This window comes from Mesocricetus auratus, unplaced genomic scaffold (genome assembly GCF_017639785.1).
Source record: "Mesocricetus auratus isolate SY011 unplaced genomic scaffold, BCM_Maur_2.0 Super-Scaffold_100015, whole genome shotgun sequence".
NCBI lineage: Eukaryota > Metazoa > Chordata > Mammalia > Rodentia > Cricetidae > Mesocricetus > Mesocricetus auratus.
Window position 1 is genome coordinate 52,367,054 of NW_024429198.1, and position 288,358 is coordinate 52,655,411.

A 288,358-nucleotide genomic window follows, 5' to 3' on the forward strand; every position below is an offset into this window, starting at 1 on the left:
TCATTCATATATAAACCTTCCTTCCAATTGGATCACAAACTCAACTTTCCTTCAATATTTTATCAAGAGCACAACTAACCTGTGAACTTGAGAGAGATTCTTGTGTGTGAAATACAAAAATCCCTTTTGCTCATTCAGTCTCAGAGACTACATTATTCATATTTTCTGTGGCATGATATTAGCCAAGTTCTCATCTGGGTACCCTAGAGATTTACTTCTTAAAGTTTTCAGGCAAAATCAGGGAAGGGGAGTGGCTGACATGCATGCCTCTGTGTTTCTGTTCTTCATATATTAGCTCAGCTATGGAATCAATCAAAACCCAAGTTGTACAGACAACTGTCTCAGTCTAAGAGTACATGCACAACAAGCTCCCCCCAAAATGCACTCAAGTCTTTATACAACGATGGTGACATGCAACCACACACATTGCTGGCATGATACTCATGGGCCCCTGAGAGTCCACAGTGAGCATTGCTTTCAAATTGCATCCATATCGAAAATCTGAAGTCAGTTTTAGTGTGAATATTTATGTAACAGAAAGAATAATCTCACAAAGCAGGATTTCTAGTTTTCTTGGGTGCTGATTTTGTTTCAAACTCTCATCAGCAGATATATTGTGCTTTTAGCAAGTCAGCAAGTGACTAGACTGATTGCCTAAGTTACTCTTTCTTATCTATGTCCCAAAGAATGTGTGATCTGTTATGAAAGCATATACAATTTCCAATTAGTGTACTCTTGAGACTGACTCTCATAGAGGGTCTCCAAAAATTTGTAAAACCTCTCCAGTGAAACATAGACCTATGGCACAGAGTAATGATACGATACAATATTGAGCTCAAAGAGACTAATGCCACATGTTTCTTATTTTCAAGTAATAATAGTTGATCCACAGACCATGTAATGCATAATATTTACAGGATAAATGGCTCAGCAAAAAACAATCAGAATGCTTTTCCATGTCAGCTAACCCCTCTCTAGAACCTTTTGTTTTTCAATTTTAAAAAATTGAGGAAAATAAAACTCTTTGTTTATCTCAGAATTGTATCCAAGACATTAAAAAATGAAACTGCAATGCAAACTTTAAATAATACACATATATTTAGAATGCTTGGGATTTTTCAGAAATAGGAGTGACAGCCATGTATTTCCTCTTACCTGTCAGTTACATTTAAGAATATTGCTTGCATCACTGTAAAGAAAGAATGCAGGGTTTTCTCTCTCTGCTGGAAGACTCCATGTGAATCCATTATGTCATTTTCATAGAAGTGTCATCTACTATTTGTATACAGTTTAAAGACAAGTGAAATCGTTTCTGAGTTTAATAAGAATGAATAAAGTAAACTTAACAATCTACTACTCAAGGATGTAAGACACAGAGGAATATGATTAATGACAGCAGTTTACATTTTCCTGAACAATTTCAAAAACGGTGGCAAATTATAAGATTACCTATGATTTACAGTATTTATTGTTTATTTTCTTCCACTTGCCTCATTTAATGAACTAGTTAGTAAGCCACTTGCTAACTTCCTAGGGCACTTGATTAAATTAACTCTAACATGTCTTGTTAAAGACAATTTAGCCAAGAAAAAGTTCAATATTCTATTCACTAGCATCCATTTATTCAAACAGACTGCAGTAGATTTACCTGCAGATTAGACCAGAATACATGGCAGAAACACAAATCAAAGCAATAAATTAACTAGGGGATGAGGCAAATAAATTTACTTTTCAATCCTGAGCTGCCTTCCATTTAGCACAGATTCCAGTTGTGAACATGACTTTTACTGTCAAACGCTTCCTGGTTCAATTTGCCAAAGCACAGCTTTACTGGGGCCAAAGACTGTTCAGATCTATTCTACATGTAAATGTAATTCAAATAATGAAAGTTTATGTTTTTGTTTAAAATTGCTACAAGAAAGCCTCCATGTGAAATACAGGCCTTTGGGAAGAAAGGTTCCAGAAGTGTGAGTTACAGAAACATGTCTAATTATGGACAGTTACAACTCAGTCATTCTCAGTTCTTCATTTGTTTGGAACAAATACTCTGGAACTGAGGAAACAATTCAGTGGGTAAGAGAATGTGCCATGTGTCCTAGGTTTCTTCTGTTGCTGTGATGTAACACTGACTAAAATCAACCCATGGGGAAAGGTTTATTACATATTACAGGCTAGAGAATCTAAGTTCTTAAATATAATCTTGAAGCTCATCATCAAGAGAAGCCAAGGCAGGAACTCAAACAGGAAACCTAATAAACCATTTTAAGTGACATATTCTTTAGATCTTTGAAAGGTTTTGAAGAACACCTATCCATTTGAAATATATTTCTGTCTCTAGAAAACCTAACTAAAACAATTATGTTTATAGATGGCTATCTATAATAAATACAAGAACTACATAAAAACAGTACCAAAACAAGATTAGCAATAAACATATAACAAAATTGAACTTAACTTTGTATCAATAAACCAAAATCCATACCAATGCAAAGTAGTCATCACTATATCATATTACCTTGTTTTTAGAGGTTGACTGTGATCATTAACCATTGATAACCAAACCCTGTTTAAATGAAAGCAAACATTTATAAACGATATTTAGGAATGTGGGTGTAGTTCTCTCCAAACTGCTTCCTGTTGTTGGGGGACACTGTCAATCTCAAGGAGATCCTGAGAAAACCCGGAAACCAGGTAAATCCTGGCTGTAGTAATACTCTGAAACTGCATCGTCTCAGCTGTTTTGGATGTTGGATCACCTGGGACACTGCTTTAGGGGGTCTTGCTTGATCAAACCATATCAGTCAGGAAGAAATCCACAGCTTTTCTGTGGAAACAAAAGCAGAACATCTTTTCCAAAGTAACATGTACTTAGGCTTAAATTTTGAAGTCAAGGCATTTTTAAAATATATAGGTTGGATTAATCCAGCAACATTAATAATCAAATGTCTTTTAGCAACTGTTGCTCCTTGCTTAGTAGCCAAACAATTCAAAGGCAACACAATAACATACAGTATCCAGACTCTGTAATTTTCACCTTTACTTTGCATATTTTTATTCTCTATTTCTTTCACTTTTATTTTTTTTATGGAGAGGGTTTTTGTGTAACTTTGGTTGTCTATTAACTAATTTTCAAGAACAGGCTGGCATTGAAAGCACAGAGAATTGCCTGCCTCTGCCTCCTGAGTGCTGAGATTAAAGCTGTGTGTCACCATATCCAGCTCCTCTATTTCTTTTTTAAGGACTTTATCTCTTTTCTTTTCTGTCCCAAGACTATGTATATTTTAAAACACACTGCATCTCACATGAGTCATAATCTGCTAAACAGCATGGCTAAGATTAAAGTGGCAGCTGGCCCAGTCCTATTCCTTGAATTTCTGAAAGTCTAGCTTCATGGTGGTGGGAGTCAAGCTTATTGCCATAAACCCGCAGAGGTTCTAGGTCCAAGTCACCACCAACAAGCATGCCACTATCTGTTCATAAGCTCCCTTTAATTGCTTGGTATCAGGGCCTCTTAAAGGAGCCTTTCGGTTTTTGCTGCTAACACTGAGTCAGGAAGCCTATCTTAAAGTTTGCCTCTAACAAACAAGCCCACCCAAGAAAATGCTGCTACCAAAAAGCCATGTTTGCCTCTGATATTTTGTGTTTAGAATCCTTTTTTAAGATTTTGTCATGTTTCATGTGGAAATTTTTGCCCTATGTTGGATGCCATTAGATGATGGAGTTTCTGTCCTGCCTGGTCCAACAGCCGTTAGGTCCCAAATAAACATACAGAGTCTTATATTACATATAAACTGCTTGGCTGATGGCTCAGGCTTCTTATTGACTAGCTCTCTCTTGATTATTAACCCATTTCTGTTAAACTATGTATTGCCACAAATTTGTGGCTTACCTGTAAAGCTATGTATGCTACTCCTTCAGTGACATCTCCCTGGCAGGTCCTCTCTGCCTTCCTCTTCCCAGCTTTCTCCTAGTCTGGTAGTCCTGCCTATACTTCCTGCCTGGCCAGCCAGCATTTATTCATCATATAATAGGAGAAACATATATTCATAGTATACAGAAGGACATCCCCCATCTGCATCAATCAACAAGACAATGCCCCACAGACTCACCTACAAGCCATTTTGGTGGAGGCAAAATCCAATTGATGTTTGTTTCTTCCCAGATGTCTAATTTGCTTCAAATTAACAAAAACTAAGCAATATGACATAAGGATGTAAATTGGAATTTCCAGAACTACAAAAAATAAATTAATTAAAAGCCAAGTGTGGGCACATACCTATAACTGTAGAATTTTGGGAAGCAAAAATTGAACAATCATTGGGATTTTCCAGCTGCTATCCCAGTTCTGAGTTCAATGAGAGAGCCTGTATCAAAAGAATAAGATGGAGAGTGACAGAGAATGACAACCAACAGCCCTCCACTTCTGTGTGGCACAATCCCACACTTTTGCACACAAATTGTTCACATCTGTACAACATTCTCATGAATACATGAAAACACACATAAAAGATTCAGGTGAGCAGTGTACTGTATATTTTTCTCTACTTGTCATTTTTCTTTAGATATTTAGGGTATTTTACATAAAAAATTACTAGTGTATTAGAGCTCTCTAGAGTAACAGAACTTATATAATGGATATATATGAATGACTTACAATCATAGTCCAACTAATCTAACAGTAGCTATCTTCTGATCTTCTGGTCCAAGAATACAGTAATTGCTTATTCCACTAGACTGATGTCTCAGCTGGTCTTCCGTGTTCACTAGAATCCCAAGGTAGTAGACTCCAATGCCAGAGGAAGAATATACTTGCCAGCAAGATGAGAGCAAGCCATCAATGGAACCTCTTCACAGGGGTTGCTGAGGATCAATCAAATTTTCTCTCATCAATTTTCTCTAATGATAACATTTAGGTCAATGATTTCCTTTAGAGGGATTTTTTTAGTCTCACATAAGTTGTGAGACATAGACATTTACCTTTTCTGTCGTGGAGAGTCATTTTTCTCACCGTCATCTATTAAAATGCCAACCATTACCTCAGAGATTTGTTTGGTCACTTAATCATATACTTAACTTTCACGTGCACTTTGGTTTGATTATAAAGTTCCTATTCCCCACTGGTCCGTCTGTGTGTGCAGGACTGTGCTACTTCTCCTCTTCATCTCCATGGCCATTCTTTGATTTCTTAATAGCCTACTTTAAGCATTCTTTGAAATTTTGTGCAAGTATACCTTGTAATTTATTATATGTACTCTAACTTCTTCCATCCACCTCCCCCAGGACCCTTCACATATACCTCTCTTCTAATTTCGGTTTTTTAGTTTTTCTTTGTTCTTCAGAATTTCATACCTGTATACAAGGAAATAGGATCATGTTTCTCCCCCATTTTCTCCAACAAGTGCTCCCCATATCCTTCTCAGCATGACCCTCTTCCAACTTCAAGCCTTTTAGTTTTTAAAGAACTAAGTCCTATTTTTGCTGCACATGTGTACATGGATATAGAGCAATCTGCTTGACATGGTGGCCTGCCAGTGGTTGCCACCCCCTCCCAGATTTGACTCTTGCTCTCCTAGCAACTATAAACTGCCCATAACTCTTCAGCTAGCAGTGGCTTTGGGAGCCCATGTGCAGTGCATGCTGGGATTTTTAACTGGTTTGATGTTTGATTTGTACTACAGCCATGCTTACAGAAGACTGCATTTCACACCACTCACCCCATCCTCTGAGTCTCAGCATTCTTTATTCTATTTCTTCTGCAGTGTTCTCTGAGGACAGGCAGGCTGATACAGATGCTTCAGCCTCACTGAGCATTCATGGTAACTCATTCTCAGCACTTGGAGTAGTTATGAGTCTCTGTCTTAACTGATACTGCAGAAACTCTATGGCATGAACATCAGTAATATGAGGCAGTTTGACAATATGACTAGCAAACCCACAATAGTAGGTTCCCAGCTAGGATCTGTGACTTTCATAACCACATCTTTTACCATTCTTTTAATAGCAGGCATGAATTAGTTCTTGTGGAGACCTCAAATTCAATCAAGAGAGAAGTTCCTTACCTCACAAGAGTCTTGCCACTATTGCGCAGGTGAGCATTTCTTACCGGCCCGGTACAGGGCTAGCTAAGTCCATTGATGTTCTTTCTCCTCCAACAGATTTCACAGCATCTTCCAGCACTACAAAAGCTAGGTGTTAGGGAGAGAGTTCATGGTTAGTTCTAGACTGATTTCTCAGTTTTCTGCAAGTGAAGGATGTGGTGTCTTGGTGGGTTTTTTGTTTCTTTGTTTGCGACAAGGCCTTATGTATTCTAGGCCGGTCCTAAGTAACTAGGATAACCTTCAACTGCTGCTTCCAATTCCTAAATGCTAGGGTTACCAGTGTGCACCACATACCTGGTTTAATGTGGTGCTAGAGGTAGAACTCAGGGCTTCCTGTACGCTAGGCAAACACTCTACCAGCTGATAAATATTTTAGCCCTTTCTAAATGATTCTTGCATTAGTATTTTCCGCATTGAATTTAATATCAAGTTTTCTACCTTCATGAGATGAATTTAATAGAACTTTACTGAACTGTATAAAATGTATACATTTCTTTCAGAAAAATGATACTATTATGATGTTGGCTTCTCTTTCTGAAGAACTACATTTGTTTCCTTTGTACAAACTTTTTATAGGTTCTGCTTACTGTCCACTAAATTTGTTTTTATGTGTTTTCATTTTCTTTGGCAATAGAAAATAGAAATGTCTCTACCACTTTATTTCTAACTGGTTATTGTTGCTGTGAAGAATTATTGATTTTTATTTATTATTCATGTTTTTACTGTCCTACTTGCTTTGGGGCAATATCATCATTTCTCTTAAGTTCCCTGGGTACTCTCTTGACCCTTATCTAATGAAGAGTTTTACTTGTTTTCTAATTCACATGCTGTTATTACATTGTTTTATTTAATTGACTTGAGCAAAAAACATCCTCTGTAGTGTTAAATATTAAAAGGGAATATAGAAATACTAGCTTTATTCCTAATTTATTTTTGCCCAATGCATTTATACAAAAATCATTATACATAATGTAATATATGTACATTTTACACACACACACACACACACACACACAGGACAGAATGAAGACTTTTTTTGAATTCCTGAAATAAGTAAATAATACTACCATTATATTGTGGTTACATACTATATTTCACCAATGTTTATTTATTGCATTTACAATTGCTTTTATGTGTATGTGAGAGAGAAAAGACAGGGACAGAGAGAAAGAGAGAGAGAGACAGACAGACAGAGACAGAGACAGAAAGAGAAAGATTTAACTGCCATTGTTGAATTCATGTCAAAAGATGTTAGGGAATTTTCCTTCATTTCCTCCAACCCAAAGCCCACTCTGAAGTCCTTGGTTATCCCTGATGGAGGGATCTGCCATATTTCCTTTGGGTAACTAGCTGCCTTGGGTAAACTGTGGAGAATTTACTTAACAGTTTCAAGTCTTTCTCCTACAGAAACTGAGGTATTGAAGCATTCAATCTCTAATAATACCAATGTTGGTTAAAAATTTCTTTTGAATTCACTAATTGTAACACAGTTTTCATCAATTTTCATAGAGGTTTTCGAAGAATACTTTTCTAGCATATTAAAAATAAAAAATTTCTTATCTTTAAAAGTTGTTATAGTTGTATCACCCTTTGTGTGTCTATTTTCTCCATTGTCTTTATTAATTTGGCTAAAGTGTGAATAGTTATTGTTTTCTAAAGAACTTATAATTTCATTACAATATCACTTTAATGAAATTTTTTGCTTTTATCTTTATTGTTCCCTTCTAAAGCGTCATATTCTGCTTTGCTTCTTTATTGACTTTGAAGTTAATTTTAATTGAAAATTTTAAACATTTGATTAACCTTTCATTTTTCTAGAGATGATCTTAAGGCTGTATTTTCAATATTTTCCATACAGTATGCTAGACAGTGTTTCCATCCTTATTATGCTTAAGAATACTTTTATAATATTAGTTGCTCTTTCCTCTTTCACCTATGCATTGTTTAACAGAAAGTTTCTGAATGTTCTGATATAAAAATCCTATTTTTTTCAATCTCACTGCTAATTTATGGGTTGTGTTATATATTGATCATACAGATTATAATAGTTCTATGAAAATTAATGACATGTATTTGTGGGTCTCATACAAGGTTCATTGTGTGCAAAGTATTTGTTACTTTGTGAATTTTTATTTTCTCTTACCATGGTGTAATTAATGCTGCATATTCATACATTAATATAACTATACTATGTAAGATATGAAGATGGGGCATTCTTAAACACACACCAAACAATCCATAGCTACATACGGCATGATTGACAGGTGTGGGCTATTTGCTTGTTTTCTTAAATCAACACACAGAGATACCTGCTCACACACATCTTTTGCTTCTCTGTTCAAAAGAGCTAGAAAATGGAGTCAACCTGGACATCTGCCTTCATTTCTTTTTCTGTTGCAGTGAAAATAAAATATTCAGGCAAAAACTGCTAAAGGAATCAATAGTTTATTGTGGCTCATCTTTCAAGGGTGCAGCCCACCATAGTGGAGAAGCGAAGGCTGCAGGGTCTTCAGGGAGCTGGCCACATCACATCCATGACAGGAAGCAGAGAATAGAGAATGTTTACTCCTGCTCAGATTCCTTTCTCTTTATTCTCCAGGATGCCATCCAGGAAATGGTACCACCAAATGATGGAGAGTGTCCTTCTGCATGCTGTTTCTATTATTGGTTGATGAATACAGCTGTCTCAGCAGATGGACAGGAAGGATGCAGCCAGGCAGGAAGTATAGGCAGGGCTACCAGACTAGGAGAATGATGGGAAGAGGAAAGCAGAGGTGAGTCGCAAGGAGACATCATGTAGCTGCCAAGGAAGCAAGAGGTCTGGGTATCACTGGTGAGCCATGACCATGTGGAGATACACAGTTTGATATAAATGATTAAGAGAGAGATGGCCAGTAAGAATCCTGAGACACAGGCCAAAGAGTTTATAATTAATATAAGCAAACCTCTTATTTAGGACTGGAGGGTGTAGGGACCCGGCTGGACAGAAACTTCTGTCCACGTGTGGTGTGGTGCCTAAATGTTTGGCATGGATTTCCACATAAAACCTGACAGTGGCTTAAAAACATTCTGAACACACAGAAATGTAGTCACACTGGGCTTCCTAGTCTCACGGTGCAGAGACACTGTAGCAATCAGGCTTCAGCACAGGATGGTGGATTCATGCCTCAGTACACAGAGGCAATCTCCAAGCTGCATAGCATGCTACATAGAAGATTTAGCTTTTACTTATTCAGACAAAAAAGATTTATGGACAGTGTGCCACAAGCTGCTTGATGGTGGCATAGACTAGAGTCTCAAAGGTGGTAAGCACAGCTCCCAAAGCTGACAGTAAACATACCCCCGCCAAGTTGGAAAGCCTAACTGGTTGGACCCAGCAGCCAAAACCTCCACTTTAATCCTAGCCATGCTGTTTGTCAGATTAAAGACTCATGGTAAGAAAAGGATAGAGATATACAGTAAAGACTGATCTGGTGATAGTGAGCCTCTAAATGGTATACAGAATATTTAAAACTATATATAGTCTTTTACATGTCAATCCAAGTTCCCTCTCCCTTCCTTCTTCCATGGGGATCTTCAAAGTCTAACATATCATTTGGAGCAGGGCATAGGCCCTCCCCTGTGTGTCTAGGCTAAGAGAGTATCCCTCTATCTGAAATCGGCTCACAAAGTACACTAGGGATAAGTACTGATCCACTACCAGAGGCCCCATTGATTGCCCAGGCCTCCAAACCCTAAACCTCCTAACTGACACCCAAGATCAGGGTTTCTGGGTTAGTCCTATGCTGGTTTCCCAGCTATCAGTCTGGGGACCATGATTCCCCCTTGTTCAGGTCAGCTGTTTCTGCTCCCCAGGGAGGGTGAGGCCTAGCTGTTTCTGCTCCCCAGGGAGGGTGAGGCCTTCATGGGGGAATCTTCGAAATCTATCATATCATTTGGAGCAGGGCCTAGACTGTCCAGGACTTCTGACTTTCAGAGTTTCCATGGAGAAGTCAGGTGTAATTCTGATAGGTTTGCCTTTATATGTTACTTGAACTTTTTCTTTAGCTGCTCTTAATATTCTTTCTTTATTCTGTATGTTTGGGGTTTTGAATATTATGTGGCGAGGGGAATTTTTTGTGGTTCACTCTATTTGGTGTTGTATAGGCTTCTTGTACTTTCACTGGCTTGTCTTTCTTTAGGATGGGAAAGTTTTCTTCTATGATTTCATTGTATACATTTTCTGCACCTTTGAGGTGGGTTTCTTCACCTTCTTCTGGTATTCTTAAGTTTGGCCTTTTCATGATGTCACACATTTCTTGGATATTTTGTGTTAGGGATTTGTTGGACTTAAGATTTTCTTTGGTCGATGAATCTATTTCTCTTAATGTATCTTCAATGCCTGAGATTCTCTTCTATCTCTTGTATTCTGTTGGTTATGCTTGCATCTGTAGCTCCTAATCATTTACCCATATTTTCTATTTCTAGAATTCCCTCAGTTAGTGCCCTGACCAGCAGGGCACAATGAATGGAACAATAGACAAGAGAAGATGACAGCAAGACAGACCTGCTGATCAAGCTGCCGTTTAATGAGAATTCTGTACAAGCTTAAATAGGGGAAATGAGGTATGGGGGTGCCTCGTAATCAGCTGAGGAGTGTTCTTGGTCACGTACCCAGGAGTGTGTTTTTGGTCACGTAGTAAGGGGTGTTGGCAGACCACCACTGAGGCTGAGCAGCAGGAATGAATAGGTGTTAGTGCTAAGTAGTCTAATTGCAAGGAGGAGGGTTGAGTAACCTAATTGTATATTGCTATCAGCTATTCCTGTGAGCCCAGGTTCTATTCATAGGGAAGCTGGAGAGGTGAAGGACTATTCTTAAAACAAGACTGACAATATTTACAAGAGGTTCTAAATAACAATGATCACTCCCAACAAGTTAGTGTTTTCTTTATTATCTCTATTTCAATTTTCATGACTTGAACTGTTTGAATTGTTTCCTTCATCTGCTCGATTGTGTTTTCTTGGCTTTCCTTAATAAATATGTTGATTTCTTGTAAAAAAAACTTTATGTAGGCTTGGGAGAGAAAAGAAAAAGAATAGATAAAGTCCTTAAAAAACAAATAGAGTAGCTGGGTGTAGACAAATATGCCTTTAATCCCAGCACTCTGGAGGGAGAGGTGTGCAGACCTCTGTTATTTCAAGGCCAACCTGATACAGAGAGTGAGTTCCAGGATAGCTAAAAATACACAGAGAAACCCTGTCTCAAAATACCAACAAATAAAAATAAATGAAATAGAGGAATAATTTTAAAAAGTCATGTAAAGATGAAAAATACATAGAGAGTCTGGATACTGTATGTTATGGTGTTACCTTTAAATTGTTTGATTGCTGAAGTAAGAGCAACAACTGCTATAAGACATTTGACTATAAATGTTGCTGGATTAATACAACCTATATGTTTTGAAAATGCCTTGACTTCAAAATTTAAGTCTAAGGACATGTTACTTCGGAAAAGATGTTCTGCTTTTGTTTCCATAGAAGATGAAAAGCTGTCAATTTCTTCCTGACTAATATGTTTTGATCAAGCAAGACCCCTGAAGCAGTGTACCAAATGATCCAACATCCAAAACAGCTAAGAAGATGCAGCGCCAGAGTACTACAGCCAGGATTTGTATGGTTTCTGGGTTTTGTCAGGATCCCTTTGGGATTTGCTGTGCCCCCCAACAGCAGGAAGCAGTTAGGAGAGAACTACACCCACATTCCCAAATATCATTTGTAAATGTTTGTTTTCATTTAAACAGGGTTGGTTATGAATAATTAATGATCATAGTCAATCTCTTTCTAAAAATAAGGGAATATGATATGGAAATGAATACTTTGCATTGGTATGGATTTTGGTTTATTGATACAAATTTAAGTTCAATTTTGTTATATATATATATTGCTACTCTTGTTTGGACATTGTATTTATATAGTTCATTCAAAAATGTAATGTATAATTAAATACACATTATAGATAGTCATCTATAATAGTCAAAACTCATAATTATTTTATTTAGGTTTTCTAGATATAGAAATATATTTCAAATGAATAATTATTCTTCAAAACCTTCCAAAGACCTACAGAATATGGCATTTAAAATGGTTTATAAGGGTTTTTCATGACACTGAGATTCATCTGCTCTTGGCAACACCAGTTATTTCAGAGAGGATAATGGGCATCTAAGAAGCTCATTATTGAGTTTGCCTTCAATGTGTCAAGACAAGGAACTGCTCTTGCCTAGATGGCTTGACAGGACACTGCCCAAACTGGACAGGCAGCTTACAAAGGAAATTGACTGCTGAACTTGCCAAGGGACAGGATGGTCCTTCAGTGTTCCTTCTTTATAGAAGAAAGCAACCGAAGGATTTGCCAACACAAGACAGAACAAATTTTCAAATCTCCTACTATAATAAAACGTCTGCCAGACACTGTGGTCTATGAGATGAAGATGAATGCCCCCAAATTACCGAGAAATCTTGGATGACTGTTCAGTCAGTGAGACGTCCCTGTTAACTCTAGAGTCTATATATTATCCTTCGTAGTCTTTGATGGAGTTGAAGACAGATAGCTACAGTTTTCCTTTGTTATGATAAAGGATAAGTTACATATTAAACTTTAGAGTCAAAAACAGGATAGATGAAAGAATGTTTTCTGTAAATTTTACCAAATGTTAATGGACTAAAAACTGTTACCTATAGTTCCTGCTTGAGAACTGATTTGCTATGTATAATTTTATTATGTTAAAGTTAAAACATTACAATTAAAGCTAATAGCCACAAAGCCCATCAATAGATGATTGACCCTCAAATGAACAGATAAAGAAAATGTGGCTTGTGTACATAATAGATTAATATACAAACACAAGGAAAAATAAAATTTTCCCACTGAACAGTTTTTAAGCCACAAACCTTATTTGTTCACTTTTTCATGAACATGGGTGGGAGGTTAAGTTTTTTCACATCCAGTCCTGAGTAGGGAAAATGTTAATTAAGTCATGTAATTTTTCAGAAATGTGAACAAGACATGCTGACTCTGTCCACATTGGTTAGTGGTTCTGCATGGTAGTAATGTAATATTTTTTTCCTAAAACCTGTGAAACAGAACTCATGTTAAGTATATTTTCTCTACTGGAAATGTGACAAAACATGCTCTTACATTGTGAGTGAAAGGCTTAAAATCCTCTAGCACTATTATTTGTGTTCATTTCCCTTCCATCTTCTGCCTTCTGAAGGTGAGTGCTATGTTATCTGAAGTATAAATCTTCCACAATTACATTATGAAATATGGCCTATAGAGGTAAAATGTGACTCTTTTGTTTGCCATAGTCTAATGCTTTATATCTTGAATTCTGCTTTGATGCCACACAGGCAGGGAAGGGAAGAGAAACCTTCCTTCCACCACTGAAGAGTGAGGGTTCAGCATTGGTGTTAGGAACTGACCTGGAGTCCTCAGGAAGGGGACACTCTTAACCTCTAAACTGACTCTCCAGACCTGAACATAATGTCTTTAAGAAGCAACATGGGTCTCTGTCTTTACACAAGCTGATCGGGGTCATGTGGGTCTATACTTCCACCAGGGTTGTATCAGGAAAGATTGATGAGTGGCTGGGGATGAAGCACTTGACTAGCCTGGGCAAATCTTTGGTTTGGATCCTTAGGACTATAGAAGCAGACTTGGTGATTCACTGTAATACCAGCTCTTGGAAAGGGAAGGCAGAGGGATAAGAGGGTGAAAGTCATCCTCGACTGCATAGTAAATTTGAGGACATCCTCAGCAACGAACAGCCTATCTGAAAGTGGAAGAAAGTGAAGGAAAACAAATAAAAAATCAATTGGGAGACAGAGAACTTCTTTCTTACTGGGTGTGGTTGTAGTTCCCACTTCTCTGCATTGTCAGTGAAGACTACAAAGGAGCCTGAGCCTTGTGTTTGGTAATGTATGATACCAAAAGTTTCTAACTGTTTTCCCTGGAGAGGATGTCCCTGTAGATTCCCTAACTAAGTAAATTCAGCAGAAGCTCAGAAATCCAGATTTTTAAAACTAGGCATTTGAAAACTGATGTATTCATCCTTTCATTCATCAAGTAGTGAGACCTTGAAAACAACAACAGTGACATCCTTTGATTGTGTCAAATTGTACATGTCAAGAACTTAAAAGCCCTCTCTGGAAGTTAATAATAAAAGGGAAGGATCATTATCCATACTTTACATTTGAGAAAAATAAGTCTTGCAATGATTACACTAAGTTCCTTAGTTCACACAGGTACCAAATAGTGGAGTTTAGCCCCCAATATGTCAGATTCTGAAAACATTTTCATTCAGTAGCTGTGTTAACTACTTTTAGGAAATCAGATTCTAGTGAATAAAGGTAAACAAATGTGATGCTTACACTGAAGCATGAAGCTAGGGCCTGCAAGATGGCTCAGTGTGCAAAAGTGTTTGATGCCAAACCAGGACCTGAGTTCAATCCTTGAAACGCACACATGGGAAGAAAATGAACTCCTGAAATTTGTCCTCTGACCTCCATATGTGAGCCATAGCACATGTGCATATATACACACACTCTTTCTTCTTCTACCACAATCATAATCAAAACCATATACATCCTGGCAAAAGGAAAGGAGTCCACAGCAAAGATTCTAGATCTCACAGCGATCTGAGAACGGTTCAACCTGTGAGGATCTAGTGTGGCCCTTTGTGAGTCAAAGGGTGATGAGGAGTTGTTTTCAGCAGGCTCTGTCTCATTCCTGTTATCCTGATTCCCAACCTACTAACATGATAGTGAGTGCAGTAGTTGGTCATGGCAGGAATGATAATTCCTCCACTAGTCTTTTCTATCCTTCCTTCCTTTTAAAACACTAGTGTGTGTGTGTGTGTGTGTGTGTGTGTGTGTGTGTGTGTGTGTGTGTGTGTAGTATGTGTGTGCCTATACATGTGATTGTACATATGTGGGGGTCAGAAGATACCTTCTGCAACATATTTTCTCCTTCAAACCTTGAATGCTTATGTAGGTTCCAAGGATAAATTCAAGTCAAGTTAGAATAGAAAGTGCTCTTACCGGGACAGCCATCTTACTGGCTCCCTGTTCTTTCTTAACTCATTTCCCATAGGCTTTTATCAACTTTTTCTTCTAACCCTGGGCTTATCTCTCGAAAAGGTGCTTTCCTGAGGGCTGATGAAGGCTGAGGTTTCCCAACAACATGTGCAGGGTGTTTTGTGGCCCTGTTTAGTACTCAGTATGTCCCAAATCTTACCATGCTCTACTAAGACAGGGTAAGAAACTCTTGATGTATGTCAGGTCTTGCATTGAGGAACCCAAAAAAAATACTGAATTATCACCATTTTGAGTTTTCATTTTAAAGAGGAAAGCAACAAATGCCTGCTTTCCTATTATTTGGTACACAGAGTGTTGCTGGTCCATATGTCTTGGAAACAAGAGGAATTTTTCTGTAAGAAAAAGGCAGGGTCTCAATCTCATGAACTGTCTCCTGCAACAAACATCATGTTTATTCCCATTATTTCAGATGGACTAATGAAATTTGATTTCCCAGTAATGAAGGCTTTGCAACACTGTAAAGGAATCTGGAATAATAATAAAAATCTTACTTGACTCTATAGAACTTGGAAGATAATAAAAGTAGTTTTTCAAATCATTGAGCTTAAAGGATGGATTACATAATGTTTTTTAAACAATAATGTATTTGTTCCAATTTTCCAGACCATTCATATAGTAGATCATGGTTATCAACTATAGGCTGTCTACAGATATTTATACATATTCTTTGTAGAAAGACTGAGAAATGACATTTCAAAGGTATCCAAGATGAATAGAAAACATTAACAACGCATGTTTTACTCGTCCCCAAATTTGTCAAGAAACCACACAAATGTACATACTGTATTATATAGAATTACATACACATGTGATAAGTTGTAAACAAATTAGAATTATTTAAACAAAATCCCAAGTGACTACTTTCCTAGGGAGGTAAAAGTAGATGAAATGGACATGTAATGTAGTAGGGACATCTGTAGCTTTGGTAGTGGTGTCTTTTACTTTATCACAGCCTCGTTTTGCTTTGTTTTGTTTTCTATTAGAATATACTCATTGTACATATTACTGAGTTCCATAAAGACATTTTCATATAAACACATAATGTCCTCTGGCCATGTTCTCACCCATGACCTCATTTTCCCTCCCCAACCTCCTTTATCTGTTTCACTTATCCTTTCATGGCATATATGCTCACATGATTTTATGTATCAATATGAAATCTAAGATCTACAAATGAGAGAAAACATTTTAAAATGAATATATATTTGAAAATATATCTATACTTATGCAATCACTGTTGCCAAAGTAAGAAGAGTTTGAATTCTAAAGAGAAATTTTTGTATTTGGCTGAATTACAAAACTCAAGATATATTTTCTAACTTGATGTCTTGTAAATGAATATATTAATTTCTTTCCAACTGATTTGCTAAAATTATCAAAACAAAACTTCCAATTTGATTGCAAAAGCAACTGCCTGGCACTGGGGATAGTGCAGACGCAGTGAATTTCAACAGTTCTTTGTATAATTCTAGAGTGTGTAAGACAATATGTATCACAGCTTAGTACACAGATTCAACAAGAGTGCAGTTAGTTACATATATCTTGGTGAAGCACCTTTTCCAGTCTTAATATCCATTCTGTCTAATTAGGAGCAAAATCAACATTAATTCTTCTTTACTTAGTCCATTAACTAGCTAAATTATGAGTACATTAGCTGTATCAAAAATGAAATGTTTTAATTATGATGTTCTCAGTAAACACTAATATGAATTATTTGACACATTTCAATGTCAAGAAAATTATTTGGTATAGTTAGTAAATTAAAAAGTAAATAATGGATTCATATCTAGAATTTGTAAATTGTGGATTTTTATACTTGCTATTATACAAACTTGCCACTGTATGGATTCTTGTATGTAGCATCATGACAGCACATTTTAAATCTTTAGGGTTAAGAAGATAAGTTGTACACTAATTGCTTGTGACCATGAAAGGTTCTTAAGACCCTTCTGAGGCTCATCATACCCTGGAATTCTTTGACAAAGTGAACAGAAAAGAATAAACTAACTCCTTCCCCAAAATTGACAAATTCATAACTAGTCTGTTGTATGACTTTTTTAAGAGACATAAGCAGCCTCAATTTAGGACACATAGGAAGGACACCAACTAAAATGGGTTTCATCCAAGTTCAGCTTGGCAAACTATTGGGTTTATAGGGATTTCTTGCTAGAGCATGAGTGACTCAGAGACAACTACACCACTGGAAGTATCCTAGACAACAGACAATGAACTACAACACTGAAGAGTCCCCCTCACAGCAAGAATGTTTCATGGATTGGAGTCATCTGAGGGATTGTGAGCAGACACACCAAAAAAGGCTTCCCTATCTATTGATTGGTTACCTCTTGGTAATCTTGGGACCTTGAGATCTGTATCCAAGATGGAATATTAACAGAACAGTCTCACAAGCTTCTACTATATTGATCTCAACTGCTGTACTTCGGTGCAGTCATAATCGTGTCCAAGATGGTGGAATCTGACTGACAGCAATTATTTACACATCAACACAGATGCACACACACAGAACAAGTGCAGAAGTAATGGTACTTCCAGGAACCTGGAGACTATGCAGCCATTCTTTCAGCTTTAGTTTTTGTCTAACTATATTTCAAGTTAATACTTGAGAAAAAATCTTTTGATGCATACATTAAAATTCATTTTCAGTAGTGACATGCTTCCTAAGTACTATATTTTTAAAAAGCAAATTTGGGGGCTCCTGATAAGGTGTAGACATTTATTTGAAAGCTTTTAAGAATACTTACCTCGATTTCATAATTAAATTTGCTCTCTCTCACACACAGACACACACACACACACTCTCACAAACTCATTCATATGAATGCACACTCCACATGCTCTCATATATATGGTTCTTAACTAGCTGTAGATCAAGTAGAATTCATACAGAGTGAGATGTTTTATTGTGACACAGTTCTAATATAATAGCAATTCTAGCAAAATTTATTCTGGTAAGAATGTATTTGCGGGTACTATTCATATGCTTCCTTTTTTAATATTTTCCTTACCAATTTGAAAAAACAAAAGATCTGATGTTGTTTGCGGGGGAGAAGATGCAAATAATTTTTTACCAAGAGAAACATTTAGAATATAAAAATATACACATATTTCTAGAATACCCTTTCAAATCTTAGATTTCATTAAAGTTAGATTTTATAGAGCTCTTCTGTCTACATAAGTACAAAGAGAAAACAGAAGCTGTGCACAGAAAATAGCCTTCTACACTCACATAAAATGGTTTTAATACCATAGTAACCAACAGAGTGAAGCTGGAACAGTTTATGACGATTTTGGAACCTCAAGACATTTACTCTGTGTTATAAAATATTAATGAAACAGTTGACATGCTCACAAAAATATAAAAGAACACATATAATAAAAAAGGCATTTGGTAGTATTGATCTGGACTCCAAAGAGGGTTCTATGAATTCAGAGGTGTAAACTTCCCTACTATTGTTTGTGTTTGTTGTATATTTAGTAGGCACATGTAAAACTTTCAGAGATCTGTATCAATGTAACCTCTTCCATTACTCTAAATGTCTCATATTCTGGGACAAACCAGACATGGAACTGGCATTGTCTTTTTATACTTTTAAATAGAAATTAATTACTTATACAAGAAAAAAGGTTGTAGTGTTTTGACTAAAAGTGTTGTCTTTACGTTATTTACTGCCACAGGAATTTCTGGTTGTGGTACTTTTATCATGAAGTAGGTGTTGAGGGTATTGAGAACTTTAGATCATGGTGATCAGAAACATTTTCATCCAGGAAGTGGTACAGAGTAGAAGACAGTCAGTGGGGTACAGGAAGCCACCTCCTACTCTACACCCTGGGGCTGAAGAGTGCTGCCACAGACAGCAGTATGTGTGTACATGTTTTGTGTGGGGTGTATATGATGGGAGAGCACATGCCTACCTCTGTGTGAAAGAGTGTATATAGAGATCAGAGAACAATCATTGAGTATTGCTCCTCACCAATTTTTGAGACACGGCTTCTTATAGGGACTCATCAAGTAGTTTAGACTGAGTGGCTATCCGTCCCAGGAATCCACTCATCTCTGCTTCCCTAGTGATGAGGTTATAAGAGCACTCCACCATACCTGTTTTGGGTTTTGTTGTTGTAGTTTTTGTTTCTTTGTTTTCATTCCTTTTACATGCTATATAGCACTTTATAGACTGACCTATTTCTCCATCTCCAATCATTTTTTTAAAAATAACTTCTATTTCTTCAGTGTAACTTTTCTTCTCCCCTCGGGAGTTAGCATGAAGAACAACAGTCTTAAAAGCAACCCAAAAACTCATGCTTTCTGTTATAAATAGACAAGATACTTCCAGTGAATTTAATAGCATTCTGTGTACTGACTCAACTCAGACAAACCTATCTTTTGACTGCTTATTTTACATTTTATATAGCCAGGGGGAAAAAACCCACAATTTTTACAGTTCTTTGTGGTGTTGGGTTTCATCTGATTACATTTTTAGAGCATTTTTCTCTTTATAAACAAGGAAGTATTTCTGAAAATCAGCAGGATGGAGTAGTCTGAAGTTCTCCCACCCTTGAAAGATACATTGTCTAAGACATTGTTTGTGTGAATCCAAATAGTTTATATAAGATTTCACTTCATTCCTGACCTCATTAGCTCCATCTGTTTAAAGTTATTTTTATGTTTTGAGATTAGAATGTAATTACATCATTTACCCTTTCTATTTCTCCCCATATCCTGCCTTATACCCCTTCATTTTAAACAACTGATTTAATTGCATATACATATTAAACTATGCCTGGTGATTACTGATAAAGTTTGAAAGGTGTCTCAATGGGGTAAATAGCATTTTCAACAGCTACTTCTTACAGGATATGTGTATGTATGGAGGGGGAGAGAGGAAAGGGTATAGAATCACATTCCACCTTCCACAGAAATCAATTCAGGGATGGAGCATAGATCAGGTTGTAAAATACGAAACTATAAAACATCAGTTTGAGACCTGTTTGTGATCTTGACTTTAAAGATGTTTTATCTACAACACAAAAGACACAATCCATGTAAGAAAAAATATAGGGAGTTAGCTGACTTAAAGGTAAAAGTCTGTGCTCTGACAAAATAAGAGATAAGCACAGCCTAGGAAACAATATATGAAAAATATATGTGCAGTACAGAAATAACATACAAGATTTAAAACCGACTAAAGATACACAGTTAGCAAAAATATGTATTAAAATCATTTATTATTAAGTGAATTGGGTTTAGTCACTTACCACACAGCACTTAGTAGGGCTAAAAACCAGATAAGATGACCACTACCAGATTGTAGCAAAGATGCAAAGCAAATGAACAAATTTTATTCATAGCTAAAAAACATATAAATTAGTACAGCTTCTTGAAGACAGTTTGGCAGTTTCTTACAAGTAAAATGTTTTCCCATATGGTCCAGCAATCTTATTCTCAAGTATTTTTCTAAATGGATTAAAAAAATGTCTTCAGACAAAGATAAAATATTTATAACAGTGTTGTTTATTCATTGTTGCCAAAAAATGAAGCAGTCAAGGTCTCCATGAGTAGACAAAAGAATAAATTGATGTGAATTTCAACAAAGGAATATAATTCAGCAATAAAAAGAAAAAATATTCTACCAAAGAAGATCTATACGAAACTTAAGTGCCTACTATTAAGTGAGAAAAGATGGTCTAACTAAGTAAAATACTTTAGGATCTGAATTATATGATGTTCTGTTTAAATAAAAAATTTAGACAGTAAAAACATAGTATCAAAGTATTTTCTGGGAAGTGGTTTGAGTATATGAGGAAGAATTGATTTTTTTTAAGACAAGAAGACTGCTCAGTATATTACTATACGGAGAAATATATGACTTTATATGATGGCAAAGTAGAATAAAGACTGAGAAAACAATTCTTTGCTATAAATGTATAAGTCAACATCATTGGATGAGGCAGGAGGAAACATGAATTAACACTGTAGATGAGTGAATTATGTAATACTAAAGGAACAAGACCTGTACCTGAGGACTGTAAGCTTGCTGGTGCACTCCTTTTCCTTGAGGTATGCTTTTACACTATGATTGGACTGAGTGAATGCTAGAACTGAGCAACTAAATAAATAGGGAAAAGTTTGTGAGAACCTAGGTTTTCTGTGGGGTGTTTTTTCTGGGGGGGGGGGTTGGGACAGGACTGACACATTTGACATGGAAGCATCTTATTAATGGAAATATTAGCATGTATGAATTCATGTCTTGTTTAATTTAGACACAAACAGTAACATTTGGAAATAATTATGAGTATGTGAATGTGTGTCATTTTATATTCAAATGTGTGTATTTCCTTACACTGAGAACTAAAAGTAATATATCATTAGCAACAAGTCTACCTACCATTTAGTGCTTGCTTTCTTTAATACTTTTGCCAGCAAAAGGACCAACCTCACTCCTGGAAAGAGCAGTGACTTTGAGGCTGTAACACGACCTATATAGGAAGTGTGTGGGACAGCTTATCAGAAAGCAAACAAAAAAGCAAAGAAAAAGACTGACACCACCACCACCACCACCAACACACACACACACACACACACACACACACACACACACACACCACACTACACACCACACACACACACACCACACACACATGCATGCACCAAAAAAAAAAAAGACAGAGGACATGGTGGCTCAATAGCTGTGGCTCCACAGACTCCTGTGTTTGAATGTTTGGCCTATAGGTTTTGGCACTATTAGGAGGTGTGGTCTTGTTGGAGAAAGTGTCACTGTGGGGGGCAGGCTTTGATGTCTTATTTATGCTCAAGTTATGAGTAGTGTGGTAGACAGTTCACTTCCTTTTGCCTGCGGATTGAGATGTAGAATTCTGAGCTTCTTCCCCAGTACCATGTCTGCCTGATAAAGGATGAAACTTCTGAAACTGTAAGCCAGTCTCAATTAAATGTTTTCCTTTATAAAAGTCGCTGTAGTCATGGTGTCTCTTCACAGAAATAGAAATCCCAGCTAAAACAGAGGGTATGTCAAAAATAAAACAAACCATCAAACAATCACAAAAACTCATCCAAAAGAGTCTTTAGGCTGAAGTTATAGGTATCACCAAAACTGTAATACATTGAGCACCAAAATAAAAGCGTGCTAGTGTCTAATTCACAGTAGAAAATAAATATCCATGAGTGCAGTCATGTTAAGAATGGGTACATACACTCCATTTCCAGACTTCTCACACCCTTCAGAATCTGGTGTCTCCTGACTACTCCATCCTCATTTTTATGCATCCTGAAAGAGCTGGCCTGGGTCCCATAATCAACGCTCTCACCTAGTTCTTCTCTGACCACTAGAGCCTGCGCAGCAGCTGAAGCCGAGGTTTCCACAGAGTTCAATACCCCAAAACTCAGCCCAGTCTGACCACAACCCCCATGTTCTAGGCTTTCACTTGGACATACTCTATCTACAGTCACACGAAGGTCCTTTCTGCACTGTTTCTACCTGCTTGGTGCTCAGATACTTCAATCCACCTCCAGGCTCTATCGTGGTGAATATTCCTGACCTCCCCACTCATACCTTTTCTGAAATCCACAGGATTTAACCTGGGTCTCACATTCACTTCAAGCCTCGTCTGCTCTTCCCTTCCTTCACTTCAAAGGGCCTCTAGCCTTGGGCCAGGATCCTCGCTACCCATCCTCCAAACTGCAGACATCTATACCACTCCCAGTCTTTCCACCCAGACAAATCCACCTCCACCTGCTAGGCTTAGAACAGGAAACACATCATGGCTACCAGAACATTCTGTCACCTCTGTATGCCTGACTTCATTCCACCCAAGTCATTCTAACCTCTTGTCCAAAACCAGCTCTACATTTTCTCTTCTTCCCCAACCTGGAGAAGACTTAGAACTCACAAAGGAAGTCCAAATACCCTGATCTCATTTCAATAATACCAACAGTATAAATAAATCAAGGCAGTATAGTATCTTCTCTGCAAATTTTATCAGTCCTGTAGAAATGTTTGCCAATGCCAATAAGAGTTATCTGGATGAAATCTAAGATATGGAATTTAAAAGAACAATCATAAACTTCATCAGAGAATTCAAGGTGCTTAAAGAACACACATAAAACAACTCAATAAATTCAAGGAGGAGGATCATAAGGAGAACAAATGCCTGAGAGATGCCCTCCCATCCTCCAAAAAAAGAAAACATATACAGAAAATGTGGCAGTTTGAAAGAAAATGGCCATGAAAGTGAGTGGCACTATTAGAAGGTGTGGCTTTGTTGGAGTGTGTTTGGCCTTTTTGGAGGAAATGTGTCACTGTACAGATGAGTTTTAAGGTCCTATGTGTATTCAAGGCATGACCAGTGGTTCAGACCACTTCCTGTTGACTGCCTTTCAAGAGTAGGACTCTCAGCTCCAGCACCATGTCTGTCTAGACATTGCCATGTCACACCATTATGAAAATGAACTAAATTTCTGAAACTGTAAGCCACCACAGTTAAATGTTTTTCCTGTATAAGAATTCCCATGGTTATGGTATCTCTTCACAGCAACAAAAGCCATAATTAAGACATAGGGCTAATGGAAATGACAGAGACAGTCCATGACTTGAGAAAAGCATTCAATCATTAGGTAGAAACACTGAAGAGGACTCAAGCTGAAATAAGATGGAATTGAAAAGCCCAAAAGCATTATTAGAAAACTCAAAGGAAAACCTAAGAAGTAGAATGAAGTAAGCAAAATACAGAACACAAGAAAGGAACAAACAAGAAATGTGTGGCACTATTTAAAAAAACAACCTTTAGAATTATGGGTATAGATGAGGAAGAAGAAGCTGAAGTCTATAGCATAGACCAGATGTTCAACAAAGTCATAAACAAAGCTTTCCTGAACTAAGGAAAGACACACCATTGCAAGTACCAAATGAAAGATGCACAGAATACATGAAATAGAAAAGACCAGAAAAGAAATTCCTCATTGCATATCATTAAACAGTAGGTACATATAAAGTGCAAGTAATGCTACAAGAAAAAAAGCATCAGAATAACAGATTTCTAAGTGGAGATTTTTGAAAGCCTGAGAGTTTGACACAATACATCTTAAGACCTAAAAGGCTAAAACAGTGAACCTAAAAAATTATATACCTAGTGAAACTATCTGAAGTAATTGAAGTAGACAGAAAAGGTTTTGACAATATAAATAGCCTAAAAAGAATTATATCCTACAAGCAAAAACTAAAGAAAATCTAGAAAGCACTATGCCATGCTGATGAGAGAACTGAACATAAAAGAGATACTGTGAAAATGAATACAAAGCCATATTAGTTTTTTAAAAAACAGAATAGCCTTGGTAACATAAACACCCAAAATCAACAACACCATGACCACAATTCACACAGACATTTCAATAGTAACCTTAAATACCAGTGGTCCCAATTGTCCAATCTAATGACATAGACTGATTATAGATCAAGAAACAAAATTCAACTATCTGTTGCCATTAAGAAACACATCTTAGCTTTAAAGCTAGGCTCTGCCTTAAAGTAAAAGGATTACTAAAATACTTCAGGCAGAATGGGATCAAGAAACAAGCAGTTTTCCCTGTTTTTGTTATCTGACAAAGTAGACTTCAAACTAAATCCGAAGACATAAAGAGGGATACTTGATTCTAATCAAAGGAACAGCAGCCAAAAAGATATCGCTATCCTAAATATATATGCATCAAACTCAGGGATTCCCATTTTTTTAGATAGGGTTTCTCTGTGGCTGTCCTGGAACTAGCTCTTTTAGACCAGGCTGGTCTCGAACTCACACAGATCTTTGCACCTCTGCCTCCCGAGTGCTGGGATTAAAGGTGCTTGCCACCACCACCCGGCAGGGATTCACAATTTTACCAAAAATCTGATACTGCATTTAAAGACTCAGATTAACAAATTCATTAATAGTATGTGATTTCAAACCGCACTTTCCAAAACAGAACAAAAAATAAAAAGAGATATCATAAATTATTGACATCATGCATCAAGTGGACTGTAAATGCAAAATTCTGTGCAGCCCTGTCCTGCAGCCTTTTATTCCCCCAAAACACACAGAAGCTTACATTAATCATAAACTGTTTGGCATATAACTTAGGCTTCTTATTGGTTAGCTCTCTCTGAATTATTTAACCATTCCTATTCATCTGAGTACCTCCACATGGTCTTGACTTAAGAGTGATGCCCAGAGTTTCTTTCTTTCTTGGCAGCTACATGATATCTCCCTGGTGACTGCTTCTCTGTGTTCATCTTCCAAGCATTCTTCTAGCTTGGTAGCCCTGCCTATCTTCATGGCTGACTACATCCTGCTTGACCATTGGCTGAAACAGCTTTATCAACCAATAAAAGAAATAAAAATTTACAGTATACAGAAGGACATCCCCTATCAGTGGACTTAGCAATAATCTACAAATAATCTATCGAAACACTAAGAAATGCACATTATATTCAGAGGCATATGAAAACTTTTCTAGAATAGACCACATCCTAGGAAACAAAACTATATACCATGACCAAGGTGGCTTAATACCTGAAAATTGGGGATTAAGATGATTCAACATACACAAGTCAATAAATGTAATAAACCACATAAACAGACAAGAACCACATGATTGTCTCAATGGACACGTAAAAGAACATTTGACAAAATCTAACATGGCTTCATGATAAAAGTTCCAGAGAATGCAGGGCTAGAGGGAAAATACCTCAGTATAATGAAAGCTATTTATAAGAAACCCACAGTAAACATCATCCTAAATGGCTAAGAGCATGAAACAGCACCGAGAATTCAGGCATGAGATAGGCCTGTACACTATAGGTCCATACTTTTTCATCATTTCATTCAAAGTACAAGCTGGAGCAATAAGGCAAGGGAAGGAAATTAAAGTGGTATAATGGGTACAGAAGAAGTCAAACTGTCCCTATTTGCAGATAGCATACTATAAAGAACACAAAAATTCTAACATAAAACTTCTAGAAACAATAACCACTTCATCAATGTGACAGAAAACAGAATCAACTTTCACAAATCAATAGCTTTTCCATAAAGCAGTAACAAACATACAGAGAAGGAGATCATGGACACATTTCAGTTTACAATAGTCTCTAGGAAAATAAAATATTCAGAAGTAGGCCTAACCTGGAAAGTGAAGGAACCTTATGGTTGAAACTTTAATCTCTGTAGAAAGAGACAGAGGAAGATTAGAAAGTGAAAAGGCATCCCTGGTCATGGATGGGTAGAATTAGCATTGTGAAAATGACCATACTACCAAATGCTTTTAACAGATTCAATGAAGACCCAATGAAAATCACCATCTCATTCTTCACTGAAATATATATATATATATGTATATATATATTTAAAATATATTATATACATTAAATATATATATATATTTAAAAACTAGCTTATAATTCATATGGAACACTGCTCATATAGATAAAACAACCATGAGCCAAAAAGAGCAATGCTGAAGAGAATATCATTCCAAATCTTAAGATATGTCACAGAGCCATCATAATAGAACAGTGTGACTAACACAAAAACAGACATGTAGACCAATAGAACAAAACTGAAGACCCAAATATGAGCACATGTAACATCAGATATGTATATTTGACAACCAAGGCAAAAAAAAAACATATGATGTAGGAAAAAACAGCATCTTCAACCAATTGTTCTGGAAAAACTGGATATCCGTGTTCAGAAGAATGAAATTAGGACCATGAAGCTCCAAAGGATGCTGTAATGATAAACGGCACACTTGCTGAAAGTAAAACTAAGTATTTATTGTAGAAATTACTCACAAGATACCAAACAAGTAACCCAGATGAGCCCAGTAGTTTCTGCTGCCGAACCGGAAGCTGAAATCCAGGAAAAGAGACCAAGGCTTCCTTTATGCTGTCTTTTATGCCTTCCCCCGTAATGCCCCCAGCCATGCCCAAAGTGGGCCTGGCTAGTGACGTAGTTCACCGCCTACGTACGTATATGTCTTTACGTCCGTCCATAAACGTCTTTAGTCATGCTTAAAGTGGGTGTGGTTAGCGGTGTGGTAAACCGCTCTTTTATTACCTCATCTGTATGCGCCTCTAGTAAGTCACATGGCTAATGGCGGCATACAGGCTTCTTCCTACAATTCCCCTTTTAGTCTATAAAGGACAACTAACTTGTGTCAATGAACAAATTGTATCAAACATCTATTCTATCTAAACCTAAACTTATCTGAAAGAAACACCCAAATCTGAACACCTTCATCCAATCCCAACTCTAAAATAATTGAAAACTAACACTAACAGGTGTAAACTATCCTATAGTATCAATAATAGGGAGAGGGGGCATGGAATTCTCAAAACTACTTCCTGCTGAGATGGGATGATGATAATTTCATGGGGACCTGTGAGAAGAAAAATGTTAGTGTAACAATATCTCAGTAGATCAGACAGTCTCTGTATGGCAGGAGATGCTTGATTGAATTTCCAGACTGGGGTTCTAGTGTTGATTGAAGCTCTCATCTGAAGCTCTGGCCAGATTGTAGAAGATGTGCTGTTTCAGTTTCTTGGTCCGGAGTTGTGTAGAGTGATGTAGTTTCAAGCCAGTTTCAGGATAGTGCTTGTCAGGTGGAGTCAATGATGTGGGGCAGTTCAGATGCCTCCAGTCGAATCAGGTGAAGTCAAGGAAGTGGATCCTCATTCTCTTTCTGAAGCAGTTGAAGATTGCTGTCAGGAAATCCCTTGTTCTCTGGAAAATTCAAACATTAATGTTAACAAAGATTTATTTTAACTTTTATATGTATGCATACTGGAAGAGGTGACAATAGGAAAGATGGTAAACCTGAAGGAAATTAGACTTTTCAGAAAAAGAAATCCACAGATAACAGTCCCTAATTTTATTTTTTTCTGTCTTATATCAATGGTTCTTTGATATAATACAGAAATTCTGAATTTTATTTAAATAATATGCTTGAATTTAGAGTAGGAGAGCCAATCCAACTCCAAAGCCAGCTTCAGTTAAATGAATGGGGACTGAGGTATGTAAAGAAATAAAGATAAAAGGGTACTATGAAAAAACAATATAGAGAGATTTAGACTTTGATACCACACAGTGAGTTACTGTTTGTTTGATGGTCCTCAGAGTAGCTATTCATTCTTCTTCAGGAATCCATATGTCTGGTATTCTTTGCTGAGCTTACCTGTGAAGACAAAAAACAAAACACTTCTCTTTCCTTTTAGGAGGTCACTTTACCCATGGTGGAATATGAATTTGTAGATGAGCTGTTATCTTCTTCCTCCTGAGATGCCTTCTGTTCTGATCGAATCTTAATTAATTTTGATGGGACCCACAGCTTTTCTTCTCCTGTGGAAACAAAAGCATAACCCCTTCCCCAACGTAACACACATCCTGGTTTCCAGACTGAGGTCATAACATCCTTAAAATACACCGGTTGTTCCATTTCAGAAGACTTCTCTGTAGTCCAGTGCCTTTCTACTGCAGTTTGTTCTTTTTCATCAGCATTAAGAAAATTCAACTTTAGTAAAGCATTATGTAACCTGTGTTTAGGTGTCTTTGTTTTCCCTTGCTGCTTATGAAGCATCTCTTTTAAGGTTCGGTTAGATCTTTCAATTACTGCTTGTCCTGTGGGATTGTAAGGTATACCAGTTACATGTTTTATATTGTAATATTTGAAAAATTGTTCCAATTTACTGTAGACATATGCTGGAGCATTGTCAGTTTTTATTGTTTTAGGTATACCATAACAGCCATCACCGCTAAGAGGTGCATAATAACAGAATCAGCTTTTTCAGAGCTGAGGGCAGTAGCCCATTGGAAGCCTGAGAACGTGTCTATGGTATGGTGTACATATTTCAAACTGCCAAATTCTGGGAAGTGAAACACACCCATTTGCAAAAGTTCATTTCTGTGAATACCTTTAGGATTACAACCTGCTGGTAATGGAGTTTGATTGTAGAATGAGCAACTGGGGCAATTTCTTACTATTTCTTTGGCTTGTTGCCAGGTGATAGAAAAATCCTTCTTTAAGCGTTTGCTGTTAACATGGTGTTTCTTATGAAATTCTGAAGCTTCCAACACATTACCTACTAATAAACGATGAATTTCATCATTGCCTTGTGCCAGAGGATCTGGCAGACCTGTATGGGATCTGATATGTGTTATATATATAGGATGAGTCCTGTTTCTGATGATTTCCTGCAATTGTAAAAACAATGAGGTTAATTCTGTATTATCAGGAACAAATTCTGCAGTCTCAATGTGCAAGACAACACTTTCTGCATACTGAGAATCTGTGACTATATTGACAGGCTCTGTAAAGTCTTTAAGTACCATGAGAATGGTATATAACTGCCTTTTGTATGGAGTTGTGAGGGCTTTGAACTACTTTACTTATATTTCCTGATTTATACCCTGCCTTCCCTGACTTGTTTGCATCCGTGTAGAAGGTAAGAACTCCAGAAATAGGTGTTTGCCTCACCTATGCAGAAGAATCCAAATTGTTTTCTTTATGAATTTAATTCTCTCTCTTTTGGGATAGTTATTACTAATAGTTCCCAAAAACTTACTGCAAGCTATTTGCCAATACTCATTATTTTTCCATAAGGAGGAAATTTCCTCACTCGTTAAAGGTACAATAATTTCAGCTGGGTCTTTCCCAGTCTGTTGACAAAGCCTTAACTTACCTTTTAACATTAAATCAGAGATCTTTTCTATATATGTTTTCAATTTTTTATTCTGTTTATGTGGCAGAAATACCCATTCTAGAATGATGTCTTCCCTCTGCATTAATATTCCTGAGGTGTATTCTCTAGATGGTAAAATAACCAGAATACAGTCCAGCTTTGGATCCACATGGTCCACATGTGCTTCTAATATTCTCTTTTCTACCCATTCTAATTCTTTTTCAGCCTCAGCTGATAGTACTCGTGTGCTGTTTAGGTCTTTATCTCCTTTTAAAGCCATTTTCAGGTGTTTTAAATCATGCCCTTCTACACTGATAATTGTCTGTAATTGAGAGATTTCTCCTAATAGTTTTTGAAGATCATTAAGAGTCCGGTAACGATCTCTTCTGATCTGTACTTTCTGAGGTCTAATTTTCTGAGCATCTATTTTATAACCTAAATAGTTAATAGAATCTCCTCTTTGTATTTTTTCTGGGGCAATTTGTAATCCCCAGCGAGGCAAAGTTTCCTTTACTGCTTCAAACATCTTTTCCAAAGTATCCTTATTTGAATCAGATAGTAATATGTCATCCATATAATGATATATCAACGAATGTGGAAATTTTTTATGAATTATTTCTAGAGGTTTATTCACAAAATATTGACACAAAGTTGGGCTGTTTAACATACCTTGAGGTAGTACCTTCCACTGGAATCTCTGTACCGGACGGGAATTATTATAGGTAGGTACCGTGAAGGCGAATTTTTCTCTGTCATTTTCTTGTAACGGTATGGTGAAGAAGCAATCTTTTAAGTCTATAACTATGATTGGCCAATGCTTAAGAATTAGAGAAGGTAATAGCATCCCAGGTTGTAGAGACCCCATATGCTGAATTACCTTGTTGATGGCTCTAAGATCAATAACAATTCTCCACTTACCAGACTTCTTCTTGACAACAAAAACAGGTGAATTCCATGCACTAGTTGATTCCTCAATATGTCCAGCATCTAGCTGTTTCTGAACTAACTTCTCCAAAGCCTCTAACTTCTCAAATGTTATAGGCCATTGACCCACACAAACGGGTTCATCTGTCAGCCATTTTAAGGGTAGAGCTTTTGGTTGCTCTGTAGGTTTGGCACTAGCATCCTGCTTCTGTACAGCCTGTACATTTGGCATCTGTTTTCTGTACTGCCTTACTATATTCTTTCTACCACTAAGAGCTTGACTATAATTCCTAGCTGATACAGGAGGAACGTTAATCTGCGTATTCCATTGCTGGAGTAGATCATGACCCCAAAGGTTTATAGCAATATGTGCAACATATGGCTTCAACCTTCCTCTCTGTCCTTCTGGCCCAATAAAGTCAATCCATCTAATGCTCTGTTTAACTTCAGATAGGTTTCCAATCCCTAAGAATTGAACATTAACCTCTTTTAAAGCCCAATTGGGGGGCCAGGACTTCTGATTAATGATAGTGATGTCATTTCCGGTGTCTAAAATGCCATTAATCACCATATTATTTACCCTAACTGGTAACTTGGGTCTATGATATTGTATAGAAGTTTGCCAAAATATATGTTTTGTATCTCCTCCTGATATAATTGATTCATCCTCTGGAGCTAATGTATTATCCAGTGCCGTATTATTTACAATGGGCAGTGAATCATCTAATTGTCCTGGGAGAGGCTGTCCTCCACTGTCACTGGGAATGACCGGATAATCTTTCTTTCTGGGGGCTTGCTTGAGCCCCCGATCCCTGTTTCCCAGCTTTAAAGATCTACCTTGTCTATCTCTTGTGGACCAGCATTCATCAGTCCAATGTTCGCCCTTTCCACACCTCCTGCATAGACCAGGAGGCTGAGGCCTTCTGTTTGATACATTCCTGGTAAAAGTATTATTTCTAGGAATGCGTTGTCTACAGTTCCTACTAAGATGTCCTATTCTACCACAGTTAAAGCATGCTGCATCATTATGTCTGTTAAAGTTCTTGGAGATTGCCTTCTCTACCCAGGCCTCTAATACGTCACAGGTAGGGTATTTGGCATCCTGGTGCCTCCTCAAGCCTGTAGAAATAGCTTCACCTACCCAAGCTCCCGTATCCTGACTTTTACATTCCAGGTTCGCTGTATGTAGGACCCATTCCTCCAATGGTGCTGATCTTATTTTTAATGGCCAAATTACCTCCCTGCATTGAGGATTCATGTTCTCATATGCCAAAGATTCTATAAGAAGTCGCCTAGATTCTGGATTTGCTACCTGTACTTCTACTGCTCTGGATAATCTCTCTAAAAATTCAGTGAACCTTTCCCTTGGGCCCTATAATACCTTGGTATTGGGTTGCATTATCTCTCCTGTTTCACAAACTTTATCCTAGGCTTTTAAAGCTGCTGTACGGCATAAAGACAACATGTGCTCATCATATGCAGACTGAACCTGTGTGTCAGCGTAAGGACCCTCCCCAAGAATCTTGTCTTGGGGTACTTCATGAATTCCTGAATCTCTAAGGCTTTCGCTTCTTGCCTCCATAAAGCTCTCCATTGAATTTGACAAGAATTTTCGAGCACTGTGGAGGCTAATTGGGCCCAGTGTTTTGGGGTTACTTTATGTACAGTGGTCCATGAGGTTAGGAGCTCTCTGACAAAGGGAGAATGAAGACTATACGAAACAATTGCCTCCTTGATTCCCTTAAGATCCTTCATCTGTTAAGGTTCCCAATGATAAGCAATGGGGCCATTTGATTGTTTTTTTGTTGCTGGTTTTTCTGTTACAGATACTGGGAAAACCATAAGTGAATGCATAGCAACTATGGGGAGATCTACCCCGCATTTGAGAGGTGTTGGGAAACTCCTGTCCTGACCTGTTGCCTGTATGTCTGATTCTGAAGTATCAAATTGAATGTCTTCTAAATCCTGCAGTCTATTCATCATTGTTTCTCTGAGCTCTTGAAGTTCTTGGGACAAATAATTTTCTAAGGACGTCATGGAATCTTTCATTTTTTTTGCATTCATCATTTACACGTGATTCCAAATACTTAATATTCTCATCCTTAGAAAGTACCTCAATGACATGTAAACTGCCTTCCACAGATGACATTCTATCAGTTAGTTTGTCATTGCTCTGAGACATGGAACAATTCTTTTCTGTTAGCATTTCAATCTTATGTTCCAGTCTTTGTAGTTTGGTAGTGAAATCATCAAACATGGAACAGTTTTGTTGGTTAAATATTTCAACATTATGTTCCACTTTTTCTATTCTATCTGTTGAACACATTTTTCCTGAAAGTAATTCAATTTTGTGTTCCGTCTCTTTAAACCTGTTTGTCAGACCTACATTATCATTTTGAATATCCTGAATATTTTCTACCAACCCTTTCAGGTAGGTCCTCAACCCTTTCTAAAATCCCATCAATACAAAAAACAAGAAAATTCTTAACATCCTGCATCATAATGTTACCTGACATTGTATAAAGCAGTTAAGTTTGTTACCAGAGGAGTTTTATTCAGGCTGAAATCAGCAAGCCGCCAGCGAAAGAGCACGTGGCCGAAGTCAGCAGGCCGCCAGTAAAAGAGCACATGGCCGTGAGAGAAATCTCGGAATACCACCTAACCTTATCGGCAAGTAGAAGGTTCCTGATGGCAGGAATCATGTCTTGCTGAGTGAGCGAAGTGCTGGGGAACTTATTGAAATGAAAGTCCACGTGTGCCTGGTTGGGCCGAGGAGCAGCTGCTTTTCTGGGTGTCTGGATCCAGGACCCCACTCCTGGTACCAAACAAAGATCCAAATGACACTGTAACGATAAACGGCACACTTGCTGAAAGAAAAACTAAGTATTTATTGTAGAAATTACTCACAAGATACCAAACAAGTAACCCAGATGAGCCCAGTAGTTTTCCGCTGCTGAACCGGAAGCCAAAATCCGGGAAAAGAGACCAAGACTTCCTTTGTGCTGTCTTTTATGCCTTCCCCCGTAACGCCCCCTAGCCATGCCCAAAAGTGGGCCTGGCTAGTGACGTAGTTCACCGCCTATGTACGTATATGTCTTTACGTCCGTCCGTATATGTCTTTAGTCATGCTTAAAGTGGGTGTGGTTAGCAGTGTGGTAAACCACTCTTTTATTACCTCATCTGTATGCACCTCTAGTAAGTCACATGGTTAATGGCGGCATACAGGCTTCCTCCTACAGGACCATATATATTACCTTGCGTAAAATCTAATTCCAAATGATTCTAATACCTACATGTGAAACCTGAAACACTGGAACAGCTAGAATAAAACACAGTCAGAACCTTACACAATATAGATACAGGAAAGGACTCTCTGAATAGTTCTTCATTTGTCCAAATAGTAAGGCAAACAATTAAAAGTGAGAGTTCATGAAACTAAAATACTTCTGCATAGCTGAAAAATAGTTACCTGTCAGGGACTTCTGCCATAATCCAGCCATAGCATTATCACACCCTTCGAATAGAGAAGACGTGACTCCAGGCCACACTGCAGAAATACTGCCTCTTAAGATAGGAAGCATGGGGAGCTCTTGGGCTCCAGACTGATGGCTGTGTGGAAAGCATGGGACTGACCCTGACCCCCTGAATGTGGGTGTCAATGAGGAGGCCTAGGTAATCTATGGGGCCTTGGGTACAAATAGACTTGGAGTACCCTTGCCACAATATGGGAGGCTCTCTCAGCCGGGACTCTTGGGAAAGAGCCTAGGCCCTGCCCTGGATGAAAAGACAGTTACTGGAGATCCACCGTGGAGGGCCACACCCACTTGGTGATCCGAATGGAGATTGGGTGGGGGACCGGGGGACCTAGTGGGGAGGGTGGGAGAGGAGGGGAGGGAGAGGGAGCAGGGATTGACATGTGAAACAAGATTGTCTCTAACCTAAATAAAAAAATAATTTTAAAAATGGAAAAATATACAAAAAAAAAGATAGGAAGCAAGTTCTAAGAAAACAGACTTGCGGCTTATCTGCCTAGTAAATTACCAAGTCACAAGGGCATAGGTTTGAGCAATAGAGGGTAGATTATGACAGATAGAGTCTGCAGTTAGGTTACCAGAGGACACAGGATGACCTACCCCTCCCAATGACCTTTGCTCTGCCAGGCTCATCACAGCTATAGTTAACACCCCCATTCCTTCCCCTCCTTACTTCCCCTGTATAAATCCCTTTGGGATGAATAAAGGTTGTCGACTTGATCAGAATCCTGTGTTGTCATCTGTTTCTGTACCCTCTGTCCTTCATTTTCTCCTAATCTATGTTGACTGTCCCTGGCAGGCACGGTCAGTTACCACATGAAGAGGAAGACTAGCTGTATATCTATTGTTTAATATTCAGAACATAGAAATACTTCAAAACAACAAAATAAATAACAATAAATAAATAGTTCATTATTCCTAGTAATCAGAAAACTATAAATCAAAACAAAGTTGAGATTTCATCTTACTCCAGTCAGAACTGCAGAGATCAATGGAACAACCTACAAAAATGCTGGAGGGAATATAGGGGAGGGCAAAAAGAGCATTCATTCACCACTGATGGAATTGCAAACTTCTCCACCCACTATAGAAATCAGTGTGGAGAATTCCCAACAATCTCAAAATAAATTTACCAGTTATACGACTCCTTGGCAAATGCCTCAAAGAGGCAACATCCTACTCCACAGATACTTGCTCATGTTCATGACTGATCTACTCACAATACTAGAAATGGAAACACAACCGATAAAAATTAAAATGTGATATATGAATACTATTTATTTGTGAAGAAAAATAAAAAAATTAACTTTGTAAGGACATAGACAAAACCATAGAAGGTCATATTGTGTGAGGTAACCCATACCTCATAAAACAAATGTTGATGTTTTTTTCCTCACTGCAGGAGAGTAGCTCCAAATATTCAAGTATGAGTACTTCAGTTACTGTAGTAACTACAGAAACCAGGAAAGCAAAATGGGGCCATTCCTAGAATAGGGGACTGGAAGGGCAATATACATGGGAATAGCAAAGTACAAGTGACCTGATCAGAAAATGGGAAAGGGGGTCTCCTTAGGGAAAGAAACCGCAGGATAAATACAGGACAATGTAGGGAAAGGGTAAAGGACAATTGTAGGGTACAAATGATCTGATGGGAAAATGGGAAAAGAGGTACATTTAAAGGAGGAAATGTAAACAGAGAAGGAAGGAAGAGGGTAAAATAATAACACAGACTTATTTTTTGCTTTTTTAGCTTTTTATTAATTTACTTTTTACATTCCCACCCCAGGTCCACTTCCCTCCTCTCTTCCCACTCCCCCACTCCTCCCACCTGCTCCATAAAGAGGATAAGGCCTCCCTTAGGAAGTCTACTAAGTCTGTCTCATCACCTAGTTGAGGCAGGGCCAAGGCACCTCTCCATCCACACACCTTTGTGTCTAAGATGACCAAGCTATCTCTCCATATAAAATGGGCTCCACTAAGTCAGTTTGTGCAATACTGTTAGATCTTGGACCCACTGCCAGTGGCCCCATATTTTGTCCCAGTCTTAAGAAGCCACAAAGAATAATAGTATTAACTATTTACCCTTCTGAAAACTATAATGCACATAATTCATGTTTAAATATCCATATACATATAGTTTTTTTTTTTGGTTTTTCGAGACAGGGTTTCTCTGTGGCTTTGGAGGCTGTCCTGGAACTCACTTGGTAGTCCAGGCTGGTCTCGAACTCACAGAGATCTGCCTGCCTCTGCCTCCCGAGTGCTGGGATTAAAGGCGTGCGCCACCAATGCCCGGCCATATATATAGTTTTAATAAACTTTTTTCATTTGATATAATGGTTCTGCCTCCAAGAGTCTAACAAAATCCTCAATATAAGCCATGAGAAACCCTACTTTTAGTTGTTGACCATGGCTGTCCAAGAGAATTCCCAAACATACATCTTGTTGCTGCTGTTCTTGGTTTACCTGAGAGGTTCTTAGTTTGCCCCAGTGATGAAAAGGAAACCCTTAATGCTAAAGACCCAGGCACTTCAGAAACAGCTCCCAAGACTCTTGAGCTGGAGCTGACTAGATTGCTCCCTCTCTTAGGAGTAGCTTTCATGCTACAACAAGGTGTCATGCAAACTTCCAAAGGAAGGGGGAAACCCAATAGTCCTACCCAGAAATCATACCTATGAACCACAGCAACAACTAGAATGACATGGAAACCATACTTGTTCCAATAATGTCACATGCACCTTCGTAACCAACATCTCTCTAGTTGGACTTAAGACATCTTCAACAAGAGGGAAACTGCCTTGTACTTGAAACCTAACTACTCAATGCTAGTGTAGTTGTGGTCACTGGAGAAGAATCTACAACTACTGATTTATTAAACCAACATAATCCCTAAAAAAATCTACAAGCTGTGCCCTTATTATATCCACAAGTAAGTTTGATCTTCACTCTTCATCAAGGAAGCTTCTCTGGAACATTTTGAGATCGTCATAGAAAACCACGACCATTTTTATATGATTTATTTATTTATTTATTTATTTATTTATTTATTTATTTATTGGTTTTTACTAGACAGGGTTTCCCTGTGTAGCTTTGGAGTCTGTCCTGGAACTAACTCTTGTAGACCAGTCTGGTCTCTAACTCAGAAACATCTACCTGCCTCTGCCTCCCAAGTGCTGGGACTAAAGGCATGCACAATCACTGCACAGCCTATAATCCACATCTCCAGAGAAGCCAGGAAACAAAGAGGACCCTAAGAGAAACATATATAGTCCCACAGAGAAGGGGAAAGGGACAAGATCTCCTGAGCTAACTGGGAGCATGTAGGGAGGGGAGAGGGTGTTAGGAGAAAGAGAAGGGAAGAAGAGGAAGGAAGAGGAGGGCATGAGAGAAAAGGAAATTTGAGTCAGGGGAAGAATAGAGGAGAGCAACAAAAGAGATACTTTAATAGAGGGGACCATTATAGATTTAAAGAAAAATCTGGCACTAGGGAAATTTCCTGAGATCCACAAGAATGACCCCAACTAACAATCTAAGCAATAATCAAGAGGTTACCTTAGATGCCTTTCCCCATAATGAGATTGATGACTACCTTATATGCCATCCTAGAGCCTTCCTCCATTAGCTGATAGACACAGAAGCAGAGAGCAACAACTAAGCACTGAGCTGAATTCCTGGAATCCAGTTGTAGACAGGGAGGAGTGATGAGCAAAGGGGTGAAGACCATGCTGGGGAAACCCACAGAAACATCTGACCTGAAAAAGGGGGAGCTCATGGACTCCAGACTGACAGCTTGGAAACCAGCATAGGACAGAACCAGGCCCCTTGAACATGGGTGTCAATTGGGAAGCCTGGAAAATTCATGGGGCCCCTGGTAATGGAACAACATTTATACCTAGTGTGTGAATGGACATTGGGATCCCATTCCCCCATGGACGAACATTCTCTCAGCCTAGACACATGGGAGAGGGCCTAGGCCCTGCCCCAAATGAAGTAACAGACGTTGATGTTCTCCCATAGAAGGCCTCACCCTTTCTATGGACCAGAAGATGGATTAGATGGGGGTTGGTGGGGTACATGGGAGAATGGAAGGGAGAGGGAACTGGGATTTATATATAAAATAAAATTGTTTCTATTAAATAAAAAAGGAAAAAAAAAGAAAACCACAACAAACTAAAACCTAGTATTGTGGAGTCCAGTCCAAAAGGATACATCTACAAAACACTCTTGCACCTAAGTGTCGGGGACCATTTTAGAAGAGAGGGTGTATAACACGAATTAATAAAAGACCCAAAGTCATACATTGGGGCTTGAGCTTCAAGCTGAATATCAGAAAAGTAAAGCACGCAGCCACTAACTTTCATCACTAGCTCAGGATGAAAAGGCTGACCCAAGATTGAGCTCTTCACCAAGCCTCAAACTGCTGCCTCTCCTCAGTGTGGCTGGAATGAGTGTATAAAAAATGGGAATGTTACATGCATTTTTAAAGCTGATGAACACAAATATTTTGTGTTCATTTGGGTCCTTCTTCAGTATTCCTATACACAACTTCCTTACTAAAAATTCATATTGAAACAAAAGGCAAAGAACTTTTTAAAATTATTTATTTATTCTTCATTTGTTTGCATTAGTGTTTTGCTTGCATGTATGTCTGTGTGAGGGTGTCTGATCTTGGAGTTACAGACAGTTGTGTGCAGCCTTGTGGTGCAGAGAATTGAACAGGCGTCCTCTGGAAGAGCAGTCACTGTTCTTAACCACTGAGATATCTCTCCCATCAAGAGAGGGGAAAGAGAAATTCAAACATCGCTATGGTGAGATGATGAAGATTAGTAGCCCCAGTGATACAGCCATTGTTAAGGTGTGATACTGTTGGCATTTTACCTCCATATTTCCTTTCCCTAGACCCTAAATTTAGTAAAGATTTTAGAAACACATGCAATTTGGGTACACACACACACACACACACACACACACACACACACACACACACCCTAAAGAAAACAAAACAAAATACCCAACAACAATAACAGGGATCAGGAGACCCCTATGTGAACAACAGACAGTTCTTGGGGGGAGGGGCATGGTTTCATCTATGGGACTGCCTGACAGTCATGCAATGAACTCTAGTACTGCAGCCTGTGTGAGTTACTACCCACACTGGTGTAGGCTTTTCAGTGATAAAGCTGACTGACAAAGCTGCCAGAATCACCTATGATCCTATAAGTCATTTGAACAATCTCACTGGTGCACCAAGCTGGCCTTGAGGAGAGTTTGGTCTGCTGTGGGTGTCCTATGCAGGATAGGCATGTTTGTGTCTGTTTCCCACCCACTCACCCACACCAAATCATGCACCACCACTAGCATGAGAACAAGAACTCATATGACCCATGAGCAGTAAGACACATACTGAGAGTAGAATATTTTGGGGGTCCCAATATGCCTACCTTCCCTGTGTGGAAGGGGTGCAATGTGACTCCTTGTTGTAGTGCAGGGGTCATGCTCCTTCTTATGGGGGTTAAAACATGACTGAGAGCGATCTGTCTGCAAATAGAGAACTCCTGTGGGGAAATTCCAGGGTGGTCACCTTCCTCTGTGTGCTGTGGAGTGGCATGCTTTCGGGAAAGCACTCATGGAAGCTTCCCAGGAAGTACCCAGATGCCTTCCAAGAAGACGATGGACTACAGAACATATTACAATCACTGAAGCAAAGACATATGGAGCTCGATTGTGAGCATGACATGCAGGCTTTAACGGTGGGTATGAAACGTGCTACCATGGCTCACTTGCCTGCCTTGAGCAATCTTGCCTTTGTAATGGGAATGCAAAGGAAAAGGCCTTGTGATATAGTGTTCTGCATTAGCTTCTGATCTGACTGGAGAAGTGGCAAAAACAGAAGGTGAGATGAGATAGTTAGCTTGCTGTTTCTTGGAGTTGGAGGGATGGATGCAAGAGAAAGAGAATAAAAACTAGATCTGTGATGACAATTTTTCTTGGAGTTTAAAAATTTAGAGTCTGTATCAGTCCCCTGCTGGCCTCTGCTTTTTATGTGCTTAAAGGCAGGTTGCTTTTGGGGAATTGGCACCAATAGTACTGTTTGTTACACTGCCAACATACCAGCCAAAATGTGCCTACTAGTGCAACAGTGGCATGGCTGTTAAAAGTGCAGCAACAACTTTCTAATTGGTCTTAAGCTTTCACTAAAGGGAAATGTAGCCCACGGAGAAAACCTGATACTGGCGTGTCACCCAGGATGTAGGGAGCTGTTACTATTGCAGTTTTGTAAAATGAATGTGCCTGTCAAATTGCCTTCTAAATGTTTATCTTCACAAACATTGGTTACTGCAACTATAGAGGGAAATTTTGCAGTAGATATTGGTTGCTGCTGAGACTCTGTTGATAAAAAGACACTTGCTGTGGTCCAATTACCAAATGCTTAGTCATACATGGAAAAAAGCAAACAGATGAATATATAACAATAAAAAATAATATAAACAAGTAGACCGTGGTAAATAAGATAAATTACATACACAGCCAAGGGTAAAATGAATGCATTTTTGGACACAGGAAAGAGATGAAGATGACTGAAATATTTCATTATAAGCAAAGTAAATAAGAAGGCAGGGAGGTATTTGATAGGCTCTGCTTACCAACAGGGGTGGCCCCCCTTTAAGGTAGGAGTTTGACAACTGATTATAACCTTTATTTAGTGAACCTTGAATAGATCTAACCACTTCAAAAAGTAAAACAAAATCAAATATCTTACTTGGTATCAAAATTTAAAATTCAATACATTGGTTAAGAAAGCATGCCATTAACATCAGGACAAACACACATTCAATAAACTGAGCATATGTTTTAGGAAAAGAATTGAAGTGTTTTCAATTTTTGATAAATGTACCAAGAGATTTATATAAGGTGTATCACTTTAACAAAGGATTTCGCAGTAACTTAATCTTCACATGTACAGCATATCAAGGTGAGACTCTTAACCTCATACCATATACAAAATCCACACAATAGCTCAAAACCAAGCACTCGCATACTCTAAACCTTCTAGAAAGAAACATAGGTAAAACATATGGCCTTAAATTAGGCTGTTTTCTTAGATAGGATACTGAAAGCAAGTTACAAAGGAGCAAGGCAGTCAGGTTTGACCAACACAAAAATGATTTTTCCCTTTAAAAGCTACAGTCAGGAAAGTTAGAGATAAATTACAAAGAGAAAATATCTTCTAATCAGATATTTGATCAAGAGCCTATGTTCAAAATACATGAAGAATTCTTAAAACTCAGTAATAAGACAACAAATTACAGTAAAAATAGTTAGGTAAATGTTTTAAACATAAATTTCACTGAAGCATAAGGTACCAGTTTGGAAACATATATTTAAATAAGATGCATCAATTTGGAAACTTAAACATACACAACATAAAACAGAAATACCACTTGTGGGTATTTAACAAGGAAAATGAAAACATATGTCCACATAAATATTTGTGCACAAATGTTCTCAGTATTATACAATCATCTAAAAGTAGAAACATTATAAATGCTTAACACTGGTGTTGTATAGTCAAAATGCATAAACATAGATATAATATTACTTATAGATAAAAGTAAACTACTGATACATATAACAAAATGGATAAATGAAAAATATATTAATGTTATTTTAAAAGAGAAACATGGCATGTACTCTCTCATATATGGATTTTTGACATAGATCTGGGGAGTGCCAGCCTACAATCCCATGGCCAGAGAGTGTGGGAAACAGAAACTTCATTCAGTGGCTGATGGAAGAAGAGGCAGACTCCCATGGTTAAGTACTGAGCTGAACTCAAGAAAGCCAGTAACAGAGAGAGAGGACTGATGACCAAAGGGATTAAGACTGGGCTGGTTTAACCCCCAGAAACAGCTGACCAGACAAAGGTTAACTTTTGAATCCCAGGCATCAGCCTGGGAATCCAGCATGGGACTGATCAAGACCCCCTGAATCTGGGTGTCAGTGAGGAGGCCTAGGGAATCTATTGAGCCTTGGGCAGCAGATCAGTACCCATCCCAAGTATACACACGGACTTTAGACTCCCATAGAACAATGTGAGGTGCACTCTCACCCTGAACTCTTGGGGAAGGGTCTAGGCCCTGCCCTATATGAAATGACAGACTATGGACACCCCCATGGAGGGCCTCACCCTCCCTGGGGAGATGAGGGGATAATGGGGGGGTAGGGCAGAGGGCACAGGAGGAGGGGAGGGAAAGGGAGAGGGACCTGGAACTGACTTGTGAAGCCACCTTGTTTCTAATCTAAATTTAAACTGATAAATAAATAAATAAATAAATAAATAAATAAATAAATAAATAAAAGAGAGAATGAATACAGATATGGCAGACTGATGTGGGAAGTCCTTCTCTGTATATGTCCACAAAGCACTGTTGGCTAATAAGGAAGAAAGATAGGTGGGACTAGGAGTCTAGGAGGATTCTGGGAAATGTAGTGAAGTGAGTCGTCACCATGTGATCTCCCAGGAGCAACAGGCTCTCAGGAGTACACCCTCAAAAAGATAAGTCCTTATAAAATATATATTAGTAATTATGGGTTAATAATCAAGTCATAGGTAGCTGTGAAGAAACCAAGCAAATGGCCACCAGCTTCATAATTAATATAGTGTCTTGTGTGTTATTTGGGGGCTGAAAGCAGCAACAGGAACCAGGCAGCAGGCATGAAGACTAAACGTTACATAATGGTGTCAGCAGGTGGGATATGAATTTCCACGTAAAATGACAAAAGTGTAAAAGGGAATTTAGAAACAAAAGAACAGAAAGAAGCATGATTTCTTGGAGGCAGCATTTTTCATAGGTGGGCTCTGTTTGGCTAGAGACTTACAAGGCCAGTGCTGGCAGTAAACGTATGCCCTCTATCTTACAAAAACAGCAGCTTAAACAGCCGCAGTTTTGATTAACAATGTTGTTTAGCAGATAACAGACATGTGGCCAGAAAAAATAAAGATTTACAGTAAAGTCAGATTCAGATGAAGAAAAACTTCTAAAGGGTTACAGCGTGTTTAAAAATGTACGTAGGCTTGAGAGAGAAAAAGAAAGTAAAGTGGTTTAAAACAAAGAGTGGCTGGGAAGTGGTGACACATGCCTTTAATCCCAGCACTCCAGGGGCAGTGACATGTAGCTTTCCACAGAGAAACCCTGTCTCAGAAAAAAATAAATAAATAGAAGTAAAAGCAGTAGAGTAACAAAAAATCCATGGAAAGATGGAAAATACACAGAGTCTGGATACTGAATGCTATTGTGTTTTTCAGTTGTTCAATTGCTAACAAAGAAACAACTGTTGAAATATACTTAACTATAAATGCGGCTTACTTAATCCAACTTATAAATTTTAAAAATGTTTTGACTTCTAAATTTAAACATAAGGACAGGTTACTTGGGAAAAAAGATTTTATTTATGTTTCCACTGAAAATGGAAAGCTGTGGATTCCTTCCCAGCTTCTGTGGTTTGATGAACCAAGACCCCCGGAAGCAGTGGCCCAACATCTAAAACAGCTAAGATGATGTAGCCTTACAGACTACAAAAACAAGGACTTGGCCAGGTTTCTGAGTTTTGTCATGATCCCCATCGTATGGACAGTGCCCCCTATCAGCGGGAAGCAGTTTGGAATAAACAATGTCCAAACTCCCAAATATTGTTTATAAATCTTCGTTTTCATTTAAATGGGGTTGCTCATAATTGGTTAATGATCACAACCAATCTCTTTTTAAAGGTAACAGGGGATTACGGTATGGAAATGAATACATTGTACTGGTAAGGATTTTCATTTATTGATACAAATTTAAGGTTAATTTTGTGATATGTACATTTCTCCTTTTGTTTAGGTATCGTGTTTATATAACTCATTTAAAAATGTAATGTATAATTAAATACAGATTATAGATAGTTACCTATAATAGTCAGAACTTACAGTTAGGTAAATTATGTTTTCTAGACATACAGAGATGTATTTGAGATAGATAGATAGTCTTCAAACCTTTCAAAGACCTTCAGAAAATGGCATTTAAAATGGTTTAAGGTTTTTCTTGAAAATGAGAAATGTCTGCTCCTAGCACATCAAAGATGGGCATCGAAGAAACTCGCTATGGAGTTTGCTTTCAGCATGGCAAGATTAGCCTTTTGCAAGAAACTGCTTTGCCTAGACTGCTTGACTATTGCTGTATAATCTGAACATATAGGACTCACAGGAAAGTGACTGCTGAACTCGAACAATCCTTCAGGTTTCCTGCTTCATGGAAGAGTCTGCCAGACTTTCTGTAGGACACAGAAAAATGACTGAGAGACTGCCAATGCAGATGGACAGTTTGAAATTTCCTGATTGCTAAGAAGTCTTCCAGACACACTGTGGCCTATGGACTAAAGATGGATTCCCCAACATTACAGAGGAACTTCAGGTGATTGATTGTCCAGGTAGCGAGATGTCTCTGTTAATTCCATTGTTTATATATTATTTTTCTGTGGTCTTTGATGGAGTTGAAGACAGATAGTTGTAATCATAGTTTGACTTAGTTATGATAAAAGATAAGCTACAATAAGACTTTAGACTCACACAGATGGGATAGATGATAAAATACTTTCTTTAAATCTCACTAAATGTTAATGGACAAAATATTGTAACTATAGTTCTTTCTTGATAACTTTTCTGTTATATATAATTTGACTAAGTTAAAGTTAAAACATTTCTTTTTATTTATACAGAAAAGAGGAGATGATGCGGGAAGTCCTTCTGTGTATATGTCAATAAAGCACTTTTGGCCAATAGGAAAGCAAGATAGGTGGGACTAGGTGTCTGGGAAGATTCTGGGAAATGTAGTGAAGGGAGTTGTCACCATGTGATCTCCCAGGAGCAACAGGTGCTCAGGAGCGCACCCTCAAAAAGATAAGTCCTTATAAAATATATATTAGTAATTATGGGTTAATAATCAAGTCAGAGATAGCTGATAAGAAACTAAACAAACAGTCAAAAGCTTCATAATTAATATAGTGTCTTGTGTGTTATTTGGGGTCTGAAAGCAGCAACAGGAACCAGGTGGGGGCAGGAAGATTAAATGTTACATCAGACTACACATATGTGGCCCTATCCCCTAGTGGTGGGAGCTAGTTTTGACTTCAAATACACAAACTACCAATAAAATGTACAAAACCATAGTGAAATCAGAGAAAAGAGAGAGAAATTTGATAGCCTCTTATATGAAATTTAATTTGTTACCAAAAACCAGCATACAGACAATTATACCCTTACTTCTATGAAGTTTAACAATAAATTCAACTCAATATTTAAGAGGAAAATAGTAACTTTCTAATAAAATAACATTTCAACAAAGAAAATACTAATGAATAATGTTCCAACTTACATTCTGAATTCGGTATTTACATGTTTTTGATATTGAAACATCGATCTTTCTTCTAATCACAAGAACTAAACCATCAACAAAACAACAAACACATGAACCCAGCAATTTGTAAAATTATCTTTATATTTAACACACCAACTGTATTTAGAGCAAATAAAATAGTAGCTGGCACACCACATTTACAGAAGATTGGAAAATACCTTATCTTACATAGTACTGAAGAAATGCTTTTAATAAATGTAACATTTTCACACTTGGAAAAACAATAAGAGCTATAGTCCTGAAAACAGCTTGGTATTGGCACAAAAATAGACAGGTAGACCAATGGAATCGAATTGAAAACCCGGGTATTAACCCACACACGTACGAACATCTGATCTTTGACAAAGAAGCTAAAAATATACGATGGAATAAAGAAAGCATCTTCAACAAATGGTGCTGGCATAATTGGAGACTGGCATGTAGAAGAATGCAGATCGATCCATGTCTATCGCCATGCACAAAACTTAAGTCCAAATGGATCAAAGACCTCAACATAAATCCAGCCACACTGAACCTCTTAGAAGAGAAAGTGGGTGGTACCCTTGAACGAATTGGTACAGGAGACAGCTTCCTGAACATAACACCAGTAGCACAGGCAGTAAGATCAACAATTAATAAATGGGACCTACTGAAACTGAGAAGCTTCTGTAAGGCAAAGGACACAGTCAGCAAGACAAAAAGGCAGCCCACAGAATGGGAAAAAATATTCACTAATCCCACATCTGACAGAGGGTTGATCTCCAAAATTTACAAAGAACTCAAGAAGCAAGTCTCCAAAACACCAAAGGACCCTATTAAAAAGTGGGCTGCAGAACTAAATAGAGAGTTTTCAATAGAGGAGTCTAAAATGGCTGAGAGGCACTTGAGAAAGTGCTCAACATCCTTAGCCATCCGGGAAATGCAAATCAAAACAACTCTCAGATACCATCTCACCCCTGTCAGAATGGCTAAAATCAAAAACACCAATGACAATTTATGCTGGAGAGGATGTGGTGAAAGGGGGACACTCCTCCATTGCTGGTGGGAGTGCCAACTGGTTCAGCCACTTTGGAAATCAGTATGGAGATTCCTCAGAAAAATGGGAATAAACCTACCACAAGACCCAGCAACTCCACTCTTAGGCATATATCCAAAAGATGCCCATTCATACAACAAAGATGTCTGTTCCACTATGTTCATAGCAGCTTTATTTGTAATTGCCAGAACGTGGAAGCAACCTAGATGTCCCTCACCTGAAGAGTGGATAGAGAAAATGTGGTACATCTACACAATGGAGTACTATTCAGCAGAAAAAAATAATGGAATCATAAGATTCGCAGGCAAATGGATGACACTAGAAGAAACCATCCTGAGTGAGGTAACCCAGTCACAAAAAGAGAAACATGGCATGTACTCTCTCATATATGGATTTTAGACATAGATCTGGGGAGTGCCAGCCTACAATCCTATGGCCAGAGAGTCTGGGAAACAGAAACTTTATTTAGTGGCTGATCGAAGAAGAGGCAGACTCCCTTGGTTAAGTACTGAGCTGAACTCAAGAAAGCCAGTAACAGAGAGGGAGGAGTGATGATCAAAGGGATTAAGACTGGGCTGGTTTAACCCCCAGAAACAGCTGACCAGACAAAGGTTAACTCTTGAATCCCAGGCATTAGCCTGGGAAGCCAGCATGGGACTGATCAAGACCCCCTGAATCTGGGTGTCAGTGAAGAGGCCTAGGGAATCTATTGAGCCTTGGGCAGCAGATCAGTACCCATCCCAAGTATACACACGGACTTTCGACTCCAATAGAACAATGTGAGGTGCACTCTCACCCAGAACTCTTGGGAAAGGGTCTAGGCCCTGCCCTATATGAAATGACACACTATGGACACCCCCATGGAGGGCCTCACCCTCCCTGGAGAAATGAGAGGATAACGGGGGGGGGGAGGGGAGGGCACGGGAGGAAGGGAGGGAATGGGAGAGGGACCTGGAACTGACTTGTGAAGCAACCTTGATTCTTATCTAAATTTAAACTGGAAAATAAAATTTAAAAAAAAAAAAAAGGAAAGAAAAAAAGAAAAATTTCTTCAGTCAGATAAAAGGCATCTTCACCCACCACATAGCTAATGACATCTAAATGTATCATGTCTTTTCCTTTCCCACCAGCTAGTTCCCAAATAATGAAATGGAGACTTCTTATCAATTATAATAGCTCGACCTATAGCTCAAGCTTGTTTCTAACTAGTTGATAACTTAAATTAACCCATATTTGTATTGACTCCCAAATAATGACACGGAGACTTCTTATTAATTTAGAAAGTTCAACTTCTATCTCAGGCTTGTTTCTAACTACTTTTTATAACTTAAATTAATCCATATTTGTATTAATCTGTGCTCTACCGCTTGACCTCTACCTCTATCTCTGTGTGTTCAACGCATTCTGCATCTGGGTGGCATCTCCTGGGTGCCTAGATCCCTTCTCTTCTTCTCCTCTTTCCCCATACATCCTGGCTCGCTCTCTCTCTCTCTCTCTCTCTCTCTCTCTCTCTCTCTCTCTCTCTCTCTCTCTCTATCTATCTCTATCTCTCTCTCTCGCCTAGCTATTGGCTATTCAGTTTTTTATTAAACCAATCATGACACACAGCGTAAAAAAATATTTTGCAACACTTAAATGAAACATTATTTCTGCAGTTCAAAGATAGAAATTTGGGTGTGTTTTTCCATCATACACATCTACAATTATTTTAAAAAATGCTACCTAGTGTAATAAAGCAATAAAAATAAATAAAATGCATTAAGTCAGAAAAGAAATACAACACATTTCAAGTAATGTTAGTGCAAATAAGGAATAATATAACATCAATAAATTAATTTGTCAAAGTTATAATACAAAAGATCACTATTTTAAAATCTATTAATCATAGACAATATTAGTAAATATACCATAGCTCAATTTGGAGTAGCATTTCAGGTAATTGTAATGATCAAGATTTGAGAATAAATACAAAAGACTTGTCCATGAGTTCTATATTAGTAATCCTAAAACATAACTGAAAAAAATTAGTGAAAGTTTACAGGTATGTGAATTATAGTGTTTTCAGTTGATCTCCTCAAATGATTTTAACTTCATTAATATACCAATTTCAATGTAGCTAATAGAAATATTTTTCTAAATTGATCTCTAAATTCAAGTCCATCCACAACAAAAATAGCTGAATCTTTAACTTGTATAGAAATCCAATCACCCACAAAATGCATACAAAAGCAAGAAAGCCTCAGAATTTACATTTTTTCCTCCTCTTGGCAAAACTTCAGCAGTCACGATAGTTTCTTACTGTTGCAGATGAAGCAAAGCCAACAGGTAAGTAGAAAAATTAAAAAAGGTCAGAAATAGATCCACACACGTCCTTTCTCTGGTGTGATAACACTGCTTAAGAAATTCAATGAATGAGCTGGGCGGTGGTGGTGCACGCCTTTAATCCCAGCACTCGGGAGGCAGAGGTAGGTGGATCTCTGTGAGTTCGAGGCCGGGCTGGACCGATAGCCCCCGAAACAACACAGAGAAACCCAGTCTCATAAAAACCAAAAAAAAAAAAAATTCAATGAATGAATCAAACAGTAAATTACATAAAATGTTAGATCTCATCTTATTCACAAAGAATTAATTATGTTTACACCATAGACAAAGTATGATGCCTAGAGCAAAAGGTAAGAGTACCTATTCTTGACCTTGGGGTATGCAAGACTTTCTTTGCAAACTGTGCTAGCCTCAATCACAAACTGTGCTAGCTTCAATCATAACAAAAATTAAAAACATGCACTTATATAACTTCATTAAGTGCACCAGCTGCCATTACAATGTGAATAGACAGTGACTGATTGGAATATATTAAGAATCTAGCAGCAAGACAAAGCCAGGCTGAAAGTGCAGAGTTCAGGCAGTGACTGCAAGTGACAGGAAGGGTACTTGGATATAGGAATGTTTTGTACATTCTTTTGAATGATAGCTATGATGTATATACAATTGTCAGTGTTATCACTTGAACCTGAGACTTTCACATGTAGTAATCATTATGTATTACAAAAGAACAGAAATTAAAACACTAACCAATTTTTCCAACATTAATTATTCCTTTACTGCACAGACAAGTATAGAAATCCAGCTACCAAGATCAAGTGGGGAGAGTTAGTCTTATTATGAAATAGAAACTAAATGAGGTTAAGTTAGATAGAAAGGTTCTGGCCTCGATTTCTGGGGTCTTCTGCTGTATTGATTACCTTACCTTTTGATTTAAAAATGGGGATGGTCTCTAGAGAAAAGAACTTTTCGCTAAAAATTTGCATTAATCAAAATTCTTACAAGAATATTCTTACCGAGTGTTGTTGAAAGGCACTACTCATTATTTTGACATTTGAATGTCATACCTAGCTTTGATCCCTTTCCTTGGAGACATCTCACCTAAGTGTGACTGAATGGTGGAAAGCCAGGGGGAGTAGGTGAGCAATGATCTTTCTTCTGGGTTTCTCTATTCTCATACCAAACATATTTACACTTGGTTTTCACCACCATTGAAAGCCCTTTTAGGGATGATGGAAATCCTGAGAGACTATGATCACTGAAGGGTCTATGCCTCCCTTTTTTCCTGAAATAGAGTCCTGTGTTCTTTCCTCATTGCCAAGTGGCTCTCACTGGGGGGAGGGGGCAGTTCCTGCACCCTCTCCCTGCTTTTCCCTCATCACATGCACCAGTGCACGACTGGATGTCATTTCCCTGCCACAATGGGCTCCTAAGAGATCTCCCAGTTATTCCTGCTATTTAGCTAATCAATCAATCTTGCCACCCCATGGTCATTGGAAGTGTGTTGGCTAAGATGAGCAGTGCTGTGTCCCCTGCAATAAACTCAATGGGAAAGCAATAAGTATTCTCCTGTGACAAAAGGACTGGTATCTCCCCATCCTTTCAGTCCTTCCTTGTAAATGTAGCAAAATAGGTTTATATTTTTCCTTTGAGCTTTTAGTGCTATGGACACAATAAAGAGGATGTTACTGTACAACTTAAAACAGCAGATATTGGAAAACTTACTGGAATGAATTACTTGTTACTGATTCCTCTGAAGTTCTCTTTTGGGAAGGCTCAACCACAAAAGCTGTGCTTTTGTTAAATGCAGAAAGAGGGAAGCAGGCTACCAGTAACAGGGCCAACATGCCACCGAATTGTGTGCTCTTTCTGAGATAGACCTGTGGGTCAGAATTCTAGTACCTTCCTGAGCTAAGCACACCCTTTTCACACAGAGATGAATTTAGAAGCATGTAATTTTCCTTCTTAGCCAGTAAAAGTGGTATTGAACTAGAGTTTACCTAGAGAAATTTAATTTGTAGCTTTGAAAATAAGCACAAAAAAAGCTGTTAGGCTGTGGTGTTGAAATTCGAATCACATGGCATATACATAAAAAGATACTATCAGGCAAAGCTTTATTTACATTTTCTAAGTGGGTTTTTTTCATTTTGTATAAACTAATGAGTGCTGCTGTTAGGGAATATGTGTAACCCTTTTGTGTAATGGATTAAGTGTGAGTCTGTTAAACAGGAGGCCATAAATCACACTGTGTTCTCTATGCCTAATTAAGGCTTTAAAGGGGGAAGGTAAATTCTTGAATGAAGGACCCTACTCAGAAGTCCAGTTTGTTATTGCCCTAAGGAAGTAGAGAGATAAAAACAGGAAAGAGACAGCAATTTAACAAAGTGCAAAAGAAGAAAGCTATGAACATATCTTAGCTTGTTTCCCCAATTCCCTTCGATTTAAAGAATACTTTGGCCATTAAGGGTCTAGATCTATCACAAAAATGTCCTCATAATCAGTGGAGTGAGAGCTAGCAGTAAAAGCTGCCTAGAGAATTAATAATAAGTCTCAAAGGCCCCTAATTAGTTTAAGACCAAAAATGACATGTATTAGCAATGAAAATAAAATAAAAGAGTTTTTGCAGAAAATAAAAACCTGTGTTGTTCTTTTCTTCATAGCTCATGTGTGGCAAAATACAACCAGAGTATGTTGAAATCCCAACACTGTCTCAGATTCTAAATAAATAATAATTTCAGTTAATTCATTCCTTTCATACTAAAAGCATTATCTCAAGCCCAGACAAAATGAATCTCTGATTCCAAAGTGGATTCCAAAGTGGATCGGGTGCTTAGATTTATAGTTTAAGTTTAAATTGGATTAAAATGGATACATCAAGAAAGAAATTTGTAGGAATACTGCATAGGACACCTAGTATCAGAATAATATAAGGAAATCATTAGTCTCCAAGAACCTACAGTCTGTAATATCTGACTATAGGTAATTGATAAAAAATTGAATATGATTCCATATTATTCCTTTTATGTTAGGCATGATACATTAAGTGAAACCTGGAAGAGAATGAGAATTTCCTTAACAGGAAAAAAAATCTGAAGCACTTCTGGATTCGATGAAGCTTTTATTGCCTTCAGAATAAAAAGTGCTTTAGCAAATTTCCAATACTTTAATTCAGTAAATATTTGTACACTAAGGCAAGTAATTCGCTTCAAGTTGGAGCTTCAGCGGGCTGAGCAGCAGACACAGGAAATGGGTGATCAATCTTACAGGTTTTTCCAGATGCATTTGATCTTGATGATACACAAGAAGTACTTAGGGGAAATGGATTCATTAAATGTTCTTAATGTAGAATTCTGAGATACACACCTTGTGCATAATAAAAATATTTGGGAGACAAAATACACACTGTTTGATTATAGAGAGGATCCAAAGCCTCCACCATCTTCCTTGTTACTCTGGCTTAATTCTCTCATCTTTTTCTATTCCCAGCCCACTCCATTTTCTGTTCTCTGTTCACTTCTGTCCTCTGTGTGGGAGAAATAAAAGTGTTTCCATTCATTCTAGATTTTTCTCCTTCAATTTCCAACTAAGGCATCTGTAATGGCTTATTCATGGGCTTTGAATAGCACAGAGCTCTACCACTCTTTCCATCTGGGAGATCTTCGCATAGGATCAAGGTGAAGTCTTGGGGTTTCCAAAGGGGCCAGAGACATATATAACTTCTGTCCCCAAATTCTTTGTCTTTGTTTGATGTTGACCTCCCATGTGAACTTTGATCACTTTTCAGTATACTATCACCTCTACAAATAGAGTTACTATTTAAGTTTGGTATTCACTGAACATTCATTCACTATTATGCATATTGCAATTTTATTTTTATTTATATGTTCATGTGTGTATGTGTGAATGTTGGTATGTGTCTGTGTGTTGCATTAGATTATTCACAGAAGCCAAATCGGACATGGGGTTACAGGTAGTAGTATTGTGCTTGACTTGGGTGCTGGGACCTGAACTCAAAGGGATACCTCCCCAGGGTAGCAAGTTAACTAACAGGTCACCTGTCCAGTTCCCCTGTAGCAATGTTTTTAAAATGACATATGAAATATCTGTGGGAATAGGAAAGGGGGACATGTCCAGAGGAATATGACCCTAGAACCAATAGCAACACAGGAAATGAAGAGAGTTGGGCATTCGAGGGTATTGCTATGTACTAACCTGCGCTGGAGCAAGGGCAATTGCTGTACTATTGGTATGTGAAATTAGACAGGGAGACTCTATAAACAGGCCCTTCTAGGTCTTGGGTCTGAATCATTATTCCTCATAAGAAGGCCTTGGAGAATATACAGGAGCTTATATGAGTTTAGCATATTAACACACTTGGTAGACATCCTCTATCTGCTTAAACATTCCCCTAGTTTTTAACTGTCACAACTGACTTTTACACTTGCTTGGGAAAGGCTTTTGTTGTGGTAGTTTGTTAATTGTCATTCCTACAAAAGTAAATATTCTTGCATGTTTCGAATCCCACTTCTAGTGACCTCTTTTTATTAAAATTTCCCCAGTAGAGAATTATTTTCCTATTTTGAATTAATCCTACCTGCACATTTTTTGGGAAGTCTCATATTATATTTTAAAAGATATTCAAGTAGGGTCTGCAGAGATGGCTCAATGGTTAAGAACAATTGCTGTTTCTGCAGAGTACCTGTGTTGATTTTCAGCACCCACCCACATCTGCAGCATGGTTCACAACTTCCTGTAATCCCTGAGCAAATTGGTAGCAGGGGGAGGAAGGGAGATGGGAAGGGAGAAGGGGAGAAGGGGAGAAGGGGACGGGGAGAAGAACAGGAAGGATCAGGAGGACTGAGACAGGGAAGGAATAGAGGAGGGCAAGAAATGAGATGCCTGATAGAGGGAGTCAGTATAGGTTTGGAGAGAGGTCTGACACTGGGGAAATATTCGGGAAGTGGTGGAGAGGCTGCTTTTGATGCCCCTCCCCTATAATGAAATTGATGACTACCTTGGTTGCCATCCTAGAGCCTTCATCTAGTAGCTGATCCAAACAGAAGCAGGCATCCACAGTCAAACACTGAGCCATACTCCTGGAGTCCAGTATGGAGAGGAAGGAGGGAGGAACAAAGGAGCCAAGACCATGCTGAAGAAACCCACAGAAACAGTTGACCTGACCCAGTAAGAGAAGAGACCCTAGTTGTAGAGCTGGGGAACTAGCATTGGACCAAATCAAGCCCTCTGAATGTAGATGCCAGCTAGGAGGTCTGGGAAGTCTATGGTACCTCTAACAGTGGAGTCAGTGTTTATCCCTAGAGCACAAATGGACTTTGGAAACCCATTCCCTACTGAGGGACACTACTGCAGCCCATATACACTAGTCCCTCCCCCAAATGATGTGTGGAACTTTGATGGTCCCCTGTGGAGGATCTCACTATCCTTGGGGAGTGGGTAGGTATAGAGGATGGGAGTGCAAGGGAATGGGGGTCTTTATATGTAAAATAAGATTGTTTCTAAAATAAAATTTAAAGAAAGAAAAGCTTTGGTGTATCAATTACTGTACTTACAAAGATAATTCTTGGGAATAAAGGCAGATGTGAGCAAGACCCAAATTTAATATATTTGAGATGTAAGATAAAACCATGACACACCTGGTTAGAATTATGCAAATCACAAGTGTAAAGTTTTTCCCAGGGAATAATATCACTGTGCTTTCTATATCTGACTTTTAAACAAAAGAAGTGAGAAGTCTTTGGATATTTCCTTAAGCTGATTTGTAGCTTTTTTGTTATTCTAATAAATTAATAAAACAAATATTTTTAGAGAATTAACACACGTGTATCTTATGATCATGTAAGGTCTCTGTCTAATTTGTAATCAACCACCTTTATTACCTCAATCCTTTGACAGGGCTCTCAGGAGGTCAGTGAGTGCTGTCTGGTCTCATTCCCAGGCAAATGTGTTCTTTCTGGACATATTTCTTAATGACACTTATTAAGTATTACTTGTAAGCACAGTAGTGCAGAATAGCACAAAGGAAAACTAGGACTGAAATCTTGGGTTCCTTATGCCCAGTTCACAGAGTTTGCATTCTTTTTGGTGTTCTTTGATTCCTCGTGTTGCACGGTAGAGTGTGTGTTAAGTGCCTTTGCCAAGGATCAGAAGAGATGACCACCATTAAGAAACCCACACAGTTCTATTTATGTATCATTACATTCAGGATATAACTTTAGATAAATAATCCCGTAGGCATGACCTTTTGTCTTTACATACTGAAGACAAATACACACATGATTAACGGGAGACAGTGGTCAAAGCTTCTCATTCTCTGATTAACAATAACTTTATCAACCTAAACAGCTCATCGGTGGCATTAGAAGTTGGAAAGGATACCTACCATAAACTTCGAAGTCTTAGCACTTTTTGTTTTTGTAGTTTGCTAATAGGAATATTTCCCCCAACTCTCCATGGAAATCGTATGTAATTCTGAAATACTCAAAAGCTAGTTGTCCCACTGTTGACACAAGCACCAAGTTAGAAGCTAGGAACGATGGCTACAGGGTATTTAGAACCTAATTACTGCTATGCTAGACACAGGAAGCATCAATCCTCCAAGCTTCTTTTGGTCTCCCATTGTTTCAGACCTTGTAGGTGGCTCAGCACAGTATCAAGTTGCTTGTTCAATATTAGTTCTGTGCCTGAGACTAATTCCGTTCCACAAAGCTCTGAAAATCCACCGCTCCTAGAAGAGGCAGGGTTAGAGGAGCGCAGAGCCTGGGATGGGGGCAGAAGAGAGGGAGAGGAGAGACAGAGAAAGAGAGGGAGGGAGGGAGAGAGAGACAGGGAGGGAGTGAGAGAGAGGGAGGGAGAGAGAGGGAGGGAGGGAGGGGGAGGAGAGTGGGGGTGCGCGCACGCGCGCGTGCTTAGGACAGGGTGCCCAGTTGCTGATCGCAGACCCCCCCAACTTCCCAAAGCCATCGTGGTTGCCGGTTCTGGCCTTGATGGGATAGAGTAGATCGGAGTGGGCCGCCCTGCCCCTAGTTTACAGGACTAGCTGCTCCCGGGCCTGCCGGGAAGGGAAAGGGTCCGGCCGGGGCTTCAGGGCGTGGCCGGAGGAGGGGGCGCGCGGCGACTGTGCGCGGGGTGCGCGCGCGGGGCCGGTGTGAGCGCGAGTGTGAGCGCGGCGCCATTCCCCGTGACGTCAGAATGTATTGTTGTTCGCGGGGCCGAGCGGAGCATCCCCCGAGCTGTCACCGCGGCCGCCGCGCAGCGCGAGCCCCGCACGAGCCAGCCCGGCCCGCGCCGCCCCCGCCCCCGGCCCCGCCCCCCGCCCGGTCCCGCCACCCCCGCCCGGCCCCGCGCGCCGCCGCCTCCGCCGCCGCCGCGCGCCCCCACCCCCACCCGCCGCGCTCCGTCCCTCCCGCCGCCGCCCCGCGCCTCCCCCCGCCGCGCGAGTGCGGGTCACCGGGTCACTGGGTCATTGTCTCGGCGCCCGCACCCCGAACACCCGCGGAATCCCCCCCACGTCATCCTCAGCACCATCAATGAGATGCAAACATGAAAGACAAGAGGAAGAAGAAGGACCGCACCTGGGCCGAGGCTGCCCGCCTGGTACGTCCCGCCCCGCCCCGCGCCCCGCGCCGCCTCGGCCCTCGCCCGGAGCCGCCGCCCGCTTCCCCGCTCCCCGGCTAAGGCTCTTTGTTATTCCGCGGGAGTGGGCTTGCCGGGGTCCCCGTGTGCGTGCGCGCGCCGAGGGGCGCAGGATTATCTCGGGGACCCCGCGCCCCGCGCACCCGGGACCGCCCGGGACACTTCTTCCCGGGACTTGGCGCTGGGAGTCCCGCGGCGCCTCCCGCGAACCGGTGAATCTCCGAGCGCGGGGCACTTCCCTCTCTGCCGCTCCGGAGACCTTTGTGTGGCAATTACCACTCCCTCCCCGGCCCTCCACCCCCTGGAATTTCATCAATAACTCCGTGCACAGTCCGGGTGTCTGTGTGTGTGTCCCGCGTTTGTGAGTTCAGATCTTCCACACGTGCATGCACCGTGTATGTCCGACTCGCACTTGGAAGGCGTGTGCATGTGGGCTAGGGCTCTGTGTCTGTGTGTGCCTTGTCGGGTGCATTCCGTGAGGACCCTGTGCGAGCATGTTTTGTGTGGACCCCGTTTCGCGCTGTTTGTAGGTACTGTGCTCTGCCACGGTGTCTGTGTCTTACGTTCTCTGCACGTGTGCAATTCCTGAGTGTATGTGTGTGTGTGTGAGAGAGTGTGTGAGTGAGTGTGTGTGTGTGTGTGTGTGTGTGTGTGTGTGTGTGTTTGGTGAAGTTGGGTCAGTGACATTTGTCCTGGGAGATTAGGAGTGTACAGCTACGTGTGTTTTACCGCTGGCTTGCTGGGCAGCCTTACTGGCCTGGTATTCTTTTTCTTTAACCTTTCGGAGCTTAGGTTTTAATCATCGTTAAGAATGTCTCTATAAAAATGCTGGTTGGCAGAGGGGCGTCGGCGTCCTGGTTTTGGTGCATGTGTGTATATATGTATCTGTGTGTGTGTTTATGTGTGTCGGGGGGGTCTTTTTCCTTATTTCCCCCATCGCTTAAAGGACAGCTGTAAACGTTTTTATGTGTGTGTGTTTTAAAAGGATATTTTTGTACAGCGAGTCTCACGGGAATGCAAGGCATTGCATTCGAAGCTCAGCCTTTTAGAGCTTTGGCTGCATAAATCAAATATTTATTCACCAACTTGATATCTGTTATACATTGACCAGAAGAAAGCAGTTTGCATGCCTTGGGTTTAGGGTTGGGATGTGGAGACCCAAAGCTGCTTATTGGGTTAATGATGTTAAAGATTGTTTTAGCATAACTGTAGTCATTTTTTAAAGGTTCTGAGTAACTCTTGTGCTCAAGGAGAACATTTGTCAAAAGTAATTATCTGAGTTCCCTTGAAGGGCCTTGCTGGTATGTCTCTGGATTCTAGCAAAGGGTTTTAGATAATTGGCCCTATTGCCCTGCCAAGAAGTGACAAAAGTCCTTTTTAATTGCAATCTGGTTATTGGGAGCGGGAGTGGCTAGGCTTTTTTACTTCTTCATCTCTTAATTTGGCCTCGGTGTATGTTATCATTTCTGCCCTTATCTGTGATTGCATTAATCACTAAATCACTCTCTCCGTGGATGAATGGGCAGGTGATAGCTGCTCTTTAATGAACTGCCTGGGCTAGGAAACTTAGTTGTGGGGAAATATGTAGGAGTAAGCAGTAAGTGTTAAGTAGATGCCAGTTTGACTTATCAGTGAGATTTTTGCCTAGCTTACAAGTACATTACTTATTGTTTGCTTGGCCATTAATTCAGAATTGTGTGTGGGTGTGTAAGGCTTCTGAAAACGCCATTATTCGGGTTCCTTGGAGTAGCAATCAAGGGCTATTATAGAGTTTCAGTGTATACATTTTAAACAACCGCACAATGAGTTGATTTATAAATATTTAAAAATAACGATTCATGAATTAGCCATGCCTGCAGAGCATTATTTAATAGATATCATTATTCTGATGGAATTCAGACCAGGCATTTGTATTCCAGCAGTCTGTGCAAGAATTCTCAGAAGAACTGGGCTTCATTTGACTGAACGGTAACAGAGATATCGATATGTCTTGCAGTAGATTTCATACTCTCAGGGTTTTTGGTTGTTGAAAGTTGTTTTTTTATTTCTTTTTGTTCTCTCTTGCAAAGTTTATTAATGGGCAAAGACACATTAGAAGTCATCAACACAAAAGATTTAATGATAGACCAGATGTCTCTATTTTAACCAGACATATTGAACTAGTAGTTATGGTAATTTTTCAATTTGGTTCAAGTTATTTTTCCCCTGGTAGTTGTACAAATGTTTCTGTGTCCAAAATGTGACAGTTGAAATAAAATACTGAATAAAATAGCAAGTAATTGTACTGGAAATATCATTTTCAGAAACTTGTGATTTGTAAAAGTGAATTATGATAATTCTTAACTCATTTAAGTGAATAAAAGAGAAATGGATCTATTTGGGCAATAGCCACATTTTTCCCCTCTCTGTGATTGCACGAGTGCATGTGGACTTCAGCTCTCCTCCATGCTTGCATGATGAAGTACCTTTACTTTTATACTTAATAGTATTACTTTACATTCAAGGAAAAATCCTTTTAATCATTTGAGAGGTAGACACTGTCATTCCATATTTCAGTGTGCTCCTGCTGATTTGACTCTTGTTTGGGACTTTGTGCTCCTTCTCCACCAATTGTTAAACCAGGCATCTGATTTGGAAAGTAAAGATTAAGAATGGGATGAAGACCATGCCACTGGGTGTGTGGTTGGTTCTTTGCGGTGAGTGAAACTAAAGATGGAATACCTCAATTAACTAAGGATAATCTTCCAGCTAGTGCTGTGTGTGTGTGTGTGTGTGTGTGTGTGTGTATTCTTTAGAAGAGACAAGGCCAGAGAAAATGCAAAATAAGGTATTTTAAGCATGTCCCAAAGCTTGTGTTTCAAATGCAGTTTTGCTTCCATTTGAAGAGAAACAAAAACATGTGCAAGAAGAATTCTTTCTGCAGTGAGGAAGAATTTCTAGTTGAGAACAGAATTTTTGTGAGAAAAGTGTACAGTGCTCCAGCTCTGTAACTCTTGAGTGGCAGCTCCAGGGATTCTGTTTTAGATAGAGATGCAGTGACCAGCTGTAGGATTTCCTCTGGGTGTGTCATGCTTGTGTGTGGTGGTCTTGCTTAGCTTTGGAGGGGAGGAATGAGGTTGTAGCTTGCCTTCTATTTTCAGGAATGCAGTAGTTATAAACAGGCTGCCATCTTGAGACAGTAATGCCACCCCCACCCCTTTCCCCACTCTTGTTTCTCTTTCTTTGCCTTCCCTGCATCAGTTGCAGAATTTCAGCCTTTATCCTCCTCCCCTCCCCTCCCCTCCCCTCCCCCATGGCCTTCTGCAGTTGTAGTTGTTACTTTGCGCATTGCCTTTTAACATGGAGTCTGCTCCCAAGCCGGATGCGTTTTCATCTGTTTCATCTGCTCTTTCTGAGGTTGTGGAGTCTCAGAGGATCCCACAATCAAATGGAAGTATTTTCTGTCTTAATATTTGCAGACCACAATAAGAATAAAAATCAAAACCATAACTCATGTCTAGCTGGGGCTTTGACTTTAATCCTTTTGGCTTTTATTTCAACTCTTCACTCTGTTACTATAAATACAGTTTCTGCCATTGTGAAAAGATCTTCTTGCTATTTTGTAAGAAATGGGGATTTGATGGGACTTTGCTTCACTGCTCTGAGGGGTTTCTTTGTTACTGGCTTAACACAGAACATACTGTTATTTATATATTTATTCTAGCTTAATTCTTTCTTTATTGACATGCAAAAATGTTGGTGCTTTGAGGGCTGCTTTTTGATAGTTTCTGCAGTTTTCTTCCGAGGGGGATGCTGCTTTTAAGATAATGGTTCAATTTATTCATTTGTTCCAAGCTTCCTTCTATGAGTTTGATTCCTTACCATCTTTAGCTTTGCGGTGGCATGTGAAAATAAGTCTGAACTTTAGAGTAGCTCTGTGTTTGGCAGCATGACTGAGTAATTTGCTTATAGTTTAGAAGCCTTCATTCAGATACTGATCAGTTTAGTTTGTTTCCTCTATTTATTATTTATTTTTGGTAGTTCAAGGTGACCTTTGGTGATATAATTTTTTAAATGTTAAACTTGCCTCCTTGGAAGAAAACAAGCACATGTTCTTTTATTTCATAGTAGGATTACTGAAGGTTTTAAGTAAATTGAAATGTGATAAATCATATAGTATTAAAATCCGCATAGAAAGTGGTAGCAATCAAGGAAATCTTTGAGGAAAGGTTACATGGTGAAGATTCCGTTGGCCAACACATGACAGTCTACATAAACTATTAATGCTCTCTTAAAACAGAGCTGTTAAGACAGAAAACTATATAATTGTTAAGTTATTGGTTATTTGGTCTTTGTCTCAGTATTATGGAAATAAAATATAATTTCTTTGAGATATGATATAGAGTTGAAACTTCTCTGTGCATTTTTCTCATTGTGCACTTGGGTGCTTAAATTTGGGGTGTCATTAGGCCTCCTTTACAGAAAAGGTAGCTTTGGCTTATGATTTGGGGGTCATGCTATGATGTACGATGTACACTGTATATGAATATGATTACGCATGTGCTCAGTGACTGTGGGTCCCAGCTCATCTATTTCTGCAAATGGAGTTTTTTTTCAGTGGCAACCTCTCTTGGTTTGCTTCAGCTGTCCTCTGAGACTCCACTTAGCGCCATCCATGCTCACCTGTCATCATCTCCTCAAATATGGAACTTAAACTTCACGTTAGAATTTGAAAGCTAGAAAAGAGGGTTTGTTTTTTGCCCTCCATGCTTATTTAGAAATAAACCAGCTTCACATTTATAAGAGCCAAGTGGACTTATGATTATGAGTTATGGAAACTTAGGCCCAGTGTTTAGGTAGTTACTTTTCTTCCCTTTTTGGCAAGAAAGCGGGTTGTAAGAACTGATTATGTTTTAGGCTTGTCGCTGTTTTGACAAATATTTCGGGGACAGATGATTCACTGGGAGTCGGAAATGGTCTTTATTCTTGGTATATCTTTAGATTTGGAATGCTTGGACCTGACCTGAGAGGCATTGTTCCCCGGAAACACCTAGTTATACACAGCATGCAATAATCCAGTAGTTGTAAAACTTTTCCAAAATGCGTTAAAAATACAAAATATACCTGGGAAGGTGTATGTTGTGGGTTACCGTTTAGATGGCTCAAATGTGGGAAGAGAGGGTTTGAGGCGTGTAAATATCAGAGGGCCAATAGAAGATGACTAACAGGATGTGTGTGGCACATGGCACGGTGAGGCAGGTGCTGGTCTACAGGTCCGCAGACGAGAGAAGCAGCTTGGTGCCTGAGGAGCTTGCATGCGTTGAAACTGGGTTTGGCTGTGAAGTAGCACGTGTAAGCAGGTGGAGGGAGAAGGGCATCCCAAGAAGAGAAGCGAAAGCGTGTGCAGTGGGCAGAGGAGTCTAGAAATCTCCGTCTAGTCGGATAATTGCTGGGAGCTGGACCTGCAATCCAACAGAAAAGGGTGGGCAAATAGTAGAGAGACTTGGAATTCTTTGAAGGTCAGGTAGTGCCTTGTAGTGTGGGACAGCGAGTCCAGGTGAGGCGGAAGGTTGTCTTCCTCTCAGTCCCACAGGGAAATACAAGACAAAGTAACTGTTCCTCACAACGTATGGGTGCCCCACAGGTGACTCTGGATTTGCCCACTAATTGGCCTTAAAGTGTCTGAAAAACAAAAAATGGTACAGCTTTATTCATTTATGTTTCCTTTATCAAATGAAGCAAAGTGAACTGGGTGAGCAATGCCCACGTGTCCTGTGCACAGTTACACAGAGCACTGCAGTGCACCTGCCTGCTAAGACTTGCTCTTGAGATGAGGAAGGTAGCTGGAGTTATGTCAGCCAGTGTCCAAGGACATGTCCAGTGTCACTCATGGATCCTTAAGGGACATGGATAAGCAGCATCATTTTAGAAAATTTTAATTCTATCCTGCTCTGCTCTGGTTTTGTTCCTTGATCCCATGACCATTTTAACTGATCAGGAAGTAATGTATTTGCAGGCGTGGTGAGGGTTCAGTCCTGCTAGGAGGGCACCTTCTTTGCATTTAAGGGTCCCTCCTTTTCTCTATCCCCTGTCCTTCTCCTACTTTCCCTCTCATTTTGCTTGCCTTCCTTCTGAGTATTCTCTCACTACATCAGCATCCTGCTCAGAGTTGTTGATGTTGAGGAATGGACACTTTCCACTTTCCCCCTAAGCTGAGAGTCCAGCTCTTGACTCCTCCCTGGCCTTGTGTCTGCAGAACCGCTTTGAGCTGCTTGCCTGCACCAAGTGCCTGGATTGCTCTCCTTTTGTCCCTGCACAGTCGGTGGCAGCTGAAGTCTAGCGGGGATTGAAACTTTCTCTGAAGAGTCCTTAGGGAACAAATAGAAACATTATATGATTAGACACATTGTTTTCATTATTAAACAAATCTACACAGAAGGGTGGCAATTAACAGCTTTATCTCCTGAACCTAGACACCTTCCTCCCCCCTTCCATCAGCATTTCCACTTGAAGTGGTAACAATTAACTGTTGCTGGGTTTAATGTCTGCAGCTGACAATGCCAAATTGGGAGAAGGCTCTTCTCTAGGTTGATTGACGTATAGCCCTCTGACACATTCTTATGTATGTTTAAGGCAGATTCATGCCCTGGGACCTGAGCCAAAGGGCTTGTCAGAACATTGACTTTAATAGCTGAAATATATAACTTAGATGACATCCGAGATCTTAGCTTCAGCAGAACTTGGGGAACTTGAAGAATTCTCCAAGGCACTGCAATTTAGACTTTGTGGACAAGATTAAAAATTATAAAAATTTGTCTAAGCATATGCACATATGCATTTAATTTATGATGCAATTATTTATCATAGATTTATTTTGCCAAATAAACAGGTATGAGTTGGGAAAAATAGAAGACAGAAAAAAGGAGAAAAATAGTTAAAGCTATTTTTTAAAAGTTATTCTGTAGCTGATACTTTGGGGTGAGTTTTATTCTTCCTAAGCAACTGTTATGCAAGTTTATTTTTGAGTAAATCACAAAGCTAAGAATGAGTTCCAGTTTTCTGTGACTTAGAAGGAGAAATGGCATAGACTGTTCACCTTAGTCACAAAAGAGGGGGTGTGTCTAAGATTTCATAAATTAAAATACAGAGCCTCTGTTAATCACCGTAGTCACAAAAGAGGGGGTGTGTCTAAGATTTCATAAATTAAAATACAGAGCCTCTGTTAATCACCGTAGTCACAAAAGAGGGGGTGTGTCTAAGATTTCGTAAATTAAAATACAGAGCCTCTGTTAATCTTTTCAGGGTGCTAGAGCTTGGGCCTTTGGCCTTATTTGTCTGTTTTGTCATGGGGTCTTGATGTAGTAAATACATTGCTCATTTTTTTATGATTCTAATGTTTAAATAAATGCTATGCATGTGGTCTTTGCGCATATATGGAAAACATAGACGTAAATTATTCTCTGGGTGTCAGGATTCTATGAGCTACCAAACTCCCTTCACACTTGTTCTGAAGAGAAACTTAGCCTAGAAAACTCTAAGCCAAACTCTACCGTGTAAGGAAAACAATGCATGTTGTAATACCTTCAAGCTTTTGTAAGCAGAGATTGTCACAAGGTGTCTCTTCTATACTGTCCATGTCTCCTCTTTCTCTTTTAACTACTTCCAGATCGTCAATTAATTTGCTTAATGAAACATTGTTGCTGATGTCCTGGTTATTTCCCCAGCACTCTTCTTGGTTTCCTCCCCTTCGTCTGGGCATTGCTCCTGTAATGATGACATCTTTTGGGTTTGACTGCCCCCCCTGCCCTGTTTTACTCTTATTGCTCAGCATCTCTGAAGTTTCTCACACACCTCATTGGCAGTTCACTTGGTGGAAATGTCAGCCCTCATCTTTGCACTGAGTTTTGGATTTATATGAATGATTCCTACTATTTGTCCCTGGGTACCGCGGACATTCCAAATGAAACTTGTCAAATACATTGAAACGTCATCTGTTGGGTACTTCCTGCAAATGTGTCATGCACACAAGGAGAATGTGACAACATGACTGTCTTAAAGGGACTTATGTATGTGTATCTAAGCCTTGGATCCCCTTTCATTCATTACAATTTATTGAGTTCTGACATTCCAGATAGTTTTTGGTCTTTAATCTCTTCCAAATCTCCCTGAAGCTGCCTAGGAGTCTTTCAGGAACAGATCTGCTGTTATTGAGTCCTCTGCCTAAACACTTTTGTGATTGCTTTTAAGCTAAAGCCCAGCCCTCCATACAGAGCCCCTTTTTATATAGCAGGGCTGTTGTAAAAGTGATGCATTCTTGTTTTCCTAGACAATATGCAGAAATTAGCATGCTCTGCCTGCTAGATTCCATGTAGACCCTCTGATAGTTTAGCATTTTTTTGCATTGTTTGGTTAATACTATTTTTAACAATATAAATTAGTTTTATTTTACAATAGTTAAGTTTATTTTTCAACTTTTGTGATCAACATCATTTCTTGTGCCTCATTCTAAGGCCTTTAACATACTCTTTTAATTTACTCTTTTTATAAAAATATTAATCTGTAGCCTTCTGGGTCTAAACACACAGTCTTTGTCTATAATAAACTCTCACTGAAATATTTATTAAATATAATTTTGCTGTTTTAAGATTTATTTATTGTCTGTGTATATGTAAGTGTAAGTTTCTCCTTAAGCATGTGTGTACATGTGTATAGGGGCTGGAGATCAATATAGGATATCTCTCTATTGCTCTCTACATTATTTTAAATTATGTCTTTTACTCTGGAGATCATGATTTTGTCATTTCTCACTTCCCTTTCTTCCCACCAAACCTTCCAATATTGTCTCATGCTTTGCTTAATATATATGGCCTATTTTTCATATTTTTTATTAATTTTCTCTCTCTCTCTGTCTCTCTCTTCCTCTGTAAGTATAACTCTCTCTCTCTCTCTCTCTCTCTCTCTCTCTCTCTCTCTCTCTCTCTCTCTCTCTCTCTTTTTGTTGAAAAACAATCTATCACTGAGCCTGTTCCTTTCCAGTTTCATTAGACAAGCTGAGAAGTGAGTCCCAGGGATCCTTCTGTAGTACAAGTTCTTTTTTAAGGTTTAGCTAGCATAGTATCTATATTTTTTATTTAAATTAGAAACAAGCTTGCTTCACATGTGAATACCAGCTCCCTCTCCCTCCCCTCCTCCCTCATCCCCCATCAATCCCTCCAATCCCCCACCCCATTCTCCCTCCCCAGGGCAGGGTCTAGGCCCTCCCCCATGTGTCCAGGCTGGGTGAGCATCTTTCCATGTGGAATGGACTCCCCAAGTCCATTTGCACACCAGGGATAAATACTGATCTACTACCTGAGGCCCCATAGATTGTCCTCACTGATACCCATGTTCAGGGGTTCTGGATCAGTCCCATACTGGCCTCTCAGCCATTAGTCTGGGGTCCATGAGCTCCCCCTTGTTCAGGTCAGCTGTCTCTGTAGGTTTCACCAACCCAATCTTCATCCCTTTTCTCATCACTCCTGCCTCTTTGCAGCTGGGTTCCAGGAATTCATTTCAGTGTTTAGCTGTGGGAGTCTGCCTCTGCTTCCATCAGGCACTGGATGAAGGCTCTACGATGACATATAAGGTAGTCATCAATCTCATTATTGGGGAAGGGCATTTAAAGTAGCCTCTCCACTATTGCTTAGATTGCCAGTTGGTGTCATCCTTGTAGATCTCTGGAAATTTCACTAATGCCAGATCTCTCCTAAAACCTATTATGGTATCTCTCATCCTGCTCTCCTCTGTTCTTCCCCAGACTCAACCTTACTGCTTCCCCATGTCCTCTGAGTTCTAATTGGTCTTAATAATAAAAACCCAGAGTCAGATATTAGGGGGTGAAAGCTGAAAGATCAGAAAGCAGAGCAGCCAGCCACTAGAGTTCTTACCTCTACGAAATCCTCAGACTGAAAAGAGAGCAAGCTCCTGTCTTTTCCTTTCTTATATTCCTCTCTCTGCCCAGGCATGTTACTTCCTGTTTGTACAGACCTCCAGACCTCTATGGTTAACTAGTGGCTAGCTCCCCCCTCTGATCTTCAGGCAAGCTTTATTTGTTAGAGTACAAACAAGATATCACCACATCCTGCCACCCTCACCTTCCCAGAACTGGGAGTAAGGTGTGTGCTGCTTTTATAAGAGTACTGGTGCTTTAGCTCATGTCTTCATGCTTGTGAGACAGACACCTAACTGAGTCATTTACCCAGCTCCTTCATATTGAGACACAGACCTGCATGACAATACAGCAATTAGAAAAGAATGAGTAAAGGGATGCCTTCTTTTTGGGTCACTCATACCCTTTTAAAAATCCTTTCATCAAAAATTGAGTTGAATATAACCATGATTTGGTTCAAAGGTGGCTAAATAGTTTCTTTGAAGCACTATTTTCCAAACATATGAATTGCAATTCAAAAAGACAGACATTTCTCCATAAAGCTCACACTGTCTCTCTCTTAAGTAGAAAAACTTAGCAGAAGAGATCCCATGTTGTACTCATCTGTGAATGATAGTTTAGCTGACTGTAAATGTCAATGAAGCACTAGAGAGTGTATGAGGAGCTCAGTGTAGTCTCAGAGGTCAGTCTAGAATTCCAAGTCTTGGCAGAGAGCAGGAGAGTCTGGAGATGCAATCCGAGGTTCAGCGGATTGCCCTTTCAGTCTGAACACTGATAGAGGTGAGAACTCTCTAGAGATTTGGCTGCTTTGTTTCTCTGACCTTCATCTTGAACCCCAATATCTATCTCTGTGTTTATATATTCAATACACACACACACTTACATTCCATTTAGTGTTGCACATGTCTATGTATACTTAGAGCTCACCACTTAGGATTAGAAAACCTGTCAGTGGGAACATCACAAGAGAAGACTGATTCTTCCTCTCCTAGCAGTCATTATTTCTAGCTCTTTATTTTGAGGTAGTGCATTGTAAAATTTCCCCCATTCATGTTGCTATGTCAAGTAGTGTTTCCTTGTTCCAGTCTTCTTTAGGATACCATATTGTGGAGATTTTCTGGATATGGGCTTCCCTATCCTCTATAGAAGACAAACTTTCACAGCATATATCTCAGTCCTCTGGTTCATATAATCTCTCTGCCCTCTCTTCCATAAGTGTAGGGATTGTGTTGTAAATGAATTATCTGTGGTTCTCTGTGTTTTGACCAATTGTAGATATTTATAATACTTTCCATCTCTTACAAAAAGAAACTTCTTGAATGCAGGGTAGGGAGCAGCTATACTTATGGAAATAAGAATATTTAAAATATTCTTATTTGGAATGCAGTTAAAATGCTGGTTTAGGAAAGTAACAGTAGTAGGTTCAACTCTAAGATTCATGACTGTACCAGTCACAGTCAGGTAAAAGGCTTATAGTACCAGGTATGAATTCCTTCCTGTTGAGAGGGCCTCAACTCCAATTAGACAGCTTTGGTTACCTCCAAGATACATGTGCTATTATTGCACCATCGGGAATGTCTTGTTAGATTGGTCATTTTGGTTCAAAATAATATTTCTTGCTTTCCTCTCTTGGCAGCTTGCATAGCTTTAGATAGGATAAGATTCTTCCTCAAGGAGGAGGTTTCCAAGTGAGTTCCATATTGATTCCCCTTAGTTCTATGTATGAAGTATAAGGTGTCTTCCATGATAAAAGTTCACCATGGAATTTACAAACATCCTTAGTGTCATTTATCCCTCCTTTATCCCTTCCATTTGCATTATTCTGCCTACCCAGTTAAAGGCTCCCATAGCCCCCATTTCCTTCTTTATATATTTTTAACTCTATATATTATTTTTAAAGGTTTATATACATATTATGGATGTGTGTGCGCATGCACACACATGCCTGGGTATATTTGTGTGCACTACAAGCATGCAGGTGCCCATAGAGTCTGGAAGATGATGTCTGAGAAGCTCGAACTGTAGTTACAGGTTGTTGTAATCCATCAGAGCTCCTATCTCATCTTAACCTCTTATTTAAAAGGAAAATCAGTTTGTGATATCTCCCTTGAGTCCATCTTAATGCCTGATATAAATAGATGGTATTATTTTGAGGGAGTGATGGAGAAAGTTGGGGCACAATTGAAGAAACAAGCATGAACCATGCATAACACTAGGGATAGATAGCATCAGGAAGTTGTTGTAATCAAAGACTTACAGGGTCAAGAAAAGTGGGGTGGTGACTGACATAAAGGGAAGCGATATTGCTAGAACAAGGCTATATGATGAAAGCCGGGACCTTGGGTAACAGAGCATAGCCTTCAACCTGCAAGGAGAAGCCATGTAGTGAGGCATCCTGACATCATTCTACAGAGCTATCCAGAAGTTAGTGGGCAAGGGAACTCTACTGAGAAGGTCCCCAAATAAAGCCTGCCGGGACTTAAAACTACATGGAGAAGGGTAACCTTCCAGTGAATTTGGAACTGTTAATGGAGGCTGCTCACATTTCAAGGCTTTTGGGTCTGTCTCCATATATATTCCTTGCTTCATTGCTGCACTCTCTGGTCACTGGCATTCCAACTTCCCAGGGTTGACGATCTATCAGATCTCAGAATTTGTCATGTTATCCACACTTTGCCTTGCTTTTGGACTTTCTGTTCCCTCTTTTGAAAACCTCTCTCTACACAGTTTTCTACTCTTTTTTATTTGGCAGAAACTTGGACAGGCTTCTTGGAGAAATTCTTTTATATTCTCAGTGCATTTTGTAGCGTTTACAATATAGTGTCATGTTTTTCTTTCTATTTTTTCATTTATAATCTTTCCCAAGTGATGTGCTACTGGCTGAATTGGGTTTGATCATATTTGAACTAAGTGACTAATCCAAATAAGGAATTTGTAAGGAGCTGATCAACTGAGTGCCTCTGTTTCCAATAGAGCAGAGGCTCCGTACACAGTTTGTCTTCCTAATGTGTTTCTATATGCCATGACTTAGTTATTAGTGTACAAACAGATCAGATCTTCCAAGAATAAGCTTGACATTGTATGGATTTTAAATGCCTGTGTCTACATTCAGGTAGTTCACTAGTGTTACTTCTTGTTTCAGAATTAGTGTAACTTGATAGTTTGATAGTTTTCATTCCAACATTAACATGCTAGGTGCAATGTGAATGAAATTGCTGCAGACCATGACCTTTAGGTAATTGGCTTTAAAACACAAAAGAAAATAAAGAGAATACTTTTTAGGTCTCAAATGAGATTATGTGTGTTATTTTAGTAAGGTATGGTTAAGATTTCCAAAGATGAATATAATTGTGTAGTATATTAGTTATGGAACAAACTAGGATTATTTTCAAAGTAAAAATAATTTTTGTACATGTAAGTAAATTACCAGCAACCATAGTGTTGTATCCTTCTTTGAGTCTACCATTAACATTGGAAGGAATTTTCTCACTTTCTCAGTTACTACACACTATTACTGTTACTAAAGTACAGAGCTGCTGTTTGGCCTTGAACCATCCTCTAGTGGACCATGTATTGGATGGAGGCTTATCCCCAATCTGTGGTACTACTGGCGGGTGATAGAGCTTTTAAGAGAGACTTCATGGGAGTCCTCAAACAGGACTGTGGGATTCTGGTCCCCTTTTCCTTTCCCTTTTTTGCTTTTGCTTTAATATTATCCTCTGCCATGCCCACTGTGACTTGCTACATTGTCACAGGCACAAAAGCTACTGGGATGAACCAGTGATGGATTGAATGAAACCTCTAAAATTATGAACCAAAATAACATTTTTCTTTTTAATGAGTTGATAACATTAGGCATTTGGTATAGTGATGAAAACGGAACTAACTCATGAACAATATACTTACTACCAATCAATATTGATATCTCACTAAAAGCAATTATTGTTGGGTGTTTAGAAGTGTGACACTAAAGTATGCAACTTTTATTATAATTTTGAATCCTGTATACAAACCCAGGACACACTGGAGAATCACTCATACTCCAAATGGAAAATAAAGACAACCAACACCAAACCAAACCAAAACCAAACCAAAACAAACAAACAAAAAAGCAAAAACCAAAAATCCCAAAGAATTAAGTCACTTAATTTTTTCTAAGTTGCAAATGAGATAAGTTTAACTGAGACTGGTTTAATTAAATGAGAAATATGAGAATATTTTAAGTGGTTAGAGGTTAGAGAATATATCCATGTATTTTCTCATCTCCTCAGTGTCTTAGAGATGACAAGATTGATCGGGGCCCTACACACCTACATCCTGTAAGCTGAGCTGTACTGAGTCAAACACATCTTCACTCTTTCCCCTGTTCCTTGCCTCTGGGACCATCCCTTAAAATGTCAATCTCAGGGAAGACTTCTTGTTGTCTTTGATTGGCTGAGAGGCCCATGGCCAAGACTAAGGTAGTATGATTGATTGGCTGAGGGAAGTACATTTTTTACATCAATGAAATGTAAAAGACAGGCATACTTGGGAAACACATTATGAGCGACATTGACTTTGTTACATGAATGGTGGATAAACTAATTCAGTTGTAAGTGGGATAGGAGTGAATTAGATGTAAAGTTAGTTTAATATTACATAGAGTTCCTGATGTTATTTTTGTGATCTTGATCTTAAACTAAACCATGTTATAATTGAGACAGGTTTTGCAAAGACACTAAACATCCCTTTGGTGAGTTTCTACTTGAACCAGCTTTACTGCCTCAGAGGTCATAATTTACAAAGGATGATTTCTGTTCTGTTCTTCTCATAGAATCTCTTTAGAGTTACCTGCAAGTAGTCTCTGTATAGGTTTGTAGCATAATTTAAAACAGCACTGATCTGGTATTTTTAGGCCTTAACACACTGAAGTTTATATTGCTGAGGTTTGCAGGTACTTTCTGAATACAGTAAATGTTTGTATTCATTGTCTGAAATGTTGTCCTTAATTCCTAAATTGGCTATGACCAGTAGAGGATATTAAAGTAACCACAGAGAATAGGCCTTTCTTCCCCCTGGAGTGAATCTTCACTCCTCCCTGTGAGTAGTGAGATGAGATCTGATGAATCAGTTAAGGGCTCCTTACTTATGTAGGAGTCTGTGGATCCTACAGTGTATAACTGGCATGTTCTGTTATTCATACAACACTTCTCTTCTCCCATAGCCTAGTGAGTCAGATACTGTGATTCAGAACATTTCTGGATTTTCTTCACCCTCTTCAAATTTCTCTCAGTTTTGTGGATTTTTTCCGCAATTATTTTTTTAGCTAAAGGGAGGTGGAGGTGCTAAGGGTTGGTATTGATTCACTGAGCTCTAGGCAGAATTGCTTACTGTGTCTAAATAGAAAAAACTGCCTTGATTCTCGATCTACCTTGATATTTAGAAGAGAAAATGAAGAATAAAGAACATTAAAACAAGCACGAATTGGATGAAAACATTATCTCCTTACCCCAGTATCCACAAATGTCTAGATACTGGCCTTGTCACTCATTGCTTGTAGTATCTTCACCAGCCAAGTTCAAAGAACTAAGTAGGACTAGATGCCTGCAGACCTAGGAATAAAGACAACTTCCATTGGTACATTCAGATACTGTACTTGTTTCCAATCTTTATTGAATCTACTTTGGGTTTTCAAAATTCTCAGCTCACTGAGTCCAGCTTCTTAATAAAAATTGAATTCTTGAAAATTAAATAAAATTAAATAATTTGTTAAAAACATTGATAGTCAATGAAGTCCTCCCATAATAGAGTTTATTCACTCAATTGTTTCCATAAATTTCTTTGATGTCAGTGCTAGGTATGAAGGGTAAGCAGATAGTACAATGAAGAACTGGTCTCATGAGGGTTATCACCTAGAAAACAAGAATGATGTGATAACCCCCACTGTCTCATAACACTTCCCTTCATGTGTTGTGCACAAACCTTTATGTTGATCAAAACCGTCTATATAAAAAGAAAAAGGTTATCTTCTGAAAAATCACTTAGGAAATCTTTGTCTTTAATGAGTGGGCAATGAAGCATTTTCTTATGGTTGGCACACCCAGTGAACAGTTCTTTAAATTGGCTTCCTTGACAACAGATTATAGGATCATACTTCTTGCCATCTTGAAGTTAGATATAACCATAAAGGTGTCCTGTTACCCCTGGCTTGAAGATCTTTTCAGGTGTGTTTGATTTGTCCATTTCTGCCCCATATGTGTTAACTGTAGGATCCAATGGCAAGCTGAACTTGTAGTTATCCTGGGTCTCAGTTAGAGGTGTCCATACATCAACATAAACTAGTATTTATTTAGATTCAATGACAATGGGGGGGATTGGTCTTCAGCATTGCATATTCTGATCTACAATGAGAGATACAGGTTTTGTAGTTTACCAATTCTTATTCTAGGACAAATTTTTACTTTATGAGACAATAAGTGTTTAATTAAACATTTAAGAAGCACATTAGATATATAAGGCTGAGTCCCTCTTGTTTCCTGCATCATGTTGAAATGTTTTTCAGTATCTTTCTAGTATTTGCACTGAGATATTTTAAGCCAGAAAATAATAGAGAACTGTTTATTCTTAGGAAAATGCTTCTGTGTTCTTTCTTAGATAATTCTGTTTATATTTTTGCCTTATAAATAATTGCTTTTCTTCCCATCTGTCTTCTAAAGAGGAACAGTTTTGATCCAGCAAGAATAGAGCAATTACTGTTAAGCAGAATTGAATTCCAAGATATTTGAGATAGAAAGGGGGCTCTGGGACATTTTTAATGTATTCAAGTTTCCAAGAAAAGAAAAACAAATGTGTCTCATTTAAAAGGTGCAGCCAGATAGATCTTCATGCCAGTAGGAAGATGAGAGCCAAGCACTGTCAATCCAACTCCCTCCTTCCTTTCTTTCTCCCCTTCCTCCCCCCCATCCCCTTCCCTCATCCCTCTCCTCTTCTCTGACCCTTTACTCCCCCTCTCTCCTCACTCTGCCTCTCACTACCTCTCCCTCCTTCCCTCCCACCTTCCTCCCCCCCTCACTCCCTTCTCCTCTGTCCCTCCATTTCCCTTCCTCTTATCTTTTCCCCTTCTTCATGCACTGCTTCCTCTTCTCCATCCCTCCATCCTTCCTAACATCTACCCCCTTTTGTCCTAGGTAGGTGCCGGTCAAGAAGCATTCCAACTACAGGGCTTTATTTCCTCATCAGTCTGCTTCAGAGATCCCTGTCCACAGAGAGTCCACTGTCCCTTGAACTTCTCCCAGTGAGTCCCATTCTTCCTTAGATACAGTAGACAATATTCAATAGCTGCTGATAGAATCCCTGTTGACCATAACTAACCCTGATGAGCAGCCACCAACTCTTCAAGAATCCCATAGACAACTCTAGGACTCTACACCATGGAATTTCCTCAAGTGGGGTAGAGTTAAAAATACACAACCCCTGAGTTGTTACATTATGCTTTAATTTTTGATACTGGCATAACTTATTATAGAAGGCATTAATTTTCACAGCAAATTCCTTATTTACAAAAATTTTGACCTTTATGCATCAGCACAGGCCCTTAATCATGATTCTTATAAGTAAAGCTGCCTCTCATTGATGGGACCACACAACAAAATTTCATCTTACCATCTCAATTTGCCATCATCCTCTCTGCATAGACATGGGCACAGGTGACCAGCTAACATGTTCTGCATATACCTGATATCAGACAGGTATATTAAGCATAAAAAAAGAGTAATTGCTATCACTCTCAGAATTTTCTTGTACTGGGGGAACTGGCTCCTTAAGAAACCAGTGCTCACTGTCTGTAGTTGATGGAGTGTAAGAGAATGATATCTAGTACAATTTGTCTTTGGTTGTAACTGAATTATGTTTAATGACAATCTGTAGGAGCAGTGTGAGTAAGACTTTCTACAAGGACTAATTCAGAGTTGGCTTATAGGTAAAATGTTTCTATATAGCCTTTCTTTCAGAAGATAAATATTTTGATCACATTAAAGTTAATAATTTTCTTCATCCTCATGATAAAATGAGGTATCATAGAACAATTATCTCTCAACCTGGTGAAAAGCAGAGCTCACCTTGTAAAAATTAGTGTAGGGAGGCTTGGAACAACAGGGACTATTTGGTTTCACGAGGGGTCTTGTGTTGATGCTGATATAAATGTTGATAGCTTGGATGATTGAAAGCAACCCTGCTTGCTGTGTGCTCCTCTCAATATGTTCTTCACCTTCCTAGCATGTGACTTAAATGGCAGTACAAGAACCAGCATAAGGCAGAGACAGAGAGGACTGGGAAGCTTGCCTAACACTAAGGTATCTTGTGGAGAATGTAGCTTATAAGAATTATCTGCTAAGTCCCCATGGGCAAATACACAGTAGACTCACTTTCTGAGCCCCCTTTCTCCACTTGTGGAGTTAACATGACTAGCATGCTCCTGTTCTCTATCCCATAACATCATTGCCCAAACATTTATACTCATGTACCATGGGAGAAGGTCAACAATTAGACTTCCCCAGGTATCCACTGCAGCCATCTCTCTATTCCACCATTAATCATGTCTTCAGTACACAAACATGGAAGTTTCCACTCCGGTGGGAATGGGAGAAGACACCCTCAGAAGCATATATCAAATAAATTGAGCCATCATTTCCACTTAGTTATATGCCCGTCTTTTCATTCACTAGGCTAGCTTATGTTAAGATCTTGCCATAAGAGGGGCATGGACACACCCTAGTAAACACAGAAGCCCAAGTTCCACACTGATCACACTGAGCAACATTACAACTGCTGGTCACCATCGAGGCAGGCACCCCTTCTACTTAGATGAGAAAGCATGTTTTGAGTGAAATTGAAGCACAGATGGCTTTGTTTCTTTCCTTTGAAGCTCCCATCCTTTCCCCGACTGTAGTTAGGCCAGAGTTAAATATCTGTAGAGATGGGAATGGTATGTTTTATTTTATTTCATTATGGTGTATGGATATACTTGTTAAATATTTGTTAGTGAATTGCTTGGGGTGTGTGTGATGAAATTGTCAGGATAAAAGCCCACTGTGAACTGCGACATCATAATCTCTATTATCTTTGTCCTCTGTGATCACATAAGTGGGCAGATTCGCATAATTCTATATAACAGTCATTTTATATAATTATCTGAAGATACATCTTACTGCTAATTCTTTCTGGCAGATGCATCCGAATGCTGTGTCATTTCAGACCAGTGCTCAGGAGTAATGCTAAGGAGTTTTCCTGACTTAGACTGAATGAAGATTGATGTCTGCTTCAGAGAAAAGCCAATCCACCTCTATTTCCTGTTCACTGCTGTGTCTAGCAGTATATGGCATGTAATTGTTTAAGTTTGAGAGTATTCATGCCTGGTTATGTTTGGAACTGACTTCAAGTTAGATATGAATCATCATAAAACAAATACAATATATGTACAATTAGTGTGGCATATAAATGATATAATAAACTGTCTCTGTTTTTGTAAGCATGCAAATTAATGATTTTTAAAGCCATTTGTATTTTTTTAAATAGAGAAGTCATGGTGCTTGGTAGTTAAGAGCATTGGCTCTGAGTTCAATTCCCAACACCCGCACAGTGGCTCACAACTATCTGTAACTCCAGTCTCGGAGATCTGATGGCTTCAGGCTTCCTCGGGCATTGCATTCAATGTGGCACATAGACACACACACCCATACACTTAAAATAAAAATAAAAACATCTTTAAAAACACCCAGAAGTCAGAGAATGGCGTACATCTCCACATTCAGCTTCTTTTGTTTGCTTTCTTCAGTAGTATGAGTTAATGCTGGGCATTTTCATATGGCACAAATGTCGATTTGGTTTATGGATGTGTGCTTGTGGGAAACGCATGCATTTGAGTATTAACTGTGTTGAGGTTAGAGGTCAACATCACTTGACTTACTAAATTGCTCTCCACCCTATTTTTGATGTAGAGTACAATTTGTTTTTCTGTTGCTGTGATAACACACTTTCATTAAAACCAACTTAGGGGAAGGAAGGGTTTGCTTCAGCCTACACTCCCAGGTCCCAGTCCGATGTTGGGGGATGCACGGCATGAACTTGAAGGAGAAGCGGTGGAAGAAGTGGCTTGCTCCCTGCTCATTCTGAGATACCTTTCTTATCACACAGAGTCACCTGCCGTGAAATGGTGCCCACCATAATGGGCATCCTCACATTGGCTATCAGTCTAGACAGTCTCTCCCAGACATGGCCGTTGGCCAGTCTGACTGAGGCAACTCTTCATTTACAGTGCCTTTCACCAGATAACTGTGAAATGCTGCTATCAAGACTAGCGCATTTTAAGGATTCTCAATTCTCCAGAAATTGCCACCCCAGAACACCTGTTCAGAAGTTGCCTTTGAATGTGGACTCCACTGTGGCTTATCTCCACATGCATAGGCTCTCATCTCCTTGTGGGCACATGTATGTGACAATCACCTAAGGCCACATCTATAAATCTGTTTTTTAGAATTATATCCATAGTTAGTAATATAAGTAAACTCTATGATTAGAGCATATAGTCATCATTTAATCATATTAGATCTTGGGAAGACTGACATGGCTTAGTTCATCTGATATTTCCAATTATATTTTTGTGTCATATTTATACTGTTTTTTGTTTTATTTTTTGAGACAGGGTTTCTCTAAGTGTTGCTGGCTATCCTGGAATTCATTTGCAGGCAGGCTGGCCTGCCTCTGCCTTCCAAGTACTAGAATTAAAGGTGTGCATCTCCACTGCCCAGCTCCATGTTTATACTTTAAAGAGAAGTCACACAGTATAACTTGTTATGTTTGATTAATGAAACCCTCCTTGAGGATATTTCTATCAAAGAACCTGAATATTTTGGTATGAGGCAATTATGTTACTTTAGAAATAGGACACATTTAGTTGATCTGATAGCCTCTTATTCTTTCACTTGGCTAATTTGAGTTCACTAACTCTACATATTAAAATGCTCTTAATATTAGGACAAGGCTCCAGCCCAGTTAGAGAAATTCCATCCTCAGACAGTATTTCTCAGTTTTGAAACATTCCAGTATATGTTTCTTTTTTTTGAATTGGTGCAGGTTTCTTTAAAAGAGCTTTAGCAAGGAAAGTAACACCGAGAGATGTGACACCAGCTGCAGAGGGAATAAGAAACAATGAAAGAATTTAATGATAGGCTATGGAAAAAGATCTGCAAATAGATCCAAGAACAGATTAATTTTTGAGACAGGGTCTCTCACTGCAACTGGAGCTCACTTATTTGGCAAACTGGCTAGTCAGCAAACCCCAGGGATCCTCCATGTACTGTACTAGGATTTGAAGTGCACACAATCAGATTAAAAATAAACTGCTTGCTGGGCATCATTCTTAGACCCTCATGACTGTTCACTGAGCTTCTCACTAACCAAGCCATCTAGAATTTTGCCTGCCATTTTAAAGCTGAGGTTGATAATGGGCCTTGTGTGATAGAGTTATTACTACAAGGAGTAAGTCAGCTTACATGCTTGGTAGCATTTTGACTGATACAGAGTAACTTCAATGTGATTATTTACTATTAGGTTTTACAAGTGGTGGTGGTGGTGGTGGTGGTGGTGGTGGTGGTGGTGGTGGTGTGTGTGTGTGTGTGTGTGTGTATGATGTATACGCATATGACATGCATGAGATTATATGTGTACACAATGTTGGAAAATCAGGGAGACTGGCTCAAGCATTGCTCCTTGTCTTCCAGTTCACTTAAGGTGTGATCTCTTTGTTGTTCACAATTGTATGCAAGCTAGGTGGTCCTCAAGCTTCTATGGATTCTGTCGTCTCAGATTTCCCTTCAGGAACATTGGGATTACAGACATGTACTTCTATGTCCAGATCCATGGGGATTTGAGCTTGGGTCCTTAGGCTTGTACAACACACACTTTACCCACTAAAACATCTCCCAGACCTCCGGTATTGTTTTTAAGAAGATAAGAGGGCCAAACTTTTGAAATCAGAGCTATTAAGCCTTGTCTCCACTCTAAGTAAAATTCTAGAAATTATTAAACAGATGGCTGTAAGCATTTACAAATGGAAGTTAAGATCCCTGGAAGGCATGATGAATTCTCTCAGCTAATTTATGTCAAAGTAAATTAATTTACTTTTGATAGGATTATTAGACTTACACATCAGGAAGATATGCCTGTTAGAGCTAAATTTCTGCCACTTACTTGACTTGATTCTATTGTGAAACATGTTTAGAAGTGATGGATGATTATGGACTGGCTGATAGTATAATTAAATGACTCTGTAACAGACTGAATATCTATAGCCAAGAATATTGATTGAGTAATCATGATCAGTTTGGAACTGGTCCTCACTGGCAGCCACAGACTTTGTTTTCTTTCCCCCTGTTTGAGTCCACTGTGAATAGTGTAGAGAGTTGTGCATGGAAATCACACTTGCCAAGCATGTGGGTCTCTCAGAATGAAAAGGTAAACTGAACAGCTGGGCTACAAAGTGACTGCAGATGAATTTTGTAAACTTAAACCAATAGACTGCAGTTAAAAGGATAAAATTACCCAGGATCAGTGGCTGTTTTTTTTTTGTTATTTATTTATTTTTAGATTTTCTTCTGGTCTGTGGAAATCTAGTAGAGGAGATTTCTGAGAGATACTTTGGCAATTATATTGGGTAGTAATACTTGTGGTTGATAAGATTTGAGAGGCTACACAAATGAATTTCAACCAACCCCAATAGGTTGGAAGAATGAATATGTTTATAGATATACATATAACATACACACACACACACACACACACACACACACACACACACACACACACACACATACACATATATATATATATATATATATATATATATATATATATATGTTAGCCAGTCTGGGAAAATATACCACAACTCTCTGCTTGAAGCTTTAGAATTTTAGATACACATTTCAAAATACCTATAAAGTTTTCATTGAGTGCCTTTACGAGAAGGCTGCTGACAAGAGTAGGTATCACTAGATTGTAGTTGTGCGCCTGTAAAAGACAGATGCCAATTGGTCATTTTGCTCCATTATGTGCTTATTTTATGAAACAATTTATTTTATTTTTATTTTGTTTTCCAAGACATGGTTTCTCTGTGGCTTTGGGGGCTATCCTGGAACTAGTTCTTGTAGACCAGGCTGGTCTCAAACTCACAGAGATCTGCTTGCCTCTGCCTCCCGAATTCTGGGATTAAAGGCTTGTGCCACCAACGCCTGGCTTGAAACAATTTATTTCTTGTGGAACGTAGTTGATGTATTTTAATGAGTATCATTCTTCAAGATGTACAGATTTTTTGATGTTGGAAAACCAAAGACTATACAACGAAGTGTGATTTGCTTGGTAGAAACTGAAAATATTTTATTTGTAAATGATGAGAGAAGATAAATGACCATTAATCTAAAAACTAATGTCAGTCATCTTGAAAATGAACAGTACCATATTGTGTGACTAATATAATTAATGGAAGCCATTTGTGAAGTTATTCAACACAGCTAATTCATTTGATTGTAAAAAGTTGTGTATGCATACACATGTATACATGCACATGTGTACACACACACACACACACACACACACGAGTGCAGATACCCACAGAGGCTATAGGAGGTCATCAGAGTTCCTGGAGCTAGAGATATAAGCAATTGCAGGGTTTCCAGAGTGGGTGCTGCTGGGAACCACGCTTCAATCCTCAGGAAGAATATTCAGCACACTTTACCAGGAAGCCACCTTTCCAGCCCCACAGATGTTTTTCAAGATTGCATGTTTAGATAGTGATTACAGTTTCACATTACATAGTCCTTGTATATTCAAATATATCAAGACTATTTGGAAGAAGTAGAAAGGAAAGCATAAATGTTACTTGATGCGCAGAAAGGTATATTAGTAACCAGTAGACTCTCCACAGAGTAGATTGAATGCAGAGTTCTGTCATAGAATTGCTTCCTTATAAAATATTTACATTTTGATACAGATTATATTTATAATGTATGTGTGTGTGCATGACCATTTAGCAATCATTATCACTTTTACTTTTTTGGAGTGTATGCACCTTCCAAGGGTCTTTCCCTCTTTATTCTTTGTCTGTATGATGGAAATATCACACCTGCTGTGCTGACACTAGGAACTGTGTAGTACGGGTTCCCTTGTGAATCATATTTGGCCCTGACTGGAGGATGAGGACTGAGAGTATTTGACTAACATAATAATACCTACTGTCCATCATTTTCTTGAGCTCCCTACTTTTTTTTTTTTGTTTTTTTGGGTGTTAGGGGAAGTGTATTTCAAGGCTAAGTACAAAGTGCTTCTCCCCCGAATGCTGTTAGCTTATTCACTGTCACTGCTGTGGGAAGTCATTTGCTCATTGGAATGATAAGTGCTTCCCATTCATTATCTCATTCAGTCCTCAGGACATTTTTGTGAATGATGAAGTGAAGAAACTGAGACTCAGGGGGTTAAATGTACTATCTAAAATCAGAGAGTGGCTTAGGGGCTCCTGGTTTATCTGACTCTGAAACTCATAACCTACATCATTATTCTATAAAATATCCCAAATTCAGAATTAATCAAACCCTCTCTCTGAATTACCTTGGCCTTGATTTTTTGAAACCTATTTTAGCAATGCTGCATCTAGGGAAGTAGACGTGAATGAGGACCAAGGTCCTTGATCTCTTGAGGCTTGCAGTATATTGGAAAGAATGTCATTAAGCAAGTACACTAATTAGTGACAGGTTTGCCAGGTGGTACTGAGGAAGCCGAATGCTTAAAACGTTATCTTAGAATTCAAAGAAATGGCTAATCTTAAGTGTGAGATGATTGGGAAGGCTTGCGAGGTGGCTCCTGTATTGAATGTCTCAGCTGTAAAGCCCATGTTTGGAAAATGCCATGTGCTTGTGGGAGTATTTACTGGTAGAGATAGTAGACACCAGAGTCCAGAAGCTTTGTCCAGCCACTTACTGTAGGATCTTGAAATACATTATTGTCTTGTTGCTCTGGGGGACAGTAGGATTGATTCTCAGAGATACATTCATTACACTTCTGTGTTTTTAAGTCACACACTCATGAATGCTGCTGCAGCATGTCATTTCCTCATAAAGCACATTAAAATAGAACAGAAAATTGTAAGCATCATCTTTAAACCCTTAATTAGGAACCAAATATGCTAAGCGTTGAGAACAACCTAGTTGAACTGTGGACAGTGGGCATTTGGCAAAGTGTTGCCATGCTTGATATGCTCTCTTTCTCATATGCATACTGACAGTGGTCTAAATCCTAGTTACAACAAAACCATTGGTACCTTTGAGGTTTTGCATACTATAAATAGGAAAAGACTATAGGAATTCTAGGTTCTGTTGTTCCAGTGAGCATGTTCCCTTGAGGCCCTAGTAAGTATTAGCTCCTTTTCCTAATTCAATCATTTTTGTTATGGCTGTTACTCTCTGTGAAAACTCTGTTCACCTGCTTCGTGAGCCTATGTATTCAACTCTACCCATTTTAAAGAGCATGCGTGTGTGTGTGTGTCTGTGTGTGTGTGTTATGTGCACCTCACAGACTTGCTTTGAAAAATCAAATAAAAAGTAATATGCCACATGGAAACAGATAAAATAGTATATGCTACGTGAAACTGCTCTGTAGCTCCAGACTCTTAATCCTTTCCCCAGGATGCATGGCCCCTGATATCTGAATCCTATGAGATACACAAATGTCACGAAAAGAAGGGAAGAATCCTGGCCATAACCATTTAGGATCACACAAAGTAAACTCTGAAATGATTTTTAAATTGTGAAGCTGTTTTTTTCTTCAGTCAAATAAGTAATTGCTCTCAAAACATTTTATGTAGGGATCAAAAGGGTAACATGTTAACCTTCAAGTGGACACTGGTCTAATGTGTTTATCTTAGAGACACTTAAAATGAGTTTTCCATTGGAGAGCCACTAAATAATTCTGGAGGAAACCTTTAAATGACTGGCTTGGGATCCAGGATCAGAGGAGTCCTTAAACACATAGCTCAGCTTATACCTTAGGTGATTTCACACCATCATTCTCCTTCTCAAATACAGGTGTGTCCTTTCCTATGCCTACTGGACCATGTCATCATCTACAGAGGTCATCTGGCATGAGATTGTCTTGGAATTCCATGAGCTTAGGGGGAAGTCCAATGACATACTTGCCAGTTCTGTCAATTTGTTCACTTCTGGTGAAAATAAAAGAGGGTGTGTCATTAGAAAGCCAATGTATGGATGATATGTATATCTTCTGTATGCCTGTCATGAAGAGTCAATTATCTGATAAGCTATGTTGTATTTGAAAACTTTTGTGTTTATCAATGTGGAAGAAAGTGGAGAGAAGTGAAAAGACTTGAGAGAAGCAAGTTAACTCCCAGAGCGTAAGAGTGAATTAGAGACTCAAATATAGCTACAATATGGGTCAAAAATCTGTTTCACAGAGAATTATAAGGACAGCGATACAAAGATCGACCACAGAGACAGTCTGAATCCTGCAGAGGAGAGGGGCATCTGGTCAGTTGTATCCATTCTTTCTTGCAGTGCTGGCTTTAATATTTTGAGTACAGTTTCCTGAGCAAATGTAGTGTTGGCAAGAGGAAGTAAATGATAAAACAGTTGGAGTTTTCAGCACACTTTGTTTTGTATTAGAAATGCTCACTCTCCAGCCTGGGTGAACAGTGTTGGAAAGAGAGATAAATCAGAAGGAGAAGAATTAATATATTTCAGGAACACAAATAAACAAAAACCCAGTCCATTACTGTAGTACTATTGAAACTATTAGGAGTTCAATTTCCAGTTCATATAGATAATAATGAACACAATTAAGTGGCTGTTGTAGCATTAGAAATAAAACGTGCAAATATAGTTTACTCATAGTTTCATTTGAAAAATAAGACAATAGAAAGCTTACTAAATGTTTCAAAGGAAATATTAAATACAGCATAGGCCCTTAATTCCTTCAAGATTTAATCAAATATTTTAATGTTAACCCCAGTTTCCCCTAAAGAGGTAAGCAATTAGGCATTTAACAAGGAATCATGAGCTGGCACTATTCTGTAACACTGAAGTATCTTGAAATGTTATAGTTGTTGTAGCAATTGGTGCCTTACTTAGTGGAACCAGCAGCAACCCTGGGTAAATCCCCGGAACAGTGGTTTCCAGCTTAGAGGATTCCAAAATCTGGGGGTGAGCATGTGGCTCTGATTGCTCCTGTCCAATTCAGCAAGGACTTCTCTCTCTCTCCCCCATCTCTCTCCTCGCTCTCTCCATGTTAGAAATACACTGTCCCATATGCTACATGGTAGAGGATATCTCACTATAACCATGTGTGGTTTCTATAGCATGTCAAATTGGAGAAACATAGCTGATTAATAATAAATGGAGGAGGAGGAGGAGGAGGAGGTTAAGTTAGAATTTCACCTGGGTATAAAAATGTAGATTCGCTCCATACTAAAATACTGATTGGCTTGATCTTGTGCTGGTCTTGTGCAGGCAACAACAGCTGCTTTGTATTCATGAGTGCAGTGGTCCTGTCATGTTCACTGGTTTGCTCTGGTTCCCCCCAGTCTCTGGCTTTTACAGTCCTTCTATCTCTACTTCAGAGATGGTCCTTGAACTTCAGAGAGGGGTTGTGATATAGACAACCCATTTGTGGTTGAACATGCCATAGTCATTTATTCTCACCAATCACCCTCCATTGGATGACTTTACATCTAGGACCAAATGTATGGACTGCACAATTGGGAGGATTTAAGTAAAGCAGTTGGGGCTTAATATGATCAAAATACATTGTATGGAACTCTCAAAGAATTAGTCAGCAGAGTTATTAAAAGGAAATTAGAAAGAAATATACTTTTATGAATTAAAATGTACATTTTAAGAAGCTTTAATTAAAATTGGAAAACTTGCATGTATGATAAAGAAGTCTTTAAAAAATCTATACGATCCAGGTTTTTGGTGGCATACTCTTTTAATCCCAGCACTTGGGAGGCAGAAGCAGGTGGACCTCTGTGAGTTCGAGGCCAGCCTGGATCTACAGAGCAAGTTCCAGAACAGCCTCCAAAGCAATACAGAGAAACCCTGTCTCAGAAAAACAAAAACAAAATAAAACAACAAACAAAAAATCCCTTAAAATAATCAATATGAAGGCTAGGACAACCTCATGGTCAAAAGCTTGATGAGTTGATGTGGGTGGACCTGAGAGCTTGGGGTGCACTTGTACTCTGGAGTCTTCCCCAATTCTAACACTGTGCAGTGTGCTTTGCCTGAGTCTGATCATGTCTCTGTCATGTGACGCATCATTTTGATAGTATCAATGCCATGTTCCATGAAGGCACTCTTTCCCTATCTTGTGCTGGTATTAGTAAAGCTGGCTCACAACCGGGAACCGTGTACTTTCTCTTTTCTCTGTCTTGCAGGGATGGAGGTTGGCTTCTGCTGTTCTCTGTGGTCTCATCTCCTTCCTGCCTCTCTTCAACTTCCTGATGTAATTCTTGGCGCTTTGTAGAGTAGGAAGTGACATCATAGAGAAGGGAACAGGGCCATCCAACTTTTCTCAGTTGCTGAGAGGAGTTGCCCAGGTATGCTGAGGGGCCTGTACTCAGGAAGAGAAACAGGGGATCCTCCACAGTGAGTAAACTGCACTTACGAATGCACCCAGATTTCTGTTAAAGTGCTTTCCAGGACAGGATAGGTCCCTCTCCAGTCTGTTACCATACTGAATGAATTTGCCTTTAGAAGACACCAGCTCAGCTCAGTTTTCCCTCTTCTTACTTTGCTGTCTTGTCCTCCTTTCTCACCATCCTGTCTTCCCTGGTTCCTTAAACAAGCTTAATTAATGTTGTTCTGTCCCTATCTGCTGTGAGAACTCATTAGGTTACTACCAGCATCACCTGTCATGTGGGGTGACCCTAAACCCTGTAGAGTCCCTGTGACCTCAGCAAGCCTTTTCCATAATCCATAGCTACACACTGTGCTGTGGGCAATTAGTGTTTTTTTTTTCACTTGTGTCTGTTTTCTCTTTCCCCTTTTCCATGTGAATGTGTCTGCCCTTTCAGCTCTGTCATATTTTCATTATTACCTTCTCCTCCAGTATTTATCTACTTTACATTTCCTCCTGTATGGATTTCCCTAAACCTCCCCATCCCCTTTTCCAATTCAGTGTGACACTCCAGTGCCAGCCCCCGTAGGGATGGTTTTCCTTTCCATGACGTACCTGTTGCCTTCGCTTAACTTTGCTAATACTTCTTTAGCCTTTAAACGGCTGTTAGCTGTTAGCATGGTGATGGTCAAGAGTTGGGTAATGGGAACATTGTCAGAGAAGTGCAAATAGCAGTCTGGGAAGAAGCCTGGATGTGAGGAGGGGCCACCTGTTTGTCACTCACTGACAGGCCCACATATGCATCAGTCTTTGCTACTTAGATAATGGAAATTTGGTCATTGGTAATAGAAGAAATCACGGACCTACTTTGAAGAGATTAGGAAGACTGTTAGTGCAACCCCATTATTTCTTAGTAACTGTGTTCTTTCTATTAAATAATGAGAAATGAGAGCTTTAGGATCAGTAAGTTCTGCAGGACCGTGGCTTTGCCTGAAGCTCTACTATAAGATCTTTATATGGTTGTCATCTAACCTTGGAGAGGAGGACACTCCAGTTGAGCATCTCCAAATGTGGTCCCAGTGGTTGCTGAGGGTGAGCAGCATTCGGTCTGCTGCATCAGAGCCTCCCACATAGACCCTAAGCCCTGAATACATAGAAGAACTTGTTTACCACTTTGATGCTGATGTCTGTGAACTAATCCATGGCCTCCTATGTTTTCTGCCTCCTTGGTTAAGACAGATATCGCCCCATAGACTGAGTATGACAGAAGAGGAGGGAAGGAAAACAGGACTGAGTTCATAAGGCCCAAAGAGTTTGATGGCAGGAGGGGGAGGGTCATGTGTCATTCATTGGCAATGGGGAAGGCAAGGAAACTGAGCTGAACCAGCGTAGCTGATGGTGATGAGGGGCTTTGGTACCTCTGTTCCTCTCAACATTAGGTTTTATCCTGAATCTCACATGGTTGTTTCTGACCCGCATTTTATTCATTTCCATTATATTTGGGCTGTGTGTTTCTGTGGTTCTAAGAATAAAGACTTTCTCAGCCTGAAGATGTGTCTTTAACCATAGCATAGCTGATATTAATACAGGGGTAGTATTGTTCAAGTAAAGAACATTGTATGCATCGATTGTCTTGCTTCCCAGGCTTTACACATCTTTCATTACATGTATGTATGTATGTATGTATGTATGTCTTTGTGAATTCTTTTTAAGGACTTCCCCAGCCCCTAGTCTTACAGAAGTTGTTGATTTCATTGTCTAGATGGGGGGGGTCATTATCCCTTTGCCTTCCTGAGCTGTGCAGTGAGAATGTGTTTTGGCCCGAAATTCCCTTCCTCATTAGAACTTTAGGTAGAGAATGTGTGGTTCATGCAAGCTTCCATTTTGCATGCTTCCATGCTATAATCCAGGAGTCTCACATCTCACCATCACTTTTATTTTTTAGGCACTAGAAAAGCACCCCAACTCCCCAATGACAGCAAAGCAGATTCTGGAGGTCATTCAGAAGGAAGGCTTAAAAGAGACAAGGTCAGTATCCATCTTTAAGTCATTTTCGGTTTCGCTGACTAATGGCTGCCACTAGGGAAGCAAAGCACATCTCTAGTTAACACTGTAGTTGATGGTGAGTTAACTAACTACCTGAAAATTCTCTTGTGGTTGCAACAAAATACTTGGGTGACCCAAGATTTCCCCAGAACCGCCCTGTACCTGATAACATAATTCATCACCTTTGGTGGATTGATATAGAATTACATAATAGTCATTGGTAACAAAGAAAGGCATTGTGGTTTAGCCACGCATCAGTTACTCCTCTTTCCCACAAGAGGAGATAATGCTTCTGAAATTAAGCAATAGAAGAGAAACACTTTTACAGGCTTAATAGATCCCAGGATATAAAGATCAGCAGACTCTGATAAAATTCAAAGGGCCAATAAAATGTGGTTGAAAATTTAGCCCTCTTATATTGAAGGCCTCTACTCAGAGTGGCTTTTATCAGATGGTGAGACTTTCTATTTATTTTTTTATAGTGGCTTTATTTAGATAGGATTCGCCTATAAGAAAGTTTGCCCTTTGTATATGCAGTCATCCTTCCTACTGTACAACATCACCCTAAAATGCAGTCCTATACTTGCCACTTTCCACTTGGCAACCCCTACCACTGTAGCCACTATCTTTATTGTCTCCATGGATTTCCTATTCTGACATTCTCTGCAAATGGAATCCATGTAAATGCAGCCTTCTGGCTCCCCACTCCACATGTTTGATTTCAATAATGATTGTTGTTGTAAAATGCACCAATAGTCCATGACTTTTTGTTGTCAAATAATTTTCTTTTGAATGAATATACCACATCTTGGTTACTCATGATGGTCATTATATTTATGTATTAATTTTACAGCTTTGGCTTTGGCCAGCTGTTTAGGACCCTACAGATGATACCACTTAAGAAGAAAAAAAAGATATTTTTTTACATAGCGCAATAATCACGTTGATGTGTGTCTTTGTTATTAGCCATGCTACATCAATTAGCTTTTGTGTGAGGCTGCTATCTGAAGGCTGTGGAAATAGCAACATTATAGTTACAGTGGTTATAATTTGATGGAAATTAAAACTACTGAGATACCTTTCAGTGCTTTGATGTTGAGATAGCCAGAGAGGTATCCCTGAGCCCCTCTTTTCTTACACTTGGATTTCACCTATGATTCCTGTTGAATTTGAAGTGTAAGTGTCATTAGTCCACAACTGTCTGAATGGCATCTTTTGAATGTTAGATACATAGACATCACAATTAGTGGGGTGTAGGTGCTCAAGTTTTCATTTCTATTTGGGGGACCATTTCTTGGCCTCCACAAAAAAATAGAATGAGAAAGTATCACTACACTTATGTATCAGTCTGTTCCCACAGTGGTGGCAACAGGGAGAGGCCATTTGCTCACAGTGCCCAAAAGCCCCACAGTAGGAAATCAGTTTACTCACTGTGGAGGATCCCCTGGTTTATGCTGTATGCCAGCAAGAGAAGTTAGGGAATCTGATGGGAAAAATTGACAATTATCTCTCTGCCAACATGTCAATAACCCTAAACTTACTTATACTATTGAGAAAGCATTGAAAAAGTTTGTGCCAAAGGAAAAGAGAGAGTCATAACCTAAACAGGTCAAATGGATGAGCTGTGTTCCAGGGGAATCCGCTATCACAGTTATGAATTGTATTCCTAGAAGCAGATGTTTGAAACTCATTCATTAAGCTGTCTCAGGGCTGGGGAGATGGCTCAATGGGTAAAATGTTTGCGGGATAGGCATGAAGACCTGAGTTTGTTTCCAAACAAACACGTAAATCCTGGGCATGGTGGTATAATCCTAGTGCTAGGAAAATTGAAACGGGAAGATCCCCAAAGTTCACTGGCCAGGAAGCCCAGCATATTCCATGAGCTGTAGGTTCAGAGAGCTTCTGTCTCAAAATATAAGGTGGAGAGTGATGAAGGAAACCCGAAATTGGACTCTGGATTCCACAAGCATGTGCAGTTATACACAGACACATTCATGAGCATGTACACATGTGGGCACCACATACACACAGAAATTCTTATCCAAAGGAGTGACTGTTATTCTTATCTAAAATACTGTTGTTTTTAGCTTGCTATAAATGGTTACTGCAGGGTGGTTCTCAATAGTGTTTTAATTGCCATTATGATCATAATGCTACATGTCATGCTCTCAAAACATTCTTATTTTGCAGTTGTGTTTCAAAGTATCTCACATTTATGCAGTTAGCAAATCAAGTCAAAACTCTAAAACAAAGTGTCTTCACAGAGTAATTAAGAACACCGGAATGGAACAGACAACTTTTTGTGCCCCTAAATTCATCTCCCTCGGTGCATCATTAACACATCCTTTTGTGTGGAAAATTATTGTGTTACATGTGCTGATAGGCTGGTACTATTATTAGAAGAACTCCGACAGGGAGCTCCCATGTGCATGAGGGAAGAAAAAGGCAGAGAGAGACATTGCCATTGTTTGTACAATCATCTGTCAAGCCAGCTCTGCTGTGTATGGCCTCAGACATGCATTTCATGTTTTCATTTCTTTTCTCTCTTTCACTCTCTGCTCTTCTGTGATCTGTTATTTATGGCCTATGTTTTTCTTTTCACTCTTCCCTTGATTTCTAGTCTTAGTTTGTCTGTTAGAATTACCTCTAAAGCAACCTACGTAGATTCCCTGTGAGTGTGGAACTGTCTTATACGTTACATGTGTTGTTTTAGGGAACAGGTGCTGACATTTCTTTTACCTGCCTAATGTACTGTTTTGCTGCTTTTGAAGTTCTTAGATGTTTCCAAATATTTAAAGTAGCTGAGTAAATGAAGTGTAGCTGTATCTGTTTTTCTTAGGTAAAGTTTACAAATTCCAACATTAGAAGGTCAACCATGGATGATTAATTCTTGTTATCGATTAATGATGTATTTCTCATGAAATACAAACAGGTTAGATATGCCTGATCAAGTACAGGGTAGTGGTCCTGGGATGACTGATGTGTCTGTAGCACTCTAAGGGTGGCAAGTGGTCTTTCTTGCTCTGTGAGCCAGGGTCAGTTCTGCAGGATGTCTAGCTGACGACAGTTTTGCACTCATCTTCTGAGTAGGTGTTAAGAGCTTGTTAAGGGTAGAGAGAGCATCTAACTCTCCTGGCAGTCAGAAGATACTCAGTAAATAGCTGTTGAGTAAACAATCTTCTTTCTCATGTTAGTTTTATGACTCCCAGAGATGACTTTGACCTACAGTCATGTATGCCAAACCAACATGCTGTAGGTAGTGCATATGATATTCAATAACTATTGTTTTGAAATAAAAATGGAAAAGCTAGTCTACAGCAGTTTCATTAAATAGTTGTGCTTGCGTCTGTGAAAGCTAACCAGGGAACAAGGGAAGCATTGTTCTGTGGCTTTATTTTAGACACTGTAAGAACCGCTGTATTAAATTTGTAATTAAAAAATCCAAATGTTAATTATTTTGACAAAGCTAATGTAGATATTAGAGTAGATTTAACAGATGCAATAGTGTTACTTTGACACTCATGACATTTTATACTGACTTTTCCTCTTTGTAAGCAATACTTTAAGTTACATATTTTATGTAGATATGGTAAAAAGAACACAGATTTTGTGTATCATTTCCATGTTATTTATGAAATATTTAAACCATAATTAGTTCTATCTGGATGAGCCAGAACGACATACTTACTCCATGTAGGAGTTTTAAAAAGATATTTAAATATAATAAAGTGTCACAGTGTTGATCACTGTTAATGTTATCACAGTATGGTTTTCTGTAGACTGAGTTCTATTTTCTGTGAATGTGTTTTTGGCAAACTTTACTTCCCCTTCATATAATAGGATGAAAGAATCTATCAGTGTAGTTTTATATTATAAAACATCTGGTCCATCTGTGTTAATGTTTTACTGATTCTCATGATACTTAGACTCAGGTCTTCCAGGATGATTGGTTGTCACAACTGATCAGTTGCAATTGTTTGGAAGACTGTTCAGATGGTCAGAATCTTACAATCAAATAGTCATGCTGATTGGATAAAAGGGATGGTGAACACATTCCAACATGCTATGTTGTGGATAGACTGTGAGCTCCTCAGCTGGCCATTTCCAGGTCCTCAAAATGAGAGAATTATAGACTCTGGTCTGTAGTCAGAAATGACACCTGTACCCAGTCCACATGTTTTGGAAAATTGCAGGCTGCCTCACTGTTGATTTTCTGTATTTGGCTTGCTTATTCAGAAGTTGCCTCTCTAGGAGGAACACTTATATTGTTTTGGTACGTCAGGGTGTTTCTTGAAGTTCTGTGTCATGTAATTTTTAAAGTGAATAAACATTCTGTTGGTGTAGCACAGCCAGAAGCTGAAAGTCATAGATTTAGACTTGTATCACTCACCCAAGAAGAGGAAAAAACAAACACTTATGTGTTGGGCATAGCTGTTAGAAGATACCAGTAATTAATGTGACATGACTCATATTGTAGTTTTTATACTACTTGAGAATAGATAAATAGTTTCTAATAAAGATAATATGGTCATTAGGAAAGGCATACACACATATAAGCATAAATGTGCACTCATGCAAACTGATGAACACCCATACACACACACACACACACACACAGACACACACACATACACATACACAGACACACACACACACACACACACACACACACAGAGACAGGGCAATAATTCTGAATATGTTTTTATAATGCTATAGATGCCTTACTTTATAAAAATATGTTAAAGATTTCATCAAAATTTCACCAAACAGCAGCTTATAATTATACATCCCAGTAGGGACACTTTACAGTTTTCTAAACAACCTTTATTTGTTTTAGTGTTACTCAGAAGACAAGCACACTTTGGAATTTTCTATGTGAAATATTTATTTGACAAACACAGGTTTTGTGTGTATTCTAACATGTATGAGAATCTTTTTATCGCCATTGACTGTTTCCTGAATAGATTTGCTTTTACCACCTACTTTAATGCATTTTATGTTTTCTTGTCTGTGAGTCTTAGTGATGATATGTGGAAATTGAGATCTCCACTTTAAACTGTGGTTTATTAAAGATTTTGCATTTTTAAAGGATAAACTGTCAGAAATTCAATTACCACATATAGTGACAAACAATAGTCTTTGGGCACTGCTCTTGGTGAGATTTACGTTGCTAATTAGCACTCTAGGAGGTGATTCTTCCTGGTGCTGAAATGTCTTGTCTAGAGATAAGAAACACAAATAATTTCTATTACAAAATCAATTCTTATCTCCAGTGTCCACGGTAGCAGCCTTCCCTTCATGCTGAAATGGTGCTAGAGTTTGTTTGTGTTGGGGCATTTTTAGAATTACAGTGTTAGTGCACGGTGTCAGCCCCGCCATTTGTTAACATCTAATTCTCTCATTGTGGAAATGTTGTGTTAAGCCAGCCACTGAGAGAGGGGTGTGTGAGACAATGGTATGATTAAACAGAAACACAGGGCAATTTGCAGATGGTTATGTGTGCGCACACGTGTACAGGCAAGCACTTGGGATGATGTAGCTCTTGGTTGGTGGGTAATTTTACTTGCTCGTTGCTGAAACTAGAATTTTGCGTGCCAGTCATTCCCAGTTCTCCCATCCCTTCTGCCCGATTGTTTCATGAGGCGTCTTAGCTTCACTTCCTGATTACATCTTGCTTTGTCTGCATTCTGCTTTTCCCTCCAGTATTTGAACACGCATTTTTGACATAGGTTATTGTACCATTTTCCTTTCTGAACACCCGATCCCAGAAACACCCCTTTTTAAAACCATTTTCCCTCCAAAATCTGCTGTCACCTATAAAAGCATCTCTTAGCTGATATTGCAAAATGCTCTAGGGCCATGATAGTTTGTGAGTTAATGAGTAAAAAAGTACTAAGCTTATTTTGTCAAAATTACATGAAATAAGAGACAGTACTTTATTACTAATAACATGTTATTTGGATAAAACCATAGCATTTTGCTAATACAAAGCGTATAAGTAAAAGAAGAAAGCATGTTTTCTATTTTATAAGTAGGTAAAGACTTGAATTTTGGATGTTTATGCATATATGTGTTTCCCCCCGAAAAATATCATTTTAAATGTTTTGTTGACACTTTTGTTTTCTGGCTGGAATTGGTTTTCTATTAAATGATATAATGTGGATTGTGTACTCTGCTTAAATATGAATATCACTATTTGAAAATGACTACAGTCTGTCAGATTAAACTTAAAAGTTTTCCTGAGTGACAGGATCATTGAAATGATTCCTTAAATTTTTATTGTATTTATTTACATATTTTTTCATTTAAAGAGAGAATGTGTGTGTATGGATTCACATGACACAATGGAGGAGAGGGTGGCTTTCTGGAGTCGGGTCTGTCTTCATACCAGGAGGGACCCAGGAGCCAAACTCTGGACATCACGATTGGCAGCAAGTGCCCTTAGCTGCTGAGCCCTCTCACTTGCTCTTGAAATGACTGCCAAGAGACATGGTTACAATTCTCAAGTTGATAAGTGACTATGTGGAATGTTTCTCTGGAAGTTCAGAGGTCCCAAACTGGACTTGGGCACATGTAAGCCCTCAAAGCAGACATATGATGACACGACCACAGTTGGTGGCCTACCTTTCATTGTAAAATTTCCCCCAGTGTTTCTTTAGATATAGAAAACAGGGGTAGACATCCAGACTAACATGAACTGTTTAGTAGAAACCTCCCTCAAGGATGACCCCAGATAAAACTCTAAGCCATAGTGAAGAGGGTGCCTGAACTGGTATGGAGGAGTACAATAATGCCATCATAGAACCTTCATCCCGTAACTGACAGAAGCAGATGCAGAGATCCACAACTAACCACTGGGCCAAGTTCCTGGAGTCCAGTTGAGGGAGGGGAAGAGTGATAATATGAGCAAAGGTGTCAAGGCCATGATGGGGAAACCCACAGAACCAGCTGACCCAAGCTAGTGGGAACTCACTGACTCTGAACTGACAGCTGAGGAACCTGTGTAGGTCCAAACCTGCATAGGCCCCCCTGAATGCAGGTGACAGTTGATGGCTTGAGAAGTTTGTGGTGCCACTGGCAGTGGGACCAGGATCTATCCCTAGTGCATGAACTGACTTTTTGGAGTTCATTTCCTACGGAGAAATAAGTTGCTCAGCCTAGACACAGGGGGTCGGGTCTTTGCCCTGCCTCAGTGTGGTGATGGGACAGACTTTGTTGACACCCCATGGAATGCCTTACCCTCTCTGAGGAGGGGGAACTGGGATTAATATATAAAATAAATAAATAAATGATGGAAGATAGAGCCCACAAGACATTCATAAAGTTCTGTGTGTGCATGTGTGTATGTATGTGTATGACATGTGTTCATCTGTATATGTGTGTGATGTGTGTATATATGGTACATGTGTCTATGTGTATAGTATTTGTTCATGAATGTGTGTGAATATGCATATGTGGTACATGTGTGCATATGTGCTTTAATGTATGTTTATGTGCATATATGTAAATATGTGTTGTTCATGTGTATGTTTATGTGCATATGTGTATGAGTTCATTGTTCATGTGTATGTTTATGTGTGATGTGTGTATATGTATGTATGTTTGTGTATGCTGTGTATATGTGTGTATATATCTGTGTATGGGATATGCATGTATGTTGTATATGTGTGCTTTTATTCAACTCACATGTTCTCCTGGCATTTTTCACATCGTTGCTATTTGGTGGACTGCAGTACTGGTCAGCGGCAGTGCCCTACGCTGATACAGTAGGTTTCCAGGGTAGCTTTTCCTGTTCCAAGATTAGAGTCTCATCCATAGTTCCTGAGTTTGCTCTTGCTGCCAAGCCACAAATTGAGGTCTGGTGGAACTTTTCTGGAGCCCTCTCTGTCTTCCTGTTTTGCTGGTCTTCATCTGGCCTTTCTTCATGAACGCACACACACGGAGAGCCACACTCTTCAGGCACTTCTTACAAGGGTACCAACCAACCATTTCTGATCAGCGCTCCACCCTTTTACCCATAGTCATCTCATAGAGGTGCAGTGACATTGAGGTCTATCTAAGGACTCATCTTATGAATTTCTGAGAGATAGCAACATTTGATCAGTAACAATGATTCAGAATTTGTAATATTTCAAAATCTCTGAGATAAAGTAAGACTGTTTTCCGGGACTTTATTACCCAGCTTGCTTTAGAAGGTATGCATAGCAACATGCTCAAGCACATTGCTGTGTCTCCATCAAGTGCACTGTGAATGTGTGTTTTCCTGTGTTATTCCTAACACACTAACCAATGAGATACTCAGCTTAAGAGGTTTCATATTCAAGCATACTACATATATATATATATATATGTATATATATATTCACATAATATGAATTGATTTGGATTTTATTTGAAGCCTTTGGTAAAAATAGCTGTGGTGACTGCCTACAACCCTGAAGGCATCAATATTCACTAAGCTGTGCAATTATAGCTATGAAATGGCCGTTGCTTAATACATCTTTTTATTCTGTCAAGCTTTCTTTCTCCATTCTTCCAAGTAATTGAACAAAAAAAAAAAGGTAATTTAAGTGATTTCAGCTTTACCAAGATCTAGGTATAATTTTCCCCAGAAATACTGAATACCCTATAAATATTTCAGTGCAGAAATAGAACCAGAAATGGATGTGAAATTATTCTGTGCATGAGTCTTTCCAAGTATCCTGTACAGGTAAAAGTCTGTATGGGTAAATGGCACTTACCTGGGAGATCTTATTTAATTCTTTTGTCAGGGCGCTTTTGTCTTTGTCTTTTGTTTCTTTGCTCTATTTTCTTAACTGTCACATGCCAAAAGGAGTTTCAGTTTTGCTGCAGTGTTTTGAACTGGATGGGATAATTCAAATGCAAAACACTTGGTGTGCTGACATGGGAACTTCTTTTTAGCATTGATTTGTTTTTACAGGCAACAAAAAGGAAGAGATTTTTGTGGAGCAACGATTTCTAAAAGCTATAGTAAATGATTCCTAATAAGTCTTAGTCTTTTAGGTAAAAAAGGCTATCATACTTTCCTCTACATAATTAGGCAAAATCAAATTGATGAATGTTGTCTACAGTTCTGTCTCAAATTCAGGAGATTAACACGCACATGTGTATAATGCATGTATTTATCCATACATGCATATTATATATGCCTGTTCTACATGTGATGGGGTCCAAAGTTTCACACTTGCTTCCAGAGCTCTTCAAGCTGCCAATAATCATCCCCTCATCTGCTTTCAGGCTGCATTGTGGGTGGCTACAGTGTTTAGAATTTAGATACAAAGGATATTAGAGAGAGAGAACAGAATAGCAGAGGGATCAGGGACATGAAATTCCCCAAGACAGAGATTATCACAGGAGGTGACTCAATCAAGGATCTAAGCAGTGTTGATTCGAAATGCCTGGAGAATTTGGAGGACATTTTAAGACAAAGGTTGGTTCTGCTCATACTTCCTGGCTATTGCTACATTCTTTAATTGTTAGCAAAGTTATGGTCTGTTCTTGAGAGTTATCAGTGTGAGTTTTCTTTGTAAAGAAACATCTTTACAGTGCATACTGTCTCAAGTTTTTGTGTTTGGTAAATTTTTTGAATTTTCAAAGTCTTCATAAATGTATGATGTTCTAATATTCTAGTTAGTATTTGTTTAAGTACTGCATTTATAAGTTCATTAAGGGAAGGGACTCCCATGCTTGTATCCATTTTTCTTTTTTTTCACATAGGTCTGTAAGTTTCCATTTTCAGTATTTTATAAATTTTTTTGTATAAAATGTTAGTTATGCTATATACTTTTTTTGGATGAAAGGGATGAAGAATTTTGAAAGAAATCTCAAAGACATTTTCTGAACAACCTGAAACACATAAGTGCCTAAAATGTAAAAGCTACTCTTCCCTTTCCCTTGTGTTCACCTACCCAAGCAGTGTCTAGCCTTTATTTAGAAGCTGTTTCTGTGCTTGGAGAACATAGAAGAGAATGGTTCTGAATACCAGAGGGGGTTCTGTCCTTGCTAAAGAGAGGAGGTCAGGACTGATTTCTGTTGAAGACCATCTACTGAGGTCAGTACTTTTCCAACCTGAAAATGACTTGGAGAATTTATATGAGCATAAATTCCCCTTTAGTCAGATTTTTCAAAGCCCCTTCTGCTTTAGGATAAACTAAGCTGTGACTGGATTTTCACTTGGAATTATAGTGTTTTGTTTCTAGTCTTGACAGATCATATAGCCTTAGGCTCCTGTGTCTAAAGACAAGAAAACTTGGGCTTGTAAAAGGGACATGCTCTCTCTCTACTAGCAAAGCTGGTGAGTGAATATCTGTCTTTTCTCTCAACCTCAAAAAGACTGATCAGTTTGGAATTTGAGGATGTTGTACAAAAGTTCAATAGTAGGCGCAGGGTAAGACCATCTGAGGAAGAAAAGAGGAATGTCTTGTTTTAAGCTGTGGTCAAATAAATGTGTCTTCCACGGATGGGGTTCCATGGATCATCCTTTACCTGCATTTATTGTGTTGACCTCCAGAAGCCCATGTCTAACGTTTAGTCTTCCTGCCTGCTGCCTGGTTCCTGTTGCTTCTTTCAGCCCCCAAATAACACACAAGACACTATATTAATTATGAAGCTATTGGTCGTTTGCTCGATTTCTTATCAGCTAGCTCTGACTTGATTACTAGTTTATATTTTATAAGGACTTACCTTTACGAGGATGTACTTCTGCCGTGTCCATTCCTCCTGGGAGATCACATGGCAACCAGTCTCTTCACTATATTTACCAGAATCCTCCTAGACTTCTAGTCCCACCTATCTTGCTTCCCTATTGGCCAACAGTGCTTTATTGACATATACACGGAACTTCCCCAGTCATACATGCCTGTGAACTGGTTGGCAGGAGTTAAGATAAAAGAGATGTATAAATGTATATGTGTAACCAAAATTCTGGTTCTGGTTTTGTGGGCTCTTCTTTGCCTTCAAGATCTTGCCAAAGGGCTCATCCAGAGAGTCATTTGAACCTGGCCAGGCTCACAAGCCTACCAAATGGAAAAGACCATTTTTCTGACTAACCTTAGCCTGGTTAATTTTCAAGGAAATATGAGGATGTACTATATTAGGCAAGGGCCAATACATTGCCTGCAGACAAATTAAATCAAAGGGTCCTACTGCACACACATATTTTTCCTTTTCTCATATTTTCCCACTGGACCTGTTGAGACTTTTATGTATTCATATTCTTAAAAATTACAGTTTTATTTTATTTGTACTTATAAGTCTTTCCTATTGCTATAGAAATTTAATGAAGACCAATTATATATTTAGACATAATAATATTAAAATATTATGTGTTTCTAATATGAGATGAAGAATTCAGCATATAAATGGAAACTTGCTACCTAATGAGAATTGAAGCCAAATCTTTTCTCAGGTTTCCTGGTAGCAATAATTATTTGAATATGAGTGAATTCTTAATTATCAGCATGGTATAGGATATATACATATATATTCTGTACTACTCTTATATACACTTGTATTATATATAATTTATCTGATTAAATAAGGTTAAATTCAATTTCATTCAAGGCTATCCAATCTCACTTATTACTAAATCATCATATACTGTGTAATTCCTCAGTTATGAAATAAAATTGATCCTGTCCTTTACATTATATATAAATTAAAATTTAATATAAATTAAAATTTGAAAATAAAATGTAAAGCATGACCAGGCAGTGGTGGCACATGCCTTTAATCACAGCATTGGGGAGGTAGGTGGATTTCTGTTCAGTACCAGTCTGGTCTATGGAGCCAGTTCCAGGATGGGCTCCAAAGCCACAGAGAAACTCTGTCTAGAAACCCCCCCCCAAAAAAAAGTTCAAGCATGTTATATATACAGGTGAGCTTCTGACTTTATGATACCATTTGTAATCAGTACTTTCAGATACTTTTCACGAGTTTTGAAAATTGAGACCAAGCAAATGATTTCTGGTTGCTGTTTAAACCTCAACTTAAAATCTCTAAGCTAATGTATGGGTTTGCTGTGCTACTGGGGCTACGAGAACAAATGGGTCATGCTGAAGTTCACTTCTCAGGCTAGCATCTCTGAGGGAATCCAAGGGACAGTGAGGGAGATAGCTCTGTTCTTCCAGAACGCTCATGCAGCCAGGTCCTTGCGTCATGATGCTTTGCTGTCTCTGCAGTCTAAGAGAACCACACATGAAAAGGGGCATGCCTGACATCCCTTTAAATGCATGTGCTAAAAATAGGTATCTGTTGTCCCTGTGCCCCATTAGCCAGAGACACACTTGTATTGCCTTAAGAGGGAAGCTGGGGGATATATTTTGGCATACTCCTAAAGGAGATAGGCGTGTTCCCAGATAGAAATGGAGACAGGAGGGAATCTTAAGGAAGGGCCCCAATGTGGAAATAGTGTCAGCCTCCCTCATATCCTATTTTTCACTCTTGTGCTTGATTTATGTTAGACATGTATCAACATTTTTACATCTAAAAATCACTTCCCACGTATTTCAGGTCTATCAGACTCTACTTAGCTTGTGAGAACCCTTTCCATGTCTACCTTCAAGGCCTAATTCAAATGTGATGTTTTCCTTCTTAGCCTTAGCCTCCATTCATCATTTTATCCTTGCTATTTCATGCTAATGTGATGTGTGTGTTCCTTTGCTGTGGTGTCTAATAAGTTCTTAAATTTCCCATGTTGTAATAGGACTGCCATTTCATTGATGGAAGAATTTATGTCTCATTGATTTTCCTTTCTCCTGTGGCTCCCTTCATATAATAAGCTGATGAAATTTTCTGATTGACTGAATGGAAATGCAAATTCTAGCTCTATTTCTGCTTTATACATAATGTGTTATCCTAGATAACTCACTCAGTCTTTTTCTCTTGTCTTTCCACTAAAATTGGTTAAATCCAACTTTATTTGCATCATGAGGTTGTTACAAAGATAATGTAATTTGGAAAACCTTGCAAAATGTGCTGCCAAGTTTAAGACATTTGGTACAGAAAATTTCACTGTTGGCTGCTTTGTTTGTAACTTGGAAACAGTTAATCATGATGGAATGGCTTGCAACTTGTATTCTGAAATAATATACAGTAGCATTTTGGCACACTGGCTTTAAATGCTTGAAATTTCAAAATGAAATACATGATAGTTTCTTCTTATTTTCCATAAAATTTTATCAGAAATTCAAGAGGAGATCATAGTTAGTTTGTGTTCTTAATTAAGAATCCTTGACAATATTTGAAACAATTGTTTCTTCATGGAATAGAAGTGAAGTGTTTTGTATTCTGGAAGGGTTTTCCTGATGTGCAGTACAGTGGCAAGTGCATTCTTCCTCATTTAATCAGATTCTTAGAGTCATCCAAGTTTTGTTTGAAATTTGATCATGAAGCTTTAAGCACATAAAATGAAAGTTTGGGAGATAGATTTAAAGAGAGATCAAGAATACCATCTTAAGGTAGAAGTCTGCCTCTCTATGTGTAGGAAATACTTCTTTGGTAAATCTATGCAGTTATTTGTGTTCCACCATTGCGTCTCACATTTTAATTTTTATTGAATGTTCACAATGCATTAAGAGTTTTCCTTGATACTGAAATAGATGTACTGCCCATTCAACTGAGTAGAGCACATAGAATATATGAATATATTTTAGTTAGGAGTAGTGCTTTTGAAAGTTCTGGTAAGTTGCATAGATCCTAACTCTTTGGCTAATCATTATGGTCACTATCACCATAACTCCTGTTTGTCAGTGAAGGTCTAGGTTGTCAGCTTCCCTGGATAAATTTTTACACTGTGAATTGGCCGAAGTTAATATACTTCCTTCTGTCCCATGGGAAGCCTTTGAAGTGTCTTTTTTTCATTTACACGGTTTCTAAGCCCAGATAAATTCCTAGAAAGTTGCATACACACCTTCTTCATATTTGTGTTTTCCGTGCAGCTCCCAGATCATAGTACACATCACAGCAGACGTCCATTTGATGAAGACACCTATTGCTAGGATGGCTTCACAAGATTTATTCTTTGAATGTTTTTGTGGTCACAACCTTGGGTTGTGCAGTCAGGGATCAGTTATATATCAGATATAAGGATTTCCAATATGAATGGCACAATGCTAAGTTCCAACTTGACTGTAAATTTGAACTATGCCATGACCACATTTTCCTTTTAGTTTAATATCCCTCTGAATTTAACAATGTTATTTTTTTCCACCAACAAGAGTCATTCTTCACATGAGTCTTAGTGAAAGACATGTCACTTTCTGTGACATGAGATTGAGTTTGTGAAGATCATGCAGACAAACATAATGACTACTATATTTGGTAGAATTCTCAGGTCCAGATCTGTCGGAAAGATCTCTAGATATTTGACATCTACAGAATAATTGAATTGTGAGGGAAAGTATACAAGGTAGGCAGCAGAGGTAATATAGCAGATGGTCATTTTAAAATTCTTTCATTTTAATTTAACTGAATGCTACTGACAGGAATGAAATGAGCCTGGTCAGTAGAGGAAGTAAAGAGGAGATAGGAAGGCAGGATCCTATTAGCTTTAAATGAAATTGAATGTAACAGAGTTTGTACATCACAGCTTGCTTTATGTAAAAAAATAATTTTAGGGTAATTACATAGACAATGAAGCTGTGGTGGTCTAAGTCATTTAATTTCATTCTGAATATATATATATATATATATATACATATACATACATACATACATACATATATATATATACTCAGAACGGGAAAGTTTGTGGTGGTACTGAGAGTTATAGGTAGTTGTCAATGTTGCATAATTTTAGATTAAAGGACATGCTGAAAAGAGCTAGTCTTCAGTCTTTCAACAACAGACCTAAGAAAATATGAATAGGCAACTCTCTGGCTAATCCTTACAGTGTCTTTCATATTGTTTTTGAGAAACCTATTCAGTAAGGAGAAAACAAACTGATTTCTTTTAGTTTCAATCCTTTTTACTTTTTAAGGAGTAATAGCTCTTGGTATGGCTCTCGATCATTTATACTTTCGAAGTTGTTGTTCAGCATGTGCCCATGATAAGTCTAGAGGTATTCATAGTGGAGAGTCTAGAAATGCAGTTGAGGCCGTGGTGGCTAGGATCAGGAAAGAGTTGCCCACACAGTAAAATTCCAGACAAGTCGAGAGATGCTTAGTAAAATCAAATGATGCCTCAAGAATTAAATCTGCCATTGCTGTTACCTAGGACAACTAAGACTCCTTGGAATTATATAAGCATAGTTTGATCCTGTTTAATGAGTTTAGAAGATCAGGCTTGGAAACCTACATTGTGTTTTCTTTCTTCCCTTCAGGACAAAGTATGTTCCATTTGGGATCGCCTCAACCGCCTTACCAGGCAGCACCAGGTCTTCCTGGCTTTACTGCGTCCCTTTTACTAAAAGGACTTTTCCTTGAGTGTTCTTATCTCCACCCTGAAAAGGCAATATATATATATATAGAGTTGGATTCAGTGGCTGTAAATAAATATGACATAGTAGGAGTGGTTTGTGGGAGTTTTACTATATATACACATATATAATATTTTCCAGTCTGGTTTCAGACCCCGGCATGGCTTGGAGACAGCGTTGGTGTGTATGAAGGCTCTTCCTCGAATGAAGGATTTGGGACACCTTTCCATGATGATTGTATTAGAGCCTCAGCTGCTTTCGTGGTGGTCATGAGGTGATGCTGAACCGAATGCTTGAACTAGCAGGAGTGGCTGGGATTGCATTGGAGTGGTTCCGTTCATTCCTTCCGGGTAGGTACCAGCTAGTGTTGTGGGTGAAATGGACATGGAGGGTCTTCCTGTATGGAACCCCATAGCAGTCACTCACTTCCCCATTCATATTTAGTGAACATGAGAGAGTTACAGGATGCCTGAAGGCCAGGCATTGTGAGCTGAATGACTGGGTCAAAAGGTGATGAGAGAGATTCCCCAATTGATGTCACTCACATCTGTCATTTCTGCTGCTCTAGTGTGACAATGTAGACCAGAGTGGAAACTCAGACAGTGGGATTTTTTGGGAAGTGAGAATAGGAAAGGCTTTTTAATTTTGCTGCTCGAATTATGGTCTTTATCAATTGTGGCCATATGTTATACACAAACTTTCCTAATCATAAAAGTTCTCCTATAATATTGGTTAGAAGTGTTTATTTTCACCCCTGGAATATCTCCAAGGCCTCTTCCCTGTGAATATTGACTACATCCCCATGGTCTTCTTGGTGGAAGTTGTAGTCTACTCATTCTCCATTTGTTTAGGACTCTGAAACAAAGCAGCCTATCTACATTAAGAATTACCTTTGAGGCTAAGGGTGAATGGATTGCTTTGTCTTCCCTGAAAGCACTGCATTATTCTGACTGTTGTACTAAGAACCACATTGGGTTGTACTTTTTTTAAAAGGAATATCATAACATATACTGCCTCTAATTTTTCTTGTGCTGCTTAAGCACTGTAATATTTTACAAAGAATTTGCTAGAATTTCTTCCATTTTGCATATGTTCCTTAGGAATTTGGTGCATCTTGACTTCTAATTAGTCATGTAATATTCAGTTATTTTCATTAGCGAATTAAGCATGCTGAGTATTGAACATGCAGGAAGTTCAGGTAGAGACCTGAAAGGAAGCACAGATGTGTGTGTCTGTAAATATCATTAGAGCTGCTGGTTGAATGTCATCCTGGCAAAAGGGCAGGAAACTCACATTTGTGTCAGGCACAGGGATAAGGCTTTCTATTTTTTAGTTCATTAAATCATCACAGAAGCATTGAGAAAGAGGGTGCTGTTTCTTCATTTTATAGTTGAGAAAATTGAAGCTGAACAAAGTAGGGTTTGTTGCCTAACTTCCTACAATCCAATGGGAAGAGATGGCATGTAAGTCTTGTCTTGTGTTTTTTTTTCCATCACAATAGGGTACAAGAAAATGTTGGATTTGAAGTGGGGATCCCAAGAGAGAACAAGGGGAAAAAGAAGACGAGAAACATGCTTATTAGGAGGCAGGAACAAACCAAGGAAGAAATAGGAGACACAGGAATGTACTAGGCTAATGTTTATTTTGAAAAATTCCAGAGTTTGCTTAAAACTCCCCTTTGACAAGCCCAGTGACAAAAGGAATGATTTTAGGGTCAGTAAATATTTACCCTTTTAGAATTTGGATTTCACGTCTTTGCTCTGACATTTGTGTGTATTGAAAATGAAGTAACGGTACCTTATATCTGCTTTGGGAATCTGTGAGGTTGATCAGATAGTCATTATTCAAGCAAATGCAATGCTTGAAGGCAAACCTCAGGCGCTTACAGTTTATAACTGAGTGTGTTTGTTTGTTTGTTTGAAATATCTTTGCATAATGTTTCCTATGGGGTTTTGTGTGGAACCATGTGGAGAATTTGGGTGTTCTGCTCCCATATGGCATAATGACTCTTTCTATTCTCATGGAGTTTGGAAACCTCCAGGTACCCAGGTAGTTTATTATTTGTTGACTTCTTTTATGTGATTGGGCAGCTATCAGCATCAGATAGAACTCCTCCTCCCAACTAAGCCAGAACTGATATGCCTTATACTTAAAAGCCATCATTGGCAATAGGAAGATAGGGGTAGGCTATTTAAGTCATTATGGTGAGTTAGCATCTCACAGTATGATGATGTGCTTGTGCTACTGGCACCTAAGAGTATGCTCCCTTTGGCCCAGAAGCATTTAAATGTAGCTATGCTCCACACTGTCTTTGCAGCTCATGAAGCAGTGTTCAGAGACAGACATAGCACCTTAAGATATCCTGCCTTAGCTGGAACAAAATATTGATTCTGTGGAAGCGCATGGCATGCACATCAAAGAACTATTTCCTGAAAGCTTCAGTGAGTGGCATTATGGGGCCCCGGAATATTAACTCACATTCAATGAGTGGAGTAGACCTTTCCTTACCTAATGTCTGACAAATACCCAGAAGCTGTGATATTCCTAGTCCTGGTTTTAGGAAGATTACGTGATGAAGGTAATCAGGTCTCCTACTTTTGCATGAACAGAGATAGTGTGCTAAAGCATCCACAGCTGTCAAGTCAGTTGCCATTTGGTCAGTAAGTGGAAACATAGGTTTGCAGTGGTTTTTCTTCTTAGCTTGCCATTCTCCTGCTTTCTACATTGATCATAGTTATGGTTCATTCTCTTCCTTATCCTGGCTGGGGATAGGTGTTCTCTGGTGGGATTCCTTGTGGACCTGGTTGGATTGCTGTTATTGCTGTCAAATTCAGTATTCAAAAGTCTGTTTCATCTAGACTCTTTCTCTTCATGGGGTTATCAAATTGCATAATTGTTTAGGGGATATTTTATTACAGTAAAGCAGAAGTTTATGTACACACATACACAAACTCTTTCACACATCATATTCTCTTTAAACATTTGCACTGGTGTTATGCATCCTCTCCTTTGTCATACTGAGCACCTCACCGCCCCTCCCTGAATTAAGACTATAGGTCTTGGTTTGTGCCACACCCAAACAATCCCGAAATCCCTGCAGTCAGCTTCTGTCTTTTCTGTATCACTTTTTCATGATGATGGAATTAAAACAAGAATCATGTGAACTGTATCTTATTTAGATCTACTACTGATACTTAACTGCTGTTTTTATGTGTCGCATGCTAAGTTTGGAGAAGGAAAAGAACATTTGAATTCACAGGTCTTTGTATTAATACTTCCTTTTCAAAATGTAATTTCCAAAATGTAACTATTCTGAAATTATGTCTTTCGTCAAATAGCTCATTTTTCTCTATATTTCTACCCATATTTTGCAGATGTATTTTAAATCAGCATAATAATACTATGGTATTTGAATTTCACCAAGCATTTTATTAACGTGTCTTTGTTAAATATGTTCATATGTCCAATCAAAGATGAAATCTGTAAACAAAGTATCTTGAAAATATAAATGACTAAAGAAAGACAAAAAGCTAAATTAAATCAAATTTATGAACACCCATCTTAAACAACAGTGGCTGCTCTAATTATTTTTAGCTGTTTCCTGTATCAAATATTTAAAGGTAAAATTTTCCTCAGAGCTAGCAAAATTCTGAGCTGAGTTCTCCTGACATTCTGCTGATCAAGGAATTTTAGATGAATACAGCCAGAGACAGACAGAGAGGAGGGAGCAGACATGAAGCAATGGCTTGGGGAGAACCACTCTTCCTTTCTGAACTGTAGGGACCATGGCAAATGATAAGTTCTTATTGAACGATTGTGCTAGTGTGTTTGATGTTGAGAAAGATATAGATATGGTAGAAAATCCAGACACCAGGTGTCCATACCATTGGGGAAGAATTATAAGAATTGTAAGATCCCTCCTTGATAGGGAATGACCTTTAACAGCTGCGAAGTACAAAGGGAGGGATGAACACCCCAGGACTTCTTATGCATTTTCGCATGAGGAGTAACAGCAAATGACAATTAACTCACAAGGAAAATATTTTAGTGAATATGTTAAATGCCTTAGAAGACAGTATTAAAATACTAAGGAAAAGCATAATGGCCTTGGAGCTTTATGGTCTAGGCACATAACACAGGGCTGTGCTAATATATAAAACAAAGGAGTAAACAAGTGTGTCAGTTAGCATTAAGTCTTACTAACTAAAAAGATAAACCTGTCCTTGGCAACTTTTCTGTTTACTAATTTCTGTTTCACTAATTAATTCATCATCCTATGTGCTTTGATTTATCCCCATATGAAACTTCTACCCATTCATGAACCAAAAGCAACTCATTGTCAAATCCTCTTGGTGTTTTTCACAAAGATCTTTATAAACCCATAGCCTTTGAGCTAATTGTTCCATCTCAGCAGAAATATCCTAAGAATGTATGATTAGTTTTACAAAAAAACAAAGATTGGGAGATTCCTATCATCGCTTACTTCAATTGTGTATAAATTCAGATGTCCGCAGGTGCCATTAGTGGGACACTTGACTGTTTGCGAAGGTCACTTGGAAAGATAACAGAAAATGCCAATGCTTGGACCTCACTAACATTTTGTTGTTGTCATTTTTAGTACGTATGGAGCACTGACATTGGCATTTTAAAAATTCCCCCCAAATTCTAAAGTACAGAAGGGTTGAACACCACTGACTGAAGCAAGAAAATAGCATGTTCAACCAATCAACATTTTAACATTTTATTTTTTGTGCTTTTGTAGTAGTATAAGAGTGTGTTATAACATGCAATATTTTTGTTTCCTTCTTTATTCTTTATTTCCTATTGTGATCTCTGTCTAGACATGTCCCTTCTTTTTTCCTCTAACTTTTTTGAAATATGAAATATTCTTGTATGTTACTTAGGTAAATTTAAAACAGGATAAAGCAAAACAGGCTAGAAAAAAGTTTATAAAATGCAGTGTTAAAAATACTTTGAGGAGTTGTGATCTGGAGTGATTTTTCTCTTTCATCCATTGGCAAATATTAGTTATGTTCTTATGTTATTTTCAAGAGGAAAATTATATTAAGATCTTGCTGGCAAGATCTTCTAGGTTACTTCCTACTCATAGTTTATTTGTACTGGCAAATTGAGAGTTATTCCGGCTTCTAAAATGATCATGTGCTTATATTAGGGTATATCTAATAATATTATGATGAAATCTTTATAACATTTTCCCCCTCTCTTTGATGTCAGGAATATTTTAAGATGTTTTTGATGTTGGGAATAGAATTAAAGTTAGTAGTTCTGTTCTTTTCCCTTCTGTCTGACATTTCCCAGGGGTCTCCACCCGAAATGTCTTCTGTATGTAAATGGCCCCCAGCATGCATCTCCAATCCCAATATCAACTCTGATGTGTATGTATAAAGTTTGTATACCTTCAAAGTCCAGAAGAAAATTTCCTATTCTTCCAACCCTTTCCCTTCTGCATTGTCTACCTTAATTAATTGTAGTGCCGTGTAACTGCAGTCCCTGAAACAGTCATAAATCCCACTCTCAACATTTATCTGACATCCCTTTTCACTTACGTTTTGTAGGAGATAGAACCCAGAGCCTCACCCTTGCTATACAAGCACTGTACCATGCCCTCTCTAAATGCTCTCTCTGTTCATAACAAGTTTCTTGAGTCATTGTTCACATCTCTGCCCTAACACTTCTCTACCATGACCATGCTGGTAAAGTTCTTGCCATCTTTCCTGCATGCCAATAGCATGGGTTCCCCATTGATCTATATTATTCTAGGTTTACCTGGAAATTGAAATCTCTCCTCATGCTGATAGATGTTGTTAAAAATCCTCGCAGACACACTGTCGTCTCCTGCAGGAACAGTAGGCTGTTTGCTGTGATTTGTAAAAGAGTATATCATGTCAAGTAGGCACCGTGGCACAAGCCTTTAATCCCAGCACATGGAAGTTAGAGGCAGGTGAATCTCTGAATTCAAGACTACCCTGGTCTGTCAAGCAAGCTCTAGGACAGCAAGATCTGTACAGACAGGCCCTGTCTTGAAAAACAAAAGGAAAAGGTTATACTGTGTCTTCATTAGTCCTGAGTATCTGGATAGATTTCCTGTTCTAGGTCTGATTTTCTTCAACTAATCAATATACAGAGTGGCAGAGCTCAGTGCCCACAGTTACATCACAAAATAACTCCTGCACCTCAGTCTAAGGGAATCTTGCAGAAGAGGGCATAAAAACATTTAAGAGACAGAGGAACGAACTGTGAGGTCGTATCTCTTAGAAATGTAGAAGCTATCCCCATAAAGTAACAGCAACATGCCTACATGTCTGTCTAAACAGGAGGTAAACAGGGGCACCAATAGACATGTTGTTGTGGCTGGAGGGAAAGCCAAGGAAGCCTCAACCCTAAGTAAAAAACTACAAATGACAATGGAATTCTTAAAGTAGGAGAAATAGTCTTCCCTAGAGAAGAGCACACCAACTGGTTATCCAGTACCAAGTGGTCAGCCTTGAAAACATACATACAAGTAACATACAGACTGAACAGTTTGTATTTATTTATTTTGGTGTATGTATATATATGTATATATATATATGTTTATAATAACAATTATGAAACAAGAGACCATGAATTTGAGAGAGAGCAAGGAGGGGTATATGGGAACATTTGGAGGAAGCAAAGGGAAGGGTGAAATGATATAATTATGTTATAATCTCAAAAAATGATATGAGTAATAAAATAAGAGATTATACCATACCTCATGCACTATTACATGATCAATAATTTTCTGTGAACTCTGATCTCTCAGTTTCTCTCTCTCAAAGGCACTGCTTTAGAAATGGCAACTAATAAAGCAGCTTCATAGGACATTCCATCCTGCCAATTTGTTTCTCCTTTATGTTTTTCCCTTTATTTGGAACTACCCCTTTACTCCCACTCTTTATTTTGTTAACATAGATATAAAGATTAATACTATCCATCATTGACTAGGTACTTTTGTTAGAAGGTACCTTTCAACATTTTTAAATAACCCCTTGAATTAACAGCTCAACTTTGGAACTTTGTTTCTGAAAGATAGCTATACAATAATCAGCATATGCAAGTCTCTATGATTTCACTGTATGGGCCATTAAGATGACATGCAAACTAAATGTTCTATATTACTTCACTGTTTAGAAGTGTTCTATAATAAACACTTAAATTGTTACACAGTATGTCTATGTGAGTAGATTTTTTAAAACCATCTAAGATTCTGTCACTTATTAAAAGCCAGAAATGAAACATTTTCTACTGGAAAACCTCCCACTCACAGTAAAAAGAAAAGCCTATCATTATGTAATAGCTAAAAGATTTGCCCAGTCTGTAGTATTGATTGTATGAATTTCAATCAAAAGACAAGGCCAACACTACTCTTGATGCAGCATGTGGAATTTTGAGGAGGTGGGGGTGGGGCTTGGGAAAGGTTGGGAGGACTTTTAACTGTTTATAGTAAAGTGCCTTTATACTTCCCATGATAATAAATACTTACTTACTTGTATAAAATAATCACTAAAAATAAAATCTAGAGAGAAAATGTGACATAACTGTAGTCAAATCTGTGAATAACTAGTAATAACAGTCAGTCTATTTTCTATTTTTAAAAAACTGAAAACAAGTAGAATTCTTATATCCTATTGTAGTTAACCTGTGGAATGCTGTCCTACTGTCTCTGATTTATTTTAAAGAAACTCCAATAGAAAAAGTTGACTTCTCTTTAAACTCCTTCTTCTTTTCCTCAGAAACAACCAATATCAAATGTTAGCTAAATATTATTATGCTTTAGATTCCATGTTTTACTGTGATTACCTACATAAACATTTATCTCTATACACAGCTATATCCTAGTAAATATTTAGATAATTTATAATTTTCCTGTAGCTAGTATCTCTCAATAAAATTATGACTTTTTTCTAGAGCTTAAACCAAATCATAGAATTGTTGATCTACAGAACATGCGGGTTCTTTTCACTAGATATTGATATTGCCAAATGCTTTTCCTAATTGGGTTATATTAGCTTATATTCTCAGAAGAATGATTGCAGTCCCCATGTCTGGATAGGCTTGCCCAGTTCTGGGAATTGCCAGGTTTCCCCAAATGTTTTCTGAGTAGTCAAGGCTGGCAGGGCCTGTGTGGGGAGCACAGAGAACGGTTATTGAAGTCAGAGTGACAGCAGGAACAGACTAGCCAGACACCAACACTGTGAGCCCAGGTTAAGTTGCAGTGCTTGTAGTGGGTGGGGACGATCATGATGGACAGGTGAAGCCATTAGAGTTTTTCACTAACAAAGAGTGTCAACATAAGACATGCAGACATGCAGACAGGTGCCCAATTGGAATATACTTTGAAAAGCTAGTAGTGTAACGATTACAGATTGACTTAAAACCTTAACTTTGAATGTGTTAGGGGAAACGTAAAACATACCTATGTTGAGCTAGTGAGGTTGCACAGTGGTTAAAGGCACTTGCATTCAATCCTGATTTCCTGAGCTCAGTTCCCAGGACTCACATGGTAGAAGGAAAAAACCCACTATTACCAGTTAGCCTTAAGTTCCACACGTTTAAAGGCACACATCCTCCCTGCCTCCCTGCCTCCCTCCCTCCTTCCCTCCCTCCCTCCCTCCCTGCCTCCCTCCCTCCCTCCCTTCTTCCCTCCCTCCCTCCCTCCCTCCCTCCCTCTCTCCCTCTCTCCCTCCCTCCCTCCCTCCCTCCCTCCCCACTCTATCTTTTCCTCCCCCCCCCTCACTCACACACATACATGCTGAATCGATAAATAAATGTAATAAGATAACCTTTAAAACGCTATGCCTGTATTAAACTCACCACGTGAAAGATGAGGAAATCATATCTTGGCTAAATTACATAGTTTTGTCTTGGGATTTCTGTCAGTCAAGTAATAGTCAGCAGGGCTTTTTTGCTGTTTAACTTAGGCATCCCGTGGTTCATCTTCAATGCTTGATGCAGGGACTTCACTTTCTTCCCTCTTCTCTTTCCATGATTGGTTCACTTTACTCTGCCTTGCTTTATTCTCAACAGGCTCTGTCCTTGTGGAGGCTAGGTATATACAAGTTATTTGTTTCTGTTTTCATTGCTATTATTCCAACTAAAATTTATGTACGTTGCCTCTGTATTTCTATATGAATGTTCCAAAAAGTATGAAATACTCATAACCTCTATGACCACAGAGATGGTTTCATCTAGCTATCATTCCTGGAGGGGAAACCATAACTGTTTCATTGACTGATATACTGGAATCACATTATTAAGGAGGAGAGAGTCTAAAAGAAAGAGCTACTGTGTGTGTGAGTATAATATTTCCACCCTAGACTGCTGGGTGTGTAGAATGTTGGCTGGCTTGATAGTAGCTATTTAAAAAAGGGTAATAAACACCTTCAGAGTACATTGAGGTGCCTGGTCAGACAGTATAAAGATAAATTGACATTCATTTTTATCCATGAGGAGTTTTCAGACTAGTTGGAAATGGTCAGGGTAGCAAGGTAAGCTGCATGAACAGCTTTTAAGGAAACAACGAGAAAGAAACAAAGTGTTGAGACTGTCCCAGAGGAAGAGAGATCTCCTTGAAGCACAAAGTTGTCACCATGTGAGTAGTAGTTAAAATCTCCTTTAGAATTTACATTTTGGATGCAAAAATTGTGTTGGTGAGAATAGTAATTCCAGCAAGATGGCTTACCATGTGCCAGAACAGAGCATTGGGAGCCCCAGAAGCATGGCAACCTCCTGAGCACAGTCTGAGAGGTGGAGCACTTGAAGCTGAGATGGGTGCCATGTAGACTGACTATATGAGACTCCATTTCCTCTGATAGAAAAGGGAAAGTCGTTAGTTAACAAAAACAGTCCCTGACTGCTATAGCTGGAAGAGACGCTATACATTTGCTTTAAGGAAGCGAAATTGGTTGGCCAAGTATGTAGGACAAATTGAAACAGTAGGTACGGAAATCAGGGAGGACATTTGAAGACTGTGGAATGTTCCTCTTGTGAGTAAGGGACAGAGTGTTTGAAAATGAAGAACGTGAATCCTTTGTACAGGTAAAAGAAACAGAATTATCTAAGGTACTCAGGGGTGGTGAGGAGGAGCCCACAGTGAACAGGAGAAAGGTGTTTTCCTTGTCCAGTGTGTCTCCTGCTAATGAAATTTGAAAACATACCATTCTCAATTTTGCATAAGTATATTATTCAGTTCTGCCTCAAGTTCTTGACAATATATTTTGATTTTTAAAATCTGCATAGGGGAGAAACCATTTCATTATATCAAATTTACGTGGCAAAATAGATGTTTAAGGAATGGACAGATTGCTCAGTAGTTAAGAGCACTCACTGCCTTTGCAGGGGACCAGATTTGGTTCCCAGCACCCACATGGAGGTTTGCAACTATCCTAAGTTCTAGTTCTAATGGATATGACATCCCCTCTGGTCTCCATAGGCACCAGGCACACATGTAGTGCATATACACACTTTCCAGCAAAAACATTCATTCGCAAAAACTAAAACAAAATGTTTAAAAATAGATTTGTGCAACAAATTGAAGGACTCTGGGAGTGAATATGCCTAAGTACTATTCCTAGTGACCCCAATCATGTAAATATAGATGGGATTGTTTGGTGAAACTTTTGGAATAGCACAATAGGACACACCTCTCATAGCTGTGTTTTGAGGTGTTCACTTAGCATATGGATAGGAAACAAAGTTAAAATGTATTTTCTGTAATTTTGATATGTATTGTTGATGTATTTGGTGAATGTGGAAGAGGAACCATAATACATTGTGTTCTCTAAATACATTTTGTGGTAGTTTTGAAGCATCATCATTTTGGTAACATCCCATAGGTGAATGTGGGACTGTTGCTGTTTCTCACATGTTGTGAGAGGATGGTCAGCTATGGGTGGAGCGCAGTATGTGCTTACAGTTTAGTATGTCCCTAATCTACCATGCTGGATTTAATGTCTTTTCACTGGTACGTAAGATTTAATATTTTATTTTTAGAAGACCAGTTCTTGGAAGTATGTCCTTTAGCCTGTCATGGGTGGGGAATGATACAAAATGTTCAGGGGTTAGCTGTTGCTGCATTTGAATTGATGGCAGTCATCCCCTTGGAATATACTAAAGACAGTATTTAAATTCCAAATGATTTCTCTCTGGTTTGAAACATGCCTCAAGGCTGCCTTTCTCTTGAATCCCCTGTCCTTTCATATGTACTCAGAAAACTCATCTCAGCTCAGCATACATTTCTATTATGGGCAAAGCACTGTCAGAGTGCAAATTTATTTGAGGATTAGCTTGAATTATATAGGGTTTGCGTAAATGTTTGTTCAATGAATAGAATTTTTTCTTTAATGATCTAGTTCAACGGAGGCATCTCAATTATGGGTCTAATCTGATTTCTGGAAGCTCTTTCTTTTTTAATTTTTTTTTTTACTAACATTACCTGAAGACAAGCAACCATTATCTCCTCTACAGCTCAGGTCTTTATAACATCTGAAATCAACCCTCAGGAAGCGGTTAGCATATTCAATGTTAGGTGAAGATGGACTCAGCTACCTTTATCTAGTATTCAGGGGAAGGAGTAATTCTGTGGATTGAGTGACAGATGGTGCAGAGAGCATGGGCTTGGGAATGACGTTAGAATTTGGTCTAGTACTTGGTTGTTATTGGATGTCTTTCTTAGTCTTTGGCCTCAGTCACAGCTATAGACCTGAGAATTATGCTGACTCTCTATGGTGACTGTAAGGAATATGGAGGTTACAAAAGCCTAGACATACTATAGATACTCTGTAGAAAAGACTGTCATAATTATAGATATCCACTGCTGTCTTTCTCCTTACTTATTTTCTATATTACATAAAACAGGCTCTTCTCCAAGTGTCCCCTGCGCCTGTGTTTACTTAATTTTTACTATGAGATAAAAATAAAATTAGAAGTTAAATAAAATTGTAACTAGCCAAGTTTTCACATGAACTCTGAAATGACAATTTCTTCCCAGTTGATATTATTTGGACATGGTATAACATGTATTAATAGCTTAGATAGTCCTTGAACCCCTGAAGTGTGCCAGACATAGTACTCAATTCTCTCTGTGCTTTAACTCAATCTCAGAGTAGTCCTCAATGACATAGTAACTTCTACTTTCCACATTTCATATTTGAAGGACTTAGGTCAAGATAGGCCAATTAAATGTGATATGTTTAGTGAAAAGTCCAGCCTCGGATATACTGAGACTGACTATCTCAGAAGTCCGGCGTCTTACTTATGTTCTACTACTTCCTTACTAGTCCAGGTACCATGCCAGTGCATAACATGCATAGTTGTATGGGATAGTTGCCTGTGTCAATTGGCACATGTGGCATGTAGCTTACTGGGTGTCTGTAATTGAAAGGGGCAACTTTACCTTCTGTTTAAAAGTCTTTGAAAATTTACATAATATAGATTATATACTTTGCTATACTTAGAATGGATTTAGAAGACTGCTTGCCATCCACGTAGATACTAAGTCAAAATAATACGTTTTTGCTTTCCAAGATGAAATATAAATATAGTAAGTGTCTCTATGGATTTCTGCAGTCCATCAGGCAGTGACTTGGTAGTCTTTATAAAGCAGAGAAATTTCTAGCCTCAATTATCTAAGGATACCAAATATTCTTAGAAGCTATCTTTCTGTATAAGCCAGGGCAGTCAGAGTTAAGTTTTTAATTCTGAAATGTTCTCTTGAAATTTATGCATGAAGTTGAAATACAATTAATCATCCCATTTGAAAATTACCCCTTGCTTTGGTGGTTCCACTTGATAAAGGAGCCTTCAGGCTACACTTGTAACTTTCCCTTAGAGATATACTAAACCCTGAAAGTCATGGAAGGGCTGGGGATGTAGCTCAGTGGTGGAATACTTGCCTAATATACAGATCCCTGGGCTTTATATCTAGCACTGCAAAAGTATGATGTAGATACGTTCACATATAAATTTACAAAATATCTTCCTTTGAGCCATCTCCTGTTTGAGTCAGTTTAGTTCCTATTTATTTTATATTTCTGAAAACCAATCTTGCTATTCCCCATCTCTCAGACTTTTTTGAACTCTCCAGAGACTTTCTTCTACAAATCATGAAGATGATGTTTTCAAAAATAAAATGTCAGAGTTATTGCAGTCCTGTGAGATGCGCAGTCTGTGCTGGGTTTACTTATCTGTCATTTCCTAGATATTTTACATGCATGGATTATTCACATAACGTATTCACAGGTATCTAGTTTAAAGTATTTCAGTTCCTACTGGCAGTAATATTTCATAGCAACAAGTTAGTGTGTTCTTGGTTTTCCAGGGTGTTTTCAGTCATCTAAGTTACTGATTTATCAGGCAACATACGCTGTTACTCAGTGTGCCTAGAAGGCACCTGATTCATTGGTGATGTGACTAATTCTTCTCCATTGGCAGGCCTATGCCTAGTGAAAGTACAAATAGCCAAGTAACCAAGGATGCATTATTCATTCTTTAATATCTCAAAACGTAATTTGTAAAATGTAACAGAGTTAAATGTACATTTTCTGAGCATGAACAGTTCAGTTTTCACCAAGTTAGCAGAGCCTCTCTTCATTCAAACTCTTACTTCTGTCAACAGATCTCACAGAATTTATTCTTAAAAATGTTCTTTATAAAATGAATATATTTTCTCAAATGGAAATATTTTCAAGAAGCTATTATTAATTCCTTTCTGAAGGGAGAGTGAGCATGTAATTATTTATATTAATAGCACTTAGCATGCTTTCTCTCTAATAAGGCTTCCTCATAATTGCTTATTGAATGTGTTGGGTTTTTAGACTCATGTCACATAGCATTAATTTTTCATATATTTGAAAATGAGATTTTAAAAACATTTACGAGAAACAGGCTCTGATATTTTACCAAAAACCACATTAACAAAATTAAGATAGTTTAAGGTCTGTGGGTCTTAAATATTCTCCCAAAACACTAGTTTTAAATATGAAGGAATGGACACCTGTGATTGAGATAGTCTTTGTCAGATCATGAATATTCTTTCAGCCACATTGCCCAGCGTGTTTCCTGGTTTTTAACATTACTTAAACAGACAAGCTGTCCATTCTTTGCACTCAGCATTCATTGTTAGTAAATTTTATGTGTTCCATCAGCAATTTGATGTTAGAAAGAAATGGTTTTCCTGTATTTCACATAGCACCAGGGCTCTGCGAAGTGTCTCTGGGGGTTCTTTGATGTCTAGACAGTTTAAATTATGCTTGCTCCCTGCCTCCAAATTCCACCCCTGTTCTGCTTCAGGGATTGTGGTAAATGAAACAAACCAGAAGGGTTCCACAACCCTACAGTCCAGGGGGAAAAAAGACCACATAGCACGGGTCAGTCCCGGCAGGTGTATAGGAAATGGCACAGTTATAGGCCCTGCGTATCTATCTCATCTTGTATTTTCCATATGGAAACACATGTGCATTGCCAGCAAAATGGAAACATCTAGTGCTAGAGAGGGAGTCACAGTCACCCTATAGCCTAATGTGTTTTTTTTTCCTTCCCCACCCCCATAGGCAGCCGAATCCAAGGTTTTAAACCCATTCTTGAACATTGTCTTATTTGTTGGCATGGTCAAGTAAATTGTTCTTCATATGAGAAAACTAACTATTTTTCCTTCTTTGTCCTTTTTTCCTCTTTTACAAATGGATGTCACCGTTCCTCCAACCCATCCTGTTAGAAAGTAAGTAGCTTCTAAAATTCCTGAGATGTTTTGTGAAAACACTGATGCTTTATGATTCTATCCACAATGCATGTTCCCTTTCAGAGCTCACCCTATCAATTCTGATGGACAGGATTAATCTTTGTATTATCTTCACAGAAATGTCTGAGGACACAGACGTGGAAGGTTTGTTTCACCTCCCTACATGGCCACAGTTGTGTGCATGTGTTCTATGTTTTATGAATATAAAATAACAAAATTGCACAAATAAGAGTTTCATTTATTCCTTTTAAAAAAGCAGTTTAAGTGAGATCACACACTTGTTTTTCAAGAAAAGGAGGTTCCATCATTTGGACTATGGAATTGAGGTTTAATGATCATAAGTACAGATTGGGGTCAGCCTATTTCTAAGGTGTATTTCCCTAATGTGTATATTACATTGGATTGATTGGTTCCTTTAAAAGTATTGGTATCTTTAGATGAAGATTTTATTGTTTTTAAATGGGACAGATCAAACTAATGTTTTTTTCCTATAAAAATAAAATTAATGTCTTGAATCAGAGTGGCTAATAAGACTGATTTGAGGTACAAGAATATTTTTTCAAAAACATGAATATAATGTCATTTTAAATCAAAACAAAATTTTTATTCTTCTTTTTGGAAATATTTGGAGAAATTAGAATAGTTGTTAAAACGTTTAGAGCTGTATTTTCTTATAATTGTGAATTATATATTTTATAATTTTCCCCCATGGTAAATCTTGAGCTTAATTAGTTGGTAAACAGTATAACTTAATAATGTACTTGTGTTCATTAGAGCTTATCATTTGTATGAGATGAAGTCCTCAGCATATATGCTGATATTAACCATAGCATTAAGCTGCAACAGCTATCTAGTATCATGTGTACCTTAGAAAATATAAACTATAGTTGTGTTAAATTGGTTCTGTATTCTTTGTTGCCTTTAAATCTGTATTCCTCTTAAATTATCTAAATCTACACACTTAGAGTTATGTACCTTAGGAATGTAGTATGAAGGGCAGGAAGATTATTGTGGGGCTTCGTGTTAGGTGGACAGTTTTATTAAGTTATGGTTTTAAAGATCCACAATGTGTAATTTTTATGGGTTGGATTCTATGTGACTTGTCGTGTTAGCATCTTGTCAGGTCCCTGCAGAAAGTCTGCATTTCTGACAGTTTTACTAATTTAAAACTCCCGAAATCTGGCACAATCATTTTCAGCTTCGGATTTTCTGTGCTTTTGTCTAGAGAATAGAGTATAAAAATTACATATTTTTGCAGTGTTCAGTATAACATGTGTTGCATTATTTATCTGGAATTCATTTGTAGAGAGATAGTTCTGGGGAGATGAATCTATTTTTCTTTATAGCTACGGCTGTGCCCACTTACATATGAGCAAACATTTTTCATGAGGGAAAATAATGAAATGAGGCCAGTGAGCCTGTAGGATCTTCATGAGGAGAGATGTTACATAAGACCATAGCACTGTTCCCACGTGAGTTGCAATGTTACAGCTACATTGTTCTGACCAAATTTATATTAGGACTCTTGTTTCCTGTCAAACCCAATGGAATTATATTTATATGTTGGCACAGAAAAACTACTTCTAAAATAATAAAGAATAGTCACATTATTATAATGCTCCAAACCCTTCAGGACCAGGATGTATAGCTATGCTTATTTGCAATGGTGTATTCCTGCACTTCAGCAATTTTGTCTTTTTCTTTTTACCAGAAAAATTTCATAGTAAACAAGAGATTTGATAATCTTGGCTTTTAGAAAAATTTAGAAGCATAAACTTGTTGTTTGACCTAAAATTCAAAATTTGAAAGTTTAATATCTTAAAGGCTCCTTTGTTTCAAAATATTTGGGGTTAAATCTTATAACTCTAAGGGGCTTGTGATCCACGCTGATTTGACCAAATACTGATCTTTTGGAATAGTAGGAATAAAATGCACATGGACACGTAGTTAAGTCAAAGCAGTATTTATTCTTTTAAATTCTAGCTTGCAAAGGCATTAACTTGCAAGCAAAACTGCAATATACACACAGTGTACATTTTATTAACATCTTTGTAAGGGTTTGCATATAATGCACACATTTGTGCTTATGTGCTATGATATTTTTCAATCACTAGTGTAGTTTGTTTTCTTTTAAATATTGCTTTAACAATTTATTTCATTACAGCTTTAATACAGATGTAATTGTTATCTGGGTAGACTGCTCCAACACACATTTCCTTATTTCACATATCCAAGGAAAAGTTGACACTGTGAAAGTTACAGCAGAGTATGAAGTTAGATGTAAAATTTAATTTGCCATATGAGTAATTCCACACTAGCAGCAGCCTAAATACTTACAATTTCAAATCAGTTCTCTCCTGATTTCTTATTATTCTTCTGTTGTTTTAACCTATGAGATGGAGCAGGCCTTGAACTTTTTTCTTTTTCCTTTTTTGATCATGCAAGTGCAACCACCAAGTTGTCTGTAAAATTTTAAAACTGAGTCTTCCTAGTGTTATTTGACAAAATAATGCCACATAAAAGTTTGAGCTTTGCTTTCTTTAAAGTACAGTGCTGGTTGCTTTGTGAATAAAAAGCATAATCTGAGTTTGGGAGACTTCTTGCCTGAAGCCTGTAAAACAGAAGAATCTGATTAACTTTGGGGAAATGGGACTGGTCTTTGTTGTAACGTAGATGTTTTCATGGGTGGCAGTGGATTGTAAAAGGCTTGTAAGGAGCTGGGTTTTGCTTTTAGGTTTTTTTCTCAGACTCAGAGAATGGTTTTGCTTAATCCCTTGTGTCTCAGCGGGGCTCATTTTTTTGCACATTTTTCTTTTTTCTAGTGGAACCTCTCCCTTAGCCTGTCTGAATGCCATGCTTCACACTAACACTCGAATAGGGGATGGAACATTCTTCAAAATCCCTGGAAAGTCAGGCCTCTATGCACTCAAAGTAAGTTGTCTGGTTTTGCATACTGTGTGTGTTCTTACTGTGGTTCACACATATTTTTAAATATGGAAAGGTAAACTGTTAGATTTTTGTGAATGACCTCTGTGCACATGAAGGTTCAGTTCCCATGCAAATGATTTTGTATGATGAATACACAGTGCTGCTAGATTTCTTTAAGTAAAACCCCAGGGTTTTGCTTCATAACATGGGGTAATGAAGAATAGCTGTCGCTTCCTTGGAACTTCTTGATTCTTTGACATTTCTAGGGAAGCATGTCACACAGCATCAGCCCAGAGTTTTAGGTGAACAGGGTTACCATCTACTTCTTAACTCTACTGTAGTCAGTTAGGTACACTTTGCACTTAGGAGCCTTCTATAAAAAGGAGAAAATCCCCTTCTGCTTGAAATTGCACTGATTTAAATGAGATACTCAGTGTGGTGTTAAATGGTAAGCTCAATTAGTTGGTCTTTTAAAGCAACAGTGTACACATGTTATGTAGATATATAAGCAAATCATACCTATAGAAAATAACAATTCATTCCGCAGTGTTGGTACATTGCTCTGTGAGTTTGAGCCCAGTCTGGTCTACAGAGTGAGCTAGTGAGTTCTGGGACAGCCAGGGCTAAACAGAGAAACCCTGTCTCAAAAAAGAAAAAGGAAAAGAGGAAAAATCTAAATATGAAATACATATTTAATATTAGAAGAAGTTTTGGATGAAAGAATCATAATTATTTGGTGGACCCCTCATTGATTTTGAGAATGGGAAGCGGCATCTAAAATAGACAATTCTTCAGGACAGCAGCTTTTGCTGAAGCAATGAAAGAATATGATCTACTAAAATAATTATAATCCACAGAATAATTGAAGTCAGTATGCTTTAGTAGATTCTATAAGTTAAAAATAAGTTACTGCTTTAATAAGTGATGGTTTGTTCTTAAAGTTCATGAATTTCCCTTGAGAATTTTGTTTTAAATGCCGAGTTATACCTGGCAAAGACATTCCTTCCATTTTTGTTACATTGTGTGTTGTAGAAAATGACACAAGCTCATTAAAATTATTTTTTCATTTGTTTTTGATAACTTCCAGGTGTATCATTTATTGGTCAAAATTCTGAGTTGTCATCCTTCATAAGATTGAAAAAAATGCAATCTATATATGTCAAAAGAAAGTATTTGTGTCTATGTTTACTGAATACTTATTTATGTATTTTTTATATATGGTGTTTTGTCTGTATATATGCACACCAAAAGAGGGTGTTGTATCCCATAGAATTACAGTTATAGATGGTCATGAGTTCATGTGGTTGCTGGGAATTGAACTCAGGACCTCTGGAAGAAGATACAGTGCTCTTAACCACTGGGACACCCCTGCATTCCTGTGTATCGATATTAGAAGACTGTCCAGAGACATTAACAATGGTGATGGTCTTTCATCGATGCATCAATTCTTTTTTCCTTCTTAATTCCAAGGAGTAATTTTTGAATTAAAAAAACAACCAATATTTCAATTCTGGATCACATATAACTCTGATAATACTTCAGGATTCTAAAAAAATATTATTCATTTGTTAATAAATCTCTATACACCTTTGTTACTATTTTTGTTTTCAAAATAATACAGAAGGAGGAGTCATCATGCTCAGTGGATGGAACATTGGATCTAGTCTGTGACCCAGACCTGGATGGCGCTGAGATGGCAGAGGCCAGTGCCAACGGAGAGGAGAACAGGGGTGAGTGGCTCCCAAGTACACACCCTTGCTCTCTTGAAAGCAGTATCATTTAAGAATTAAGTCACTCACTACTTGCTTTCTCCGCCATTACAGATACGGTTTTTCTGCTACATTTTTATCACTTAAGATTTATTATCCATCATTTTTATTTAAAAAGCTTAGCACCAAAGTAAACTCCAACATCCTTTCCTTTTTTGTTAAACAGTACACCCCTGAATAACTTTCTTGGATGTTACCAGAGTCTTTATATCCTTTCCATATAGTGAGAGAGGATTCCTGGTTGGTGTTTCTGCTTTTATATCTATGGATGGATCTAAGATGGATCTAAGATTGACAGTGTCTTATGACTGATGGTTCTAGTTTTTGTTATTGCCTTGTTTCTTGTAAGTTAGGGCTAGTGTCAGTGTTCCTTGCAGGACCAATAAAGCATAAGCTAGATTTTCCTTTTATAGAAGCTACTGTGTTGGTTCCCAGCCAACTCACTGGTCCCACAACTGGCCACAGATTATTCCTGGGGAGAAAGCTAGAGAATTAAAGTCTCCTCCGTGGACTTATAGGAATTTGTAAATTATGTTTATAAGAGCAAACCTTGCAGAAATATTGTATTTCTGTAATAACCCTGAGTCATTCATTTCGCTCCCAGCATAGTGAACACCTTTCACTACTTTTGCCCTTAGAGGCCCCAGCAGTCAGGTGCAACTGCAGACAAGTTTGTGAAACAAAAATTTATCTCACTGGAAAGGCTATACTGTTTTATATGTTTTTAATGTCCTGCATTTGACTTGATGTCCCTACTTCTCTCTCTTCTGAGTCCTCCTCCTCCAGCTGCCAGCACTGTCCTCTGGCCAGGCAGAGAGACATAACTCTGGCATTCTAGATGAACTTTCTCGATGAACGGCTTAGTATGGCCTCTTCCTGTCTTCATACAAGAGTGTCTACCTCAGCCCATCTTCATGCTGTGCCAACCTCATGTCTGAGTACACAGTACATTCTCTTTCAGTATATACTCTGCTCTTCTGTGAGCCAAGTACTGTTCTCATCATCAGTAAACAGAAAAGCAAGCTTCTCATCTAATTCCCCTTCCCAGGGTGATCCATGTGTCCCTCTTAGGGTTCTCCTTGTTACCTAGCTTCTTTGGAGCTGTAAATTGTAGTCTGGTTATTCTTTACTTTACATCTAATATCCACGTATGAGTAAATACATACTGTGTTTGTCTTTCTGAGTCTGGGTCACCTCACTCTGTATGTTTTTTTCTAGTTCCATCCATTTTCCTGTTATGTCAAGTCCTCATGGGAGCTCTTACCCGTTGGGAGGAGTAGATGCAGGATGGGCTGGGAGAGGGGGAAGACGGGTGGGGGAAGGGTGGAAAGGAGAACTTTGGTTGGAATGTGAAATGAAATTTAAAAATACATTTAATAAAAAATAAAATATTCTAAAATAAAAAAGCAAACTGTTAGTGAAAATTCAGTGCTTTGACAGACAATTATAAAACAAATATATGAAAGTTGTTCTTATGCAAAGGTGATAACTGATACTAGGAAGTGAATAAGCAAGTTTCTACTGGGGAATGAATAAACTCCTTCATGGGGTTAAGGCTTGAGAGTTCTGGGTAGAGGGACAGCAATTCCAAAGGCTGAGAGGCAGCAGAGTACCAGGAATGTTCCAGAAATAGCAAGCAATGGGCACACAAGGGGACTTTAGTAGATTGCAAAGCCTTACTGCCACATTATGTAGTATCTTCAGATGTCTAGATACCGTTTTATACGAGATACTGAATCATTGCATGGTTTTAAGTTAGAAAGACAATGGCCTCAGTTGAATTCTACTAAGATTACTAAGGTTAGGGCAAAAGTAGGGAGGCCAGTTAGAGAGCTTTTGTCATGATGGGTGTGTATGTGGGGCCGGGAGGGGAATGACGGCACTGAAACGGAAAGAATGGATGGGATGACAGCAATTGGTTTCTGGGTATATTTGAGGGATGATACAACAGGGGTTGCTGACAAGTGTAGAAATAAGACGAAGGTGTTGAGGGTTAATCTAGACTTTGGGTGTGAGTAATCAAAGAATCACATTATTCTTAATGCCTTCTGTATCAGTTACATTTATTGTTGTTTGTTAAAAGCTTGTGGTTTAATTTTGTTCACAGTTTGAGTGTACAGCAAGAGCCAGCAGCAGCTGTCATATTGCATCTGCTGTGAGGGAAGGATACAGGGAAGGATGAAGGTTTGGGGTTGACTTTCTTGCTTCTTTAACTTCAGCCCGAGACTAACAATAGAATAGTGCAACTCATGGGTTTGGATGGGTTTTTCTTACCTCATCAAGAGACTTCATCACAGATATAGCCACAGACACGTCTCTGAGGTGATTCGCAATCCTGTCCCAGCTAGAAAGCTTAGTTTCCAAATGATAATTGTTTGGGCGGGAGGTTTATAGAGCAGGAGCTCAGGTTAAGGCTTGAAGCATGAGATTGTGTTTTATCATTCAGGTAGATGTGTGAAATGGTCACCAAAATGCAGGGCAAAGATCGGGCAGAAAATGGACACATGGGTATTTTCCATTGGCTGGAATCATTTGTAGAGATGGAGTTTGTTGAGGTCACTAAAGATAAAGCACAAGGAAGGAGGGCCATAACCTCAAGGGCACATGAATCTCAAGAGACTGCAGCAAATCTGGAGAAAGATGAACAAGGTTGCAGATAAAGGGATACAGACCATGCTTTCTGTGTGGGAAGCAGGAACAGTGTGTTTCTTGGAAGGCAGAGATTCAAAAACAACCACAGTTCCACCCATATAAGCACAAACCAGTCCAAAGCTGCTTAGCTTTTGACCCAAACAGGAACAGGTGCGTTGTCATCCTTACCTACACATGATTCTTGATGCCTTGTCCCAAGCTGGGTGGAAATGGGGAGGTAGAAGGGAAGAGAGAGGTGGGAACCATGGAGGATCGAGGGAAACATCTATTTTCACTGAATGCATGCTTTGTTGGTGCACATAGTGAGGTCAGAAACAGCTTTGGAGACTTTGATCATGGCTTGTATGTGACGGGTTCATGGGAGTGGGAAGGAAGTCAAGATGGAGTGCAGATGGTTTCAAGGATTCAAGGATTTTTGAAGTAGAGGAAAAGGAAGTGGGATGCAATAGATACTTTTTTTGTTTACCGAAAAGACTATTAGAATCATTGTTTACTGGTAGGAAAATTCCAGTGGAGGAGAAATGGATCTAGTGGGAGGCATATTGCAGTGCCATGTGCCTAATAAGATGAGAGAATGCTGATGAGGATGGAAACTCTATGCAGATGAACAGGCTGCTTTTAGCTAAGGGCACAGACATGATGGAAAGCAGTCAGTAGAAAAGTCAGGCTGTTTGTGTAGAACGGGAGGTGGGTTAGGTATATAGACATGGATAGGGCCCAAAGAAGTTGGTCCTTTCTGCTTTAGCTTTTTCTACAGTAAGGATATCAGTTCAGTAGCCAAAGTTTGGATAGGGGAAGCACTCTCAGATACGCAAGGAGAAGAATAATTAGGTCTGCCCATGTGTCCAAAAGCATTAAGCCCACACTCCCGAGCTTTATCAATGCAAAGTGTACTAGAAAGACAGTCCTACTGTGATTTCTCAGTACATTCTGGACCGCTGAGTAAGCGCCCAGGTAGATTTGACTGCCCATCCAATTAAGCCTAGTAGGACCAGAGAGGGGAGGCTGATGGTGTCTCTTCTCTCCCTGAAAGTCTAGCAGCCACTCTAGAAGAGGTGAATGGCAGGGTATGGTGGGTTTACTAACTAACTAACTTCCTTTGAGTCATCTGTGTCCTCATAGTTAATTCCAGTAAACTTAGGGTTCATCAGGTTGGGACTTGAAGACATCTGAGAGTAAATGAACCTTTACATGCACCCCGAGTGAGTCACACAAGACACATATGCTCTGATGATACAAAATAGGATGCTGGAGGCATCTAAGGAACAGGGAAGGAAAAACGGCCCAAAGGAACAGTGAGGGTCACATAGGTCATTTCCCCTATTTCCAGGCCCATTGTTACAAGATGTGTGCAAAACACAAAAGTCTGCCACATGGCAGTGTCTTGGGGTCCTGGTATATGTGGGAAAGAGCCATGGTTTGTCCATCAAGAAGCAAAGTAATGGTTCAGAGAAAATGTTGAGAAGTTCTGCTAATGACTGACCCTGTATTCTGGGGTAGACAAGGATTTTAGTGATTGGGCAGGGATACAAGATGGCGGGGAGACCTCAGCCAGTAATTAAGTCAAAGCAGGAATAAGCAGACTCCCCTAATTTGACATGTGATTAGGTACCTCACAAAATAACTCAGACCCACACATATCCAGCTAATGTGACCCAAATTAGATTTCCTGGCCTCTCCTTTGAAGTTGCATTAGGGAAATTGCTTTGGGGAAATCACTGAAAGAATAGTAAATAGCTTATTTCCTTGAGTACTCCTTGGCTCACCCACCTTTGTATCTTATTGCAAACCATAATTGCTTCTTGCAGAACAAGCATATTTCCTATCCACAAAGTGCCATGTGTAGCATGGAAAACCTAGAGAGTGAAAATCTATTGAGAGCTGACGGTGCCCAGCCTTTGCAGGCAGCCCACACTGCATGTACTCACATGTACTTTCATATGCACAGCGTTCCTTTGGTACAAATGGTATTTATAGGTGCTGTTGCTTGATTTGATCACAAAGAACAGTCTTAGGGACCTCTCACATTGTACAAACCCAAGTGTGTATCTGACACCTAAAGGCAGGTTCTAACTATTCTGTTACGTTGCCTAGAGCAGCAGGAAACAGTTATTACCTAGTGGTAGAGCTAATTCGCCCCTCCAGTGTGAGCCCTCACATGTTCTGATTGTCCTGCAGAGAAAGGTTTCTACACGTGTGCATGTGGACCTCGGGAGAAGAGGGAGAGAAAGGCAGAGGAGGAGGAGGAAGAGAGATGGGCTAACTGTCTGCTCTTCTATTTGTAGCCCCTCTTATTGCTTCTGTGGTATAGAGGCTGGGAAGTGTCTAGGTGAGTTATAACCAGTGATTGGTAAGATGCCTTTGGCACAAACGAAAGAATCAGTCTGGCATCACTGAGTTATTTAAAGTTAACAACGATTAATATAAATTAATTGTTATGCCATCAGAGAGGGAATCAAATATGTGTAGGAAAAAGAAGTGTCTTACATTGACTGGTAGCAAACTGGAGCTGGAGGGGTGGTTCACTAGTTAGGAGTGACTACTGATCTTGTAGGGTTCACTTCTCAGTACTTGTGACTCCCTCTCCAGGGGCTCTGACACCCTCTTCTTGCCTATCCTATCATGAACAGATACATACGCATATACTTAAAAATAAATCTTAGGGATAAAACTATACCAAGCAACAGTCTATAGTATCTAAATGCCAGTCCCTATGGTAGAGTTCGTATCACTGAAGGCCTGCCTTAGTCCTTTTATTGGAGTTAGCTGACCAACAAGAACAGGGTCTTAGAAAATGGCTGCTGCTTTGCCAAGGTATTTTTATTAAAATTCTGTTGAAACAATTCACAGTGTAGGGAAAGTGGTATGTTTTTGACAGTGAAATTTATGGGACAAAGGGCTATGGCTATGTCCATGTCTCTTTGACTTCTGAGCAGTCTCCCACCTGAACAAGTATTGAACACACAGATTTGAGAAAGTAAACAGCTCAAATTTTATAAGCTAAGCTCTGGAGATCAAAGAGTGATTTAGGTGAATTTGTTGATACATCTGTGTTGACAAGCCATGACAAGTTATACCTGTATAAGTATAGATCTATGTCACACTAAGAAAATATTATGAATTTTATGGTCTATTTTAAGCAGAGATTTATGAGTGTATTTGTGTCTGAGCTGTTTTCTGAGCATAATACACAGGTTTATCATGGCTTTCTTCACATGTTATGTTGGTTTATAATACATTACTCTCTTGAAGAACCCCTAATATTTTATATTAAATAATATCATCAGTTGACAGTCTTTATCCTCTTCATCCTCTACTTAAAAGTGTTATTAATAAGAAAAGAGTCTCTTTTGTAGCTGTATACATGTTTCAGGCTTAAGATAAACAGCAAGCAGCCCCCTTCCTTTTAATGAGGAAACCAGAGAACGTTTATTTTTCATCTACAGAGATCAAAAAAAAAAGTTCTGCTTGCTATTAGCCCTAATGACTTCAGGGAGGAAGCCACACTAAGGCCAAGGAATTAGTATTTTTAAAGTCTCCTTTTACAAAGAGGGAGAGGAGAGGACAGGAGAGGGGAGAAGGAAAGAGGAACAAAGAGAGAGAAGAAGGGGAAAGGAGGGAGGGAGGGATAGAGGAAGTGAGGGGCAGAGGGAAGGATGGAGGGAGGCATGGATAGAGGGAGGGAGGGAGAAACAGGAACATATATGCAATGTTGTTTAGATCTTAATCCCAGTATGTATAAAGGTTTCACCATTTCAAGAATTTTTTTTCATTTTTTATTTTAATTTTAAATAGCTTGTTTTACATGTCAATCCCAGTTCCCTCTCCCTCCCCTCTTCCCGCACTCCCCTTCCCCCCCCTCCCAACGTATTGCCAAATCCTTCCACATAGGGGATATCTAGAGTCTGTCATTTTACTCTTGGTAGGGTCAAGGCACTCCCCTAAGAGTCCAGGCTGAGAGAGCATCTCTCTTTGTGCTATAGGCACATGAAGACAGTTTGTATACCAGGGATAGACACTGATCCAGAGCTCAGGGCCCCATAGGTTGCCCAGGCCTTCTCGCTGACACGCACTTTTGGGGGGTCCAGATCAGTCCCATGCTGGCCTCCCCACTGTTGGTCTGGGGTCCAAGAGCACTCCCCTGTTCAGATCAGCTGTCTCTGCTGGTTTTGCCAGCCCATTCTTTGCCAATTTGCTCATCACTCCTCTCTCTCTGTCACTGGGTTCCTTGGGTTCAGTTCAGTGATTAGTTGTTTGTTTGCCTCTGCTTCCATCAGTCACAGGATGAAGGCTCCCGGATGGTTATAGACATCAAGTTCATTATCAGGAATGGGCATTCGAGGTGGTCCCTCCAGTATTGCTTAGCTTGCCAATTGATGTTATACCTTTAGATCACTCGAGGTCACTGTGGTGCCTGATCTGTCTTCGATCCTATGATTCCCTCTTCCCCCTATTCTACCCCCACCCCCTCAACTTCCTGTTCCCCCATGACCAACTCCCTTCCTCTTTAGCCCCTCTATTCTTCCCAGGTCCCACTCCCCCCCTTCCCTCGCCGTGTTCCCCATCCATTCAGAGGATCTTGTCTCCATCCTCTTCTCTTGGGTACTATGCATATATGCATATCTTTTAGGTTCTTTCCTGTTTCCCAGACTCTCTATCTGTGGAAGTGCAGACTGGCACTATCCTGATCCATGTCTAAAATCCATATATAAGTGAGTACATACCATGTTTGTCTTTTTGCGACTGGGTTACCTCACTCAGGATGGTTTCTTCCAGTGCTATCCATTTCCCTGCAAATTTCAAGATTCCATTGTTTTTTTCTGCCGAGTAATACTCCATTGTGTAAATGTACCACATTTTCTCTATCCACTCTTCAGTTGAGGGGCATCTAGGTTGCTTCCAGGTTCTGGCTATTACAAACAATGCTGCTATGAACATAGTGGAGCAGATGCCCTTGTTGTATGAACCTGCCTCATTTGGATAAATGCCTAAGAGTGGAATTGCTGGGTCTAGTGGTAGATTAATTCCCATTTTCCTGAGGAATCTCCATACTGATTTCCAAAGAGGCTGTATGAGTCGGCATTCCCACCAGCAGTGGAGGAGTGTTCCTCTCTCTCCACATCCTCTCCAGCATAAATTGTCTTCGGTGTTTTTGATTCTAGCCATTCTGACAGGAGTAAGATGGTATCTCAGAGTTGTTTTGATTTGCATTTCCCTGATGGCTAAGGATGTTGAGCACTTTCTTAAGTGTCTCTTGGCCATTTTAGCCTCCTCTACTGAGAATTCTCTATTTAGCTCTGTACCCCACCTTTCAAGTGGATCCTTTGGTGTTTTGGAGACTTGTTTCTTGAGTTCTTTGTAAATTTTGGAGATTAGCCCTCTGTCAGATGTAGGGTTAGTGAATATCTTTTCCCATTCTGTGGCCTGCCTTTTTGTCTTTTTGACTGTGTCCTTTGCCTTACAGAAGCTTTTTAGTTTCAAAAGGTCCCATTTGTTAATTGTCGATCTCAGTGCCTGTGCCACTGGTGTTATGTTTAGGAAGTGGTCTCCTGTACCAACTCGTTGAAGAGTATCTCCCACTTTCTCTTCTAAAAGTTTCAGTGTGGCTGGATGTATGTTGAGATCTTTGATCCATTTGGACTTAAGTTTTGTACAAGGCGATAAACATGGATCTATCTGCAGTCTTCTGCATACCAGTACCCAGTTATGCCAGCACCATTTGTTGAAGATGCTTTCTTTTTTCCACTGTACAGTTTTAGCTTCTTTGTCAAAAATCAGGTGTTCATAGGTGTGTGGGTTAAAATTAGGGCTTTCGATTCGGTTCCATTGGTCTACCTGCCTATTTTTGTGCCAATACCAAGCTGTTTTCAGGACTATAGCTCTATAATAGAGCTTGAAGTCAGGTATGGTGATGCCTCCTGAAGTTCCTCTATTGTATAGGGATGTTTTGGCTATCCTGGGCCTTTTGTTTTTCCATATAAAGTTGATTAATGTTCTTTCCAGGTCCTTGAAGAATTGTGATGGAATTTTGATAGGGATTGCATTGAATCTGTAGACTGCTTTTGGCAAGATTGCCATTTTTATTATGTTGATCCTACCAATCCAAGAGCATGGGAGATCTTTCCATTTTCTGGTATCTTCTTTGATTTCTTTCTTCAAAGACACAAAGTTCTTGATATACAGGTCCTTCACTTCCTTGGTTAACATTATCCCCAGATATTTGATGCTGTTTTTGGCTATTGTAAAAGGTGATGTTTCTCTGATTTCTTTCTCAGTCACTTCATCTTCTGTATATAATAGGGCCACTGATTTTTTTGAGTTTACCTTGTATCCTGCCACATTGCTGAAGGTGTTTATCAGCTCTAGGAGTAACCTTGCGGAGTTTTTTGGGTCACTTATGTAAACTATCATATCATCTGCAAATAGTGAAAGTTTGACTTCTTCTTTTCCTATTTGTATCCCCTTTATCTCCTTTTGTTGTCTTATTGCTGTAGCTAGAACTTCAAGTACAATATTGAAGAGATATGGAGAGAGTGGACAGCCTTGTCTTGTTCCTGATTTTAGAGGAATTGCTTTGAGTTTCTCTCCATTTAGTTTGATGTTAGCTGTTGGTTTACTGTATATTGCTTTAATTATATTCAGGTACGTTCCTGTTATCCCTGATCTCTCTAGGACCTTTATCATGAAGGGGTGCTGGATTTTGTCAAAGGCTTTTTCAGCATCTAGTGAGATGATCATGTGGTTTTTCTTTTGCAGATTGTTAATATGGTGGATTACATTGATAGATTTTCTAATGTTAAACCATCCCTGCATTCCTGGAATGAAGCCTACTTGATCATGGTGGATGATTTTTCTGATGTGTTCTTGAATCCGGTTTGCAAGTATTTTATTGAGTATTTTTGCATCAATGTTCATGAGGGAAATTGGTCTATAGTTCTCTTTCTTAGTGGTGTCTTTGTGTGGCTTGGGTATCAAGGTAATTGTAGCCTCGTAGAAAGAGTTTGGCAGTGAGCCTCCTGCTTCTATTGTGTGGAATACTTTGACGAGTATTGGAATGAGCTCTTCTTTGAATTTCTGGTAGAATTCTGCACTGAAGCCATCTGGGCCTGGGCTTTTTTTGTTTGGGAGACTTTTGATGACTGCTTCTATTTCATTAGGGGTTATAGGTCTGTTTAGATTATTTATCTGTTCTTGATTTAGTTTTGGCAAGTGATATCTATCCAGGAAATTGTCCATTTCCTTTAAATTTTCAAATTTTGTGGAGTACAGATTTTCAAAGTATGCCCTGATGATTCTCTTGATTTCCTCAGAGTCCGTTGTTATGTCCCCTTTTTCATCCCTGATTTTGTTAATTAGCATGTTCTCTCTCTGTCTTTTGGTTAGTTTGGACAGAGGTTTGTCTATTTTGTTGATTTTCTCGAAGAACCAACTCTTTGTTTCATTGATTCTTCTCAGTGTTTTCCTGGTTTCTACTTGATTGATTTCAGCCCTCAATTTGATTATTTCCTGGCGTCTGCTCCTCCTGGGGGAGTTTGCTTCTTTTTGTTCTAGAACATTCAGCTGTGCTATTAATTCTCTAGTATGACTGTTTTCCAGTTTTTTCATGTGGGCACTTAGTGCTATAAACTTTCCTCTCAGCACTGCTTTCAAAGTGTCCCATAAGTTTGTGTATGTTGTGTCTTCATTCTCATTGAAATCGAGGAAGTCTTTAATTTCTTTTTTTATTTGTTCCTTTACCCAGGGATGGTGCAATTGTGCATTGTTCAATCTCCATGAGTTTGTAGGGTTTCTGCGATTTGTGTTATTGTTGAATTCTAATGTTAATGCATGGTGGTCTGATAAGATGCAGGGGTTATTCCAATTATTTTGTATCTGTGGAGATTTGCTATGTTTCCTATTATGTGGTCAATTTTAGAGAAGGTTCCATGTGGTGCCGAGAAGAAGGTATATCCCTTTGTATTTGGGTGGAGTGTTCTATAGATGTCTGTTAAACCCAGTTGTGTCATAACTTCTATTAATTCTTTTGTTTCTTTGTTAAGTTTCTGTCTGGAGGTCCTGTCTAGCGGTGAGAGCGGAGTGTTGAAGTCTCCTACTATTAGTGTGTGAGATTTTATGTGCATTTTGAGCTTTAGTAATGTTTCTTTCACGAATGTAGGTGCCTTTGTATTTGGGGCATAGATGTTTAAAATCGAGACTTCGTCTTGATGTATTTTTCCTTTGATGAATATGAAGTGCCCTTCTTCATCTCTTTTGATTGATTTTAATTTGAAGTCTAATTTGTTAGATATTAGGATTGCTACGCCCGCTTGTTTCTTGGGGCCGTTTGATTGGAAGATCTTTTCCCAGCCCTTTACTCTGAGATAACGTCTGTCTTTGGTGTTGAGATGTGTTTCTTGTATGCAGCAGAAGGAAGGGTTCTGTCTTCGTATCCATTCTGCTAGTCTGTGTCTTTTTATAGGCAAGTTGAGGCCGTTGACATTGAGGGATATTAATGACCATTGATTGGTGATCCTTGTTTGCGCTTGATTTATTGTTAGTGAAGTTATTTTGTGTAGTTTCTCCTCCCTTTTTCTTTTGGTGTTTTGTAAAGTATGATTATATATTGCCTGTGTCTTTGTGAATGTAGTTATCTTCCTTGGCTCTAGGTTTTCCTTCTAGCATTTTCTGTAGAGCTGGATTCATGGATACGTATTGTTTAAATCTGGCTTTGTCATGGAATATTTTGTTTTCTCCATCTATGGTAATTGAGAGCTTTGCTGGATATAGTAGTCTGGGCTGGCATCCTTGTTCCCTTAGCGTTTGTAGGACATCTGACCAGGATCTTCTGGCTTTCATCGTTTCCATTGAGAAGTCAGGTGTAATTCGGATAGGTCTGCCTTTGTATGTTACTTGGCCTTTTTCTTTAGCTGCTCTTAATATTTTCTCTTTACTCTGTAGGTTTGATGTTTTGATTATTATATGGCGAGGTGACTTCTTTTTCTGGTCAAGCCTATTTGGTGTTCTGTAAGATTCTTGTACTTTCATAGGCATATCTTTCTTTAGGTTAGGGAAGTTTTCTTCTATGATTTTGTTGAATATATTTTCTGTACCTTTAAGTTGAAGTTCTTCACCTTCTTCTATACCTATTATTCTCAGGTTTGGCTTCTTCACGGTGTCCCATATTTCCTGGATATTTTGTGTTAAGGATTTGTTGGTTTTGAGATTTTCTTTGGTTGACGACTCTATATCTTCTAATGAGTCTTCAACACCTGAGATTCTCTCTTCTATCTCTTGTATTCTATTGGTGATACTTGCATCTGTAGTTCCAGACCGTTTACCGAGCTTTTCTATTTCCAGCATCCCTTCATTCTGTGTTTTCTTTATCGTTTCTATTTCAGCTTTCAATCCTTCAACTGTTTGAGCTGTTTCCTTAATTTTCTTGGTTGTTTTTTCTTGGTGCTCTTTAGATTCTTCGAGAGATTTGTTTATTTCTTGAATTTTTTCCCCCATTTCATGGATTTTTTGTTTGTTTTTTCTTCTATTTCTTTAAGGGATTTCCTTGTTTCTTCTTTGAGGGTCTCCATCATCTTCATGAGATAATTTTTAAGGTCTGTCTCCTCTTGTTCATCTATGTAGTGCTTTTCGGGTCTTGCTGGTGTTGGATCCCTGGATTCTGGTGGGGTCATGTTGGTGTTTCTATTGCTGAGTGATCTCTTATTCTGTCTTCTTCCCATCTCTTCTTCCAGTGGGTGCTGGTGGGGTCTTTCCGTCTCCTCTGGTCTCCTTCCTTACTGCAGCTGAAGCTGGGGATGATGAAGCTGGACTCGCTGGGGTTGGGGTCTTGGAGGGGCTGATCTCTTTCCTGAAGCTGGACTCCCTGGGGTTGGGTCTTGGAGGGGTTGATGTCTTTCCTGAAGCTGGGCTCGCTGGGTTGGGGTCTTGGAGGGGCTGATCTCTTTCCTGTGTGGGCGGCTCTTCTGGAAGCCGGGAGTGGCCCCGAAGATGGAGGGGGGGATGGGTGATGGGCGGGCAGTCCCCGCTGGAGACCCAATCTCACCTGAAGCTGGGCTCGCTGGGTTGGGGTCTTGGAGGGGCTGATCTCTTTCCTGTGTGGGCGGCTCTTCTGGAAGCCAGGAGCGGCCCCGAAGATGGAGGGGGAAGGTTGATGGGCGGGTGGTCCCCCGCTGGAGACCCAATCTCACCTGAAGCTGGACTCCCTGGGGTTGGGGTCTTGGAGGGGCTGATCTCTTTCCTGTGTGGGCGGCTCTCCATTTCAAGAATTTTATATGACCCCTTTTCATTCTTCTTTATAGCCAGTTTTATAAGTGGGTTTCTGATTGTGTGATTCTTGGCAGAACAGTGTTAACTTAATGAAACTTCATTCAGCAAACTCTTTGTTTTCATTTGGCTCAGAGGTTACAGTTGGAAGGTGTCTTTTTTATATCAAAAGCTAAAGTTGCTTTAAGATGGCTCTAGAGTATGGGTAAGCTCTCTACTGATACATCAATTACACACATACCAAGAGCTTCATGGAGAAAAGTAGGGAGTTTCTAATGAAGGCGTGGACCCCCAGGAGGAGTGGTCACAGTGTGTACTTATTATATAGCATATTCACACTGGGAAGGGGTGGGGACAGAGGGTAGCAGGGTTGCCAGGGGAATGACTTAAGTAAGTAGAGTAAGTAGACTCAACTCAGTATATTAGTTACCTTTTCCTCTTGTGACAAAATGTCTAGAAAAGGCAGCATAAGAAAAGGAGGGTTTAGTTCTACTCACACATTGAACAGGGAATGCTGGGCACAAAGCGGTTGTTGACATTACTCCCACTGTCGGGAAAACAAAAGTAAATGCTGGTGCTCAGCTCCTTTTTTCCCTTCTAATTCACTCCAGATCTCAGTCCACGGGCTGGTCCAGCCCACATCTAAGACAGGTGTTCCTCCTTTGTTACATCCCTATGGAGACACCCTTATAAGACACTCCCATACATGTGTCTCCTAAGTGAGTCAGGCTAGCAATAAAGATTAACCACCCTAGGGTGTTGTTTTGCTTTTTGCCTGGTGATGCCCTAGTGTGATACTTTGCAAGGTGCTATGTGTCTACCCACGTGGGTTTTTTTGGGGAGGAGAGATATACAGGGTGTTGTAGGCAGGCTTCCAGTGGCTCACTGAAGAAGAGACAGTGCTGTCACTGTCTACCTGACATCCCTTCCTCAAATTTTGGAGGGATGGGAAAGAAATTCCTTCAGAATTTGTAGCAGGCCACCTGGTTTCCTTGGGTAAAACAAACGTGTCCCTTATCCAACATGTCAGCATTTTAGTCAACAGCTTGTTCACCGGTGGAGGCACCTGCTCTACTTTGGTGGGCTGCAGAAGCTTAAGTATGTGGGAATAATGTTGTTTTAGCTACATATGGAAGAAAGTCCACAGGGAAAATACTCTTCTGAGAAATGACCGCTGGTGGGATGTCAGACTTCCTCTGCCCACTCCTTCCCGTTCCTCACACTTTCATCCCTGTCTACGGAGTGGACAGTTCGTCAGGAGTAAAAGAGATTTAAAAAGACATTCCGCTCTGACTTCTCATGCATCCAGTCCACTAAAGGAGACTTTTCCTAACAACATGTCCTGGGAGGGTAGGAGTCAAGTCCAGCCCTCTAACATTTTTCCCTCTGTGTTTTTGATAACCTTTGTAGCAAAGAAGGATTTCCTTATGTTGAGTCTTTGTGCTTTTAATTAAAACAATTTTCTCTTTTCTTCTGCTGCCCCATGATGGAGAACAGCTGGTTACCATCGCCTCACTACCCCCTTCGTCTTCTCCAAATGACTCACTCCCACTCTTTCAAACATGACTTAGATATTACTTCCATTTCTTTTATTCATCAGGGGCCTCTTTTTCTTACATCTCCCTCCTTGAACTGTGAACTTGGTTAATGTATAAATGGATTGCAGTCAGTTTTAACAGCTCAGAGCCATGGGGGAAGAGAAAGTTTGCTTTTTCAGTGCAGATAAAGTCCCCCCGTTACATATCATTTCCTAACTTCCCTTGTGTTACAAGAGTAAAATTCCATAATAACGATAAAGATGAGAGGCGTTGTGATCTCATAAGAAAAACAAGCTCCCTCTCAAATAAAAATACAATTAGAGGTATTCCCCCAATTATTCATCTTAACGAGCTCACTTTGATTTATATGGTCAGAGACATCCACATCGGAACAAGGCAGCTATGCTCTTTAAAAACTTCATGTTCTCACTGGTGCCAGATAATCCATTTTCTCTGTCTTGCAAAGTGACTCTTTACAACTGTTTCTCAAACAGCTATCTGTGTCCCTTTTGTGATATTTTACATTCTGACATATGAAGTGATTAGTGTAATAAGCCCATTAGTGAAGCTCTTACCCTTGGCCCACACCAGCCTTTGTGCTTCCATTTTCCCCTGGACTTTTCTAGGTTTTGTTTTCTCAGTCCATTGCTCTATTTCTATGCAGCTATTCCAGGAAATGGAGTAGCATTGAAGACGAAGACCAGTGGCGTTATGCCAGTAGGAGAGAAATGATTGGGGAGCTGGCATGATAGCTCAGGTGGTAAAATGCTTGCCCCACAAGCATGAGGAGCTGAGCCTGAGTTTTAATCTACTACCCACATTAAAGGTTGGGTCCAGTGGGCACATGTCTGTAATCCCAGAACTGGGAAGGTAGAGACAGGTAGATTGTTGTTGTTCACTGGCCAGACAGCCTGTCAGAAGCAGTGGCCTCCATGTCCAAGTGAGATACTCACCTCAAGAAATAGGTGGGAAGTCTCTGAAGAAAGCCATCAGAAACTGACTTCTGCTCTCCACATGTGTGTACATGTAAATGCGTGTAAACACAAACATATGCATGTAGATACATTCCAGCACATGTGCACATGCACAGATACACACACAGCAACTTACAATGCGCTTTTGTTTTTATTTTATCTTCTCTCATACAATACATCTGAACCGCAGTTTCCTCTCCCTTCACTCCTCCCAGCCACCCCCATCTCCCCTGTACCCCATATCTCCTTCTCCTCCGTTTCCCTTTAAACTTGAGCAGGCCTCCCAGGGATTTCAGCCAAACTTTGCATGACAAGTTGCAATAAGATTAGGTACAGACCATCCCATCAAGGCTGGACCAAGCAACCCAGTAGAAGGAACTTGGTCCTAAGGGCAAGCAAAAGAGTCAGAAAGACTCCCCTCCACTCCCACTGTTAAGTGTTCTACAAGAACACCAAGCTACACAACCAGAACATAAATGCTGAGGATGAAAGTCAGACCCATGCAGGATCCATGATTGCCACTTCTGCTTCTGTGAGCCCCTATGAGCACTGCTTAGGTTTATGCTGTGGGCCATGATCTCCTGGTTTCTTCAACCCCTATGGCTCCTACAATCCTTCCTCCCCAACTTCTTTGGGGTTCCCGATCCCAAGCTCCACCTGAGCTGTGGGTCTCTGCATCTGCTCCTGTCAGTTGCTGGGTGAAGCCTGTCTGGTGACAGTTGGGCTAGACACTGATCTATGAGTATAGCAGAATATCATTAGAAATCACTTCACTCACCAGTTTTTGCCAGTTGTGTTTGGTTCTATCCTAGTTCTCTGGGCTATCCAGCCTCTGGTTTCTGGCCGTCCCGGCCGTATTGGGCACAGGATCCCTCTCATGGCATGAGCCTCAAGTTGAACTAGTTATTGGCTGGCCACTCCCACAAGTTCTGTGCCACCATTACCCCAGCACATCTTGCAGGCAGGACAAGTTGTAGGTGGAAGGTTTTGTGGCTGGGTTGGTGTCCCTGTCCCACCACTGGAAACTTTGCCAAGTTACAGATGTCTGGTTCAGGCTCCATATCTCCCATTAATAGGAGTTCTTACTAGGGTCACTCTCATAGAGTCCAGGTAGATTCTGCTGCACTAGGTTTCCACATTGTCCCTGCCCAGTGCCTCTGGTGTGTTTTAGCTCATACAAACAGAATCTGGTTTTCTTTGTTTCCATTATTCTGGAAAATCCTTATTGTTTCTATGATAGGATGGGGATTATGCAGCTAGAAGGTTAAAGTCCTTAGGTGTGTTTTTCTTGTTAAACATGTCATTTTACTTTGATGCTTCCTCCTTGTCTAATCTGTGTTTAAAACAATAATTTGAAGGTTTACTCACAAATACTAGCAGAGTTAAATTGAAATGGCTGATTAATCAATACCTGTAAGGAGCAATGCCTGTAGCTACGTCTTCAGTGTGGAAAACCTTCTCCGCTACTTTTGGAGCTTCATTGTTTTATCCAGTAAAAGCCCAAATGTTCATTAACCATTTGTTGACAGTCTACATCAGTTGTGGTATACCCAGTTCTGTGGTAGGCAACTGAAATTTTCTAAATCAGTATTAGCCCCAAAATCACGAGGGAGAGTTATGACATTGTCCTTTAGGACACACATGCATGTACACACACAACATGTTCATGCATACACACGCACATATGCATACACACAAATGCACACATGTATGTTCTAAATAGTTTTTATTGTCAACTTGATGCACCTAGGAAGAAGGAACATCTATTGAAGAGTTGCCTTTTTTGGATTGGCTCTTGAGCATATCTATAGGGCATTTTCTTGACCGCCAGTTGAATCAGAAGATCTCAGACCACTGTGGATGATGCTCTCCCTAGGCAGATGGTCTTAACCTGTAAAACAAAGCTATGAACCCACCAGAGAACAAACCAGTAAAGCAGCTTTCCTTAGGGTTATTGCTCCAGATTTCTGCCTTGAGTTCCTGTACTGACTTTCCTCACTGATGGATTATGACCTGGAAGTATAAGTTGAAATCTTTCCCTCTTTTAGGCATGGTGTTATCATTTCAATAGAAAAGCATACTAGTAAAATGTAATATTAGCATCTTATTTCTCCATTACTTTAGGTTTATTTTTTTCTTGAAATAAGACTCCATAGACCTAATGAAGCAGATTTTGGAAACACAGTAAGAATTTCATTCTCTAAGCTACATTTTATTCATACACATTATTGTGTTAAATAATATCAAGAACCTCAATGGTTAAAATGTTGAGACTCTACTCTTAACAGTTTCTGGGGAAAATTCCCATTTCCGTTATTTAATTGCTAACCGTCCTCTGTTGCTGGTTTGTTTTGGCATATCATACCCTTGGAGTGTTTTTTTAATGCAACAAGAAAACTTCCTTAGGCCCAATGGACTGTACCCACTTTGGCACAGAAGTAATTTTACTGAGGACACCTCTCCATAGGCTGGATCCAAAAAGGATTAAGGAATTACCTTTCTCTGAAAGAATTGGAGTCCAGGAAAATTTTAATTGGGGTCAAATGGGTTTCCTGCTCTCTTTTATGTCAGCTTTTATACTTTTTGGCATGCATTTAGTTGCTGCATTGATCCAGAATATCTGCTTACACAATTTCAAATGTAAGTACTATACACAAAACCCATTGTAATGCAAGCTGAAACCTTTGGACAATTTCCCATGTGGGCTTTACTCTGGAATCATTTATTGGTCTTTCATGACAAAGTATAGTTATCACCATTGACATAGTTTTCTTTGGAATTAATTGCTCTATGACATTGTTCTTTGATAAAAGGGGGGATTTTACGCCTTATGGTTTTGCAGTGTGGACATACACATCTATGGCTAACATCTAAAAATACAGGAAGAAGATCAATAGGGGTTGATATTGTGTGACAAAAGAACGGTGGGGTAGGCAAAGGGTCTCATGGGACTTGGAAGAGGAAAAGTGTCTATCTGTGGGGAATCATGAGTGGAAGATGAGTGTGGAGGAAGGGAAAGGGGAAGTTAGGAAAAGGAACCACGAAAGTGTGCTTTAATCAAAAATGCCATAATGACATATAACACATAATATGATGACTTATACATGAGCCTCCTGGTCCCACAATCCAATCATGGGCATTTTTGTATGTTTGCTAACTCTTTGTTCTTCATTTTCTGAGAATAGTCTCGAGTTCCAATTAGAGATTATCACATCAAACAACCTAAATGTATTCAGAAAACAAATATCACATATTTTCTCTCAATTTTCAATCCTATTATACATACATATATACATAAGTACATTTATGTAACTATGTTATAAAAATAGAAAACATAACTGTTTTGGAGAGACTAAGCAAGGACTAAATGTGACTAAAGGCGGGGAGAGAAGGGGAGGGGGATGCTACTCAACATGTAATACATATGTATGACAATGTCCTATTGTGCCTGGCTACCCTGTTCCTTTTTGCACTTCATAAAGACATTGAGTAAGGATGATACAGAGAAATACATCTATCTTTATCACCAACTCCTGCAACTTCCAACCCTCTTGCAGGGAACACTCTTTGAGTTTGTTTTCCTGACTTTAGGATATGTATGTAATGTGTACTCTTTCCCACCAGCTGCCTGGGTCCCTCCACTGTCTCAGTCCCCAAATAACACATGAGACACTATATTAATTATGAAGCTGTTGGTCATTTGCTATAGTTTCTTAATGGCTAGCTCTGACTTAATTATTAACCCATAATTACTAATAATATATTTTTAAAAGGTCTTATCTTAGCGAGAATGCCAGACTTTTGCCCTTTCCTCCTGGGATTACATGGTGAACCTCTACTCTTGACTACGTTTCCCAGAATCCTCCTTAACTGCTAGCCCCACCTATCTTGCTTCCCTGTTGGCCAACAGTACTTTATTCATCAACCAATAGGACAAACATATACACAGAAGGACTTCCCCTATCAAGGATATATACTTTTTTTAATTTTCAAAAGGTTGCATTTTTTCCAATTTTAAGAACTTTTAAATATGCTTTCTCATAATAAAACTACCTTAATTTCTTCTCTTTCCATCAGTTCTTGACAAAAGCAGTAATTGAAAGTTAACTGCAATGATAGATACTTTCAATGAGTTTAATGAATGTCAGAATAAAAAACCAAATGTAATGAACATGCAGCAGCTTGTCTTTACACATAAGCCTTAAGTTGCTGAGCCCAGGGCTGCTGTGACAAGAGCATGTCCTATCACTGCAGGGACAGTAAAGACTGTATCTAACTTCTAAGGTTGTATGTAGGAGAAAGGATGGCTGCTGCAGAGGTAGTTAGGGGAGCTTAGGGGGAAGCTGTTCAGTTTGATCTTCTGAGTTAACTTTATAAGACTGAGTGATGGGGACAGCTCTTTGTGGAGGATGCAGTGAAAGCCAGTGCTCCAGTGACTTTACAGAATCATAAATAGTATATTACCACAGGGGTGTGCGCTCCAGAATCACCAAATGCCCTCCTTGGCGCCATCAGATGTGGCAGGAGTTACAGAAGCCAGCAAAATGTGAGACCAGAAATACATCAGAAACACATGCAGATCAAGTGTACTTTCTGATTCCTCCTTCCTTTGTGTCCCGAGTTGAAAATGAAAGCTAGATTTGTGGAGCATTTGTTCTTCTGTCAGTGAGCTAACAAGTGGATTAGAAGGGGATCTTCAAGGTACCAGTCAACTTCAAACATATACAGGTTGTATGACATTAGCTGTTGTAATGGCATAGTCAAGGTCAGTGGGGTGAAAGAGAGACTGGAGGACAACTTAGAGACACCTAGAAAAAAGAGGCCACAGTTTGCTGCGACACTGTCACCTTGTCTCTGGTTGCAAAGAATACGTCATGGCTGCCTACAACCTGTGCCTGCAGCCATTTTGATTAGGAATGGTTAGCTTATATGTGGACTGATGGCTGAGAGGCAAGTTTAAAACTAGGAGATTAATTTAAACTATGCTTTCAATTTGTCTTACCTAGGGAGGCAAGTAAAATGTAGGGTGCAATGATGTCCCTGTACCTTTTAAGAAATAGAGAACACCAGCTCAGCCAGGGAAAATGCACTCTTGTTTTTGCTTCCTCATTCTCAGTGTGTTCCTTTATGTCATCTATATGACAAGCAGGCTGTCTTTTTTTTATTTCATGGGTTTTTTACATGCAAAGATCTGTCATTAATTCTGTGATCATACTGACATAATTTAAAAGAAAAGAAACAGCTCCCATTCTGTCTTACATGCCAAGAAGATATCAGGTTCTAAGCCATGTGTCAAGGTTTGAGGGTTATTGGATAAATCATCTGTCCTCGTTGTTCAATTTCCTGGCTCCTTTTGTAATTTCATTCACAGGGAATTTCCTCTGATCTCCACTCTAACATTAACTTATCTTCAGTTTGCCTTTCACAAACTGAGCTCTGCCTCTTAGATGCATACTTAGACCTCCAATTAGTTATCACATCTATTCTTATGGCCGATGCAAAATAAGTATAAAAAGGTGAAAGCCTTGCTCTGTTAGATTATGGATCTGCATAATCCATTTCCTCAATGGATGCGTATTTTCCATTCTACTAACTTCCTGTCATATGTTCGGTAAAAGAATGAATAAGTTAACTCAGATTTCATAGTAAACTTTAGGTTTACGTTTGTCAGTGCTTTAAAATAATATATGTTCATTATAAGCAACCACATGGGGTGTAGGAATGATTTGATCCATATCCAATGCCAAGGCACAGTCATTTATAGATTTTATTGTTAAGTGCATTTCCTTTTCCCTTAATGTATATTTTTTTATCTGAAGCAAATATTTAGAGAGAGCCTTTTTGACCCAGAGTATCATGTCAATATCGACAGGAGGTACGAGTGGGGAGAGTAGCTGAAACATATGGTTATTGTTGGTGTTGCATTTCATTTTGAAGGAAGGGTAAAGAGAAGGCTAGCAGTGTAGGGTCAGGGAAGGCCTAGTTTGAGAATATATTTCATGATATTCATAGGGCCTGACTCCCCACCCCCACCCTGCAAACCTGTGGTTTGAACTCTTCATTGAACATACTCTTATGCATTGCTATGTTTAACTACACATGAACATAGGACAATAGCAGAGCTAAAACACACATGTTGACATTAGATTTCCTGATGTCAGTGGTATCCTAGGTCAGAGGTCAAGAGGGAGGATGGAAACAGTCACAGCTGTTCTCTTTCAGAAGGACTCCCAGGTACACCCTGCTCTCACAGCAATTAGATAATGAAAAGGGCACACAGGTTTGAGGACATTTAGTTGGAACTTGTTTTTATTTGATCCCTCTGCACTGAGGTTTAAGTTTGAATGATTGATGATTCTGGGCCAAGGAGATGGCTAAGTCAGTAAAGACAACTATTACCACGTCTGCGGATCCGGGTTAGATCTCTAGGGCTCACGTGGTAGGGGAGAATTGACTCCTGCAAGTTGTCTTGTGACCTCCACACAAGAACTGTGAGATGCCTGTACTCATACACATATAAACAAAGCAGAACAAGAAAACTTTTAAAGTTTTTTTAAATTTACTATTAAAAGTGTTTCCTAAACAAGTAAATAGTACAAATGAATTTACATGTTCAGTGCACTAAAGCAATTTCCTGTATTCTGTGAGTTTCTCATTATCTGTGGACTACATGTGGCTCTCGATTAGCCCAGTAGTAAATTTTCAGTTTCCTGAGTGAAGACATTACCAAGAATGTAGAAGCCATGAAGCATATTTGCTAATGACTGCTTTACTCTTAGCTGGACTTTTATTATGTCTATTGCAGTTAGTTGGTTCAGCTAGGATGATATATCCTGTCTGTCACCTCCTTGGTTGGTCACACATTACAGAGACTTTGGAATATTAACAGCAACATTGGTGTAATTGGTGGAAAAAAAGCTCTGTCTTTGGAGAGTGATGTGATGGGTATGTGTTCATAAAGAAGCTTTGGTGAAGTATCATCAACCGTACCAGTACAGCAGTTATTTCAAGGGAAGAAGTGGTGCCCACTGTTTATTCAGGGTGGGTTATGAAGTAGCTTTTATTAGGACATCTAGACTGCCTCTGTGAAAGCTGTCATGCTGCACCAAGCAGAAAAAAGCCGTCCGATCTCTAATTCACAGACTTCTGTCCCCCCGCAACCCCGTGTGTGCATGCGTGTGTGTGTGTGTGTGTGTGTGTGTGTGTGTGTGTGTGTGTGTGTGTGTGTGCCCATGCACGCACTTGACTGCAGAGTTCAGAAAAGGCCATCAGACCCTTTGGAATTGGAATTATAGGTAGTTCAGTTCTAACCCACACAGGTACTGGGAACCAAGTCTGGGTGCTTTAGGAGAGCAAAAAGCCCACTTAACCACTGAGCCACCTTTCCAAAAGCGGGCACCAAACTGTTGTACTTCCTGGTTCCCTTTCTCTCCCACTCAGTAGCCTGATTCTCTAAGCTCTATTAACTTTCTGCTTACTATATCCAACATAATGAAGTTATTTATATTTCTCAAAATGTTGAATTTTCTGCATCAGATCTTCACTTTGGGGGCCAGTACTTTTGGTAGAATAGCCTATGAGACTGGGCTAGCCTGGGTTGCCAGGTATCATCTCATTGTCTGTAACAGTATGTGACTTTGTTAGCCTTTCTGAACTCTAGCTTTCTGCCCTATTTGGAAATGACACATTTTTCTTATAACAAACTCTAAGAACTGAGATCCCATATGTAAAGTTTCTCAAAACATAATTAAGAGTAATTAACATTTTTGCTAAATATGTTCATTTTGGCTTCCTCATTACTTTCTGTATTAAAACAAAAGACAATTAACTCTGATTTCAACAAAACTTTTCAGTTAATTAGATGTTCATTTCTAGGTGGGATATACTTTCTAAAGCAAATCTTGTGTAAAGAGTGTATCCATTTGGGGCTAAAATAACTATTTTTCCTTTTGCTAAGGGTGTGTGCTAGTTATTGATAACTGAACAGTGTTTATTCTACAGTTTTCTTAAAAAGTCTGCTCAGAGCTTCCTCCCCCAAGTTGTCACCACTTGGAAAGTAGTCTTGACTTTTCTTTTACCCAGTGCCCTTAAAAGTCTTGTTCTGAGCTCTGACAATATGTTCTCGAGTTATTTTCTTCCACGAAACTTCCTCTTGCCTCCTGCCTTCGACATATGCCTCCATTCTGCCATGCACCCGGCTACCTTCTCACTTTGCTTCTGCAGATCTCTCCACTTCCTCTAGTGCATGGATAGCAGGGTCCTCCCCTGTGCTCCTGCCCAGATCCTCCCGGCTGGAAGACAGCTGAAGGAAGAGCTCCAAAGCAAATGCACAGAGCAGTGGTCTCTGTATGCTCCCCGACCACCCACTTCAGAAGTATGCAGTTGTCAATAGCAGAGTTTAGAGAGAAATTGTCCCATGTGGGATAGGACAAAGAAAGACCCAAACCTGACAAAAATGGGAAGAACTTATGTTGTCTAAAATGGGCAAATTGAATTGATTAGAAGCATCATGGACCTTATCCCATAGGAAGAGAAACACAGCCTGGGGTACCATGGATACTCCAGGGACTGCTGGGTAGAAGAGTCAGTTTTAGTCTGTGGACCTGAGTTTGTTTAAAACAGTTTCACCCACTGAGATGGTTCCAATGTCGGATCTCCATATGCAAATAGACATGGTATGCATTGACCCCCAAATTGTAAGGCAGGTATATGCTGTTTGTGTGTCTTACGCTTGCTCTAAGACATAGACACAAGTGCCAGTGGGAACGAAAGCCCGGCTGCCTAGAGCAGTTAAGTGGAACTGTGGCCACAGTTAGTAAATGATCCCTTCCCTTTGAATCCCGATATGTCTCCTCATACGGTGCTATTTTGCTGTATTTTAAGTATCCATTTTCAACTAGAGAAAGCTCCAAGTGAGTTAATTACAGTGGGTGTAAAAAAAGGAATTCAAATTAGTAATATCATTATCTCTCTCTGCTTCTAGTGTGTACGAAGCAGGTAACGGATGAAGTCTCTTCTACTCGAGATTGCAGCCTTACAAACACAGCAGTGCAAAGCAAGCTGGTGTCTTCCTTCCAGCAGCACACCAAAAAGGCTCTGAAACAGGTAAGAGACTGCCCTCTGAACTGAGCCCTTCAATTCTGCCTACAGAAGGTCAGGGGTGTGGTGTGGGCCAAATAAGGTAACCAGGAACCTAAAATCAGAAATAAAAGAGGCTCTATGGATTTGCCTATTGCTTGATTATTTAATATAATAATTTTACTATATACTGACTATATTGCAAATTAGGGGAGGATTGGACTAAGAACTCTGATGTAAAACAGAATGTGCTTGGAGTCATGTGTGTGTGTGTGTGTGTGTGTGTGTGTGTGTGTGTGTGTGTGTGTGAGAGAGAGAGAGAGAGAGAGAGAGAGAGAGAGAGAGAGAGAGAGAGAGAGAGAGAGAGAGATTTATAGTAAATCCAGTGGGGCTCATAATTGTGTTATATAATTTGGAAATTATATTTTTGTTTATGATCATCCTGTTTACCTACCCATTGCCACAGTAATGGGTATTGTTCAATACTGAATGGAGCCTCATTTGTATATCATGGAAGCTACCTGACCTTGGTGGCCTTGACCTGTGTGGTCTCTTGCTTTGATGGTGGTAAAGGTAATGGCTGTAATAAGTCCAGACAGAGCTGGACTTAAATCACTGTTGTTCTGGGAATCTGAGCAAACTACTTTCCTCTCTGAATATCTCATGTACCATCAAAACTGGAAGCATCTAGAATACTTTTCACATAGGATTAATTTGAGGAACAGTCAAAATGATGTGGAAAGCTGTGATGGAGTGTGGTGTCCCATGATCCTTACTTGATGAGTGTCAGCTGCTGTCACCGCAGTAGCAAGTATTGAACTGTGAGGAGAAAGGAGGGAAAGATGGGCTGTGGAGTAATGGCTTCACTAGGCATGTAAGCTTCATCCTATACTCATGTTTGACCTGTGTTCAATGCATTGCTACTGTCATTACACCAGGTCAGGAACAGGGCTCCAGTTCCTGTAATGAGTTTTTAACTAGGAAAAGAGAAACCATGTTTTCCAAAACTGTAGTAAGAAGTCCCCAACAGCCGTGTGCTCCTAGATGCTCTTGTAACTTTTTCCTCCTTTCCTCATCTTCCCACCCTCTCCACTTTGGTTGTTTTGTTTTGTTGAGATAGAATTTTGATATTGTTACTAGGCTAGACTTCAACTTCCAGCAATCCTTTTCCTGCAGCTGGTGTTACAGATGGGAGTGACCATGCCAACTAACATTCACTTGTAGACTTGGGATGCTTCTATTCCCCTCCTCAGCCTCAGAGAAAGAGGTACAGGAAGGAAACTGAGTATTAATTATTGAAATAATTGTACTTGTATCCATATTTAAGGTACTGACAGTATTTTTTCTGCATAGGGCTAATCTTCTCTTGTAACTTGCCGTTCATATTATGGATTTTGTGAAATGTTTTGTAGATGCTACAGAACAAAACTGCGATCAGCATTGATATCCCCCTTTAATTTGTGAAATAAAGAATAGAGTAGGTAGGCAAGCCCAGGCAAATGCCCATTCAAGCAGCAAATAGGAAATAGGAAATTGGCAATGAAATACTAAACAGCACAAAACAAAGGGTACAAAATTGGACACCTGTGGCTGTGGCATTTAAGAAACATAAATTGGATCATAAATGAAATGCATGCATACAAAGTGTGTGGTCTGCAGGATGTGCGGACTCTGAACCCTGCTGTGCATGAGTGGGAAGAGAATGATTCACATCTCTGCAATGCTTGCTGTCATTTTCCTCCCACTTTCGTGGCTTCAGCTTCATGTCGCTTAAATTCTACGCAGTTATTAATGTTGCACAACTTTGACTTAGCAGAGTTGTTGGTGGTTGCTTTCTCCCTTCTTTGTTCTCTTCTATCGTTTTGTAGTAGGTCATCTGTTCATGAGAAGCACATCTTGGTTATCATGTAAAGTTTGTCTCTAGAAGTGTCCTATGAGTTTCTCAATTATGGGAAAGAGCTGTTTATTCCTTTCTTAAAACTCTAATCTTATAGTCAAGTAGCAAATTAGCAACCCAGTAGATATGGCTCACTATAGGTCCAATATGCCAATGTTCCACCAATAGCTTACTTGTATTGTAAATAACATTCAAAAGAAAAGCTCCCCAGGCAGAATTTTACTGAGATCCCTGTAATTGCTGAATGCCATAAGACATCATTTAAAACTTGAGTGAACATATGGCACTTAATGTTGTAACCCCAGACAATATTCACTTTTCATTTACTTTAGACAGTTGAATAGTTATGACCAGATAGAAATTTTTATCAGTGTCTACCATGTAAACATGTACATAAATGTCTGTACATAATTTCATGTATGTGAATATATGTCCTATGTGTTTATATACAATCTCAAATCATAATCATAGCAGGTGAAACAGCTAAATCACTCTAGTTATGATCACATGAACTGATATTTACATTATTATTCACCCTTTAAAGTATGCAAACACTCATATGCCCATTTTTATTTTTCTTTATTGCTGTTGTTTGAGAGAGGGTCTCACGTAGCCCAAGCTGGACTTGAACTTAGCATGTAGCTAAGGATGGCCTTGAACTCTCCCTTCTCCTGTTTCTACATCATAAGTGTATCACCATCTCTAGCCGTGTGCCTGATTTTCAAATAAACCAAGGCCCACAGAGTTAACCTAAGCTGTTCAATACCATCAAGCTAATAACTCTCAGACAACATTTGAAACTAAAGTTGCTGTTACAGATTCTATTCTCACCATTCTGTTCTTCTGTTAGCTTATGGTATGTCACTGAGCACATACTGTATTCAAACTATTCATTGAACTATGCATGCTTAAATCTTTGTATTACATCAAGAGGGCAACACAGTGGGGTGACTGGGAATACCATTTCCAAAAACAGACTGCCACTACATGAGTACCTGCATGTAGTGATGGCTCACACTCCGTTACATTAGCCACTGCAAAGTTATGAAAAATGCATTCTCTTTCTTGCCCTCCTAGGGTTAAACATCTCCGAAGCTGCAGTTAGGTTTTTTCCAGCGTTATGAGAAACCCAGGTGCCAGGGGACTTCCTCCATCAGTGCACATATGCGCCAAAGAACAGTCAGAATCCTCAGCGGACCCTGGCTTCATTATAATGTCATTTGCATTATGATTTAGGTCTTATTGTAGGCTTTTCAAAGGGATTAATGGGATAAAATGCCCTAAAATAGAGAATATGATCTACCATAGAAGGGGAAAGGAGATCGCCTTATCCCCATGAATGTCAACCCATTTCATAAATACTGATACAAACTTAAAAACAGTCCTATACTACAGAACCCAATATGCTACTCACGCCCTTGGGGGTCAGCATGCTCCTGTATCTCTCTATATGAGTGTACTTTTACTTTGCTTTGTTTAATAAACCTATTCTTAAAGTTAGTGCTCTGATTCAACAGAGCTGTAATAGAAAGGAGTGGGTGAAAAAATTTCCTAAGCACCCCGGAACCTTTGTGTCACTAATATATAAAAACAATAACTAAAACAAAACTCTTGCAAGCAAAACCTGACACAGCATCCCAGGTCTAACTCCTTCCTCTTGATATAGGATGCCACTACAACAAGTAAGTTCTCTGACATCAAAACTGCTACTCGCGATGTAATTGTAGGCTGAACTATATGGAAACTGTAGAGCCTTGGATACTGGATAGAATATTTTCGTTGTTCCAAAATATCTGAATTCCTTTTACCTTCAAATAGTTATGGGGTTAGTTGATGTGATGGACATAATTGGATGGATAACATTTCATTTCCTTGCGATTTTGTTGTTATTGTTCTGTGTAAGCATTCTCAGAGTTTTCCATTGTTACCTTGTTTCCTTTCCACTGTGGTATTTATTTCCTAGGAGTGGATGGGAGCATAGAAGGGGGGTTGGGGGACAGAACAGGAAGAGAAAGGTTAGGGAAACTGAGATTAGTATGTAAAATAAATGAAAATATTAAAAAAATGAAAAAGACCCTTGGACAATGTAAATAATTAGATGTTTGAAGTTTCAAGGGATCTAAGAGAGATTATATTTTGGAATCTTAAGTAGAAGAAGAAAATGAGGGGTAGAAGAGGATGCATTGCATTCTGGAAATAGTGTGGTTATTGCCTCTGTTGATTTGTCTTCCCTCGGTTTTCTTAGCATGGTAGAAGTTGCAGATCTTTCATCCTCCTGCTGTGTCAGAGCAGACACAGTCTTGGTGTTTTGCTGTGCTATGGTGGTGGTAGTAGTTTCCTATCACCAGTCACAATGCTTGCTGTTGTGCCTGCACAGGCAGCTGTTCCCCATGTATGTATTTCTAGTTATTTTAGTGTTAGCATTCATTGCCTGTGATATTTTCAGATTTTCAATAAAGGGCTTATTCTTTCTTCACATTCTTAAGTTACATTGTTGGTGTTGTTTCTCTATTAAAATATAGTGTACATTTACTGTTTAAAGTGCCAAGTCAACACAAAATGTCTGGCATTCAGCTTTATTTCATTTACTCCATTTAGAGTATGATTGTATGATTTTTTCTTTCTTCTTTTCTGTTTTATTTAAAAAATTAATTTTCATTTTATATACTTAACTTAGTCTCTCCCCCCTTCTCCCACCCGCATTTCCCCTTCCCCACACTATTCATATCTCAGACGGGATAAGGTCTTCCTTGGGGAGTCAACGAAGTCTAACATTCCAAATTGAGGTGGGACCAAGCCCCTCCTCCCTGTATCAAGGCTGAGCAAGGTATCCCACCATAGGGTGTGGGCTCCAAAATGTCAATTTATGCACCTGGGATAGATCCTGATGCCTCTGCAACTCCCCCACCCCCCAGATCTATCCACATAATTGTCACCCACATTCAGAGGGCCAAGTTTGGTCCCATGCAGGTTCCCCACTTGTCATTCCATAGTCCATGAGCTCTCACAAGCTTGGGTCAGGTTTCTCTGTGCTTTTCCCCATCATGCCCTTGACACCCCCCTCCTTGCTCATGTGATCCCTCTTCCCTCTCTTCAACTGAACTCCAGGAGCTCAGCCCAATGTTTAGCTGTGGGTCACTGCATCTGCTTCCATCAGTTGGTAGATGTAGGTTCTGTGATGACAATTATGGTAGTCACTAATCTGATTACAAGGGAAGGCCTGTTTACTCACCCTCTCCACTATTGCTAGAAATCTTAGCTGGGGTAATCCTTGTGGATTCCTGAGAATTTCTCCAGCACCAGGTTTCTTCCTATCCCCATAATGGCTCCCTCTATCAAGATTACTTTGCCCCTCTGTCTCTCTCCCAAGTAGGTCTTATTGATCCCTCATGTCCCCATCCCCGACCTTTCCCTTCTACCCCCCCTTCCCAATTTACCTAGGAGATCTTCACTATTTTCCCTTCCTGGGGCCCTCCATGTGTGTCCCTCCTAGGGACCTCCTCTTTACCTAGCTTCTCTGGGGATTTTGATGGGGATTAGAATCTGTAGATTGTAGATAATAGCCTGGTTATCCTTTGCTTTACATCTGATATGTACTTATGAGTGAGTAAATACTGTGTTTTTCTTTCTGAGTCTGGGTTACCTCACTCAGGATGTTTTTTTTCCTAGTTCCATTCTTTTGCCTGCAAACTTCAAGATGTCATTGTTTTTAACTTTAAGTAATACTCCATTGTGTAAACGTACCACATTTTTAAAAATCTGTTATTTGGTTGATGGGCATTTAGGCTGTTTTCGGGTTCTGGCTATTATGAATAATGCTACTGTGAGCATAGTACAGCAAATGTCCTTGTGGTATGGTTGTGCATTCTTTGGGTATATGCCCAAGAGTGGTATTGCTGTGTCCTGAGGTAGATTGATTATCAATTTTCTGAGAAACTGCCATCTGATTTCCAAAGTGGCCATACAAGTTTGCACTCCACTGCAATGGAGGAGTGTTCCCCTTATTCCACATCCTCTCTAGCATAAGCTATTATCAGTGTTTTGATCTTAGCCATTCTGATAGGTATAAGATGGCATCTCACAGTTTTGATTTGCATTTCCCTGATGGCTAAGGATATTGAGTAAAGACAATATACAGCAAGCCAACAGCCAACCTCACACTAAACAGGGAGAAACTCAAAGTAATCCAATTAAAATCAGAAACAAGATAAGGCTGTCCACTCTCTCCATTTCTATTCAATATAGTATTTGAAACTATAGTTAGAACAATAAAATAACAAAAGGTGATCAAGGAGACACAAACTGGAAGGGAAGAAGTCAGACTTAGACTATTTGCAGATTATATAGTAGTATACATAAGTGACCCCAAAAATTTTACCAGGGATCTCCTACAGAGCTGATAAACACCTTCAGTAATATGGGAGGGTACACGATTAACTCAAAAGAATCACTAGCTCTCCTTTATACAAATGATAAAGTGTCTTAGAAAGAAATCAAAGAAATATCACCCTTTACAATAGTCATAAATACCATAAAATATCTTGGGGTAATTCTAACCAAGCAAGTGAAAGACCCATGTGACAAGAACTTTAAGTCTTTGAAGAAAGAAATTGAAGAAGATATCAAAAAATGGAAATATCTCAAATGCTCTTGGATAAGTTAGATCAACATAGTATAAATGGCAATCTTACCAAAAACAATCTACAGATTCCAGTCCCCATCAAAATCTAAGCACAATTCTCCACAGACCTTGAAATAGCAATATTCAATTTCATATGGAAAACCAACATACCCAGGATAGTCAAAACAATCCTGTAAACTACAGCAACTTCCAGAGCCATCACCAACCCTGATTTCAAGCTCTACCATAGATCTACAGTAATAAAAACTGCTTGATATTGTGGTAAAAACAGACACGTAGATCAATGGAATCAAAATGAAGACCCTGATACTAATCCACACAACAATGAACACCTGATTATTGACAAAGAAGCCAAAATTGTACAATGGAAGAAAAGAAAGCATCTTCAACAAATGGTGTTGGCATAACTGGATGTCGATATGTAGGAGATTGCAAATAGATTCATTATCTATAGCCATGCACAAGACTCCAGTCCAAATAGATCAAAGACCTCAACATAAATCTAGTTACATTGAACCTGATAGAAGAGAAAGTGGGAAATAGCACAGGAGACCACTTCCTAACTGTAACATCAGTAACGCAGACTCTGAGAGTGACAATAAATAAGTGGGATCTCCTGGAACTGAGAAGCTTCTGTAAGGCAAATGATACAGTCAATAAGAATTGGAATAGATGTTCACCAACCCGACATCTGACAGAGGACTGATCTCTAAAATACATAAAGAACTCATGAAACTAGACCTCAAAATACCAAATAATCTAATTTAAAAATCAGGTATGATCTAAACAGAGAATTCTCTTTTGTTTCTTTTTTATATGATAATCTGGAAAGCTTTCTGTCTAAAATGAAATGCTTAGCTAATTCTTTTTACTGTTTTTACGAGACAGGGTTTCTCTGTATTGTTTTGGAGGCTATTGGTCCAACCCAGCCTTGAACTCACAGAGATCCGCCTACCTCTACCTCCCAAGTGCTGGGATTAAAGGCGTGCGCCGCCACCACCTGGCCTTTACTGTTGTTTTATAAGACAGCACAACAATATATTTTTCTGTACAGAAGGCATATTTAACTGGTAGTTTCCCCTCCCTTTCACAGACACAGCTAACTTGAAGTGAGTGTGGAGTTATTTTTACTTTCTTCAGAGACACTTTAATTTAATGTAATGTAATTTTATATTATATACATGAATGTTTTACCTGCATGTATATATGTGCTATAGTTGTATGCCTGGCACCCCCAAAGTACAGCAGAAGGTGTCAGATAACCTGTAATTGGAGTTACAAATGGCTATGAGCCACCATGTGGCACCTGGGAACTGAGCCTGTGTCTCCTAAAAACATAGCAAGTGGTCTTAACCACTGATGCATCTTTTCAGACTGAGAGGTCACATCTTGAACCAAAAGCACGAAGCAAAGAAAGTCACCTAGACACACTGTAAGGCCTCTAGTGACACCACACTTCTCAAACAAGACGGCACCATCTAAGTTTCCCTAAATATTGTCACCAGATTTTGACCCAGTGTTCAAATGCCTAATAGGGTCAGTTCTCATTCAAATCACTGTACTTCCTATTGCTGACACTGATAACCAATTGTAGAATTTTGTCCAAAGGCTAACTAGAAGGTACTTTTATTCATTTCAGAGGGTTCTAGACTCCCCATCTGCTTATTTATTTATATTGTAGCTTTGCTCTGTTCCGAATTTAAAATGATTGGATGCAGCGTTGTTCAATAAAACAATCTATTTAGGTCCAAAATAGAGACTAGCCTGACAATTAGAGTTACTCAGTTGCACTGTACCCCTAAAATGAGTTTAGACTTAAGTGGTAAGACCAAGTAGCTAATGCTAAAGTTAGAACCTTAGTATAGATGAATAACTAGGGCCACCACTGGCCTAGTGGAGAACAAAACAATGTGCCCAAGATGTTACAATGAAAAAACATTTTCCCTCTTCTATGGAATCCTTGTATGCATCCACAGTTATCCAAGCAAGCTTTCCTGATCCATTTTACTTAATCTATCACATAGATATATTTTTTAACTTAAAGAAAAGGCATTCTATTATATCTTTATGCTAGGATTCTTCATACATACACCCCCCCCCCACACACACACACACACAACACCCAACAAACTCTAAGGGACATGTACAAACTCTAAGGGACATGTACTATGTACAAAGCACTCCTGAATTGAAAGAGAAGCAGAAGACTCAGTGGGAGGAGTCTGGGTATGTTTATCATCCCCTGATGTACAGAGAAGCTCATGGTGGTACTTAGTACCTAGCACATATAGCGGGCCTCAGGTTGCCTGTGCTCTATAGTTACCTTGTTTTAACACATTATCTATAAACAGGAAAACAGACCTAAAAAAATTAGATTTGAGTCAGACATGGTTACCAGAAGGATGGCAAGTCTGAGGCCAGGCTAGGAAATGTGGTCACACCTTGTACCAAAATATAACTTACAAAAGGCCAAAATGTTGCTCAGTGTTAGAGTACTTGCAAAGAGTGTGTAAGGCCCTGGATTTAATCCTAGTAATTATAGAAATAAGCAAACAAAGATTAGATTTGCTAAAGCCTCAAAGGAAAGAGACACTGTGTCACCAAGGGCCCAAGTGCCTATAGGCAGGGGCTATGTCTACCTACCCTTACTTAGAGATATTTGGGCTATTCCATGACTCTCAATGGAAAAAGTATTGTTTTGTATTCTGGTAATGTTATGTTGTGTGTTGGGTACCCAGTGTCCTTCATTATGTTGTATGTGTAGAGCCCCTTCTTCCTGGAAAGAGTTGGACAGTTGGACTCTTCAATACAGCTGCTGAAGGAGTCTAAAGAGATACATTGTAGTTTGTGACCTCAGAAATCTCCTTTATAGTCTGATAACATAGGTAACAGACATGATCCCATTTTTGTTGTCTACCCTTTGGGTGATGTTTGGAATTAAATATAGTGTGTGTGTATGTGTGTGTGTGTTTTCAGGGGCATATGCCTGTGTGCATGTATAGTAAGGCCAGGGGAGGATGCTGGGTATCTTATTATTTGTTGCTTTATTCCTTTATAATACGTCTCTACCACAACACAACCATGATGTGTGGCTGTGTCTGGCTTTTACATGGGTGTTGAGGATTCAAACTCAGGTTGAATAACAAGGACTCCTACTCACTAAACCATCCCTCCAGTCCCAATACTTGTTTTGCAAGGACATAACAAAGAACCATGTATGCTTCTCATATACTTATAACAATTTGTTTCTTATGTGATATGTATGTAATTTGTGTTGCCAAGTACCCATTGGGACATTTCATTATGTTTTAAAATATTGTGTTGGGAGATATTATTCAAACTTACATGTTTATGAAACATCATTTGGATGGACTCCATGTTAGTATTTCTTTATTCTTACCTGACAATAAATCACAGTAGCCATGACTTTTATTCTTTTATTCCGTCTGCCATGGTTTCTATTTATTGTTAAATCTTTGCTTGTAGAGCCCTTTCATCCCAAGAAGCTGAAGGTGAAAGTTTTTATTTTTTATTATTATTACTGACCATGGATTATAAAGAAGCATGGCATCTTTGACTGTTTGTATAGGTCTAGGGCATTAGGTCTAGTTTTTTTTTCTTTTACTGTTAATCAACACTTCCATAATATAATCCCCTAACATCATGTGTACACACAGAAAGGTTATTTTTAGACGGTTAATGTTTTTCCAGGAGGAACTGATATTGGTGATACTTGGACACATGAGATCCATTGCTGTATTTCCTGGCTGCCTTTATTCTCTTATGGAGACTTACACAGTGGGTGAAGAAGGCCTCCGCTGTAATTGGAGGCACCGATTTGCCTAACTCTCCTATATTGTCAGGTTAATACATATAGAGTGCTTTGAGTTCTTATATAAAGGATGAGCAAAATTTATGCCAGTATATTCCACAATTTATGCCCAATTATGCACACAGCCTGAAGAAAGAGTAAATTCTTAAATACTTTATAGTACACATGGCCTCACTAAACATATTATTGACAGCAGGCTAAGGTGAGATGGATAGCACAATCTTTGCATCTCAGGTTCCCTGACCGTGCCTGGGACTTCACAAAAACTATAAATATCAGAATCCTAGGGTATTATCTTTAGTATATATATCATTTATAATAAATTCTCCAACTCTTCATTCTGTCATATGGCTTTAAATCTCATCTGAATTTCCTCTAAGTATTGTTTAACTTTTCATTTCTGTAATTATGTCATTGCTAAGTCTTACGGTCAACAAGTCAAACATACAGCTCATAGCCTGTATAAATAAGATCCCATTATTTTTGACAGCCAAGGAATATACAGTCAAGGCAGTATTTCAGGGATTGTGACAACTGTTGGTCAAAGCACATTAATCATATAACTGAGGCATTGTAAAATTAGTAGAAATTGCACTGAAACCAGGAATAAAAAGGTTGGAGACCAGCCCGTGGGCAGCCTTTTAACCTTTTGAGGAATTTCAGCATTCCTTTGGCTTCAGGTTTTAATGGCTTTTCCTGTTTTGTGTGCTTAAAACCCTTTTTATTACAGGTAATTTTCTGCATAATGCGATCCGCTAGATAAAACTGTATTTCAAAACTTTTAAATATCTTTTATTATATTATCATCACCATGGCAGATTCATTTATGAAACACAAAGCATTCCCATTTGAAGAGATTTATTCTATCTATTTTTTCTTGGATTTGCCCAAACCCCGTCATGTTCGTGTTCTGAAGGTTAATGCCAAAGTCAAGCAGACAGAAGCCAAGGGCTGCAAGCTTTCCAAGATTAGGACTGATTCCCTTCACAGAAATAAATGATTCCTGCCATGTTCGGTGATTTTGTGCAGCGCTCCCCACGGCTGAGTGAATGCATCAATACAGTAGTTCTTACATGCCGTACATACTGATGACACCCGGTGTTAACTGATTGACTGAGCAGCGCTCTGGAGACGAGGCACCTGCGAGAGAAGTACAGACACATATATTTTTATCCTGGTTTGGAAACATTTATTTTACATTTATTTTACTTGGGAGCCCTGGTATCAAGTTCCACCAGCTTTCAAGCCATGCTGCTAAGGTGGAATAAACCGTTCTGTGGGGTTTTGTTATCAGAATTAGACTGGAAATGGCCTCAGGCTTAAACCCCTTTGCCAAAGCTCAGTTTTATGCTTTTGAGGGAAAATGGACAAAGGTGATTACCAAGAATCCTGACAAGTCAGGGGCTCTGTGGAATTGAAGATAGTCATGAGCGAGTGGATCATGTAATTCAATAACCTGAAATCACTGTGGATACACTTTTATGTTGTATTTTATTATCGTGTTTTATAGGCTTTGAGGCAGCAGCAGAAAAGAAGAAATGGAGTCTCAATGATGGTGAACAAGACTGTTCCTCGTGTTGTTTTGACACCATTAAAGGTGTCTGATGAGCAGTCGGATTCGCCTTCAGGTAAAGCACTCAAATATTGTATGCTCGGCCGTTCCCCGGAGGAGAGTTCCTCACGAAAAGATATGGCTTGATTTTTTTCTTTTTCTTTTAAAATTGAAAAGATGCTTTCCTGTGAGGTTCAGTTTTATACATATGTACATATATCTATAATATTTATCTGTGTTAGAGATGGGTGCCTCTCTTGACCCTCTCGATGATCTAAAATTGCAGAGCATTTCCCAATTGCCGTGTTTTAAAGGCACCAGGCTATTTGTCATCAAGTGACTGAATTCCTTAATGTCACTAGGTGTGAGCAAGTGGATCCTGGTGCGGGGGGTTGCTGTCCTTGCTTTAGCTTTCTCTTGAATTCTGGACTACACGCTCGTGTGCGACACCACAGAAAGTAGTTTTTCTCTGAGTGTGAATTTGCTTTTCGGCGTTTGCTGCAAAAGCCTAGAATCCTTTATGAGTTTATATTCTTGCAACATCCTTCGCACCTCCGTGAAGCCCTGACCTGCTCTTCTAATTTGCCTCCTGTCACTTTATCAGCTGTGAACTGTTGAATTCATTATGGATTAGTGTTCACATTTTCTGTTCCCTGATTCAGCATAACTGTTGATTAAGGTCTGGTCCTTCCTTTTCGTCCAATTCCTTTTTCCTTCATCTCTCTGTCTGATATCAAATCTCTAAATGGCATCATAGTATTGAAGCTTCTTCATGTATCTTTACAAAGATCCAACTCTTTTATTTAAAAGCTATTTGATCAGCAAATGCATGTCAAACTTTGCTATTAGGCCATCTGCTCTGACTTTTTTTTCCAGGATGATTGATTTATTGGCCTTTTCTCTCTATAGCCAATAGGGGATTCAGATTGTGGCTAAGGTAGTATACTAATTCAGGAAAAGAAAAAAGAGATTATATCTGTAGTTCTTAAAACAATTTTCCATGTTTCTTGTCAAGGATAGGGAGAGAAAGATAACAGCATAATAACTATTTCCTTTTTTAGGATCCGAGTCTAAAAATGGGGAAGCAGACAGTTCAGATAAAGAAATGAAACATGGGCAAAAATCTCCCACTGGAAAACAAACAAGTCAGCACTTAAAGCGCTTAAAAAAGTCTGGTTTAGGTGAGTACTGGTTCACATTTTACAGATGTATGTCGTTTAAAAACACAGACTTTTTCTTTCCGTGGTTAAACAAGGAAATTGAAAATATCCTTCCTTCATCTAAACAAAAAAGTGCTAAATAGGGGAGCATTGTAGTTTCTCTGTTGACTCTCAAGCTTGTAACAGAATGTGATGTTACTGGCAAGGCAGAGGATAAAGACAGCAAAATGAATGTGAGAAGTGTATTCAAGTAATTACCTGTGTCGGTGGGATTCTGTCTAGTGCAGTATTATACTGCAGCCTCCTCTTATTAGGATATTCTAGACTGGGAAAGAAAATGAAACTCCTTGGAAGGATTAATTGAATTGGAGAATATGCTGTCATGGGGTCTGCTGCAGTAGGGTTGCCCTGCCTTGATTTTTGTTTGAGATGTTTGAAATATTCTGTAGTACCTGTCTACAAAACAGAAATGGTATTCAGTACCTGAGAGGTGTGTTGGACACTGGACAAGGGTCTTGCTATTAACAATGTAACAATGATTGCATTTGCTTTAGTAAGGACCTGCAAAGAGTGTACTGCACTATGAGAATTAAAGTATGAGAATTAAAGACAAACACCAGTGTTTCCTAGGCTGACTCCTGTAACTCACCCCACACACACTTTGTTTAGAGACTTGGGCCCCTGACTTTTGAATATACACAATGATGATACAACCTAGAACAATGGAATATTTGAGAGCTGGGTGTAGTGTGTAAATATCTCAATGGATAAAGTGTCTTCTGAAAAAGGCTAACGGTCTGAGTTCAGATCCCAAGAGGCTATCTATATGATTTCTGGTCATAGTCTTTTATGTCTGTAACCCTAGCACTAATGGGGAATGGGGATAGAGACAGGCGGCTCACAAACTCGCTGGTCATCCAGTCTAGCCAGCCAATGAGCAGGAGCATGTTCAGTGTGAGACCGTGTCCTTCAGAGATAAAGTGATGAACAATCAAGGAAATCATTGAATGTCTGCCCCTAGCTACATATGCACACGTGTGCATACATACCCATGTGATGTGTAAGGGTGTATGTGTGTATGTATGTTTGTTTGAACACATGTGTATTCCCTATCACCTCATGTAGCCACAACTCCCCCATACACACAGGGATATTGGATACAGTGGTCAGTAAAAACCATGAACTTACTGACCTAAACTCCTTTACTGTGCCTGCCACCTGCTTGGCAATGTAGGATTCTTTTTATTTGTAGAGTTTTTCATTTTGGTAAATCCCAGACAGATTGTAACTGTTTGATTGATTGGTTTGATAGTTTTATTTATTGCCTACTGTTTGCTAGAAAATTTGCTAAATCCCAGGACACACTTTCACTAAAAGGCATTGTGATAGGACTGATGGAGCTTTAAGTAAAAGATTTGTGAGAAAGGAGTAGCATTTTTTTAAAAATTAACTCTTTAATATAGTGTGGTTACATGTTTTCCAACACTTCCAAGACTTTTATAGTTATCTCCTGTAATCCAAAATGTGTCTCTGTGTGTTGGGTAATCACCATGGATACATACACACTAATAGGTTTGTTTTCCAGGCTGAGTGATTTAAGTCACTCCTAAAATGGGAAATTCTAAATGACATATGCACAATGACGTCTGAGACACATCCACACACATATTCATTCTTGTGACCAATCCAGGTATGATTTAAAGATCAGTGACATTTAATTAAAAAGTGTGTGTTATCTATACAGGGTGGCGCATACCTCTGTAATTCTAACACTTGGGAGTTCAAGGCTGAAGCTGTGCCAGGAATTCAAGCCTAAGTGAAAAACCTAACCAGCTACATAGCAAGACCCTCTCCCAAACAAAACAGCTAGGTGGAGTGGTGAATGACTTTGATTTCAACACTCAGGAAATAGAGGCAAACAGATCTTTGTGAGTTCAAGACTAGCCAAGGCTACATAGTACATAGTAAGATATTATCTCAAAATTAATTAATTGATTAGTAATGTACTACAACTTCAGCGAAAAGAACGGCATGCAAGGACACTATCTAGGATGATCTTCCTTGGCATGCCTGGCTTTGGTCATGCTGCGTTATCAGAAGCCCCAGGGCTTGGATCATTTCCATCCATCAGATCATGTGTGTTGTAGTTATCACCTTCAAGTACACACTGAAGTAGAATCAGAATTACTTTGAGGTTTAATGTTTTATTGATGCTGTTTCACTCTAAGGATCACCTGAAAGACAGGGTGCCAGACAGCTTCTCTAGGTAATCATGCACACCAGTGACCATCGCACATGTTCAAACTTATGCTGGAGTAGTTTCTTAGACAATTTTGCTGCATGTAAGGACAAAATAGTAAGAATAATGATGCTGTTTCCTAGGGTGGGTGAGGAGAGTCATAGTCCATGGTTAGTCGACTGGTTGGCAAGACATTCACCCTTTTAAGGCAGGGACAGGGCATTGTCCTCTACAAAGTTTACACTCTTGAGAACTGTATCCGTAATAGTTTAATGAGTTATGATTTCTTGTTGAGCTCCATTGAAAGATATCCTGGGCCTGTTGGTTGGACTCATCTGATCAACTTATGATATAGTTTGTCTCATTTAATTCTTTAGTTTTATATAATAAAATTGTTTCCATTTTCAGTAAAAAAATATGAGGGCTGGAAGTTAAAAAGGCTTCTTATGAATATCATAGCTAAGATACAGGCTACGGCATGTGCACCTCCAATTTGAACCATTCATCTTCAACAGACTTCGAATGGCAGATCTACCCTGCATCCAATGACTGGAGTTGTGACTGGGGAACATTCTATATTACTTGAAGAGTCTGTCCCCGTGTTTAACAGCGGGCACTCAAGTTGCATGTGGAAAGAGAGACGGCCCTTCTAAGATCTCTTGGCCAACCCTGTATCAAACAAAAGAATGACATGGTGGGATTTGAAACAAGAGTGTTAAAGTAGAAACCTGTCAAATACCAATTGCCTGTGACCCCTGGGAAAGCCCCTGTGAGTGCCTAAGCTAACTAGCTGCTGAACAGAGGAGCTGATTTTGTGCAAACGAAGTTGGCTGTGCCCACTAACCTTATTATATGTCCCGGCAGTATAAAGAAAAAAGAGGGAGCAGTAGAGGAAAGAGCCCTCAGGTGACAAACTTCGGACAAACCATGTCGTCCAGATTTTAAAATTATTTTAAAAATCATTGCATTTATCTGCGTGAATGCGGAGGTCACAGGACAACTTCTGGGGCTTGAGTAGCTTCTAGCATGTGGTTCCTGGGATTGAACTCAGGCCTTCAGGAATGGCGACAAGCACCCTGACCTGCTGAGGATGTTCCCAGCCCAGATAGCGATTTTTAAAATGTTGGAGCAGAGTCAGGATATTTGGTATTCTCCTTGTCATGGTACTGTTGGGTCCTTGAGACAGAGGTCCTCCTGCCCTGCCCTTCCCTTTTGTATCCCTTCTGTTTGCCAGCCGCTGAGATAATACTGGAGAAATGAATGAATGAATGAATGAATGAATATGTCAACTGAACATGCTAGTGAGCCAGTCAAGATAAATCAGGAGTAAGTTTTCAATGATGTCTGTCTCCTCTTTGAACCTGTGTCTTTAGGGAAGAACTTTCTAAATGAACTCATGGATAAGTACAGAATCAGAGGGAAGGAATACCCTTCCCCCTAACCCCTCAGCCAGCCAGCTGGGGGCACCACCCCCATCCGTTTCTCCCACCTGAGGCAGATACACTTTAGTCTCAGAACTGGTTTGAACTTGCTTTACCTTCTTTCAGTATTGGTGGCAGTGTACAAGTCTTCATGTGCTGAAAATATTCTAAATTAGAAGATATATTGTAAGTTCTGCCTAATTTAAATTAGTAATGTGAAGTCAACGTTACACTTCATATTCTAAGCCTAAATTTTCATCATCATGCTAAGATTCCCCAGGCAGGATTAAAAGGCACTTCTAATTATCCCGCAAGCAGCCCCTCACCCTGCACCCACATATGCCCAGCCTTCTTCAGGACCGATGGCATGTATAAAGCCCAGCCTTCTTCAGGACCAATGGCATGTATAATGGCAGTACATCACTATTGCAGTTGGTGAGCCTGGATCAACGGTCACTGTCATCCAGACAGCATGCTTGACATTCTCTCTGGGTGCCACAAGATGAAGTCACATTCATCTCCCAGTGTTGTATTCTGTGGAAAACTTTAGCTGGCTTAACAGTTTCTTCCCCCTTCTTCTCTTTTACGTTTCCTAATTTTACATATCATCCCCCTTCCTCCCCCCACCAGGTAAAATATAAGTGATTTAAATTCAGGGTCACTGTCCTAAACCAATTCTTAATTGTACCTTCTATCCAGTCACACAGTAGGAGTTTAATTTTTTTGTTGTTGTTGTTAAACAAGCCCAATCTATTTTTTAATGTAAATTTAAATTAGAAACAAGGTTGCTTCACATGTCAGTTCCAGGTCCCTCTCCCTTTCCCTCCCCTCCTCCCGTGCCCTCCCCCCAACCCCCCAATATCCCCTCATTTCCCCAGGGAGGGTGAGGCCCTCCATGGGTGTGTCCATAGTCTGTCATTTCATCCAGGGCAGGAAATAGACCCACCCCAAGAGTTCAGGGTGAGAGTGCATCTCTCATTGTTGGATGGGAGTCCAAAGTCCATTTGTATACCCGGGATATATACTGATCTATTACCCAAGGCTCAATAGATTACCTAGGCCTCCTCACTGACACCCACATTCAGGGGGTCTTGAATGCTGGATTCTCAGCCATCAGTCTGGGATTCAAGAGCTAACCCCTGTCAGGTCAACATGTCCAATCTTTTAATGGATGTCTCTGAGGGAGTTTTAATAATGTCCTCATTGAACCCAGCTTCTGGGATTCATTCCAACATTAATTTTTTTGTTTAATCTTTTTATAATAAAGAATCAAAATTCTTCTGGTTTTAAAAAATGTTCCATATTTTGAAAAATAAATTAATTAAGAAAAATGAAAATGAAGTTGGACAATAGTACTATATCTCATTCAAAATATCCTGTTTCCTGAAAGTCTTTTGGCATTGCTTAATGCTATTTTCCCAGAGATTATATATTCCAGCACTCTGTTTTTTTATAAGTACTAAGTTTAGTTAATTTGGGGATAAATAAGAAACCGAGGATTTTTTCTTTTTTATTAAAAATATTTTTTCCACACAGTATATCTTATTTATGGTTTTCCTGCCCCAAAATCCTCTAAGATTTCTCCCAGTACCCCTCCCATCAGAATTCACACCCTTTCTATCTCCTTAGAAAACAGGAAGACATTTAAAGAACAATAATAAAATAAAAACAAATTGGAATAAAAAGCCGTAAGAAAAAGATGCAAAGAAAAAATAGGATATAGATGTAGATACATTGGCAAATGTGTTCTTTCACATAGGAATTCCCCCAACACATGGAAGCCATAAACTATATGCAAGGGGCCTGTAAGGCTAAAACAATATATTTCTCTGTCAAAACCTTATGAGACAAAGAATCTGCTAGTAAAGTTTGTTTTCTGTTGGTCCACTACTGTTGGGCATGGGCCTGGTCTTAAGAGTGGTTTGTATGCCCAGTGAGTCTCTATTGGAGAAAACTGAGTTTTACCCATTTTTGAGTGATTATCAGTTGGACGTATCTTGAGAAAGAGACTGGGTGGTGAACATGTAAAAATGGAAACCTCAACTTGTTAAACACTGCCTTAAGATCTGTAGGTAGCTCTCCAGCATCGTTAAAACTGTGAAAACCTGGGCAAAACATGATGGCTGAGCAGAGAAGGATGCCTATTGTCAAGCCTGTTTGGGGGCTACACTAGAATTGTTTGGGAACTCACATGTTTGGGGCTTTCCTCTTGTTTTCCCTGTGTGTGTGTGTGTGTGTGTGTGTGTGTGTGTGCACATGCACGTGCACACCTGGACATACCCTCGTGTTTCTTCACTCTGGGTCTTTCTCTTCTTTGGTGCATATAGCACCTACTTCTTGGGCATGTTATCATCAGGAAGTAAGAGTCTTTAAGGCAGCATACTCCTCCCAATCCACAAATGCATGAGCCCAAGTGGGATGTAATAGCAAAATTCTCTGAGTACATTACAGCAGGGGATTAAGGTACAGGGCCTTGCCTGGACACAGACCCTGGTTTTTACCACAACAGGGACCCTCTAGTGTAGTGTTGAGTCTTCCTGTGGCTTCCCTGTCTTCTCTGCCTGCCTCTGCTGCCACAGCCCTCTAGGCTAAGTGTCTGGGAATTAGACACTAAAGGGACTTCATGCCTTTCCTTCTGTGGGCACTATAGGGAGATGTGCCGCGCCAGCTTTAATGAGATAAGACAATCATATATAATTGGATTGTTCTTAAGCCAATTAAGAATACATGGGTGAGGATAATTAAAATGGAATTAAGCGTTCTCTATAAGAGCAAATTTTGTTAAGCTATTCTGTATTTTCTTCGGAATTATAAAGCATAGCTTTGCTTAGGTGGATATTTTGAACATACATCTTTATTTGGTTTGGTCATAAATGACCTTGTGCCACTTCAGGAGCAGGGTGGTGATGAGGGTGGTTCTGTTCCTCCTCCTTCCCCGCCCCTTCCTCTCCCCCTCCTTCTCCTTCTTCTTACTTTTCATTTAGGGAGTTTTGTATAAAGATAAAGTTATCTACACTACATTAATTATTAAGTTATTTTTATTTTCCTCACTGCATGTATGTGATCACTTTTTTATGTTTAACTTTATTTTCTGTCTTAAAATTAACTTGGGAAATGTATAAGCTTAAAGGAGTTTAGGGCTTGGGGATTTGATTGAGTAGACAAAGTACTTCCAAAGGACTTTGGCTGTGAATGCATACACTTATAATCCTGTTTCTCAGAAAGATTTGTGGGGCTCTTTGTCATATAGCTTAGCCAATTGCTGGTCCCCTAGTATCAGTGAGAGATTGTTCCCGAAATATGAAGTAGAGAGCAATTGAGAAAGACATCCCTTCTCAACTTTAGTTTCCCCACAAATGTGCATACATGTGCATGTGGACCCTCATACATGCCTACCCCTCCCATACACGAATGTGTGCATACAATAAAATTAGTTTATCTTTATTCAGAAATTTTATCAAAAAATTCACAATATTGTATTTTTCATTTAAAAAATCTGCTTTCAATTATATCTTCCCATTAAATTGGTCCTGTGTCTAGAACCATGTCCCTGTTTTTTTATTGCTATTTATGTTTATGCAATTTTTCAGGAATTTCTAATTTTGCTTGTTTAATTAAAAAATACTACCTTTTAATATTGCTAGACATCATTATTCTTTTCTACCACATGGTTCTCCACTCTTATTGTTTATATGATTAACTCCTTTGCTGAGTTTTTACTCAATGATTATTTTACTGAATTTATAATTTGAACACTTAAAATTTCAAACTTTTCCCCTCCCCCTCTAACACAGGCAGTTTAGTTTTAAAATCAGTTAGCACAGCATTTTACAAATAATGGCATTCTTTTTCTCCAATTTTTGAAGACCCTCTGAAATGGCCCAAACTTATGCTAATTGTGGGGAGGCTTGAAGGGTGGCTGGCCCTGTGTGTGGTGAAACTTACAGTAAATTTGTTCCTTTGGAAAGAGTGCTGTGGTTTTATGTTAGTTTATTGAGACTCACTAGTCATTTGTGGTGTTATAGTGCAGTTCACTGTCTTCAGTTTGTTGCATGAGTATCGGTGCTGATTTATGAAAGCCATCTGTCTTCTTTAAGTTACTTTTTAATTTGATGCGTTAGTCTTTATCCATGTCTGTTGAGAGTTCTCCTACCATTGTAATGACAGACAGGTTTTGTAATTTCTCCCAGCTCTATCTTTTGAACCTGTCCTGTTTATTCAGAGACTCAGAGGCCATTGTCACTTACACATGCAATGGATGGTCACTTTCGTTCTCATCAGTGTTTCTCTTGTGTTCTGTTTTGACTAAGTCAATATCCTGTTGTTTCATTTTATTGGTTTTTAAATCCATTATTAGTATTTTGAAGGCAATGGATATGTGAAATTTTTACATTTTAAATCTCACATAAAAATTGGTTATGTTTGTTGTGATTTTCTTGGACTTCATTTTTGTTTTATTCCCCTCTTCTTCAATGTCAACCCTTTGACCAATAATTTTCCTTCTGTTCATCAGTTTGGTAAATTGTTCTTTGTCTGTCTTCTGAGGCTATGAGTAGAGTTTTAGCAAAATTTATTCTCAGTGTCCATGTTTAATACACACTCTCATGTCACATGCACCGTACCTTGTTTTCATATACATAATTAATTTTAACTTTGCTTTCACTTCTGTTAGTCATTAGTCTTATTTTCTAAAATTAGTATGCATATAGAAGCACTCATGATTATTTGATTGTCAGTTCCCATTGCCGCTACAGTTGTGTATGTGTTGCTACTTGTGCCCTGAAGAAGGGATCCTTTGGTAGAAATTGTTGGTCAATAACATCAAGTACTAGCTCTATTAGCAAGATTTCCTTAGGGACAGAATTTCTGTTTGGGATATTTAGATGTTCTTGGATGTTGCCATTGTGAAAAACACAGCTACTAATGAAGCTCTAAGTTGATCATTTTTGTTTGCTTTTGGTTTTTGTATTTTAAATATTTTTAGTTTACATACCATTCCCAGTTTCCCCACCCTCCACTTAGAAATAGGAATAATACCACTTGTAGAGAGTGAAAGGCATTCTAAATATAAAAGTAAGTAGCTAGCAAGACTAGGTTGATCTTTATTTTTTTCTTGGTCCTGTGAAGACAGCGCACTATCTGTTATTCATTAGAAAGTTTCTGTTCATCTCATTGCTGTCACTGATGCTAATTTCTTGTACAAAATGCCTGCAAAGAATTTTTATTTTTGATGTTTGGACAAATTTTGACTTAGATGAAAATGGGAACAAGCACACATCTTCCATGAGATTTGGTGTACTGCTTTAGCTGACAGCCCTTATGTTAAAAATATTCCACTCAGTGATATCAGACACCAGCTTTCTGCCATCCTCACAATAAGTTAAAAACAGAAACACAGGGACTGCTATTTGCAGTCAGAATGCCTATTCACAGTTGTTTGTATCTGCTTCTAAATGTTCTGATAATCACAGGAGCCTTAGGTATGAGGTCTGTCACGAGTTCAAGGCCAGCTTGGATTTTTGGAGAGCTCCAGGCATTCCTGGTTTGCCCTGTAAGACCTTGTTTCAGAAAAAGAAAACCAAATAAAAAATAAGACATTCATAATTACTAGGCTTTTTGAATTGGGGTTTGCTGATAATTTGATTAAATAAATATTGATTGAAATATAACTAAGATAGATATTAACCTTAAAAATAAAGGTTTATTTTTTGATTTCTTCTCTGGAAATCATATTTAGAAGCAATAGAAATAAACATATTACTGGATATATCTGTTCAATGAGTGCATATATACTTATGTTCATGTGTATGTGTTTCTTCATTCTGTAGTAAATTTATACCTCTTACTTTATTCATCGCAGGACACTTGAAATGGACCAAAGCTGAGGACATTGACATAGAGACCCCTGGATCTATTCTTGTCAACACTAACCTGAGGGCATTAATAAACAAGCACACCTTTGCTTCCTTCCCACAGCATTTTCAGCAGTATCTCCTGCTTCTGCTCCCAGAAGTGGACAGACAGGTAAGTGGAGTTCTGCGCCTTCCCTCCCAGTCCCCATCGTACAGGGCAGTAGCTGGTATGTTGTCAAGGCAACTAGTGTCTGAGTGGACTGCTTTACAAAATGTAGTGCATAACTTACTCTGTTTTGTTACTGATGCTGTTGGTTTAGGTCTTCAGTCTGCCAAAATAGAACTATTATTTTTTAAATTCTTAGTCATGAGCCTACTCAAAATTCAAATCAGTTCACTATAGTAGAATGAAAACTCGGCCTACCAACACTGGGAAAGGAAAAGAGAAAAATCAAACATTACAGTATCAAATAAATCTTTGAAGTAACTGCTCTATTGCCTGGAGGGAATATTGAAATTTGGTAATAAAAAAACAGGGTTTCTGAGAAATTATGTTAATGTTCTTATTCTGATTCTTTCCAAATGGCATTTAAAATTTATGTTTGCATTTTCTTCTGAGAGCCTATCATCAAGAATATGGTGCCTATAAATAATCACCTTTTATCTTTTTGCTGTAACTAGAGATGCCCTAAATATATTTTTAGAAAGCTTCTAAAGTAAAGAAATACAAATATAGACATGTAAATGGAGGCATAAATCAACTTCTAAACCATTCTGTTAGGAAAGAGAAGGGAAAAATCTTCACATAAATATTTATTAAATGTCGCAAAAATTATTAAGTGCTATCTTGAAAATTTTTTTCTGATTCTTTTTTATTGGCATAATATATCCATTGTTCTGTAATTCTTATTTCAGTAAATTCTGACACTGCACTTTTCAGTTCATATATTTAACTAATGTATGTGTACTTATGAATGTATATGTTGAACAGAGAGTTCCATCTGTGAAGTGGGCAACACTGATTCCATACTTTTACGCCCCTCAAAATAACTCTGATAGCTTTATATATGGTTAAGTTTTCTGCTAACTTGCCCACTTCTTTTCGTATAAATTTCATTTTGATAACTAATAGTTTGTTAAAATTTCTATGCATTTCTTTAATATATTCATATTTTCCAAGAGATTAATTTTACTTCAGATACATTTTATTGGGAGGTTTGCCACTGTTGAACAACAACAACAACAACAACAAAAACATAAGCTTTCATGGTGACTCCGATATATTTTAGGTGCTTTAAGATAGTAGACAGTAAATGCTTAATCAATACCCATGGTGTGAATGTTTAAATACACTGTACTTGGTTTCATATACTTTTTCCAAATTGCCCAACCCTGAGAAGAAATGGACACACTTAGACTAATAGAAGCTCTTGGTGTTTTTCTATGCACAAATGCAAATAGAAGTATCAGAGACAAAGTTAAGAGTCTTTCTTTAACCTACAGATACAGACAGAATTGAAATAAAATAGATAGAGAAATAGCGAGAACAAGAATTACCAAAGAAAGAATTAACTGGTGGGAGTCTCCATTATAAGAAGAACAGTAGAAATGGCTGTGTAAAGACACTAGAAATAGACTCTGGAAAGTTCCATTAGTATTGAGCTGAAGGGGCTGAGCTTTGTCCTCAGCTACTTGCAGTCAAAGTTGAGATCTTTTGAGTGGAGTGTAATCTAATAATACCATTGCTTTTGAAGACTTTCCCATATAATTGTCGTTGTTAGGTAACATTTCTCCCCTCATTATTAGTGTATTCTGATTGTACAAAATGATTATTTTTTTCCTTATTAAGTTCCCACACATGTGTATAATAGCATTTATCATATTCATGCCCCTGCCATATGTCAGACCCTTAATCCCCACCTCTTCCCATTCTATCTCATGTCATTTTAAGAACACTGCTTTTTAAGAAAGTAATTTCTCAGTACTGGAAAAGAATGCCAAGCATGGGAAACATGAAGGCAGGGATAATCAGTACATGATTTTTAGTTCCCAAAGTGGGAGAATGGAAGGTTGGGGTGGGGGAATCATCATCATCATCCTTATCTCATGTTCCATCTCCTTTTTCTCTTCCTCTCCCTCTCCTTCTTTCTTGCCTGCTCCTTCTACCTCCCCAAACATATGTAATTTCAGGGTTGATTCATAACCTTGGAAGCAGGCTATAGGGAGGAGCCATGGACAGTCATTTTATTTGCTTGTTATATTGAGACTGGAATTCAAGAGTCAAGAAAAACTTTGGAGGTTCATTTGTTAGCATATCCAGTTGTTTTCTCCACTTTGACAAGTATGTGATTTATCTTGTTTACACTACGTATACCACAGACACCGTAAGTACTAATGGAATGAAGAAGTAACAAATTGTCCTAGATTTAGCAAGGAGGCACTCACCCAAGAGACCATAGTGTGAACCTGATATTTTATTCAAGCTACAGCACTTTCTATTACTCCATTTATTTCCTAGCTACTGTAAGAAAGAAATATTCATGGATTTGGCACAATACCCATTCGTGAATAACATTTAGCCCTTTGGGAGGTTATTTATTCAAGGAATATCTACAGAGCATGCATTCCGCGTTGTTTACTTGATGAATGCAGACACTATATGAGAGTTAGTTGTGTGGGTACGCATAACAGCAGAAAGCCTCACTTTGTAATGCAGTGCCCTTTCTCTATAATTATGGAATAAGATTAATGGATGTGTAGGTCTACACCAAATTTAGCAAGATGACGGGGGCATGTAAGTGTCAAAACAGGAGCACAAAGTCCTTTGAAGTCATTGAACATGAAAATAGTTAACCCAGATGCACTCTGTAGTGTGGAAGAACAGTGAAGCGATGCCTGAAAGCACTGCAAAGTACATTTCAAGCAAAGACCATCTTCCAGAAGGAGGGCATGGCGTTTGCAAACTGCCCACATGACTCCCCAGTAGATTCAGTCCTTCTGTGTGAATGACATTGCCCTATAAACTTTAAGACCTGATTGTAGGCTACATAGCCTCTTGGAACTTTGTGTGAAACCATTAGAAACCATCAGAGATTATTTCAATGAGAAGTTGCATATGCATACAATTACATAGATATTTTAGTGCCTAGACATAGAGGAGGAAAAGAAGACTAATGAACATGCAATGCTGATTTTTCTCTCAGGAGCCAGTAGCCCCATGAGTGATAGGTAGGGCAGGTTAGACAAAGTGGGGCTGGGTTGCAGACAGTGCATTGTTGAGATAACAGATGGTGGTCTGACCTTGGGCATTAGCCTTGCAATTATAAAGGACAGATTTCTGTACTCATTTTCACTACAGAATGAATAGGTTCAAATGGCAAATTGTCTGTGGTGTGGGGTTCTTGAAGGGGCAGAAAACAACTAAGATTTTATCTTTGGGAATTCGGAAGAGCACAGCATTCTGTTGACCTCGTCAGCATTTGGAAAAGAGAAATTTAGACGCATTTTCACTTCTCTCCCTTTCTTCCTTCCTTCCCCTCTCATTCTCCGTTTCTCCCTCTGTTACACTAAAAATGTAGCTCCTGTTTCCTCTAAACAAAGTGGGCTTGATGGTGTCACCTGGAAGAATAATGTATGAATGACTTGATACAAACTGCCTATGGTACTGCTCTCTGAGTTTAGCTTAAAAGTTTCTAGATTACTACACACACCAATTCCCTGGACTGGAATGAATGGGGAAGACAGGGGAATGCAATCTGATTGTATTCATGCAAGCTGATGGAGCCCATGGAGGGGTCTATAATTTATATGAAATCCCCTAGGAGTGTAAATAGAGGCCCCTACCCTAACTCTCATGTTTTGCTGCCCTGAATAGTCTAAGTTTCTTCCTTTTTACCCACTTAAAATAACCCAATAGGCTCACCAACCATTGAGTTCTTTACATGAGTGCATCCTTGAATATAAAGAGCTAGGTACCTGATCTGTCTTGCCACTGCCAGCTGCCACACAGCCAACTTCTCCAACTTCCTCCTCTTCTGCCCTTTCCCTGCTCTGTTCATAGGCCTGTTTGTCTCCAACAATAATTTATTTACTTCTAATTGTTTTAATATATTGTAACATCTAGCTGACATTTGAATTTACTCTTCACATATTATACAAGTAACAGAAAATCCATCTAAACTGACTTAAGCCTTAAGAGGATTTATTGTTTCATGTATGCAAGATAATAGGGGGTTTGTGCATTAGGGCATATTTTTGGTTGTTTATGTTGGGATTCAGTTATTGTGAAGGAACTGTTACATTATTTGGCTAAGTAAATTTTATAAGAAAGTTGATGTTTTAAATGAGTCCTGTTGTTATAGGATCACTATCTAATTAAAAAAAATGGATGTTTACCTCTTGTCATACCTTCATGGGGAAAATGAATCTACCCCACTAATTAGAACAAAGCCTCAGGATTCACACCCATGGTTACTGCTGAGTTCACCTAATCTGTTATCCAATCATGACTGCAACCAAGGGAATGATAGACACAGACACACTTGGGTTAATGAGGTCTTACTCTTGAAACAGTGTTTTCGCTGTCACTGCCATGAAGTTGTACACTTATATTAGGGTCAGAGACACTTTGAAGTTCTGCTTCAAGAAGCTTTGTTAGAAGGTACACAAGTAAGGATGAATAGAGAGGCTTGCTAGGTAACTAACTACCCCCCCTTGGAATAGGGGGTAGATTGGGTTTGTTTTGTAACACATTGGATTAAAATACTTTCTCTGTATGAAATGGTGCTGTCTTCAGCTTGAGAATATAGATGATGACTTGGGTTAGGTTGATAGTGATTTATGTCAGATCTGAGATTTGATGAGACTATGAGGTATCTTAGTATCCACAGGGGAACCTGCACATTGAAGGTTACATAGAAAGAGTAGAGGAAGACATGGGGCACAGAAAACCTCTTCAATGTGGAGATTATATTTAGGCAGAGGACAGGAGGGTAAGAGGTGGAGACTAGGGACTATTCGCTTTTGAAGTACAGGTAAAGGAGGTACAGCTCCCTAGTGTTACCCCAAGAAGCCTAAGGATTTCTGCTAAAGGGTTAAGAACCTTGACTCTGAACAAATTGAAATTTGGGACTTGAACTATGCAAAGATTTCAGAACTAGCTGGTTTATGAATAACAGTTGGTGATTGTTTTAAGGATAACAATACAGGTTGAAGCATCAGGATTAGGAGGAAAGGCTGTGCTCAGAATAAAGCAGGACTCAAAGGGGGTTCTCTGCTCATTGTCTTTAAAAGTCATACATAGCTATATGCAGGACTGCTATCTTATCACTGGGTAATTACTAAATAATTGATAAGATAAAAGGGATCCTGGAAGCTAGTATATCTTTTACTGTAAACATAATTAAGTTTGAGATTCTCAGATCACCTATATGGAGGAAAGGGTCCCTAACCAAAATTATACACCTTCATCACTTAAGGCTGGGTTATTGACACTTTAAAATAGTATCTATGTATAAAGGGAATATTAACTCTGAGTGGGCAGCCTTTGCAACAGGTTTAAATTGTGCTAGAGTTCCCATTTCAGCTGCTGGGAGATTTCTGTTGGGCTCTGGGTTAAGGGGTTCCTCTCCCTTCTCATAAGTAGTTTTCAGCACCCCATCCTGAATAAGCCCAATCTTGTTCTTTCTCATAACCCTGTAATTTCCCTGGCTTTGTGTCCTACTTCAGGACAAAGGAGGCTATCTTCCATTTGTCCCTCAGCTCCATGCATCCACCCCAATTTACTGTGACCTGCTCCCTAACTGAACCTCAGAGGAACACTGCAATCCTAGTGGGGTTGTCACTTCCCCTTCCTCCCTCCCCTCCTCGCCTGATTCTCTGTCTTCCCCTTTATACCCCTCTCCATCTTCCTCTTTCCTTTATTCTCTTCCTTTCTTTCTTCCTTCTCCTCTTTCTCCTTTGGCTCCTCCTCCTCTAGTTTCTAAAATAAAAGTCTTAGAAAGTGCATTTCATAGTGTTTCTGAGCTAGTGATTTACTCTTTTTCCTACCCGATATGTTAGGATTTAGTGGAATATTTATGACAGAAAAGCAAAAAGAGGACTGTTTGGGCAAAGGACAATGAGTAGAGAGATGGCAGTGGAGTCTGAACAAAAAAACACTGAGGCATATGTATGCTGAAAGTACAGAAATGAGGATGTTCTTCTCATAAACCTACTGTGAGCCCTGGAGAGCAGATTAGAAGTGATGATTTCTTTGTTATTTGAGCTCTGGTCAAATTTAGCCAGGAGTCCCAGTGAGATAACTTTGATCAACAAGATCACATACAGATCTGTAACTGTATTGAATGTTGTTGCTGTGTTCCTCTGTCTGCAGTTGACATCAGTCTTCCATTGATACCTTTGAAGCCTGTAAGCCAATATGGGCTGGTATAGTGTTTTCTCAAGATCAGATTCAGATTGTAGTGCTTGGGAAGGGGGACAATAAATGAATCTGTGTTCATGCATGCTGCTGCCCATTTGCTTAATGAAAAACTTACTGCTTCCCTCTTTGAAATTAAGTAATATTTTGAGGAAGCCGTGTAAGTATCCTGTTGCTCTTCAAACATCCCACTTACTAATTTATATTTGTGCAACTTCATAGCTTTCTGTTTTTAATAGATTATTATACTTAAATTATCTCATACCTATGCAGTAAAAGTCCATTAAAGGGTTCCCTGTACTCACAGACATGTCCCTGATATTTGCTAACATAGTCCTCACTATTAAGAACATCAAGGTCAAGGTGGTCTGATTTCATTTTGTATATTCTTGGTACCAGTCCAAGATAAAATCCATCACCAAGAAATCAGGATTTCCTTTAGTGCAGGTTGGAATCCAGAAATCCTGATTTCATGACAGGTGTGCTCATCACAGTTGGGGTATTGCTTCTCCCAGATCTAGGACAGATTTGTGAAATTCATGTAGGCACAAAATAAATATATGCCTACACACATGTGTGAACAGCTCTTTAACTCTATATTGGCTTAAAGGAGCATCATGTAGAAAAGTGTGATTCTGGTATATAACCAGTACAAAATCCTTATCTACATCTATCTCTAGATGTAGCTTTCTGTCTTCTAAAGCATGAATTCAAACTAATCAAATATCTTGTAGTTCCATTCTAGTCTTACTCTTTCAAGCTCTCTTCTCTGATAGTGAGAAACTGGCTTCTATTACTTTCAATATATTTAAATATGTGATGTTATCTTCACATAGGCAGCCACGGTTCTGCGTTGGCCAGGTAACCTCCCAATGTGGATGAGTCCTCTTCTCAATTCAGGCCCTGACTTGAGGACAAACCCCACCTACTCACCCACCTCATTTAGGCTCCTTCCCTGTCCTAACCAACTGTACATCAATACATTCCTCCATGCAGGTATTTCCTCAGCAACACCAAATTTGAAATACTTGTCCAAGAGCTCTCTTAACTGACTGCCACCCCATTGCATTAGCCTATAATTCTATCCTGTGTCACACTGGCCCCTCACCTCCCTACACACACACACACACACACACACACACACACACACACACACAGTGAGGGAGAGAGAGAGAGAGAGAGAGGCCAATGGACAAGGGGGATTATATCAATCTAAACTTGAGGCCTTAAATATTAAGAAAGCAAAGGAGGAAGCCATCTGCTTTCTGATTGTTTGAAAGCTCAGAAATGAAGTAAATAATGGAGAGTGAATCTGATCCCCATACCTTCCCTGTGTGACCAATGCAGGTTATATCCTTTGGCCATCTCTGCAGGGAGGTCTCCCCACAGACCCTTCTCTTTGCAGAGTTCTGGAAGCATTTCCTCTGACCACATCAATCCACCACTTCTTTCTTTTCTTAGTAGCCATCTTTTTAGCTGCCCCTGTATTGCAAGTTATAATCTCAGCTACTAGGAAGCTGAAGCAGAAGGATCACAAATTCAAAGCCATCCTGTCTCAAAATGCTGCCTTCTAGGGATAACACAACCATTTGCAATCATGAACTCACAGCAGCTATGGTTGACTATATCAGGTGTGTGGGAAGAAGAAATGTAAGTTCTCAAGAAAGAAAAGTGTAGTAACTGTCAAGTATTGAAGTACAGAGCATCAAGTTTGAACATGATCAATTAGATAAACACAAACCAAAATTCTCTTCAGTCAAAGTGTGTTGATTCTGACCTTAAGTGAGAAAAACCTAGAGGATCAGGATAGTCAGGGCAAACAAGGAATTAGAAGTCACCCACCCATCATCCGGCCCCCATATTAAAAAAAATGCCTTCAAAATCTCAGTGCTTGGCTCCTTGGCCGGTTGTGCATTTGTGCCTCTCTTTCTCTGCAGATATGTGGGGGAATTTTTAGAGACGCCCTGATGATGCATGGCAGATCTCCCTTTAGGAATTTGCACTTTATCAATGTGTCTACATAGAACAATTTTGTGACCTTTTAAAAATATATGGCAGCTGGTGGAATAAATGTCACCTAAAGTGGAGTCATATTTAGGCTTTTATTACACTTTCAGATTGAAGCTTGCTGATGAATAGGTTGTTGTCATTCCTGTCACCTGAATGACTTTTAAGTGATGATCTTCCCCACCTCCATTTGGTGGCATCGGGGCATACAAGACCGTCTGCAAATCTTTATCAGACCATCCCCCAACAGTATCCAAATAAATGGTACCTTTTATTTTTGACCAAAGGGTAATTGCAGCATTTCAGTCCTCTCTGACGCCTTGTAGTTTTTGTTGTTGTTGTTGTTTGTCCTGTGTCTGTATCTGAGTGTCTATGGTCTGCTAAATGGTTAGCTTCTGAAGGATATGTACAGCATAGGCACTTTAAAACCCTATCTGCACTCACTGGCAGTAATGCACATAATTTTAACTGAGGAGAATATCATTAAACTAAAATGGAACATTTACACAGTCCTTTTACGGAGAATTTTGCACCAAGAAAATGAATGTGTATGTCAAGCATTTACTGCAGCCGAGAATGTGATTTATTGATTTCTGATGGCTATGTTGGCATCGGTGTATATATTTAAAGAAGCCTTTATAAATGCAAATTGGAAAGGGCTTTTGGTTCTTTTTCCTCCATGGAAATAGCTCATACATTTTCCATAAGCCAGGCTGCTCTTAGAGAGCACTCCACGTACTGTATATATTGACTTAAAAATTATACTGTTATTTTATTCTACAAATAGCATATATAATGAAATGTCAATTTACCTAAAAGATTATAAAATTCAAATATATTAAAGATATGAAAAGTACTAGTATCTTAAGCCTTTAGGTAAAAGTGAGCATGTACTTGAAATGTAATTATTTTAATGGAATGGACACATTGGCTTTTCCCCTGCTCCTGAAAGCATATCTTAAGGTACTTAGGAAATCCATTATTCCTTCTTGCCTAAGTCACTTACTGGTGATACTAAATCATACATAGCCAATGATATCCTTGTAATTTGAGGCTTGCTATTCCCATTCTTGCCATTCAGACTGTAGGGGATGCATATAGGTATACATAGCTTACTTAATAATATGGAAATGACTTATGCAAGCAACTGATTTTTATCTACATTATTCACTTCTTACCTCACTTGTGGTTAACATCCAATTTTATTAACCAGTATCTAGCTTCAACTTATGTCAGATAATGTATAGATTAGACTGTGTTACAAATAATAGAAAATTCAACAAATGGTGCTTCTTTTATTCCTGTATCCAGCATGGTTAACAGGGGAACACAACACACATGCAGCCTGGAAAACATCATTGCACATGATAAAACATGGCCTGTGCCTTACACACAGATGTAATGTGGTAACTGCACAGCATGGACGGGTATCCTTGACTATGTCTAATCCACTACCACTACCATATATTATTACTGATACCTTATGTTGCAGACTGATATTTGAGCCATTACCCTTTACTATCTAATTCATTTAATAGGGAAAATAGAGTCTTGTATGAAGAACAGCCTTCCACTGGCTTTACTACAGTTGTGGAAAGGAGAGCACTGTAGTTACATTGTGAGAGTTAATTCAGGTGGCAGGACACCTGTTGTTTTCATGGTAAGGAGCATTTTCATATCAAGGCAATCATGGACTATTATGAACAGGTATCATGTAGAAACTCCTAAGTTAAGGTTGACAGAAGAAAAAAATAAAATAATTAAACTTAAAGAGTCACCTTTAAATCCCCAGTGGTTGTTCATTCCTGCTTAAGAAATCATTAATTGTCTGAAATAACACCCTAATTCCATGGAAGAAGACTTGAAGGAATAAAGACTCAAACATAAGCAAGGAGTCATGAGGAGTGGCATTGGGATCTCTACATCAGTATGCACATTGAATTCTATTCATATTTCTAATGTCTGAGGCAGTTATGGGAGTATCATGAGGTAACTTGTGCTAATGAAGGGTGCTATCTCAGGAGGGAAACTGTCAGTGGACTGTCATTTGCCCCTAATAAATCTAGCTCTAAGAGATTGGGGCCAGCATTAAACATCCAAATGCAAGTTCTGCTTCCTGGAAATGTTCCTTGGGATGTGGGATCTACAATAGGAGCCCACTGCAGAAATGTTCCTGAGGTATGTTTGTTCTGGGGTTACCTTGTGCTCTGTAGAGGATATTTTGTAAGTTGAAGTAAACCCCTGCCATTGATATCTCACTAAGTTGATGGTTAAGATGCCTCTTGTTTAAGAAAGTCCCTACTTTTGACAAGTGGCAGGCACCTACTTGGTCAAGTATGAACTTGGTAAACTGTAATTTTTCCTGAGCTGGCCAAAATGATTCTTACAAGGTCCAACAGATTTTCTGACAAGAGCCACATCCATACCTCTATCTGATTCAACACCTACTGAAAATGTTCTCAATGGTGCCTATTAGCAAACTGAATGTCATCAAGAGAATGCATTTATTTTAAAAACCAGGTTTAATGTAGTGAACTGAGCAATGTGCTAGACACAGTGATATTCTGTTTTATGAGCTGGTCATGACTTCACAGTCTAGCAGGAAATATACACTAGGATTGGTAGAGGTGCACTCAGTTCCCTGGGAATATAAATTAGAGCAAGAAGGGGGAGAGTAAGAGAGATGGAAAGAGAATACAAGTGAGAGTGATATATTTATCTGGAAGCAGCTTCATATTTTGGAGGCTTAAGATCCCAGACAGATACAAACATAACAGCACTTAGTCCCAGATCCCAGACAGATGCAAACATAAGAGTAAATTATTCTGGACCACAGGGACATGTGCTTTTTCAGTCTGGCTGCTAGGAACAGGCATCCTTTAGGACCCTGTACGAGCAAAGGCCACTGCTAACTATTCATTTAAGGCAAATCTTGTCCAGCCTTTCCCTGGTAATTTTACATATCATTTTATCTGGAAAGCTCAAGAACATACAATAAAGAGCAATGAAAGATTATTTCAAATCTAAGAACCCTAGCTTTCTCATACATAAAATACAGCAGATATATTGCAGGAGGGAAGTGCATTCAGCTGAAGAACTCAGGAATTTTCCATCCAGTGCTATCTCCTCCTCCTGTGAATTTAGTTCCCTGACACTCACCTGCATTCTTCATTTGTCACAGTGAATGAGTGATGCTGCTTCCTGAGATAGGTAGACCTGGAAGAAGGATGCGTGCTGTGTTTGGAGTGTATATGTCCATCCAAATCCATACATTTAAACTTGAACCCCTGGTGATGACAGTATTAAGAGCAAAAGCTTTGGAGGGATTCAATCCTGAGGATCCTGCCCTTGTCAGTGGAATTAGTGTCCTTGTAATAGAAGTGTCTCAGAGCTTCTCCACCCTTAGCATCTGCTGCACCAAGGAATGACAGAGCAGCAAAGTATCACCCTAGAAGCAGAGGCCAGCTTTCATCAGACACTGTCTCGGCTGGTGCCTGGAGCTCCATTCCTAGACTCTTTAACTATGAATACATTTATGTTCTTTATCTGATACCTAGTCTCCTGTCATTTGTTGCAGTGACACAAATGGATGAAGGCAGAAAGCTTTCAAATTTGAACACAGATCTGAGTTACACTTGAGAAGCCTATGTAGAATTTGGAAATAGCATGTTAGCTACAGCTGTTTGGATGTTGAACTACAGTTGTAGGTAGAACTTAAAATGATCGGTACGGCTTACATATGTATGTTAATTAAAACCATAGATCAAGCCTGGGTTTGTAATTTAGTGGTAGAACATTTGCCTCACCCGGGTTAGGCTTTGAATTAAGTCCCCAGAACTAAACAGAAACATCTGGATATAAATGACATGGGTTATAAAGTCAGAAGATGAGGTGGCTAAGGCTTAAACCCTCTACGTCTTAGTGGCTGCATAAAGGTAAATGACTTTTCAAAGAGGATTAAATGGCAGCAGCCATGTAAGTGAGTTACAGGAAAACCAAAGAGGTTTGTCATTGAAGCCAAGAGAAGTATCTTCAGGAGGCCATGCCCTCATTCATATGTAAACTGTGGACTGAGTAAGGCAAGGGCCAAGAACTAGCCATCACCTCTAACACATAGTTGGCTAGTGATCTGAACTAGCAGGATCAATTTAGAGCTATTATAAAGCAAAACAGAAAGAGTACTTTGAATAATACTCATTAATACCCCTCATGTGAAGGTAAACATGGGGATGAAGTAATTAGACTCTAAGTGTCTTATTAGGTACATTGAGACTATTGTTCCTTTTATACATGAAGTATATAAAATGTCCCCCTTTTATAGACATTTTTATTATGCTATTGATAATTCTTACTTGTTATTTTACATGCCTATATTTCCAGATAAATAAATAGCCACATCACTTACTAAGAATTACAACTGTTACCTTTTTTTTTTCTAATTTGTATACCTTTTGAAAGCCACTTAATTTATTTGATAGGAGAGAAATCACATGAATATTCCATAAGTTGAAGGCACCAATCTATTCTTCAGGATGGATCCTCATTATGAATCAGCTTTTTAAAATACCACCTCTCAGGTGGTAGAGAGATGGACCAAAAGAGAATTAGCTGTCCTTTCGGGAGCTTCAGGTTCTATTCCCGGCTTCTACATGTTGATCTATACCTGTCAATAACTCCAGTTCCAGGCAATTCAGTACCTTCTTCTGGCTTCCATGCAGCACTACACACACAGATGCACAGACATGCATGCTGGCAAAACAGCCATACACATGAAATATTAAATTAAATAGCAATTTTAAAAGTAAAACCATGCATTAGTGCCATGCAACAATTGAATTTCAGCTTGAGTGTTTTTTTTTGTTTTGTTTTTGTTTGGAAAACGGTCAAACCATAGCAGATGCTTAGTAGTACCCATTGCTCTGTCTTCAGTATTAATATTTCTTCCACCTGACTGTTCAAGTTCAGTATTTAGCTCCTCTAGAAAATTTTATTTTGCTTATCTTAATTCCCAATCTAGGGTTTCTATCTGGTTACTCACCATAGCTACTGCCTCAGTATGACAGTTACATATACTTCATGGGATACCATTATTGCGGCTTGCTTGGTTAATCATGGCTTGTTTATAGATACTTAATATATATATTTTTTATTTTATATGTAAGGTGTCTTGCCGCATGTGTGTGTGTACCTGGTATTAAAAGGAGCTAGAATAGGTCACCAGCCCCCTGGAAATGAAGTTACAGATGGTTGTGGGCTGCCATGTTGATGCTGGGACTTGAGTCCACATCCTCTACCCTCATATTCAACATCTGTGTCTTTCTGTCTTGTCTTTGTCTTTTAAAGTAATATGTGATGTTGTACCACATAGCCCACCTGTGTATTGATGCCTGAACCCCTCTCAGGTCTTGTGGTCATTGCTTTTTCTTTTTAATTTCATTTTTTGGATTACCTTTTATTCATGTGTATACGTGTCTTGTGAAAGTTGGACACATGTGTGCAGATGCTGGCAGAAGACAGGAGAGAGACCCAGGTCCCCTAGAGTTGGAATTAGTAAACCACCCTGTGTGGGTGCTGGGAATTGAACTCTGGTGCTTTGCAGGAGCAGCAAATTCTCTTAGCCACCCTGTCATCTCTCCAGCCCCTTCTTATTATTTTCTGAAGACTTGCCTGGACTCTTTTAGTGCAGTGGATTTCTTCTGTGTAGAGGTTGGGCCTCTGTCTTTGCTTCTTTGATAGTGCATAGCTGTGGCCATTAGCGGGTCACCGTAAAGTTGTGCCCAAACTCTGAACCCCAAAATCGCCAAGAGACTCCATACAATGCAAAAGCAGAGTCTTTAATTTTACGAGTTAACTTGTTTCCCCTGTCCATCCAACACAGCAGGTGAAGCAGGCAGGATCAGGCAGGGGACCGTGAGTAGCAATGGGGCAGGGAACATACTGGGGTAGAGCAAGGGGAGTGTCTGAGGTCCACAACAGTCTCAGGACTGTTGCACCTCTGGGCTTGGACAACCTGTCCTGTGTTGATGGTCAACTGAACTGCAAGAAGGCTGCTATGCTTAGAGGGCTGTTGCTATGCTCTGCATTCCACACTTACCTTAGAGCACACCCAGAGCCTGCCAGCTAACTTCTGATTGGTTCCTTGCCACATGGAGGATATCTGGCTTCCTAGTGACTAGGACAAGGTCCAGCAAGGTCGGAGGCTCAGCACATGCTGCTGCTGCGTCAGGGGCCTATCTCTTGCTGGGTCTTTTCTGCAGCCTGTCATGGCTGCCAAAGCAGGGGCTGGGTGAGGGTCTGGGCCCTTCACTAGTACTCTCTTTGTCCTTGTATCTGATGCTATGTTAAATAATTATAAACAGCAATGATAGATGCAGTTACTACCTAATACCTCCTTCCTCACACGAGGAGAATGTTTCTTTGTTTTTAACTTTATTATTATTTATAAGACTTTTTAGGAGTTTGATTGTATTTCTGTGGAGAGGTGTAACAATTGATTTATATGAGGCTTTCAATAGTTCCAGTGTCATTTCATCTGCCATTCACAACATTGTAACACTGCTATCAATCATTCTCTTTCCTTGGCAAGCAGTGGGAACAAAATTAATGGGTTGGTAGGACTGTACTCAAGATTCTACAATCTTTTTTGATACCTTACCTATGTCCATCCGTTGCTGCCTGATTACTTTATTGTTTTCAACAGTGCAGTGGTTCACACTCTATTCAGTTAAATTAGGACTCTTTGCTGGATGATTCCGGGGCTCATTTTTAGGTGGCTCAGATCCCAGGTCTCTTTCTCAGCCATCTCTAAAAGAAAGTCACTGGCCTTCACTTTAGATTGCTGCTATCAAGGTTCTAGCAGTTTCCAGCTGAAGGTTCCTCACCATAACCTCCACTTTGTAGAGCTCAAGCTCAGCCCCACTGTGAAGAGGGCAAGTTCAGTTCCTACTGTGCAGAGCGAAAGCTCAGCCCCCACTGTGTAGAGCTCAAGCTTACCCCCCCACTGTGTAGAGCTCAAGCTTACCCCCCCACTGTGTAGAGCTCAAGCTTAACCCCCACTGTGCAGAGGGCAAGCTCCTCCCCCACTGTGTAGAGCTTAAGCTCTACCTCCTTGCTAAAACCTAGCTTTTCAGAGGGCTTCAGAAACTGTAAGGAGGCCTTCTTGCTGCTTGGGTCACTACTGTAAAGCTGGGCAAGTAGTGACAGCTTTAGAGCAAAGCTTTCAGGGGGAAGATAGCCGTGAGTTTGCCCAGTATGACGTCATTTAATATTGGAGCCTCCACTCAATGGACAGGTGATAGCCCTAGAGTGAAAGGAATTCCTTTACACTTGGCTGAAATAGCCAAGACTTTAGCTTCCATATCCATGATGGGGATAGGATGAGAATGGCAATTGGAAGGCTTCTCTCATTCACTTGCCTTCGCCCCTCACTGTAACTGAGAGGAGTCCCCGGAACCACAGTTGCCTAGAAGGGAGCCTTGCCCACCAGAGGGTGTGGATGAGGGCTTGTGGACACAGACCACTGTGGCCACCAAACACCGCAGGTTCTTTGAAGGACTGTCCTTCTCCTGCTGTATGCCAACAGCACACGTTTGTAGCCCCTAAGTGATTTTCTTAAAATAGTTTTCACCACTTCAGTGGTTTACCAGAGGCACATCAGCCTAAGGTTCCTCACGCCACTGATCTGCAAGTCAAATTCCACTCACTCCCTTTGGATTTGTCATGTTGCGTTTTATTTTTGGCATCAAATCTTGGTTTATTTTTTCTAATAATATACCAAAGCCTTTTGTTCAAATAAAACCTTTTCCCAAAAGCAACTTAATAATGCAGGCTTCTTTTCTGTATGTGTAATATTGTTGTTGGTATTCAACGTTAATATTTTGATAGACTCAGAATAGCATCTTATTTCTGAGTAACTTCACCCCAAGACTGCTTCATATTCTCCACATCATATTATTACATAGTTTGCATTCTGATGTCACAAGGAGCATTTTAGTACTACTAATACAGTTTATATCACAGGAACCTCTAATAGGGGTTATTAAAGGGCAGAAGATCTAAATGCCAACGCAGGAGTGTGACACTTCCCATGATAAGCACATGTATAAATACTGTGCTATTTTTCTCAGAGAAGAACATGTTTTACAATTGTATATTTATTGTGTCATCAGTGGTGATGATTTTGAGGGGTAATTTTTAATTTTTTTCCTCCTGACAGCATGATATTCCTATTACATTCTCAGTAGGCACAGCATAATTATACTTTGCAAATGTTAACTATTGAGCCTATTAGTTTTGTGGTTTCTTTGCTCTCAATGGGAACAAAATGAATAAGCAGACACAGTACATGAACACATCTGGAAAGAGAGTCAGAAGTTGGCATGGTAACTTATGAGAGGGAAGCTTGATGATGTCGGTGATACAGCACATCAGTCAGGTTAGTGGTCGTGAGGAGGTTGCTCTTACATAGAGCAAGTCTGCATCCACCCTTGACAGATTCATCTCATTGCCATGTGTTCACGCTGAAGCTTTGTTTCAAGCCTGCATGGTGTTAGTAGCAGAGGTATTAAATAAAGGGAAAGTGAATGAGAGGAAGGGTGAATTGACAGAAGATGCAAAAGATGCTTCCAATTCTTAGATTTCCCACTTTTAAAACCTCTTCTTGGAAGTGTTTCCAGAATGGCAGTTTCTGTACTTTGTGTTCTCATTTAAATTCTTCCTCTAGTGCTCTATCTTTGTAGAAATTCCAGTGAAAGGGAAGCAATTTTTTTTAAAAAAAGGAAATGAAAAGCTATTAAACAAGATCAAATGAACTAAAATATTATGACACTGATTTTACTTGATAAGGTCTATTAGATTTATAAAAATAGTTTATTTTATATATTAAGTATATTTGAGTCTCAAAAATACAAATTTTTCTGATTGCTGGTTACTTTAAAATACCTGTAGACTTTTCTATCAAAGAAAAAATGAGGTAAGTTTGTAACAACGATATTAGTTTTATGTCATGTGTCAACATTAGACAGACTTGTTTTCCAATCTAGAGAATATGTTATAATAGTTTTTGTTTACTTGAAAATAGTTTCTCCGGAATTCAGGTGGTAGACAAAGCAGATATCTGTGAATTCAAGGCCCTCTTGGTATACAAAGTGGGTTTCAAAACAGCCAGGACTACATAGTGAGACTGTCTTAACACAAACAGATCACAATCACCAGAAGACGAAAAATGAAATATTTTCTATATTCCTCATATGTATGACAATTTTATTAAATTTAAGTCATGATCTATGGAGTGCTATAAGTTTTCTATTTATATAAAAGAGAAGTTTAACACCAAAATCAATTTTGAAATCTAGATGTTTTACATATCCCCCAAACCATATAAGTATGTAAAATATTAGAAGAAAATTAAGATTTAGTTTTGTTTATCCATGTAAATGTGAGTATGCCTGTTTGGGTGCCACATGTATGGGGATGGTGGCTGTAAAGGACGTCATATCCACCCACATTAGAATTACAGGTGGTTGCAAACTATCTGACATTGGTGCTGGGAAGCACACTGAGGGAGACACAAGATCTCTTAATCACAGAGCTTTCTCTACAGCTACAGAAATATGTTATTACTTAAAATGTACATTCTGTAAAGCCAGAAGCTTCTCCTCCTAAAACTATGGTCCTGTTCTACCACCAGAACATTCCATCACTCTTGTCAAAACAGAACTGACCAGATACACTTCCTTCCGTTTGTAGACACCATTTTTTTTCTTATACCAAAGCAGTCCGGTTCTTACTGGGAGTTTGTCACATAGAGGCAGCTCACCTGCTCTGTTCACTTTGCTTGACTGGTGGTCCTTAGAGTTTTCTTCAAAAACCATTTAACACAGATAAAGGGGGGGGGATTTAACCTTAACCACAGTGCATCTAAGAATAATGAATAGAGCTCCCTTTTCTGTTTGTTTACATTTCCCATCATTTCTCTCAGTGATATTCCACAGTTCCCTTGGAGTAGGTCTTAGGAATATTTTAACATCTGTCCCTATGGCTTTGTTGAGTCCTTATTAGGCTAAGTAGTCTCTGGGTTTTGTTACTGTAGGCATTAGCTTTTGTACATTTATAGTTTTCTAAGGAATTTTTTTAAAATTCATCTACTCTAATAGGACACATGTTGGTGGGAAATTCTCTCAGGAGATCACTGTAACTATGGTAATTGGACTTTTGTTCATTACTTTAAGTGCCTGTACTATTCTTCTTTATTTCACTATATTCAATAAAGTGTTAGGTAGAAATATTAATACCTAAAATCCTTCACATGTTTAAATTTTATTGTTGTTGCCATTTGTTTGTACGATGTGTGTGTGTGTGTGTGTGTGTGTGTGTGTATCACAGGGCAGCTAGTGAGTTTCTTCTACCACCATATGAATCCTGGGGATTGAACTTGTGCTGCCAGACTTGGCTGACAGCAAGTGACCTTACCTGCTGAGGCTTCCACTGACCCCCTACCACATCTTTAAATATCTTGGATAAGGAGTCATTATCTTGACACATTATTCTTTTAAATTGTATTTAAAAATTTGTTTTTCATTTTACATACCAACCCCAGTCCCCCTCCCTCCCCTTCTCCCTCCACCCCTCTTCCCCTTCTCACTTCACATTCCCATCCACTCCTCAGAGCAGATAAGGGGCTAAGGGAGTTAACCAAGTCTGGCATACCAAGTTGAGGCAGGACCAAGCACCTCCCCATATCAAGGCAGTGCAAGGTATCCCACCATAGGTAATGGGATTCAAAAAGTCAGCTCATGCACCTGGTAGACCCTCTGAATGTGAGTGACAGTTATGTGGCTTGATCTGTTGCAGAGACCCTGGTGGGGGCACCAGGACCTCTCCCAGAAACATGATTCTTAAAACAAGTTCTATGAATAGATACTTTATATTATGGAAATTTATTCTATTCCTAGTCTCTTTTCTATGTTTAATCATATTTTATGTATCTCTTTGGGTAGTTCTTTCTGATGGTCTGGTTGTTCCTCAGATATTGAAGAAACCATTAATTCCTAGAATAAAATGCAATCTGCTTCCATGTGCAATTTAATATTATTTGTTCATGGTTTTTACACTTTTAATAGGAAAGAAATTAGTCTGTGATAGTTTCTCAGGTCCTTCATGTAGTCTGGTAATGAAAATGTTGACCTCTTTCCTTTTCCTATTATTTTGTAGGTACTGAGGATTAAACCTAAGTCTCAGAGAATGCTAGGCAGGTTTTCTACCACTGACAAACAAAATGTATGCTTTTTAAAAAAGTTTTTGAAACAGAATTTCACTAAGTTATGTAGATTAGCTTAGAGCTCCCCCTGAACTTTCTGTTTTCATGCTTCAGCCTACCAAGTAGCTGGGATTACAAGCCTGGGCCCCCAAACTTAAAATGTATTATATAATATTATAATTGATGCTGAGGTTTATAGAATATTTATAACTTAGCACTCTAATATTTTAGATGAAAAGTCACCAAGGCTAAGAGATTTTCAGAAAACATGGAGATCCAGTTATGTCAATATTTGTAGAACTTTTGTTAGATTTAGTCCATTTAGAAATAATTTTGAAGAATTAAAAATAACTATATTGATAAATAGTTGAAATAAAATGATCTAAACATTTTGAAAATGTATTAATGTTGACCCAGGACTCCATTCATGGAACCATTACCACAGTCAAGATAATAAATACATCTGTCACACCTTAAGAGTCTCGAAGTGTCTTGACATCTATGATGTCTATACTGAATTCCAGGTCATACACTTTGGATAATCTACATTCCCACCTACTTATGTCTTCTTTACTACTTTTCTTTCTCATTTTATAGTTTTATGGGTACTATAAGATTCTTAACCTCAGCACTAACATTTTCTTCCAGGCATTCCTGGATTGAGCTCAGTCTTCTGTGTTTGGTAGGATACATAGTAGCATAGTTGGTTGCTACCTGCCAGATGTCAATAGCATCCCCTTCCTACATCACTACCAGGCAAACATGTGCCCTAAACATTGCCATGTGGGCTCTGGGGGATAAATCCCCAAAGCTGAGGGGTTGTGAACCACTCATGGGTACTTATTATATGTTACATACTTTTCGTTCAAATGTATTCATTCAAAGATTTTTTGTACTACTATATGTAATATCTTTCTAACATTTTATTTCCCTTAGATGTTGACATTTCTCAGATGAAATCACAGTCTTCAGGGTAAATGACTACTCAGGCAGATGGATGTTATGAAAACACAAAACCATTGTGGGGATGGCAGTAAGAGAAACAGAACTCTCTCATCCTGGTCAGAGTAATGGGGTGCTTTGAAAATGGTTTGACAGTATTTACTACAGTTGAGCCTGCGTTTGTATTCTTACAGCCACACAAATCATATATATCAAAAGACTCAAGCAACACTGCAGCACACATGACTACCATAGCCAAAACTTGAAGAACCCCCCCAAAACTCATGAGCATCAGACTAGATTAAACACCTTGTGCACAACATTTCTGCACTTACATTTACCACAGAGGCAATGAGCAGGCTCATCTATGCAGCAATGTGGAGGCATCTCAAACACAATGGGACTTAAGTGTTAGCTCCAAAAGCCCATGTACCGCATAATTTAATTTTGCTGAAAGTGTAAAAGAAACAAAAGGTATATATGTGTGTCTAAATATATACATGCAGCCTGCTCAGTCTGTTTAATGTTAGTTGTATTTATATGATTTCAGGACCAACCATTTGGTATTGGATAACCAGCTAGATGCTTGTCTCTGGGGAATACTTTTCTCCCTCTGTCAGCATTCTTTTAATTGACTGTAGTTCTTTGTCTAGGCATGGGCCCTCCGATATCTCCCTCTTCCATGATAGCGCACCTGTTGATGCTGTGTTTCTTGGAGCATTGGTTCAGCAGCCAAATTGCCAAAGTTACTTCTTAAAAATATGCAAGTTTTATTTAATTTAGATTTTCCAGTTATTTTCTATTTTTTGCCTACCAGTGAAACTGTGTCAATACAGAATGAATGCAGATATCATGGCTTCCCCCTAATTGATTTCTAAATAAGCTAAATTATATTTAATGTTGTTAACACATGTTTGTATTTGTTTTATTGATCTGACTTCTCTACTCCTTTTGAGGACATCAGTTGGTTTTTATTTCTAATGTCCATGACAGACATTCACAGTTGCTATCTTTTTTATTCTTTATGTGCAAATTTGATTAATTTTTCCATTGTATGTTTTTTTTGATTCTGTGCCATATGCCTAAAACATTTAAAGTATACACAATCTTCTAAAATTTGATTGGTTTCACAATTATGCATACAGTTTATATTAATTGCATTATATTCATGAATGCCATACCATGGATAATTCAAATTCCCAAGTGATGAATTCTTTACTTGTCAGAATGCGGTTATTATTTAATTAAATGGAAGCAGATTTCAGTTATTGTGATAATGAATTGTGGCCTGGTAACTGATTTTTAAACAGCTTGAATTTTAACAGCTATTGCTCCCCTTTATTGTTTGAACAAAATTAATGTTGACTTGATTGCTTGCATGGTCCAATTGTTGTATGTGTCCTGTGGGTGAGAGTACATGGTGTGATTAGATAGCTCCAGATCGCAATCAGGAAGTAATATGGGCATCCAGGGGCAAAACCAGCACTGTGTTGCCTAGGATGCCTGCCCCAGGAGGTCCTCTGAGGACTCACACTACCACAATTGCAGTACAAAACTTCTGTCAGAAAGATTAAAATTCTGCACATCCCTGCAGTTGTTAAAAAATGGCAGGGGATCTATAGCACCTGACACCCTCACATTCTTACATTTTAATTCTGTGTGAAATGAAGGAGTTCTCCCTACTTCTCAAATTTCTAGTTTATAAGTGACAGATGCTTCTTTAGATACCATTTTTATTTATTAAAGTGGGATATTGAATTAAAATGGAAATGTAAAAATATTTTGGCCAGAACATGTGACTCATTGGTAAGCTGCTCTTTTCTTCCTAGAATTTTCATACTCCATATTTTTCATGGTATTTAATCATAAAGGATTGTGTCTCTTTGTTTTATATGTCATCCATTTATTGTAAAAATGGTGGTTTTAGAAATCTACCTTTTAATCAATGACAGAAATGTAATATGAATAATGGTGTTTGATGATTTTTTTCCATTTAAATGTGAATAGCATTCTAGTTTCAGAGTCTAAATGGTTGTTGCCCCTGGTATTTACAGTGACACACTTAAATACGTTTTGACATTCATTAAGATTGCTGGCTTGCAGGCCTGAGAATGGAGATGAGATATGAAAGAATTTAGGTCACTGGGGGAAAAGCCAATCATTTAATCATATTTCATACTGCAGAGTGCTCTCCCGTTCCACCTGTGTGTCACAATCTTAGCTGACAAAATGAGGTTCCTTGTGACTGCTCCAAGACAAAAGCCTCTCTGATGTCTCTAGCTAGTTTTCCTGAGACATCCTGACTAACTCAGGTTACCATAAAATGTCTATCTCTGAGTATTAAAAAAAACATTCAGAGTTTCAAGCAACTTATAAATGGTAGCCTACTGAGGTGTGTGTGTGTGTGTGTGTGTGTGTGTGTGTGTCTGTGTGTGGGGGGGTGACATACATACATACTTGTGCATTTACATACCTATGTACATTTACTTGGTTTGTTTTATGGGTGCCTTTAGTTAAGGAGGCAATTTTCCTCTCACTGTAGCCCACAAAGAGACAATATGATCATGGTGATTTGGTATTTTACCCGCTGGGACACGTACTTCTAATCTTCTCTCCTCTTGTTCATCACTGGCTACACTTGTGTCCTTATTTCTGATAGAGATACCACAATTGTGGCTAGGGAGGTGGCTTTGTGGGGGAAAGTATCTGCTGCAAAAACAGGGTACCTGATTTTGGACATCCTGTACCCATATGAAACCTGGGTGTGGTAACAAAGATGTGTAATCACTGTACTGGGGAGGCAGAGGCAGAGGCAGCCAGTTCTTGCAGTTCACTGACCTTGAAAGCCCCAGAATCAGTAAGAGGCCCTGTCTCAAAAATTAAGGTGGAGAAGGATGGAGGGGGACACTCAGTGCATACATAGGTAATTGCACTTGGACATACATATGTACATGTATTCATATAACACATGTACACACACACACACAGAGGAACACAGGGGCACACATGCGCTCAATGCTACTGTGGTGTTTACTTCAGTATCATTATTACACATGAACTTTTGTAAATGTTTCTGAACATATGGTGAAGTACATTTTTTTAAATACAGATTATGTTCATTCCCCTAGCATTAAAATTCAGTGCATATCAAACCCATGCAAAACTCTTGTTTCTATTCTGGTTTCTGACCACAGCAGGCATTTTACTTGCATGCATATCTCCTGAGTCATTTGGAAGGCATATGATACATGAGGCAATTCCTCCTGGTGTATGACTGTGTGTTCAAAGTTGGCCTTCTCTCTTGCTTCTCTTTGCCTACCTAAATTGTGGAGCCAAGCCCACAAGTACTTGCAAGTGGTATTTCTTATTTATCTAATGTTTTTCTCCTCAGGATCATTCCCTTCTAAGTTTTTGGTAGGAACTCACTCAAGAGCCTTGCATTGCAGAACCCTTTGCATGTTTTAGTGCAACACCCAGCCCAGATTACCATCCTTGTCAGCAGGTCCCAGGATCACCCCAGTAATGCACTTGGTGCTGGTTTCTTTGCGGTTTCAATTAAATGGCACTCCTTTGAACCAGTGACTCTCACTGTCCTTTTCTTCAGTGGATTTACATTCTATAACTTGGATCTGAAAGAAACATTAGAGACCTTGTATTTTAATTGCTTCCATGTGATCAGAACAACATGCCTGAGGACATGTGGTTGGTGCTAGCTACAAAACAGTCCAAGGGTCCCAATATTTCCCTTGAATTGCCGACAAACTTTTTACTGTGTCCAAGTTCCTTCCTACTGAGCTATAGACCACTGCCTTTTCTTCTGAGTCACTGTCTTCTCTGGAAACATGGCAGACATGTCCCTGGGCGCCTCTTCACTTTTCTCTTACCTCCTCTGGTCTTTCTACACATACCGCACACAATGGACTCAAAGGACCTACTGCTATCTATTTCAATTGCCTCGTTAATGTTCCCTTGAGTCAATCTTGTTCTGAGAAGGTGGGAACCTTTTCAAGTCTCTGGTCCATGATTTGAGAACAATCTTACATAAAATTTGAAATGGTTAAATCCAGGAGCAGGCTGAGTGAAGCTGATGTGAGTGAAGGAGGAGAGTCTAGCTCAGAGTCCCCTAGAGTCCCTAGTACACTCTTTCAGTAAATGACCCCTGTGGGTGTGGAGGTCATGTGACATCACTGGTTATCTGTGTCTTACTTCATATTTACAAAAAGTCAGTGTTCATGCTCAGCTGAGCACTGTGAGTGGTTTGTCCATCTTCCATGTATAAATGCCTTTTTATTCGTCCTGGGTCTGTAATTTTCTATCATTATCTTTAGTTTTAAGAACAATATTTTTAAGTAGATACCTACTGACAACCTAGGATGTTATAACTTAATTATCTTAGATATGATTTGTTTATATGTAAAATATCTGAATATATTTTAATCATAGAACTTTAGGAAATTGGTAAAGACAGGGTGATCAGGTCAAAAAGAGGAAGGTATCAGATGCAGCCACCGTGCCAGGAATGCTTTCGACGGGCATTGGATGTGGTTGCACACTTCCTCCAGAAGCTCCAAAGAATATGTGAAAAGGACAAACAAAATGTTGTATAGATGGGGCCTCATGTTTTCTTAAAATTAATGGGTAGTTTGTGTAGAGAGATGCCAAACACTTGAATAATGCTTCCGTAATAAATCTGTTAATATTCAAGGACCACTTCTACAAGGACTGAGCTTTAATTTCCTCATAATCAACAGTAATTTATAAGGATGTATGCAGTCAGTGCTTGGCTGATAAAGGCTGCCCTAGGTTTGTAATTCTCTGAGGCTCCAACCTGCTGTAGTTTGGGAATTTCCTACAGTGAGCACCTCATTTCTGAAGCTTATCCAAAGGAGAACCTCCTCAGAGCACCCTGGAGTTTGGAAAACACTATGCTCGTTTGCCCAGAAAGAGCTCCAGAGTTCTCTCTGTGTGTTTGTATCATGTGAATACATATGCATTTTTGCACAAGTGCTTGTGGAGGCCAGACATTGACTTCATATGTATTCCTCAATTGTTCTGCACCTGACTTTGAAGCAGGGTCTCTCGCTGAACGTGGGGCTCACTCATTTGGGTATCTGGCTGTCTGACCAGAAAGCTCCACATAGCCTCTTGTCTCTGTGTTTCCATGGCTTGGATTGCATACAGCAATTTTACATGGATGCTAATGTGTCTGCTTGGCCCCAGCCATGGAATTTATTATCTCATGAAAGTCTCTTCTCCCCTCAGGAGCATATCTCATGTGTGCTGTTCTAGAATCAATTTGGAGAAATGTGAAGTGAAGGAACAGTGGTCTGACATGTTATCATTGTGTTAATTGTGACATAATATCAAATCAGGTGTGTTCTCTATTACAAATGGAAGCAACCATGGAGATGTGTGCTGTTAGCATGATTGGTATTTCATTTTGTGAATTTAAAGCTGTATTTGGAGATATTTGGAGACTTAGAGAATGTTTACCTATGTAAGACTCTTAAACTTGAACCCTTGCAGTTTTGAGTTTTCTTTGCAAATGGAATTTCCTACTCCAATCAACTGCACTCTTTCTTTAAAGTGGTAAGCGTGTAATAGATTATTTGGTGTACTGCTTTCTGGTTGTGTTACTTTGGCCAGTTGCAAGAAATAGAGATTTGCTGGAAGGGAGGGGACCCTATGTGATTGGTAGGAGAGTTCCACAAATGTACTGGCCTTTCCTCGACAGCTCTGTAATGCTAGGGCATCATGGCTCCTCTCCTGACCCCTCCTCTGGCATTTAGACCCTGTCTATTGCACATGTAAGAGGTAACTGACTGGTTGTCTTACATTATAGAATTACTCTCTTAAATACCTTTGTCCTGATAGCCTGGGTGACAGTTATCAAGGTTAAGCAATAGGAACACAAAAGGTGACAGTTGAGATCATGTGACCAGGATGCAGTAAGTCAATAAAGGAGGTGTTCAACCCACAGCCAGATACAAAATACTAAATTCACTTACAGTGTCAAAAAAAGAAGGATATTTTTTTTCTGTTACTCAGTTGCACAGTTCCCAAATGTGAACTTTGTACATGATAATATCATATGTCAGTACAAAGTTAGAAACATCCGATATGCAGTCTGGCTGTACTATGTAGATACAAACCTTATAGTTCCTTCAAATGTAGCTTGTTCAGATTGTATGCCATCTCTATTAAGATTCATAGACATATTTGAGAATTACAATATTTAAGAAATCACAGGCTAGCTTGGTGTCATTGCACATGCCTGAGATCTTGGCATGCTAGAGAATTGCAGGGAGATTATAGCTAGCCTGGGATACATGCAAGCCATGTTGTTGTTGTTGTGTTTTCAGAAAGAAGAGACCTGAGTGTTGTTGCATATGATTTAATTCTAGCACTTGGAAAGCAAAGGCAGGAGAATCTCTGTGAGTTTGAGACCAGCCAGGGCTACATGGGGAAACCCTACTTAGAGAGGGGGTGCAGGGGGGAGGGAAGGAGGGAGCGAAGGAGCAGAAGAGGAAGAAGAAGACAGGAAGGAAAGTATTGCAAGGAATCTGGCACATTGCACAATAAATACTCTTCAGATCACATATTAGTTACTTTTCTATTGCTGTGACAAAGCACGAGACAGAAATGACATAAAGAAGGAGAGGTTATTTTGGCTTAGATTTCAAGTGGTCATGAAATTATATAGCTGAGACACAGGAGTGGCCCCATCCATAAGTTAAAACCCATTAAAGGAAAGAGAGAAAAGAGAATGATCACAAACACACACTTACTAAATGACCATGGTCGATTATACACTTTTTTCCTCAATATATGTTTTTACTTAAGTTAGAAACATGAATGCTTCACATGTCAGTCCCAGCTCCCTCTCCCACACCTCCTGCCTTGTCTCTCCACCAGTCCCCCTAGCCCCCCACCCAACCCCCACATCCTTCCCCAGGGAGGGTGAGGCCCTCCTTGGGGGGATCTCCAAAGTTTGTCATTTCACCCAGGGCAGGACCTAGGCCATTCCCCATGTGTCCAGGCTGAGAGAGCATCCCTCTATTTGGAATGGACTCCAAAGTTCATTCATACACCATGGTAAACACTGATCTACTACCCAAGGCCCCAGTGATTTCTGTGGCCTCCTCCCTGACACTATATTGATAGAGTCTGGATCAGTCCCTTGTTGTCCTCTCATCCATCAGTCTGGGATTCAAGAACTCCCCCCTTGTCCAGTCAGCTGTCTTCGTGGGTTTCACCATCATGGTCTTGACCCCTTTTCTCATCACTCCTCCATCTCTTTCACTGGGTTCCAGGAGTTCAGTTCAGTGTTTATCTGTGGGGATCTGTCTCTGCTTCCATCAGTCACTGGATGAAGGTTCTAAGATGGTATATAAGGTAGTCATCAACCTTATCATTAAGGAGGGGCTATTAATGTAGTCTCTCTACTATTGCTTAGTTTTCTGGTTGGTGTTATCCGTGTAGATCTCTGGAAATCTCACTAGTGTCAGCTCTCTCCACAAGCCTATAATGACTCAATCTATTATGGTATCTCTCATCCTGCTCTCCTCTATTCTTACCTTGACTGTTCCCCCTTGCCTTCTTCCCCCCCTCCTCTTATCCCCCTCTCTTTTTCCTGGCTCCCTCTCCCCTCCCCCAGAGTTCCCAGTCTGCTCAGGAGATCTTGCCTAATTCCACTTCTCTGGGGTATCATGCATCTCTCTTGGGAACCTCCCTGTTTCCCAGACTCACTGGCACTGGGATTGTAGGCTGACATTCCCCTGATCCATATCTAAAATCCATATATGAGTGAGTACATACCATGTTTGTCTTTTCGTGTCTGGGTTACCTGACTCAGGATGGTTTCCTCTAGTTACATCCATTTGCCTGCAAATTTCAAGATTCCATTGTTTTTTTTTTCTGCTGATTAGTACTCCTTTGTGTAAATGTACCACATTTTCTCTATCCACTCTTCAATTGTGGGGCATCTAGGTTGCTTCCAGGATCTGTCTATTACATATAATGCTGCTATGAGCATAGTGGAACAGACATCCTTGTTGTGTGAATGGGCATCTTTTGGGTATATGCCTAAGAGTGGAATTACTGGGTCTTTTGGTAGATTGATTCCCATTTTCCTGAGGAATCTCCATACTGATTTCCATAGTGGCTGTATGAGTTGGTACTCCTACCAGCAGTAGAGGAGTGTTCCCCTTTCTCCATATCCTCTCCAGCACAAAGTGTCATTGGTGTTTTTGATTTTAGCCATTCTGACAGAAGTAAGATGATATCTCAGAATTGCTTTGGTTTGCATTTCCCTAATGGCTAATGATGTTGAGCACTTTCCCAAGTGTCTCTCTGCCATTTTATACTCATCTATTGAGAATTCTCTATTTAGTTCAGTCCCTCACTTTTTAATTGGATCCTTTGGTGTTTTGGAGACTTGCTTCTTGAGTTCTTTGTAAATTTTGGAGATCAGCCCTCTGTCAGATGTGGGGTTAATGATATCTTTTCCCAATTTGTGGGGTGCCTTTTTGCCTTACTGACTGTGTCATTTGCCTTACAGAAGCTTCTCAGTTTCAGGAGGTCCCATTTATTAATTGTCGATCTCAGTGTTTGTGCTACTGGTTGTGGTCTCCTGTACCAATTCGTTCAAGGGTGCCTCCTACTTTCTCTTCTAACAGGTTCATTGTGGCTGGATTTATGTTGAGGTCTTTGATCCATTTAGACTTAAGTTTTGTGCATGAATAGACATTGATCTATCTACAGTCTTCTACATGCCAATATCCAGTTATGCCAGCACCATTTGTTGAAGATGCTTTCTTTTTTCCATTGTATAATTTTAGCTTCTTTGTCGAAAATCAGGTGTTCATAGGTTTCTGGATTAATCTCAGGGTTTTCAGTTCGATTCCCTTGGTCTACCTGTCTATTTTTGTGTCAATACCAAGCTGTTTTCAGGACTATAATAGAGCTTGAAATCAGTGATGGTGATGCCTTCAGACATTGCTTTGTTGAGCAGGGTTGTCTTGGATATCCTTGGTTTTTTGTTTTTCCATATAAAGTTGAGAATTGTTCTTTCAAGGTCTGTGAAAAATTGTGATGGGATTTTGATGGGAATTGCATTGAGTCTGTAGATTGCTTTTGACAGGATTGCCCTTTTTTCTACATTGATCCTACCTATCCAAGATCATGGTAGATCTTTCCATTTCCTGGTGTCTTCTTTAATTTCTTTCTTTAAAGACTCAAAGTTCTTTTGATACAGGTCTTTTCACTTGTTTGGTTAGCGTTAACCCCAATTCTACTCTTGTAAAATTTAGTGCTCATGCGTCAGTTGTTGAACAGTATGCTAAAATCTTTTATGCTTGTTAATGTTACCACAAGCAAACTAAACTTTGCAATTATGTGTGTCTGACTAATGAAACAAAGACTAACAAGTGTTAAGAAACAGGATCTTTATAGAGTATGTAGGATGTGGAAGTGGGTTTAGTAGAGCAGGTTTATCACCATAAACCCTGTCCCAGTGTGATACAATGAGTGACTTATCTATGGACGACAGAGTAGGAGCAGTGGAATGACTCAAATATTTCAAAGGTCTTATTTTTTTATAGTGTTAGAGGAACTGGGTTATACATAATAATTAAACTGTTCTAGGGTTAATAGAAGGAAGGGGGCCTTCCAATTTCAAGATTGTCCGTGCTGTCTGACTTAATTTGAAGACATAGGTGGTTCACTGTGGTATGTTGTGCACAACAGCAGCAGTGAGTGTTGGTGACCGTGTCAGACACTGGAGCTCATTTCTTTCCCTCTTCTCCTTCTTACTGCACAGAAAGGGCAGGAGTAACATTAGCACTTGGTATCTGGATGTTCTCTCTGGGATCATTTAACAAAAGTACCCAGTAAGCAGGATTATCCAAACACGGGCTTGTGTATCATGATTGTATCACATAATGGCATATCTTAAATACACAACAAGGGAGTTTGTTGAACGTTTTAATGCTCCCACCCTCCTAGAGATTGAAACCTGTTTATAACACCTCTCTTTGGTACTTGGCCATAGGCCTTGATACCTATATTCTCTCCCTGTATTCTTTAAGCACACACCCCCAAACAGCCAGGCTTTCAACAGTGTCTGTCACCTGATAAGGAAGAAGTAATTTCATGAGTTTTCCCGCCTGCTCTGAGTTGTCTTCTCTGCCACAGCATACCTCCAGTTCTGCAGCTTAAGTGCGTGCACATTTAGCATCTTGGCATGGCTATGGGGGAACTGACACCTCGCTATACAGTCCATCAGGCCAGCTTCTTCCCCTCTGATCTGGCTGCCTTCTGTCTCTAAGATTTACTACTTTGTCCTCCTTTTAGCCTTCCTAGTACAGGTGTTCACCCTGTTTCTCCACTCTCCTGAGATCTCTTCCTGGCTTTTCATGATACCCTTTCTAGGTTCGTCACACATGTGAGGGCCCACACACACACATGAACACACATGCATACACATGTACAAACACACACACACACACACAATTTTGAATCTAGGTTCCTTGTATAATATCAGGTGTGCAGTGTTTGTTATTGTGAGTCAGAATCTCTCAGCTCTTAAAGGCTACTCCTCTTCCTAGGGAGTTATTAGTGTGGGTGATCCTTTCTTAAATGACTTCTTTTCTCCTTTCCTCCTCCTTCCCCTCCTCTTTATCCACCTCCTCTTCACCTTCCTCCTCTTCCTCCCTCCACTTCTCTTCCTCCATCCCTCCTTCCCTTCCTCGGTTTCCTCCCCTCCCCCTCCTCTTCCTCCCTCTCCTTTTCCTCTTCCTCCCCCTCCGTTCCTTCCTTCTCCCCCTTCTTCCCCTTCTCTAAGTATTTATTCTCTTCCTTGTCTTTGACAACTAAGGCCTTTCACATGCTGTACTATTACTCAATCACTGAGATGCATGCTTAGCCCAAAGTTTACTTTTTATTTTAAGATGAAGTCTTTTCAGGATCTCCAAGCTGGTTGTTAACTCAGTCTGTATCCCAAGTGGTCTTGAATTAGATCATCCTGCCTTAGCATCCAGAGTAGCTGGGATGATAAGGCTTGCCACCAGCCTGGGACGACTTATTTCATGTAACCATCGACACTCCCATTGTGTGCCATTTAGAAGCTAATTGTAGTTTCCTCATGCACAAAAGGGAATTATACAAGTTTTTCATCCATTAGACCAGTGGTTCTCAGTTTGAGTGTGTAGGGGGGGAGTAACCAACTGTTTCACAGGTCATACCTAAGACAATTGGAAAATAAAGATATTTACATTGATTCATAACAGTATCAAAATTACAGATATGAAGTAGCAGCAAAAATAATTTTATTATTGAGAATCACCACAACATGAGGAACTGTATTGAAGGGTCACAGCTTTGGGAAGGTTGAGAACAACTACATTAGAGTCATTTTACAGTGCTACAGACACTCTAACAAATAGCTTTTATTTTTTATTTTATTTTATTCTACTTTATTTTTTGATTGAAAGACTATACTATGTAGTTGGCTGCCCTAAACTCACATTTCCTCTGTCTCAGCTTCAGACTAAATAGTTATTATTATCCTCAACTGGTAGATCCAGATGTATAGAGTCCACATGGAAATAAAAGAAACCAGACAGGCATCTCCAGAGACAGATTGCTCTTTAATCAGAATGATGAAGGGTGCCAGTTCCTCCTCAGGAGTAGTGACTGTGCACATGTGGCTCAGAGACTTGAGGTTTTATAATGCAGAAGGTTTGTGTGAAAGAGTCCATCAGTTAGCTCCTCTGAAGTCGCAAAGTGGTAGATACAATGAAGGGATGCCTACTGTATCTTAACAGTCGACAGATGTACATTTGAGGGATGCTTGCTACATCTTAGGAGTCCACTGGTGTACATTGCGGTGATGCCTGCTGCATCCTAACAGTCCACAGGCGTGCATTGGAGGGATGCTTGCTACATCCTAGGAGTCCACAGATGTTAGCATCAAGTCAGCTTTCCTGTCCACAGCTTCTCAGTTCATCTGAGGCTTTCATGTCATTAGCCCTTCATTAGTATCCTGACACTGTTGTCCAAACCAGGGCCATTTGGTGCATTTTGTGTACCACTCACTGAAACTCTGAAGTAAACTGCTAGTTATTTCAAGTTGACTGGGGGTGGAATTCAACTGCAGGGAGATGAAATTTGTGGGATGAAATTTTCCAACCAAAAATAGTTAAAGCAGCAGTGGCATCAAGGAGGATCCTGTCATCATGCTTTCCCTCCTCTACCACACAGAGTCCTCAGTTCCCTGGCTTTTCTGTGCTATTCCCAGTTCCTAGCCTTGACCAAAAGGAATAGCTTCATGTTAAAGAAAAACACTTTAGTGTCATCTGAAAGGAAGCCTTCCAGGGACTAGATCCTGCCTTGATGATTGGTGGAATATTTGTGCATATTCTGCACATTTATATTGTGTAATGTGTATCATATGATGCATTGTACATAGTAACATATTGTTAGAACTTATGCTATTACATATTACATGTGTTGAAATCCCAACCCCTGTGATGATGGAGTTAGTTATGACCTTTGGGAGCATGATAGGATGATTGAAGTTATATACCAAGGTGACAGAATCTATGAACCAGGAAAAGATCCTTTCTAGATCCCAAATCTACAGACCCTGTAATACTAGACTCTCTAGCCTCCAAAATTGAGAAATCAATTTTGGCTGTTTATAGGCTTCCTGTGTGTGGAATTTTTGTTAGAGCCATGAATACAAAATGAGACTGAGGTTGTTGCAAGCACTAAATTAATGACAGTTGTTATTATTATTGGTTCTAGGTTTTATTGAACAATAAAGAGAAGGGATCATTATTAAAATGAGGATGGGCAGACACAGGTACAGTAGGGAGAAGACATTTAATAAGCCACAAAGAAGGAAACAAAAGCAGAGTAGTGCCAAAGTCGGGAGTTTCTTCCACCGTCCATTTTGCTCTGAGGATTTCTGTTATATTGCCAACATCGAATGCTTTCCTTTTCTACTCTAGGGCCCTGGGCTCTTGTGGAAACAGAAGCCGTCTGTCCATTTCATGGTTCCTGGCACATAGCTGATGCTTATGAAGTGTTTGTTAAAGAAATGAGTGACTAATAGGTAGTCACTTAAACACAGCTGTTCAGAGTCTTACAGATAGAAACATTGACTCACTACATTATAACATAACCTTATTTTGTCTCTGAGAACATGAGCTTAAGTTTCACCAGCTAGAACATTCATGTCCTGCTCAGTGGTTTAGTACATTCAAAGTCTGCTTTTCCTACTTCCACCTCCACAGAGAGAACACTGGAGAAAACGACAAGAGACATTACTCTTAATAAATATGGACAAGCCGGGTGTGGTAGCTCAGACCTATGATCCTAGAACTCAGGAGATAGAAATAAGAGGATCGGGAGTCAAGTTCTACCTTAGTTGCATATGGGCTTCAAGGCCAACCTGGACTACAAAGAGACCCTATACCAGAAAAAAATAAGTTTTATGTGCACATTTTCATATTTGCTAAGACTTGTCCATATTTTATTATCTGCCTTTTGGTCATTTTGAAAGTATCTCTTCTCACAAATGCCTATGAAATGGCCCAGTGTTGCCAGAAGTTGTCTACGGATACGTCATAAAGCAGGTGTTCCATGAATATCAAAACAAGCCTTTCTGATTTCAGATTCATCTGTCAGATGATTTGTGTTTGTCTTTGGATGTCTTTCTTTTGTTTCCATTAATTCTGCCATAGGCCACCTTTCTTCTGAACAGACTGCTGTTGAAGTTAGCCCACAGTGCATGCTAAGTTTAGGGCAGAGTACTTATTTTAAAAGGGACTCAGAATATTAAAAGTATAGGGCACTGTCACTGGACAGTAATTGTTTTTGATAAACTTTCTTGGGAGAGTAACTTAAAACTCATACAAGCTTCCTGGTGGACACTGAGTAATGGAGCCCATTCACAAGCCAATAGTGAGCTTCTCCTTTGCCATTTGTCTTCTGGGAGACTTTTGTGGCTTTTAGATACTGTTTCCCCATTGCATGTGCTGAAAATCAAACTTAAATTCTGAGAAAAACTTTTGATATTTTTGCTAGAGAAAAAATTACATTTTTATGATCACCCAGGCCTACAGGAATTGCTTTCCTATGTGTCCTGTTGTAAAGAATGGCCTTCCCAATATCTGGTTGATCATCTTAACAGAGTTGAATGGTTGGGCTGGAGGTCATCATTTTAGTCAGGTGCTTAAGTTGTTTACAACATGAATTTTCAGGGGGAAATCAAGTATGTGTGTATGTGTATAATATGTACTTATAAATGCATGCACACATAAAGTAAATAAATATTCACATGAATTCATGCATATGTACGTCTTGTACACATGTACATACATTTTTTCCCCTGAGAGAATCATTTTCCACAAGTCTGTTTCCTATTATGCCACCTGAGAACTACAAATCCTTTTTGCTTTTTGGGATCCCCTTTTCAATACATATATTCAGATCTCAATAATCAGATGTGCTATACTCCTGGCCATACCTCTGCCAGAATTCCTTCTAGTTTATAGTGACAGCTAGCCTCCTCCCGGGCACAGATGATCCAGTCCCCGACCTTCTCTACTGAACTTTGAACCTCCTGGTGTTGAGTGCCTACCACAAAAGCAGCAAGCAGTGGGAAGCAAAGAGCAGGGGAGGCTTTTATTATGAAAATGAGCTTTGAAACTCTGTCATAACAATTATGACACAAAAGCCTTCTACTTTTCCATCTAAATGTTGATTTTTTTTCATAATATTTTCTCTCCAAAGTTTCTTTTGTTCATTCTACTTTGATTCTGTGCATCTTTAAAAATTGGGTGAAAGGATGAAAAATGGCATAACTTTAAAAAATAAAAACTCTTGTACGTCTATATTAAAGTCAGTATAATGAAAATCTCATTTTTTAAAAAAAGTTGCTCGTGCACATAAAGATTGAAAAAGGATAGAAAATAATGAAACTGCCTGCAGTGAAATTTAAATATTATTTTTGCTTATTTGTTCAGAGTTCCATCCACATGTGCAGTGTCGTTTCAACACATCTACTTCCTGTCCCCACCAACTCCTCCCTGGCCCTCTTTCCAGCCTACTTCCGCCCCGCCACACACTTCATGTCCTCTTTGTATTACCTTCTGACTGTAAGTTCTGCTGTCTATATCGGCATGAGCTGGGGGCTACCCAAGAGAGTATGAGCAGCCTACCATGGCTCATGTCCCCGAAGAAGAATGACTCTCCATCCTCTATCCCCATCAGTTGTCTGTAGTTCCTAGATAAGGGAGAAGCTTCGGCACACTTTCCCTACCCTTACAAGAATACTGACTGGATCGATCTTGTGCTGATCTGATGCATGGAAGCACAACTACTGAGACTTGAGAAGTGCGACAGTGCTGCCATGTCCAGGAAACTATTTCATGTCAGCCCTCCCCGACTTCTGTTTCCTGCTGCCTGTTTGTCCTGCCCTCTGTGCATTCCCTGGGCCTTGGGAAGGTGGGCACATGGAGAAGATGTCCTGTTTACATATGAGTACTCACTGTCAGTTTCTCTCTGAGCGCTGACCAGCTGTGACTGTGCTTGAGCTGCCATCTGCCATGGGGTTTTAATTTGATATTCTTCAGGGAATAGAGGAAGGATTGTGGCACCATTTTTCTAAATATTTTCCCCATCCCATGCTATTATTTGAATATTTAATTCTGCCACTGGATAAATATCTTGAAAATTATTCCAAGTCTAGATCTTAAGATGCCTTCATTTATTGGTTAAACGGGGATTCCATGTAAAGCACACACACGTGCTCATTAGACTTTAAGGGCTTGTCTGCTTATGACTGTTCTCGTACATTGCTGGGTGTCATTTTCCTGACTGTTCTCAGAAAGCAACTGTTCCACAGAGTGTCAATAATCACCCTGTGGAAGGATTACAAACTGATAAGTTTGGTAGACAGTGCATAACACATTCATATGCATAAGAACCCATAAAATTCCAGCATTCTAGAGAATGCTTATAGTAAAAATAAATACATAACTGCATTTAATAGCAGGCACAAACAATACTTGTTGCAAGAGACAAGTTTCTCTTAAATACTTTGACCTAAAGTTGTCTACTATACTAGCTGGTTTGAAAAGCACAGTTTGGGAAATATTGGCTTAGTTTATACTTGAAAATATTTATCAAGCATCACTTGTAAAGCATTCTGAAGCTCATTTTTATCCTATTTCTGTATCCCATTTTTTTTGATGCTTTCTATCTCTTAACAGTCTCCTTTAATTTTTATATACTTCTGAAGAAAGAATTTTCCTCTTGCAAGTGAGCCCTGAACAGGTATAGTCAGTCTTCTGAGCTGTCTACATCCCACTGAGTGACAGGGTATAAAAATGAAAACTCACTTTTTAGAGAAAAGAGTACTTTCATTGTAATTCACACCATAGTTCTTGACTAAATAGAATATGTGACTCAGCGACAGCAGCTCGGGGTTCATTGCTTTCCAGTATGGCACTGTTTTAGAATTAGCGTCCTGCTTAGTGTCCCATTGTCTAAGCTGCCTTTCTTCTAAAGATCATATTAATTATTTTTAATGGAAACAACAGCTTGCATGGTGTTCTGCATACTATGTTGACCTAAATAATTCTACATGGTTTGATGGGTGTTAGCACATGAATGGTACACATCATCTTCCCTTACACCTGTGTTAGCACACCATCCCTCCAACACTCCCTCCCCTTACGCCCGTGATGCTTCTTTCTCTGTTTTTCTACCTTCCTCTATGGTTTTGTTTCATTCTCCCAGTAGTGTCTCCTTCCCTTCCCCATTTTATATGAGAAGTACCATTCAGAGCTCCACCTGAAGCCATCTTATAATCTGGTTAGTGTTCTTTGGATAGTCTCATACATAGCTGTTTATGATTAAGCCTTCTTTGCAAATAATCTCTGATTGTTCTAATTACTCTCGTATTACTGAACTTAACTTTGTTCCTGTGTGTGTGTGTGTGTGTGTGTGTGTGTGTGTGTGTGTGTGTGTGTGTGTGTGTTCCTTTACCCTGGTAACAAAGTCACTAACTAAACCCGGGGCTAGTTAGGTTGTCAATAAGCCCTAGTGATCCTTCAGTCTCATGGGGGCTGGTACAAGTGTGGACTACTACACCATTTATCACAACCAGTCACAGTCGCTCTCATGTTCTCATAGATTCTATCAATCACAACTTCACAACACATTAATGATTCCTTGTTCTGTAAAGCTGTACTATTCAATACAGTGACCAGCAGCCAGCCACGGGGTAGCTGCTCATGACTGGAGATGTGGTGACTTTGTGTTGAAATGCCATGAATAAACATACAACTGAATAACAAATAATTTTTCAAAGAGAATATAAAATATCTTACAAACAATATTTGAAAATAATTGCCTGTTGAAATAACATTTTAAGTAGGTCAAATTAAATAAAATGCATTCTTCAAAATAATTTCATGTTTCCTTTTTCTTTCGTGATGCAGAGACAAAAATTAAATTCACACAAGAAAGTTATTTTATTACTGCCAGATAGCTCTGATTTATAGTATTCCCACACTTAAAATTCTGAACTGGCCGTTTGAAACATCAGATTTTTATCACTACTAACTTAAGGCTCCAAAGGTTTCTGACTCCACTGGGGCAGGGTGCTGAATGCCATCTGGAGTTTAAGACTCAGCAGGTCTTGTTGCTAGCAATTCCATGCATGGTACTGGACCGCCTCACGCCCTCTCTTTCCCTCACCCACAGAGTACTCTGGTTTTATTCCTTGCCTTGCCTTGCTCTTCCTACTACGGGGGCCACAGTGAGTATGACGGAGGCTGCCTGTCACTGTCTAAACCAGGCCCTGCTTACCTGCTGCACAGAAATTGGCTTCTTTCCGTCAGGTTTTTACTTTGCATTGAACAACTCTCCACTGGCTGTAGAATGAAATCTAAGCTGTGTGTGTGTGTTTCTAGATGCCAGTTGTTGCTTGCCAGTTTTCCACGTTCAGCACCCTTCCCCCACTAGTAGGTGATTCTTGCTGTGTTGGGAAGAGAAACAAAATAAGGAAAAGTGTTAGAGACGATGTCTAGCTTGATGGTCTGTTACGTCAGCACTTGGGAGATGAAGGAGGAAGGACCGGAGTCTAAAGTCATCACTGTCGACAAGATGAGGCCATCCTGGTCTATATGAAACCCTGCCCACTCTACATCCTCCCTCTCCCACACAAATAACTTGAAAGATTATGTTACTGAATGTAAGTTCAAATATTAGGTGATACTGCATAGTGTTTAAATAGCGATGTTTTGTTTAATGCTTTTAATTCTGACATCCATCCAGTCCTAAATGATTTTGTCTAAATATTTTTTGTCATTGTTTTGCTGTTTTGTTTTTGTTTTTAAATAGAATCTCACCCTGGGAACCAGGATAGTCTAACATTCACTATGTGCCCAGGCTGTCATCAAACCCACAGTAATCCTTTTGCCTGAACCTCCCAAGAATATGATTACAGACATGTATTAACATAACCAGCTAAAGTGTTTTAATAACCAACATCAATGTTAGATCATAAACTCATCAAGAAAGTTTAAATCTTTATATCATGCCAGGATCTGTGCATGAACATATTTCTCTTTACTCTTATTTTCCCTACAGGAATTATATTGGCCAGTTTTTCCCTTGCTAATTTCAAAGGAAGAATAGCTGATCAATAGTTTAGCTAGATATTTCATCATGAGAGAAGATTTTTCAGAATGAGTGTTTCTATCACAGCTAATAAAAAATCAGAATTTATAATTCATCAATCAATAACTAACCTTTCAGAAATTCTAGTTCTAGTTCATTAAAGTGTTATTTCTTTCAGACAGTATTTCTTAAAGGTCGTAGAATTAATAGTGTCTTTTAAAAGTTTTATCGGCATGTATTTCCTAAGTCTATCTGAGCCGATGTGTTTAATTGTGCTGCCTTACATAGGTTGGGAACCTTCTTTTCATGTGCTTTATATTCAAAAAGAAAATGATCTCCCTCCAGGGCTTGCTTCCATGTTCTAGAATGTGTTTATATCACACTTGCTTTTTCATGTGCTCAGATCTTGAAATCTGTCAGAGCTAATCTGGATCTGCTGTTTTCTTTGTGTCTTAAAATTAGTAACCAAGCCCCCAGCCTGGCAGAATATGTGAAACAGAAATTCTGTAGATGAGCTGCCAGAGATACATTACATATCTTTCACTAACCAAAATAAGGGTAGTGAGGAAACCTTTATGGAGAACACTAGGGATTCTGCACATTGCATAGGCTGTTGAAGATGCAGCAGCCCCATGCACATCCCCAAATGTAGAACAAGTCAGGCCTGTGTCCCTCCATGCCTTATGCACATGTACTTCTCAGTGCACCAGTCTCTTTGCTTTGTGGGGAACTTGCCCTGCACCTGCTAATCTTATTTTAATCCACCTGTGGAACAGGATCTGATTCCATTCTCATGTCTCTCCATGGAGAAGCTTTTCTCCTTCACCACCGAGGTCTGCATGCAGCCTCCATCCATATCTCAGGCTTAGAAGCACATCACCTCGCACACTCGGTAGCATTCCTGGAAGATCTGCTAGGCTTCAAGGGCAGAAGTTCACCTACTGCTGCCAGAGTGATCCTAGGTGTTTCAGAGCTGCCTCTAACATGCTCATGGTGTGTCTGTCTCCTTGATCCTGAAGACCTTTACCCATCCTGGGTATCACCGAGACCCTCCTTCCTTTGATCGTCTGTCACCTAAATCCCCAATGGCGTTTTAGTGATGTCTCCATATCTGCTTCCTCTTTCCTCATCTTTGCACATTGCTGCAGCTACCTTTGCAGACATAGATCTTTTAGGCTTTTCTGAGTATTCAAGATTTTGGCGTTTCTGATACCTAGAGTGGGGCCTCACAGGTTACCTGGATTGTGGCTCAGACTGGAAAACGTCTAAAATGTAGAAGTAAATTGAAGAGGAAACTTGGATCTGGAAATCATTATCCTAGAACCTCACAATTTATTTGAGAGGCCCTCAGTAGTCCAGTCCCAGGTAGAGGTTAAAGCCCGAATTGTTTGGCTTATGTCTTATTTCCAATCATTTCCATTTCTCATGGACCTGAGTTGCTCCTAGATTGTTCCTGAAGACTGTCTTTGAGATCTATGAACTTGAGCAGAAGTCCAAGACTTTATAGACATGGATGGGATTAGGGCACCCAATCATTATCCTGGCTGGTATGTATTTCGCAGACTTCTTGACACAGATGGAGTTTCACCACTGCTGGTTCTTTCTAGCACTTGTACCCTTGCAGTGCATCGGGTGAAGACTACTCTGCCACAAATACTTGGAGGGAAAAAGGAATGGAAGGAAGCAGGGAAAGGGGAAAGAAATAACAAGGGTAATTAGGTTAGCTAAAGGCTGTGCTAGTCTTTTTTTTTTCTTTTTCTTTTTCTTTTTTTTTTTTTTTTGGTTTTTCGAGACAGGGTTTCTCTATGGCTTTGGAGGCTGTCCTGGAACTAGCTCTTGTAGACCAGGCTGGCCTCGAACTCACAGAGATCCGCCTGCCTCTGCCTCCCGAGTGCTGGGATTAAAGGCGTGCGCCACCAACGCCCGGCAAGGCTGTGCTAGTCTTAAACTGGGCTTAATCTATGATTGCCATTCTGCCTATCTCCCCTTAAAATCCATTTCTGATTATCCTTTGACCATCTCTTCTGATGACAGGCCTGATGAGTCTGAGCCTATCATCGTCTTAACACTAATAACCTCTTCTGTGACACTACTTTTCATGCAGCAAGATGTGCCAGTAAACATTCAGTGTTTCCACCATCCTTGTACCTGTCCCTCTGTGGAAAATCAACCCTCTGTCTCTGGATGATTCCAACTATGTAATAGATCTTTGTCTTGTGGTCCTACTGCATGAGAAATGTAAGGTGTCCAGGCAAAGCTTATCTACCATAGTATTACCCCATCATTTTGTCTATTGGTAGACTATTTCTAATCTAAAGATGGTTGTGCCTCCATTTGGAGACACTTTTAGGAGCCACATCTTAGAGAAAGGTTGTTGCTGGTAGCTCATGTATCAGACATATTATTAATTTTCCTATAATACATAGGACATGCATGACCCCAAATAACAGTAGTACCAAAATGAGCAACACTTCGAAGTAGAAGTGACCCACCCAGACGGGGGACTTCTAATCTCACTGAATCTGGAACTTAAAGCAAAGGTTGCATGAAACGGGCAAGTGAGTCCTGGGAATAGCTCATCTAGCTCATTCTATTCTTAGCTCTCAGATCCATGTATCCTAGCCGTTGGAGACTTACCACCAAGTGGCAGCTAATGATTCAGTGGTTAGACTAAATTCTAAAAATGATATTCTAGCGTTATCCAGTCAAAAGATAGAATGGCTGGGTGTTTTATACCTCATCATGCTGACCATAAAACTATACCACAGCTACAATATTACTTACTTTACAAGTCCCTGTGACCAAATACCCTACAAAAAAAGCAAGGAACAAAGACTTCATCTTGCATCATAGCTTGAGTGTGCAGTTCATCACAGTAGAGACATCATGATGGTGGCAGCATGAGGCAGTTGATTATAAAGCCTCTGCAGCTAGGAGCAAGGTTGGGATGAACGTTGGCTCACAGCTTGTTTTCCTCTCTGCCTTCCGGCTCCCCACCACATGGACAGGTGTCACACATTAGGATTGGTCTTCTTGTATAAATTAGCCAGTCTAGGAAATTGTCCACAGGCATGCCCAGAGGTTTGTGTCCTGTACATTTTAGATTTTGTGACAGTCAGTATTAATCATCCCAATCACACAGAACCCAAGTAAAGTCTGTAGAAGAAACAATCATTTGCTCTATGTAGAATATATTAATAACTTAGGGAGAGGAACTTTCTCTTTATTGTTAGCACCCACACAAAGACCAGGTATGTAAGCTTATAGTGGTGATCCAAAAAGTATCTGTTAAATAATGGTAAAAATGGAGAGTAAACAATGAGTGAATGACATCTTGTGCTTGGGAATATTTTAGTGACTTCCAGTTTCTTCTTAGATTGAGACACCCTCAAGTTAGTCATCAACACTCTTATGTTCTTGATGGCTGCCTTCTCTCACTTTGATGTCCATGATCCAGGCTTGGGCAGATAATAAATGTCTTCAGAAGCCATATTCCTCTTTACTCATGCAGTCATTAAGTTAAATATTCAAAATAGTTATCATCTGTATGGATTAAGATAGAATGTAGAACAATAATAAAAGATGTGGATATATGATGTGTAACTATGGTTGGCAAGATGGCCCAGCAAGTAAAGACACTTGCTGTCATGCCTGATGACCTGGGTTTCACCACCAAGATCCAGATGGTGGAAGGAGAGAAGCAACTCAGCGAGGCATCCACTGACTTCTACATCCACACCACAGTATGCACACAGCATACACATTTGTACACACATGTGTATACTCACACACACATGCACACACACATGCACACACACAAATGTGCACACCCATACATGCGCATAAATTATTCAACAGATCCTTGTTGTGTCACCTGTGTGAACTTATATGTTTGCTCCACATACGGGTGCTGGCAAAATGGAAAAAGACCCCGACCTTGTGTTCTCCACACCACACCAATTCTACTTTTTACATAGATTTGTCCTACTCATGCCCACCTATGTATTCCCTCAGCCTTTATCTTTTGATCTTCTTCATTTCCAGTAACTTAATGCTTAGCTGATTTGCCCTGCTTCGTCTTTTTATCTTCTATAGTCAGTCCACAATCACAGTCAGGGACAGAAGTAATTGTCTCTGTGCTGGAAGTCAGCTAGCAGAGTGCATGCGATTGATGACCCCGTAGTCATCTTTTGTTGAGTTCCTTTTCCTTTCCTCCCTTCCTCTGTCATCAGTCCTTAACACACACACACACACACACACACACACACACACACGCGCGCGCGCGCGCGAGCTCATGCATGCATACACACACCCTCTTAATACAACTCAGGTTTTGCTTCTCTTTTGCATGCTTTCTCTTTGAATTATCTCTGATGGAGTATTGTTTTGTCCGCTTATTTCCTAGATGGGAAGTGATGGAATTTTACGCCTCAGTACTTCAGCTCTAAATAATGAATTCTTTGCATATGCAGCACAAGGGTGGAAACAGCGACTGGCAGAAGGTAAATTTTAGCTTTCTGATATTCTATGAAATGCTAGAACATGTGTACTTTGTTAGAACACATGGGTTATGTTAGAGTGCACACTTGCTGCTAGAGCATATGTACTGTTTTAGAGTGTAGGTACTATGTTAGGGTGCGTCTGTTCTGCTAGAGCACCTCTAATATGTTACAGGGTAGGTACTGTATTAGAGTGTACACCCTCTGCTAGGACATATATGTACTATGTTAGAGTCTAGGTACTAAGCTAGAGTGCACATGTTCTACGAGAATACACATATTATGCTGAGTGTTCATGGTCTGCTAGAACACATGTGGTATGTTAGAGTACACTTACTCTGCTGTAGTACATGCACTATGTCTGAATGTGTATGCTCTCCTCTAACACAGCACACACATACACTGCTAGAGTGCATACACTATGTTAGTAGAATTCATATGCTCTACTAGAGCACACATACTATGCTAAAGTGCACATATGCTGCTAGAAATGCACTGTTAGAGAACACACACACATGCTGTGCTAGAGTATACACACTGTGCTAGAGTATACATGTTATGGTGCAATGCACGTGTTATAGTAGAGTACACACACTCTGTAGAGCACAGTACTCTATAGAGTACACTGTGTAAGGTACACACATTATACAGAATACACAAACAATACAGTGCACACATTCAGTGGAGTACAGACACTGTACAACACACACTCTGGAGTACACACACTGTAGAGTACATGCTCCATAGATCACACGTGCACTATAGAGTACACACTATGGAGTGTACACACTGTAGAGTACATGCTCCATAGAGCATACGCACACTGTAGAGCACACGCTCTGGAGTGTACACACTGTAGAGTACATACACTGTAGAGCACATACTCATTCTGGAGTGTACATACTGTACAGTACATACAATTTAGAGCATACGTACAATGTAGAGCACATACTCTGGAGTGTACACACTGTAGAGTACATACACTGTAGAGCACACACTCACTCTGGAGTGTACAAACTGTAGAGTACATACTCTGTAGAGCATACACACACTGTAGAGCACACACTCTGGAGTACATGCACTGTAGAGTACATACTCTGTAGAGCGTACGCACACTGTAGAGCACACACTCTGGAGTGTACACACTGTAGAGTACATACACTATAAAATGCACATACTGTAGAGCAAACATTCTAGAGTGCCCACATTGTGGAGTACATACACTGTAGAGCACACGCACTATAGAGTACGCACTCTGTAGAGTATACTGTCACATGCTGTACTGAGCTTTGTGTCTTCCTCTGAATTCCAAGTCTCCCCCACGCTTCCCCGAAATACATTTTCACTTAGTGCAATTTCTCTTTTTTCTATGATGATACCTGGCATTTTTGATATCAGACGTTTTTGAAGAATATGTAATATACCATAGACATTTCACATACATTTTGATATATCCTTTGAAATTATGACACGGTTTAATCCATTTTATTTTCCAAATCTCCTGGATTCTAAGGAAACTCTGACACTCCTTTTCCTGCAGCTTCTGTCATCATTTCCTTCCTTTAAAGCATCCCAGGTTTTATCAGGATTGAAAAGTCAAATGCAGCACTTTAAGCCCCTTGCTCCCAGTTGCTGGCCCGATTTGGATACCTAAACTACTCATGGCGAATTCTGATGATTGTAGCTCACACCCTCCTCTCAGTCCTCATATGTAACTTCCTTTCCTTATACTGCATTTTATCCTATTTGATCTGTACTTTTACCCTGTTTCATATCAACCAAAATGCATTAGGCATTCATGAAATATTTCAAATTGTTCCCTTGGCCTGTATTCTCACAGACCTTACACAGCTTCTTTTGGGAACTCCTTTTTCATAGGCACATGATGACATCTCTAATACAATACTTTCTTTTGAACAGTACATATTCTTCAAGTAGCCTTGCTTACCACCTATGTTTATGCTATAAGCTACCAGTTCTGATGGGTTCCTTCTCCATCACCCCTGGTTGTTTTCCAGAGTGTGTAGATCTCACTTGCTTTTTTCTCAGACCCTCAAGTCCCAACCTAAGTGCTCTGTACTAAACCTAGGATTTCTTCCTTGATCTTCTGTTCTTCCTTCTGCTCTCTCTGAACTGTTACTCCTCCCCACCCTCACACTTGCTTACTCTAAAACTTACATTATCTGAGTCTCTATTTCTAATCTGATGCCTGTTGGCTTCCCCACCGTTGTTGGCTCACTTGTAACACGCATCTTCCCCTCCATGCTGTTCAGGGAGGAGTCCTGATTTCTCCACCGTCTTGTCACCTATCTTTCCAAACTATATAGCTGACTGTGCTCTGCCATCAGGAGCTCCTGTCTCCTGAAGGAAATGCTGAACTCTTTTTAGAGTGTGCTTTGGGTAACTGACTCCAACCTTCCTTTCTTATTCAATTTCATCCAATATTCCGCTCAGAATTGGCCACTCAAAAGGACATAAATATGCATATTCATGTCTCTATGCCTTGTGATCTAATCACTTACAAAAGCCTGATCATCCTTTACAAGTGAGCTCAAAAATCAACTCCTAAATGTAACCCTCTTTAATTGACTTAGGAAAAATTAAGTGCTGCCCTATCTCTACTGTCAATGCATATTATTCATATGGCCTGTGCAAGGCTTTTGACAATATTTCATACTCCATTGTGTACCTTCTGCTTCCCTTAGGATGATTTCCTTCAGGACAGTGGATATACAGTTTCATTTGCGGCCCATAGTATGTAAAACCTTTGCCAAATGTTTTAGAGGTGATCTAACGCAAAATGACCATTTGAGCAATGTTCATAAAAGGAGCAATATTAGAAATATGATCATTACACTTCTTACCTTTAATGTTCAGTGAATCTTACTCAAGTGAATGACATGGTCTTCATGAATTGGCAGAAGACATGACCATTTTAATTCAATTTACTGCTAATTTCTTTCTAGGAGAGTTTACCCCAGAAATGCAATTACGAATAAGACAAGAAATTGAGAAGGAAAAGAAAACAGAACCTTGGAAAGAAAAATTCTTTGAGAGATTTTATGGAGAAAGGTAAGTACTAGAGCTTCTCTGTCATTTCTTTTAGAAGGAAATGAAAATATAATTCTCTGCTTCACAAGGCACCCTCATATGCTGTAAAACTCAATAAACCTGTGGTAAAAGGTAATGGCCCCCCAGTGTACAAAATTGCAGGTAAAATTATAGTGGCATAGCAGCACTTAAATTTTAAAAATGGCTTTTCAAGGTTTATAACATGTTCATGAAAATTCATCTTAGACCAAAAATTACACATGGAATCCTAAAGAAGTCAATTGTGATTTTCTTAAGTGGGTTTTGATCAAATTCTCTTAGTTTTTATCCACATATTTTCATTAATGAGCATTGTAAAAAGCAAGTTATTTTAAACACATTTAATTCTCATGCTTGTCCCTTCTAAATAGTGACTTCATGTGTCCATTGTAGTAAGTGTGTGCTGGCAAGAAGCTAGGTATTACGCTCCACTTTATCTGGGTTGCCTGGTTTTGTTTAATATGCCGATACTCATGTGAACTGGTTTATGTTTTGGATTCAGTGTGCATGCGTATGATGTGTGCGTGCTTGCAGGAGCATCTTGCCCAGCACCTGTGTAGAGATTAGAGAATGGCTGGCAGGAGGCTGTTTGTACTTCCACCTTGTTCATCTTGGGCTCTGCCATTGTATTATATACTCCAGGCTAGCCTGCTCTGGAGACTTCCTTTGGGTCTCCTGTCTGCCTCCATCTCACTGTAGGAGTGCTGGGGTTACAGTTGCTCCCCCTTCTATCCAGGGGCTCCCCATCTTATCCATCATTCTGCATGGGTTCTGAAGACCAATCTTTGGTCATCATGCTTGTATAGCTAGGACTTTTATCTGCTGAGACATATCCCTGGCCATGCTGCTTTTAAAAAGTAAGCGATAGTAACTGCATGTATATATGGTAGTAGCTGAATTACCTGAAAGCAGTTTCCCTCCGCATCCCATTTAGTAGAGAGACATTGTTTGGGAAGAATCTCTCAGACAATCATATTTCTAGGAAAGGAGATCCAAAAGCTATTGATCATAGCTCCCAGTCTTTGTAGAGGAGCTTGTGCTGACTAATGCTTGAACAGAAGGCAAAGAGATGGGTGCAGGTAACATCTTCTGTGCCATTTAGTTTCATTTCATGAATTTCTCCTGTCAGTGAGTAACATAAACCCAGAAATCTGACTTGAGTTTTCTGTATAAGGAGTCCCTATTAAAGGGTCTATAGCCCAGTTCATAAAGTGCTTCCTGGGCAACCATGAGGGACTCAGACAAGCTTCAGAACTGATTTGAAAGGTGTGAGTGATAGCACAATTACAGCCTCAGCACTTGGAAGGTGAGGTTGTTTGTCAACTGACCGTGTTTGGTCAGCTCGTAGGTCAGTGACAGAACCTGTGTCCAAAGCCAAGTTGCGCGCACACACACACACACACACACACACACACACACACACACACACACACAGTGGGAGACAGACAGATGGCTCAGCATTTAGCAGCACTTACTGTATAATCATGAGGATCTTAATTCACGCATGACAAACTGGGCATCCTGAAAATACCCATAACTCCCGCTCCAGGAGATCAGATACCCTTTTCTGGCTTCTGTGCTTACACCTGTATACACACATGCGATCATGTAGACACGTGGATACACATGATTAAAGAAATAGATAAATAACCAAACATTATAAAACCATGTGAAGCATGTCTGAGGACTAACACTGGAGGTTGACCTCTAGTCTCTGAATGCACGCACACACCAATGTACACATGCATACACATGCAGCTGCACATACATGAAACATGTACACATTCACATAATCACAAAATGCTTCTTTATTTTATTTATTATTATTATTAATTATTATAAGTAGAGATAATTAATATATTTTCTCAAAGCTCAAAAATGAGGCAGGCTGGTAATATGTCTTAATATGTTGTCACCAGCAGTATTACTCAAGGCAGCTACATCAGAATCCTCGATGGAAAATTTAGGCATATATACAGATTTCAAGACCCATTTCAAATATATTGAGGTAGGATCTCTAGAGTTGAACCCAGAAATTCACATTGTTCGAAGGTAGGTCATACTGAAGCCTGGCAGCATTAAGAGCCATGAAGGACAAGATTAAAGCCTACTCATAGATGCATCTAAGTTGTTGTTATTATAAAAGGTTAGATAGACAACAGGGAAAGTGAAGCTAAGTAATATTATAGTTTACATAATGAAGTTCAATAAGTTGCTCAAAATCTTAATTCCATAAATAATTTTCATAAAATTTTACAGCTGGGCAGTGGTGGTGTATGCCTTTAATCCCAGCACTCAGGAGGCAGAAGCAAGTAGATCTCTGTGAGTTCGAGGCCAGTCTGGTCTATAGAGTGAGTTCCTGGACAGCTAGGGCTGTTATACACAGAAAACTTGGCTTAAAGATCCCCCAAGAAAAGCATGGATTCTATTTTATGAGGGCTGGATAGATGGCTAAGTGTTTAAGAGCACTGGCTGCTCTTCTAGAGGACCTGGGTTCAATTCTCAGCACTCACATGGCAGCTCACAACTGTCTGTAACTCCAGTTCCAGGGTACCTGCCACCCATGACAAAAAACCAATACACATAAAAATAAAAATTAAGAACAATTATAAAACCAAATTCACAAGCATGTACATGTTTCAGACGTTTGGGTATTTCCCAGATTCCCAAGGACATTTGATGAAGAGGCACATGACAGCTACCCTACCATGAGTCATAACTTCCTACCAACTTTTTTGTGCTCTGAAATACAAGTTAGTCTAGAGCCTGTCTTTCTATAGATCGGTGGTTCTCAACCTGTGGGTCATGAGTCTTTCACAGGGGTTCCATGTCAGATATTCTGCATACTAGATATTTAAATCACTATTCTTAACAGTAGCAAAATTACAGTTATGGAGTAGCAATTTTTTTGCCATAACATGAAGAGCTGCTTAGAAGGGTTGTAGCATGAGAACCACTGCTGTAGACCATCAGCTGGTTGGTTTTCCACTCCACTATGTAAAGGAGCTTGTTCTTTGTTCTTTACTGTCTTAATTTCACATTGGAGAACTGACACATGACACTAGCTTCCTCTTCTATTTCGTTATTCCTACATTACATAGACTCCCCACTGTATGAGAGACACGCCGCAGCACCAGACCCTCTTCAGTCAACTGCCACCATTTGTCTTTCTGTTGCTCTGTTTTTCTAAGAATATTGCTGTCCAAACCTTTTCATTGCCTACACCCCAATTTGGTTTCATTTATAATGCATTTCTCAACCATCTGCTGCTGATGCTGCAACTTAAAAAAGAAAACAGTGACTCATTGCAAACTTCACTATAATTCCACTTAGCTTTGACTTGGGGACCTAACATTAGGATAGATTCTCTTGGGATTTTTCTCTGCTATCCATATGGAATATATTCATAGTAAGGCATGCACACACACTTGATGGACACATGCACCATCTGGTAGAATAACTTTAATAACTCCAAGTTGTTTTATTATTCTTCATATTTAATTAGACAGTCACATGCAAAGATAAAGACTGAGAAGCATTTCTTTTTATTTATTTTATAACCTTACTGCTGTTTCCCCTCCTTGTTCTCCGCCAAGTCCCTCTCCCCTCTTCCTTCTGCTCCCCATCCACTCCTCTTGCATTTCTATTCAGAGGAGGGCAGCCCTCCCATGGATATCAACCAAATATGCTTTATCAAGTAGCATTTCTTAGATTATTTTCAAGACATCTAATCTTTAAAAGTCATTTTGATTTTAAAATTTGATATATTTCGCAAAAATACCATTCATATTAATTATTTCCATTGCATACTTTCAAGTCTCTGTAATTTTTATATTATAAAGATATCTTTTTACTTTCTGACTTCAAAAAACCTAGGTTTTTATTTATTCTTTAATTCTCAGGCCATATTTTCTGATTCATTGTTATTTGTAACATTCAAGTTCCCTTTGCTAATACCTGACAAGATTTCTAACCCATTGCTTATAAAAAGAATTACCTTTCTTAATTGGATGAAGCTTCTTTTAGGTATAAAGGCAGCACTGAGGCTTTCAGGAGCTATTTAACATAAATTAATCATGTGACTTAGTGGTTTTATGATTAAGTCAATACATTCACTTTTATTGAATACTGAACTTGTAAGAGATCCAATCTGAGCCTTTTGTGACAGTATAATGATGTCTCTAATTTCTGTTCAGATTGGGCATGTCCAGAGAAGAATCCATAAAGCTCACTTCTGGACCAAACCATGATGGAGCTGAGGGGTGTTCTTCACATGGGAACTCTGGCGTTCCGGCTGCTTCTGCACAGACGGCATTAGAAGAAGAGCAACCGAAAGTCATGAAAAGTTCAGCTGCCTCGGAGCCTGACTTCTGCACTACCGTTTGCCCCATGTTAGAGGTTCCAGGGAAGGATGTGATGATAGAATCAGAAGCAGAAGACATCTTCATCCCTGAGGAATCTGTGATTCAGGAGGAAGTGGCAGAAGAGGTAGAGACGAGCATCTGTGAGTGCCAGGATGAACATCATAAGCCCATTCCAGAGTTTTCTGAGGAGGCTGAAAGTCCAGCCACCTCTTGTGAAGAGCCTCAGTTAGCAGCCCCTGATGATAGCTTGGAGCCCTGTGTTGTGATGAATGATATTTTAGAAACGTTGCCTCACATTGAAGTGAAGATAGATGAGAAATTGGAATGTCCCCAGGAAGAAATGTCAGTTGTCATTGACCAACTGGAGATCTGTGACTCTCTTGTTCCTTGCACTTCGTCTGTCACTCATACCCTTGAGGTGGAACAGAAGGAACAAGAAACCACCGTGGAGACCAGCACGATAACGCTGAGAGCAGGGCCGTCTTCTCTGGAAACCCAGTTTCCACATGAGGTAATCGCTGTAGATATGGAGCTACAGAGCGACCCCGAAGAACAGCTCTCAGAAAATGCTTGTGTCTCTGAGACTTCCTTCTCCTCTGAGAGCCCAGAGGGTGCATGTGCCAGCCTTCCATCCCCAGGTGGGGAAACACAGTCCACATCTGAAGAGTCATGTACCCCAGCCTCTCTGGAAACAACATTCTGTTCTGAGGTGTCCAGCACTGAGAATGCAGATAAGCACAACCAGAGAAACCCTACTGATGAAAGCCTTCACACGTCTTTGATGTCAGAAGTCTCTCCACTAGCCACCTCACCCGAAATCTCAGAAGCATCTCTTATGTCCAGCTTACCTCTGACATCCGAGGCTTCACCAGTGTCCAATTTACCTCTGACATCAGAAGCATCCCCGATGTCTGATTTACCCCTGACATCAGAAACTTCCTCAGTGTCTTCCATGCTTCTCACCTCTGAGACGCCTTTTGTATCCAGTTTGCCTATTCCTGCAGAGACTTCTCCAGTTTCGAACTCTTCCTTGAATGAAAGACCGGCGCATCAACAGAGAAAATCACCTTCAGGATTGGAAGAAGCTCTCTCTCCACAGAAAGGTGAACCTTCTATCCCCACCAAGCCCCTGGGAGAGAACCTTATCTCCCACCCTAAGCCTTTGTCCAACATCCCGGAACCCATCAGCAGGAGTCCCTCCATTGTGCCTGCAGCACTCCCACCAGAAGAACTGCACAGCCAGACGCTAAGTCAGCAGCCTTGTCACACCCATGTTGAAATGGAGACGCTCTACCCTCCTTCCATCCCAGAACTTCCAACTACAGAAATGACGAAGGTTAAAAACCACAGTGTCCTGCAAAGAACTGAAAAGAAAGTGGTGTCCTCACCATTAGAAGTCCCTGCCTTTTCTGAGGAGACAGAGACTAAGGGAAATGAGATTCCACAAGCTAAACTACAGGACAAGCAGTATGTCCTGTCAGTAGACAAAGCTCCATTTTTAGAAGGCTCAAGAAACAAAATACATAAGCAAGCCAGTACACTGAATAGGCTGGAGACCTCACATCATTCCAAAACATCAGAGCCCTCCAAGTCACCTGATGTGATAAGAACTGACAGTAGAGAGTCAGAGATATCGAAGAGGAAAACTGTGGAGCATAGCTTTGGAATCTGTAAAGAGAAAAGAGCCAGGATCGAAGAGGACCAGTCAGCCCGGAGCTTAGCGCCCAGTGGTTCACCTGAGAAAGAGCAGCCTCCACGAGAGGAACCCAGGGTTCCCCCTCTCAAGGTATGGTATTTTAAGACAGGTTATTATGGAAATATGGTCCCCTGTTTGGAAACTTAAATTTCAGAAATGAATTAGATACTTCTCTTTTTAGGCTTCACATAGCAAACTGTACACTAATCTATTCATATCCACTCTAACATTAAAGTATCTTTTAAAAACGGCAGAGGGGGCATTCAGAGATAAGAACACTTAAGTTCTTACAGAGGACCCACACTTAGTTCCCGAATTCACATCGGATAGCTCAACAGCACCAACCACTCCAGTTCCAGGGAATCGGATGCCTTCTGTCCTTCAGAGTACTTGCAAGCACAGTGTGGCACACACATACACACATACATTTTTTATCATAAAAAACTACACATTGAGCCCATTCAAGAAGATCTGAGCCATCCATATGTTTTGGCAGCAAGATTTAAGAACACTGTGGAGAAGAGCAGGGCATAGGGGATCCTATACAACATGGGGAGGTCGGTACTTTTGAGGATTGCAAGGTACAGATGAGAGACTTGGGAAAGATATGTTAAAGTTCCACGGGTTCGTCAGAGAAATGAAAAGAAGGTCCAACAAACATTCAATACACAACCACCATTTTGAAGGATAAGGAACATGTATTACGGGGCACTTTTGAATATTTCCTAAGCAAATTAACAAAATTTCTTTAATAACTGAGAGAGAGGGCAGTAGACATACCAAGAAATCCAAGATTTAGTTTCCGAGCTATTAAAGAGGCCTCAAATATCACCAAACTACAAAGCTTTTTTGGAGAGATAGCCCTGTTTAGATATTTTATTTTACCCTGAATCAGTTTGCTTTGAAGAAAATAGTTTAAAAAGACAACATTGTAGATGGGCAAGGAAACTGAAAATCAAGGTTGATTCAAAAGAAATCTCTGGTTACAAATTTTGCTGTGCTCTGCCTTATTTATTTGTGGCTTTTGTCTCCGCCAATTTGTGTCTATACAGTGGATACAGTGATCTAGTGGGTATTTCTTCATCCCAAGGAGTTGTAGAATTAAGAACATCTTACGCTTTCAAAAAGCACCACCCTCTTAGTTTGCTCTACTACACCCTCTTTTACATGTGATTCATCATCTTTACAAGCCTGAGTTTTAAGTGTATTGTAGATATTCTACTTAATAAAGTCATGTTAAATGATATTCTAAACATTAAAAAGATGACTGTAAATACCACTTAATAAGTCACTCTGCTGTTTAATTTCTAAACCATAGAGAGATAAACATAAATATACTTTTTGTAGGAACTATTTTTTTATATACCCATGATATTTTTCAAATCAAAATCTGATTTTCTACATGCTATGTGCTTTATTTGAATATGTATTAATAGATTAGGTAGGCGTACAATAGGTTCATGACAAATGATGTATGTCTTCAGAGAAACAGAAACTAAAATACTCACTTAGTGTTTAACTATGTTCTCTTGATGAAGTGGATTTAGGTAGAATTTTAATATTATTAATTATTTAGATTGATGGAGATATTAAAAGTAAAAAAATGTAATCCCTCTGGCAAATAGGTGATTCTTGGCCATGGATTGGAGAACATAGTTTATAAGTAGTTTGTACATAAGAAGCAAGATTGCTCAGAAAGAAGATACATTCTACTAGAGGTTCAGAAATGCATCCCAGGTGGGAAGTCCCTGTGCCTCTCGGGGAGTTATCATGTTACTCTACTTATATGTTTGGGAGAAAGATAGACATTTTCTAGGAAAATCTGGTTTGAAATGGAGAAGGGAATGACACAGCAGAATTGGCAATCCACAGACTCTCTGTCACTGTCTGGCCTTAAAATCCCTGGGCAGATGACATCCAAATTTTAAATGAAGACAACAGCCAGAGCCCTTCCAGCCCCAAAACTGACTCTGAGAATTTTTTAGTGATCAGGTTACTTACCACAGGATGCAGCATGCTAGCTCCTGTGCCTCCCAAATGTGGCAATGACTTTTCAGTCTATCTGATAGCAAAACTAGGTAAGCAATTTAGACTGGGACAGGTGCAGTGTAACTTTAGATGATCAGTGTTAAAAGAAATCACCCAACTTGTATTTTCTTTAAAATGCAAAAGTAGTCAGTCACCCACCACTGCTTTTATGAAAATGCCAGGACAACACAGAGATCAAGTACAGTATCCTCTGTCTACATAGAGCCACTGACAACAAATAACTGAAATGATGTATAATATAAACTGCCACAGTATGCTTACTACATACATGTTAGGCAGCATGCCAGGTGTGATGAAAGTCCATCAAAACCATACCTCCCTCTGATCCTGGAGCCCCTGAGGCACACGGTGACCTACCAGAGGAAGGTCACCTTTACACAAAGCCAGGGTGAGAAATGTGATCTTCAGGCTTCTTGGCCAGAGTTAGTTTCTTTGAACTAAATGAAGAGAGATTAAACTAGGAGTAAACATCTCAGATGGTTTCTTTTTCTCTAGCAGGGAAGATAATTTTAAAGGTAAGTATGTCTAAGTCTTTTGCTCTCTCTCTCTCTCTCTCTCATCTATCTATCTTATCTCTCATCTATCTGTCATCTATCTATCATCTGTCTATATCTATGTATCTCTAATCTATCCATCTATCTATTTTTGAGACAAGGTCTCCCTATGTTGCCCAGGATGACCTGGAACTCAGACTAACTTCAGATTTTCACAGGCATCCTGATCACAAGTATGCTTTACCATGTATGAAATAATCTTATGCTGAGAAGCATGATATTTGCTCTATTCATACATGACTTTAAGAAGATTCTTGAAGTCCTGCTAAATGAAATCACTTGTTCATGTATGTCTTCATAGATGAAAACTCCATTGTCACATTCATACTGCATTTATTATTGCTTTATATCCTAAATATACATTCAGCCATTTAGATATCTTTCAATCACATTATGACTGAATGCAGGTCATCCCTATGCACTAACTACCTTCTTTAAGACAGGGTTTCTCATGTAGGCCAGGCCTTCTTTAAGCTCAATGCATAGCCTAAGATGAGATCTAATCTCACTGTGTAGCCTGGAACTAGTTATGTGGACCAGGCTGGCTCTAAAATCAGAGAACCACCTGACTCCATTTCCTGAGTGCTGGGGCTAAGGAGATAAAACCCAAGACTTCATGCACAAGCCCTCTACCAACTGAGCTACATCCACAGTCTTCATCCCCGCACTGAGTTACCATGCTCTACAGTCCTCACTGCTTACATACTAAGTATCATTTCATTCTTCTTTCAGATACAGCTTTCTAAAATTGGGCCACCTTTTATCATCAAGAGCCAGCCAGTCTCCAAAGCAGAGTCCCGAGCACCCACTAGCACATCAGTTAGCAGTGGGAGGAACACAGGAGCCAGGACCCTGGCAGACATCAAGGCCCGTGCCCAACAAGCTCGTGCCCAGCGAGAGGCTGCTGCGGCTGCTGCAGTTGCCGCTGCAGCAAGCATTGTCTCAGGAGCCATGGGAAGCCAAGGTGAGGGTGGGAAGGCAAGAACCCTGGCCCATATCAAAGAGCAGACCAAAGCTAAGCTCTTTGCGAAACATCAGGCCCGAGTCCACCTCTTCCAGACCTCCAAGGAGACCCGATTGCCTACTCTCAGCTCCAAGGAAGAACCTCTCAACATGGAAGCCTCTTCTACCCCAGAAACAAAAATGGAAGGTTCCACTGGTGTCATCATCATCAATCCAAACTGTAGGTCTCCTAGCAGCAAGCCCACACACCTCCGGGAGACCACCACTGTATTACAGCAGCCTCTGAACCCGCCTCAGATTCCAGAAACTGCCACGGACTTGTCTGTGCATAGTTCTGATGACAGCATTCCTGTGTCACATTTAACTGAGAAAATTGTCTCATCTACCTCTTCTGAAAATAGCAGTGTACCCATGCTTCTTAATAAAAATCCCATCAACCCCATCCCTATGTCTGTCTGCAGCACTGCTGTGTCGGGAGCAATTAAAGAGCATCCATTTGTGAGTCCCATTGACAAATCTTCTGTCCTCATGTCTGTTGACAGTGCAAACAGTACCGTTTCTGCCTGTAATATAAGCATGTTGAAGTCCATCCAGGGATCTGACACTCCATGCATAGCCCTTGTACCAAAATGTATCGACAGGACTCCTATCCCAGCTGCTCCAGAAGGTACTGGACGGTCTAGCTCCATGGATGGTAAGACTCTGCTTGTACCCAGCAGCAAAGCTGCTAACTTAGTGTCCAGTCAGTACACCTCTGTGCCAGCTCCCACCGTTGGAAGTAATTTGCCAAACCATCTCTGCACTAGCTCGGTCTTGATCCCCCCCACGGGAATTAGTAACAGATTTGCTTCTGAGAAGATAGCCATGTCTGGGAGTGAAGAACAGACCACCGTGTCCATTAGTGCCACCATGAGAGCAGCCCTCAACTGTGGTGATTCAGTGGCTGTCACTGACCCACTGATTTCACGCCCACCAGTTGCAATGTTTTCGGGAAACATGCTCACTGTTAACTCTTATGATAGTCCTCCCAAGCTAAGTGGGGAAAGCTTGGACAAACATTCAGGGCCTCGAAACAGGACAGACAATTCTGGAAAACCTCAGCAGCCGCCAGGCAGCTTTGCCCCCGCTACCATAAACAGATCCATTCCATGTAAAGTCATTGTGGACCATAGCACGACACTGACCTCCAATTTGTCTCTGACTGTCTCCATTGGAAATGCAGAAACAAGCTTGGATCCCCAGAGTAGGCCAGTGAGGACAGACATAGCCATACAGCCTGTGACGTGTCCTCAGGTGTCTGTTATCAGTAGACCTGAGCAGGTCCCAAGTGAAGGTGTTGAGCATGGTTCTGTTTTCGTTGCTACTTCCACAGCCAAACCGGACAGTAAGACACTTCAAGCCACTTGCACCAGTCTTCGAGAACTGCCCCTTGCTCTTCCAGACAAACTCAACGAAGCGAGCGCCCCTAGCCATGGCTTTACAGAGCAGGCACGAAACTCAAGTACTTTCAAGAGTGAATCAGACACAACCTGTAGCAATCAGTATAACCCAGGAAACCGGATTTGCTGGAGTGAAGACCCAATGAGAAACACAGGGCAGCCTGTGGTTAGTCACTCAGGTTCCAGTAAACAGAAAGAATATGCAGAGCAGAGTGGGCCAAAGGCTGTCAAAACAGAGCATGCCAACTATGTACACGTGTCCGATCTCCACCCTCGGAATCTCATCACCAATGTCAGTCTTCCTGTGAAGCCCGAACCTCATGAAGTAGACAAGGGTTTCAGAATGGACACTGAGGATTTCCCTGGCCCTGAGCGTCCTCCTCCAACCACAGATGTGACAAACAGTGCTAGTGCGCAGCAAACACAGGCCTTGAAGCCTTCTGCCATGAGCCCTGCAGAAGAGGCTATTTCCTTGACTACAGACACCCTGAAAAGACTTCCAAGCGCAGGCAGCTCAAGCTGCCGCCTGTCTTCCGTGGAAGCTAATAACCCACTGGTGACCCAGTTGCTGCAGGGTAACCTGCCTCTGGAAAAGGTGTTACCACAGCCACGGCTGGGAGCCAAACTTGAAATCAACAGGCTTCCTCTGCCCCTTCAAACTACCTCAGTGGGTAAGACAGGACTGGAGAGAAGCATGGTAGAAATGCCGTCCAGTTCTCCAAATCCAGACGGTAAAGGCTATTTGGCCGGAACTCTAGCACCACTCCAAATGAGAAAGCGAGAAAACCATCCCAAAAAGAGAGCCGCTAGGACCGTGGGAGAGCACGCTCAAGTTAAGTGTGAGCCTGGAAAGATGACCACGGAGCCAGATGTCAAAGCGGTACCCTGTGTCATCAGTCCAGGTGTGAGTCAGCTAGGCCACAGCCAGCCATTTAAGCAAGAAAGGCTGAACAAGTCCTCCATGACCAACAGGGTCATGGCCAGCTCTGAGGTCAAACAACAAAAACGACTGTTGCCTGCATGTAGCTTCCAGCCGAGCTTGTTCCATGTGAACAAAAGCGATGGCTTCCATGCTGACACTAGTACCTCACACAGACAGCAGTTATACCAAATGCCCATGGCTGCCAGGGGGCCCCTTCCCACTGCTGCGCTGTTACAGACCTCTCCCAAGACCCCAGGGGGGCTGCAATGCATTTGCCTTCAATAGGCATCTTGAACAAAAGGCACTGGGAGATGTTAATCTCCCTTCAGCACCTCACCAGCTCAGACTAGCCAATATGTTGTCCCCCAACATGCCCATAAAAGAAGGCGAGGACGGGGGGCGGCGCCACACACACAATGCCAAGCAAAGCAGCGGTCCATCCTCCACTGCCGCTCCCGCCGCCCCCTCCTCCGCCACCCCCTCCGCCCTTGGCCTTGCCCCCACCACCCCCTCCACCACCTCCACTACCTCCACCTCTCCCTACTGTAGAAGTCCCGCCCCCGGATCAAAAGCAACCACCAGTTACCATGGAAACCGCTAAGCGACTTAGTTGGCCCCAGTCCACTGGCATATGTAGCAATATCAAATCAGAACCTCTTTCTTTTGAGGAAGGTCTGAGCAGCAGCTGCGAACTGGGCATGAAACAGGTTCCGTATGACCAGAACGAAGTGAAAGAGCAGCTGAAGGCATTTGCATTGAAGAACACCGACTTCTCTTCCTACTTGCTCTCCGAGCCTCAGAAACCTTTCGCCCAGTTAGCTGCTCAAAAGATACCAGTCCCCCAGCAGCAGCCGCTCTGTGGAAGTTACCCGACCATACACTTCGGGAGCACAAGTTTCAAACGGGCAGCATCTGCCATCGAAAAGTCCATTGGGATTCTGGGAAGCAGCTCCAGCCCTGCCACCACCCCAGGCCTGCCAGGTCAGAACACTCAGATGCCAGTTCAGAACTTTGCAGACAGTAGCAGCACCGATGAGTTAGAGCTGAAATGCTCCTGCCGGCTCAAAGCCATGATTGTGTGCAAAGGCTGCGGGGCCTTCTGCCACGATGACTGCATAGGCCCTTCCAAACTTTGTGTAGCTTGCCTGGTTGTCCGATAAGAGCCGAGTCAAAGAGGCATTTCTTCCCAACATGCAAAGCCCAACAGCATTAGCCAAGGGGTCAAATGCGGCTTCTGGGCTGGCATATTTCATTGAGGAGCAAGCTGTTTCTTCCTCCTAGGGGATTGTTTTCTTATGTTTCTCATCCAGGGGAAGGTGCAGCACACATGAATGGCTTTTGCCTGCTCAGTCACCTGCTCATCACGGCTTTGATGTGTTTCTGCCTGTGTATACAGATCACTGCCTCATTCTTCTCCTTTTTCATTCCTTTTTTTTTCTTTTCTTTCATTCCCTGCTTAGACAGTAAGGGCATCCTGTTATCTAAATCACCAGATATGCAGATGTTGAAAAACTCTGACAAACATGGCCTGAGTTGGCCAGGTGTCTTTCCATAGATTGGATGTCACAGCAAGCGTTTCTGCAGTGATTCTGTGGGACCTACCCTTACCCAGTGACTGGAGTCACAGTAGGAATGGGGACCTAAAGATGTGATTATTTCTATTTACCCTGATCACAGAAGGTACATGAAGGATGTGTCAGCGGGGTCCACTGTTCCAGCTCTCTTCTTACTCTTTCTCAGAGACTGGCAGAAAACACAAATTGGCTTTGGATTTTGTCTGCAAATTGTGGCTGGACATGTATGGCGTCTGAACTGACAACGGGGCTTCACGCTCCAGGCTGTCTGACTCTAGCCCTTGGATATCCAGTAATGTATGATCCATTGGCTGATAATCATGGGCCCAGAGTGTCGTGGTTGTGGTGTTCCACCTGTGGGCCTTAGGAGCAAATATGAAAATCCATGCCCTGACATTAAAAATAAATAATAGAACACAGTACATGCATGTACAGTGGGTTGATGATCTACAATATTAACCATTCTAATCACTCTAATCCAGTGACCATATGGAAATTGGGGGTGAGGAAAGCAGCCAGAGCCCTTAATCGCACCAGTGCCCTCTGACCTGTGCAGAGGTGGGCCACCTACTTTGGCGCATGTCATTGGCGATAGGGCCCACGGAAGGCTGAAGGAAGGGTAGACGTTTCCCTGAAACATTTCTCCCCTCCTGATTCCCAGTCTATGCAGTTGTCTTTGACTCTGAAATAACCCTTATTTTAAACAACTGCTCCCTCCTGCATGCGTGGCTGGAAGTGAGACAGGGATGCTGCATCTCACAGTTATCTCAAGTGCTTGCCCAGTGCAAACTGATGGCTTGAGCTTCTTCCAGACGCTGACCACCCTCAACCTGGAGACGCCTGTGCTTAACAAGGCTCCGTCCCCAAAACAGGCACCAAAGCCCAGGAGATAAAAGGAAGGAAAAGTCCGCCCATTTAACTTCAGATTCAGAGCACACACATGCACAGTGCCATTCATCCATTGGTTGTGCCTGTAGAATTAAGAAACAAAAGAATTTGGAGGGAAAAATTACTTGTGTCCAGGGTAGAGTGAAAGCTATTTTCATGCGGGATCATCTTGTCAATATAAACATTTTTGACATTCCTTGAAAATGTATCTTAAAAAGTGAACTGGAATGAGTAAAAAAAAAATCCTGAAAGAAAACAAAAACTGTGTTTAAAAAAAAAACAATCAACTGGGCTGGGGTGCTTTCCTCTAAATTTATTACTGTGATGTTGCCAAATTTCTTTGGATGACAGAGACATTGTTCTAACAAGTTGCTGAAGGTGAAAGACCCTTTCTCTTATGAAAGAAAAGCAAAGAAAGGCCTGCCTGTGGCAGTGACTCCCTGCTTCAGTCTGTCACTGCCTTTCATATTAAAACTAACGGAGTTGACAATGGAAAAAGTCAGTGATGCAGTTAGCTATACCCCAAGGACACAACCTTAGGGCCAGGTTGTGAGCCTTCTGCCTGCCCGTCTGGGTGTATCTGCACGCTGTACTTATCAGTGATGCCCTTATGGTCTGCTTGGGTATGATATGATCTTAATTTTGAAGATTGTGCTCTTAGCCTCACAGCGGGGCACCCCAATACACAGTGACACTTGCATGCCTACCCCTTCCTATTTAATCGCTGCTATTCCAGCGTCAGATACTGTCTACACCAGCAGATTCTGAACTACAACATCAGTACCTGACACCTGTTAAAGAAACCCAAGTCTACGAAGCCTTTGCACTCTGTATGAGAGGGACAGTTGAGGCTGAAGGGATGCTGGGGTCATTGCCAGTTGCACCTTTGTTGAATACTGCCTGCCAATTGCTTCCTGGGATAAAGAGAAGTGTCCTTCTGTATGTTTGGGTTTTCACATAGTGAGTTTGGAAACTGAAATGTTGATAGTGCATGGATTCTGTCACCCAGGTCCAAAGAGCCTATTTTTTTTCTAGAGCCCTCTCCTTTATGCCCCAGTTCAAAGTCTTGATGTTCTCTTATTGTTTATTTTCCTGAGACATTATCTTTGGAGTGAGTATAATAATGAATTCAGAAGCAAAATGTCGGCTAGGTATTTTGTAGGTATGCATTGACGTTTCTATAAAAGCCAGCATATTTGAATTAGGCAAGCAGCTTCCCAGCTTCCTGATTCTACATGTTTCTGAGTGTGTGCAACTGGACAATGCTATTTACTATGCGGTTACGGTGATGTAATGTGCAAACTTCACATGTGCGTTTTCCTGATCATTGGACAGTTAGTCACCTACCAGGAACTGAACCTGCACATGTAATATGTATTTATTTTTAATCACAAAGGATGTATTTCTCAAAATAGCACTTTTGGAGCAGGGGAGGGAAGGAGACTGCCATGCCCTATTCCCCTCCATGTGGTATGCGTATGCCTGAGGTGTATAAAACATTTAGCTAGTTAATGGGCATGTTAATAAAAGCATTCTGATGCAAATTCATTTTCAAAATGAAAATATTTTCCCTCCCCCAAAGTGAGAATGCAAAATACAGTGACCAGAGCACCATAGTTATGTAGAATATTTCCCTGTGAAGGCCTAATGTTAAGAAACAAACTTGAAAACCTATGAGGCTGAGCCAGGTTGCAGGATATGTTCCTGGCAGGATCTGTTTCTGGGGTGAGCTGGAGAGACATAGCTGACTTCTGGACCTTGGCTATTCTTACTTAGTTCCAAATAAGCATAGAGAAATCAACTGGTACCTGCAGTGTCTCATGATGTAGTCAAAACTATTGTTCCTTAAAGTACATGATGCTGCAAGCCTGATTCCTTTACAAACACTCGCACAATTTCAAAAGAAGAACTCGCTATGGCCTGTCTCCCTGCTTCTCTGGGTGGGGAGTGATGAAGGCCAGGCATTAGATGCTGAAGCCAAGCTTCACTACTTCTTGGTCCTAACCTGGTATGGAAGCCCAGCATCTTAATAGCTGCCTGGGGATACCTACCCCATCGAACTTGCAGAGCTCAGACTTGAGGGCCATCTGTGTTCCCCAAGAACAATGTGAAGAGTCCTGCGACAGAACTCATCAGCTGTCAGGGGCCTATGTAGCCAAAATGTCACTGTAAGAGTTGTGTTGCCTCCTGTCCTCCTGTTTGTCACTGTAAAGCAAACAAAAAGGCATTTTTACTATAATTTAAAGGAGCTGCTTTTTTTAATAGCATACACTATTTAGCTTTGAACTATATTTTATAGTCACAGAATAGACTGTAGAGAGACTTCGTTGTGTTTGTGCTGTTCATGAATGTCCCAGAAAAGTGCTTTACCTGGTTCCCCATTCACCCAACTCTGCTGTACTCCCTCCTTGCTTTGCAGAAATCCGATCTCATTCATGTTTTCAGTACTATTTTTTTTAAATGTGTTTGTGTGTATTGTTCTTTCTTTGGGTCAGTATTCTAAATGTTTACATCTGTTTGACATTAGCCATGTAATGCCTCTTTTTTTGTTCAAAGGCGGAATTTCCTCCTCCAGTAAAACAGCAAAATGTGAAGTCAACCCGAACACAGCATGCATGGCACACACAGACTGGGGGCCCAGGCCCTGCTTGTACACAGACATTTCCTATCAGCATACAGAAGAGTGAAGCCCTCCTTCAGTCCTCTACCAAAGAATATATTATTCCCACAGGAAAAACTCAGAAAGGTGTGTAAAACCCTCAGGAGGAGGAGCAGTTAATCCACGAGACTGCTACAGTTGAATAATGTTATGCTTGCTTTGATACCTAACTAAATGTGACTGGCTGAGACAAGCGTCTGAGAAGGTTTTAGGCAGTGTTTTGTTTAGAATTCAGGGATCATGCATTCTTTAATGGTGCTGTTTGTTTTTTTTATTTCTTCTTTTCTACAAAGAATAAAAAGTGTTGCCTACAAAAGTAACTGCTCATGATAATGTAAGTTAAATGGAACGTCCGTCTCTCTATGTTTCTATGTTTATTTTTCCTTTTCTCCAAGTGAGAATTTGGTTTCACTCTCAAAACATTCTGGAGAAAATAAAGAAATGAAAACGTGAAATGGTTGTCATTTTAATTTGTTAATGCCATGAGGTTTGAACATTCTATTGGGGACACATGGAGAAAAAACAAACACTGCTGAATTATCCACTCTTATTTTTGGTGTGAGGAACTGTCAGCACGTGATTGTAAGTATTGGTAACACAGTAAAAACTCAAATTGATGGTGTCTGATACATACAGAGTCATAGAGATGTTAGGCCTTCATCAAAAGCATCTTAGTTTCTTATAGCAAAAATTCATGTAAAATGACTTGTTACTGCCAGAATTCATTCCATATTACAACATGAAAGTAATCTTTTTAAGAGAACTGTTCTGGCTAATACTGGGTTCCAGCTGAATTATTGTGGCAGTAGTTATTTGTATGCAGTACTATGAACCATTAGGACAAAATCGCCCCAGTCATGTTTATCTAGGCTAAGGAAATATGCACATCTTTCTGGTACGATGAATCAGAAGCCATTAAACATAATTGACTGTTAACTCAAAACAACTGTGCCTCGTGCACATGGAAAACATTGTTTTTACCACCAGATGGCGAAAGAGTATGTTTGCTTTTGGGGCTTGGGTCTAAATGGCACTGTATTATTTTCTGTCTGTTAACCAGTTAACAGCATAGTTCATTTGATTTACAATCACAGAACTTTGCATGTGTTTGTGTTGTTATTCCACAGACTTAATCTAGTCCAAAATGCACTATATAAAATTAAGCAAACTGTGGGGCTGGAGAGAGAGAGCTCAACAGCTAAGAGTTGCTCAACCACCGACCACCTTTGCCTCAAATCACCACCGTTGGGTGACTCACAGTCACTTGAAACTCAAGTTTCAGCAGATCCAACATGCTCTTCTGGTTTCTGCCACATGCTACATGCACATGCACACACACATGCACACACACACACACACACACACACACTTAAAAATTTCCTTAGAAAGAAATTGAACAGTATCATTTCTTTGGTTGATATTTATTTAAAATGACCTGAATACTTGTGTTTTCATTTATTCATTCTAGAAAGTTAGAAACAAATATGCAGTTTTGCATAAAAATTCCTTCTACTTTAATTATTAATAGGGCTTTATTTGAGTAACAGGCTTTCTTAAGTTGTAAATTATTTGTGTTCATCATGGCCTTTGTCTAGGTCTCATAGTCCCTTCATTCTAACCTGCCTATCTTGTTGTAACCAAAGGTAATAAAGACTTTAAAAACATACTCTCAAAGCTAGAGAGACTTCTCAGTGTCTCAGAATAGCCTTTGCTCTACAGAGGACCCTGGTTGATCACCAGCACACACAACAGCTTAGAACCATGTATAACTTAGAACCAGGGGTTCTGACCCCTTTCTGCTACCCACGGGCCTTGCACTCACATGGTACACAGACCTGCATGCAGTCCAACCAGTTATACACTTAAAATATAAATAAATCTAAAAAAATAAATTAGAAGCAGCCTCACTAGGAAAGTGATTGATACAATTTGTAAGCTTTCTTCTATGTAAGACAACTGGATAGAAATACTAGTAGAATATTTCACAGTCCATGAAAGTAAGTGGAGTCTTTTTGCTATAGATCACCTAGACCTAAGATCTCAACTGTGATAACTGCCAAGCACAGTTATCCAGACTGATAAGAAAATAGAAAAGTTGGGGTCATCGCATGTCATAGCTAATACAGAAATGTAAGGTGAGCAATGACTGATATTCATCAAAACAATTTTATCCAGTCACTCATGGGTTAAATGCTGGTGCTCACTGGGCAGAAGAGTGTCTGACCCATGAAGAGGGGCTAGCCATTTTGCCACTTTACTTCCGATAAAGTTTTGTAGCTGTGTTGGGTAATACTCCATCCTGGTGCCAACTCATACTAAAAACTGATAAGCAGAGCAACTACTAATCTTGGAAGAAACTGATCAATCCTAGGAGGTCTTCAACAAACCAAATGTCCCTGACAGCAAAATTGTGGGATTGGCTGGGATTTGGTATGGATGAAACTGTTCCCTGTATCCACAGTTCAGCGAACAGGGATTGTGTGATGTACATGGTGTGCCTTTGTAGGAAAGTTAACTTTTATTATACTATTTTATGCAAAAATTACCGTTTGCTATCTCATATCACAGATCTCTCCCTCACATGCAAAGGCACATCTATATGAGAGAAGTACCTAAGTATATGGTATGTATGTTTTTTTGCATGTGTGGGGTCATATGTGTATACACATATGAATGCACATGTGAACATGTGGATGCCTCATCATTTACATGGGGGCTGAGGAACTACCCTCTGGTCCTCAAGCTTCCCAAGTGAGCAAGTTACCTGCTGAACCAACTCCTCAGCCCTCATGTACTTTTGAAGGAGATCATTTCTGGGTGGTTCAAAGTGAGCTTCCCCACGCATAATGAGACATCTGAGAATTCCCCTTTGAGCTGTTTCTAAGTAGATCAGTGGACACCCTCCTAAGGATGTGAACATTGGCTACTTTCAAAGAACATTATGTTACATACACTGCGTTTTATTTTTCATGTTCATCACAAGCTTCTAGGTTGAAAATAAACTTCACTTCTGGCCCTAACATACATCTCCAATTCCAAGTCCCAGCCTCACTTCAGGAAAGGACGGGTGCAGACTTCTCATTGTTCAATAATCAAGGAGCATAGGGAAGCAGAGATGCATGGGATCAAGGCTTAAATTTTTGGTTTCTGGAATCCATTTCTCCTTCCTGTTCTTAGAAAGCAGGGTTACCTCAGAAATGAGGAATCAGGAACTTCTGAGTGACCTCACTGCACAGAACTTTCAATGACTGTGGTTTCCAACTAGGCAGAAATTTTAGATATTGTAATGTAAGAACCTGACTATCATTTCAAATGTCAAAATAAGCCGAAAGGCCTGGACATAGTTCCCCAAGACACCTTCTCAGGGGAACCTCTAAGATATTTCCTACCCTTTCTTCCTTTACCGTGTAGACTCAACATAAGTATTTTTGTTTGCTTTCAGTACTACACATTTTTACATAAAATCTTTATCAAATATTTCTCTGTAGAGAAAAGGTTACAGAAAATCAGCTGGTATCTTGAAAATAAAGTTAACATGGAAAAGAACAATTTTGAAAATTATCTTCAAATAGAGTACTATTTTCATGATAGTTCCTCTTATGGTACAGCTGCCAAGCATTAGGAAAACAGGATGGTGCAGAAGACTTGGCTCAGTCGGGAAAGCTCTTGTCTTGCAAGTCAGAAGACCTCAGATTCCCAGAAGTGGTGATTTTAAAAGGCCAGTATGGTAATCCTGCTGCTGCAGAGGCAGAGGGAGATCTCAGGACTCTCAAATGGCCAGCTAATCCTGCGTACTTGGTGAAGTTCTGGGTCAGTGAGATGTCCTCCTTCCCCTCCTTTCCTGGCTTTCCTTTGAACACTTTCTCTCTTCACCTGTTTCCATCTTCTCCCCCTCCCCTTCCTTCTATTGATCTCTCCATGGAGCAAAGATGCTTTTGTGCAAACTTTTATTCACAAAAGCTTTGCTTCAGAAATACTGGGACTGATCAAGACTCTGGTTCCCCAGGCAACTGAGTAAAGTTGGAAGCAGGAGATTTAGTCCTCTCAAGGGAAGAGCACGGCTAATCATTTCCAGTGCCAAATGTCCAGTGCTGAAAATATACATACGGTGTAACATGCATTCTTTTCCAACCAGGCATCTGGGTCCTGCCACCATCTCAGCCCTCAAATAATACACGAAACTCTATATTAATTATGATGCTGTTGGCCATTTGCTATGGCTTCTTAATGGCTAGCTCTGACTTAATAAATAATCCACGATTACTAATATATATTTTTATAAGGACTTATCTTTCTGAGGAAGCCCTTTTGATGTGTCCTCTCCTCCCAGGAGATCATAAGGTAACCCTCTACTCTTGACTATATTTCCCAGAATCCTCCTCGACTCCTAGTCCCACCTATCTTGCTTCCCTATTAGCCAACAGTGTTTTATTTAACAACATTTACACAGAAGGACTTCCCCCATCAATACGGGAAACATTTAATTGATACATCAGGTTATGTTTAGGGATATGTATATGTATATATGTATACACACATGCATGTGATAATGATTTAAAAAGAGGCTATGAATTTTTAAGGAGGGTATACAGAAGAGCTTGGGGAAAGGAAATGGAAGGGGGTCATATTAAAATACAATCTCAACAATAAACAAAAACAATCTTGTTTTCTATCCATAGATACTTTTCTTTGTATATATTTTTGCAGTTTAAACTGAATACTCTACCAAACATAGTAACTTTTGGGGATTACTCCTATAGTGCAGACTCTATTTTCTTTTATTTTTAAATTTTTTTAGGGAAAATAATTTTAATGCCCTTGGTACTATATTCATCAACTTAAAAATAGAATTATGAACCCTGGACTTAAGGCTAATATAAGATCAAACTATCCAGAACGTTTATGCTTTACATTAAGAATAGTAGCATATAAGGAACAGACATTGGAACTGCTAGCACTTAATGAGATCTGACTAGGTACCAAGTTAAGTACTCTGTGTGTACTGATGCATTAATGCAGCAGCCCTATGGGGGAAATGTTGCTATTTTTAGAATGAATGAACCAAAGACACAAAGAAATTAATTACTAAAGATACATAACCACTAAATACATGGTAGATAGTATGACACAAAACATCCAGGAAATATGGTACACCATTAAAGACCAACCTAAGAATAATAGGTATAGAAGAAGGAGAAGAAAACCACCTCAAAGGGGCAGAAAATATATTCAACAAAATCATAGAAGAAAACTTTCCCAACCTTAAGAAAGACATGCCAATGAAGGTACAAGAAGCTTACAGAACACCAAATAGAGTGGATCACAAAAAAATTACCCTCACCACATAATAATCAAGACCCCAAATATACAGAATAAAGAAAGAATATTAAGAGCAGCTAAGGAAAAAGGCCAAGTAACATATAAAGGCAAACCTATCAGAATTACACCTGACTACTCCATGGAAACTCTGAAAGCCAGAAGGTCCTGGATAGATATTCTACCAACACTAGATATTTCATTTTAAATTTCAAAAGAATGGCATTCGGATGTTCTTTGGGGTTGCACTGCCAGTTCTGACACCGGTATGCACAGAACATAAGAATATCTCATTCAAGAGAATCCATGTCCAAAGAGTTGTGTGTTTTATCTTCAGCAACTGGGCCTTGTCATGAGTTGTGGAGAGCAACCTTTTGCCTTGGCAATGGCCTGGATTGTTGAGCATACCCAAAGGGCACCCTGAGCCAGGAACTCAATTAGATATAACCCATTCCAAGAATTAGAACATTTGTTTGGTGGCAAGAGATGGCCAGTTGGGATTCTGTCTCCCCTATTATTTGGCAATTTCATTAAGATCGCCTACCTATATATATATTTCCATACTGCCACTCAAATTCCCTTGAATTTTAGCTGTCTTTCCTAGTATTTTTCTCCTACTGCTCTCCTCCCCATTCTCCCCATTTGATCCTCCCATTCCATTCCAGGCTCCCCCATCCCCAGTCCATCCATAATTATCTATTCCATTTCCCTTTGCTAATGAGATCCATTTCTCCTAGTCCCTAGCTCTATACCTACCCTCTCTGGTTCTACAGATTGTAGCTTGGATTAACAGCTAATATGCACATATAAGCAAATACATACCATATTTGTCTTTCTAGGTCTGGGACACCTCACTATGAAAGATTTTTTTCTAGTTCTATCCATTTACCTGCAAATATCACAACGTCATTTTTTAGCAACGATTGAGTGTCTGTGTTATGATTCTGTGCGAGGTTGGGCCCAAAAGCAGAGTGGGTGAGAGACAGACATGGCATACAAACAGTGCACCTGTGGAGCGTTTTACTGGGAGAAGGGAATTGGAAAGGGGGTGGGTAGAGAAGGGAGAGAGAAAGGAGTGGGCAGTGGCTGGGAAGACAGAGAAAGAGAGAGAGATAGAGCTGCAGAATGGCAGAGGGCTAGTGTAGGGAGAGTCAGACAGGGGGTTGGGGGGAGAAGAGAAAGATCAGGCAGGCTCTGTTCTGTTAAAGGGAGCATAAGGCATAACTATAGGAAAGCAGCTGTTGTCAGGACCCTGAGCAGTTCAGAGTACAACCTGAGTACTGGCGAGACATGTACAGAGGGGTGACACATTCTGCCAGTTCTCCAGTGATGGGCCACGTGCACCTGGATGCTAACATTCTGAGTTAGGGTTTCTAATTGCTGCTAAGAGACACTTTTCAATGTGGCTAACTGTAGCACACTTCTACTTCCTTCTCTTGGACCGACGCCACTCCCTGTTAGCAGCTGTCCTTGGCAGGTATCCCACATCTCTGACATCTCCAGCATTTTGGGGTCTCCAAGGCAATTCAGGCTTCACCTTCACAGCTTCACTTGGTCTCAGAAGCTTTGCTTAGCAGTAGAAGGAGACTAAATAGCCCCTTTCTGTGTCCTTGGCTCTAAAGCCAGAACCACATGACTGAAGCTGATAAGTTCTGCTGTTTGCTGGGGCTGGAACATGGTCCCCTCATAGAATTATATGTTCACACTTCCTGTTTTTATACTTTCCTTCACTGCCTAAGTTTGCCTGTCTGGAATTGGATCTATAGATCAGACTGGCCTTGAACACAGAGATCCACTTGCCCAGCTCTTGAGTACTGGGAATTAAAGTCATGTACCACCTCTTATGGACCTAAGCTGTTCTTTTATTCCTTGTCACAGCTTAGAAGCTTAGCTGGGTGCGGTGTTGCCTCTGAGGTCACCACTCCCTTTATTCCACTTAGCATCAGACTTTTCTTTATTCTGTTTGTATTTCCTCCTTTTCTCCTCCAAGTGTACATTTTGTAGTTTTCCTAGCTCAGCTTGCTCCTTTTAATTATACATCTGGGTAAGACTGGCCACTAATAGTCATGTAATACAATCAATGCTTGGTTGTTTGGAAATCTCTTCTGACAAAGCTGTTAATCCATAACAATTTAGCCTCAAGTAGGTTTTTTTGGGGGGGGGCAAGGGCAGAAAGCAGACACATTCTTTGCCAAAATATCACAAGACCAGTCTCTAGGCCACACAGTAAAATTGTTCTTCTCTGAAACCTCTTGAGATGTTCCCCCACGGTTCAAATCACCATTAGCACCACTGTCTTCTGTGTTCACACTAGGATAGCCCATTAAGCCCCACTTAAAGCATTCAGCTCCATTTCTAATCCAAAGTTCCAAATTCCACATTCCTCCAAACAAAAGCAGGGTCTGACCTATCACAGCAATACCCCAGTCCCTGGTAACACCTTCACTTTTAGTTAGGGTTTCTAGTACTGTGAGGACTACCAAGACTACAACAACTCTTATAATAAAAAACATTAACAAATAATGCTGCTATGAACACAGTGGGACAGATGTCCTTGTTGTAGGAATACATATCTTTTGGGTATATACCTAAAAGTGGAATTGTTGGATCTTGTGGTAGACTGATTCCCATTTTCCTGAGGACACTCCATACTGATTTCCAAAGTGGATGTACCAGTTAGCACTCCCACCAGCAGTGGAGGAGTGTTTGCCTTTCTCCACATCCTCTCCAGCATAAATTGTCACTGGTGTTTTTTATTTTAGCCATTCTAACAGGAGCAAGATGGTATCTCAGAGTTGTTTTGATTTACATTTCCCTGATGGCTAAGGATGTTGAGCTGTTGCCTATGTGTCTTTCAGGAATTTTAGATTCTGCTATTGAGAATTCTGTCTATAGTTCTATAGCCCAATTTTTAATTGGATTATTTGATGTTTGGTGACTAGCTTCTTGAGTTCTTTGTATATTTTGGAAATCAGCCATCTGTCAGATGTGGGGTTGGTGAAGATCTTTTCCCATTCTGTGGGCTGCCTTTATGTCTTGTTGACTGTGTCCTTTGCCTTACAGAAGGTTCTCAGTTTCAGGAGGTCCCATTTATTAATTGTCAATCTCAGTTTCTGTGCTACTGGTGTTATATTCAGGAAGTGGTCTCCTTTACCAATTCATTAGAGGGTACCACCTACTTTCTCTTCTAAGAGGGTCAGTGTGGTTGGATTTATGTTGAGGTCTTTGATCCACTTGGACTTAAGTTTTGTGCATGACAATAGATACAGATCTATCTGCAGTCTTCTATATACCAGCATCCAGTTATGCCAGCACCATTTGCTGAAGATGCTTTCTTTTTTCCATTGTATAATTTTAACTTCTTTGTCAAATATCAGGTATGTGAGTTAATATCAGAGATTTCAATTAGATTCAATTGGTCTACCTATCTATTTTTGAGCCAATACTAAGCTGTTTTCAGGACTATAGCTCTATAATAGAGCTTGAAGTCAGGGATGGTGATGCCTCTTGAAGTTCCTTTATTGGACAGGGTTGTTTTGGCTATCCTGGGTCTTTTGTTTTTCCATATAAAGTTGAGAAGTATTCTTTCAAGGTTTTTGAATTGTATTGGGATTCTGATGGAGATTGCATTGAATCTGTAGATTGATTTTGACAAGATTGCCATTTTTACTACATTGATCCTACCTATCTAACAACATGGGAGATCTTTCCATTTTCTGCTATCTTCTTTAATTTCTTTCTTTAAAGACTCAAGGGTCTTTTTATACAGGTCTTTTACTTGTTTAGTTAGTGTTACCCCAAGATATTTTATGTTGTTTGCGGCTATTGTAAAGGGTGATGTTTCTCTGATTCCTTTCTCAGCCCATTTATCTTCTGTATAGAGTAGGGATACTGATTTTTTTAGTTAATCCACTATCCTGCCACTTTGCTGAAGTTATTTATCAGCTGTAGGAGTATGGGTCACTTATGTAAACTATCATATAATCTGCAAATAGTGAAAGATTGACATCTTCGTTTACAATTTGTATTCCCTTGATCTCCTTTTGTAGACTTATTGTTCTAGCTAGAACTTCAAGTACAATATTGAAAAGATATGGAGATAGTGAACAACCTTGTCTTGTTCCTGACTTTAGAGGAATCGCGTTGAGTTTCTCTCCATTTAGTTTGATGTTGGCTGTTGGTTTGCTGTATATTGTAGGAGGAAACAGTGTGCCGCTTGGTTTTTTCCCACCAGTCGCCTGGGCTCTGCCACATTGGAGTTCCCAAATAACACACAAGACGCTGTATTAATCATGAAGCTGTTGGCCTTCCTTTTTCTTACTGGCTATCTCTGACTTAAGTATTTATCCCATAATTGTTAATCTAAGTATTTCTCTTACTGGACGGACCTCATTTCTCTGGCAGGCTACATGATGACTCTCTGTGTTTCTCCTTCCCAGCATACTCCTCCACTCCTAGACCCACCTATCTTGCTTCCCTATTGGCCAACGGTGCTTTATTGACATATACACAGGACTTCCCCCATCATCTCCTCTTTTCTGTCTAAACAAAAAGAAAGGTCTTCATTTTAACATAGTCAAATTATATATAACAGAACAGTTATCAAGTAAGAACACAGTTACAATATTTTGTCTATCAGCATTTAGCCGTCCCATCTCAGCAGGAAGTAGTTTTGAGAACTCTACACTAGAACTCCAGTCAGGAACTTCAGTCAAGCATCTCCTACCATACAGAGACTGTCTGATCTACTGAAGATTTTGTTACAGTAACATTTTTCTTCTCACAGGTCCCCATGAGATTGTCATCGTTCCATCTCAGCCGGAAGTAGTTTTGAGAATTCCATGCCCTCTCCCCCTACTATTGATATTATAGGATAGCTTACACCTGTTAGTGTTAGTTTTCAATTATTTTAGAGTTGGGATTGGAAAGAGGTGTTCAGACTTGAGTGTTCCTTTCAGATAAATTTAGATGGGATAGATGTTTGATACATTTTGTTCATTGACACAAGTTAGTTGTTTTAAGTTTAAATATCCTTTTTAGGCTAAAAGGGGAATTGTAGGAGGAAACAGTGTGTCGCCATTAAGCATGTGACTTACTAGAGGTGCACACAAATGAGGTAATAAAAGGGTGGTTTACCGTACCACTAACCACACCCACTTTAGGCATGACTAAAGATGTATACGGACGTAGGCGGTGAACTACGTCACTAGCCAGGCCCACTTTTGGGCATGGCTAGGGGTGTTACAGAGGAAGGTTTAAAAGAGTGAACAGCGGAAGTCTAGCTCTCTTTTTCCGGCTTTTTGGCTTCCAGTTCGGTGGCGGAAAACTACTAGGCTCATCTGGGTTCTTTGTCTCTTGTGAGTAATTTCTACAATAAATACTTATTTTTACTTTCAGTAAGTGTGCCGTTTATCGTTGCAGCATCAGTATATTGCTTTTATTATGTTTAGGTATGTTCCTGTTATCCCTGATCTTTCTAAGACCTTTATCATGAAGGGGTGTTGGATTTTGTCAATGGTTTTCTCAGCATCTAGGGACATGATCAGGTGATTTTTCCTTCTTAGTTTGTTTATATGATGGATTATATTGATGGATTTTTGTGTGTTGAACCATCCCTGCATCCCTTGGATGAAGCCTATTTGATCATGATGGATGATTTTTCTGATGTGTTCTTGGATTTGATTTGCCAGTATTTTTGCATCAATGTCCATGAGGGATATTGGCCTGTATTTTTCTTTCTTAGTTGTGTCTTTTTGTGGCTTTGGTACCAAGGTTATTGAAGCCTCATAAAAAGAGTTTGGCTTGACTCTTCTGCTTCTATTGTGTGGAATATTTGAGTGTAATTGGTATTAGCTGTTATTTGAATTTTTGGTAGAATTCTGCACTGAAACCATCTGGCCCTGGGCTATTTTTAGTTGGGAGACTTTTGATGACTACTTCTATTTCATTAGGGACTATAGGCTTTTTTAAATTGCTTATCTGTTCTTGATTTAATTTTGGTCAGTGATAATTATCCCAAAAATTGTCCATTTCCTTTAGATTTTCTAATTTTGTGGAATATAGGTTTTCCAAGCATGACCTGATGATTTTCTGGATTTCCTCAGAATCTGGAAGCAACCTAGATGCCCCTCAGTTGAAGAATGAATGGAGAAGATATGTTACATTTACACAATGGAGTACTACTCAGTAGAAAAAAATAATAGAAGCTTGAAATTCACAGGCAAATGTATGGAACTAAAAGAAACCATTCTGAGTGAGATAACCCACTTACATAAGAAGTTGAGTATTAATTATCCTTTCAAGGTCTGTGAAAAATTGTGTTGGGATTTTATGGATTACATTGAATCTATAGCTTGTTTTAGGTAGGATGACCATTTTTACCACCTTTATCCTACCTATACATGCACATGAGCTATCTTTCTATCTTCTGACTTCTTCAATTTCTTTTCTCAATAACTTGAAGATTCTATAAGTCAATATTTTACTTGTTTGGTTAGAATTACTCCAAAATATCTTCTATTATTTCAGGCTAATATAAAATGTGTTGCTTTCCTAATTTCTTTGTCGGTCTGTTTGTCATTTGTATATAGGGGGTCTACTGATATTTGGTAGTGAATCTTGTATCCAGCTACTTTGCTGAAGGTGTGTATCAGCTGTAGTAGTTTACTGATAGGGTTTTTAGGGTGGATCATATATAGTATAATATCATCTGCAAATAAAGACACTTCAACTTCTTCCTTTCCAGTTTTTATCTCCATGGTCTCCAATAAGTTATCTTATTGCTCTAGCTAAGTCTTCAAATAGTATGTTGAATAGATAAGGAGAGAATGGACTTTTCTAGTTTCTTATTTTAGTGAAAATGCTTTGAGTTTCTCTCCATTTAATGTGATGTTGGCTGTGTACTTGCTGAAAAGTGCTTTTATTATGTTTAGGTATGACCTTTGAATATGTAATCTTTCCAGGACTTTTATCATGAAGGGATGTTGGATTTTTGTCAAAAGGCTTTTCTATATCTAAAGAGATAACCATGTATTTTTTCTTTCAGTTTGTTTATATACTGGATTACATGTATTGATTTTCATATATTGAACCTTCCTTGAATATCTGGGATGAAGCTTACTTTATCATGGTAGATGATCTTTTTGATGTGTTCCTGGATTCAGTTTGGTAGCATTTTATTGAATAATTTTTATATCCATGACCATAAGAGAACCTGGTCTAATTCTCTTTCTTTGTTGTTTTTATCTTTTACGTGGTTTGGGTATCTGGGTAACTATAGCCTCATGAAATGAATTCAGCAATATTTCTTTTTTTATTTTATGGAATAATTTAAACTTATTTGAAAATCTGGTTGAATTTTGCCATAAAACTATAAGGCCATGGACTTTTGTGTGGGGTGGAAGACTTTTAACGACTGCTTCTATTTCTCTAGGGGGTGTGTGTGGGTTTATTCAACTAGCATATCTGATCCTGCTTTAACTTTGATAAGCTGCGTCTCTCAAGAAATTTATCCATTTCTTCTAGTTTTTCCAATTTGTGGTGTACAGGTTTTAAAGTATGCCCTTATGATTTCTCTGACTTTCCATGTTTTTTGTTATGTCCCATTTTCATCTCTGATTTTATGAAATTGGCTATTCTCAGTTAGTTCTTAGTTGCCAATCGTATTGATTTTCTTAAAGAGCCAACTCTTGGTTTAATTTAGTAGGCATAGAGGAAGGAAATAGGGGAGACACATGGATCTTCCTAGAAGGGTGAATTAGAATAAATTTTATGAGTGGAGTGTGAGCAGGGCAGGATACAAATAGGATGATCATGTGGAGGAGGAGAGGGGAGGAGCCATAGAGTTGAGTAGGGTATGTGGGGAGAGGCGATTGTGGAGTATTGTTTTAACTGGATAAAGATGTGTTACTTTTGTTTATGCTGTGGAGTATGACTTTAACTATGTAAAGGTGTATTATATGTGCTTATACTGCATTTGTTTAAGGATGTAAAAATGTGTTGCATCTCTTTCAACTTGCCTGCCTAAAGCACCTGATTGGTCTGTTAAAAAGCTAGTGACCAGTAGGTAGACAGGAGAGAGATAGATGTGGCTGCCATACAGAGAGAATAAATAGGAGAGGAAGGAGAGGAGGAGGAGAGAACAAAGGAAATGCCCCAGGTCAGAAACCAGGCAACTGCCATCCAGCGTTCACAGAAAACAATGAAAGTAAGATATATTGAAGGAAAGAAAAGTAAAAATTGCCAAGGCAAAAGGTAGATAAAGAGAAACAGGTTAAGTTAAAAGAGCTAGCCAGAAATGGGCTTAAGTAAGGTGGAACATTTATAACTAACAATAAGTCTCCATGTAATGATTTGGAAGCTGGTTGGTGGCCAACCAGAATCAGCCTGGTACAAGAAGATTGAATTGAGGAAACTTTGTGGGATGGTATGGAAACCTGGTGCCATGGAATCTCCCTAAAATATGTGAGGGTGGTACTAATGAGGTCTCCTAATAATGTGGTAACAAAATCCCAGCTGTCCATCTCTTGTCACCAAAGGAGTCTTCCAATACCAGGACTGGGTTGCATTCAGTTGAGTTGTTGACCAAGGGAGGCACCATTGAAATTCCCAAGCATCCTAGACTGTTGCTAAGACAATGGGTGGCTCTCAGCACGCTGACTGCAGGTTTCCATTGCTGAGGACAACGCCCACACAATGCATTGAACATGGAGAAGTCAATCTGGAGCCTTCGCCTCTAGGTTCTAGTGTTTTCAGTGTGGGAGGGTTCTCTGCTGACTACCAAAAGAGAATTGTAAAGAGCAAGCCATCCACAAAAACAAGCAAAATAAAATTTTTTGACCTATATGTCCTGCCTGTAATATATGCTATGGCAATGTAACACAGACCTTGCGATAGTAGACAACCAATGCCTGATTTGGCTTAAGGCACACCTCACTAGACGGAACCCATACCCAGCACTGTTTGGGTGACCAGGACCCAGGGACTAGACAGCACAGAGACCTCGGGTAAAACCAACTACTACTATTCTAAAGATAAAAAAGTAACAGCAAAATGATTCCTAATGATATTCTGCAATATCTATGTATAGGTGCCTAGCTGAGTCATTATCAGAAAGACTTCTTCCTGCAGCAGACAGGAAGAAAAGCAGAGGCCTACAGCTAGACATTATGCAGAGACCTTAGAACACACACCTTTAAATGGGATGTCTCCATGAAATCCCTCCTCTCAAAGCTAAGGGAACCCCACAGAAGAAGAGCATAAGAGCAAAAGGGTATGGAGCACAACAGAAGACCAAGGCCTTCCGAATTAACTAAGAAGGGCTCATATGAACCCACAGACACTGAAGCAGCATGACCATAGGGTCTACACATGTATATACCAGGTCCTCTGCATATATATTATAGCTTTCAGCTTAGTGTTTTCATGGGACTCTGGAGTGTGAATTTGTCTCTGATCCTTGTGTCTGCTCTTGGGGGGCTCTTATCCTTCTGTTGGGTCTCTTTGTCTAGCCTTGATGTGATGGTGTTTGTTTTATTATATTTTATTTTGTTGTATTTTGTTGCTATCTCCTTGAAGCCTGTTCGTTTCTAATGAGAGACAGGAAAGGGGTGAATCTGGAGGGGATGGGAAGTTGGAAGAGTCTCAGGGGAGTAGAGGGAGAGGAAACTATGATCAAGATGTATTGTATAAGAAAAGAAATTGTTTTCCATGCACGAAAATATCAGAGAGGGGGGGCAGAGAGACAGAGACAAAGACAGAGAGAGAAAGTGAGACAGAGAGAGAAAGAGGAAAAGAGACTGTGTGTGTGCCAAGTATAATTTTAATAGGTCTGCCTTTATATGTTACTTGGTCTTTTTCCCTTGAAGCTTCTATTATTCTTTCTTTGTTCTGTACATTTGCTGTTTTGATTATTATGTGCCAATACAACTTTCTTTTCTGGTCCAATTAATTTGATGGTCTGTATGCTTCTTGTACTTTGATAGGCATCTTCTGCTTTAGGTTAGGGAATTTTTCTATGATTTTATTGAAAACATTTCCTGTTCCTTTGACCTGGGTGTCTTTCTTCTCTTCCCTCTATTCCTATAATTCTCAGGTTTGGTATTTTCATAGTGTTTCAGGTTCCCTGGATATTTTTGTACTAGACTTCTAGACATAACATTTTATTTGACAGAAATATCCAACTTTTCTTTCTATTGTGTCTTCAACTCCTGAGATTCTCTCTTCTATCTCTTGTATTCTGTTAGTGGAGATTGCCACTGTGGGTCCTGTCCAGTTCATAGAGTTTTCGCTTCCAGATTACCCTCAGTGAGGGTTTTCTTTCCTGATTCTGTTTCCTCTTTCAGTCCTTTTCCTTCCACTGTTTGTGTTTTCACAGATTTCTTTAAGGAATTCGTTCTTTTTAAGTACCGCTATCATATGCATGGATGCTGTTTTACCCTTTTCTTGAGCTTCAACTATTTTGGAATATTCAGGGACTCCTGTGGCAGGGTTGCTGAGCTCTCCTGGAAACATACTGTCCTTGCTGTTTTGGTTGTGCTTTTATGCAGGTGTCTAAGAGCATCACCGATTACGAAGGTTTGAATGCTGGTTGCTGATATATGGTCATGTGTTTGTTGGGGGTGGGGGTTGTTGTTCCTGGATTTCTGTTTCCTCTCAGGTTCTTAGGGAGGTGTGGTGGTGGCTGTGTGTTGCCTGGTAGGAAAATCTTCTCTGGTCCTGATAGGTGTAGGTGCTGGAGGCTCCAGGTAAAATGTGTTTTTGCACATTGGGACCTGACACTTAGGGTCTCTGGGATGGCTGAGGGGCTTCACAAGAGGAAGGAAAGCAGGTGTTTCATCACAATCTCCTTAGTCACCTGGGAATGTGTGGAGAGAATGGGGAGAGTCCATAGCAAAAGGTCTGTTACAGAGCTGGGAAACTGGACTTGGAGGAATATGGCAAAGATGAAGATGTGTAGTTAGCTTACTTGCTTCCCTTGTCTTAGTGGCCTGTGAATTCCAGGGAGTGGTGCCTCCTGGTGTTAAGGGATGGGGCAAAGCAATGGGTTGGGGAGGGGAGTTTGGAGGCAAAGAAATGTGTGATGCACTGGGGATGGAAACAGGATGCGTGAACAAGAGACTGCAGCAGAGCTGGGAATGAGACAGTGGGGTCGGATCTGGACGAGAGGAAGAAGAGTTTAAGGTCTGCAGTTAGCCTGCCTGATACCCTGGCTGGAGTGGCCTGCGTGTTTTCAAGTAGTCAACTTCATTTTATTTTTAAGAACCAAATTATGAGCTGGTGACTGACATTCTTTGTATTTATCACATTTGTACCTACAAATGTCGTGTAATACAGTGCTTTTATAGAGATGTAACAAAGACTTAGGGAGTTCTAGAGTATTTCACAGTGCCCTGAAGCTCAAGTCTTTTCAGAGACCAAGTTTCTTCTTTGCTCTAAGACTGCATGTATGCTATACAGGTTCTAACAGGTTCTATGGATTCGAAGAAAATCTAAAAGTCTCTAATGAAAGTATGGCAGGCTAGTAGGTTGATAAAAAATGATTTTAATTTTGTGCAGAAATATAAATAAAATCTGTCCAGTGAGCCTTAGGAAAAGAAGAAAGTGAATGTATCAGACCTTTCCTGGTTACCTTCGAAGGGCATGAGTCCTGACAAGTTGGATGGGCAGTCCCATGGATAGTGTGATATATTCTCTATCAGCTTCCTAGTCACACTCCTAAATCATTGATCATATAGCAATTTCTCTTTAAGGGTTAAGACCTTTGCATATACCAGAGCTCCAAAAAGCTCTTTTTACATAAACATATGAATTATTTAGTTATTAGTAATGTTAAAAATGAACTTTTCTATAAATTAGAGTTGTAGTTCAGTGTTAGAGTGCCTATTTAACTTATAGGAGATGCTTGGTTCAATAGTCATTATTATTACAATATTATTATTATTATTATTGATAAAAAGAAGTAACTCTATAAATATTAACTATAATAAAATGATGTTCATGGCAAATATCTGAGTTCAAGGCCAGCCTGATCAAAGAATGAGGTCCTGGATGGCAAGGTGTACACAGAAAACCTTGGCTTGTAAAAATTATAAAAGAAAGAAACTCTGTTAGGAACTGAGTTCACCTCTGGGTTTGTCTGCCATGGTGCTTTCCAGACACAAGCAGATCACGATAACTCTGCTTGATCTATGAGGTCAGAGTGTGGTAGCATCATTGTAAAGTTATGAAGGGTAGTAGGTGTGGGCTACTTTGTAGAAACCAGTAACTGAAGGTGTCCTTGACATATCTGGCCTTGGCCCCTTCCTGTGTTCCCTGTTTCACTACATCCCATCCACCAAGGAGGTAAGTGAGGCCACCACCAGCTTCCACTGCCATGGTGTCTTCCCAAGCACTAGAGTCTAAACAGCCACAGTCTAATACCATCTGGCACTATGAGACAAAGCACGTCTTCTCTTAAGTCTTCCTGTCAGTGGAGATAAAGGTAACTACTGTAATGAGTCTGCTTTGAAGATACAATTTAATTCCCAGGTTCAAAGCAAAACTAGTAATATAGGATAAGCAAGAAAAATCTCTTCAGTGTGTAATTTGAGGAAATTAGACTTTTCTCTTTTAAAATGGAAAAATGGAAAGAGAGGAGACCCTTGTGTATAGAGAATGGTTTTGTCATCTCTTTCAGCCCATCTGGAGCAGACAGCACAGATGGTTGAGCTTGCTTCAGGACTGTGGTTTCATGCCATGCATGAGGCAGCACCAGGGAAGGTGAGCCAGCATTCACTTCTTTCATTTTGTGTTCACTATTGTACATCGCAGGCAGCAACGCAATTAGCTCGCTTTTGCTGCTAGACCCCAAGCAAGAAAAGTAATGTTATTTTCCACAAAAAGATGCTCTTTTTCTATAATTTTCCATTCAAATTAACAAGATGATGCTAATAAAACCTAAAAACAAGCAAAAAAAAAAAGAACCATTATTAGCTTAATTAAATGTGATACTTCTTGACTTAGAAATCTCTATGGCCAAGACTTAGTAAATATTTTTTTGAAATGCATATCAAACTAATATGTCAGAAAGGAAAACCAGGGCTGGATAAGTGATTGTTCTTAACAAGGTTCTGTATTAAAATATCGTCAGCTGGGCGTTGGTGGCACACTCCTTTTATCCCAGCACTCGGGAGGCAGAGGCAGGTGGATCTCTGTGAGTTTGAGACCAGCCTGGTCTACAAGAGCTAGTTCCAGGACTGGCTCCAAAGTCACAGAGAAACCCTGTCTCAAAAAAATTGTCATAGGAGTTGATGTTGTTTACTTCATGTTTGCGAGGATGGATGTTTAAAATATGCTTCAATACAAAGGTTTATTCTGTTTTCCTGATTTGAAGTTGGCTTACATAAATATTGTCAAGAATGTGCAATAATTTTAATCAATGGAAACTCTGATTTCCTGACATGTAGTTAGTTCAACACATAGATTTATGCAAACCTGATGAAGTTTGTATGGGAAGCAAATGTCTCCCTGGATTGTGCATAATGGAGACATCTGTTCTCCCTTTGATCATTCTGTGAGTCCTAATTTTATTGATTTAGAGATCTACCATTTATTTAAGTGACCCATAAATGTCAATAGACAGAAACAACCCAGGAACAGGCCTGGAATCTCATCTAATTTGACCTCTCAAGCAGCTTTCATCAAGAGTAACACAGTCAGCGTTACTGCACAGTAAATGTTGCTACTATGTCTTCTTCAGTGTCAGCGTTTACTAAAAATGCCATGGATACTGCAATGAATAGTACAAACCCTGAGTTTGTAGTTTACTAAAGAAGAAGAGCAAAGCAATGAGCATTTTATTAAGTTCATAACATAGATAATGTTTTTAAAAATGTTAAATGCCAGAGAAGAAAAGAACGCACAATGAGCACCCAGGGATTCTTGTATAAAGCTGTAGAAGTTGTGACAGGTAGCCCTTTTGATGTTTTGGCTTACTAAGTCTCTCAAGTAGGACATTGTTGTGTGGTGTGACTTTGTGGTAACTCTCATGCTCCCCCAAAGCCTGGGTACCCTTTCACCTTCCTTCTCCTGTCACTCCATCTGCTGATGGCTGACACAATTCCCAACCATCATGGACTCTTATCCTTTCAGAAACACAAGCCAAAATAAATTATTTCTTCCTTTAGTTCCTTTGATCATGTTATTTGATCAGAGAAACATAAACGTAATAAATATATAATTCTAGCTGTATCACAACAGCTATTGGACCAGGTAGGTTCAACAACTGAAAATTACATTTTCATAGTTCTAGATGGTAGTCATTCGAATGCCAGATTCCAGGGTTTCTGATGAGGCATGTCTTCCTACCTTGTAGATGAAGATCTTCTCAATGTGCCTTGATATGGTTTGTCCTTTCTACTATTGTAGATAAATAGATAGATTTATTGTAGATAAATACATAGATGTGAATCTCTTCCTATACTTATCAGATTTACAGCTCTGCATTATTCCAACCCTTAACACTTATCAAATGTCTATTATCTCCTATAGGTTGACATCTCAAATACAGTCACATTATGGGATAGGAACAGAAAAATTCAGTCCCAGGAACCATCTCAGTGAGGTCTGCCCTGAGAACCTTTCTGGTTCTAAATCTACCTCTGAGACTAAGAAACGTGACATCTCCAGATGAAGAAAGAGATAAAAATACAATAACTGAAAAATACTAGCTGTTCCACAGGTCACGTCCTTTGTGATCTGAGAAGTTCTGGGTGAATGACCACAGGCACCAAGTGCTCCAAATTTAGTCTTTAACATACAGTCCCCCCTTCTAGTTTTAAATAGCTGCAAGTTTTAGAAACTCATTAGAGGGCATATATTTTGTTTGGTAAAGCATTTTATTATATCCCCCCAAATTTCTGAATGATGTATGTACCACTGTGGTCAACAATCTCAAATACAAAAGCTTAAACTCTAAAGAACAAATTAATTCATTGCCCTGCAGCATATGTTGTGGTGTGCACCAGTGTCAGTTCTGAAATACTCCCTGTGTTGAACAAGGGAGACACTCTTCTAGTTTTTTAGAGCCTGGCAGGCCACAGAACTGAATGACTCCTCCAAACACAGACTTCAATAATTGCAACACTCTGTATTCTTTAACCTTGGGAGCTCGTCTGTGAAGATGATAGTAGCTCCTGTAAAACAGACAACACATGTAAACTACCTAGCTTGATGCTTATGTTTTTATTCTTACAAGAAATCATCTCTGGTGCTGACAGAAGAGTATCGGAAATGAAGACTTCCAGGTAAGATGGCAGACTTGTAGCCACTTCTCTGTGACTGGGTAAAAGACATAAGAGAGGGAGCGAGCTGAAAAAAAAATCAATAATTCTAAATTGGATTTAGAATCCCATGTCTAGCCACATTGTTCTCACCAGTGTTCAGAGATGCCTGTCAAGGAAAAAAACTCCTCTCCAGAAAACAGGGTTGGACTGACAAAACGGGGCTGACTACAGTATATACAGATACGACTGTAAAGAAAGGAGCAGGTGTGTGGCGCAGGAGCCTCCATGTGACTGCGGGAGTACACTCTAGAACTTGGTAGTCTCCTGAGGGGTGTGGTGGTTGTGGTAGAAAGCTCCAAGTAACAAAGGTAAACAGACATAGGTGGGCCTTTCAGATCCCCCCAGATTCTGGGTCCCGACTGTCCATGGAAAACAAAGGTCCTCAACCATCAGAGACAAGTTTGGAATTGGCAGTCAGGGGTCTCAGACTAGAAAATTGCAGCAGAAAGTGGACTCTGAAATAAAAACTCTGGTGTCTTGGAGGCAGCACTTGTTTAACTTTTCCGAAATACTGAGATCAGCAGCTCCCCTCTACCACTCGCGGGATGTTAGGTGGAAGACAATCGAGAGGGCACAGACATGCCATCCCACGCAGATGTAGAACACACATACGGAAGTGGCAATGTGGTCAGCTTCATCGTGCCTCCCGTTTTTATCAGTTCACTTTATTATTTTCAATTTTATTTAATGTTTGTACTTCTATTGTGTTCATTTTGTTTCTCATGTGCTTAGGCTTTTTGGACCTTCTCTTTTTCTAAATCTACCGTACAATATGTCTTAACTGTTTCTCACATCTAAGTCTAAACCGGGTGTTTACCTGTTTCTTACTTTGTACCAGCTTTCTCCCCCACACCATTCTTCATTCACCACTTTAATATCGATATCCCTCCCTCTTCATGAGCTACACTACCCCAACCTGGACCATAGGGATTGCGTGTCTGAAATTAGTCATATAAGTGAACTGTATGAGTGTCTTCTACTGTGTATTAAAGTTAGGACTGCAATCAAATCACCATATATACTTGTTTCTGCAGTTGACATCTCCCTCACATATCAATGAAAAATATAGATCTATGCAAAAACTCACTCACCAAGAGGATCTACAGAAAATGAAACAGACATAATGAGTGGTGAAGGGGGACAGATCAAAACTGGAGGACACATCTTTGCCAGAGGATACCCAAGAGGCAGCAAAGAAACACAAGTAGTGAGAGACAAGCCTACAGTCTCAACTCCCCTCAGTTCTAGAAACGGAAGACACTGGGACAGCTGAAAGCCAGATGAAGATCGCAGAGACCTACTTTTAAAGGGTCGATGACCACCTAGTACTCAGAAAAGCAGGTAGGAATAGGAAGGAAATCAATTTAGGCTCTAAGAGAGGAAGCTGGCGAAGTGGCTGATTTCAGCAACTTGGAACAGAAACATTAAAATGTGAAGGAAAATTCAATAAGGAAATTGAAAAAGAACCAAACAGAAACGCTAGAAACGAGAGTCAATCAAACAAATAAAAACCACAGTAGAAATCATCAGCAGACAAGATCAATCAGAAGAATAAAATTCAGGTTTGCAGATAAGGTCCATAATGATATTTTCATGTGCATATAGAAATAACAAAATACCAGGAAACATGCTTCAAACTTATAACAACTGTGGGGTACTTCAAAGAGCAAATATATAAAAATCTAATGGCAGAGAAAAACCTGGTCAGTAAAATTGTAGTAGAAAATTTTCCAAACCTAAAGAAAGATGTAGACATCCAAACCCAAGAAGAATTTAGAAGAAAACAGTATTGTCCTGACATTTAAACTGGGAGAAAAACCTCAACAAAAACAAAACTACAGACCAATGTGTTGAGATGCAAAATTTCTCAACAAAGTACTTCCAAATACTTTTTTGAGATCACAGTAAGATCAAATGTCATTAATATGTTGCTCACCCAAGCATGTAAGGTCATTTCAACATACAGAAAGAAATAAATGTAATACAACATATAGATGGACTTAAGAAGAGAAATATATGGTCATTTCAGTAGGTGCGAAAGTGTATTTGAGATAGTTCTGTATTGTCCCCTTGACTGAAGTACTGAAAAAAAAAAAGACCATATAACCAACATACTAATAAGTGGAAGACAATCTAGAACTGCTCAAGGGTGCCTTCTGTCTCCACTCTTATTCAATATAGTGCTTGAAATCTTGTCCAAAAAAATAAAACAAGAGAAGGAAATATAAAGAAATCCAAATGAAAAACAGAGGAATCAAATTATCCATGTTTGTACATGGCATGATCCTATACATAATAGAATCCAAAGATTCCACCAGGAAATTTAGGTCAGATAATTTCAGCAGAATAGCAGTATACAAAGTCAAAACCCAAAACCAGTAGCTTTCCTGTACTCAAACGGCATGTTACAGGAAAGAAAGAAAGGAAGGAAGAGAGAGAGAGAGAGAGAGAGAGAGAGAGAGAGAGAGAGAGAGAGAGAGAGAGAGAGAGAGAGAGAGAGAGAGAAGGAGGGAGGGAAGGAGGGAGGGAAGGAAAAAAGAAAAAAGAAGAAACAACTAGAAAAAATCCATTTATAGAAGTTTCAACAAACAAAATGTTTTCAAGTTAATGTAACCAAGTCTGTTAAGGACCTCTATAAAACTTTAAGGCACTAAAGAAATTGAAGAGATGGCAGACAATGGAGACAACTTCCATACTTGTGCCTTTGCATAATCAAGATTGTAAAAATGGCTCAATTATCAAAAGTAATCTGGTGAATTCTGCCTCAGTACCAAAGATCTGATGCCCCTTTCCACTTCTGGGAGTACATGCATGTATGGAGTGGTCACAGTCAGGCACACATATACACATATATACCTAATAAAACAAACAGATCTTTAAAAAGAAAAAAAATGCAGTATACATATACAGTAAATTTTACTCAGTTATCAAACAAAATGAAGTCATGGTATGTTCAGAGAACTAGAAAGAACTCAAGAGAATCATATTAAGCAAAATCTTTCAGACTCAGAAAGCTATAAATCTCTTGTATTATCTAATACACAGATCGAGATAAAAAGCTTTAATATACATCAGTTATTTGATATAATTTAATATTAATAAATTAGTAAATATTTTTATATATTAATATACATTGAACTTATGTTAAATGATATATTACTTAATATTAATTGTACTAATATATTAAATTAAAATTATACATATATTAAATGATCCCATATGTATATGGATAAAATTTCAAGTATTATATTGAATAAGAGAGGAGACAGAAGGCACCCTTAATTAGTTCTAGACTTTAAAGTATTCTCAATTGTTTTCCATTATTAGCATGTTGTCCACACACTCTTACTTTTTTTTTGTTTTTGGTACTTTAATCATGGCATATAACCTTTGTCAAATACACTTTCTGTACCTACTGAGATGACCATATGATTTGTGTCTTTAAGTCTATCTGCGCTGACCACACCCAAATGGTCAGGTAAGTAGAATGTTCAGGGGATAAAAGAGCTAGGGGGAGGAGCCACTCTCTTTTTTGGTTCTGATTGCGGCCTGGAGAGCAGCCTGTGGACCTTTGGTTCTTGACTTTCTTGGCTTCTCATGTAAGTGATTTCTCCCTCAATAAATTATCATAGTACATCCCTATCCTTAATATTTCCGCATTAAGAAGTTGAGATAACTTCAGTGTACACATTCTCCTACATTTGTGCATTCCATCTTACTATCACCACAGAGTTTCTCTAACTACACAATGTTATTCAGCATAATATTGACTCTGAAACTTCATTGCATTGAAATAGCCCAATCACCTTATTAAGATATATAATCCTGGACCTCAGGGTGTGACACTCCTAGTGATTCTAAGCAGAAAGTGGCCATCAGAAAAGTATATGAAGGCATCAGTCCAGAATCACTCAAACCTACAGATATCAATTCACCACTTATCATTGGAAGACTAAATACCACTTGCAATCTGCCCTTCAAAACTAGTTCTCTGTAAGAGTCAATATTTGAAAAATTGGCAAACATTTAACAAAAGGTTATTTAAATTTATCTAGCTACATGAGGAAATATTATAGTCATTAAATGAAGTTAAGACAGAATAATTAATGGCAAATGACTTGCCATACATTTACAATACATTAAACAACAAAAACAAGTTATGTAACACTAACCTCAATAATTACATAGGAAACATGACATTATCTAAAGCAGCAAATGATTATTGACATTTAAAACTAACTTCAGAGATCTTAAATAATTTTACTCTGTTTTCTCTGAATTCTTCAGTATTTATTCTCTACATATGCATGAATTTTGTGAGAAAAATTACAAGGTAATGGAAACCTTTAAAACCAAGAATTAATGTTTGTTCTACTCTCAAGTAATCCTGAGTAATATTAACATTTATACTGAATTCACAGGATTGAGTTGTAATGTTTATTGTTTCCTCAAAACTGAGTATATTTCCATCATAGAAATAAATTCCATGAGCATTACCTATCAAAAGATACTTTGATGACAATAAAGCTGTCTTTTAGTGTGCTAAGCAAACAGCGACTGCGGCAGTAAAGATGACACTCTTGCCGTGTCTTTATCAAATTTCTGCTGCCACCCAGTGGCAGCTAGCTCCTTCTGTTAAATGACAAACAGCTGCTCCTGGGAAGAAGCTTTGGAGGCCAAGACCAGCAAGCAAAGGTGGTGTTTCTGTGGGTCTCAGGCTGCAAAGGCCGTGGTTGTGTGGGTCTCAAAAGTCCCGACAAAGCTCACTGCCCTTAAGTGAGCCTCAGCAGAAAGAGTCTGTTTAGAGGACTACAGACATCTCTAGGTTCTTTCCAATGTAGAAATGTAGAATTCACTACTTGTTATAGGGAGACTGAACACCACCAGCTACCTGCAGGACAGACTTGGAATCCCAAGTGTGACTGCTGGGCCATTAATTCTGAAGGAGACAGGTGAGTGAGAGGATTTAGAAAGAGGGCTTGGGTCTTCCTGTCCATGCTGTCCTTTTTTATATGATTCTTTGGATAAGGTGGTCACCTGACTTATAATCCTTTTAAATGCTTTGATGACAAGGTTTTCAGTCAGATTTGGCCGTGGAAGGGTGTAGATTAAGTGGGTATCTCTTTTTTTTCTCTTGTGAAGTCAGCTACATATAAACCTAGAAGGAGTAAACTTTTAATTCCCCTCTCCTGACATGTTCAGAGGTGTGTGATTGAATTGAGGAGGTATAACACACCCTAGTTTATGTTCACTTGAGTTATGTTTTGAGTGTTAGCAAATCAATTCATCAAAATTTGGTTTTGTACTTCTAGATCAATAGCAGTTCATTCAGATTTACTGACAGCACTACTAATCTTGTGTAAACCTATCAGGATATACGTTGAGCAATAGAAGTACTCATTTCTCCAGTGCTGTGAGAGTAACTACTTACTGATCCCACATGCAAGAGGCTTCCTCACTCCTTTATTTCCTTGTATGCCCTTTCCTTTTATCCAGAGAATTATCATTATTAAAGGTAAAGTGTGGAGAATGACTTGGGGAGTAAGAATAAAAGAACTACAATCACCCAAGCAAGGCCAGTACAGGGTTTTTCATATTTTTGCCTTAAATTCAGAACTAGTTACAATTGTTGTGAAGGGAGAGAGAATAATTTGCAAACAAACTATTTTCAACGTTACTAAAATCCACTGGAAACTGATCCAATACTGCTAAATATTTTATTTATATTATGATATTTTTAGACATCTTTTATATAATCTTGTAAGTAAATAAATTCAGGTGTTATCTCATTGTGCATTGTTCCAAGTTTTTTATTTTAATATTTATTTTATTTTATGTGCATACGTGTCTGTGTGAGGGTGTCAGATCCCCTGGAACAGGAGTTACAGCCAGTTGTGAGCTGTCATGTGGGTGCTGGGAATTGAACATAGGTCTCTGGAAGAGCAGCCGGTGTTCTTAACTGCTGAGTTATTTCTGCAGCACCTCTAGGTTATTTATTTATTAATTTATTATTATTATTATTTTAGAAGCACTCTTATTTACATATCCATCTGCCCATTCCCTTGCCCTCCCCCCAACCCAGACGCCACCCACTCCCCAGGGATAGTGAGGCCCTCCACAGGGGATCATCAAAGTCTGTCACATCATTTGGAGGAAGGCGCAGGCCCTCCTTCCCAAATGTGGGGTGCAATAGTATACCTCCATAGGGAATGGGCTCCCAAAGTCCATTTGTGCACTAGGAATAAACACTGGCTCCATTGTTAGAGGTTCTATAGACTGCCTTGGCCTCCTAGCAGGCACCCACATCAGAGGGCTAGGTTTGGTCCAATAATTATTTCCCAGCTTAAGACGAGGGTCTCCGTGCTCTCATTAGACACAGTCTTGGTTCCTTTGCTGCTATCTCCTCCCTCTCTGCAACTGGATTCTGGGAGTATGGCTCTATGTTTAGCTATGGGTGCCTGTTTCTGCTTCCTTCAGCTACTGGGTGAAGGCTCTAGGAATGGTAACCAAGGTAGTCATCAATCTCATTATAGGGAAGGCCATCAAAGGCAACCTCCATTGCCTAGATTGTTAGTTGGGGTCATCCCTGTGGATCCCCTAACATTTCCCATGTGCCAGACCTCTCTCCAAACCTAGACTGACTCCCTATATCAAGGCATATCCTTTTTTGCCCTCCCCTATTCCTCCCCTGTCTCAGTCCTCCTGTTCTCCTACCCTCTCCCCTTCTTCTCAAATCCCTTTCCCCCCACCCCTGCTCCAATTTGCTCAGGAGTTCTTGCCCCTCTCTCATTCTTTGGGGGACCCATGCATTCTTCTCTTGAGGTCCTCCTTATTTCCTACATCCTCTAGCGGTGTGGATTGTAGGCTGGTAATCCTTTGCTCTATATCTAAAATCCATATATGAGTGAGTACATAGCATGTTTGTCTTTTGTGACTGGGTTACCTTGCTCACTATGGTTTCTTCTATTTCCATGCATTTGCCTTCGAATTTCAAGATTCCATTCTTTTTTTTCTGCTGAGTAGTACCCCGTTGTGTAAATGTTCCACATTTTCTCTATCCACTCTTCAGTTGAGGGGGATCTAGGTTGCTTCCAGGCTCTGAATATTACAAAAAACGCTGCTATGAACATAGCTGAACATATGTCCTTGTTGTATGAATGGGCATTCTTTGGGTATATGCTCAGGAGAGGAATTGCTGGATCTAGAGGTAGACTGATTCCCATTTTCCTGAGAAACCACCACACTGATTTCCAAAGTGGTCGTACAAGTTTCACTCCCACAGCAATGGAGGAGTGTTCCTCTTTCTCCACATCCAGAATAGATTGTCATTGGTGTTTTTTATTTTAGCATTCTGGCCATGTAAGATGACATCTCAGAGTTGTTTTGTGTTGCATTTCCCTGGTGACTAAGGATGTTGAGCACTTTCTTAAGTGTCTTTCCGCAATTTTAGATTCATCTATTGAGAATTCTCTATTTAGTTCTGCACCCCACTTTTTAATTGGATTGTTTGGTGTTTTGGTGGCTAGCTTCTTGAGTTCACTGCACATTTTGAAAATTAGCCCTCTGTCAGATGTGGGGTTGATGAAGATCTTTTCCCATTCTGTGGGATGCCATTTTGTCTTGTTGACTTTGTCCTTTGCCTTACAGAAGCTTCTCAGTTTCAGGAAGTCCCATTTATTAATTGTCAATCTCAATGTCTGTGTTACTGGGGTTATGTTCAGGAATCGTTCTCCTGAACCAGCTCATTCACGGGCACCTCCCACTTTCTCTTCTAAGAGTTTCAGAGTGCCTAAATTTATGTTGAGGTCTTTGATCCACTTGGATTTAAGACAAAAGATATGGATCTATCTGCAATCTTCTACATGTCCACATACAGTTACACCAGTACCATTTGTTGAAGATGCTTTCTTTTTTCCATTGTATAACTTTAGCTCCTTTGTCAAAAATCAGGTATTCATAGGTGTGTGTGTTAATATCAGGGTTTTCAATTTAATTCCATTGGTCTACCTGTCTAAATTTGTGCCAATACCAAGCTGTTTTCAGGACAATGGCTCTATAATAGAGCTTGGAGGCAGGGATAGTGATGACTCTGGACATTCCTTTATTGTACAGGGTTGTTTTGGCTATCCTGGGTTTTTTGTTTTTTTCATATAAAGTTGAATATTGTTCTTTCAAGGTCTATGAAGAATTGTGCTGGAATATTGATGGGGATTGCATTAAATCTGTAGATTGCTTTTGGCAAGATTGCCATTTTTACTACGTTGATCCCACCTGTCCCAGAGCATGGTGATCTTTTCATTTTCTAGTATCTTTTTTAATTTCATTTTTAAAAGACTCATAGTTCTTACTGTATAGGTCTTTCACTTGTTTGGTTAGCATTACCCCAAGATATTTTATATTGTTTGTGGCTATTGTAAAGGGTGATGTTTCTCTGATTTCTTTCGCAGTGCATTTATCATCTATATATAGTAGGGTTACTGATGTTTTTGTTTGTTTGTTTGTTTTTTGGATTTTTATTACTTTAATTTTAAATAAGCAAAATAATTTTGCTTCACATGTCAATCCCAGTTCCCTCTCCCTCCCTCTCCTCCCGCACTCTCCCCACCATCCCTCCCCCAGCCTCCCACCCTATCCCCACTTCCTTCCACATAAAGGATATCCAGAGTCTGTCATTTTGCTCAGAGCAGGGTCTAGGCACCCCCTAAGAGCCCAGGCTGAGATAGCATCCCTCTTTGTGTTATGGACACACGATGTCTGTTTGTATGTCAGGGATAAACACTAATCCACTACCCAAGGCCCCATACTGATTCTCACACTTAGGGGGTCTGGATCAGTCCCATGCTGGCCTCCCAGCTGTCGGTCTGGGGGTCCAAGAGCTCCCGCTTGTTCAGATCAGCTGTCTCTGCTGGTTTTGCCAGCCCATTCTTTCCTAATTTGCTCATTGCTCTTCTCTTTCTGTCACTTGGTTCCATGAGTTTAGTTCAGTGTTTAACTGTGGGTGTTTGCATCTGCTTCCATCAGTCACTGGTTGAAGGTTCTAGGATGGCATATGAGGTAGACGTCAATGGATTTTTGAATTAATTTTGTATCCTGCCAAAAAACCCTGGTAGAATTTTTCGGGTCACTTATGTAAGCTATCATAGCATCTGCAAATAGTGAACGTTTGACTTCTTCCTTTCCAATTTGTGTCCCCTGGATCTCCTTCTGTCATCTTATTGCTGTAGCTAGAACTTCAAGTACAATATTGAAGAGATATGGAGATAGTGGACAGTCTTGTCTTATTCCTGATTGTAGAGGAATAGAGTTAAGTTTCTCTCCATTTAGTTTGATGTTGGGGGTTGGTTTGTTGTATATTGCTTTTATCATGTTTAGGTATTTTCCTGTTATTCCTAATCTCTCCAAGACCTTTATCATAAAAGGATTTTGGGTTTCGTCAAGGCTTTTTCAGCATCTAGTGAGATGATCATGAAGGTTTTCTTTTTCAGTTTGTTTAATATGTTGGGTTACATTGATGGATTTTAGTATTTTGAAACATCTTTGCATCCCTGGTATGAGGTCTACTTGATCACAGGGAATGATTTTTCTGCTATGTTCTTGGATTCGATTTGCCAGTGTTTTGTTAAGTATTTTTGCATCCATGTTCATGAGGGATATTGGCCTGAAGTTCCCTTTCTTAGTTGTGTCTTTGTGAGGCTTGGTTGCCAAGGAAATTGTAGCCTCATAAAGAGAGTTTGGAAATATCCGTTTTGCTTCTATTGTGTTGAACAATTTGAGGAATACTGGTATTCACTCTTCTTTGAATTTCTGGTAGAATTCTGCACTGAAACCATCTGGCACTGGGCTTCTCTTTGGTTGGGTGACTTATGATGACTGCTCTATTTCATCAGGGGTTATAGGTCTATTTAAATGCTTATCTATTCTTGATTTAATTTTGGTAAGTGATATCTATCCAGAAAATTGTCCATTTCCTTTAGATTTTTGAATTTTATGGAGTACAGGTTTTCAAAGTATGACATGATAATCCTCTGGATTTCCTCAGTGTCAGTTGTTATGGCCCCCTTTTTCATTTCTGATTTTGTTAATTTGCATGTTCACACTCTGCCTTTTGGTTAGTTTGGATAAAGGGTTGTCTATATTAATGATTTTCTCAAAGAACCAACTCTGTTTCATTGATTCTTTGTAATGTTTTCCTTGTTTCTACTTTATTGATTTCAGCCCTCAGTTCGATTATTTCCTGGCATCTACTCCTCCTGTGTGTTTGCTTCTTTTTGTTCTAGTACTTTCAGTTGTGCTATTAATTCTCTAGTGTGACTATTCTCCAGTTTCTTCATGTGAGCACTTAGTGCTATGAACTTTCATCTTAGCACTGCTTTCAAAGTGTCCCATAAGTTTGGGTATGTTGTGTCTTCATTCTCATTGAATTCTCGGAAGTCTTTACTTTCTTTCTTTATTTGTTCCTTCACCCAGGAATGATGCAATTGCGCATTGTTCAGTTTCCATGAGTTTGTAGGGTTTCTGCAATTTATGTTGTTGTTGAATTTTAACTTTAAAGCATGATGGTCTGTAAGGATACAGGGGATTATTCCAATTTTTTTGTTCCTGTTGAGATTTGCTATGTTGCCTAGTATGTGGTCGATTTTAGAGAAGGTTCCATGTGGTGCTAAGAAGAAGATATATTCTTTTGTGTTCGGATGAATGTTCTCTAGATGTCTGTTAATTCCTAATGGGACATAATTTCTGTTAATTCCTTTATTTCTTTGTTAAGTTTCTGTCTTGTGGTCCTGCCTAGTGGTGAGAATTGGGTGTTGAAGTCTCCCACTGTAAGTGTGTGGGGTTTAATGTGTGATTTGAGTTTTAGTAATGTTTCTTTTATGAAGGTGAGTGCTTTCATATTTGGGGCATAGATGTTCAGAATTGAGACTTAATCCTGATGGACTCTTCCTGTGATGAATATGAAATGACCTTCTTCATCCCTTTTGATTGATTTTAGTTTGAAGTCTAATTTGTTAGATATTAGGATTGCTACACCAGCTCCTTTCTTGGGTCCATTTAATTGGAAAATATTTTCCCAACTCTTTACTCTGAGGTAACGTCTGTCTTTGATGTTGAGATGTGTTTTTTGTATGCAACAGAACGATGGATTCTGTCTTCATATCCATTCTGTTAGCCTGTATCTTTTTATAGGCAAGTTAAAACCATTGACATTGAGGGATATTGATGACCACTGATTGTTGATTCTTGTTTGTTTTAGATTTGTTGTTGGTGGTGTTATTTTGTGTGGGTACCCCCTTTTTTCTTTTGGTGTTTGCTAAAATAGGATTATCTATTGCCTATGTTTTTTGAGTCTAGTTACCTTTGTTGGGTTGGAGTTTTCCTTCCAGTATTTTCTGTATGGTTGAATTTGTAGATATGTATTATTTAAATATGGTTTTGTCATGGAATAACTTGTTTTTTCCATCTATAGTGATTGAAAGCTTTGCGGGATACAGTAGTCTGGGCTGACATCCATGTTCCCTTGGTGTTTGTAGAACATCTACCCAGGACCTTCTGGCTTTCATAATTTCCATTGAGAAGTCAGGTATAATTTGGATAGGTCTGCCTTCATATGTTATTTGGCCTTTCTCTTTTGCTGCTCTTAATATTTTTTCTTCATTCTGTAAGTTTGCTGTGTTGATTATTATGTGGCGAGTGGACTTCTTTTTCTGGTCCAGTCTATTTGGTGTTCTCTAAGCTTCTTTTACTCTCACAGGCATATCATTCTTTAGGTTGGGGAAGTTTTCTTCTATGATTTTGTTGAATATGTTTTCTGTACCTTGAGCTGTATTTCTTCACCTTCTTCTATACCTATTATTCTTAGGTTTGGCCTTTTCACGGTGTCCCATATTTCCTGGTTATTTTGTGTTAGGGGTTTGTTGGACTTGACGTTTTCATTGGTTGATGACTGTATATCATCTAGTGAGTCTTCAACACCTGAGATTCTCTATTCCATCTCTTGTAATTTATTAATTATACTTACATCTGTAGTTTCTAATTGTTTATTCAGCTTTCCTCCAGCATCCCCTCATTTTGCATTTTCTTTATTATTTCTATTTCAGCTCTCAAGCCTTGAACTTTTTGAGTGTGTTTTCTTCACTTGCTTTGTTGTTTTTCTTGAGTTTCTTTAGATTCATTAAGAGATTTGTTTATTTTGTGAAATTTTTTGTTTGCTTTCCCTCCATTTCATGTATTTTTTTGTTTTTTCTTCTGTTTCTTTAAGGGATTTTCTCGTTTCCTCTTTCAGGGTCTGTATCATCTTCATAAAGTAATTGTTATGGTCTGTGTCTTCTGTTTCATCTATGTTGGGCTTTTCAGGTCTTGCTGATGTGGAGTCTCTAGCTTCTGGTAGTGTCATATTGGTCTTACTGCTGCTGAATGTGTTCTTACACTGTCTTCCCATCCCTTTCTTGAGTGGATACAGGTGGGGTCTCTCCATCTCCTCTGCTCTCCTGGTGGCAAATATGGGCCCAGACTTCAGTGTCTGCCACTCTAGATTATCTGGCCTCTCCTGGTATTCTCCTCACTCAAGCAGAGGGTCCAGGGTGGAAGGGGAACCAAGAGTAAGGTATGGCCAGGCTCATGTCCTGCCTGCCTGGGTGGTTCCACTCTATACAAGGAGCAGTCCCAGGAAGATCCAAGGAGGGGTGGCTGTAGCGAGTTGGGGTTGGAGCAGAGACCACACTCACATCAAGCAGAGAGTGGATTGCAGAGAGGGAACCAAGCTTGTTCCAAGTTTTATATTCAGTAGTTGTATATCTTTTAAAGAAGATTTATTTATTTTTATTTTATGTGTATGAGTGTTTTGTCACCATGTCCATGTGGTACCAGAAAAGGGCATCATATCCCGCTGAATCTGGAGTTACAGATGGCTATAAGCTGCAACATGGGAGCTGAGAACTGAACGCAGAGCCTCTGCAATAGAAGCAAGTACTATTATCTACTGAGCTGTGTCTCCTGACTCAATAATGTACATCTTACACTGAAATTAACCATCTTGGTCTGGACCAGACTTTGTCCAGTGTGCTGAGATTCACCTTGGGGCTCCTGAGTGTCTGCCATCAGAAATGACACATGGGGAATGAGACTCAAGAAGCTACATATATTATAAGTAGCTCCAGTGGTTCTGATACACGTGGTCCAGATGTCATGCCTGCCCCTCATCTTAATGTGAGATAAGTCTAGTACTACCTCAGGCATTGATAATTCTGGGGAACAACAGATTGAAAAGATGCTGTGTGAGTTCCTATGGACAGTCAAACTTGGACAGAGGGTAAAACATTTGTCTGATGTGTGGGAGAATATGTGTTCTGTAAACATGTAAGTTTAGTTCAGTTCCCAGGTTTTCATAAAGGTCAATGATGTTTTTCCCTTTCTCTTACCTTTTAAACTTCTGTCAGCTCCTGGGCTCCTTCTTTTCCATTTTGCCTTTTAAATCTATTTGGCTGTTCTCCACAGAAGCTATTTCAGTAAGGGGATAAAAGCAAGTTTTGATGAATTAAAATCAACCCTATGAATTTTAATGTACTTAATAATTATTTTCTGTTAGGAATTTTACTTAGAGCATCTGACTTAAAAAGAAAATGTTTCCTACTGGTTAAAAGTGAAGCTTTTGAGCTTTAATTTATTTTCCATTTTGTTACTTTCCCTAACGCTGAATCAAGTGGAGAAGTTACGCTTCTGTTTTACTTATTTTAGAAGGCAGGAATGTACATTTCTTAAGTCAAAGCCTCATCATGGAATAATTATGCTTTATCCTAAATATTGTTAGTTTAGTTAATTCCATACAGTGAGTCATGTGCTACATGTTTATATGGAATTAACATTATCACATTTGACTTGATTAATATTATGCTCTTGTCCTTCAGACACACTTTGAGTTTTTAGCTAATTGCTAAAGGCTTCTGGCTAATTGCACAACACTTTCAAGATAGTACTTTCAGTAATTCATAACTCAGCAGTATTCAGCTTTTCTTTCTATATTTTTCTTACTCATGGTTTTAAATGAAAAAATATTTATCATTGAGAAGTCCATGCTTTTAATGTCCACATTTGGAAAGCAGAGATAAGTAGATCTCTGTGAGTTCATTCAAGGCTAACCTGGTTCACATTACAAGTTTCTGGCCAGCCAGGGCTATGTAGTGAACCTGTGACTCACAAGAAAGAAAGAAAGAAAGAAAGAAAGAAAGAAAGAAAGAACAGAGGGAGGAGGGAGAGAGGGAGGGAGGGAGGAAGGGAAGAAAGGAGGGAGGGACACTTAGTGATACAGTTTTTGAAAGGGTACTTAGAAATACTGGATAATTAACTGTCACGCTGTTAAAGGTGAACTATTGTAAATGAACTATTCCCATCCTCATCTTTGGATTAAGAAATAGCAGCAAGCCATACTAAATTAGAGCACCCAGATGGTCCACATCTAACAGAATTCTCTGGACAAAGGTCATAAAAGACACCACAATAATTATTTTCATGTGATTCATAGAATCTTGTCTTTATTTAATCTCTTTGTATAGTTTTTGTGAGCTACTAAAAAGAAAGTTGACTCATTCCTCCCATTTACATTGAAATATTCACACCATGTTCTACCACTTGTGTTCATCCCATGACTGTGCAGAACCAGCTGTTTGTCTGCCATGGTCTTGTCTATGCTGTCTGCTGTGACTGGGGTCTGAATGTGTCAGATTGTCTGAAATTTGTTATTTCACTTGCTCAAGTAAATCTGCCATGAGTGTTCCCCTCGTTTGTCTGGAAGCCAGAATGTTATGTTTTGGTCACCCTCCTACATCACGGAGTAGAGTTTGCAGTCTTATACCTGAAATTTGGGCTTTACCACTCACTACAAGACTCTTATTTCTTTATTCACATGGACAGTTCATGTACACTGTACCCAGAAGTACAGTGAAAATGAATATTTATGTTCAAGTTGAGGAGAGCTAGCTGGAGGGGAATTCAGATATTAAATTTAGCCAAATATGATGTAGTATCTCGAAGCTAGTTTTAATATGACACCTTTCATAATAATGGCCTTCATATTTTATAGTTTTGCAACTAAGGGAATGTCCTTTTAGTGCTAAAGATGCTGTCACAAGCAATATGCACTCTGTGTAGAAGAACAAAAATGATGGGTGAGCATGTTGGTAAGCAGTTGGAAAGCTGTGTTTTTCCCTCAGAGACAGCCATGTTTACTGCACTGATATATCCACATGATTGGATGTTTAAAACAAATAGATGTACATAACCTTTAAATTAAGGAAATAGTCAAAAGATTTCTCACACACTTTATACTGTTTCTGTGTCACTATCTTTGACTCATGAGTGAGATGTTTGTTGTAATTAATTAAGGAATACAGGCCCATTAATTACTAAAGTCCTGGTTTATGCAGATTTGTCGAGCTTTATCTAATGCTCTTTTCTGTCCTATGGTCTTGTGTAGGGCATGCTTTCCCTACCGCTTCTTGTGGTCTCTTGGTTGGTTGCTGATGATTCTGCAACTTCCCCCAACTCTCCTGTGTTTTGGTGACTGTGATGGTTTTGAGGAGTATCTTAAATATTCATTGATATAAGCTGCTGCTGGAGTTTCTGTAATTTCTCTATGATGACTAGGCTGAGGGTGTGGGGAGAAAGAGGAGGGTTGAGGTATAATTCTCACCTCATCGGCATGATGTGACCTTAATGATGCTGACCTTAACCTGCTTGATGTTGTGTTTGTAAGGATTTTCTGCTAAAATCTTACTCCATAACTTCCTTTTCACCCCACACTCACTGAGAAGATTGGCATAGTTTGTGCAAAGGTATGTGATTAACTGCCCACTATAGTGCACAAGAAAGGCTTAGGGTTTACTCCCCTCTACAATGTTCATTAAAGACATGGGGTTAACTTCCCCTCTACAGTGTGCATCAAGGCATGGGATTATCACCCCTCTCTTTATTTTCCCAGGCTCCTCTAACAAAATTTCAAAGGGCTGAGTGGTTTTCATAAATAGGCTTTCTTTTCAAGTTTATATAAAGGAGAAATATAACAGTAAGGGATAAGAAGGTCTTTTAAAAAATCTCTAAAATCTTTGTAAAATTAATGTTTTGGTGTTTCTTCCACTTTATAGTGGATCCAGACAAAGATTGGCTTCTGGTTGCTTCTGACACCTCTACTTGGCCTTCCCCTCTGTGTCTCATCTACTTCTTAAAAACATGCTTTGTGACCAGTACCCAGATCCTCAGCCCAAAGCACAATATCCCAGTCCATACCTCCAACAGAAGCCCCCTGCTCTACCACAGGCCATGCCAGCACCCAGATCTCCAGGTAGCCCACCTCTCTTGAACCACTAACACTCCATTAGAACCCACCCAGCCTAGCCCCCATTACCCCTTTCTCATCACCCTATCCTGCACACACCCTTGGCAGAAGCCCCCTGCTTCTCCAGAGGCCATGATAACACCCAGATTCCCAGAGAACCCCTGACTAGACCAGAGGCCACTTTGATTGCTAGATCCCTAGTCCATAACTTAAATGAAAACTTCATGCTTGACCAGAGGTCACTCCAGCAAGAAAACTAGAGAGGAAACAGAAACCAAGGAAAAAAATAAAACACCAATCCAACAAGGACAAACTCAGAAGTCAACACCTCAACCTATAATCACCCATAATCATGGATGCCTAAATTTCAGTGTAACAACACAGTCAACAATAACCAGGGCAACATGGTACCACCAGAGCTCAGCCATCCCACTAATGCAAGTCCTGAGTATTCCAATACAGTTTCAGTACAAGAAAAAAAATCTTAACTTTATGAAGTCGATAGAAACACTTAAAGAAGAAGTGAACAAATACCTTGAAGAAATTCAGGAAAACATAATCAATTATATTAAATAAATAAGTTCCTTTTAAAAAGTAAAAAAGAAAATAAAGTTGAAGGAAAACAATAAAATTGTTCAGAACCTGAAAATAGAAACAATAATGAAAACACAAAATTAGGGAATTTTGGATGTGAAAAAATCTAGGTAAGCAATAGGAGCTACAGATGCAAGTATAACCAATAGAATATAAGAGATGGAAGAGAGAATCTTGGGCATTGAAGATATGATAGAAGAAATAGATACACTGGTCAAATAAAAAAATTTATGTCTAAAACATCCCTGACACACACATTCAGTAAATCTGGAATATCATAAAAAGACCAAACACAAGAATAATAAGAATGGAAGAAGGAGAAAAATTTCAGCTCAAAGACCCAGAGAATATTTCTAATAAAACCATAAAAGAAAATTTTCCTAACCTAAAGAAAGAGATGCCTATAGAGGTACAAGAAGCTTACAGAATATCAAATAAATTGGACAAGAAAAGAAGGTTCCCTCACCATATGAAATGAAAACACCAAACACAAAGACAAAGAAAGACTATTGAAATATATGAAGGAAAAATCATGAACCATTTAAAAGCAAACCTAATAGAATTATACCCAACTTCTCAATGGAGACTCCAAAAACCAGAATGTTTGAGAAAGATGTCCAAAGACTCTAAGAGACCACAGATGCCAGCCCAGGCAACTATCCTAAAAAAGATTTCAATCACTCTAAATGGAGAAAACAAGATATTCCATGGTAAAATCAAATTAAATCAGTATATATCTACAAATCTAGACATACATAAGGTACTAGAAGGAAAGCTCCATTTCAAGGAAATAAACTACACTCACAAAATACATGAAATAAATCATCCTACAGCAGCAAACGCTAAGAATGGAAACACATACATGCATACAAGCGTGCGAGCGCACGCGCACACACACACACAAGCACCACCACCACTACCACCCACAAAATAACAGTAATTAACAACCATTTGTCATTAATGTCTCTAAATGTCAATAACCCAATAAAGAGACACAGAATAACAGAATGGATATGAAAACAAGATCCATCTTCCTTCTGTATACAAGAAACACATTCAACATTTAAGATTGATATTGCTCAGAGTAAAGGGTTGGAAAAAGATATCCAAAGAAAATGGACCTAAGGAACTGACTGGTGTAGCCATTCCAATATCTAACAAAATAGACTTCAAACCAAAATTAGTCAAAGGAGTCAGAGAGGAAACTTCATACTCATCAAAGGAAAAAATATCACCAAGATGATTTTCAGTTCTTAACATCTATGCCCCAAATACAAGGGTACCCATGTGTATAAAGAAATCGCTACTAAAGCTTGAATCACACATGGACCATGACCCTTACATCTTGATAGTGGGAAACTTCAATCAATACCCCAATGGAGAGGTCATCTAGACAAAAACTAAGAAATACCAGAGCTAACAGACCTTTTCAACCAAATGGGCCTAAATATCTACAGAAAATTTCACCTAGACACAAAATAATGCACTTTCTTCTCAGTATCTCATGGAACATTCTTCAAAACTGACCACATACTCAGTCTGAAAGCAATTATCAACAGATACAAGACAGTTGAAAAATGCCCTGCATCCTATCAGATCACCATAAATAAGCTGGATTTCAACAACAAAAACAAATGAAAGTCTACAAACTCATGGAAACTAAACCACTCTTTACTGGATGACAACTGTGTTAAGTTAAAAATAAAAATTAAAGACTTCCTAGAATTCAATGATAATGAATATACACCTTACCCAAACTTACAAGACATGATGAAAGCAGTGCTAAGAGGAAAGTTCATAGCACTAAGTGCATTCATAAAGAAATTTGTGACATCTCATACTAGCAATTTAATAACAAACCTGAAAGCTTTAGAGGAAAAAGAAACTAATGCACCCAAGAGGCAGGAAATATACTGAGGTCTGAAATTGATAAAATAGAACAATACAATAAAACAGAACAATACAAAGAATCAATAAAACAAAGAGTTGGTTCTTTGATAAAATCAACAAGATATACTAACAATTATCCTAACTAACTAATTGAAGACACAGAGAAAATGCCCACATTACTGAAATCATAAATGGGACATAACAACAGGCACTGAGGAAGTGCTAAGAGTCATTAGGCAATACTTTAGAAAATTGTACTCTACAAAATTGGAAAATCTGAAGGAAATGGACAATTTTCTCAATACATACAACTTACCAAAGTTAAATAAACATATTGTAAATGGTTTAAATAGACTGATAATTCCCAGAGAAATAGAAGCAGTCATTAAAAGTCTCATAACCAAAACCAATGCACAGGGCCAGATGGTTTTTCAAAGAAATGCTAATGCCAATACTCTTAAAATTATTACACAAGATATAAAGAGAAGGAACATTGCCAAATTCATTTTATGAGGTCACAGTCACCCTGATATCCAACCCAAATAGAACTCAACAAAATGCAATCCACTATATAAACAAACTTAAAGAAAAATTCATGATTAACTCATTAGACACTGAAAAAGACTTTGACAACACCCCTTCATAATAAAAGTATTGGGTGGATCAGAGATACAAAGGACATTCCTAAACAAAATAAAGTCAATTTACAGAAAGCCTATCACCAACATCAAATTAAATGAAGAGATACTCAAAGCCATTCCACTAAAATCATGAACAAGTCAAAGCTGCCCACTGTATCCCTGTCTATTTAATATGGTACTTGAAGTTCTAGCTGTAGCAATAAAACAACTATAGGAGATCAAGGGGATAGAAATAGGAAAAGAAGAAATGAAAGCATCATTATTTGCAGATGATATGATAATATACATAAGTGATCCCAAAAAAGTCTACCTACCAAAGAACTCATGCACTGATAAACACTTTCAGTGAAGAGGATAGATAGAAGATTAACTCAAAAAATTTAGTAGCCCTCCTATATACAAATGATAATGAGCTGAGAAAGAAATTGGGAAAACAACATCATTTACAATAGCCACAAATAATACAAAATATCGTAAGGTAACCTAAACTAGGCAAATGGAAGATCTCTATGACAATAACTTTAAGTCTTTGAAGAAAGAAATTGATGAAGATATCAGAAGATAGAAGAATTTCTCATACTCATGGATTGGTAGAATCAACATGGTAAAAATGGTGATCTTACCAAAAGTAATCTAAAGGTTCAACCAAAATTCCCATCAAAATTCCAGCACAATTTTTTACTGACCTTGAAAGAATAGTCAGCTTAATGTGGAAAAACAAAGAAATACCAGGATACTATAACAATCTGGCATAATAAAAGAACTTATGGGCTGGGTGTTGGTGGCACATTCCTTTAATCCCAGCCCTCAGGAGGCAGAGGCAGGTGAATCCCTGTGAGTTCGAGGTCAGCCTGGTCTATAGAGTGAGTTTCAGGACCACCTCCAAAACAATACAGAGAAACCCTGTCTCGAAACAAACAACAACAACAACAAAACAACAAAAAACAGAACTTCAGGAGGCATCACCATCCCTAAATTCAAGCTATACATCAGAGGTATAGTAATAAAAAACCTCATGGTATTGCCTTAAAAACAGACAGGTTGATCAATTGAAATGAATCAAAGACCCAGGCATAAATCCACACACCTATGGACTCTTGAGTTTTTATAAAGAAGAAAGAAATATACAATGGAAAAAAGAAAGCATTATCAACAAATGGCACTGGTCTAACTGGATGTCAGCATGTAGAAAAATGCAAGTAGATCCATATCTATCACCCTATACAAAACTCAAGTCCAAGTGGATCAAAGGCCTCAACATAAAATCAGATACAGTGAAGTTGGTAGAAAAAAATTCAGGAATACATTGGAAAGTATTCCTGAACAGAACACCAATAGTTAAGGCACTATAAGATCAATAATTAGTAAGTGGAACTTCATGCAACTGTGAAGTTCCTGTAAGGCAAAGGACACTATCAAAAGGATAAAATGGCAACCACCAGAATGAAGAAAGATTTTCACCAAACACTCATCTTACAGAGAGTTAATATCCAGAATATAAATAGAATTCAAGAAGTTCAGATATCAACAAACCAAATAATCTAATAAAAATGTAATACAGATCTAAACAGAGAATTTTCAACAGAAGAATCTCAAATGGTGGATTTGAAGTAAAGAACATAAATGTTGAACATCCTTAGTCATCAGGGAAATACAAAACAAAACTACTTGGCTAAGTTAAAAAACATAAGTGACAGCTCATGCTGGCAATAATGTGGAGTATGGGGAACACTCCTCCATTGCTGGTGGGAGTGTAAACTTCTACAGTCACTATGGAAATCAATATGGAGATTCCTCAGAAAATTGGAAATCAATTCTAACTCAAGCCCCAGCTGTACCACTCCTGTGCAAATACAAAAAAGATGCTCTGTCATACCACAAGGACACTTGCCCAACTGTGTTCATAGCTGTTAATTTTGTAGTAGCCAGAAACTGAAAACAACCAAATGTCCCACAATCAAAGAATCTATAAAGGAAATGTGGACTATATACACAATGGAATATTATTCAGCTGCTAAAAAAAGTAATACCATGAAATTTGTAGGCAAATGGATGGAACTAAAAAAAAAACCTCATCCTGAGTGAGGCAACCCAAAACCAAAAAGACAAACTTGGTATGTACTCACTTATAAATGGCTATCACAGACTCCTAGAGGTGCATTGACAAAGAGGGCCCAAGGGTGGACACCTGGATCTCCCTGTAAAGGTGACATTGAATAGTTTTCGTAGGTAGACTGGGGGCAGGTGGGAATAGTGGAAGGAGAGAGTACTAGGAGAGATGACTGGAATTAGGGGCATTTCTGAAGCAAGGTAGAAACCTAGTGTAATGGAAACTCCCAGAAATGCACAAAGGTGATCCTAGGAAAGACTCCTAGTGATGGGGAGTAGGAAACTTGAATTGGCCGGTGGAGGGATTGGGACACCCAACCAGCTACAAAACCACTGACCTTCAACTAGTCCTTCCTGTGAGATGTGTTGGGATAAAGGTGGCACAGAAACTGTGGGAGTGAATAACCAATGACTGGTTCAACTTAAGACCCATGCTGCAAGATGGAGCCCATGCTCCATCTGGATAGTCCAGAGACCAAGGATAGAACCAAACGTGATCAGACAAAATAAAACATCAATGAAATGATTCCCAATGATACTCTGCTACACTCATAGAAAGGAGCCTAGCACAATCATCGTCAGGGAGGCTTCAACCAGCAACTGGTGGGAGCAGATGTAGAGACCAATGGCCAAACATTAGGTGGATTATGGGAAATTCCGCAGAAGAGGGCTGGAAGGATTGTAGGAGCCAGAGAGGTCAGAACCACAGCAAAATGGCCCACCGAATCAATTATCCACGGCTCATAGGGCCTTACAGAGACTGGACCAACAATGAGGCAATGTTTATAGGTCTGAGCTGCACCATCTGTATTGTTATTGTTGTATAGTTTGCTCTTCCTGTGGGGCTCCTAACACTGGGAGCAATGGCTGTTGCTGACTCGTTTGCCTGCTTGTGGGACCCTTTTTCTCCTACTGGATTGCCTCATCCAGCCTTAATGTAAGGGATGGGCCTAGTTGTTGAGTGAAGTCTTCCTGCAAGCCTGGTTCCAGAGCTGCATCAGTCCCAAATGAACACACAGGAGGCTGTATTAATTAGTAAGCTGTTGGCCGTTTGCTTGTTTCTTACTGGCTAGCTCTAACATAAGTATTTAACTCATAATTGTTAATCTAAGTATTTCTCTTACTGGAGAAAGGGTCTGGACATCTTATTCCTATGGCAGCTACATCATGACTGCCTGTGTCTCTCTTTTCCAGAATCCTCCTTAACTCCTAGTCCCACCTATCTTGCTTTCCTAATGACCAATAGTGCTTTATTGACACATACACAGGACTTCCCCATCATCTCCTCTTTTCTGTCAATATAAAAAGAAAGGTTTTAACTTTAACATAGCCAAATTATATATAACAACAGTTATCAATTAAGATCATAGTTATATTTTTCCATTAATATTTAGTAAGATTCAAAGAAAGTATTTTATTATATATCCTATCTGTGTGAGTTGAAAGTCTTATATGTAATTTATCTTTTATCAAAACTAAGGAAAACTATTATTATAACTATCTGTCTTTAACTCCATCAAAAACCACAGAAGGATAATGTATAAACACTAGAATTGACAGAGACATTTCGCTACCTGGACAGTCACCCAAAGTTCCTTTTTAACATTTGGGCATCCAACTTTAGCCCATAGGCCACAGTGTATCTGGAAGACTTCTCAGCAAAGTAGGAAATTTTAAGCTGTCCATCTAGAATGGCAGTCTGTCAGTCATTTATTTGTGTCCTGTAGAAAGTCTGTCAGACTCTTTAATGAAGCAGGAACCCTGTAGGACTGTTTGAGTTTAGCAGTCCCTTTCCTGTGGGTCCTGTATGTTCAGTTTATGCAGTAACAGTTTCTTGTCCAAATGACTCATCTTGTCATGTTGAAAGCAAACTCCATAATGAGTTTCTTCGATGCCCATCTTCTCTCAGATGTAATTGATGTGTCAGGAGCAGACATTTTTACGTGAAGAAAAACCCTAAACCAACTTAAATGTCATTTTTTGAAGGTCTTTGAAAGGTTTGAAGACTATCTATCTACCTATCTCAAATATGTCTCTGTATCCAGAAAACCTAACTAACCTAACTATAAGTTCGGACTATTGTAAGTAACTATCTATAGTCTGTATTTATTATTCATTACGTTTTAAAAGATCAGTATAAGCACAATACTTAATCAAGACGAGAAATATACACATCACAAAACTGACCTTGAATTTGTATCAATAAATGAAAAACTATACCCATACCAAGTATTTATTTCCATACCATATTTTTTATGACTAAAAAGAGGTTGGCTGTGATCATTAACTAATTATAAGTAACCCCATTTAAATGAAAACCAAGATTTATAAACAATATGGGAATTTGGACGTCGGTTATTTTAAACTGTTTTTTGTTGGATGGGGACATTGTTTATACCATGGAGATCATGACAAAACACAAAAACCTGTATAAGTCCTTATTTTTGGGGTCTGAAGGCTGTATTATCTTAGCTGTCTTAATTGTTGGAACACCTGACACACTGTTTTGGGGGGGTTTTGCATTATTAAACTACAGAAGCCTGGAAAGAATCCACAGCTTATTATTTTTTGTGGAAACATAAATAAAAACTCTTTTTTAAAGTAACTGGTCCTTATATTTAAAGTTAGAGGATGTCAAAGCATTTTTGAAATATATAAGTTTGTTTAATTTAGTAGTATTCATAATTAAGTATACTTTAGTAGTTTTTTCTTCTTAAGCAATTAAAAACTGAAAAACACAATTGTATACAGTATCTAGACTTTCTGTATATTTTTATCTTTATGTGGCTTATATTACTTTAATTTTTGTTTTTATTTATTTATTTATTCCTCTGAGACAGGGTTTCTCTGGAAATCTGGCTGCCTCTGCCTCTGGAGCAAATTTTACCAACGTGTGCCACCACAGTTGGCTATTTTATTTACTTATCACTATGCAGTTTTCTTTTTTCTCTCTTAATCTTATGTATATTTTTAAACACACAGTAAACCTTTAGAAGTTTTTTTTTTATCTGAATCTGACTTTATTGTAAATCTTTGTTTTTCTGGCCATGTGTCTCATCTGCTAAAAACCATGGCTTTTTAAGCTGTACTTTTTCTAAGATGGCGGGCATAAGTTTGACTCCAGCTCATCGCTTCAGTCTATGCTGACATCCAGCAAAAGCTGCCGGCTTGGAGACATGGTCACTGCCACTTCCAGCTGTACGTACACACCTTTTAATTGTTAGCAGAGCCCCTTAAAATTCAATCTCACTTTTGACAACATATGTTGTGTGAAGTCTTCCTGTCAGCCTGGTTCCAGAGCTGCATCAGTCCCAAATGAACACACAGGAGGCTATATTAATTATGAAGCTGTTGGCTGTTTGCTTGTTTCTTACTGGCTAGCTCTGACGTAAGTATTTAACTCATAACTGTTAATCTAAGTATTTCTCTTACTGGAGAAAGGGTCTGGACCTCTTATTCCTATGGCAGCTACATCATGACTGCCTGTGTTTCTCTTTTCCAGAATCCTCCTTAACTCCTAGTCCCACCTATCCTGCTTCCCTATTAGCCAACAGTACTTTATTGACATATACACAAGACTTCCCCATTACCTAGTTTTACTATAACTTGACATGCCATGTTTGGTTGATATCCCAAAGGAGGAAGAGTAGTTCTGGGGTAATGATGATGTGGAAGGGAGGGGCCAGAAGGAGAGAAGGAAGGGGAAACCTTTGTTAGGATGCAATATATGAAAGAAGAAAAATTAAATTTCAAATAAGAACACATCTGTTCAGTGGACACATGAACAGTCCAGGATAACTTCACTTGTGATCCTTGGCATCATTATACCTGCAAAGAATCTTTTTTTAATTTTTTTTACAAAATAAAACACATCAGAAGATTCTGGAAGAGGCATATTTTGGCAGAGCCAACATCAGTTCTGTGCACCTCCCTTGAGGCAGTTTCTATATAAATTATATCTAGGAAGACTTTCCTCCTTCTCTTACAAATATTCGTATGTTTAATTATTATTTAAATCACTATGAGCTATGAACTTATCTATATCATCAAATAAGCATGTATATGTAAATTATATATATACATATACATATATATATATATATATATAATTTGTGTGTGTGTGTAATTTTCCCATAGGCTCACATGTTTGCACACTTCTTCCCTAGCTGCTGCTGCTGTTATAAAGGTTATAGAACTTGGGGTGGATGCGTCCTTGCTGAGAGAAGTACATTAGCTTCCTGCTCCTGCCTCTATGCCTCCCGTGCTCACTGACACATTTTCCCATCATGGTGCAGTATGTCCCTTTCTGTAACTGGAAGACACAATGAATCATTTCTCCCCTAAACTGGTTTCTGATGGGGTATTCTGGGATGTGATAATGGAAAGGCACAACAGCATAAAAGAAACACACACACACACACACACACACACACACACATGCACGCACGCACGCATGCACACACGCACCAGTGGGAGGGCAGAAGGGCAGAGGAAAGAGGAAGGCAGGAAGAGAGGCTGTAATTACCTCTAGGCATTTTTAACTAAGAGATCCAGGAAACATCTGTGGGCATATTTGGTCATGTGTGTAAATTCTATTCAGACACTTCAGTGTATAAATACCTATGTCTGTATATAATATTGCCTTGACGTTTTTGCTGTTTTTGGATCACATTCAGTCCCCCCCACTCTTCTTAGATTCTCTTTATTACTGTAGGGATCAGCCTACTCTCCACCCCCTCCATAACTACATTCTCACTCCACAGTGAGAGCTGGCTCTCACCAGCTGCCATCAGCTCCATTTTACATACAGCACAGTAGCAGATGTGTTAACCCTCACCACACGGGAGAATACTTAATCAACTGGAATCTGCAGCATAGGTGAAGCCTTGACTGACTCAGTCTGCCATTTTCCAGATGGCTTAGGTCAGCACAGAGTCCCCAATTGAGGTTTCTTCACAGATGTATACTCCATCAGATCTCTTGGACCTCCCTCTTTCTTAAATCGTTACATTTTCATAAGAGAAAACAAAATGAAACAAAACCTCTTGACACTAAATTTTATTGTAAATCTCTACGGGTTTTGACATATGAAGATTATAAAGTGCGTGTCAGTAGAGGGTCATGTAAAATAATTTCATTGCCCTATATCTGATGATTTACCTACTAAATTCTTCCTCCTTCCCCTAGTTTCCTAGAAATTACAACTTTTTGATGGCTTCATTTTTTAAGTTGGTTTTTCTTTGGCTTTGGTCTTTATTTTGTGTTTAAGAGCATATACTGATATGTAGGTTCTGTTAAACTCACATTCACAGATAGGTCAGACTGGCCACAAATTTGCTTGCTTTGATTACTGTCCCAAGTGCTGCAGATTCTGGGCATACCCCTAATCTGTCTCCAGGCTTGTCTTTCTGAGATGTCCATGGACTCAGAGTCACATGGTATGCATTCTTCCCAGAATGCCTGGCTTTGAATAGCAAGATGCACTCCCATCCTCTTGTTTTCCCACATGTATAGTCTTCTTAATATATTTTGTTAATATGCCATTGGTGAGATGTATGAAAGCTAACATAACCATTCACCAGCTGAAGGACATTCATTGCAAGGTTTTTGAGAAAGTCAGTGTTAAAGTATGTTGGATAAATGCCATAGGTTGTAACTTATATTCAATAAGAACGTGTCTGGCCTTATTAGAAATACTAAACTGCCTTCCAAAATGGATGTGGCACTTGGGTTTCCATCCACAAGGAATGAGAAGGCCTGTATCTTTGTCTCCTCATTGATAGTGTCATTGTCAACTAAGGTTAGCCACCTATGAGTAGTAGTACCTTACTGCTATTTTAATTTTCAACTCTTTTTTTTGTTTCTTGAGACAGGGTTTCTCTGTGTAGCTTTGTGGCCCATTCTGAAACTCACTCTATAGACCAGGCTGGCCTCAAACTCACAGAGATCACCTGCCTCTGCCTCCTAAGTGCTGGGATTGAAGGCATGTGCCACCACCTCCCAGCTAATTTTCAACTCTTTAAAGGCAGTTGATGCTGTCACTTCTGTTTCTTTGTCATCTGTCTCTGTGAGTCTTCTGTTTTTCTGTTATTGAAGCTTAAAGGTGATTTTAGGCTTGGGACAATAGTTTGATCTGTAAATTGCTTGCTGTGCAAGTCTGAGGGCTTGAATTCAGCCCCTCAGAGTACACATAAATGCCAGGGGTGTGGAGGATTGTGACTGCCAGACCCCATCAAAGACAATTCTTTCTGCTGTGCACAATGATTAAGACAGAAATTCACAACTGCTCACAGTGCAGATATTACATGAATGTGGAGTACTTAGCCACAATTGGGGCATCCGTATCACAGATATACCCTACAAGGCTTGGAGCCCATCTCAGGAGAGGGAATGGAAAGATTCTAAGAGGCATACAGCTTTCTGACATGGAAGAAAGAGATACCCACCCTTGGCTGAGGAGCTATTGACAACTGAGAGTTTCTGAAGGATGGAGAGTCAGTTTTCTTCAAGAGTGTGGCCATTCATAGGTCAGCCATATTCTAGTATTTTGCCCTATAGTCATCATGAGTATGTGGGCTGTACAAATTGGACTCCATGGTTTATGGGGTAGGAGGAGAAGAGAGGGGAAGAGCATGAAGCCGTGAGGGGCTAAAGGTGGAGAAGAGTTAGCTGTAGGAGGGGGAGTAGTATATATGATCTAATGCACTATACACAAGTATGGGGTTATCAAATGTTTACTAAAGATACCATATTTTTAAAAATTAAATATTAATGTAAAGCCAGCCAACAACAATGAAAAACTGGTATAGTGGTGTTTGCTTGCAATCCCAGCATTGGGGAGGCAGAGACAAGTAAACCTCTGGGGTATGCTGGCCATCCAATCTAGGGTAATCAGCGAGTTGCACATCAGTGAATAAACCCATCTAACAAAGCATGGGAAATGCTCAAGGCTGATGTCTAGTACACCACACACACACACACACACACACACACACACACACACACACACACACACACACTTCTGTATGCATGTATACACATAAATGATCTGGCTTTGTATTTTGGACACATGTAATTTTTAAATTTGCATCTTGCATGTATTTTCTCCAAAACTTCTGCCTGCATTTTACTTCTCTCTTGTACATTTTGTAGAACACAAATTTGCTTGTAGTTAAGTTTGACCTCTTTTGCCTTTCAGGGATAGTATTCTTGCTGTTGTTTCTGGAGTCTCCCAGCAAGCGAAGGTTTATCAGGGGATTCACTTCCTTGTAAGCATTGTAAAATTCCATAATTTTGACACTTTTAATTTTTATATTAAGGAATTTCATTGATTTTGAGTTAATTTTTATGAGATACAAAGGTCTATGTCTATTTTGCTTTTCATATACTCAGTGGCCCTGACATGCTTTCTTAGGGGGTCATTTCTCCATCAGCTTGTTCACTAAGCTCTCAAAACTCAGCTGATTTTATTGTGTTTGTCTACTTTTGGACTTTGTTCTATTGATCAACATTTCTCTTCTCTTTCCAATGCCATGCTGACCTGGTTACTAATTTTCCAAAATATCTTCAGGTCAGATAATGCCTGTGTTTCTGTTCTTTGTCATTCCTATATTGACTCCTTTGGGTCTTCCAAGTTTCCGTATAAACTTTCAATAAGTTTGTCAATACCTACAAATCAGAATGCTGGGATCTTGACTGGGTTCGATTGAACATATAGGACAAGTTGGCAAGAACTGACAATAATATTAAACTTCAAGTCCATAAACACACAAAGAAGTTGAATATTTTCTAATCCTGATGTGTTTTTAAAACTATATCAGTTTTTACTTATGTGCATGAGTATTTTGCTTGCATGTATGAATGTATAACCAGAAGAGGGTGCCAGACACCCAGGAATAGGAGTCACAGAGGGCTGTGAACCACCGTGTGGCTTCTGGGAACTGAATCCAGGTTGTCTTCAAGAGCAGCAAGTACTCTTATAACCACTGAGCTGTCTTTCCAGCCCCCTAATCCTACTGTTTAGTCTCTCCATCTTTGAGTTTCCCAAAGAACTGCCTAAATGTTGCCTGTGTTTCAACTAGAATCCATTATTTTGTTAGAGCATAGTTGGCATGGTTGTAAGGAGCCCTGTAGGCCAACAGTCTATAATTCATAAACAAATTACTTTACTTAACCTGGAATGAGATGCTATATTATAATATGCCTAATCATTTTTACACTATGTATTTTCCTGCTTTCTTTCTTAAGCTTTACAACAATCAGGTATCTGGAATTTGTCATGTCTGGAAAATGAAGAAACGTCTCACACAGGCTCCTGTATTTAAACACTTGGTCCCCAGGTAGAGATGCTGTGTTGAGAGGTTATAGAGCCTTAATCAGATAGGGCCTAGTGAGAGGAAGCTGTTATTTGGCCTTAGGCCCTGAGTGTTAAAGAGTTGCCCTACTCCATACCTGGGCTTCCTTCTTCTCCTTGATACCTTATGTAAAGTCACATCACAGACTGTCATGGACTCAGTTATGACAGTCACCATGCCTTCCCTGCTAGCATCCAAACTACAACTTCCCCCTTTAAGTTCCTTCTGTTAGTTATTTTGTCACAGTAATAGAAAGACAACTAACTCCAAAATTTAAAACAGAAATCCTGTTCTAAGATGAGCCTCTGGGAAAGTCTCCTGCTCTTTCTGTACAGAAGCCTTTATTATGGATAATGTACAGGATCCCTTTTAAATGTTTCCCCTTTTGATATGCACAGAAGATGGATTTTTTTTAGCTGCTCTGAGGGTCTTTTCCATAGCATGGCCTTAGCTTGACGATGTGCCCATATAAAGACGTGCATGCTGTAGCTTGTACCAGACTGTGGGTTTGAGCCCAAGTACTGCAAAACAAACAAGCAAGCAAGCAAACAAACAAACAATATGATTCCTTTGTGTAAAACTTACAAAAGTGTGAATTCATCGAAGATTGCGTCTTGGGAATTTCTCACATGCACACTCATCCAACACTCAACACCCAAATAATTTCTAAAATCGCCATTTCAGTATTCCTATCAGTTTCTTGCACATGTGGATATCTGAGCTATACATATTTTGACTATTATTTAATTTTCTCCTTACTGTGACCAAATATATAACAAGAGTCAATTTCTAAGGAAGAAGGGGAGGAATGGCAGAGTTTCTAGTGGTGAGATGCTGTGGTGGGAATGCTTTACACATCAGATCAGGAAGCAGGTAAGAGGTGACTTTCCATACTCACCGAGCCATCTCCTGCCCCTTCTTTACTCAGTGCTGGTCAGGTCTATGAAATGGTAAAGTCCATATTTGGGATGTGTCTCAATCCTTTTTTTGAAAACACCACATGGACATTCAAAGGTGTGCCTAGATAATTTCCTAGATATTTTGTAACCCAACCAAGATGATATTGAAGATTATCTAACCCAGTTGTATTTCTTTTACCCCCATTCTTATTTTAGGAGTAGGGTATATGCCCTCTAAAATTGACATTCCATGGGTTCATGAAAAGTATTACATTTTTGTTCCATTTTGTCCATGTTGCTTTAACATGGGAGAAGTGACTTCACAACTTTTCATATACTGGGGCTAATTTCAGGAATCTAATATAGCTATTTAAACTAACTTTTCCCATCTCAGCTTTGCTTTCTGTTTACCCTGCTCATCACACATATTAGGAGAAAAGTACTTGGGTTCTCATAGTCTCAGTTGGTAGGATTCCTTCTACAGGCCTCCTACAGGGTGTCTTCCAGGGCTTTCCCAAAGGTGGTATTTATGTTTGCACAGAGTCTTTTGCTGACATCTGAAACTAGAGATAAAACACCTTATATCTTCTTGCTCTTGTAGTATTTTTCTCTTTATGCAGCCCCTTTTTGACCTTGCTGAAGAGGCATATGCTTATAGTTTCAAGGTGATCCATCTGGTCTACCGTTTATGTAACTCCTCACCTGGGCAGGGGTCATTCTGAGAATCAGATTCCTAAGTTCTCAATAGCGAAACAATACCTGCTTTTAATTATGATTGCCGTGTCTTTTTCCCCTTTGGAATTTTTACGTTAAAGGATTGGATAATGACAACCTTGTGTCCTCACCAACCTCTAAACTTCATTTCTTTATCTCAGGAACTGCTTTGGGCCAAGCATGATGGAGTGTCCTTGCTGGCCCCTTTCTGCTATGGTTTTATCTGACTATGTGCACTCTTCTCTTCAGTGATTTCACAGAGGTTATGATGATAAAGGGTTGGCAGAGATATGACTGAAAGTAGGGAATAAAATGTCTAAGTTTAATATATTCAATATTCTCATAGTATAAAGTATATTTATCTTGTGGTTCTCTCAAGATTTGGAAATTATTTGTAAACCATTTGAAAAAGTATATTCATTATATAAAATGAATTTTGTTATTATTATGCCATCAGTGTCATAGTGAAAGCACAAATACTTTAATTTGGGGTGTATTATTTAAATTTGCAATATCACACTTTTTTTTTAATCCTGAGATTCTGTTGCCTCAGTCTCCTGAGTAGTTGGGAGTATAGGTAAGTACTAGCAGGTACAACTAAAACAAAAAGTGTAAATTTTTGTAAAAGAAGCTCAAGCTCAAGTTTTCACTGATGAAAACTCTTTTTTTTTTTTTTTTTGGTTTTACGAGACAGGGATTCTCTGTATTGTTTTGGAGGCTGTCAGTCCAGCCTGGCCTCGAACTCACAGAGATCCGCCTGCCTCTGCCTCCCGAGTGCTGGGATTAAAGGCGTGTGCCACCACCGCCTGGCCTGATGAAAACTCTTAAGTTGGTTAATTTAATGAAAGAAAAGGAAAGTGGCAAATATTAGAGAATTGTTTCAATGTAATTTTAATCTGTGTTTAACTATAAGTTTTTTTGGTTTTCCTTAAAACATTTCCCTTTTCCCAAGAAGCATTCCTTAAGAAACCCCAAAATACAATTAGTGGAGAGAAGCTGAAGATTCCAACAGGAAACTCATAACCACCCATTTGTTTATTACTCAAAATAATTAAAGGAGTAATGTGCTGTCCAGACAATGCTAGGAACCCCCCACCTGACTCACCTGGAATGCAGAACTAGACCAATTGGAAACTGAATACACAGGAGAACATGTGACACTACATCTTCCATGGAAATCTCTGCAGAGTTGAGCTGTAACACAATATAAAACACAACTTAAAAAGTCCATCAGTCTTTACAAATTAGAACACATTAAAAGTTCAGTCTTTTAAAAATCGCTACAGACTGTATCTTGATTATTGGTTTGAACGTATCTAACTTATCCAAAATGATAATAAATAACCCAAGATTTGGCACAGACAGGAACTGTTAGGCAGCCAAGAGGTGTAGAAGCATAAAGTATAAGTAGGTGACAGACGGAAAGCAGGGTTAGATGAGCCAGGATCCTGACACATGAGGAATGTGAGCCCTTGCCCATAGTAACACTGAAATTTTTTGGGTAGCAATGCCTTATGTTTTGTAGAGATGTCACTATCTAGAACAAGGAATGTCAGGCAAGAAACAGATAATAGACAGAATCATCCCCAAGGAGATGGTGGCAACAGTTCATTAGAGACCTCACTATAGAGCCTATATTTTGGGGAGGAATTATTTGATCTCTCTCTCTCTCTCTCTCTCTCTCTCTCTCTCTCTCTCTCTCTCTCTCTCTCTCTCTCTCTCTCTCTCTCCCTCTCTGTAGTTAGACAAAGAAGAATGAAGTTATGGCATATAATAGCCATATAATATTATATGCATATAATAGCACCTGTACCTAAATGTATCACACAAAGGAGAGAAGGACCGTGGGGGAATGGTGTGGAATTTTGAATGAATTGTTGAGTTTGGTATGAACTGTGTAATATCTTAATTGTGATCATGGTCAACAAAGAAAGAAGATGATTCTGAAGCTTTGGGAAACTATGTGAAATGATGATAAATGTTGCAATGTGTCAACTTACCAATGATTCAGACCACTGAAATTTGTGAGCATGTGCCTGGGCAGTACATCAACTGCACGAGCCGAGGAATGACAGCAGAATTATGGGAAGCCTGTATGTTACTCAGGTCGAATGGATGAGTGTGAGCAAAAGTGACAAAGGGGAGGAGTTAGATGAAATGTCCCAGCAGGCAAGTGAGCATTTAAAGGTGTTGCTTGGGATGCAAGGTACCCTGTGGGTCTGGGATCGTGGGACTCAGAATTTGCAGTTGTCATTCACGGGTTAAATATGCCGCAGAAAATGAAATTCTTCAGCAAAACATTTTTTTTGGCAAATCAGGGGCCACAAATGAGTGATCTCAGTGCAGCTACTGAAAGCCAGGGACTGACAACACACAAATGTAGACAAATGGGAAATTTGGGGCAAGAACGGGTAAGTTGACCTTGTGTGGCTTCTGTATTGCTCTTTTTTTTTTATTTTGGAATAGCAGTCTTCAGCATGCTCTCAGACTGAACTTTTTCAGTCTGAGATATGTTGAGGCCACAGGAAAATGAACACATACCGGGGAAGGACAAAGAAAAAGAGAAAAGGCAATAGCCTGGGAGCAGGGACGTTTGTTGCTGACTGGTCTGTGTGATAGGGATTGAAGTGAGGGGCTGCATTATGGACGGAATACCAGACTGCACTGAATGAGCCAGGTCCTGTTGGGCAGAACAT

At 39.3% G+C, this 288,358-nt stretch overlaps 1 protein-coding gene and 1 long non-coding RNA gene across 2 annotated transcripts; one reads left to right on the forward strand and one right to left on the reverse strand.

Moving 5' to 3' along the window:
• Window positions 1-56,648: 56,648 nt before the first annotated feature.
• On the forward strand, window positions 56,649-233,953 carry Asxl3 (ASXL transcriptional regulator 3). The gene is given in 15 exon segments (XM_013125082.3): window positions 56,649-56,832; window positions 87,375-87,457; window positions 87,989-87,991; window positions 120,513-120,621; window positions 122,240-122,348; window positions 146,792-146,913; window positions 158,768-158,885; window positions 159,871-159,990; window positions 169,490-169,653; window positions 213,207-213,303; window positions 216,267-216,372; window positions 220,587-222,540; window positions 225,786-228,632; window positions 228,634-228,771; window positions 228,773-233,953. Coding segments are annotated over 15 exon segments (6,789 nt in total). The 5' UTR covers window positions 56,649-56,778; the 3' UTR covers window positions 229,538-233,953.
• On the reverse strand, window positions 63,130-98,247 carry LOC121144355. Its single transcript, XR_005881705.1, has 4 exons — window positions 98,180-98,247; window positions 72,267-72,369; window positions 64,432-64,614; window positions 63,130-63,218 (listed from the first exon to the last, which is right to left on the reverse strand). It is a non-coding gene; the product is annotated as an uncharacterized LOC121144355 (long non-coding RNA).
• Window positions 233,954-288,358: the final 54,405 nt, after the last annotated feature.